At 36.9% G+C, this 247,762-nt stretch overlaps 2 protein-coding genes across 7 annotated transcripts; one reads left to right on the top strand and one right to left on the bottom strand.

The window, feature by feature from the left end:
• Window positions 1–9,137: 9,137 nt before the first annotated feature.
• On the top strand, window positions 9,138–52,788 carry acss3 (acyl-CoA synthetase short chain family member 3). Of its 4 annotated transcripts, XM_079399358.1 has the most exons (17): window positions 9,172–9,654; window positions 10,618–10,762; window positions 11,617–11,805; window positions 11,924–12,058; window positions 13,685–13,825; window positions 16,304–16,384; window positions 20,994–21,089; window positions 25,553–25,704; window positions 31,389–31,460; window positions 31,580–31,683; window positions 40,224–40,319; window positions 40,502–40,565; window positions 42,436–42,517; window positions 50,404–50,526; window positions 50,634–50,733; window positions 51,245–51,420; window positions 51,580–52,788. In XM_079399358.1, exons 1-17 carry the CDS (start codon window positions 9,254–9,256, stop codon window positions 51,661–51,663), a joined length of 2,241 nt encoding a protein of 746 aa, XP_079255484.1. In that variant the 5' UTR covers window positions 9,172–9,253; the 3' UTR covers window positions 51,664–52,788. The 4 variants fall into 4 exon arrangements, with proteins under 4 accessions (XP_079255485.1, XP_079255484.1, XP_079255486.1 ...); XM_079399359.1 differs by lacking the exon at window positions 31,389–31,460 and having other exon boundaries at window positions 9,138–9,654; XM_079399360.1 differs by lacking the exons at window positions 9,172–9,654; window positions 10,618–10,762 and adding an exon at window positions 10,855–11,022.
• A 1,133-nt stretch (window positions 52,789–53,921) lies between these two features.
• On the bottom strand, window positions 53,922–154,957 carry ppfia2 (PTPRF interacting protein alpha 2). Of its 3 annotated transcripts, none has more exons than XM_079399348.1 (29): window positions 154,595–154,957; window positions 101,267–101,368; window positions 96,522–96,686; window positions 95,504–95,578; window positions 90,966–91,073; window positions 88,137–88,358; window positions 87,477–87,623; window positions 85,716–85,850; window positions 84,371–84,454; window positions 83,430–83,561; window positions 83,286–83,348; window positions 83,085–83,176; window positions 80,910–81,048; window positions 80,614–80,831; window positions 75,895–76,135; window positions 75,483–75,512; window positions 74,647–74,774; window positions 74,379–74,557; window positions 74,095–74,185; window positions 70,033–70,114; window positions 68,747–68,947; window positions 66,518–66,550; window positions 65,614–65,789; window positions 65,142–65,239; window positions 64,867–65,042; window positions 63,821–63,889; window positions 63,136–63,292; window positions 55,133–55,213; window positions 53,922–54,180 (listed from the first exon to the last, which is right to left on the bottom strand). In XM_079399348.1, the coding sequence occupies exons 1-28, from the start codon at window positions 154,673–154,675 to the stop codon at window positions 55,155–55,157; spliced, it is 3,483 nt and encodes a 1,160-aa protein (XP_079255474.1). In that variant the 5' UTR covers window positions 154,676–154,957; the 3' UTR covers window positions 53,922–54,180; window positions 55,133–55,154. The 3 variants fall into 3 exon arrangements, with proteins under 3 accessions (XP_079255474.1, XP_079255476.1, XP_079255475.1); XM_079399350.1 differs by lacking the exon at window positions 53,922–54,180 and adding an exon at window positions 67,529–67,591 and having other exon boundaries at window positions 55,011–55,213; window positions 154,595–154,950; XM_079399349.1 differs by lacking the exons at window positions 53,922–54,180; window positions 55,133–55,213; window positions 154,595–154,957 and adding exons at window positions 61,715–62,219; window positions 67,529–67,591.
• Window positions 154,958–247,762: the final 92,805 nt, after the last annotated feature.

The following is a 247,762-nucleotide window of genomic DNA, read 5'->3' as shown; positions in this document are numbered from 1 at the left end:
CCAGCTCATATAGTAGCAGTATAGTGATTAGAATCATCCTGATGAGGGTTTACATTAATCTCCATGAATATACTCAAGAGCTCTGAACCCCTGTATCTCAGTGCACAGGGTTAAACACAAGACTTAAATTATGCAGAGGCAAATCCCATGCACAACCTATGACCTTCACAGTGAGCTGACAGCAGCAGCTAAAGCACTAGACAGTGTGGCACCTAACACTAATTTGCTCCCTGCAGTATGAATACAAGGCCTGTATTTCATATTGTTTGGTGTCTGCTGTTCAGCTTCACAGTGAAAGTAATTACGAGCACCAGACAAGTCTTTGGCAGCTTTTCTCCAGTTTATTACATGCTTTCATAATTGTGAACTTTGCTCATTATTTAGGACTGTAACATCCAACTGGAGAGAGTTGTACTATCACTTTTTTCATAGATTGATTCATGATTAGATAACAGAATTTACATTTTCAGGTGAACTATTCCTTTAAGAAAATTCGGATGCTTCAAAGTTGCAGTTTGCAAGCTGGTTTCAGAAATAACAACACTGATGGATTGCTCTGTCATTCCTCCAGCTGCAGACAGATGTGCAGTGGTAGTAACTAATGGGATGGATGGAGAGCTTAAAACCAGAGAGAAAGAGGCCACAGGGAGATTATGCTCTCATGGCCATATGGGACACAGCCTCTGGAAAACATTCTGCTGGAAAAAAGTCAGATGAACAGAGTGCAATGGGAAGCTTTCCCGATGAGAATGAATTGATTTCTGAATGGATGTGCAAATTTGAGAGCAAACTGACAGGGATGTTTGAGAGCAAACAGGAGAGAAGTAGAGAGAAGAGACTATTTTAAGGTTATGTGAATGTGTATACTGTAGTAGCTCGGCTGAGCATAACAACTCTGATTCATATTTCTCTGAAATGTGTTATTTTAGGCCTGTATGTAGGTCAGGGTTGAGCAAATTTCAGAATTTAAAAATCAGCTGTTAGAATTAGATTCAAATTAGACGCGTCCAACAGAATGTTGATGAGGATGAGGAATTTACTCAATTCCAAGAAATGTAAGTCACAAATCATAAACGTTATTCCCTGATAAGCACAATGCATTTCCTAGTTTATATATTTGTAACATATATATATATATGTGTGTGTGTTTGTGTGTGTGTGTGTGTGTGTGTGTGTGCCAGTCAAAAGTTTTGGAACCGTAATATTTTTAATGTTTAATGTTTTTTTAAAGAATTCTCTTCTGCTCACCAAGCCTGCATTTATTTGATCCAAAATACAGCAACTGCAGTCTATTGTGAAATATTTTAAACATCTACTTTCTATATGAATGTATTTTAAAATGTAATTTGCAGAGGTGTAAAGTATTAGAGTAAATGTAACTAATTACTGTACTTTAGTATATTTTTGGATACTTTGTAGTTGTACTGAGTATCAAAGATATTAACAACTTTTACTCTCTGAACGAGTATCTTTACTCCACTACATTTGAAATAAGTGTTGCAGTTACACATTACATTTTGCATGGTACCTAGCTTTTCTGCAGAAGTTTATTTCTGCTACGAAAGGTGTGATATCGCCAACTACAGGGCACTGAAAGTACTATATCTTGTGCGTTTTGCCCTTACTCACCCAAACTTGTCAACAAGGCTACTTTACATGTATGCGAGTTCCTTAGCAAGTAGTTGTGAATCACAGGTGTTTTAAATACAAGGACATGACTGCAGCTGGCAATGAGGCTGAAACCAGCACATTTTCTTTATTTTTATTTATTTATTTGCAATTTTGAGGTGTTCAGTTTTATTTTGGTTTTAGAAAATAAACGTGATTGCTCTCCTCACAAATAAGCTCTTTCTTGTTTTTGTTACATGTTCTTTATGCCTTGTCTTGGACATTTATGTCACTTACTGTCTCCCGTGGTGTTTGTAGTCAGTTTGCATCTTATCTTGTTACGCTTGTTAGCCTCCTGTATATATATATATATATATATATATATATAGCCCTAGTGTTTCTTTAGTTCTTTGTGCGTTGTTGAAAGTAATGGTTGTCTGTTTGTCTGTCATTCTGTTATTTGTTCCCTTTGGTTTTGGTTTATTGTTTGTTCTAGTTTTTCTATGAAATACCTGCACATAGATCCTTGCCTGTTTTCTCCAGCTTCTCCACAACGTTACAGTTTTTGACTGGAATGTCTCTTTGACTAGTGCATCTTTGAGCCTATATTTAGTATAAGTAAAATACTTAAGTACTGTTAAAATCAGATACTCTAGGGCCCGGTTTCACAGACAGGGTTTAGACTAAGCCAGGATTAGGCCATGGTTCAATTAGGACATTTAAGTATTTTTTATAAACATTCTTAGAAAAAAAAAAAGCATTACTGGGGTGCATCTTGAGACAAAAGTCTAGGACTAGGCTTAAGCCTTGTCTGTGAAACCGGGGGTAAGACTTTTACTCAAGTAGTTTTTTGGGGACTTGTAACTTGTAGTGGAGTAATTTTCCCTGTAAGGTATCTTTTACTCAAGTATGGTTTTCAGGTACTCTACACCTCTGGTCATTTATTCCTGTGATCAAAGCTAAATTTTCAGCATCATTATTTCAGTCTCTGGTGTCACACGATTCTCCAGAAATCATTCTAATATGCTGATTTGCTGTTCAAGAAACATTTATTATTATTATTATTATTATCAATATTTAAATGTTTTTCAGGATTCATTGATGAATAGAAAGATCCAAAGATCAGTGAAATAAAGCTTTATCTGAAATAAAAAGCTTTTGTAATATTAAACACTATACCATTCCAAAGCTTAGAGTCAGTATAATTTTAAAATAATTTTAAAAGTATAGAAATTAATACTTTTATTTAGCAAGGATGCTTTAAATTGATCAAAAGTGACGATAAAGACATTTATAATGTTACTATTTCAGATAAATGCTGTTCTTCTGAACTTTCTATTCTATTCATCAAAGAAACCTGAAAAAATTGTACTCAGCTGTTTTCAACATAATAATAATAATAAATGTTTTTTGAGCAGCAAATCAGAATATTACAATATTGCACATATTCAAAGTTTTTATATATAAAAATACAATGTTTTAATTTTATTTACAATTTTATACTGAAATATTTATTTGTATTAATTAATTAAATGTAAAATAATAATAATTTTAAAATGTATTACTTTGTATGAATTTCATAATTTTACTGCCTACACCAAATATGACTTACAGTTCTGCATCCTGTTTACTATCTCAATTCAAATCCTATTCAAATTGAAGGATTTAAAAGGCATTTTCAGTTGAATCCTGAATGTCACACAATTGTATGATGTGGGTGTAAAGCAACAAGTGAGGATCTGTGGCCTTTAGCAAGGATGCCACCTTTTTTCTCCATGCCTTATTTCAGCTTGTTTTAAACAGAAGACTCAAAGGAAGGCTGCCTTATTATTCAGTGTAGAAATACTACGGTTCATTCGATGTATCTGCACCTAGTCGTTTGGCTGTCAGGAAGTTTTGGAACATGACACTACATCCCTGTAGGACTCCTTTCAAACAGAGTCGTGTTCGGTGCAAGGACAGCGTATCGAGAGATGATATTGGCTTGAAGGGGGCAGAAACAAGACGGCTGCTGTTAGCTAACATATGCGTGCTTGAGAGACAGCTCGCTTTTGTTATTTTCCCCCCGTTTAGCGTGGCAGAGGCAGATGTTGTTGTCTGATTCATGATGAATGGAAGCGTATGTGTTGCTTTGACACGTCTTAGAAAACACACCAAACAGCATGTCATTGTGATATTCGGATATGTCAAACATGGCCTGCTTGCGTGCCCTTTTTAGTGGTGTTTGTTAAAGCAAGTGTCACTATTAATATTCTTCATATTTTGGGTCAAGGATTTGAACAAACATTTATCATAAAATGTAAAAACCTAGTTTTTGCTTGTTTTGTCACTGAAGGTGCAAGCACATTTAGTTTTGCACAGCAAAATGCTGTGGGTCAAATCCAGTCATTTTAATATGAATCTATGCAACTGAGAGTTTTATTGAAAGTGACTTCTGTGTGAACTGTGCTTCGTACATCACTACACTAATGACAATAGACAGTGGACGGTTTTTGCTCATGAAGTTTAATGAATTTGACCACACCTTGAGGTTGCAAAATAATAACAGCTGTTTAACCTGGGCATAACCCACAGCAGCGCAGACTTATCTAATCATGTATTTTATCAGCAGATGCAATATCGTCTGACAGTGACCTGAAGGTGATAATGAAGGAACATACAAGGTCTGACAGCATTGTGAAATTTGATTATTATCAAAAATGAATTGCCACATTTTCCACCTTTTCCGTTTATACGTTTCCAATACGTTTATAATATGATGAACTTCACATTTCTGCTTTTAAACCGTTGAAAATTAGTCCCAATTACTTACCATTATAAGTGGCAATACCAATACCAATATACAGTGATGTAGATGGATTTTTTCTTTTTTTTAATGAAAGGGAGGAGTTTAAATTAATTTTGTGGTAATCAAAATCATTATGCCAAAAATGCTGTTAATTGAGCTCAACTTGTATTGAACCCAGAATATTCCTTTAATATAACCAAACACATTAATTATCTGCCCAAATAAATCCTGCAGTGTGCTAAAATGACTAAATTGTCAAAATATATTTTTCAAAGATTATTGCAGTATGTACAAGAAAATGCTCTTTTAGCCTTATTATATCAATTTTCATGTTTGATTCTTTGTTTTGCTTGCCATATCTTTGAAATGGTTTTCACTCAAAAACTGCTATCAAATTTCACAAATAATTACAAAGTAAATCCTACACTCATTTTTTTTCTGTGTATAATCATGTCTGTTTTTCCCTATCAATTCTCAGCCATCTCACAAGAATTTCAAGGCCATCTTGCTCTCTCACCATGCCAGACTCAGACCAAAACCCATGCAAGAGCGGCTGTCCATCAGCTTCAGCTGTAATTAAATTGCCACTCATCAAATATCTTACATAATGCACCACGAGTGCCTCTACATTGGAGGAAGATCATTGACACCCTCCCACATGTTCACATCAGGGCAGTAGACAACATAACAGGTCAGACAAAGTAAAAATAAATATTTCCAGTCAAACAATGGCTGTGCTATTATTCCCAGAGAGAGAAAGAGTTATGGCAATATGAGTAGCTGTTTTAGAAAGTCCTCCTACTGACAAATTGGTGCTGGGAGCAAGTTGACGGGCATTAAGTTCTAAGGCTCGATTCTTGCCTAGAATCCTGCAACACAGGAAGGAAATTAATTGAAGATGTGCAGTTTATGTGATGTGCTTGCTGAATGCAGATCAGAGATGAAGACACGCAGTGAGACTATTGAGAATGCAAAACCTAAAACAAATACATGCAAATGGAGATCGGCGCGTTGAGGTGAATACCAGACAGAACAGAGACATTTATGGAGTAATTTGATCATTCAGCAGATGATTTTGTTAAAAAGGGTTATAAGGAAATGGAATTTACCTTGATCTTTTGAGATAAAAGACACTGGAACGTCAAGAACAGAAAACGTCCCCATGTCAAGTAAGAACAATTACTGACATAAGACCATTATTTACTGAATTTCTGATGTCAGACATTCACAAAGATAAAGAGGAGAGCTGGACAGACGCTGTTATTCCTGAAGAACCAGAAGAAATAAAGATGTAGTGTTTCTTTACAAAGTGACATTGCCAACTACTAGCCTGGGGTGCGTTTCCCAAAAACAACTATGGTCGCAAGTTACGTCATTACCAATAGAGTTTAATGAGACTTAGAGTTCAATAGGTAGCTAATGATGCTTTTGGGGAACGCACCCCTGGCATGCATACTACAGTGTTTTTGGTCTTTTTGTCGCTCCTTCTGAAAACTTCTCAGAAATACAAAAAACATTTTTTAAATTACATAATTGTTGTGTAAACTTACTTTAAAAAATCATGAAGTCTTGTGCTATTTCTGGCTGTGTGTAGCACCTACAGCTCTGCATATTATTCTGAAGGATTTGGAACTTAGTAAAAAAAAATATAGAAAGTTTTGTTTAACAGTGTTCCTGATTATGTCAGTCTGACAGTTTTTCTGGCACAGTGCATTTATTCAACTTTATTCAAAATAAATAAAAATATATATATTTGTTAAGACAGCACATGCAAAGAGGGTGTTTAACTTAAATCTAAAAAGGATATGAAAAAAATAAAATAACATGGGAGTTTGCACAAAATAAAAAACATTTGCTTACATTACAAGTGGACCTCAGGGAAACTATAAAAAATATATAAACTAATATTAGAAATGGATGATGTGCCTGTATATAAATGTTTCAGCAGAATCCACAGTGTAGTTATTTCTTTACCAGCCTTTTATCTGTTTTGCAGTAACAGTTGGTTGCATCATTGTTTTGCACCCAAAAAGGGTAAATGTCACCAATCTAGTAATGTGCATCATACCGCAAGATATATTTATGTTATTCAGCTCTATTAAATCCTGAGCAATTCACTTCATAATCTGTGTACAGACAATCTGCCACACAGGACTAGGACCACTTAGCATTAATCGCCTCAGCCACTCTAATAGAAAACATTGCACAAGCGATTTGTAAATCACATCATCCCTTAACTGCCAGCAAGATTGATGAATGACTCAATCACAGTGTCCAGGTTGCACAGTTAAAATGGGACTGCAGTCAGCAATCACAGAGGGGTATGGACACAGGCATTACTGACAGAAATGGCTGGTAGTCTTGTGAGAGCCATGGAGAAGACATTGCCTCTGAAATCGTTTAGTAGCATCTGAAAGGAATAGTTCACTCAAAAATTGTAATTCATTTACTCGTCCTTGTGTCTTTCTGAACCTGTATGAATTTCTTTCTGTGAAATGCAAAAGGAGATCATTTCCGAGCTGTTCTTTTACATTATGAAAGTAGACGGTGGGTATAAATGTTCTACATGAATGGAATACCCAGATGACCTATTATTTTTAACTAAATGTGTACATTATGTAGAATACTGGAGAGAAAAATCAATAGAAAATAGAAAAGCTACTGCTAATTTTCTGATAAGTTTATGAACTTTTCGTTAGGATAGAATAATTTTAGCCAGAAACTACCATTTAAAATTAAAAATGTCTTAATGATTAAGTTTGTTTTTTACAAATGGGCAGCTTTTCACTTCACAAGACATTGATTGATGGATTGGAGTTGTGTGGATCCATTGGTAAGAAAATTATATAAAGCTAAATTTGCCCCGACAAAGAAAGAAACTAATTTGAATCTTGGATGACCTAAGAGTAAGTAAATTTTCAGCAAAATTTTATTTGAGTGAACTATTCCTTTAAGATTAAACATGAAGATAACTGAATTAGACTTGTGATTGGGTTATGTTTTATTGTCATTTAATGCTTTATTTTTACATACTTTTCCTGAAAGAAATACTAAGCACATTATTCAATGAGTACTGTAGTATTCCATTTGGAACACTGTCAGACAGAAATAGAGAGACATGGAGAAGAGAAGATTATAATGTAGATTATACCAATATTAGCAATAAATATCCAGACTCTATTAGGTCCGTTACTTCCATATTTAAACATTTAGTATTCATGATTGGTTTCAAACATCTGAAGGCAAACCGCAAGTGTGTAAAGATGGGGTACAGTACAGGTTGGAGTGACTTCAATCCCAGTGGTCCCTCATTAACCAGGCAACATGATTTTCCAATACAATCTCTTTCTGTGTTATTGATTTGACTGTAAGCCAGGGGGGCACAATAGTGTGCTAAGGGGGTCAGTGGAAAATTTCAGAGACCAAAAAAAAAAAAAATATTTGTCTTTCATTCTTTCTAAAGACTGACAGGGAATAATCAGTCCCCAAACAAAACTGTATAAAAAAATAAGATTTTTATTTCATCTCCTTGCTTGCTTACATACTTTCAAGAATAGTTTATAGTGTTGTATTTTTCTTGGGAGTTTCTCCTGTTCACTGTTGCCTTCAGCTTGCTCAACAGGGTTTAAGGCAAAGCTGCTTTGGAACAATATTTATGAAATATATTGTACCAATAAATTGTGTTTAGAACCCAACAGCACTCGGAGCAGAAAAGACTGTCAGGATATTGCAAAGTAAATATTTTCCACATAATATTTTAATAATTAGCTTTTTGCTCCAGTGCAGTGACTAAATCTGATACACTAATTTGGTCTCTTAATTATAAACATGTATAAAACTGCACACAATATACATGCCTTCTGAATTCTGATTGATATGGTTTAATAAGTGAAAGGGCTTTTAGTATCATTCTAAATATTTCCCCTTATTCAGGTCATGGTACACATGTCTATTTGCTGTGAAATCATTTGAATTGTTATTAATATTTCAAGAAGAACATTTACATCATTTTGAAGTGTGAGTATCAAATATGATACAACAGGCTTTTGAGTAACGTTTATTTGTACCTCTCAATCATAACTGCATTGCATTAGGCTTATATACTTTGGCACAACAATAAAAACAACATAGCCTAGCTTTAATTATAAAACTAAGACATCCTATTTAATCATCCTACTAAGACATATTAGGTAAATGTATTTTAGTAGTCTGCTACACTGTTATAGAATCTCATTGATTTACATTACAAGCTATCAAAATTTCATCTAACTTTTTGGCCATATACAGTAAATATCAGAAACTGTACCAAATTCCATATTTTCCCTAAGTTTTGGCCTCTGAATAAAACTCCTTATAAGCTCCATATTCTTCTATATACTGTAATAATACTGTATTATACATAAAAGTCTGATGTATCAAATATAATACTCAACAAATACACTTTTTTGATTTTATTTCATATGTCAGGTTTTACTGGTTTAATATCACACATAACATTTGTTCTTAAACAGTCTGAATTGGCTTGCATATATGAAAATATATTGCTGCCTTCATATTTGAAGGTTCTTTGCGTTAAAAAGTTTGAAAACTCCTGGAATAGGCTATTTTCCCAAAAGCATTTATATGCATACTATAGCATTGCTTAACATTGTGTTTCATAAATCATGCAGGGCACCTCAGAAAGCCCCAACATTACGTAACGATCACATTGCATGGATTGCAGAATCTTGGAGTGGCCTCTGGCTGTGATCTGAAGTATTGAGTTATTGCGCGGCCATTTTTGATTTGAGAAATTTGCAGCTGAGCTCACTTGTGTTGTTCGTCTGCAAACACTGGAGCTGAAACGACACGACGAACATGCGTCTTTACCAAACTACGCGCTTAAAACACATCTGCATTGGAAATGTAATGGTGTCTAGAGTTAGAGAAAGTAACAGAACAGTGAGTGCTGTAGGTTCAAGAAGTTTGTTGGGTCTGAAGTTTTCATGCACAGGTGTGTTTGGACCGAATTACCTGCAAAAGGTAAAGACAAATATCTGGAATGGGTGTAAACCGCTGACTTGTACGCCAGACGTAACTTTTAACGCATACAGGAAACATTGTATTCGTGCATTTTCATCAAAATACACATATGAAGACGCGTTTGGCCTGGCACGTGACAAACCCGAGAAGTTCTGGAGTGAAGCGGCCGAAGGCATCACTTGGTTTGAACAATGGAGTCAGACTCTGGATAAAACGGATACAGTGTTTCCAAAATGGTAAGTACAGCTTATACATTGATATATAGGCTTTTGCAGTCAGCAGTAACAGAATTGAATTGAAAGCAGGGGCCTCGGGCTGTTTTTAAAGGGATAGTTCACCAAAAAATAGTGTGAGGGGCAATGACTGCTTCAGTCACCATTCGCTTTCACAATTCATTGTATGAAAGAATAAATGCAAAGAAAGTGAATAGTGACTGAGCCAGAACTTCTTTTGAGTTGTTCTGAAGAGAGAGAGAGTGAGTCAAGGGTGAAGAGAGCAAGGTGTGCGTTTTTTGTGAGTAAACGATGACAATACTTTAATGTTTAGGGGGAAATTATATAATTCTAAAAACATGGCTAGACCAATCAGACGAAATGCATACACTTTTTTTTTTTTTTTTTCTAATCTTTGTAACATTAAAGCTGTCAACTAATACATTTTCAAGGATTTCCATAATTATTATTTTAGCAATTGCACATAGTGATTTCGGGTTTATGGTGGTAAACTCAGGTGTTATTTCTTGAATGAATGAGAATGTATACAGTTCATCACTGAGGGTTTCCCTCAATTCTGTCATCTGACACATGTATTGATGTATGTTTTGCATTTCAAATGAATTAATGGCATCTACTGTCTTGGAGGGTCAAAATGTTAAATGTCTATTAATATAGAGTAGTAAAAATCCCCATTCATTTTCCATAGGGGAGTTGGTTGAAAACTACATTTCCTATGATTCTGCAAAACAAATCACACCAAAATAACTCCTTGGCGCTCACCTACTCCCATGAAATGTGAATGACAAAGTGTCAGTTTCCCCAAGCTTATATATTAGTGTATACAATATTTGGCAAAAACTTCTGGAACCAAGGCTGCTGATAAAACTGGACAGGCACTGTTACACTTTATTGAAATTAATAATGAGTAGTGCATGATGCTAAATGTAATTTTGATCATTTTCATTTGATCTGTTTTCGTTCCAGGTTTGTTGGAGGGAAGCTGAACATGTGTTATAACGCTGTCGATCGGCATGTGGAGAATGGAAGAGGTGATCAAGCAGCTGTCATTTATGACAGTCCGGTTACTGGCACTAAACAGGTCATCACATACAGAGAAGTGCAGGAGCAGGTAAAACACTAGTCTCAGCCTCAGACATCATGCCCACGGAACGTTGGCTAAACGTCTGCACACTTTTCTGGAAACACTTCATCTGACTGGTTGAATTAAGCCAGATTTCCCGGGAGACCCGAATGTCGCGTTTATTTTCGGTCCCCCAGGAAACAAAGATGCTGTGGCGCCAAACCCCCTCACGAAAGAAGAAAGCCATCATGCTTACAAATGTGACGATGAACGCTTATCAGGGTCAACTAAATGCTGGATTTTCAAAAGTATGTGAAATATTTAAAGTTTGCGGCATAGAATCTTTAAAATACATCTGAGAGTTTCTGACGCCGGTCTGTTGTTGTGGCGACATTTCTACTCCCCGAAACATGACGCTAAAAGAAACGAACTGTGATTGGTTGTTTGACATGTCGGTCAAACGGCCTCATGGGAAGGCCTTGGCCAATGAAAGTGGACATCTATTCCAGACCTTCAGCCGTCAGTCTGAAGGTCTGGCTACGCGATACTAGTAAAACACTGGAAATGCGGTCACATTAGCAACATTTGGCAATCACAAAACTGCATATTTTCAATGGTGTAGCGATGTGTGAAGGTACTGTTATTCAGAATTCACATGCATGACCCTTATCAGTCATTTCAGTAGGAATTCACAAGACTGGGAATCGTGTGGATTCCTGTTGAAATTACTGGATTTTGTGTAAGAAAATTTGCCAAACATTGTTAAATGTGACCACATCTTGAGCCTTTGAAACCAATAATCTTCTTCCTCTTCCAAAATGTTGAACCAGTTTGATGTTTTGATTAATATGACTCCAGTTTGTCCATAAAATTTAACATCCACACAACACCCCTTTTTGTAGGTGTCCAGGTTGGCGGGTGTCCTGGTGAGGCACGGTGTGAAGACAGGTGACCTGGTGGTGATCTATATGCCCATGGTTCCTCAGGCCATGTTCACCATGCTGGCATGTGCCCGTATTGGTGCAACCCACAGCCTCATATTTGGAGGATTCGCCTCCAAAGAGCTCTCCGTCCGCATTGACCATGCTAAGGCAAGCCATTGTTTTTTTTGGGTTTTTTTAAAGGAAAATTAATAACAAAAAACTGTTTTTGTAAATGCATATATCTGCGCAATCCACTTCAACTCTTAAATCATTATTTCCCCCACAGCCCAAGTTGCTGGTGACAGCATCATTTGGCATTGAGCCGGGCAGAAGAGTGGAGTACATTCCCCTGGTAGAGAAAGCTCTGGAGTTCAGCAGTCACAAACCACACAAAGTCCTCATCTACAATCGTCCCAGCATGGTGAGCTCCCAGAAACCCCATGGCACCTGGACACCAGTCTCATTATCAAACTGGCACACTTTCCGCTGTCTGTTAACTGTTAAAAGAGAAGATAATGCAGTGAGAGAATAAAAATGCAAATGTGGTCTCCTTTCTAAAAGAGTATACCTCAAAATTCAACCTTGACGACCTTATTCTTAAGGAGGCTGGCACTTAACCAATATCAATCATTGTAGGAGGAAGTTAGTCATTTTTATAGCTGCAAAAACATACCACTCAAAAAATTATTAGGAAATCAAGTGTTCAAGCTTTCAGCATTTTGACGAGCTCTAGAGTCTTTTTTTCTCTTTTGATGTCTCTTAAGTGAGTTTTCTCATGTTGCGACATCTAGAATCAGTATGTTGATTTCACAAAGTAGGGAATTACTTAAGCTTCATCCTGTGTTGTCATGGAAACTGTTAGCAAATAGCTTTTTGATTTTCCAGCGGTTTGAGATACAGGATAAATCCCGCATGGTTGGTGAAGACGAACACATCTTGGAAATATTTGAGTTAAAATCATATGCGAGGGGAGAATTTGCCAGCACCAGAAGAACACACTCCGAGTACACATTGCATTAGTTCTTAGAAGATTTCTACATGGTAGGATCCAATTTACAGAAGATTTTAGAATATTCAGAACTACTTGATTGGAGTTTACACAACAAATACCAAAAAACACACTAATCCAATGAAACCCATGCTTTTTGAGATTTGTTGGAGCAGTGAAACCCCCAAGTGGTCCATATGACTTAAAAAAAAATGGGTTTGCCTAAAAGAAAGGTAGAAAAATAGAGGAAGTCATACAGCATTGAAACAGTATCAACATACATAAATCATGGCAAAATGTAATTTTTTAGGTGAACTATTCCTTTTAAGCACCTTAGACACTTTGGACAAAATAATTGTTACTTCTGCCTGGACTAAAAAAAGTAGGACTAAAATATTTTTGTTAATTGAAATAAAGCTAAAATAAATTATAAATATTAGATGAAATATTAGATACTAGACACGAAATATTAGATACTAGACACACAATATTAGATATATTTATACACAGAAAAGTCGTCTAACTGAAGTTATAAAGTTACTGAAATAGAAAAAAACTAAATCTGAAATGAAGATAAATTAAAACTATTAAAAAACAAAAACTAATAAAATTGGCAAAACCACTACTGAAAATAATCAACTAAAAGCTAACTCAAAATATTAAAAATAACTACAAAATATATAAATAATACTATATTAGCACTACTGCCTTGACTGAGCGATTTGTTTTTTTTTAAAGTGATAGTCCACCCAAAGAAAATCCGTCATCATTTATGATGTCGACAAAATGTTATTCTATTCTAAAATTCTATTTTGAAGAATGTTGGTAACCAAACAGTTTTAGATCGCACTGATTGCATATAATCCATATAATGGAAGCCATTGGGAACAGAAACTTTTTGGTTACCAATATTCTTCAAAATATCTTCTATGTTCCACAAAAGAAAGAAACGCTTACAGGTTTGGAATGACATGAGGGTGAATAAATGATAACAGAATTACATTTTTTTTAGGAAATCTCTAATCATCCTGTTCCTAAGCACTGGTGTTTTTCCCTCAGGAAAAGGTGTCTATGCGTGTTGACCTGAGCTTGGACTGGGAGGAGGAAATGGCCACTGCCCAGCCTCATGATTGTGTGTCCGTCCCTGCTCATCATCCTCTGTACGTCCTGTACACCTCCGGCACTACTGGTACTCCTAAGGTAAATTCTTGTTTATGACCGAACACAGCGATAAAGCATACAGCTTGAGGGAATGGATGAAATTATTTACTGTGGAATAGATTTATTCTGTCAGGGGCTTTGTTTATTGCATAGTGTGTTAGCTAGAGACCGTGAGCAATACGCCTTTATAAACTCTCCTGTGTATTCAAGATAAGTAGAAAGGTACTTCTTTTAGTATGAAGGTTTTAGCCTGTGGCTGTAATGTTGCCTGATGCTTTGCAGGCTTTTTGCTAAAAAAGTACCAAAAACGTATGCTATGGCTCTGTCATATGTTTTGGCTTTGTATCTTGAAGTACCATGTAAATACTAAGTATCTGGTTTGTTTTCAGATTAAATTTAATTGATCCTGTATTACTAAAACATCAACAATAGGAAGTCATTATAGGAAATGTTAGACATTTTAAATTGTCTTTACACAAGTAAAACAGTAAAACTATAATTTAAATAATAGTTTGAAACAATATAACAATACTTGGTAATACACATAATTACATATATTTTTACTATTTAAAAATCCCTTTTGTTCATTAAAGTGAAACTAAAATAAAACACTATCTAAATATGAGATGAAACTGTAAATATTAGATCAAAAATTAGGTAATTTTTTTAAACTAATGTCTGTACCTTGACGTACCATGCAAATACTGCTTGGGGTGTTTCAGATTAAATTTAAATTACCTTATATTATTAAAACATCATCAACAGGAAGTAATTTTAAACAATTTACATACTTTGTTTTTAAAAACTGTCTTTTCTTTTTCAGTCAGAGGATGAGCAAGAAGTAAAATATAGTTTAAAATAATAGTTTTAACAATATTTGGCAATAAAAATAAATATTTACTTTTATGTTTGCAAAAACACTTTATAAAATGGATAAAAGCACAAATTTTTCTGGGAACAAAGTTGACAATTTTCTGAAAATAACATCTGCGCTATTCCTTGAAATGCTGCTGACTGTAGGAGACTGTTAATGTACGAAAACAATGAATTCCTAATTTAAGGTATCTTGTTTATGTGAATACTTGCTGATCAAATTCATTGAAAGAAACTCCGAAAGCGCCTCTCTTTGCTCTTCCTGCAAATTACCGTAATTATTTTAATAAGCAGTATTTTAGTCGCAGCTGGCTTGACTGGGCATTTTCAATATCCAGCGTCAAGTTTAAAAAAAGCATTAAAGTCATTGAAATATTTGCAGAGTTGTTTTTTTTATCACCAGCATGATAATTGCAAATATATTGTGGATGTTTGATCATCATATATCAACCACCCCTTAATCTTTAACTTGTAACGGCAACAAGATCCAGGCAAATGTCCAGGCCACCTAAGTCCCACCCATTTTCAAAGCCTGTTTGCCATTCTGCTTGCTTGTTCTATTATGGTTCAACCCCTAAGTAACATTTTATTTTGTCCATTTAATATCGTCCAAGAGGTGAACAGCACCTTGAAATTTACATTAGCATGCCTCAGGTGTTGTTAAATCCTTAACAACTCACTTTTATATGTACTCTGACTGAAAAAGAGGTAAGGCAAGGGAAGTGAGTACAAGGAGCACAGGAGGAAGTTACAAGGCCTGAAGGCAGAATGAACAAAACACTGCTCTCCACTGACCCAGACTCCAGCCAGTATGAAATATCTGTCCCAAGGCAATGCTGCCCTGTACATAAAACTCTTGCTAATAGGCCGTCCTCACTTACACACACACCTCAGATTTATGTGTTTGGCACACACAGGATCTAATTACCTTCTTACTACTCAAAATGTATCCCTCAGTATCAACCCTCTGCCTGGTTTGCTAATGGTTTACTGACAGTAGGGACAACATGAATTGTAATGGCAATTAATTTTGTTCATCTCATATACTTACAGACAACCTGATGTAATTTTTTCATGCTGAACTTGGATGAATACAATAAAATACATGATTTGTCTTGAAAGCTTTGTGAACAAATATTGGGTATAATAAGAATTTACATGAATAATAAAAATATCAAATAAAATGAAGACTAATTGTGTTGACCATTATATTAATTTTGATTTGTGCTCTGTTTACTATACTTATTATAATTATTATAATTGCTGTATAATTCAAGAGTTCCAAGGACAAGTCCGATAGGACAGTCCGATAGGTCAAACTCAGTCTGACATAATGACATCATCACATGGCTCAGGTGATTGGTTCTTTTTTATCAGCAGCCAATGAGCTCGCTGCTCAACATTCAAATACTTGGCTAGTGCTTGCTGTAGCAGTTTCAGCACACTTCAGAAACCCTCCACTTCCCCAGCTCCCAAGTGTGGCTTAATGCATTGCTGCACCATAAAGAGACATATTTCATGGCATTTCCACAGTTGCTTAAAAAAATCCCTAATTTAAATGTTAATGGGGGATTACAATTTAAACTGCATAATAATATTATAAAGGAATCACCATTTTTTTGTTTCCTCTTTTGTTCTCATCAGGGTGTTGTCAGAGATTCAGGAGGATATGCCGTGATGTTAAACTGGACTATGTCTAATGTATATGAACTAGCTCCTGGTGAGGTAGGTCATGATCTGTTATTTTCACAAGGGGTCAATTAAATTGTCCTTAATGTTTTAAGAAAATAAATTTGATGTACTTTAAAAACACTTTCTCCCCAGTCGAAAAAGTGTATTGGTAAAAAGGTTAATTTACCCCCGGTTTCACAGATGAGGCTTAAGTCTAGTCCCTGACTAAAATGTAAGTCTGAGCTGTTTCAACTGAAAGAAACTTGCACTGACTGATCTTTAAATATACATCGAGCGTAGCGTTAGTTCTGGCAGGTCAAGTTAGTCAAGCTCGCATCAGCTGATCCCCATCTACCTATAGGAATACGGCACCTAAGCATCCATATATAAGGTCGTCAGTATTATCAGCAGTGTTCGCATTGCTCAATAGCTAATTAAATGGCGAATTCGGCAGGCAAAAACATCATCATCAATAGGAATCGGGAATTTAGCGAGTGGAATTCGTTTCCCCAATGGACTCACCTCATTTAGTTGTTCAGTTGGCAATGTGCGGTACTGTTACTGGCATACGCTTGTTGTTGCAATATGCTACGCTTAAAGGGGGATACAACGCCATTTCATGCATTCTGAGTTGTTTACACTGTCAAGAGTTGGATTGTTATGCGCGTGCGCACTCAGCGTCGCGAGCAAGAGCGCGCCGCTCAACGCATTTCATTCATGGTACGGAAGTCATCAGCAGCACAGCAGTACTTGCTCGAGAACAATGTCTCTAAAGATGTGTTTTGGATGTGAGGAAAGGATAACCTGTTATGTGAACAGTGGATGCAATTAGTTTTTCCGGGGCAGCAACGGAGTTTCACAACGTGTGTGTTTGTTCCTGTCATTCCGGTGATGAATGTTTTATAACTAGGTACATTCTGACACGATTTGCACATTGTTTGATACTAAAGACGGCGCAGTCCCAGATCCCGGTCATGACTAGGAGCTGCTGTTAAACTGCATCAAAGATCTGTGATTGTTGCTAATTGGCCCGTAAGTTCTTGCGACACTTCAGCTCCGCCCACGGCTCTCCTCCAGGAGCTCGGCTGTTTTCGGAAAGAATCGTAAGCTGTATCTTTCTTTTATAAACCTGATTAAACTGAAGAAGACTCTTCAGAGATGTGAATGATGCCATACTACATTATAAGTTCTCAAGATTAACATGAGATTGGCCGAAACTGTGTGTTAGGCTATGTCCTCTTTAACCTAGTCAAGTCGCCTTTATTTTTTAGTAGGCTACTTACAGCACAGATTTAAGCAGCTGAAAATAACGACAATTAGAGTCCTGCATTTCTTCACTTTTTTACACCTCTAGGGCCGGGCTTCGGGCCAATTTTCACGTCATAGTTCAGACGCGAGCCGGGCCTCGGGCCTGTTTTGGGTTTCTCCTTATTTTTATATTATAGACATCCATCGATTAGTGATGAAAAAAATTGCCGCGCTGGTGGAAACAACACGAGACTGAGAGCAGCTCGATGGTGTTTAGTGTCCCGCAACAGCAGGTGCGCAAATGACTTCAGCGCAGAAATAGCTAAAGCTTGCTGCAAAACCCCAGCAAACATAACCATGAATGTGTCTGCAGGAAATAGTAAGGAGATATTTGAACTATTTACTAATAAACTAATGTTTTCTGAGTCTGTGTCGCAAGGATGAAGTTACTGATCCTGACTCGCCGTCTCCTCATTAGACGCGCCTTTAGAGAGAAATGCATCTTTGATTATGATTAAAATTATAATAAAAGAGTTTTTGTTTTTATTTCGTTAAGTAATAATTTAAAGCTTTCTATAGATATATTTACCATGTCTGTGAGGCATGTATTCGCTCAGCTTCAGTTCATTTTTGTGAAGCGCTCCTGTTAAAGACGGCAGAAAGCGCATCATGTTTGTTTTCTTTGTTTTATAAAAGAACTACCTTTTTGTTGGTATTGTGAGTGCATACAAATACAAGTAGACCCTTTACAGGTCCAAATGATGTATTACTCTTACCTAAAAAAAAGACGGCGTAGGCTATTTTAATTTGTTTCCACTGAAAACAATGCAAGTGTTTGCGCTGGTATCTCCATGTCCAGCAGAGTCCTATAGCAGGTTTAACGTTTAAACATTGTTATATACTTGAACTGTTTTAGTATATCTATAGATTTTATTTTAGGCAAGTCGTGATGATATGAGAAGGTTAAATTGATCAAACATAGGCTATGATCAGCTCATGCAGCTGGCCGTTTGGTCGTTACTTTTAAAAAAAAAACACTTAGGCTATTTAACGAACAAAAATGCTCCAAACGTTTTTCTAAATTAACTTAATAAAAAAACGAAACAAAATATAATTTTGCCATTGCACACAAAACTGAACTATTTTAATAGCCGAAACAGTGTTATAAACTGTTTTAGGAGAAGAGGGAAAAAAGACGGGCTCGGGTCGGACTCGGGCCGGTAATTCTGATAAGCTGTCGGACGTGGGCCGGGCTAGGGCCTAAATTTGAGGCCCGTGCAGGGCTCTAACGACCATGGTGCAAACTGAATCATTTCTACTGCTGCGCAGCTCCAAGAGAAAATGGTAAACGGTCGTTGTTCAGTGAAGTCGTCTACTCTGAAACCTTGGCTGCTGACATGCTGCTTTTCAGCCAATGACATTCATGAAGGTCATGAAACTGATATCGGACATGCTTTTGAGGCAGCTTAACGGTCAGTGATATAGAACGAGCTTATTGATAACTAAGCAGTTATTTAATTTCTTAATACTGATTACTCGCTAGAAATGACTTCAGACACCATCTTTATTTTGCTCAACCAGACAGGATTGTGGGTATCAAGGCAGCAAAGGATACATCTATTCTGCTTTTAATTATCGACCGAATGAAGGTATCTCAGGAGGCAGGAAGTAAGGCTATTATTGTATCAGACATGTCTTGATGCCTACTTTCCTTGAAATGTGTCTTTCAAAGGCAGCATTTTCCAGTCTCGTATGCAGCCTTCATTTCAGCGCTGATTCTGCTCAGGTATTAGACACGCTTGTTCTGTCTAGTCGTTTTGGGAGCATGCTTATTCTTAAGCTCTTGGTTGTATTGGGAATAGGGCTGGGCGGTATATCGAGTTTGTACGATATATCGATACATTCTTTATAAGCGATACGATATAAGGCAATACCGTTTATATTGATATACAGTAGTTTGAAACGAGCACATCTGAAAATATAGCGGAGGACACCGACTCAGCCGCTCAACTTTATATGAAGGGCTTTAAAAAAACTTGTAAGATATAGAAGCCTATAGTTATTAGTTTCAGTTTAAAGCGGCTCGCCATCAGATGCTCTGACAGAAAGTCTGCGTGTGCCGCTGACAGAGACACGCTGTTTAATGTTTGATGTGCTGTTTTCCTAAATGCATAACTTACATTTCACAGGTATTCTCCATCTGTAAATGTTAGAAAGCCATGGAAATATTTCAATTTTTGCTGTCATAAGTGCATGAGCTTTTGCTTTGTGATTCTCCGCTAAACTTCACAGACTTCATTTCGAACGAGCGCCGCCGTGCGAATGCGTGCCAAACAGACAGAGCGCAATGACACGAGCGCAATAACTGAATAAAATATACATTTTGCTGAAATATTTGTAGTTAATAAACAATAAATGTGACATATATACCGTACACTGCAAATCAGCCAAAACAAATACCGAGATATGAATTTTTGCTCATCACCCAGCCCTAATTGGAAACATGCTTGTTCTTAGTTAAAGCTGTATTGTCCAGAACACGCTATCTGGTTGTTATTGGAACATGCTTGTTATAAAAGCTGTAGTTGTATTGGGAACATGCTTGTTCTTAAAGCTGTAGAAACCTGTTTTTCTTAGCTTATCAGGTGTTACGGAGAACGTATAGCTTAAGCTTTTAAGGTATTGGCAACATTCATTAGGCCATCTGTTGAGGACAACATGCTTGTTGCTACAGGTTATGTGGGTTTTGCAAAATATTTGTTTTGGTATTGGTTAAGGACAACATTCTTGTTGCTAAAGGCTTTGAGATTTTGCTATCAGTTTGTGTTGGGGGATATCAGCAAATGGTTTTGTTTTGGGGGGTTATCGCTGCTCTCCCTGCTCTCATCCATGCTAGGCTGCATGGATGCGCAGGGAGTTCTTGCCCAGAACAGAACCATTCTACCAATCCAAACTATATGATAATTGTCAATATTTGACGATAGTGGTCCTGACAGAAAACTGCCTTTGTTTTGTCTCAAGATTAGTTTTGTCTCAGTAATGTTTTTTAATAAGGCATGTTTATAAAAATGTCCTAATTGAACTATGGCCTAATCCTGGTTTAGTCTAAGCCCTGTCTGTGAAACCCGGCCTAAAATGCTTGGCATATAAAGAAGTAAACTGGGTAAGTTGTGTAGCACCTTCCTCTCTGCTTTCCCAACTGTAGGACTGTATTGTAGGTGAATTCCATAAACGGGCAAAAAACAGGCGTTTATGGAAAATACACACACGAAAATTATTTACAAATTTTTTTTCACAGAATAATGACCACATCAGGGTTGGAACAACAGGGAAAAAATTGTAAGAAATGTATGACATGACTCAAAAACATTTCACACTGTCTCACACCGTTTAACCTACACATCTCTCTCTGAAGGTCTGGTGGGCTGCGTCTGACCTTGGCTGGGTGGTGGGCCACTCATATATCTGCTACGGTCCACTTCTACATGGCAACACCACTGTGCTCTATGAGGTATGGGACAAAAATATGCGAGTGTGAATGTTACAGCATTTGACCTATGGACCGCACCAGCTAACACAATTATCTGCTGTTGTGGTTTACCAGATCCTGATGCTCATGCTGAACTGAGGCCTCCTAAATCTGTATTGTGAATTTTTTTAGGCTCTAGCAGTCTTTTCTCTTAGGGATTGAATGCAAGGATGAATTAATCTCTACAGCAAACCTCCTGAATCACTGGCTCAGTTTAAGTTTGTTGTGAATTCGATTTGCTGTAGCTTTTCATAAGCTTTTGTACTGTAACAGAGCAGCTCTCATAGTTTTAAACTAGTTCTCCTCACTGAGCTCACAGCATGAATACTAAAATAATTTGCACTCGATGGGAGGCAATTAGAATGTGTTTGGTTTCTTGTCAAGGTGAATTCAGCATTGGTGTCGCCTCTGCTGATTAGATGTGTTGTCTCGCTCCACACAAGAAAATGGAAGATGCTCACAGAATTTATTAGTCTGCTCTAACGGAAGTTTGATTTCAACAGATCTCTCATACAATGTCAATATCCATAGCAGAAAGCCTTCAGTCTCTTTTAATTAATGTCTTTTGTAATTATGCACATCCATGGTAGATTTGAGCCTATTAGTTTTATTCTATTTTATTCTGTCAACATGCCAAACCCAATCTTATTTATTCAGCAGTGGTGTTTGCTAAGGAAAGACTTTTGACTTTTCACAGTAAACCCAAATATGAGATATATATATTATTGTTATTGCAAAGACATCAAGTGTTTTAAAAATTGGCATTTATGTTTTGTTTATACAGGTCTAAAGCCAAAAAAATTATTAAAGTAATATCTTGGAAATATATGTCATTAGTTCAAAATAATATTAATCATGTAAGGAATAATGTACATCTAGCTGGTTGTTATTGCAAAATCAATCCCGACAGAGATCAGGACCCCGGCGCAAAGCAAAATACGTAAATAATTAAGCACAAAGTGTTGAGTTGATATATATTTTAGTAGCTCATGAAACTCGAAGTTTTCACAAAGGAAAAAAAGCATATTTGAGTTAGACAAACTAACAAGTTCAAACAAGGTGGATATTTAAGTGATTTGTACCATATTAGGCAGTTTTTCACCACATGAATATTGACAGGGACGTGCAATATTGATTTGAGAAGAACCGTTTTAAAATCCTACCTGTTTGTCATCTTATAGTTCTTTACAGTGTACAAAACAATCATTCTAGCAACTAGACAAACACTTCAACATTATCATCTTAGGCTTACCACTATAACTCCTACTATTCAAGTCTTGTGGTTACAGTCTATAACTGAGATGCAAGATTATGGCAGCTGCATTTAAATGAAATGAGAGGGCATGTCTACAGTGCAGTACAAGAGACATGAAAGCATCCAGCCTCAGATACCTGCAGGAGCAATTATTATACAGCGGTGCTATTGATGATGGTCATTATTGGGGAGTAACTAACCTCAAATTGTCACAATTGACAAATCAGAATAGAGCATTTCAGACAGCTGTGTAATAATGAAGTTTATTTGTGTGTAGTGCATAATATAAATTGGTTCAGTGTGACATTTTTTTCATTCATTTTTTCATACATTTTGGCCACACTTTATTTTAAGGTCCAATTCTCACCATTAACAAACCATTAACTAATAAACTCCTAATTTGCTGCTTATTAATAGTTAGTGAGGTAGTTGTTAAGTTTAGGTATTGGGATTAGGGATGTTGAATATGGTGATGCAGAATAAATACTAATAAACAGCCAATATATTAATAATAGAAATGCTAATAAGGAAATACAGTAGTTAATAGTGAGAACTGGTCCCTATACTAAAACGCTTTTTTCTATAAAAGTTCCACAGACTCCAATTTAAAAACTTCTGCATAGCATGCTTCACCTATCATTGCTAATGCTTGGGGTTAAAGAAAGATCCCAAAACTGAAAAGGTTTTTCATCATTAATTCACCTTCATTTCATTCCAGATCTGTAAAGATATTTTGAAAAAGTGTTTTTCCATAAAATGAAAGTTAATGGGATCTGATGTTGTTTGGAACCCACTGTGTCTTCTTTTGTGTTACCAATTTGAAACCAAATGAGGGTGAGTAAAGGATGACAATTTTCAGGACAAGATGACAGGATAGTGGGCTTTTACTTTCTAAGCAATCAGTCATCATATTGTTTTCTCCTAGTGGACTATAAAATAGGCAAAACAACAACAGCAGCATAATATAGAGACTGTGGGCTGTTTTAACTTGGGCCAGTAAGTAACCACCCATATCACACTATCAATTACCAATTAGCTCTCAAGCAATAACCCTAAACTGAAAATAATGGGTGTATGTTTCACGTATGATACAATTTTCACTTAGAAATGTCTAGTAAATTTCACAAATAAGATTAAACATAACTTTAAGTTAAAAAACTGAACAGTATTTTCTTGTAAAACATACTCCAGTAATCTTAGTTTTTTTTATACAAATTTTTTCCTCAGTGTACTGTTGGATCATTTAATTTACATAAAAAGAAGTGATGCAGTTGGTAAAACGAAACAAACATTAAAGGTGCCATAGAATGCATTTGATACAGTATTTTAAGTTGTTATCTGATATCTACACAGAAGGTATGTAGCTTAGGTAAGGGCAAAAAATCTCCAGAAACGATTTTACATGTCCATTTACAACCCTAGGATTTCTCCCTAGAATGAAACGGTCTGTTATTGGCTTATTTGGCAGGGTCATGAATAATAATGAGCTCTGCTCTGATTGGCTGTTTCACAGTACGGCTCATCAGCAAGAAGGAAGCACAGGGAGGAAAATATATATTTAAATACTTTCTCTCGCAGTTATATCGTCGGGTAATTATACTGTATATAAAATGCGGGCATCAGGGAGCCGTTATTAATATGCGATGCATTGAAACTGCTTTTGAACGATCCATCGATCGCGTTATAGTTCACTTTCAATAGACGCGATCACACAAACTATGTTTACATTATGGAGCAACAGTACTTACCGCACATTTCACAAGATCAGATGCTTGTCAGTGGTGCTCAGGATCTGTAAGTCATTCGCCATCATCCTCATCTCTCCTTACTGAGAGTGAAATCTTATGTACTGTAACAGGCTACCGCTAGCAAGGAGCTAACCATGTCCCTTTAGTGGCTCGCGTTATTTGCTTTCTGTGCCTTTCTGAATACAGACACCAACCCATCCCTGCACTTCACACCCCCTGCACGGCCTGGAACATAACATTTATTGTGTTATTTTCGCTGTTGTCCGCGCTTGTTTATTTACAATACCTGCAGAGCTTCTGATGGTTCGGCCGGCTTAGAACAAGGACGGGTTTATGCAAATGTTGGGGGCGTAGTGATCCCGACTGTTGCGTCACAGTCGGTGTTATGTTCTGATTCGCCTGTTTTTCAGTGGTCTTTTTTTAATCACGAGATTTACATATGAAGGAGGAAACTATGGTGTTTGAGGCTCACTGTATGTCATTTCCATGTACAGAACTGTTATTATTTAAATATGCCAGGGTAAAGACAGTTTTTCATTCTATGGCACCTTTAAATGCCGGCCAATTACTGATTAAGTACAAACCTGTTCTCTTGTTCAGTTAAACAATTATTCCTTGCAAGACGTTGTTTTTTCCCCATCGCTTTCTTTATTTGGAATCAATCAGCCGTAGACCTGATCTTTTTGTTTCTATAACAACACTCAAATGTTACAATAATTATTTGTTTTCTTTGTTCAAAGCTTGCCTAAGACGCATCCAAGCATTTCTTCAAAACTTTGAAATCGCTTGGCCATTTTTGTCCCTCACTGAAATACACACAAACTCTGTTCTAGAAGCGAGATGAAAGATTTGTGTGTGATCCGTTTGATTTGTCCCTGCTAATATGAAGGCATTGTTTACTTTTGAGAGCATTCTCTCTGAGAAGTGTGGCAGAAACATGAATATTTGAACAGCTAAGTGTTGTGAAATGCTACTTGAGTGTGCAATCTCTCTGCAACAGTATTATTCTGTTTCTTTGCCATACGTTTGGCCCATCTGCCACCCAGGCACCTTTCCAAGCCACTCTCCATTTCAAACACATCCTTGATTTAATATTCACTCCCCAACTGCTGCAAATGCTCATGCTGATCCAGTCTGACACCGGAAGACTTATGTACACTTCCAAAATGTTGGAAAAATTGCAACAAAGGGCTGCACAAAATATCGAACTTAACAGATGTTCTGTAAGAAATACAATGCTGCAACTTTCTCTTGGAATTTATTTATTTATTTATTTTTTCAAAAAACTATTTGGACATCTTTAGTCATTTTGTTAGATATTTTTTTTTAGCATTGCATAATATTAATTTAAGACTTATATTAACCCATTTTACATGTTTTTTTTAAGATATTGGTCTTTCATTTATGCATTCAGATGCTATAAGCAGTTGTTGTTTCCTCAGGGCAAACCTGTGGGGACTCCGGACCCCGGGGCCTTTTTCCGTGTGATGTCTGAGCATGGGACGGCCTCCATGTTTACCGCTCCCACTGCTATCAGAGCCATTCGCCAACAAGACCCTCAGGCAGAACACGGGAAACAGTACCCACTCAGCAGGTAACCACATAATAGCTAACAACATGTAACACATGCAACAAAGCATATAAGAAGTGTTTTTTCTACATAGGCTTCAACTAAAAATGTATGACATGTTTATTTATATACAAATAGTCTCTCTGTCTATGTTTACTTTTTGGCCAAAAGTTATGAATAATTAAGATTTTTCTTTTGCTCGCCAAGGTTGCATTTATTTGATACATTGAAAACAGTAATATTGTGAAATATTATTAATTTATTTATCTATTTGAATATATTTTAAAATGCAATTTATTCTCGTGAATTTTCGGCAGCCGTCAGTGTCACATAAGCAGAACATTTGCTGCTAAAGAATTTATTTCTTCATTTAAAAACATTAAAACAAATCGATAGTATTCCAAACTTTTGGCTGCCGGTGTATATACAGTGGTTCCAAAAATATTTTGGACACTTCAGTCACACAATATCTAAATGTCATTCCGTTTGATAGATGATATCAAGTTGCAAATAATGCTGCTTTTTTCAGAACTAACTTTTCTGAACCACTTTTTCTAATTATTTGTATCATGGATAAAACGTGGGACATTTTTAATAGATGCATGGCAAATTCACTATTTATTAATATATTGATAAATTTGACAACAAGGTGTCCCAAGACTTTTTATCTTCATTTTGAACAATGTCTGTTGCTTCATATTTTGCAATGAGCTTCAGTTTTTTGTGAATAGTTTCTTTGAATATATCAGTATCAGTATTGGTGCAGTTAATTGTTTTTATCAAATAAATCACAATCACAATATTACACATTACTATTGCATTGTTTGTTTGCTTATTTTTCAAAAAGTGGTGAATTATTTATTGCACACCAGGCTTTTAGTCTGTATATTTCTTTCCCACACAAAAGTCAGGCTTTATTAGCTGATTGGGTGAGATCTCAGATGGACGGGACCTGGCAATAAATGGCCAGTAATGTTTCTGGTGATGTTAGTAAGTAACAGTGAAGCAGGGTATGCAGTTGCAGTTATTCATAACATTTATTTATTAGCTTTCATAATCTTGTCCTTTTTCTCTTTTTGGCTTATTTAAATTTTGCAGAGCTTGGTAAAGTGTTTTTTTTTCTTTTTAGTTAAGTAATTTCCTTGCTTAGCTGGAGTTTAGGGAGCAACATTGTAGACACAAAAAATAATAGCTCTAACTAAATACACTGTTTTCCAATTTTAATATTGTTTACACTGCTTTGTTTTGCCCCTCAAATCATTACTTTCTACAGCAAAATATAGCAAATGCAGTCTTTTGGATCTTTTTGTGAATGTAATTATTGTTAAATGTCTTCATGCATAGACACTAAACAGCCATAGTTTAATAGAAATGCCATTACAGTGTTGATTCTGCTGTGGATTTTGCTTCTACAAACACTGTTGCTGTTTGTGTGACAGTGCACTGGGAGAAAAAAAAGTGCAGTTACCATGGTGATAGTAACAGATGTTTCAATAAAGCAATTTAGTGCTTCTATACATTGGTTATGTCTTTGATTGAAGCTAAAGCACATCTGCATTATAGAGCAGCAATTTCTTTTGTTCCCTGCATTTAAATGATACTCTGCCTTGTAATAACTATTCAGTGCCCGTTTAAAGGCTCAGTCACATGGCCATTAATCATTTACATAAACGTCCAGTTAATAGATGGAATGAAAGCTCCCAGCAGAAAAATAATCTTATTCTTTCACTTATCCCTGAGATGCACTTACTTATTAGTCAAGTTTCATTGGGCAAAAAACAAAGATTGTAGCTTTACAGTACAGCATCATTTTGATCCTTTAACTAACTGTTACTCGGTGTGTGTTTTTTTTTTTTTTTTTTTGTGCTGCACTTTTACTTGTAACCCGAGTCCAATATTGTTTTAACCGCTCCATTCATCAAAAACAGGTTCTTTGCAAAGCCTGCATTATGGCAGGTTAAACATCACGATATTTCAAGTGTTTTAAAGAACTTTTTTTAATACACCACCATTCAAATATATGGTGTCAGTACATTTTCATTTAGCAAGGATGCATTAAATTGATCAAAAGTGACAGTAAAGTCAAAGGATTTCTGTTTAAAAATGCTCTTCTGTTCATCAAAGAATCCTGTCAAATGGTTCTTAACACTGATAATAAGAAATGCAATCATAAGAAATAATATTAAGGCTAAAAAAAGAAAAGAAAAATAAAACAAGAAGAAAATATATCTTCTGGACCCCAAACTTTTGAATTGTAGTATATATGGCTGGGTATTATTCAAAAATTTGATAGATACAGATACATTGACTTTGATACCGCTTCCTGAAAGATACTTTTTTCAATACCAATTTTATAAAATCCGTTTTAACAAGATTACATTTGCACAAAAAAAGCACAAAGGAACAAAATGTAACCAACAACAATAAATCCGTGCAAATAGTTTTAATAAAGTTCAAATAGTTTTCAATTTCCAGTTTTCTTTTAGGCTGTTTACATTAGTGTTTTTCGTTTTAAAATGCACAGCTTAGATAGAATCATCATTTCTATTCATTTTCCACTCATTTACTGATGAGAATTAGCTGATTCCAGTGCTGTCTGCCTTTGTTTTCTCTTCCGCAATCACTGTTCTGACTCGGAGGATACTCATTTGCTGCTCATATGTCAATCATATTACACATTCATAACCCGATGACGCAATTCGGACGGTGCTTAAAAGTATAGAACCCGATACCCAGCCCTAGTGATATAGCCATGAAAATATGCCTTTGAAAATAAAACACACAACTCTTTTACCAGCATAGTGGACACAGCTAAATCAGAAAATACTGTAACATTATTACTGTCCAATAATCGCATAATAGGCTTTGTAATTTACTAGATGGTGCTCGTTTACATTTTTTGACACCTCATGAATATTTATGCTGCAAGAAAATCTTTTTTGCACTTGGCTTATGCAAATCATTGTAGCAATTATGATGTATTGTTTCACTAGAAAAATAAACAGCCATTATTTCCTTTTAAATTGGATTTATTTTGCTTGGGCTATATCAACTATTATTATGCTATGCATCTTTAAAATGACCCTTAATGAATATATAACCCACTTTTCTTTTAGTTTTTGTAACCTAAATGACACATAAGCATGAAAGACTTTAGCAAATATGAAACGGAAGAACGGGCAATTTAGCTCGACCAAAAGGAGACGTGCAATGCGTGACTTTCTCACAAAGCACAGGCTCTCAGTGTCTTGCACATCTGCGCCGTAACCTGCGGCTCTCAACATGGGTTTAAATGCGTGCCAGAGGGCATGACTCCACTCAATAGAATTTTCCAGTTCAGAGATTCAGCAGCGACGCTTTAAGATCAGGATCTGCTCTCTCGCCAAGATCATAAGGCTGATGTTAAAGCGCCCCTGCAGAAGCTTGCTGCATTAGAAATGCACACCTGGATTCCTGAATACATCCGTGGAGTTGTAAACACAAACACCGATGCAAATTGGATTTTCGACTTTATTGCAGATGCAAAAGTTGTAGCACAACCTTTTTACCTAAGTACACACTTTCATTTAATATAGTGAACGATCCTGTCTTGATAAACATCAGTGCCTCTTTTTCTTGTTGGCATGAGCTTTTTTGCTTAGACGGAACTGGAATCTGACTCATTTGTGGCATTTTTGTGTCATTAAATGTCAAATTAAGGCTTTTTTCACTCAGTACACATAACTGTAATAGCAAGTTTGTGTTGTTTTCTCACTCTGACAGCATTTCTACTGCATTACTGTATGGAAATTGCATAAATGCCCCTCGCACACCTGAATGGTTGCTGGCGGGTGCATCGGAAGCATAAAGTTCATGAATAGAGAGGAAAAATCCTGCATATGGCTTGTAAGAAGAAAGCCAATATTTAATGAATTGGCAATGTTTGAGACAGGTGACCTTTTTTAGACATGTAAAGCACAGAAACGGCACTGATCGTGCCTCTGAACACGACAGGCGTGAGATGTGTGTGCTAGTGAACGACCTCCAGCTTATTGTAATGCAGATCACACACATATGACCTTGGCTCCAGGTAATTGAATAGTTTCTGCATTGTTTGAACCTGGAGTGGAACAGTGAAAGGAACTCTTCTGTAGCTGTAATACTGTTACTTGCTCATAAACACTGACTCAGAAAGATTCAGTTATTTTTATATTGCTAACTGTTAATTTCATGTTAAAGTAAATTTTCTGTGGCAGGTAAAATTTATTGCCAAATCAGTTTCATTCAGAGCCAATACATCTTGGTGGATTCCCAATTGATAAAACCATATAAATGATCTGACTGAACATTAGCCATGAAGCATTTTACTTAAAGTAGTTGCTGTATCAGAAATGTAGGTGATTTTGCTTCCAAATGCAGGAAATACTAATCTCAATATTAATGTTTTTTTTTTCAACTGGTTTATCAAAATGTGTAAATAATGTGCAGCAACATAAAACAAATCTATATACTTCCAATACATTTTCACTGTGTGAAATGGGTGTCCCCAGTTATTATAAAAAAATAATAAAATACATTGTTGCAGTACATATTTTTTAATACCATGCTGTATATACTGTGCCATATTTTTAAAGGTCAATATTTGCATCAATAATTTTGGGGGCATTATTATTATTGAATAACTAAATTATATAACATTTATATTTTTTATAATGGAATAAGATGCACTCCATGTCGAAACCCTCCCAACTAGTTGGTTTTTAAATAAATTAATGTTAAATTCTAGGCCTACAATATACATTTAAGAAATAAATCATATTTCATTATGAGGCCTTTTTAAATTATTATTATTACTATTAGTTTATTAATAGCATTAGCATTTTTTATCATTTTTAATTTAAAGGAATATTTGACTCAAAAATGAAAATTCTGTCATTAATCACTCACTCATGTTGTTCCAAACCTGTAAGACCTTCGTTCTTCTTCGGAACACAAATGAAGATATTTTTGATGAAGCCCGAGAACTTTCTGATGATCTGAGCTTTCAATGTGCATTCACAACAGTACCATGCATGCGTGTGATGCTGCTGATGCAGGAGCCAGCATTCTGACGTAGAATATGCATGTGCTGCACCTTGTTTACAATTAGAGGAATGCACACAAATGTTTTGTGGTACTGTCGTGAATGCGCATCGAAGACTACAAAAAGTCATCTCGTAGCTTCATAAAATTAAGGTTGAACCGCTGATGTCACATGGACTATTTTAATAATGTCTTTACTACCTTTCTGGATCTTGAACGTGTCGGTTCCCTTGCTGTTTATGCAGGGTCAGAAAGCTCTCGGATTTCATCAAAAATATCTTATTTTGTGTTCCGAAGATGAACGAAGGTCTTGCGGGTTTAGAATGGCGTGAGGGTGAGTAATTAATGACAGAACTTTTATTTGTGGGTGAACTATCCCTTTAATGCAAATGCAAAGACAAGTCTAAAAATAAATCAACTTTCCAGCTTAGCTTGTTCTTCTCAAGCTACCAAATCAATCGAATCACTCACTGTTCCTAGTATTAGCATTTCAAACATGCCTCTGATGAAAAGATGTTTTGACTGTCCTTTGCTCTCTTGTGAGTGTCTCTACGGTATTACAGGTGTAGTTTACTGTAGGCTTGAGCAGATGAAAGGATTTATGTGATGTGGTCACCCGCTACATTGTAATCCATTTCTTGTTTGAGGATTGCGGGCAGTTTGACAGGAACAGTGAATCCTCACCTTTACACCCGCTGTGCTTCATCCAATCACCACTTGTCAGTGCTTCTTGTTTTTTTACTACAAGAATGATTTCAATAAATATTTAATGCACACCTTAATTTCTTTGCTGCAAAGATTACTGACTTTCTAAGAGCTGGTATTTTTCTTTTGGCAGGCTGAGGAACTTGTTTGTAGCCGGGGAACGCTGTGATATAGAGACCCTCGAATGGGCCAAGAGGAGTTTTGGAGTCCCAGTGCTGGATCACTGGTGGCAAACTGGTGAGTCACTGTCTTAAAGTTACGCTGTGGTTCATTTCTTTTGTCTGCTTCTTGTCTTTTAAGGCATTGTTCACACTGATTCAGATGCCGTTTTTCAGATTCAGTCTTTAGGGCTAATTGTTAACACTGACATTTCATTTGTATGTCTACACCAATTGCTACAGTAATGACTTCCGCATCAGCACAACACCAAGAAATGTTCTTTTATGACAACTGATAGCTGTCTTTGTGAAAAGAGAGCACTCTACATGTCTAGTCCATTGAATTGCATTGATTTTCAAATCATGTATGAATGTGCTTTGGATCAGATTTGTAAAAACAGCATAGAAGTTTATTTATTGTTCAGAGTACAAATAAATGGATTTAATTCCATCATGTCAAAAAATATGTCCGAACACAGCCTAAGATGAAGGGTGATCCTGTGGATCAACTGTTTTGTAACATCTGTTGAGATCAGCTGATATTTATGCCATTGGTTAGCACAATATGATTCTTCTCAGCTGACTTATCATAAGAGACTTCCTAACAAAAACAAAACAAAAGTCTTACTTATACCAAAGTTGGCTGTGTTAGAGTATGTTTTTAAAAGGTGTATATCACAATATAGCTATTTACTGAAAAATCTAGGAAAAACATAAGAGTGGAATGGAAAATAATTTTCATCTATTAGAAATGTTTGGAACTGTGCCCAAACAAAATCTTACTAAAAGCAAATTTTTTCAGATATAAACCTCGTATCTGGAGCAGAACTTGCTTAGATTTATGCCTTTGATTTTCTTGCAGTTTTAGAGTAAAACATGTTTGTAAAATAAAAAAAAATTAAATCACAATAAACAAACTTTTTTTTAGTTTCTTTATAACAAACAAACAAAAGTGGTTAACAGGTAGCCTAATAAATGGATCATTCATAACTATTCTGTAAATATAATTCAGTACAATAACATTCCCTAAATATGCAAAATGTTAAATAAAAAACATTATCAAACTAAAATATAGCATTCATCTCATTGAAATAATAATAAAACAACCATGTTTTGACCTCCATGTGATCAACAAATTAAGCATGTTTTTCAAGTTTGGGAAAATGACTACTTAATAAATTAGTACTTGATCTCTTTATAACAAAGTACTTTATCTCATTTGATTTTCTAGTTTTTTTAATTGGAACTTTATTGACAAACTAAAAAGTAAGATTGCAATCTTAAAAAGAACAGATTATATTAAATTCTCAAGTCTGACAAAGGCACACAATATAATACTGTACACTGAAAGTAAATAACTCACAGTAAAACCAAATATTATAAAAAAACTTATGATTTAATTGATTGACACTCTTTAGTTTCTTTATGCTCCACTAAAATAGTTGGCAAATGGAAAAAGGTCCAACTTTCTGTTGGTTATTTTTATGCGTGCTGCAGTGCTGAGTTCCTGACCATAAAGTCGCCCTTATTTCTCCGGCAAGCCTGAAATGGATTGTCTGAAATGCAGGACACTTCTTTTGATATTCATATCCCCTATTGCCAGCATGATGCATAAACCATTACATGTATAACGAATTGGGTTACTCCTTCATTCTATACTGGCTGCAAAACATATTCAGCTCGTAAATATCTCTGAGAAATAAACAGGTGCCGAGCTTGACTGGAGAATATTTGTACAAGATGAACTGAATCACCTTTCCTCTCGCCCTCATATCCGTCTTTCTAGTCGGTACTGGTAAAGTCTTTGTGTCATTTGACGGCACATTTAAAACCGGTGTCAGATCTGTATTGATGTGTGAACGGAAAAAAACGATGGATCTGTATTAGGGATGGGCGATATGGCCTAAAAAAGTTATCACGATAATTTCAGGTATTTATTGCGATGACGATACAAATGACGATCTATATCATTAGAATGTAAATATAATACGTATGAATAATTCCATGCAAATGTCAACCTTACCATGAAAAAATGAAGTTTTTACCAAAAGAACAAAACCGTGTTTGAGTTGTGCGTTTAGGTCTGTATTTTACTGCATTAACGTGCTTCAATAGAAATTTGAAGGAAATCGCTATGTTTATCCACCACATATGAGGGGTGGACCTATAGTAAAAATAAATTTTCATTCGACTGTATTTCATATTTTGAAATGAGATAAAGACTGCCCATTTTTAAATTTGTCAACAGTAAGTATTTTGTAGAAAGATGGAGGCCTGTCTGAAAAGTAAATACACTCACTTATTCTAAACAGTGATGATTTTTGGATTTATAAGGTCTAGATTTATGACGTCAGGACGCTTCAGCGCTGTGTCACGTCCGTAATGTAAGATTAAGTTCATTTCATATAGTAATTATTAATGCAATTAACTTGAAACTTTCTGTACAAAGCCAACTTATGGCCATGCTAATTATGATCAACAGCTCATCTCCATTAATTGCTCTTATCAACCATAATAATGCGTGACGCTTCATATTAAATCATATGCATACTGGCACACGTTTACCACGTTGCTGATGACTGAAAGCCGGTGTATGGCTATACTGCTGTGATCTGTTTCAGGCTTTCCATATCATAACATTTTAGAAATTAATTCATTGTACTATCTCAGAAATTGCATATTTAACGAGAACATTGCAGAGATTTAGATTGCTTTGCTGTTTGGGTCAGAAATGCACAGGAGGATATCTGAAGGAAAAATCGCCAAAACTATTTTAAATGTCATATAATGTTCATTGTTAATATTATTATCTTATTTAAACTTTTTATGTGTTTCAAACAAACTTGTGTCGCTATCTGCGTTGCATTCATGCAGAGAGCAAGATTTTGCGTGTTCGGCACGCGCATGCTGAGTGCGACGCACGCTCAAGAGATGTGGGCTACATCATTCTTATTTGTCTACTTCTTTTTTTTTTGTTTGGTTTTATTTTGTATCATTGCATGTTAAAAAATAATTCACTGTTATGCAGATGCAAATTGCTAGACTGCGAATAAGATTAGCTACAGTTTCACATTTGATAATTATTTGAACAATATATTCAGCATATTTAACAACCTGTTTTGTATCTTTATTTAATTCATAAGCGATTTATTAAAACAGGTTTATGAGGCTATGCTCTAGAGTCTAGACTATTATTCATATGCAAGTGTTTGTGCGGAAAAGAATGCGCATGCATGACCGTGAGGTGCTCGCGCGGAACACTTGCATTTTTTCCTGATAATGAAGCAACTTAAAATAATAATAATAAAAAAAGAAAACTTAAAATTGGGGCTCCTCACATACATGAGAAATATATCTCAGGGTTCTACGCTTAATTTTCTTTTTAGGAGCGTTTGTGCCTTGAGCGCTTGAGCGCACTGTTCACTCCGCACGTGAACAGTGAATCGGGCGCGCACAAAACTACGTCATCAACTAGACTTATCGTTATTATCGTGAGGAGACAAATTTTTATCGTGAGGAGAATTTTCAACGGTATACCGCAAACGATAAGATATCGCCCATCCCTAATCTGTATGCGAGTAAGCACAGGACCAGAGAGGCCAAAGTACTTAATGTGATAAATTATTCTGTCCTCACGTGTGTGTGTGTGTGTTTGTGCTGCTCTCCATTTAGAATTTCACTCTGTCTCCATACAATTCATGATTAAAAGCATGTTTATGCATCACCATCAAGACCAGTCGTATTATTAGATGACTTGTAATAACAGCCATATCTCCACCTCGGCGGCCAAACACACAAATGCCACAGCGTGTTTGAATTGTTCAGCGGCACAGAGCGAGATTTGATTAGAAGAGCTGATGAGGTGTAGGGTAACAGCAGTTTGGTTGCGCTGATGCGATAGCTTTTCTGAACTAAAGTTGAAGTGATTTGAACCTTCATTATCTTTGTCATTAGCCGCTCAAACCTCCCCAGGCTCACGCGTGCATCGCAATATCAGAAGTCAAGCTGCTGTGACAGAATATCTCTCTCTCTCTCTCACTCACTCACTCACTCACTCACTCACTCACTCACTCACTCACTCACTCACTCACTCACTCACTCACTCACTCTCACACACACATACGTTTGGATGCTTCAACATGGAGATGAGTATAAGGGTTATTATAACACGTATTCTGAATTCTGATTGGTCAATATTGGTGTTGCAGCTAACAACTATTTAGAAAATCATGCATGCATAAAGCAACCATTGCAGTCACTCATAAAGACAGTTGTAATTCTGGTCAATGTGATTTTCATATGGACATTTTCAAAATGGTTTACTGTTTTGTCTAAATAAATAAAAAATGAAAAGCTAAACATTAAACTCAGTCATTTTAAATGACTGAATTTGCACATTGCAAGATTATAATATGCAGTATGAACAGTGGATATTCATTTTTTTCAGTATTGTTTAGGATTACATTTAACAATGTTATTATTTTTAAATGTTATTTATTTAAGATCAGTGAGTGGTCAGGTTAATCAAAATGTAAATTTAGAGAAGTAAGCAAAATTACCATGAACAATTAAATATCCAATAATGACTGATACTGATAATTTAAAAATAAATACATTTATAATAATAATAATAATGCTGAAATATTGACAATAACCAGTATGGTATTGATATATTGTTCAGTCAAAATAGCATTGATTTAATTCGCTTAATAAAATAATTTTGAAATTCAATTTTATATCCTTGTATTATTTTATTATGTTTTATTAACTTAATCACAGTTGTGTTGTTATTGTTAAGCTAATTAAAATCATTTTTGGTAACTGAAATAAAGTTGAAATAAAGTAAAAAAAATATTAGATGATGGAAAAACTTGAAAAACCTGAACTTAAAAAAAAGCTGATTTAAAAAAAAAAAATGTACAAGTGTTGCCTTTGTAATAAACTGAAGTAAGTTTAAGTTGAGAAACTGAAATAGCTAAACTGAACCTGAAATAAAAATAAAGGATAAATAGAATAAATAAATAATGGCATGCTCATGACAAAAGCACATAACAAAATGACAAACTTAAAATGGATGAAAATATAAAAGTAGCAGCTAATTCAAAATATTAATAAATACTATAATAGTAAATGAATAATACCTTTAGTGGCTACATTAACCACATAACGCAGCCTTTTGTAGTGTGTTGCTCGACTCCGACTGTATGTGTTTGCACTCTCTAACACACATGCACGTATGTATGTAAATGTGTCATTTAATTATTCTCTGTGGCAAAGTTCATCCAATACACAGAAAATAAAAGAACGGCTGTCGCTTTTGAGACCTGATAATAATCTGTGTGCTATTTTAAGACTCAACTCCTGCCGAGAAGAGGTGGGGGGGTTTGGTGATGAGGGCTGCTGATGTCACCGCTGTTGCTGGGCAACTGGTATGTTTCCAGTTGGGAGTAAGTAGCAATGACTGCTGGCTGTACGAACAACCTTAACGCGGCCCTGAGCGTCGCGGCCCGTCTTTGAGCTGGTCGCTGTGTGCGGGTGAGCCCTGCCACAGTCTGTCAGTGTTTGACTGGTAAATTTATCAGTCCACTAAATCAACTTTGTGATGTCAAGTGGCTGGCAATAACTTTAAAAAAACAGGATATGAACTTCAGAAGGAACTAATTAGCCATTTGTGTCAAAACCCTTGCGATTAATAATCCAGTTGGTGGAAACTGCTTAAGCACACCTGCTCATTCCTCTTCATTTATTTGTGTGTTAAGGTTTTTGCACCCAAAACATGTAGTTGTAGTTTTCCATCCCATCTCTGACCCTTACAATTAAAATGATCAGATTATCAGTATTTACTCACCCTTTTCCAAACCTGTACAACTTACTTTGTTCAATGGAGCAAGAGAAATATAAAAAGAAATTGCGACTTAAATGCTGCTATGTTTGTAACATAAAGCTATTGAATGGCTTCAGAAGATGTAGAGGTTATCAACCACTTTTATAATGGGCTGTTTCTGCAATTGCCCCCTAAAACGTATTAATGTACTAATATAAACCACATGAAAACTAGTAAATGCATTTGGACGAGTTCACTAGAAGTGTAGCAGTGTGGTTGTGAACAAGCATTTATCGCCACATTTATACTGTCGTCTTCTGCTGAGGCTTGAGAAATACAGTAACTCTGAATGACCCTCACAGTGCATTATAGGATTGAATAAGTGCTTGTGATTAATGTCCACCATGGTTGTGGGTCCCCACCACTCTGAAACACCCTAAATTGTGCACTATATAAAGGTATAGAGGATGATTTAATCGCAGTCTTCTAACAACTCTGGATCACTATTAATACGTGACTAAGTAAATATTGTAGTTTAATGTGTTTGACCATTGTGCCTCATGTCATGGCAATCTAAAAATGCAGCACTGAAATTAAAATAAGTACAACTTTTAAATGACATGTCTCTGGGCTTGGTGTTATTTATCAATGCAATGCCCTACGTCTTGCATTTTTAAACACAAAAGCATAATGTGACCCCCCCCCCCCCCCCCCCCCCCCCCAATTGCAAACTCTCTGAGCAGGCTCTTCTTATTTTGAATAAGTGCTTCCTATTTCATGTGACTAAAGAAAGTATGAATATACAATATACTTTGAATGTGTGCAGTATCCAGACAGCTAAGGTTGCGTCGCTTCACTGCCATTCACAAATCCTTTCCCATGGCCTCATGCGATCTGATGCGCAGTTCAGAATTTTTGCCTACTGTTTTAAGAATACTATGAATTTGGACATTGCTACTGTTTTTCACATACTCAAACCCACGACCTTCGAGTTACAAGCCTAACTATCTAAACACTAGGCCACGACTGCCTTACTAGCAGAGAAGATAAGTAAGCATATTTGAATGCAACCTATCATTTTTAAGGTGATTTTGCCTGTTTAGACACTTAAAAGCTCCAGTCCCCGTGCGTTATAGTTTCATGGATAAGAGCGACCTGCACATTCTTCAGAATTCATCCGAGTTTGGAAAGACATGATGTAGATAAATTACCTAAATGCTAATCTGTGAATATTCAGAAACTCTTTCCCGCTCTGTGTGTGTCTGCGTTTCTACACGCTGCGCGTCACCTGTGAAGAGCGTTTGAGCTTTCTGCATTACTCACATATGGCAGCAGTGGCAGACAGGCTCGTGGTGCCACATGCTGCGATGCCAACAGTTTTCTGTCTCACTCTCCTTCTCTCTCTCTCTCTTTTTCTTTCTCTCTCTTGCCCACTCTTCATCACTCGCTTGCTCACTCTCTCTTCCTGCTGTTCACAGCTGTCCTGTAGCATCTGGCTCCACGACGGATGGCCAACAAGTCTGTGTTCTATTTGTGAACACTTTGCTCGGTCACGCTGTCGTCTACTGATTGTGAAGTATTTTTAACTTTTGTTGATGACGTTTATTTATAAGTCAGACATGTAATTTATGCAAGCACACAAAACGCAGGCGTGAGTGCTGGGTCAATGCAGTGTTGTCACTACGTACTTAATATGCATTGTTGTAACAGATCTTACTACACAAGGGGATTGGCAGAGATTTCCTTAAACCTACCTATAAATATGTGGAACTAACCTTAAGGTCATGATGAAAGAGATTCTGTCTCCAAGGAAACTGATTATCTAAAAGAAGAAATAAACGTAAGGCAGGGACCAGTTGCTGATTGGATGGAGGCAGATCTGAATGCAAGCTTGCAGTTGATTGTAAGAAAGGAGCGGGGTTTAAGCAGACTAAATGATTGGATCAGTCCAGAGAGAAGTTTGCCGTTTCACCGGAAGATCAAGTTATGACATTTTGATCATTTATTTAATATTCCAATGTAAAAAGTGTGAAACATTGGTATGGATTCATTGTTCTATTACAATGAATTTTTGGTTCATTTTATTAATGTCTTATATTTTGATTATTTTTAATACTTTAACTTATTACTTATTTCCATTTTCCAATTGGAAATTACTAGTTGGATTAGATTGGATTATTAGTTGGATATACAATGTTATTCATTTTTCATGTAATATTTAGATTTTTTTTTTGAAACACCTAAAACTTTAGCTAACAATTGTTCACAGGTAATTGAGATACATTTAGAAGTTTGGTTATTCAGAATAGAGAATTATTAAATAGAATTTCCATTTAATGCCGACTTCTATTCCCCCTAGCTGAGCAAGGATCTTTTCAAACTGTTGCACTCCTATTGCAATAGTTGATCTGAAAGAGAAACTTGACCATAGAAGAAGAAATGTACAAAAATGAGTTTGCTTTGCTTAGGTGTTTACACTTGGTTTTTCATGAAATCTGCTTCTAAGGTTAGTCAAGGTTTCTTGAAGCATACAGTCAATTTCTACCCTCTTAGAATTAACCTGGTTACTGCATCTTTAAGATTTCTAGAAGTTAATGACCTCTTTTCTGATTGGTAAACCTCTTTGCACGTGAAAGGAGTAATAAGACCCCTTGAAAGTTGCTAAATAATGAATACTCATTGATATGCAAATATAGGCAGTGATATGTTAATAAGCTTATGTTTTTAACATCAATGCCTCATTCTGAATGACCTGCTTATGCAGCTCTGATCACTATGGTGTCTCTCTTTTGTAGAAAGTGGCTCTTCCATCACTGCGTCCTGCGTCGGTCTGGGCTGCTCACGCACTCCCCCCGCTGGTACAGCTGGTAAAGCCGTGCCCGGATACAACGGTGAGATTCCTAGACATTGGCATGCTTCGCGTGGCACGTTTGCGGCTCTTTATTTGTTTATTACAAACTCTTTCTCATTCATCGCTGAAGGATTATGTGTTAGAGCTCCTTTTGACAGTTTTTAACTGGATGCTTCACCAAGTGACTGAAGTGCTTAAACTTTCTTCATCTTTGTCTCATAGTGACAGTGATTGATGATGAAATGCAGCCGGTGAAACCAAGGACTCTGGGAAATATTGTGGTAAAGTGAGTTATTTTAATCCTTTCATATTTTATTTATTATCGACAAAGACAGTAGGAAGGGGGCAGAAATTTACTATGAATGGATAACGGTAATAGGATCAGGCTAGATTTGACCCCGCATGTCCTGCACAAATAGTTCAGAGTTTTTGCACACTGCTTTGATGTACTTTCTTTTAGGGCTGGGCGACGCATGTCATGATGCATCACTGGATCATAATTGTTACTGCTCAAAACCATTTGTGAAAGAAAAGTGAAAATGGACTCCATTTACTTTCCTGATGCACAATTCATGATCACATCATAATGTAACAAGTTACACCCATTTTAAAATGACATTGCCAAGCCCTCGCTTTAAACCATCAGTCATATAGACAGTACCTTTTACGATCCAGTCAATTTTAGATGGACAAATCAAGTCCCTTCCCTTTTTTAAAATATATTTCGAAGATCCCCTTTTCCACAGAAATGCATTACACAAGCACATTTAATGGGTTTGCTCTGAACGCTGTTTGATGTTGACTTTAATAAAAGGACAAATATGATGAAATGTCACCTTTTAAAATGTCAGAGGGAGTGAATGTGCCGAACTGATTTCAAAATGTCTTTTTTTAAAAAGTTAAGCAGTCCATAATGGCACTTTTTATATTTCATCAGTCAAAAGTTCCAACACATTTTCACAAAGAAAAGTTGCTTTGGATTGCACTTGCACATTGACTGGACTAACCTGAAATATGAGTTTTCTTAATGCTATTTGATCATAAAAAATTATTTGTAAGGCAATAAGTGTGTGTGTATATATATGTGTGTATATATATGTGTGTATATATATATATATATATATATATATATATATATATATATATATATATATATATATATATATATATATATATATATATATATATATATATATATATATATATATTTTTTTTTTTTTTTACACATTTCAATGTAATTGTAAAGTCATATAAACTATGAAATCATCATCATCTGTACTATAATATGATTGTATGGACAGCCCTGTTCTCTTTCCTTTTTACCCGTCTCACGTAGACGCCCATATTTTTTTAGGTACGTCTGCTCAGATACCCGTGTCCTAAAGATGGTAGCGTAGCTTTTTTGTTTGATCTTCACAAATAACTTTTTTTTTTTTTTTTTTCACTTCAATCTGCTCATCTTCTCTGCACAATAAAAGATTTACTGACACAAAGGCAAAGCAGAGAGAATAATTTCATCACACATCTGACTTTAAAATCTCAGTCTTTGTACGAGGACATTAAGCCTGAGTCTGAGCGGAATAACTAATGGGGTCTCGTCTCACACCGTCTGCTTAGAAAAGAGCATTTACTGTGTTCTTTCAGCCTTTCTTCAGGTACAATACCTGTCTAAGCCAACGACACGTCTGTTCTCGCCCGCCGCTGAGGGAACTAATCTCGTAGATGTTTGTTTTGTTGTCATTTCAGTTCTCGGATGGATTTGATTTTAATCAAGAAAGGCTGCCGAATGCACGCTCGGATTGAAAGGAAATTGTGACTTCTAAAACGAGACACTGTTTTATACATAAACACTTTCTGGAGATCCAGGCACGATATCGAATGGCTCGTACTGCTTATTTTTCAAGTATTTTTATTATTGTGTACATTAGGGGTTATATGCTTTCATTCCTGAATTTTTTCCATCTAAAAATGTATTTTATTCCTTATTTTAGTTTTTTGTTGTTCTTCTGAATATTGTCATTTATTTGCATACTTCAAAGCATTGTCTGACCCTGAAAGGTTGAACATCCTGTCCTTTGATGGTTCAAAGAAGAGCAAGGTCACATCTTGATATTTTTTTTTTCCTCTAAAAGCGTCTCTCTTTCTTCTCTCATCAGGCTTCCTCTGCCTCCTGGGGCGGCTCTCAGTCTCTGGCAGAATCAGACGCTGTTTAAGGATCTGTACTTCACCAAGTTCCCTGTAAGAGTTTAGCTACAAAATATACAGTGGAGATCAAAATTAGAGAACAACCTGTAATATCCTAAATTTCAAGGTCACTGCTTGATCCTATTTGAAGTTATCCTACCGGGAGTAGATGGGCAGTTTTTTAAGCATATTTCATAAATTAATTGTATTCTTAAGCACAGTACAAAAAAACTTAAACGAGATATTTTGAAAAGAACAATGATCAAAATTAGAGAACACTTACAGAAACCTCCAAGTTTTTGAAGTTAACGGGATAGTCCACCCGAAAGTGAAAATTGTCGTCATTTACTCACCCTCATTTCGTTCCAAACCTGAATAAGTTTTTCTCATGTTGAACATAAAATAAGATATTTTGAAGAATGCAGGTAATCAAACAGGATTCCATAGTATTTTTTAAGTATTTTCTTCAAAATATCTTCTTTTGTGTTCAACATAAGAAAGAAACTCATGCAGGTTTGGATCGACATGAGGGTGAGAAAATTGTGACAATTTTCATATACATACACTACTGGTCAAAAGTTAGAAATGGGTAAGTTATTTTGAGGTGTCCATAATACAGAGTAGTTAACTAATTAAGCCGTTGTACTTACATGAAATAAAATGTACTTACCATGTAACTAAGTTATGGAACAGCCTGTACTTAGTTTGCAATTATGTAGATGTAAGGCGTATGTATGTAACAGACAGAGTCTGTTACACAGCTACTTATGTAACCAAAAGATTGTTACATATATGTTGCAGACTTTATACAACATAATTGTAAATGTAAGTACACAGACATAAGCTACTTAAAATAGTATATCAAGATTGTACTTAAGTGTACTTCATGTGTATCTATACTGTACACCTTATCCAGCTGCACCTTAGTTTGATTTAACCCACCAGTACACAGCTTAAATACAGGTAATAACTTTATAATTACACTACAATTACAGAATATTACACAGCCATAAGCTACTTAAAATAAAATGTATCAAGATTGTACTTAAGTGTACAAGTAGCTGTGTAACAAACTCGGCCTGTTACATATGTGTAACAGTAACTGCCTATTACATCTACATAATTACAAACAGTAAGAACAGACTGTTCCATAACTTAGTTACATGGTAAGTACATTCTATTTCATGTGAGTACAACGGCTACTACTAAGTACTTAATTAGTTAATTACTCTCTATTATGACACCTTAAAATAAAGTGTTACCGAATATTCTTTGAATTACAACTTTCCGTATCCTTCCACGGAGCATGATAATGTGGGTAACCTTTTAGTGGAAATGGGTAATATTTTATTTCTAACATTCAATTGCTATCTTACTATGGGAACAGCCCATCCTTGACCAATTGCGCAAGCACCAATTACGCCACGTCTACCAATCACAGCAGGGCAGGCCAATCACTGCAGCGATCCCGCCTCCCTGTATATAAACCGCAGCTACCTGTCATCTCGTCATTCTCACTCTCTTCCCCATGGAAGATTTCAGAAGCCATCCTCAGCAGACTTTTGGAATTAGTTTACATCAGTTTACTGACGAAGCCGTCAGGTTATGTCCCAAACGCAATATTTCCTTAAGGTGAGTTTTCAGCTTTAAGTTCTCAATAGCCTACGTTTTTTCCAAGTTTTGGTGGCACTCATTAGGCACCAAAAAGAGGGAAAAAGAGAGCTCACTACTCTCAGCACACAAAGAGCTCACTACTCTAGCTCCGCAGTAATTTTCACATTGTGGTGGACTTACCGTATGAAGAGAGTGCAGGCGCCTTCAAGGCCACCTCCAAAGAGGCAGAAAGCCAAGGAGGGAGAGGCCTTGTGCCCGTGGAGCATGGATTTCTGCCAAGGATTCACACGATGCACAGTTGGGTGTGGATGCTCTAGTCCAGTGGTTCCCAACCTTTTTTTCAGGGGACCCCTATTTTAACATTAAATTTTTCATATATATACATCATTAGATAAGTTTTAAAATGATTTCATACTTAAAACCATCTATAAGAAAAGAGATGAGTCAAAATGATGAATGATTATAGGTGATTATATTATCAGATTTTTAGAACATTAGGTAATTTTCATCAACCGGTTAATATGTACAACTGTGCATAAAAAATTGAGTTGAACAATAACGGGAGACAGGCCAAAGTGGACGAAGATAAAAATCTTTGTCATAATTTTTTCTTTCTTATTAAAAAATAAGAACAAAGATACACATTACAAATACACATAATATACAAATAAAACAAACAGTGCTTTATTTCCAGGTACAATAGGTGTATTTAGCAGGAGCATTCAAGAAATTGAATGAACAAATATAAAAATAAAAATAAACTGTATAGACTGATTCCTAAAGAGTAGTGACTGTGAGTGATTTTTCTCTTTGCGTTTTGTTGTTTTATTAACATTAAAGGAATAGTTCTCCCAAAAATTAAAAATTGTCATCTGTCTGTCAATTCTGTCATAATGTTTTATTTTTATACCATAATTTACTCAAGTTTAAACCTGAGTGAGTTTCTTTCTTCTGCTGAACATAAATTATATTTTGAAGAACATGGAAAACCAAACAGTTGCTGGTCCACAGTGACTTCCATATGATTTTTTCCTACTATCAAATTCAATGTGGACCAGCAACTATTTGGTTACCCTCATTCTTCAAAATATCTTCTTTTGTTTTCAGCACAAGAAAGAAATTAATACAGGTTCGGGACAACATGAGAGCGAGTAAATAATGACAGAAATTAAATTGTAGGATGAACTATCCCTTTAATGACAGTCGACAGCATGTTTAGTACTGTCCCTTTAAGACCTGCACGCATCTACTGACACGTAGGCCTATCCATTTCTCTCAACTGTTTACTTTAATTTTAGACATAACCAACTGAGTCTATATGTAAACCTTGTGTGTTTTGACAGTATTAGTGCAAAAGATTTTAGCGTGCGCGCTTCTGGTGTATGCGTTCAGAAAAAGCGGACGTCAGACCAGCGTGCGAATTAAACATTTAACCGACAAGGCTTGTATGCAAATAATGTACTTTTGCGATCGCAAATAAGTGCAGTGTCCTGTCAGAGTAACTCTATCACCATATGTTGTGTTGTACAGTATATAGAGACGGTGGCGCCAGAACTGTAATTGATAGAATATCAATCGTCATATTGCACACCCCTAATTCATTCATATAATTTCCCTCTGTAAAACCTTTCACTGCTTTCCGCCATATTTTCAAACAAAACAAAACGCTGCATGCTGCGACTGTTACTTTTAGATTGTTACTACCTTTGCTTAATGTTGGACAGTATTTAGGTGAGTTTTTATAATCCTGGTAAACAAATGGTTTTAATGATCATACAGAATATTAAACGGTAGCACTAACTGTCATCTTGTGATCAAACTAGAGTGAGCTTGGCGACCCCTTGTAAATCTTTAGCGTCCCCCAGGTTGGGAACCACTGCTCTAGTCCACAAATGACCAGACGTGTTACTGTATGCACTCCCCCCTGTTGAGCCTAATTGAGCTGACATTACGGAGGGTATGAGAACGCAGTCATATGATGATTCTAATAGCACCATACTGGCCGGGGAGACTGTGGGTAGATTGTGCCATGGATCAGCCATGGTCACTATCAGCACGCAGGGATCTTCTCTCTCAAGTACGGGGTGAAATATTCCACCCCTCTCCTCAGAAACGGTCTCTCTGGGCCTGGCCTGTGAGAGGTTGAATTTAAATCCAGCTGGTTTACCTCCTAAGGTCACTGAGACAATTTAGAGCTGTGTCTACGTACTCTTTATACAGTCTCAAATGGGAGTGTTCAAAGCAGGGTGCGCAGAAAGAAACATCCCTTATTTATGTTTGGTTTTGGACGTGTTATGTTTATTGCAAGACGTCCTAGATAAGGGTAGAGCCTTGTCGAAGGTTAAGGTTTATTTGGCCGCTATCTCTGCATGCTATATAGGACTCGATACGGGTACTGTAGGCCAACATCCTCTCATTTGCCAATTCATGAGAGGAGAGTGGCAGTCACACCGCTGGTCCTGCCCTGGGATTTGTCCGTGGTCCTGAGCGTTGGGTTGTGGAGGCAATCGTGTTCTGTTACAATAACCTGTATATAGAGCCCCCAAAGGAGTTACGAGCTCACTCTACCAAGGGTATAGCCACATCTTGGGCACTGTTTAAGGGCATTTCTATACAGAAAATTTGTGCTGCGGCTAGCTGGTCTTCCCCGCACACTTTTGTGAGGTTATATAGACTGGGCGTGACACAACCTTCACTTGCCCATGTATCTTAAGAGTTCAACCTTCATGCCTGGGGCGTTCCCATAGCGAGATGCCTCACTTAATGTTATTAGAGAACCTAAGGTTTTTTGAAAAAAAGTCTCTTATGCTCACCAAAGCTGCATTTATTTGATGAAATAATAGTAATATTATTAATAATAAAATAGTAATATTGTGAAATTACTATTTTAAAATATCGCTTTTCTATTTTCATGTATTTTAAATTGAAATGTATTCCTACAATAGCAAAGTTGAATGTTTAGTGTTACATGATCCTTTAGAAATCATTCTAAAATTCTGTTTTGCTTCTCAAGAAACATTTGAAATGAATTATTTCTATAGCAAGGACATTAAATTGATTGTATTGAATAGGCAGTCGTGGCCTAATGGATAGAGTCGGACTTGTAACCCAAAGGTTGTGGGTTCGAGTCTCAGGTCCGGCAGGGATTGTAGGTGGGGGGAGTGAATAACCAACACTCTCTCCACCCTCAATACCACGACTGAGGTGAGACCCATGAGCAAGGCACCGAACTAGGGGTGTGCCATATCATACCATCCACGATAATACCGGTATAAATTTTTACATGATAAAAAAGTGCCATATCGCGATATCCATGATATAGCGACTCGATGACATATTTAGGCCTACTAGGGACTAGGATTTAGGCTTGTTTGGCAGCCGAAATTATTCGGCCAAAAATAAACAAAAAGCCCTAATAAAATGTACCGAACAACGACGTGACGTGATCAAATAGAGGCGCGCACTAATGCAGCAAATATGAAGGCAGTGTGGAAGCATTTAAAACTGTCAGAGAAGGACGCAAAAATCATTACAAGCACCGACAGCGAGTGACTGTTTATTACTGCATCTCATGTCTCCGATGAGAAGAGGAAGGGGTGGTTGTTGCTGGTTACTGTATGAAGATTAAAATCGCGAAATGGCCAATTAAATTCACTGCAGAACGTTATGTTTTCTAATACACGCATGAATTGCATTCAAACAGTCTCGTTAGCCAGGGTTGAAAGTCCAAACCGCGAGGGAAATGTGCACTGAAACCGTGTTACTCGTTAGTTTCTCAATGCTCAGTAACACTTATGATTTTTTACAAGGCATGTGACAATGTGATACGTGCATCTTCCCAAATTAGTAATGAGAATAATTTATAAATCTGCTGCTGTCAACAAAAAGAAGCACTGAGGACTTCCTGCGGGTTTCCGTCAAAATAAAAGCTCCGTCAACATTCATAAATGTTAGTATTGTAATTTTACTGTTGTTCTGTTAAATAAAATTAAAAAGACAATAATAATTACAACAGCTCTTTTAATACATTTATTATAACATTCACACATAGTGTTCAAATTGGGATCTGTAATATTTTCTAATGTTTTAAAAGAATTCTGCTCAGCAAGGCTGCGTTTATTTGCATGAAGGGGGTCTCAAAAAAAAAAAAAAAAGTTTTACTAACTTATTAATTTTAAGTAAAATTTTACTTTGTTGCTATAATCACTGCTAGAATAAACCATTTCAGTGTTAAGTATTTTTAAATAGTTTTTTTTATTAGTGTTCAATGTTTAAAAATAATGTATTCCATCTAGTGTCCATTTCATTCATTTAACATTTAATATTGAATCATCAAAGTTATTTAAACATTTTATTTTTTAAAGTAACGCAATAGTTACTTTCCATGGTAATTGGTTATTTATAATTATGCAACTCTGTTACTATTTGTGAGAAGTAACTAGTAACTATAACTAATAACTTTTTTTTAAAGTAACTTGCCCAACACTGGACTACTTTTGCATTATAATGCTGCTTCTGCCACCTTATGACAATAGAGTTACACTTCGAATTAGGTAGTCTGTCATCAATGACAGCAGCTCATTGGAAAAGAATGGAAAATGGCCTTCATTGTGTTTGCACCAATAAATGCTGCTGCCTACCAGCTGCAATCATCAATACAACGTTGTTCCATATTTTTTTTGTATATCATCATAAATATCGTTATTGCAAATATTCTTGAAATATCATGATATAATTTTGAGGCTATATCGCCCACCCCTACACCGAACCCCCAACTGCTCCCCGGGTGCCGCAGCATATATGGCTGCCCACTGCTCCGGATGTGTTTACGGTGTGTGTGTGTGCTTGTTCACTACTCACTGCTGTGTGTGTGCACTTGGATGGGTTAAATGCAGAGCACAAATTCCAAGTCACCATACTTGGCCACACATCACGTCCTTTCCTTTTCCTTTCCTATAAATTAGGATTCTTTAATAAAAATGTATCACAATTTCCACAAAAATATTGAACAGCACAAGGGTTTTCAACATAATAATAATATTTTTAAAGTCGCATTTAGTATCACTAGTGTGTCCAGAATTTGGGCTTTCAGAATAGTTTTGTCCATTTATTCTAGTGAAGAAGTGGCCACTCAGACAAAAAGGGACCATCTGACTTAAAGACAGCAGCCACAGATTGTTTGGTCTTCATATTAAGGGCAGGGACCACCATTAAAAAAACATATGCGTTTAGTTTAAATAACATTTTGTGACAATTGCCAAACACAGAAAAAAAGCCCCTACTAAAATGAAAAGAAAAGTTTGTGCCTTCGTGATCATAATTACTACCTACAAAATGCATTATGCAGTTGTGCTGACGTAGTTCACTTGTGCCTCAATAAAAAGCTGAGAATGTGCTTGTAATAATATCATCCCAGACAAATGAAAGTCGCACAGCAGTCTGATTTGTGATTCTGACAGGCGCCTTCCAATTCTGCGTTAGACGGTCCTTGGGCGTGCTGAGGCTGTTACATGCAGTTTGATTAGGCTCACTGTATCTGTTCCTTTTGATAGTAATCAGGCAGGACAGTCATAATCCCTTCACAGGAAGGTGCTCAGCATGTGTTTTTGATAATTACATCTCAGCTGCTGCTGGCTGCATTCAAACCACATGCTGATCATAATGACAACATAAAAGTGTAAAGGATGTGTTTATCACCGAATATATTTTTTGAATGATGTAGTGCTATTTTCTGTGCAGTTAGTTACAGCGAATGGGAACTGAAGATCTGAGGTTTAAAAAAGAATGACAAACCATCATAAAAGTCCATATTAGCATGTACACTTCTGTAGATAGTGACTGTATGCTAGCTTTGTGTGAAAAATTAAGTGACAATCTTTGAGAATTAATGTTTTTAAGGCATTGTATTAAACATCTTATTTCCATTATTTTATTGGAATACCCCCCCCCACACACACACTTAATCACTCCAAACTTTTGAGTAGTAGTGTACAAAAATATAATGTAATCAATCTTCATTGTAAGACAAGGTGTGAAAGTAAACACATTTTGGTAAAATGTCTTTTTTTGTGGATGTGTAATAGACGATTGACAGCTTATAAAATGTCTATTGTGTGTGTATATGTGTGTATATATATATATATGACAAAAATGGTCTTATTTTAGGACTGCATAGCAAGTTATAATTAGGTAGTGTTTTTGTGTTGCACCACCATCTAGTGGTTCAAAGAAACATTACATATCTGCTGCTTTTATACTAGCACTTGAACTGTGTTTAAACTCACGAATATGTATTCCTATTGTGTTTTTATTGCACTTCCTCCTAGGGTTACTATGACACCATGGACGCAGGTTTTGTGGACGAGGAGGGCTTCTTGTACATCATGTCTCGGTCCGATGACGTTATCAACGTGGCGGGTCACAGGCTGTCCACCGGTGCCCTCGAAGAGGTGAGGAGAGGGACCATCTCAATCATGACACAAATAATAATAATATCAATAATCTCTTTTGTTATTGCTTTACCAAAGAAATCATATGTTGCGTGTATGTCCTTCAGTCTGTCCTGCTTCACCCTGCCATGGTGGACTGTGCTGTGGTGGGGCTAGAGGACCCCCTGAAGGGACACGTTCCACTAGCTTTGTGTGTGCTCCAAAACGGTAAGGAATGGAGAAAGGGATGGATATATATATATGCATATGCGCATGCATGCATGCACGCACGCACAAATATTAAGCAGTCCAACTGTTTTCAACATTGATAATAAAAAAAAGCTTCTTGTGCTAATCAAATGCAAATTAGCATATTAGAAGAAAATCTGAAGGATCATGTGACACTGAAGAATGGAGTAATGATGCTGAAAAGCCATGGCTTTGCATACTTGTTAGTGTTTTATATTTTTAAATCAAATAAATGCAGCATTGTTGAGCATCTTCAAAAAAAAAAAAATCAGAATTATGTTTAGTAAAAAAACACTGAATTACTGAAATTCTAAGTGAAGTGTTGTAATAAAATGTGGGCATGGGAATGTAGAGTTAGACTACCTTTAGGTTTGACTTGTAAACACCGTACATGTGAATGAAGTAAAGGAATGCCAGTGTCTGTATTTATTTAGTCTTAAACGCACAAAGAAGAATGCCCCTTAGGGGATGTATATTTGTTTGTTATCAGACTGTCAGAAGAGTGAGGATGTGCTGGCGAGCGAGGTGGTGAAATTGGTGAGGGACACCATCGGGCCGGTGGCGGCTTTTAAGAAGGTCGTCTTTGTCAAAGCTCTTCCCAAAACCCGCTCGGGAAAAATTCCACGATCGTCTCTCGCTAACCTGGTGAACTACAAGCCTTATAAGGTACATTCTGACTTGTATTTTTCCTAGTGACAACTGTTAATCAATATTTGTGTTATATGGAATTTGTCGTAAGGACAGCTGCAAATCTTCAGCTTCAGTTCAAAAATCATAGTAAAGCAGAAGTTTCTTATTCGGATGTTTCTGATTTTGAATTCATAGATCAGTCCCACCATAGAGGACCCCGAGGTCTTTGAGGACATTGAGAAAGTGCTTAGAGAAACTGTGAAAGAACCTGGTAAATAATTTACAACCAGATGTGGTTGTGCCTATGTGCAAGCGCGCACACACTCACAATTCTGTGAAGATATGCCATAGAGAAACATGGTTCCTATTAGAATGTACCCATAATTAGAACACAATATTTTGTATTAGTAATGTAATATGTATGAACATGATAATTTGCACTAATGTTTTTAGCTTGGACCAAATATGAGCACAGTAGTGAACATGTTTACATAATCAAACTTGGATGATTTTGAATAGGTGAATGTTAAAATATGTCCAGTTCATATTAATTTCACCCCCAAGATCAAAAATGAGCGATATATATTTTGTGTAAGGAAAATAAAATTAAGGCTGTTTTTATATTGTAGCATAATTATTTTTGTACCCAAACTGTCAAAGCACCAACAATTGTGTCAGTGTTTAAATGTTGATGATTTTTATTGACACATTCACATTTTAGAGTTTGACAGCTAAAGGAAAAAACGTAGCTGTGTAGTTATTATAAAATTTGGCTGCATTGTCTTACGCTGGGTACACACTAAGAGATTTTTCAAATCTTATAAGATCTTCAAAATGTGGCGGACCACAAACATGAGGACAAAAAATGGTAGATTTAAATGTTCTGCTCCTATAGTGTGTGGTGTCCTCGGGGTTCCCCCCACACATCAGGATTTATGTTCAGGGCGCCTCCGACGTTCTTCCGAGCAGATTCAGTCACTCTTAAAACACCTCACAAGACAGGAAAATCTGATAAGATAATCTTTAGAACCACCAAGATAATAGGGACATTACCTAGGATTGTCGGAAGGGGAGAAATGGGCCCAAAATCAGCCCGATTATCTTGTGGTGTGTACCCCAGCATTAAGTAAAATGCTATTTTCCCTCATTCTGATTGGTTATACATAACCCGGACACCCTGTTGACAGTTTTTGTGAGATTCACCTTGCAACACACTAAACTACGACTCGATGAAAGTGAAATGTAATGTCACTATTGTAGCACTAGTGTAGTGTCAGCTTGAAGAGATGCACTGTAAAAACATTGCGACAAGGATTGTTCTTAAGCAAACCTATTTGACTAATTTTTTATTGACAATGAAAAGTTGTTTGATCACCACATAGTTTTGACCAAAATACAATCAGTAATAAATAAAAAATGGACACAAAATAAAATGATTCTCTGCGCGTGCAAAACAGGGACTTACAAACCGTCGAAGTGTCTGATATAACCGAAAGACGGGAGGTGGAGGGCTGTACAACCGCCTCTCGAACAGAAACATTTTTACACAAAAGTAAGTCACAGCAAGTAAGTCTACGTTCACTATGAGCTAAGCCTGTCCTTTAGCGATTTGTTCTAACGAAAGGCGGTCGGACGCTCTCGAGACGAGGCCAGCGTATCGGCACCGGGCGAGGCGACAGATTTACGTTTCGTACTCTGAGACGAGCGGCCCGCGTCTTGACGAATACACGCCGTGCTCCGGCGGTACAAATTGTGTGCTACTCACGACGTTCTTTCTAACCAAACAATAAGAAATGCGAGCGTACACGTGAAAGAATATCCAGTTACTGGTGTTCTTCAATACACCTTACCAGGAAGGATCGATTAACGAACATTGTTGTAAACCCCCTAAAGTTTTTAAGCACGTGTTTGAACAGACTGATCGATGAACAAATAAATGAATGTCAAGTGAATGAAAAATAGGCATCAAGGCTCCTGAAAGTATCAGTGCTGTAAGAACAGTTTTTTTGTAGTGTCTATCAGGAGTGGTAGTTTCTCACAATTCAATGCAAAATGACATTCTGATCTGGTAAGTAGAAGCTACTATCCAGTTTATGAATTAACGATGAACAGGTGATTATTATTTCGATAAATATTTTTCACATGGTAGCCTAATATGCGAAAGGGCTGCGGATGCCATTTCACCAAATCCTACATGTTTGACGTCTTTGAGTAGGTGCGTTTCTTTCAGGTTTACGTCAGACCCGCACCTGGAGCAGGTATACGGGCCTCCATAGGGGTACGAGCGATTAACTGGCGTGACGTAGACTGTGATAGGTACGTGTAGCTTTTGGTGGAGGGGCTTCCAATTGGCAGACCACGACAGGCCTCAAAACGCATGACTGAATGAGTAAAAAGTAACAGTATGTCCAAAGTGGAAAAATTAGAACAGCAGCATCGTTTAAAATAATGACGTTAAAGGACACAATGTGCACAAACTCTGAACGTGTGATCTTTTTATACAGATGTGTGTGTATGCATATATATTTATATATATTTATATATAAAACAGCTTTATTTATAGTGATTTACAGTTGAACCTACACATCCCCTGTAGAAGAAATACACAGTACTTAAGCCGAAGGAGCCGCGTGGCGTGAAAGACAGAAAGAACGAGAGCGCGTCGGCGCCTGCGTCAGAGGCCTCGGCTCGTCCGGCACAGAGCAGCCTTGACCCCTGCCTCCTCGGGCTTCTGTTGTTCTCTTGGCAGTGTGACTCGTCAGAATAGTTTGTTCAGGCCAATTTTAAGGTAGGACTCTGAAAGACGTGAAACAGAAGAGAAGATCAGCGGCTGTGGCAGTTTGTGTATATGAAACAGGCAAGGCTGCTAATTTGAAGTGAAAAGTTGTGGGATTAGCAAAGGTAAAATGTGATTAGTTGAGACATTTAAGCTTTTTGCTTGTAAGGGGATTTGATTTTTAGAATGTTGCATTGTCTTTAGTCCGTCTTGCTTTGCTACGACAAGGCAACATGTCAAGGCATAGGAAAATGTGCTTTTGCAAGTCACAGTTGTAAAACTGTCCGGTCATTGCACAAAGCACAACTGTTTGTTGCGTGATAGCACTTGCAGTGGCCATCCACGGAGATGGATTGTCAGGCTAGCTCTGCGAATGAGCCGTTGAGATGCACGCACGTCCATTTGTGTGCAAGTGTGGATTTGTGCTATAGTTGGGTGGGAATGAAGGGTTTTTTTTGAAGATCAGTGGCATTTTATGATAAAGGGGTTTGTTTCCCAATTGCAGTAAGTATTGTGGTTAGCCAAAATTGGACAGTAGCGATCGTTCCCATTCTGAATGATCAGATAGGTTGGTTTGATGGGTTGGATTGTTTTTCATTTGTCATTCAGAGCAGCTCTAAGGTTTGTTTTCATGTATTGTTGGAGCAAACATAATACTGTTAATATGCAAATGCAAGAGTGAGGTTTAAAAGTATTGTAGTTTGTGTATTTGTAGCGTACGTGTAAAGCTGTCTAGATGACTTGTAGCAGCGTGAGTAGTGTTGTAGGTGGATGAAGTTGTAGCTACATGTAATCACAGCGTAATGTAATGGTTGTTGGCCTGCAGATGTGGCTCGTCTGATCATTTCAGTGTGAGGGACTTTGACAGAATGAAAGAATTGCTTTGTTTTGAAGATGATACAGCAGAGCAGAGGTGCAGCGAACATACTAAGGCTGAAAAGGAGTTTAGTTTAGCACAGGTGTGAGACTCACAGCTTATAGTATAGATGTTCTCTCAGCAAGAGTAGGTCCTCACAGTGGAGCTGTCCAGACGCTGTACCGCCGATGGTCCAACTGCAGGGAAACAAAGATATGCAGCTAGTGAATCTTTTGCGAGTCTTTGTCTGTATATCCATCCATCCATCCAAGTGCGTTAAAGTGGCTGTGGAGTTTTGTTAATGCATTGAATGGAGTGCTGTGTGTTTTCCAGATGTGTAAATGAGATGTTGAGCATGGAACTATGTACTGTATGTATCTTTGTTTAATTCAAGTGGGGTGAGGAGGTGGGCAATAGTTTGATTTGTTAGGGTGTTATTATAAAGAAATTGAAGGCAGACCCCTTGGAAGGTCTCAGAGTCACTATTATGGCCTAGTTCCCTGGTTGCCTCTGTCTGTCTCTCTCTCTCTGTGTGTGTGTGTATGAGAGTGAGGGCGAGATATGACATGCAAGTAGTTTGGGGTCAGAAGTAGCTGTAGAAAAGGCTGTTTATTAGTGCTGTCAAACGATCAATGGCATCCAAAATCTAAGTTTTTGCTTACATAATGTGTATATTTATTGTGTGTATATAAATACAAACACATGCGTGTATTTAAGAGAAATACGTATATATAAACGTGCAAATAACTTCAAAATATATACAGTATGTTTATTTATACACAAGTATACACAGACATATATAATGTCAACAAAAACTGTTATAATGGATGGCGATGAATCATTTGACAGCACTAGTGTTTATGCTATGTAGAATGAATTGAGACTAATGGTTTGCTTTAAGTCGGTATTTATTGTATTGGAGTTATTTTGCGCTCATTGAGATTTTAATATTATTCATTTCAAAGAAATCTATAGATTGTGGAGAAGGTGAATCCCTCACACATAATTTGAGTTTGCATACAGTGTTTCCAACATGCTTGTTTTGAAGATGGGGTCACCAGATATGAGTACAGCACAATGTGAAAAACAACGAGACTGTTAGTAAGTCCATCAGTGAGGTGTGTAAGCGGTTAATATCCACACACAGAATAGAGGAAGATCCAACAACACTGGGGAAAGGTGTTTAAGGGGAACACAAATAAAACACTGCTCATGTGTGTACATGAGATACATAGTGAGCTCACAGTGATGAAGGTACTGTTTGACTGAACAGTAGTAGCGAAGCAGTCGCTCCCATGAGGCTAGCCAGATTGGTTGTCGGTAGAGAGGAGGCAGAGACGGTTGCGTAGGTGTCAATGTTTTGAATTGGTAACGGAGACAACCTGTGCGTAGCTGGCGATTGGTTAATTGCAGAGAGGCGTCAGGTGCGGCTGTCAGCGAGCGAAGGAGCTATGTAAGCAGTCCTTTTCCCTGGAAGGAAAGTGTGAAGACCTGCTCGACCCCAGACAGCGGACGCAGCACGGTACCCTCTTGTTTTCTCCTTCTCTCTGCTTGCTCTTTCCTCTCACTGCTACTACCACCTCCGCTACTTCATCTCGCATTCAGGCCGTGCTAGTCTCCTGCAAACTCCTTCATGCTTCATTCCTTTCAAGTATCACACTCTGCTTTGGGATTTCCACACAACTGCTCCATGGTGGCTGGTTTACACAAAACATTACACCAATTACACTATTTAGCACAACCCAGCCAACTGCTAACTAGCTTATACCTGCGCTACTGCTCATTAATTTTTCTTCTACCTTTCTTCCAGATCCTGCACACAAGCGTGCCAGCTAACCCCTGGACTTCCTCAGGGATCTCTGCTGACTCCCCTCCCAGGGATTGAAGTGAAGTGAAGTGACATACTGCCAAGTATGGTGACCCATACTCGGAATTCGTGCTCTGCATTTAACCCATCCAACGTGCACACACACAGCAGTGAACACACACCCGGAGCAGTGGGCAGCCATTTATGCTGCGGCGCCCGGGGAGCAGTTGGGGGTTCGGTGCCTTGCTCAAGGGCACCTCAGTCATGGTATTGAGGGTGGAGAGAGCACTGTAAATGCACCCCCCCCCACTTACAATCCCTGCCGGCCCGAGACTCGAACCCGCAACCTTTGGATTACGATTCCGACTCTCTAACCATTAGGCCACGACTTCCCCTTCCCCCCTTGCAATCCGGTCACATTTTCTGTCAAAAAGGCTGCCTCCAAACTAATCAATTACGTGCTTAACCTGTGTCTGATTGCTGAGAGCTAAGCCAGCTACATAATGCACAATCCGCATCATTCCAGCAACTCCATTCCACAATCTCACCACATATTTTGAACGTCCTTTCTCACGTACTGCCCATTCATCCACGCTTCAGCACCAACAACACTATATCGGTCACTTGACAGACCAATCGCAGCTCTCTCACCTTCCTAAGACAAACACATCAATCAAGAAACAAAAACAACCACATCTGGTCACACTTTATATTAGGTGGCCTTAACTACTATGTACTTAATGTGGTCATATTGTATTGCAAAACACTTTTGCTGCTATTGAGGTGGGATATGGATAAGGTTAGGGACAGGTTTGGTAGTATGGGTAAGTTTAAGGGAGGTGTAAGGGATGGGTCAATAGTGTAATTACAGAAATGATTAACACATGTAATTACATACATGTTTTTACATTTGTAAAAATAACTATGTACATAGTAGTTAAGGCCACCTAAACGTTAAGTGGAACCCCACATCTCATATATATATATAGCACTGCCACTCCTCTATAAAGCATTCCTGTTAATTCTGCTCCATGCTACTGCAAGAACACAAATATGGTGACACACCATACCCCCACTCCCACACCTTTACTTACACAACCTCAACTACTTCACACATCCGACTATGGGACATGGCCGCCGCACATACGTTGTTGCGGGCATGTCGACCAACTTGGTCATGTACAGTATATGTTACACCATCACAACCTAAGACTTACCCCGCCACTTGGTCAGGTACTCATGTCAAATACTTCACCCATATGTGAAGTGTCGACCGTTCTATCTGCCGCAGGAGTTCACGGTCTACATTACACCCCCCCCCGTGTGCAAAAGCTAAGGACGCGATTCGTGAACTGTATAGCGCCATCAGTGAACAACAAACAAATAACCCCGACGGCTTTTTCATCATAGCCGGTGACTTCAACCATGCAAACCTAAAGACAGTTTTACCAAAGTAATACCAACATGTGAACTTTGCAACAAGGGGAAACAACACACTGGACTTTGTTTATACAACAGAGAAAAACGCATACAAAGCTGAACCCCGCCCCCACCTCGGGTATTCGGACAACATCACTGTTATGCTAATCCCAGCATATAGACCACTTCTCAAACTCGCCAAACCGGTTCAAAAGCAGATCACAGTATGGCCAGACAATGCCACCTCAGCCCTGCAGGACTGCTTCCAGGACACAGACTGGAACATGTTTAAAGAGGCAGCCACCTACAACAACCACACAGACCTGCAGGAGTACACTGAAACTGACTGCTTACATCAAAAAGTGCATAGATGATGTGACAGTCACCAAGACCATTACCACACGTGCCAACCAGAAGCCATGGATGACAGCAGATGTTCGTGGGCTGATGAAGAGATGATGCATTCAGATCAGGAGATAAAGCAGCCCTCAAAACATCAAGAAGGCAAAACAACAATATCCTAAAAAAATTAACAACTTCACAGACAGTAAAGACACTCGGTCCCTGTGGCAAGTCATTCAGACCATCACTGACTACGAGCCCCCACCACAGGCCAGTGATGATGACACATCCTTACCAGATGCACTCAACCACTTCTACTCACGATTTGAGATACAGAACGACACACCTGCACAGAAACTACTCACATCTCCAAACGACCAGGTACTCTGTCCCTCTCCAGCCGACATAAGGAAGACCCTGTCCCGGATTAACCCACGAAAGGCTGCAGGCCCTGACAACATACCTGGATGTGTACTGAGAGAGAGCTGCACAGTTGACGGATGTCCTAACAGACATCTTCAACGCTGAGCCAGGCAGTCGTCCCCACGTGTCTCAAATCCACCTCCATAATTCCAGTACCAAAGAACTCACCCGTGTCCTGTCTGAATGACCATCGTCCCATAACACTGACCCCAATCATGATGAAATGCTTTGAGAGGTTAGTCATGCATCACATCAAGTCCAGTCTCCCAAACACACTGGACCCATTCCAGTTTGCATACCATCCAAACCGTTCCACGGACGATGCAATATCCACCAATCTCCACCTAGCTCTTACTCACCTGGAACAGAAAGATTCTTATGTAAGAATTCTGTTCATCGACTTCAGCTCAGCATTCAACACTATAATCCCACAACAGCTCATCCACAAACTAAACTTGCTGGGCCTTAACACCCCCCTCTGTAATTGGATCCTGGACTTTTTAACTGCAAGACATCAGTCAGTCCTTGTCGGCCGCCTTTAGTAACGCACTCATCCCACTATATGCACACTAGACACTTTCTATAAACACTCCCTGCTACAAAGACTCAATAAAAAAATGCTTACTTGAGCATTGCACTATGCGCCGCTTCCCACAAAATCTCTCTTTAATCTGCACAACAATTTAATGTACGGAATATATATACAATTTTTATTTCTATCTTTTTGCACAATTTCATGTACAGTATATATGTAAAGTTCTTGCACAGTCTCAGTTTGTGTATGTCTAGGCAACTAGGTATAGTAGTTATTGTATATTTATAGTCAGATGCTCTTTTTTTCTCTTATACTTGCATTGTTGTATGTTTAACTAGTATGTAGCACCGTGGTCCTGTGAGACACGACATTTCGTTCCAGTATATGTCCACACGTAGCAGAATGACAATAAAGCTCAACTTGAACTTGATATTGGATTAGTCGCTTGTTACTCCTCCTTAGTACATACTGTAGTACTGACAAAATGCACAGGATGCTAAGAAGCCTGCCCTCCCCAACAGAAAAAAACAGCACTAATTACAAACCAATAACTTCACAGTTATTCCCAAATAATACACAAGTTCATGTTCACTAACCTCCTTCACAATAGAGGCATTATCCAGCACACAAAAACAAACACTGCTTTCAATCAATATTACATATGGCATCAAAGACCAAGACCACAGACATATTCTGCCAGAGAACAGGCTTCTTAACCCTGTTCAGGTTCCACGCACCTTTTAGAATACTGCATACAACTGGCTGTTCATCGCCACAACACAGAGAAGCTCCAGCAAGCTATATCTTCACAGGACAAACACCTCTGTCCTCAGCTCGCCACAAAACATCTACAAGACACAAAATCAACAACAATGAAAGAGAACAAACAACATTCATTCACAGATTTGCGCTACACCATGGCCTGCAAGCTTCTCCTACACATTTTAATACCCTTTGAATGGAACACACAAACTCTCTTCAACCTGGAATCACGCCACAGCATCCTCTTCTCAGAGCACTCAAGGTCAAAACTACTGCTGTAGAAAAACACAGATTCGATTTCTTTTCCAGGGGGACACAACGCACATTTGTTCATCTCACAACACATTGTTGATCAGGAATGCTACGCAATGCTGGTAGTACCCGGGATTTGCACACGTGGAGGAGAGGGATCATTTTCCTTAGCTACTGGATGGACGGATAGAAACGCAGCTAACACTTCATTCTCCTGTAAATACTACTTTGGAAAAATTGGCACATTCACAAACAAACACAATAACAATAGCTATGCGTGACTGCTTCCCAAAAGAATCTTCAGTTCACAGGCAGGACAATCAAATATGTTTTTGCCGCATTCAGTGACTCTCAGATGAGCACCGAATACTCAAGCTGACTGCAAATCCACTACAAGCACATACCACAAATACTACATATTTCATTTTAAAGGGGTGGTTGACTGCTTTTTTTCTAGCCTTGACTGTGTTTATGGGGTGTAGTCTAACACGTGTTAATGCTATAAAACACATTTTTCACATAAATTACCTTTATTCCACACCACTCTCCCTTCTCCTATAAACGCGCTGATGATTTCCTCTTTTTATGAAGCCCCTCCCTCAGAAATACGGAATGGCCTCAGATGGGTTAGCTGGACCAGTGTGTTGTGATTGGCTAAACTGCAAGTGCAGTCCAGAAATGTCACGTCCTGCGCCTCAGCGGCATGTGCTCCGGCTGTATTGAGGATTGCGCAGAACCTGTGCAAGCACGGCTCTCAATAGTATTGGTTTTGTTTGTTGTTGTCTCATACTTTTAAATATGCTGTTATTTGAAAATGCTACTGTTTCTGTTAGCTTTACGGCAACCGCACGTGTTTAACGCTTCTCATACCTATGTGAAAAATATCTGTCTGTCTACATAAAGTGTATCATTGGAACACTTCATTGTTGGAGCCGAGTTTATAACCTGAATCAGACAGAGAGAGAGATGCAGAGCAGGGGGTGCAAGGAACAGGATTAAGAACCGCTGCTTTAGAACACTGATTTTGAAACTTGTAAATCCATTAGAATCGTTACAAGACAGAATGGCGATTCATGTATGAATAGAGTTTTTCATGCACCTCTAGTTTTGACACCATGGCAGCCACTCTTCCTCTTCTCTAAAGCAGCACAGCATGGCCTCGCCCCCTTCGTTGCATGTTCCCGGGAGCAGGGTTTGTGATGTCACGAACCCGGGAAGTAACTCCTTGTAGTGTCTACGAGCCACTTTTTTGTAGCCATTCAAAGACCGTTTGCATTACACACTAACGTTATAAAAGTGAAATCGCAATCAAACACCCCTTTAAATCTTGCCATGTGAATTCCTGTCTCTGCTTTACTGTTTTCATAATCTAATGTATTTATTGCTGATACACAATGACCGCCACATCTCTCGAGTCTGATGTCTGCAAAAGGCCAGAATGCTAATCGCTTGGCGAAAGCCCGCTCCAGATCTCTTTTTGCATCCACCTGCTGGTTATATCTGACAGTTAAGAAAAGAAGGAACACACTGAGACCACTCAAGGGGGTTCGAGTACACTGCACTGTAGGGACGGGGTCACACGGTTGGAGGCTCTGTCGTGTCTGACCTTGAAACCAGTCCAAATACATGTCGTCAGGACTGTCGTCCATCGCCTCATACAGGACTACCCAGCAGCAGTCCAGAAGAAAAAAACAACAGAAACACAGTCAACCCAGTGTATCTGTGTCTGTGTATGTGCAGTATATATGTGACCCTGGACCACAAAACCCATCAAAAAAACAATTTTTTTCCCTAACAAATTAAGATTTATACATCATCTGAAAGTTGAATAAATAAGCTTGATGTATGGTTTGTTAGGATGGGACATTATTTGGCTGAGATACGGCTATTTGAAAATCTGGAATCTGAGGGTGCAAAAAAAATCTAAATATTAAGAAAATTGCCTTTAAAGTTGTCCAAATTCAGTCCTTAGCAATGCATATTACTCATTAAAAATGAAGTTTTGATATATTTGCGGTAGGACATTTACAAAATATCTTCATGGAACATGATTTTTACTTACTATCCTAATGATTTTTGTCATAAAATAAAAATCTATATTTTTGACCCATACAAGGTATTATTGATACAAATATACCCCAGCGACTTAAGGTTTTGTGGTCCAGTGTCACATATGTTACTTCTGTCTGACCCTCTTGTGGTCAAGTCTGTGTGTAACCAGCTATATTTGGAATGATGTTACACCATGCTACTCATACTGTTTCGCTTTTGAAAAGAAATTCTGTATAAAATACCCTCATTACATACTGTATTTGCCTAAATATTAATTAATGGGATAGTTCATCCGGTCTTCAATGTACAATAGAGACATTTAAGAGCACATATGCTGTTTTCGTATATTGGATCATCTACTCCACATTTTTTTTATCAGTATACAGTTTCTCATATTGCTTAAAAACATATCTAGTTAGCAGTAAACACGATGCCGCTATCCCATCCCAAACATAGCTTGTGTCTCACGCTGCTTTAGGGGCCATGTTCATCAGTATCTGCTCTGAACGGTACTGTGTGCGTCTCACCCTCTGGTGGCAGTCTGCGTGAATGTGCGGAGGTGGCAGTGAGGCGAAAGCCGGCGGGCAGGGTCTCTGCTGAGCCGGGCATCATGCTGATCCCGTGGATGTCCCGTCGAGGAAACTGCCTCCTCCACGACGGTCCTCGGAAGTCTTTCTCGTCGCACTATGGATGATCCAGACGCAGATTTAGTCCAAAGTGCTTATTGCTGCAATTAATTACATAGCACTACATACATGCCTTTAGCTTTGCTGTTTGATTGATGCTAGTTCTATATAAAAAGGAATAATTTAACTCTAACAAGCTTTTCCAAAATATAGAATATGGAATTATTTCCCAAAACTAGAATATGGTCGTGCAGAATATGTGCTTTATAAGCACTAATAAACAGCCAATATGTTAATAATAGTCATGCTAATAAACAACTATAGTTAATAGTGAGAATTGGTCCCTATATTATGAAGGTTAACTACACAAGCATATCTCTATTCAAATCAATTTTCAGTTGAGCCTTGAGTTTTGTGTTGGAGCTATTGACTGAAAAACATCTGTTCACAATCACTCATTTTTGAAGTTCTGTTTCCTTCATGACACTGTCTACAGTGTGTAGGCAGGGCAAATCGCTTAACATTTGGAATGGAAGCACTGTCGGTTGTTCGGTTCTACACAAAATGTAAGAAACTAGTGATTCACCTCATCTAATCTTCTCTCCGTTCCCAGCGCCAGCAGATTGTTGTACTCTCTTTCCAGAATTTGTCTAGCCTGTAGAAAAGAATTCATTAATTCTGCATTACGACCTCCAAATGAACAAGTTACTGTAAAGTCCTTTTCACACCGAATGTGAAAATTTGGCACGAATGTTCGGCGCAATGATGATTTTGAATCAAAATAATAGATTGCTATGGGGCTATTCACACCAGGCACGATCATTTGCAACACAAAAATCATCCTGTGATGATTTTTTTCCCCGTCACTCTGCGACGAAACGGGCCGCTCAATCAGATTTGAGCCAAGATCACATGCCCGGAGCAGCTGCTGGTGCACAAAAGGGCGAGAGTGGTGGCACTGTTTAGAAAAGCAGTGTAACCAAACATCGAAGAAGAGTATTCTGAGAGAGAAGAGGATGCTGAGTTATCATTGGTATCTGAGAACATGATCATGAATCTGAGTGCGTTCACTCAAGCTCTGTCAATCGTGGGATAATATAAGATTATGACGATATATTTTCTGTATGTGTTTTATGCAGCTCATGATCTTTTTCATAAGGAGGTTTATGACCAATAATAAGCCGGTGTCACGCTCAATCAATTATAAAACATACGAAGTGTGCATGTCTGCCAATTATAAAATAAAAATCCACTTTAGAACTCAATTGGAAATTATTATATCCACTCGATGATGGTTTAAAAACAATCACATGCAATTTTCAAATGTAGCTTGATGCTAATTGTACCTCTATTTGTATTTTAAGATGTATTCTAGTAGGAATTATGGATTATTTGTGTTTCTGGTGCAGAACCAAACTTTATCTTAATTTAATGATGCATATATTGAGCAGCAGACCATATACGAGATACATATCTGAGGAAAAATGCATTGCTGGTCGGCCCCACCTAGCGTGCAGGCGTGATTTAGCGGAAGGTGATCAATCGTTTTCTCATCACGCTGCATGTGAAACCGCCTTAACTGTAAAGAGTGTGTGTGTCTGTGGATAGACACATGGATGGATGGACATGTACCTGAGTGTTTTGGTTGGGGATCTGCAGCAGCAGGGCCAGGCTGCTGTAGTCAAAGTTGTCGTCGAGCGCTATGAGCGCCCCATGCACGCCGCTCTCTAACAGGATGTTGGCGTAGTCCCGGAGACCGATGCTCTGGACCCAGCGAATCACGCGCTCGTTAGTCCACACCAGCACGTCTGCATAAATATATAAATAAACACGCAAAATCATGACGCGTGTTTACGTTTGTTGGATTATCACAGCCCTAGCAGTGTTTCCAGGCTGCTTCTGCCTACCTCTTATCTCGTGCTGGCTGCTCTCTCTGCGTCTCTCCAGCTCCTTCCTGTCGTAGTTCAGCTTCTTCAGGCACATGATGCCGTACTGCAGACTGGTTCTGTTGCAAATTTGATTATGCGTCAATTAGTACATTTTAGTGATACATTCATATTTCAATCAAAGCCAGTTAGGTCAAGTTAGCGCTAATTTAATTAATCAAATTTTAATCATTTATAGCAATACTTGGAGCAGGGTTGCCAGGTTTTCACAAACAAAACCCGCCCAATTGCTACTCAAAACTAGCCCAATCACTTTTCGAGGGGGTTCCCCGGTAAAAATCAAGTTCAGGAGGGTAAGACACACATTTTTCGGCGGGGTTCCTCTGGTAAAATTTGCATTCCAGGGGCTAAATATCACGTTATTGGGGTTGCTTCAACAGTGGTAAAGTAGCCCAATTGGCAACACTGACTTGGAGACCAATGGACTACTGACCTGTGAAAGCTGTCCACCATTTTTAAATGCACTCTGAGGTCCTTCTTGGTGAGGTGATCCAGCATGCGTGCGTCCACCAAACACTCCATGAAGTAGCTGCGGTACTGAGGTAGACCTAGACTGGGCAGCCACTCGTTCCCGATCCACTCGTGGTTCATGTCCCCATATGCCAGTGTCTAAATTATGTGCACAAACAATAATACCGTGAAACATTACTGTTTAAAATAGCTGTTTGCCATTTTAATATATTAAAACTATTTTTAAACCAAATTATTTACTGGGATGGCAAAGTTGAATTTCCAGGAGCCATTACTCTAATCTTCAATGTCACACCATCCTACAAAAATCGTGCTAAATTTGTGCTCATTTATTATTATTGCGGCATAATCCATCCATCCATTGATAAGGTTAGTAAGTCATTCTGTTACTCTAGTGTTACATTAAAGGGATAGTTCACCCAAAAATGAAAATTCTGTCATTAATTATTCACCCTCATCTCGTTATAACGACCTTTGTTCATTTTCTGAACACAAATTAAGAAATTTTTGATGAAATCCGAGAGCTTTCTGACCCTGCAAAGACCGCAATGCAACTGACACGTTCAAGACTTAGAAACTTAATAAGGACATTGTTATAATAGTCCATGTGACATCAGTGGTTCAACATTAATTTAATGAAGCTACAAGAATACTTTTTTGCTCTCAGATTTCATCAAAAATATCGAAAATTAAATGTCTTACAGGTTTGGAATTAATGAGGTGAGTAATTAATGACCAAATTTTCATCTGTGGGTGAACCGTATGTATGTTATAGCTAAGCTTTTTAAAAATCCAGATGCGTTTGTTAATGTGTGTTTTCTGTTAGAAATGAGTAGTGTAGCTCAGTGTGGATTTTACACTCTCACCTGTGACCAGCTCCCCTCCTCTGACTCAGATTTCTATGGAAGCACAAGAAAGTGAGTGCATCTGTGTTATGTCTTGAAAATGTTACGCTATATGTACGTTTGTTAACTTTTCAAAGCACGTATGTTGCACATTATCATCTTATTGTACATGCATCCATTTAAATGCTATTAAACACGTAATGCAACAGCTCACACGGTGAATGAAAAAATCTAAGAAACTAGTGCTTGACTTCAACTAATAATCTACATGCAAACACAATACATCACACACAAACTACATCACACACACGACATGCGGTCATCTTCGGTGTACTTGTGACATGTCGTGAGCGTTTCCGTTGAACACATCGTTATGCTGATGAAGGTGAATCGTGATGATTGTATGAGGCTCAATGGAGGATAACGAGGCTACTTTTATTCTCTTTTGACTGATTGAATGTGAGAACTTTACATCTGTTCAGCCTCGCTATTTTCAGAGCTGTTCAATGGGAAATTAGGGCCTCTATCACCGCTGGTTCACCCATCTAATGGTCATAGCAATGGATGTAACAGAAGCACATATGAGTTGATTATGGAAGCTCAAATATATTCAGACATGAATTGATGAAATCTTCCTCTGCCCAGTTAGGGACCAGAGCTCGCAGTCGACATGAAACCACATTCCTGACTCATTTTACTTCCGCATATTCATATTTGAGGAGGCATTTGGATAGTCAACAACATATATTCCAACTTTAACTTTAATTTTTTTCTTGTTATTTGCCATTATTGCTGTATCCTCTAACTGATAAAAGAAAATCGTTTCAGAACAGGAGCCGCTTGAATTGTGCACAGTAACATCAGGATCGTGTCCTAATAAAGTAAATGAGGCGTGATTTCGATTTCATGTCGACTTTCATGCTCCATCCAGATTCTGTGAAAGCAAAAAGGGTCAGTAAGAGTAAGCAAAGGATTATGTGGGAAAAAAACAACCCTAGTTTGGTTAGAGTTAAAAAGAATGAAGTGACTGACCGTTTTGGAGGGGGCAGCAAGGGTCTCCATTTCCTCGTGGGTTACCCACACATTACCCGACGGCTATGTGGGCGGCCCCAGAGATGAATCCAACAGGAAGGGCAAGCAGTGTTAAAGAAGAAGAGCAGCAGCACTGTAAGCCAATAGTGTTACAGCATCACAGTCAGATCATTAGCAAGGCCCGCCCACAGAGTCAAAGGCCTGAGACAAACACGCATACAGCGAGCACAAGCGCACTGAATGCACATCAGGGGAGATGAAAGTTGCGTCCCAAATGACTCACTTATACACCATGTACTTATGTACTCAACCGTGTAGTGTAGGAAATTTATAAGGTTATTTTGTCATTTAACATTAGCATCTGATAGCCCCTCCCCTCTGCTACAAATTAAAGCTGAAACAGTTGAGCGCTTGAAGTTTCCAACATTACACAATTAATTTTTTCGGTTAAGTGTATCACCTGGGTATTTAAATAGCATATTCTCTTTTTGGAATTTTCAGTGTAAATGCACTATTCACACTATTTACACTACAAAACAGCACAGAACGGTGCACAAGTACATACATTGGGATGCACCTAAACCATCGTTCTGACTGACGGAACAGGAACTGTGGCAGAAGATGACACAACTGCCTTGAAAGTGCTAAATGAATTGCGTACACACTGTGCAATTTTTTTTTGTCGTGGTCCTGTTGAGTGAAAAAAAATGAGCTCAAATGTTTGCAATGTTTTTATCTTAGAACAAAAAGTCTTTTACAATACAATTATGAAATCTGTCTCAGATGGCCAGGTGTGGACAGAATTGTCCAGTGTGCACCACAATTTGTGTAGTTAGTAGTTTATCAGGAGATGCTTTGAGAAGGAGTGCATAATAAATCACTTTCAGAAAGGAACGAAAACATCAAATACTCAGTTTGACCGCTGGGATGTGCTGTGAATGCGTCATTACACAATAACATGCCAGATCAGCTGTCAAGTTTCCAGTTTCTCCGATCGATGCAAAACACCATTACCATGACAACGGAACAAATTAAAGCTGTGGATGGGTTGAAAATAGCTGCTGATGATGATCGGTTTAGTGGCTATGGTGACTGACATTTATAGTTAACCGGTGTGGCCCAGTATTTGCCAAACAATGTTTTCATAAATTATAAATGTATGTTAATGAAAACCAAGGGTGTTTGTGTGTGTGTGTGTGTGTGCACGTGTGCACTCACGGTTCTAGACGTAGGGGGAGCCGAAGGGCTGGTGAGTGAGACCATCTCCTGGATGGCCAAGCGCAGTTTGAGGCGGTGTAGAGGATTGCTGATGCCGATCTCTCTCTGGATCTCGGTGTCTGACAGGGCTGACATGATAGCGCCGCTTTTTACGTTGGCACGACAAGCTGCGACGTACCATGCTGGCATCCCTAGCCACAGCTTTGAACACACACATTGTAGCATGATTAAACATGTACATAAAAAAAGTTAAAAGTACAAAGAATGACTTGTGCAGTATCATCCAAGCTTCAACACAATATGGCGCCATTGCTTTACGTCTAATGATAAACGTGAACAGATCCGTTCTGACCACAAACAAACAAACCTGAATACTGACAAAATCTCCTTCTCTACTTCAGATTTACAGACATTAAATCAAAAAGAAAAAATGCTGTATGTTAACATTCTGTATGTTAACACTTGCATCATTCTAGGAGACACTGATCTCAGTATGCAATGTGCAACTGTTGTGCTGTCGAGTCGATACAGCTCAGGTCTTTATTTAGCTGCCCCGGACAGCCCCGGAGCTAGCTTAACCACACAATAAAGAATCTGTGCTATTATATGGAACAAACACAGAAATAATTCCCAGGATCCCACCCCAGGCCACCTTTAATCACACATTTCTTCAGCGTCATTATGGTGCATAAATGCCTGTCTCCCATATTATACTAATACAAGGGCATAATAACAACTATAACTGTGTGTGTGTGGGGGGGGCCTTCTAGAAATTTGTAATATATAATGGTATATTTAAGGCTGGAATACACTACAGCATCTGAACGCATTTTAAAACACTAGACATCATTACTTGCTGACTTTGTAAATGGTTACAGAGAAAACTGCCCATTATACACAAAATGACTAAGGATCTCACACTACCAGACTTTCCATCTTGCACCACAGTTTCCCCAAACTGTAAATTGGGGCAAAAGCCACATAGTTTTTTTTTCGGCCTTTAGTAACCGAATACACAAGAGTTAGCTGTTAAAGAAGGCATCAAATTACCAGAGCTGGGTAGTAACTGATGTTAATCAATGTGTAATGTAATGGATTACATTACTAAAATTTGTGTTATGTAATTTGGAATCAGTAATGGATTACAATAAGTAATCTACCCAGCACTTCTAATCAACACTTGCCTTTTAGAAAATGGATATAACTGGTCGCCGTTACTCGCATATGTTTTGTGTGTCTTTTCACATATAGCTTGCATTCATTGCAAAAAAATGAGTACTGCCCACCTCCAACCATGAGACAACTGTAGGACCGTCCCACTGAGCAAAAGGTAACCCTTTTCTTCTGGCTTCTTCCAACAACTCGTGTCTAGAGAGAGCAGGTGACAGAGACAGAGCGAGACAGAGGGGAAGACAGATAAGGAGAAAGACAGAACCAGCTTAGAGATAATCAACTGAACAGAGAAAGAGGGAAAGGGGCATGTAGAGAGAGAAAGTGAGATGCTTTATCTGTCTCTGCCAGGTTTCCTGTCCTTTAATGGCCACTATCTGTTTATCAGAGCAACATGGAACACTAAATGCACAAGTTTCTTCTTAAAAGAAGAAACCCTCTACTATTCTGTAATTAGCATGTAGCGTGTACATAAGTAACACTTAATGCTCTGTTTGAGTTCACATCACTCATAATTTAATTTAAGGTCTGTCTCGTCTCTTAAACGCAGTCTGGGTTTCTGGTTAAGAATCAAAGACGAGTTTTTCGGAGGGGGATGAAACGAAGGAAAGAAACTAATGGTGTCGGTCACGCTGAGACGCCAGCGAACTGAAAGTTCCAGTTTTTCAGATAAACATATCGTGACATTTCCTTGCTGCGCCCAGATCCTCGTCTATAAAACCGAGAGCTTTAGAGAACTGGAATACTGTGACTTATCGAGGGGAAACAGAAATGCCTTTTCTTTTGAACCCTAGTCCGTCTTGTTGGTCTTGATAAATATTTGCACTTAAGACAAGGCTGCTATCATAAACTCTCATCAGACATTCATGCGGACGCTTTCAACGCAGATCTCCGCTGGGAAATATGTCTAGCTTTCCTCAAGGTTGCCTCTTGTCGTTTACCAACTTCACAGGGTCTGAAAGGCTTTTAACAGAGTGTGTCTTTAGAAATGTTTCAATACATCTCTCCCTCTAACGTCTGAATGTGAGCGCGTGGTTGTCTCCAAAATTCTGTCAAATTCAGAGATATTTTGTGGTAAGGCTTAACCGTTAGTTGAACTGTGATGCAATTCTGAGGGCACCTCGCTACAGAACAAGCATTTTTTATGGTGAGTATTTTATGGTGTGGTTAAATTGCGGTGGACTTTAAGGCAGAGACAGTTGGGTGTTCCTTCCTAAGAGAGCAGCTTTGTAAACCAACCACATGTTTGGGGTGTACGGTAAGGCCACTTGAAGTGTTGGGTGCAGTACTGACACATGCTGTAGTGAATGATATGGTTCTGTCTGCACAAATAAAATCTCAAAACCGCTTACGTGACCACTGAGATCTCTTTTCCACCAAAGTGGTGCCGGTGATGGTGCCAGATCCGGGTTTTATGCGAGGGGTGTGTGTGTGTGTGTGTGTGGGGGGGGGGGGTGAATAGTTTTTATTCGAGAGTCGACGGAAATGTTACTATGTAACCTGTAAGCCGAAAATTTAATAAACCATATTATTTCTAGTTTTGGAGCCATATGTTAGTATTCTGTTTAATTTAGTTTTTTTTTCATGTAGCTTAGTTGAACAACTGAAGTTGGTGTTTACGATGAACCTGTGAAGCTGTTCGCCATCCATTTCGTCAATGCTGTTACGAGATAAATCCTGTAACAGTTTGTAAAAGGCACTTTTGCTAACATGTTTCAATCCTTTTTGAAAGATCGCCATGCCAAAGCAAAATTCAACATTGTAAAAATGTATTTTCAGAACAAAAAAATAATACTTTAAGGAAATAAGATTTTTTTTCCATGATGTTCTATTGTAGTATCTGAAAGAAAATGTGGTTTGTCAGGGCGACTCGTGCCTGAATAAGTTGTTACTAAAAGTTAATAAAATGGACCACGCTTTATGCATGACGGATCTTTTTTTCCACATTGTCACGTGCATCCAAGTGAGCTGGATTTGAATGAGAACTTGCAGTCAATTGTAAGAAAGGGATTTTTTTCCTACTTCGGTAATTGACAATTTAACATATGCACGGATGAATCAGTCACAATAAGAACAGTAACATGAATTTAGAAAATAAATCGGGCTAACTTTTATTTCATACCGACTTTAAAAGTCTTTCTACACGAGACTAGTTGTTCCCGGTTTAAACCAGCAGGTTTAATGGGTCTAATTTTCCTGAACCACCTTTCTTTGATGGAAAAACACAGCATCGAACCGGATTGAGCACCGCCACCGTGTCAATGGGGAACTGTCCTGTGGCCGTGAACTTTCATGTCTGTGTGCTGTAAAGGCAATAAGGCCTTCGTGGTGGTGGTGGTCATGATGCATCTCTCCTCATCTGTACGTGTTGGACTGCATATGTTCAGGTCGAATGTAATGCATATGAGTGACTTCTTCTGAACATACTGTAGCTGGGGAGGGAGAGAAACAGTTATGAGAGAAAACAAAATGAAAAGAAAAAGAGAGCAGGGAAGAAGTCAATGAGTTGACAGTCCATAACCAGAAACGAGACCTGGTTATTGAATACGGAACACGATGCACACACGCACGCACGGACACGCGCACGCACACGTACACGAGAGGAGAAAGGCCCCGGCATGGCAGATTGAGAACAGGTTGTTATAAAGGCACACATTCTCTCTCCAGGCAGAGATGCATCCTCTATAGAACTGCAGAGGGGGAGAATCACATTTACAGTCAAATGAAAAAGAAAGGCAGAGGTGGGGGTCTCTGGATGGACAGAAAGGAAATGCATCAGACCCCCCTGAAGAAAGACACACACTTTAGGAGCATGACGACAGACACGGACAGAGCGTCGACAGTGGAAAATGCAGCAAGTCTCGGCAACACAAACTAAACTTACCCGCTGATACAGAGTCAGATGAGGAGAAAAAGAGATAGAGAGAGAGAAAAGAAAAATAGAGAAAGCGATGGGAGACAAAATTAAATGCTTGTTATTGAGCATACTGTATGTAGACTTTAGAAAAAAACACCTCTGTTCAGAGACGTGCATTACTGTTGGGAATCGTTGTATTTTTGCACTTAGATATTGACTGGTTGGTCACAATCGAAATACTTGTCTTTAAAAGTTTATTTTTTTTAATCATACAGCATGCAGAAAATGTGACAGTGCAATGGAAACAGTGAAGAGCCTCCTTCGCGTGGCGCCGCGATGGATGAGACCGACACGCGTCAAATTACATAAAACGGTCACATTCAACCATTAGCGTTAAGGCAAAGAAATGTGATATTCAGCAAGCATCGCATGACATGCTGTAAACACAACCAAGTATGCAACAAAGTCACAAGCCTGCTATGAAAGGCACATTCTCATGTTAACATACATTCTACAAATGGCAATCGTACATTAATTGTATTTTAAGTAGTACACCATGTGGCATATAGATAACAGGCTCTATTATTATCGCAAACAGGTAAATGGGTCTTGTATAGTTAAACAAATAAGAGCATAAACTACATTGTCACTGAAAATACATTATTTTTTAGATTAGCTAACATAAAGCCCGAAACATACTCTACGCAAACACGTAAATGTGAACACCAGTTAGTTGCGCAAAATTTAATAGCACATCTTAGCCAGGTTTTCTATCCAAGGATCAATTTTTTGCGGAATTTCTTTGGATTGTCAAAGTTTTGCCACAAACTTCAAATATAGCAAAAAATTGTTTGGAAATACTTTTGTTGTTGGTCGTTTGTTCATTCAGGTCATCTACTGTCATGGCCAAACAATCTTCACAATTTCATTAAAGCTACATACGTAAAATAAAATAAATCTGTTGGATAACTACCTATCTTGAGTACTGAGGCTTGCTATTTTAAAAGTGACGCAAAAACTCACTCTAAGTCTGTACAACTGGACTACACAGAGCTCTTTCTTACTTGCGTAGTGTATGTTTTTTGGCCTAAGGCACTGCAATGCATCCAGATGGGCCATATGTTCAAATATTATTTTGTAAAGAGAGGTGTGTGAAATATAACATCACAGTATTTGTGTTGTTTGTGATGTTGTGTCAGTTGTGTTGTGCCAGTAATATTTAGTTTTTCAAGATTTGGGCCCAGGAATGAATTACCTTCATAAAAGGTTGTGTTGGGTGCATAATTAGAATTTGTCAGAGAGCGGTTTATAAAATACTTACTTCTTTTTAAGCCTGCGATCTTTCTCCGCCTGTGTTCCCAGCTTTCCCACTGCAATATCCTGACCTTGAAGCTCAGGATCGGATACATTCCCTACCGATGGAGAAGATCCATTAACCAGTCATTTGATAATGTTAGTAATTATATTTACGTTTTTACGACTTTAGACCAGTGTTTTAATCAGATTATATCAATATCAAAAAGGACTGCGTTTTCTGTGATATACATATATACAAAACTCTTAATATCGCATATGTCTCTATGTCTATCATATTTTTGTTCTCACCTTGTCCTGGTCCCATAATCTCTTTCCCCAGCTGCCCCAGTCTGGCCTTCTCTTTCTTCCCAAACAGACGTCCGATGGAGGACTTGATGCCCTTCTTCTTTGGCTGTTTATGGAGGGAGTCTTGACTGCTGGCTACACTGCTCAGAGCACTGGCCTCTGTCTCTAATGCAGCTGTCAGGCTGGAGACAGACAAACAGATTAACAGCGGGAAAGTCAGGTTATGTTTGTACGCAGGATGTGTCTGGCTGCTGTCTTTTTGCTGTCTCACCGTGCATCATTGTGAGAAGAAGCAGGCAGCGTGTGGGTCATGCGGACTTGGCGAGGTGTGGGAGGTGGCGAGGTCTCACATTTGATGGTGGCCTTGTCATCTCGACCGTCCTCGTCCACCGCTGCGATCTGTGACAAAGGGAATTTGAATTAAAGGGACAGTTCACCCAAAAATGAAAAGACATTTTTTTCTATCAAGCAAAAAAGAAGATATTTTGAGACATTCACAGTGTGCTTTTTGCACATACAGTGGAAGTCAATGGACTTCAATATTTTTTTTTCTTAGCATTCTTCTAAATATATTGAGGGGTGGAAAACAGGATATTTCTTAATAATACATAATTTCATATAACAAATGGGGTATTCCAGAAACCTCAGCTAATAATAACTGATGTTAATAAAGATTAACATAGATCAATAATAATCAAGTAATAAATGTCACCCATACACTTTTTTTTTTTAAATTAAAAAATAATTATTAAAAATGTTTTTTAACTCGTACAAATATGTGAACATGTTTAAAACAATATAAATGTGCTTAAGGAGCAAAATGGTAATACTAAGACTTGTTTTCAGAGAATTAAGTAAATTTGCCAGTGGGACAAGAAAAATTGTCTTTTTTTTAAGCATAAACCTCATTGAATTTTCTTATATTTTATTCCATTTACCCTTTTGTACTGTAGCCAATTCAATTCAGTTCCAACTCATGAATTCGAAATGGAAATTTGTTTTAAATTGAGATGTTCCCCCAACGCCGGTGTCCACTATGCTGCTCATAAAACAATTGTCATGCCAAATAAAGCCTGCTCTTTTGTGAAGAGACCACATGTTAAGTACCTTTCTCCTGTGTTTCCGCAAGTCACTGGGCTGCAGAACAAAAAACAAAATATGTTAACAGGTTAATGGATACTGGATAATCATGAGGCATTCAATGCAACGCAGCATGATGCAGAAACTGCAGAGAAATGACCAGGAAAGCTGTATTACAGCATTTGATTGAGAGACATCACACTGTGTCATTTGTGACTTAACCAGCACTACAATTTGCATGAAAAAAGGCTTTTGTAAAGCTCCAAAACGTTAAAGTTACATGCCGTGAATTCAAAAAAATATTCTTAAAGGGTCCATTTTTTTCTAACTAACTTCCTCCATCTATGGTCAGCACTTTTAATATATAAAAAGATCAAAGAAAATGTACTGTAAATCTTGATATGAAGATATGGACAGAGATACTGATGGGCTCGTATACCAGTGTCATGACCCCCATGCGCTCCATGTCGCGGGCGGGGCTGCGTGGGGTGAGTTTGGGGGTGGAGTGTCCGCTGGGAGGGGAGGAGGAGGTGAGGGAGGATGCGGTGGCCGAGGCAGTGATGGAGGCTCCGGGATGGTGCATCCGTGCCAGGTTCAGCCCCTCCAGGCTCACGCTGGCCACACGGTTCTCGATTTCCTCTGCCCTCAGTTCTGTCGACTCCTTCTCTTCTTGGATCAGCCTGGAGTAACAAGGGGAAGAGTTTAGCCCGCAGTGAGTCAGAAATTACAGTGTATGATAATGAGCTAATAGCATTTTGATTTACAACATTACTGGAGTGCTGAGCTTGCTGGGTGAAAATGCATAAATAATTTTGGCAACAGGACTAAAAACAATGCAGCTGAAACAACTAATTAGCCTTTACTACAACTGATGGTACAAAATGAAAAGCACATCACTAATATGAACATAAAAAGCAGCCACACTGTTGTTCATCAGAAATTCTGAATGCTGTCTGGATGCAAATTATATATATTTTTTTTTACTAAATGCACAATTACAATGTTACAATGTTTAGACTGGTTTGCAGATTCAGCGAATCTACATACTCCATGGTTTTAGACAGCCTTGCTTTAAAGCTACTATATCAAAAAAAAAAAAAAAGTAGAAAGTTGGCAAAGTTTCATTTAAATTTTTCTTTAAATTGTAATACCTGACATCTAACAAAGGTAATTTCTAAAAGACATTTCAAACAAAACCCTAACATTTTTTGTATACATGTGTATAAATCTATACATAGAAATATATCAAAAGAAAGCATAAAAATAGCCTATTGATGCTATGGTATCTTCTCCAGTACCAGAACTTTCTGTGAGCTCGTATCTATTTAACAGAAGAAAAAAAAAACACACTAAATTGTGAAAAAAAAATGTTGAATGCTCCAATTGTTCAAATAAACAAAGTCAAGCATTCACACTCTTCAGGGGAATCAACCTACAAACTGTTTATTTAATTTTTTTCTCAGAAATTCACCTTCAACATAGAAAAATGATGACAAAATGCAATAATAAGCTCACAGAAACAGAGAAATAATGAAATCTTGTGCTTTACTGGCCAAAAACTGATGCAGTTTGTTCAGAGAACGCTCGAGGACACGACCGACAATGCTCAAGAATCGCAAACTGCAGTTTACTGCTGAAACACTTGACAGCTCTTGTAGTGGATGTTTTTCATGGCCTTGGATTATTGAATATCTTGTAAAGCAACCATCGAGCAGGCTGCAAACAATTAAACATTGACCATTTGTCAAGCATTAAACATGTTTACAGTTTGTTGTAAGACATTCAACAGCCCAAAAGCACAAAGACCAAAGCTGGTGCTTTATCAAAATCGGACCACAGCTGGGGGGAGAGAAATAAACCACACACAGGAGAACCAACTTTCTTCCTGTTGTAATCAAAAAACCCAGCAGACATTAGAGGCACAGTTTAATAGCATCGTGAGCAGTATTTGTACACAGGTAATCAAATAATGTTAAACACACATACTCTAAGTTGTATATGAGGTTGCACATTTTTTATAAGCTGCTTTCTTGTATTTTGATGAAACTTACATAAAGGGAGCTCCCTGACCAAAAATAAATGTGGGAAATAACAGGACAGAGAACTATCTAAAAACAATTCTAATTTGTCTGCAGTGAGTGGCTCTCAGTGAATTTAAAATTACCTTTGAAATAACTAAAATATAACTGAAATAACTAAAATCCAACTAAAGTTCCATAAAAACGGCTGAAGAAAGACTCTCTGTCTGTTCTGGCCTCTTCAAATATTAATCACACATTTCCACTGAATTGGACAAATTTCAAATTAGATCTCAATAAAATCCAAAGGGCTGGGACGGTTTATTTGTTAGTACTTGATTTGAAGTCATACATTTTCTTTTGACAGGCTTAAGGCTGGAATGCACTACACGACTGCCCCGATTTACAGTCTGGAGAAGTTTATGAATTTTATGACTGTTTACAAAGTCGGTAAATGTATGATGTCTTGCATTCAGATTTTAAAACTTGTGTAGGGCATTCCTGCCTTTAGCTATAAGTGCAAGGGCTGCTGTTTCAAACCCAGTTTGGCCTTAGAGTGACCAATTTGTAAAAGGACATCGACATGCAGGACACGTGTCCAGCCAGATAGTGTTATGATATTAAGGAGATATATACAGTATACATATGCCAATCCCAGAAATTATGGAAATCAGGAACAGCAGAAATGTCCACATGGAGTAAAGGGTTTCCATGTCCTCAAGGCAAACCTTTCAGTCAACCGCTCTTGTTCAATAACTACTGGAGTCACACCTCAAGTTATCAAGTGTCAAATCAGCCTCCACCTTATGCACTGCGTGAATAGCCTACAGGAGAAACCTTTATGGAAGCAGAATAATGACAATAGTTTTTGAAACATAAAGCATGCTGAATTCCACAAATAAAAAAAAACAGATGCATTGCAATTAACAGTGCTTGCATTTTAATGCCTTGTATTTCCAGGACTAGCATTTTTAGGTCCTTGAATTTAACATAGTTGTTTATTTAAGCTGTGAATATTTCAATTCAAAATATTTTACACACATTTACGTAATTAAAAATTAAATAATTCATATTCACCTTACACAATTCACTTCCAAAATATTAAGTCTGTTTAAAAATACGATGTATAATATTCGACAGGCAAATTTCGCTAATTTTATTTAACTTTCCAAATTCGCTGTCACAAATTTAGTGGTTCAAATTCGGCAGAAAATTCAGCGTTGTACATCCGGGACCCGCAGGAATAGCAGTAGAGCACCGATGCATGATCCACAGCTGATGTCAGCCGCTCACCAGCAGGTGGCGCAAGCAGCTGTTGATGAAGGCCATATGTGGATCAAGTCATTCATTTACAAAAACTGATTTGCAGAAATGGAGCAAGCGCTAGGTAGAAGTTTTGATTATCGGGGCCAGTATAAACATGTGGAAATGCTGATTGTGTGGATGTTTAATTCAACATCTTTGCTGTTTCCCGTAGCCTACATGTAAGCAGCTTTCTCTACCACAAAGGAGATTATAATGCTCTTTTACCCAACGCTGAAGTACAGAAATAACATTACATCTGAGGAAGACATATATTGCTTTCGGTTGCTTAGTTTCTGTAACTTTGTATCATAGCTTGTGTGACGCTGTGCTGTAATACCGGGGTTCCCCTCATACGTCACACTCCAGGATTCCCCAACGACGCACCTCAGCGAATTAATACAGTGATATAAGACCTCAGATCTCAGAACACACTTTACTGATGATTATGCGAACTATATCGACAGTACATCAGAACATGTATTTTAGATTTTTATAGAAATAAAATATGACAACAATCACATATCTCACACAGGGATCGCACTGTCATAGTTTGGGAATATTCAAGCATAATTTAAATGGGTTAAACAAAGCTACAAGGATAATAGACAAGGAACTTGTACCTGTCCCAGAAATCAGTGTACTACAAGTCACTCTGGATAAAATATATAGCAAATAAACATTCAGCAAAGATCAGAAAAGATTAGATTTACAGGAGAATGAGTGAGTGTGACAAGACAGAAACAACCGATTTGTAAGTGCCAGTTAAAATGGAGAAAAAAGTGTCATAACATTTAAAAAAGACTTAAGACTGGAATACACTACAGGACTTTTAAAATCTGAGCATATTGTAAAACAATTTCCACACTTGCTGACTTTATAAAAGGTTAAAAAATGGGCATTAAACACCTCACAACTAAGGATCACACACCACATTTCAAGTTAAAGGCTAAAACTTGTCTCGTTGCTAGGAGACACATGCCAAATGAAAACAATATTCGTTCTAAAATTGGCTCAAAATATATCAAACATGTTTGATCTCCTCCCACTTTACTGATTCATATTCTGAAGCTAAAAAAATCACATGTGAAATCTGTCAATACTGTACAAAATCTGCAGACTGGCTCCAACTTTTGGCAACAAGCGTCAACTCCTCTAGACTGCAAAACGGTAGAAAAATCTGTGCAAAAGTTGTGCAGTGTATTCCAGCCTTAACCTGACTAAAAAGAATACTGAGGTTTGCTTTATGACTGTTTTTTTTAAACAACATTTAAATGATGTTTTAAAGAAAAGCTTTAAGAGTTATTCTTAATCTAAAGCTAAATGAACAACAAGAAGAAAAACAAACATAGATGTTCAATAAATAATAAAAAATCACCCCATATCAGATTTCCCCAAAGTCAGGTTTCAGGCCCCATTACTACACTTATCAGAGTAACAAATGTCTTACTTTTTTATCCAACTAGGGTTTTATTTCTCTGCTAGGCCTGCATTTGATATATCATTAACCCTCTTTTTTAGACAGTGTTCAAAATTCTGTTGCTGTTTTAGAACAGGTGCTAGCCTGGTTTAGATCCTACCTTTGTTGGTGTAAATGAACAGATGTCAAGCCTAATAATGCTAAATAAGGTGTGCACCAAGGGTCGATCTTAAGTCCCCTGCTGTTTTATCACCTCTGAGGTGATATATCTAAGAAATATAATGTCATTTCCTTGCTTTACAGATGGATTACATTACAGACATTAAAGTAATCTGAATGTAGCCCATCTCTGGGTAGACCATTAAGGCAACTCAATTTAAGCCTAGTCTATGAAAAGGTGCAAACTCAGCAAACTGACCGGATCTCTTTATTGATGGCATCTAGTTGTTCTTGCAGCATCATTGCCAGAGTCTGAGCATCTGAATGTCCTCCAGGAGACAGTAGATCCATTGAACTGAAAAGGGTCTCTCTGTCATCGTCATCGATATCTGACATCTCCGTGTCGCTCTCGAAAGGGTGGCCTCCCAGAATGCCAAGTTGCTGAGAGCGCCATTCGTGCTCTCCCAGAGACTTAGCCTGCAAGAAGATGAAAGAGAAACACAAGGAGTGAGGTTTAGCACAAAGCTCGAGAAACAATAGGTGATGAGATCCTACCTTCTGTTCGTCCCTACATAGCCCCATGCGCCCTCTTCTGGGCCTGCGGATCACCTTGGTGGAGCGATAATGGTCTGATTGCGTCTCGGCAAGAGAACCCAGAGAAAAACGCAGATCTCCGGATGCATCCAGATGAGACCTGGAATCAAGACCATAATCAATTAGCTAGAATTTAGTCTAGGGATGCACCAGTACCATTTTTTTCAGATCCGATCCGATACCAAAAATTCTGAGTATCGGCTGATACCAGCACAGTTTTTTTTATAATCAATGTAGAATTTCTATACCTCAGAGTGTTGACCTGATCATCATTGTTTTGTGTGTTAAACACAAATTTACTAAATATAGACAACTTCATGTTAAAGAAAAATAAATGAAAAAATATATAATCATAATCTATGACAAAGATACTATTATAAACTAGGATAGTGGATAATTCAGCAGCAAAAGTTATTCTAGAAAAAACACGAGTGCGCAATAATTTTATAAAATCTAAACATTTAGTGAAATAACATTATTTAGTGGGGAACAAATAAAAGTGAATAAGTGTAGGACTGAATCTGGTAAAATGTTACACATTGCTCTTTGTATTGTTGTAAAATACATTCATGAAAAACAAGTAAATATATTTATATATAAATACTGTATATATTATAAAATTAAAAGACATTTCTTTGAAATGTATAGCAAAGCAATGGAGGCAGCAACATATGATAGATAGGACAGAACAAGAAAGGCTATTAATAATCTTTCATTGTGCAAAAGTATTATAATACGAAAGGCTTCAATACAGAGTGGCAAAAAGCGCTTATGCGCATCCTGTGCACAGAATGATGTGCTTGAAGCAACACGGAGTCACAACATGCAGCATAGAAAAGTTCAAAGCACAAAGTGAAGAGATATTGATGTGTAGTGTATTAAATCTGTGCGATAGTTTATTGAGCCTTTTCTTTTAACAGTTTTACATTTCAGTTACTGCGCTCTTGGAGATAGTTTCATCATCTTGACTGTCGTAAACCGAACGTCGCAAGCAGTTTGAATGCTGAATGGAGGATGATAGACAGCCACAGTGGAGAGAAGAGTTTCCGTGAACTTGACTTAAATATTCATCTCTACCTCACATTAAACTCTGTAATGGCTTCAGAACACTTGGAATATAGTGCACGAAAACTTTATGCTGCTTTATCATTTGTTTGGTGCCTTTTGTCAGGCTTAACAATAACGCAGAATACTATACGCACAGTATCGGATTTGGATTGGTCTCGTCTGACCGATACCCGATCCAGCAGAAAATGACTGTATCGGAACCGATACTGATACGGAATATCGGATCGATGCATCCCTAATTTAGACATGGCGAAAAACTTTTATAATCTAAAATTACATTTTGTTTACATTCTAACAAGTTAGTTTCACGATGAAATACATTGGAAACAATAAACTTCACTTGCAAAACTCATCACTACTAATGTTTTAATGGAACCGTAGTATAAAATCATACAGAAGAATCGAGGTCAAGTAATTTGACAAACACCGCATAGAAATGGTAACATAGTTCTTTGTGAGTTATATTGGCGTCTACATACACCGCAGTCTTAAGGCATTTTAACAATAATGGAACCTTATCAGTGACAGATCTGGAACAATCCCATGAAGCATAATTGAAAATGATGATGAAATATAAAACTATTTGAAGTTATTGATTATATTTATAAGAGCCAAAAATGTTACGTTTATTGCAAAGTCTAATTTGATTGGTGGAATTTTTTAAAGAATAATGGGTAACAGTTTTTCACCTATAATTCCACTAAACATAATTAATAAGTTTAAAAAATGTGGGCTGATGGCTTCAAAAAAAAGCATAACCCACCAGTTAACAACCTCAGAGCTCACAGTAGGTCTGTTTTTAAAAGGTGATAAATTATTGTTAAAAACCAATTCCCCTACGGAGTAAATGAATATGACTGTCTGTGTGATCTCATAGCAATGTATCCTTGGATCGCCTCATGCAGTGCTGCTGCTAAAGTTGTTGCCAGCTACTGTATTTGGAACAGCCTTTGTGATGAGCGCATGCCTATGTTGCCTCAAAATTCTGTTGAGCTTGCTGGGTTTTGGAACAGAGTTATTATTTATTGTGAAAGGATAATTCTGAGTTCTTCATGCTTTCTATCTCACCGTGACAGTGTGGGATCTGTAAGGGATCCGGCCCTCAATCGGTACTGATCCAGTTCAGATCTCAGTTTCTCGATCTCCTCCGAGAGATGAGACTACAACCGCAAAGCACATTAAAGTTTCATTTTACTCAGAATGGATACCAAAGTATTGCATCAAAATTTGTTCCACCAAGCTAGTTTTCAGAAAATAAAAACTAATAACCTTTTCCTGTATGGAGTCTTCTAACTGCTTCCTATAGTTATCAGAGTCTTGTATTAACACATTCTGAAAGAGAAGCAATGGAAACAGTGTGAGTGATCAACATTATCGGAAGACATCTGCTATGATGGTTAGATCTTCTCTCACCTTATCCTCAAGAGCGGCCATTCTCTCTTTCAGGTGAAGCTGTAAACGTTCATTTGACTCTGTCAAGAGCCTGTCCACAGTGTCTGACAGACGCTTGTTGTGTTCCTCATTCATCTTCTCTCTCTGTCGAGCCTGAGGAAACAATTTTATTTTATCAACATTTTATTCACAAAATACATAATGTGTATTACATTCACAAAATTATGTGTGTGGAAAATTGCTATATCAGTAAAGACAATGTTTCTGGTTATGTTTAGAAATAAAATACTAGCATACTAAATACAAAATACTAATAATATAACCTCACAACACTGCATGTTTAACGCTCAGAGACCCAAATAATCGATACTCATTACATATTGTTTTAGGCAATATTTGCATTGGGGTATAATTTAGAGAAAAATGGCAAAAATTTAAATGCTGGGCATTTAGGGTTGTTCTCAAATTTATGTATATTCAGAGCCTTGTTGTGATAAAGTGTCAGCTACTGTTATGTGTAGTTTTGACCCATATTTGAAGTTAGGTATTATTTAATTATACAAACATTGCAATTCTGAGTGTTGCCCAGTTATCACAAGATAAAAATCAAAAGTAAAACCTGTATCTGCATTTTTGACGGTTTAATAAAATGCGTTAGGAGGAGATGATAATCATAGTGGATTTTGCTTTCATATTCATTCATTATACTGGAAATGGAAGGTCAAGGTAGAGTGCATTGCATTGTGGGATATAATATTCCATGCAGCATGCTGTTTTATACTGTTTTCATATGGTTTGTATTATTTTTTTGTTGTTGTTGTTGTTGTTGACAAATTATGATAGTATTTCGGATATTCCACAAACAGAAAATTAACATTCTGCACAAAATTCAGTAAGCATACTGTGATGATAATATTTAGTATGGAAGTGTGGATTCTTTAATGATATAAAGAGATGTTGACCCTGAGCAGTTCCTGGTTCTTTTCCTCCAGCTGTCCCTCTAAATGTCTCATCCGCTCCTCGATACTGCCGTGTCTCTCCTCCGCCTGAACAACAAACACACATTGTATTTTGTCAGATGAGAAAGTATAAATCCACAAATTAGCTCAAACCAGCAGAGAAAAGACCCTTGAACCATGACTATGATGTTGGCTGGAAAATAATCTAGATTTATGAGATTTTGCTCTTGGTTTATAAAGTGCCATCACACCAAACACCACAGACATGGTTGAGCAGACAGGTAAAGAGAAGGAGCGTATATTTCCTTAAGCTTCTGTTCTCTCCTGGGTGAACAGAAAGAACCAAGTACGTCAGCAACTCATTAAAGCGAAGAAAATCCCAGCTGAGCATCACATGCAGCTGAAATACACCAGCAGTGAACAGACCCACAGCCAGACAGAGTGAAGTGAATGAGAGAGAGAGACAGAGAGAGAGAGAGAGCAGCTTTCAGTCCCACCTTCTTCAGACTGCAGTTCATGTCCTGGAGTTTAACTTCCATACCAGACTACCAAACCACACAATACAGAGAAATGCCACACAATGTTAATAATGAACAGCATATCTGTCCATGTTTCCACAGTAGAGTTTGTTAACAGCTCGTTTTAAGGAATGAACAAGAGCAATTTCTGTCTTTTACTTTTCTTTAACCCTTTCAGGGGCAGTGGTCACTGTGAGAAATCACCTGCCAACTTCTCACCTCTCATTTGGGCTTAAAGTACCAGTACCAGTAAGTACTATGGTGAAAATTAGTCATGTACAATTTGTTAACACATACCAGACCAAAAAATATACTGATGTGTTTGACCATAGGAGCTCTCAAATCATTCTGATCTACACAACATAAGTTTGAAAGAGATAATTTCATTATACTGCTACTAAAGATTTTGACGTTTTTATGCTGATCAATGCACATAATAAATGTACACTAAGTGCAATGTAATGCTTTGCCCCAACTAAACCAAGAATGTTTAGACAGAGCACCTTAATGTGCAGTGGTCAATAGGAGAAACCTCAAAAGTGGCCCTTGACCCCTAGCCTAAACAGTTGAGCCCAACATGGATTGCAGATTGATGTCTCTCTCTCTGAAGTACTACTGTTTGGCTGATTCATTTGTGTGAATCGTTTGTTCTGATGGTTCACTTTAGTAAATCAGTTCATTTGAGTTATCACTCAAGTGTTCCCAGATATTTTTTCACTTTACTTCTTGTTAATTTCAAAGCAAATTAACATTTAGTTAAGGATTTCAACAACACTGGTTTGCATTAAATGCACAGCGAATGTGTGTGTGTGTGGTATCCAGTACAGTACCTTAGTGAGAGCTGCTATCCTCTGTGCTAGCTCAGCCTCGACTTCAGGCAGAGTCTCAGCTTTCCTCATGGTCTGCTGGAGCTTCTGCTCCGCCAACTCCAGCCGCTCCTGTAACTGCCTGTTCTTCTCCTCCATCTGTGGGAGGAAACACACACACACACACAGTGTCTGATCAGAGTTTATCCTCATATAGCAGACACCATAGGACAGACCAGCTTCCACGTCAACAAGTGGATCATCGAGGCTGCTTTCAGTGTGCCCAAACAAACAAAATTACATAACTGCCTATTTTTGCCAGTTCTTAGAACAATTAAACTCTCATTAGAGGGTGATAAATGCATGCTGAAGCTTGGCAGTACCTTACCTTATACACTAAAATTTCTACAAATAGGTTTCTTTAACTGAAAAAAGCAAAAATTAAATAAAATCTACAAATTACTTAATTATTTACTAAATAAGTACAAAAATAATTAAAACGGATAGATGAATAAATAAATTAATATTTCTTTTGTAGAATATCCTCACTGCTCTTTTACATATCAGTGTTGTTTTGTGACTGTTTATATAAAAAGTGAAACTTTGCAAAAGGAATATTTATGTTCTATGCAATTGTTTTGACAGAGGGAAATTATGTATTTCTAGTTTCATAATATTTGTTCCTCAGCTTTTACTTTCTAAAAAGTAAAGTAAAAAATGTAAGTAAAAAAGTATCAGCCAAGTATTCCTCCTTTGTAAGTCACTTTGGATAAAAGCATCTGCTAATTGAATAAATGTTAATGTAAGTGTCGCCATGCAAACGTCAGGAAAAAAAAAATATGTTTTTTTTCCCCATTTTTTAACTGTCACCATTGGCATATAATGCAAGAAAGATCACTAGCGTCAACAGATTTTACCCAAAAACCAATTTACTAAGTCTAAAAATTAGTGCTGCCAAACGATTAACCGCGATAATATATGTGTGTATACTGTGTATATTTATTATGTATATATAAAAACAAACACATGCATGTATATATTTAAGAAAAATAGGTTGTTTATATAAAATATATAATATCAAATATAAGAATATGAATATATAAATGTGTAAATAAATGTTTTCAAAATATATATTGTGTGTGTATTTATATATACATAATAAATATACACAGTACACATACATATATAAAGTCATTTTTACACCGCTGTAAATTGGCTCCAAATCTCAGGTGAAAGTTGTCATTTTGACCCCTCTCTACAAAACACTGCTTTACTCATGACATTTTATATTTTGGCTTATGCTCGTGTATTAACAAAACCAAAATTTTGAGCAGGATAAGTTTTTGAAATTTGTTTTATTCAACAAGGATTGAACCCAAAAGAAAGTCAAACAAGTTTGGCAGAAAATTAATAAATACTGACAGAGTTTAATTTTCCAGCTGAAGTATTAATCTACATGGTTAATCGATGGTTGACAAAAATGTCTTAATTTTGTCATGCACTTTCATTAAGTCTCTGTAATACGTTCAGAACACGTTTTTTTTTCACATCTCTAAGCACTTTCTCAGAAATCCTGGTGGATCATTTGGCAGGATATGAAACGGTGTCATGCTGACCGAGATATCAGCAGAAAAGAATCTTCAATTACGAACGGAATGACTGTTGTCAGTTGTCAAGTTCAAAACATCTGTGCACTATGCAGTTACATAATTGCAGTATATGAAAGTAATTTGAAATAATGCTACACAGAAAATGAAATTGGAAGACAAGTGGTCAGAACCTGACCTGTCTGAGGAACGCCTCCTTATTGGCCAGTTCGTTTTCCAGCTTGTCTGTGATGTCATGTAGTGATGTGGACTCTCTCTGGACACTGAGATAGCGCTTCTCAAGAGTCACGATCCGTTCCTCCATGTCTTCTTTCTGACACATAGCCTGCACACACACACAAATATATTGGTGGACTGTTGGTTAGTGGCTCTCAGACACACACCTAAGACGGAGCCCACAGGTGTAATAGTCTGCTGTCAATCAAAAATCCTGCCCTATAATTACACACAGGCTTGAGGACAAATATGAACACAAGCAAACATTCGGACACAGAGGTGCGCACACACACACACACACACACACACACACACACACACACACTCACTGCTCCGGGCTGCCACAACCTCTCTCCATCAATAACTGTATCTCAAATCCAACAGACATTTCCCAGAATCTGTCCAGCTGTGGCTAATTATCAATGTGACAAGGCTGTGTCCGAAACCTAAGGCAGCTGCTTTGCTACCTGGTCAGTCAGTGTTGCAATGGACTGAACTTTGTACGAAGGCACCTTTTAAGAAAACTGCATTCGAGTTGAAAGGATGTTAATTATTGTCTGATGAGGTTTCAGACAGCCTAATCTACAGTATGTGTGTTTTGAGACAGACACCCATACTGCACCTCTTTAATATCTCTCTGGTACTTGTTGTTCATATCTTCGCTCTTGATGAGGTCTTTGCGAGCCGTCTCCAGCTCCTGTTCCACCTCGGACACGCGGGAGGACAGCGAGGACATGCGCTCCTTCATCTGCGCCAGCTCGTAGTTTTGCTTCTCCAGCAGCTCCTGCAGCTCCACCACCTGACTGGCCTCGTCCGCCGACTCCATCGACCCGTTAGACAACCGCTGCAACCCAAACACATGCAATACACTTTCTTTTAAATTTAAAAAATGCGGTGAGATGGATTAAACAGATTAAATAAGGATCTTTAAACAGAATTATCTGTTTGTAAATTCAGTAAAACTGCACACTATTATAAGGGTTGGTATCGTTAAATAAAACTAAGCTCATAAAATTATTTTTAATTACATTAAATAGACATTAAAGGTGACATATCATGAAAATCTCACTTTTTCCATGTTTAAGTGCTATAATCGGGTACCCGGGGCATCTATCAACCCAGAAAACATAAAAAATAACACAGTCAATTTTTTGCTATGCTTTTCACTGCAAGCTTGTGAAAAAATGTGATGTAGAAAGGGAATCTTATTATAGTATTACCACCCCTTAATCTGCAAGTTTCCACCCATGGCGCCGTCATTTTGATTTCGCAAAGTACCAGTTCTAAAGCCATGGTGAAAGTTTGAGGACAACATGCTAACTGTTCTGCACAGATGAGCACAGAACACTGTTTAGCCTCAGAGGAGACAAGAGAGCAGTGGATTTATTGATTTATTTATTGTATATTACGCTGCTGCCACACAGATCTAATATAAACATGCCATTTCTTTCCCAGCTGTTTACCTTCACAGACATAATCGACCGTTTTTGTAACTTGTGTGCTTTTAACATAAACTTGTGTATATTTTACAGTTTAAGCACAATAAGACATGAAAGAGAACTTGGTTTAGTACTCAGATGCCGTGTGACAGCCGCTTTCTGTGTGTGTGCTTCGGATGTGCGTGCTCAGAAAACTGTATATCAAAAGTTTAAACTAATATGGTTTAAAACGCATGATTTCAGCACAACAGACATCGTAATCAAAACTAAACAGATGTTTTTTAGCAGAGTATCTGAGAAACGAGCTGTAAAGGCACAGCCCTATTCTCATTTGCATTTAAAGAGACAGGCATGAAAACAGAGTGTTTCTGCTTCCACGCAAAATAGGCATTTTTAAAATGATATAATAAATTATCTGTGGGCTATTTTGAGCTTAAACGTCACAGACACATTCTGGGGACACTTAAATTACATATTATATAAAGGGGCATAATAGGTCTCCTTTAACTGTAATAAAAAACTGAAAACTCATTTTATTTTAGCTAGTTTCCAAGGCTCTACTTCTCATTTTTGTTTAGTTTAAGAGGAAGTACTAAAATAACAAAAACTAAAACTTCATAACAAATATTTGTTCTGTACAAGTATAAAACCAAGTAAATACGTCCAGTAATCATATAATTAATTGCCAATTAAATGGAAAAACCATAAATTGATACAGTGATTTATACTAAACAAATATAAATACGGCACAAATACCTATAATTTTATACAAGTTCCATGGTTTAATGTTTTCAGCTACTTCATCCATTCATTCACTGAAACTGTCATTTAGCACAGTGCTCTTTATTTGGACCGCTGATTACCCAGCATGCACATTTGTGTCTGTTCAGTCTAATTGCTTTCTCAGTGTGTGAAACAGAGGCTCAGCAGATCTTTCCTCTGCCATGCCTAAAATAAAGATTTTTGTCACATATTCACCCTAAATCTTGACACGTCTTATGCTGCACTAAAATTAGACTTTACATCCTGTTCAATTTATGGTCCAGACACCCAGACAGAAGGGTGATAAAATAATTTGCATAGCACACAGACTTTACTCCGTCAAAGCTGTGAAGCCACGAGAGATCGAAACGACTTCACCAGAAGAAGGTTCTGTGATCGTAAATAGACAAGACAAAGAATAGCCATGGTTTATTCTGGAGCGGCTGCAGGGCCTGATAATGACTCACTCTCACTTTTTTCACTCCCTCTCACTGTCTCTCTCTTTCTTTTTCAGTCTTGTTTGTCTATTTGAGAAGGCCACAAAGCCAGTGACCTCTGGTTTGTCAGTTGAACCCATGCATCAGTGCCAGAGGCCCTGGATATCGTCAGTACTGTTTCTGAATCTATCGAGCATCATGGGAGATTCATTTGGCCAATTGAGATATACTGTCAAAGTGCCAACTTTTATCTTTTACAAGGCCACATGTTCCTGCCATCACTGTCACCATTCCAGCACAATCTAATGCTGCACACGGCGCCCACCGTTGACAGCGAGAGGAGGACGGCTCTCCTCTCATCCTGTTATCTTTTCATCAGGAGTGTGAGGCAAGATTCTGCTATGACTGGTTTAACGGCACATTAAATGTGATTTAGACTCACAGTCTGACAGGATGAATCATGTGTGTAGACTGTATAGAGGTTACTGTAAAGGTTTACTGATTTTATTTTACACATATGTGTTCAAAAACTATTTTCTGGAGTTTCTTTATTTCCCTGTTAGACTAAAAGCTGATTGTACATCAAAATAAATCACTTCTCGTCACCAGTTCTGCACAGTGCCATTTAAACGTTTGGGCTTGGCAAGATTTAGTTTTGTAAGAAATTAATACTTTTATTCAGCAAGCAAGCACTGACCAAAATTACCAACCCAAACTTTTGAATATTAGTGTACTTTTAGCATTCATAAAACAAAATCTGACTGTTGAGAGATCATTAACCACTCTGAGGCAGTTTAGAGCCTGGTCCCCTACCTTGCCATGAACTTTCTGGGCATCTGTTCCCTCCAACAAGTCCTCAGCCCCTTCTCCTGAAGCCACCTTCCTCTGAATGTGGGCATTCTGCTCTCTCAAGGCCACAATCTGCAAAAGCACAATATAGAGAGATTTAATGTCAAATAATACCCAGCAAATACTGAAATCAGTTGTTGTTTGATAGGATACTTTATGCCAAATAATATGCCAAACAGTAAAGACATAATAGAAACATATATCATCCTGACTTACATGTTACTGCTCCAATAAAACCTAAAAAAGTGATATTCATAAGCAACATCAAATATTACTGGTACTACTTTATTGTCTGTCATCCAAACTATTTTTCTTTGTATTTGAGTTTTTTTTTTTAAGTATATATTCAAATTGGACATCCATTCTGTTTTGATGGGCAGACCAAATCAGATTTTTCCTGGACTCTGTGGGTATGTTCTTCCAGAGTAATTTTTGTATGGTGTTCATGCATAATTCTCTTGAAACTACAAGCATACAGAAAAACTGCATCATAAATCAAACTTAGACAGCTTAGTTTTTTGCTTCATACATGTAGCACATCAACAGCAAACGCAATCACTTTTCCATCAGTTTTTAATTGCAAATGTACAGTATCAAGGGCACGCTGTACTGTAGCTTTCTTTCTGACAGCATTATTGAGGAGCAGCAGGAATGTTGGAAACAGGCAGCTCTAACTGGTCATTTAACAACCGACCTCAAAAAATTGTTACAGCTGCCAGCACCAACTTTCCTGGATTTTCACAAAGAAGACTTAAAGGCACAGCTGCAGCATAAAACAGCCTGTTTGATTGTTAGAGAGTGAGAGAGAGATGGGAAATGATTATGAAATACTAAATTATGCCTTTTTTGAACAAATAACATTTTATTATCGGGTATAACCTATTTAAGGGCATGTCATCAAAGTGTTTCTGTAGGGATTTCACATGACACTTCTCATTGCTGTCACAAGACTAGAAGTATTAAATGTCAGAGACACAGTTAACATTCTGAAGTGATCTCACAGGATTTCATAAGTCAGTTATAGACAAGCTTTCGTAAAGGATCACATGAGAAGTGGCAAGCGACAGCTTCACAATGTGTCAATTACGCCAAGTGTAAATGTGACCCGTTCTTATGCGTGTGTAGGAGAGTTGGCCAGAGTCAGTAGTTAAAAAGAGGATAACACTTTAATGCAGGGACCAATTCTCACTATTAACTATTTGCTTATAAGCATGCCTATTAATAACTATATTAATAAATATACTGGCTGCTACTAGCGCTTATAAATCACATATTCTGCATGACCATATTCTACATCCCTAATCCTGCTCAATACCTAAACTTAACAACTGCCTTACAATCTGCTTATAAGCAGCAAATTAGGAGTTTAATATATACATATTTTTCTTACACACACACACTTATTGTTTGTTTCACTTTAGAACACATGGATTCATCCACTGGTGTTGTATCAGCCCGATCTCATTAGAAAACATAACGGTTTTACAAGGTGATGATTTTGTTGGAATTTATACGATCCAATTCATGTGGAAATATATGAAGAGTTTGCAAAAACAGATAACTGTTTTTAACCATTTTCAAAAATCATGTTTTTTCATTGTGCGTTCCAATTAATCTCAATCAAACTGCAGTTGGATTATTTTGATTAGGTTAAAAAATAACTAAATAAAACACAATAAAAACATGATAACATAATAAAAAACATGATTTTTGAAAATAAAAAAAAAACAGGAGTTTTCTGTTTTTGCAAATAAACTCTTCATATGATTTTTAGAACAGTAAGTATGTAGGTCCAACCTTAACCCCACAACTAAACCTAACCATCAGTGGGCCAGATGAAAAAAAAATGATTTGTGTTCATGTGAAGAAAGGCCCAACACTGTAAAAATTACTCTAAAAAGTTTTAAAGTTAGAGTACATTTTACAAGAAAATACTATTTCAGCCATTCCACTTCAAAATTTAATGTTTAATTCAATGTGTTACTTGCCATTTATTTGCAATTGTTTGTCAATTTTTTAGCAATTTCTGAATGAAAATAGTTTGAAATTAAAACTTACGCCACATTTTTTTGCAGTGTATACATCTTGTATGACATGCACGAGAGAGTAAATGATGAGAGAATTTAAATTTTTGGGTCAAACATCCCTTTAACAGCATTAAAAAACTTACATTTTTGACATGTTAACATCAACAGCCCAAGTTTGTACATAATAAAATAAAAAAAAGAAATAATAATAATGATAATTAAAAAAGAAAAAACACTTTTACTATTGCTACACATAGTATTTGATGCTACTACAATGTACTCTTGATGTTCATGGTTATACCATGGTAGTTTTATATATATACCACTGAACTTTTTATACTTTTTTACTACACTGACCGCCACTATATATTGCACTATAATGTAATTTATGAAATGCTGTATATCTAGACCAGCACAAAACTGCCACAGCCCAATAAACGTAAAACTGCAGTGCATACAAATATAGCAGCAGAAGTTGCTGACCATGGCCACTGGCATATGCTCCCTAATAAAATAACCTAGTATTCTTCAAGAAGCATCTCTAAAGCAGGTTATCTGACTGATGAGCCCTGTCACACACACACACACACATTGTGTTCTCTCCAGGCTAAAGGGCATTGGGAGATTATTCCACACCCATGTCGAGATGCTCTGTCCACTGTGAGTTCAGAGGAAGCAGGATAGATGGATGGAAATAAGGAAGACATCCGCTTCCCTTTGTTTGGTTTATCGCCGCTCGCCACGCATTCCTTTAATGAGGCGGCAATTAAGGGGCTTCTCGCTTTTGAAGGCTCAGAAAGGGAATTGTCTGCCATTTTTCGAGGCCTGAAGATCAAACAATCCCACACCTTCTGACTCCACAAAGAGCCGGAATATTGAGTCAACTTGCAAATGAAGGTAAATGAGAAGTGGAGGCCCAATGAAAGTGAGCATGTCCGCTTTGATGTCGTTCATTTGGCTTCATCAAAGCCGAGCGAGTACGAGCCCGGCTGTGCCTGAAATGCTGGTTTGTTTCAAACAGGAGACAACTACTTCACAGAAACCGGATTCATCTTTGTGACTCACCTGAATGTGTCATGTTAAACAACATTTTGCTCCCTCTAACTCTGAGATATTAACCTACACTTGAAATAGAAATGGTTCAGTTATACTCGTGCAGAAATGAAGCACTCATAATATTGAGAACGCTAACATTTGTGAAAGATAGCCTTTAAGTATTCTCGTAGCTTTATAAATTTACGGTTGAACCCCTGATGTCACATGGACTATTTTAACAATGTCCTTACTACCTTTCTGAGCCTTGTACGTGTCAGTTGCATTGCTGTCTATGCAGGGTCAGAAAGCTCTTGGATTTCATCAAAAATATCTTAATTTGTGTTCCGAAGATGAACGAAGGTCTTACAGGTTTGAAACAACAGAATTTTCATTTTTGGATGAACTATCACTTTAATAGATTGCCTGGTTTTTTTTCACTGTTTAGAGGTAGTTTCAGATGTACAGCCTTTCATTTCTACATTTCAGACACTGCTTACACAGACAGAACAGATCTTAAATCATTTTAAGCACGCACTTAGCTTTAATAAGTGGAGTGTGACATCTGTGCTTCTCCAGTCTGGAAAAGCACCAGCCACCGCTGTATTCTGAGCATTCAACTTTCTCTGCCATTCGCTAAGATGTGTGAATGTCCTTTTATAACATCAATGAATATCTATGAGCCAAAAGCATGAGGTTTTGAATGACTACTACTAATAATAAATAAACATTTTCAGGGATGTAACTTTGGGCAGCTTAAAGGGCTGGATGAAATCCTTATGTTTTTTAATTTCCTAGAAACAGAATTGAAAGCAAATCTTTCTCTTGGTTGACGCACTCTCACCTAGCTGAAGTTGGGGAGATGTAAATAAGAATCTTCTCATCAGTATGTTTTCTGTTGGTTTTGCATCTTTAGATGGTTTTATATACAGTATGACTTATTTAAGATGTTATTTCAAATATAACCCACCCACCTCCCTGTTTATCTATTGTAGGACTGAGTCAATATCTGCTTTAACTTCTTCTCACCTCTCCATCTGTGTGGCTCTTTGATCTGAGGCAAACCTCTCTCATGACCCGAAAAGATCAGATGAGTGTTAATTCAAAAACAGAGACGTTGCTTACAGTGCAGTCAAAAATAGTACACACAATCTCAAAATTACATATCTCTTAAAGGAAAAAAAAAAAAAAAGTTATTTGGCTCTTGTTGAGAAGTTTGAAGCTCTTTCAGCTAGAACTGCACCATCTGGACTGTCAGTACTAGAATAAACACTAAAATACACAATGTACTATTTGCTCTGTTGCATTTCACACTAATCAGATCAAGCAAAAACAACACACCATAGCAACAAATAAACATATAGCATGTTTATTAAGTATATTTAACTCCTTTTGGGTGCAGATTGATGTATAATTACGTAAATCAGAGCATTTGTGCCTCACCTCCTGATTGGCTGCGGCCAACTCCTCCTCCAATGCAGAGACCCTCTCCAGTGACACCCGCAATCTTTCTCGTACCTGAACGAAACAAACAACAACAAAAAAATTGAACTGAACTGAGAATGGTTTTTATTCCTGATTTAGAATTACATTTAAATTATGGTTGCAACATAATGTAGAATTTAAGAAAGTAGAATTAAAATGGAATACAATTCTAAGAAACTGCAAATGTAGTTTTAATCGTATATTTAATGTTTTATTATAAATGACCTATAAGCATGATATCATACAACATATGTGGTTTTTGCTAAAACATTATATGATTAATAAATTAAACATTAACTATAAATTTGTATTTAATTTATAAAACATGGTCTTATATTTAATAAAATAATTTAGTTTCAAGGACCACAATGGAAAGAAAAATAAAAATCACAATTGAAAAAAAATGTTGAGGTACTGTTTGACAAATTACATTTTTTTTTCCTTTGTCTTATAACTGATTATAAGTATTTTAATCGCGACCTGTTTGATCACTGGAATCATGTCAGTGGGTTCGGTCCTTCATCACTGGACAGTCAGTGGTCACTAAAACTGTGGTCCCATAAATCATGAGCAATTTCTTGCCGTCTGTTACCTAACGCCTTATAAATGACACTGTCTGCAGAAGGCCGCAGAATGGATTACAGCTGGATGAACCGCCACACAAGAGCTTAATCCATAAATAAAACGCCACTGGATGAAGGAAAAGAGAGGTGGTGCAGTGGGTCGTGGTGTTTAATAAATGTACTTCCAACTCACTCTCCAAAAACCAGGAGAGAAAACTGCTAAATAATATTATTTTGGTTACTAAGATTGATCAGTCGGCCTATATGCATTATATGGATCAAACATCAACAGGTCTGTGGTACACTTGTCACATATGAATTTATACTAGCAGATTTCTATTTTTGCAATGCACTGTGAATTCAACAATAAAAAAACAAAAGGAACCTCATCAGTTGTTGATCTCAGGGTTTACCTTCTCATCCAGTGCTTTGTGGTGCTCAAAGAGGGACTTAAGGGCTTTGAGGACCTCCACCTCACTGGAGACCCCAGAAGGAGACTGGGCTTGTCGTTTCACCACAGTCATGCGTAGGGAACGCTCATGCCTCGAAACCAAACACTCCAAATGCTCCAACAGCAGCTGTGGAACATATAAGGAGTTAATTTAATCACAATCATCCATACTATTATGACCATTAGAATTAAGCCAATCGTAAAACTGAAACTAAAACTAAAACCAATATTAATACTAGTTTAAAAGCTGAAATGCGGCCTTGTGTCTCACTTGGGACGAAGAGGATTAAGTAGTAAAAGGTGAAATTAACAAATGAAGATGGAAATTAAATCTAAAAACCCTAAATCTAAAGCTAAAACTACAGCTAAAAATAAAATTAATACTAATACTAATTCTAAAACTAAAGCTAAAATATAAAACTTTCAATTTAAAGCTCAAACTGAAATTAAATCTAAAAGACAAATCCATCCAAAATTCTCAATTTTATAATTAATCTAATAATTAACAACTAAATATAAAACCAGTTCTAAAACTAAAGCTTCAACTAAAAAAGACAAAGTTAAAAACCAGAGAATAATCTAAAACAAATGTATTACTACACAAAAAACCTACAGCTAAATATTAATCTAATATTAATTCCAAAACTACATTAAAAACTGAAACTTAAATGAAATATAAATTTTGTAGTTAATCTAAAACTGAAATGTCTCATGCTGCAACATGAGGTCAGTTTTTTCGTTATGTCACTAAACCCTCAAGGATATTCTTCACATGAAAATTAATGGCATGTGCTTAACACACCATTTTGTCTTTTCTCATTTTACAAGGGAACCCTTTCAGATGGATAACAACATTACACACAAGAAAACCCATTACTTTACTTGAAACAATAAAGCAGACACAACAAATTGAAACCCCCTGGACCCGGCACAAAGGAGATTATGTTAATGTGGTTACTCTCAGCTCTGGTACATGGCATAAAAAATCAATTCGGCCCCAAAGTCCCAAGGACACCATGGAGAGAGAGAGAGAGAGAACGTCTGGCTTTAGCATGGCGAGACAAAAGAAAAAAGTGTTTATGTTGTTTTGAGAACCTGCTCAGAATTATGCTGAATTGCATCTAAAGCCGGATGCAGGACATTTCTACTCAATATCTTAGACTTCCAAGCATCAAAGTACTCCAATGCTTGATGCTCAGAAGACAAGGCACTACTGTTCACTTTGCAGGTGTTCGATGGCCAACTGAGAAGCCTCTTAGCATACTGCAACCTAATTGTGGGCATAAGGAATGCTATTCAGTGCTAGCATTTGTTTTGCAAGAGTATCAACAGAGATAATTATTTTAGTTTCATTATTACATAATCAGGAACTTTGACTCATTGATGCATTTTATTTGTTTAAAAGTGACTGTACTGTACATCCCCCCAGCAACCAATAGCATGTGACTAAATATAAAACTAATAATAATAAGCAAAAACTGCCATTCAAAAGTTTGGGATCAGTAATTTTTTTTTTAAAGAATTTAAAGAAATTAATATTTTTATTAAGCAAGGTGTTAAATTGATTTTAAAAAAATGATAGTAAAGACTTAGTGTTACAAAAGATTTCTATTTTGAATATGCTGTTCTTTTGAACTTTTTATTCATCAAAGAATCCTGAAAAAAGTATCAAAAAGGCAGCACAACTGTTCCCAATATGGATAATAAATCAGCATATTGATAATAAATCAGAATGATTTCTGAAGGATCATGTGACACGAAGACTGGAGTAAATTCACTTCACAAGAATAAATTATATTTTAAAGTATAATAAAATAGCAAACTGTTGTTTTAAATTGTAATAACATTTCACAATATCACAATTTTTTCTCTATTTTTGATCAAATAAATGCAGCCTTGATTAGCAAAAGATACTTCTTTAAAAAACATAAAAAATCTGGCTGATCCCAAAAATGAATAAATCAAAATGAAATAAAGAATAATTACTAACATAATCAAAAACTAAAATTAAATATAAAACTTATAAATAAAAAATAACTAATACTAAAACTAAGTTTATGCTTAAGCTAATACTTCATCTAAAATTCTATCCCCCGAATTCACAGACGAGGCTTAAACCTAGTCCCAGACTAAAGTGTAAATCTGAGCTGTTTCAACAGAAAGAAACTTGCACTGACTGATCTTAAAATATATCAGTACTATTGTTTTGTATCAAGATGCACACCAGTTATGTTTTTTTAAGGCATAAAAATGACTTAAATGTCCTAATTGAACTATGGCCTAATCCTGGCTTAGTCTAAGCCCCGTCTGTGAAACCGGGCCTAAAACTAAAGTAAAAACTAAAACTAAAAGCTTAATTTAAAAATAATGATAAAACTAAAACTTATGCACAAGCTAAAACGGATCCTATTCTAAAAATAATTTCAAATCTAAAGCTAAAGCTATAGCTAGAAGAAATACAGAACAAAAACGATAGCTAAAAGAATGTTAGGCTACGCTTAGCCTAATTTTCAGCATGCTTTATTTCTGCAAGTTTACGATTTTCTAAGTAGAGGGTTGAACTTCAAGTGGAGTCTCCAAGTAGGTAGTTGGAAATTCAGACTTCTCCAGCTGAATGTTAGGCAGCATTAGGGCTGCAGTAGCACATGTACCTGACTGAGGGCTGTACTGGCTATACTGTAGCAGTGCTGCTCTAGAGACCTATAGAGAAGCTGACCTTTCTATTTCTGCTCAGTTCCTTGCTCCCTCATTCATAACCCTCCATCTATGCCAGCCTCTATCTTTCCCAGCGCCAGCTCAGCACTAAAACAACCCTATAGCCGGATGATGCAGGTTAGGTTTCTCTCTCTCCCTCTGATTGTGTCTGTTTTGGTGGATCAGATTCACACTGGTGCCGTCAGCAGACACAGCCATTAGCTAATACATGAATCTCAGAATTGATCTTGAATCAATATATGTACAGTAACATTATGTGTCATTTTACTTGAAGGGCCATCCTGTGTAAAGTCCTGCACATGCTTCATTTTTTCATACTGAAATCAGCGTAATTCCTCTGTAATACTGCATTATTTGATGGCATGACCTCATCTCACCTCACTCGCAATGTTCTTGTCTTTCTTTGTACTTGTTTCTGATTGTTTGACATAATTTGATATTGTACGACCATAAGTACTTTTTCCACTTTTTAAACTAAAGTTTTACTAGCAAAGAAATAAAAACTACTGTTAAAATGTTGTACACTTACATAAGATAAAGACACCAATAATAAGTGCCCTAAGAAGTGTGATTGTACATAAGTGTAGTCGACCACTCGTAGTGGTCCCCAGGTTGAAATAACATGACCTAATTTTTACTAATTCACAGAAATAATCAGCAATAAGACACAACTTCATTGAAAGTACAGACAGTGGTCCAAATGGAAACCAAAAGGTCTCTTGTTTACAATGTTGATCTATACTTGCAGTGAGTATACAGTGAAAATCATATATAGCGATTTCATTGGCAACAAAACATTTTTTTAAGTACTTTATAAGTCCAAGGCCTATGTAAATGGCCAACGTCCCAATTAACATAACATTTACAGTAAATATTATGTAACAAAAGAATTAGTGCGTCTCAAATCAAATTATGTTGAAAATAGTATGCAAAAAGTGCATCTTGTGGATTTTTGAAATGTTAACCTCAACTCCTTGTTATTACGTCTCATTTATATTATCACCTATTACTCAATCGCTGTCGTACTAAAAAGTACATACTTTCTACATTATCAGGGCCTAATATACTTTTAGAGAATGTTGCTGGTACGCAAACTGGGATGCTGTCTCAAAATGATTAAGATATGACATTTTCCATAATGACTGATGCATTGCAGTCGACGACAGTCTCTGTAGGCCAGCTTCGGGTTAAATACTTCACTCACGGTCACATTAGCTGCTCCCTGTGTAAGATTAGAAACTCTGCTTGAAATGCTGCTCCCAGAGTCTTTTGCTAATCTCACTCGACCTCTCCTCTTTTTCATTCCACTATGCCCCTTATCCTCCTCGATCTATGCTTCCCTCTGGTTTTTAATACCCTCCAATATCCTAAATTCCATAATTGACTCTTCAAACGTTTGGCTGCGGCTAAGTAACGTAAGTATTTAATTGAATTGCAGCGTGGAGGCTGGCGAGCCGGGTTGCATTAGCACGGTGACTCAGGCAAGCACTGAGGGGTGCAGGAAAAGAATGGAGGTGAAAATGAAGCTGAAGAAGTGAGAATGACTACTTGTGAAAAGGAAGTGATAGCCAAATTTCTGGGTCTTGTCAGACGTTTTGGCAGCTTCTCTGCATTCAATGCAAATGCTTGGTGACAATTTTATTGAAAAACGCCAGCCTGTTATCTTGACTTACAGGGAATTATGATCTCACAAGGATGAAGCTATCGCTCAGCTGTCATCTCATCACAATAAAGCCCCAAGAAAGGTAGTGCAGGGCATATTGAAGTGAGAATGACTCAAAAGTAAGCATCTCAACAGAATCTGGTTTCAGTTCATTAAAGAGCGACTACAAACATCCTGACTCCAACAAAACATCATGAATTTGATGCACGAGTCATTGGGTGGGCATCTGTTAAATTTTGGGCTTTTTGTAAGCAAGTACAACTTGGTTGACAGTTGAGGAGCACAATCTGTTCTTTGAAGTGCCTGGAAGACACAGTGTGCGAACTCACTCTGGTGTTGTTCCTCTCGGCCTTCAGCTCTGAAATCTCCTCCTCCTTCTCCAGCAGCTGTTCCCGGCAGGCGTTCAACTCTTTCGTCAGGGCTGCAAACTCCTGCAAGACACCAAACAGACATTTTCACATGCACTGACTGAAGGGACGTGAGTTTGTTAAAGGACAATACATCTTCATCAAACACACCTGAAACATCTAATTATTGTCTTCAGGATTACTGGAAACTTCTAGGCAAGTGTGAGATTGGAGGTTTGAGCTAAACTCTGAATGACATTAGCTATGTTTCCATCACCCTGTGTTCATGCACATTTTGAAGTATCGCATCAGAAACGAATAAAGGAAATAGCAGATTTCGAATAATTTCCCTTCATTTGCAAAAACATTTTTTTACGCTCGTTTCAGGTGGTTTTTGATGTTAATGTGAATTAACGGCAAGTAAATTCCTCCATGCGCAACAAAAAAAAGTCATGTGACTTTGCGCTATGGGACGGCAAAACCTCCAGCGGACCGATCTTGTTCCACAGCATCTGAAAAGTTGCTATGGTCATTTTGAAATGCCCGAGCAAAGTCTGTCATCAAAGTATTTCTGTATTTCATCCACCTTCGAAAGCAGTTACCTCATTTATTGTGTTTTGACTGCTTGCTCTGAGGCGCAAGTAATTTATTATATTAAAAAAATATTATATTTAGTGGCTTCTCCTACTTTTCTGAGTGATATTTAGTGCCAGTTTACCAGGAAGTGATGATTTTGTTCTCTTTGACTTGCTGGTTGGAAACGATGCTTATTCGCAAATGTTTTATGCAATATTTCAATTTTGCCCATAAGTTAAATTCACAACTTTGGACGGAAACCTGGCTATTGACCCTCTTGGAGCAGGAGCAGGAGCTGCTGCTTTAGAAACTGTGTTGTTCTCGGGGTTGTTGTCATAAGTAAAAGTACTACATACCTTCATGCTTGTGGAGCATATTTCAAGTCAAGAAGTAATACAATTCAGTATCTATAACAAAAAGACCAGAATTTGGGAACAGCCATTAACTTTTGTGGCCCAGAAATTTTCAGCAAATCCCACGGCTGGAGAGAAAGGACAACAATGTGCAAGTTTTCACTTCTAAGAATGCAAAATCCTACATGAGTAAAAGGTACAGATTCAATGTACTTACTACAGTGTGCGAATCTGAATTCAGTGCCACTAAGAGGATTTCAGGAATGGGTTGTATATGGAGTATGACGCAAGTGGTGATGCAATTGTTTTTACACGGTACATTGAGGTGCCCCAATAAGCATATGTGAAAAACAACCCTATAACCTCAACTACAGCTTTGGATCTGCTTGATAATAAGCACAATTAATCATCCCAGGGAAGGGCAAAAGTAAAAAAAAAAAAAAAGGGACAATGAATCATTCCAGAGCACACCTGAGTCAAAATTATACTGTTATGACCAGGATTGTGATATACTATGACATTAAGTGACAAAAATATTTGCAGTAACAGTAGCCTCCACCTTCCTTCTCTCAACTATGACTGAGTGGGCTCAAATGTGCTCACTTCTTGAATCTAATTCAAGGGTGCAGCCAGAATATAAAGGAAACTGTTACATCTTCATACATCTGTCTGGCAGTTGACTGAAGGCAAGGATCAGAGGTGTATTTAAAGTGCCAAGAGTTTAAATCTCTATAGTGGACACTACGATTGATAAACATGAACTTGGTGGATGATGACAAGCCCCTCTCGCTACCACCAGACAGGAGGGATTGGAATCATGCAAAGGTAGATGTCTAGGACAATAACTCACTGGGGTATTGATTCAAGCTTGCCCTCTGCTGCAAGACTCTTCTGATTATAGAGAGATAATTGAACAGGACTCAATCCAGCTGGCCATCAACAACCCCAGTAAAGTCTTGTGGTAGCTGGCAATGTTAACTCATGGTATGAGATACTGTAGTCATCCTATATGTACCGCAACCACTTGCTGTGACGGTATTGATTACTGATGTTACACGGTGTTACTGTAAGACAGACAAGAACATATGTGTGTGAGCAAACAAGTATCAAAGCTTTATGTAGCTTTGCAAAGGGGATTTGCTGGAGGCAATCTTCAAAGTATAAATACGCCGGGACCTCAGATTTCATCTTGGGGAAGCTTTAAGATTCATTGCTGTGAACATACGCACCAGCCCACACATACAGATAAACACAGTCTTACAGCAAACCAGCTCTACATGGGCTGGAATTACAATCAGTTATGATCAAAACTCCCTTCTAGCAGCTCTGCCTCTGAAACAAACCTCCCTGAAGTGTTTTCTGAAGTCAAAGGTCAGCGTTCCTAATCAAACCAAATTCATTGTGCAGGATCCTATGCTGTCCTTAGGTGGTAAATGTGGGGGGAGTAAAGCATTGGATCAACATCTGACAAACTCATTAGTGTGTGAAGGTCCCTCTAGTGTGGTGAGCATATATATTCTCATCTCACATCTTTAACATAGAGCTTAAAACTTGAGAATCTACCATGTAACTGGTCCTGTGTAAAGACTGAAATGAAGACTAAATATGGGCTTTTTACACTTCATAATTCAGGTTTACTTAAAATCATTGGATAACTTGTAAATAATTTACACTGTTTACATTTTTCTCTCTATAACGACTACACCGCAATTGAATGGTTTTCAGGAGCAAGGCTTCATAAATTATAAGCAAAGCAGCACTAACACAAGTTATAAGTGTGAAGTTCTTAACAAGGGTCGGCTGCGGGTCAAGATTTAACGTTATCCTGGAATTAAAAGTAGTGTGAAAAGCCTGGAAGAGATTTCTGGCCACCAACAATGTTGTGCAGAGCCACAAATAAGAAAAATCACAAATAAGATCTACAGTAACCCAATTCTTCTTAAACATCACAACTGTTCCTCCTAAACATGAGATTAAATGGTCTCCTGTTTCTCAAGATACCAAAGTCTGCAATCCAAGCATTTCTCTAATTTTTTAATGCCAAAATAGCCAATCTCTGCCATGCTACTGTATATGTTAATTACCAGTATTATTTTTAGTTTCTATTATTGTTTCTCCAAGGGAATTTTAGGAGAAACATCTGAGACATGGTTGACAGTTAAACGATACATAATTGAGAACTCAATTAAGTTACCTGATGAGCAACCTCTGATAAATAAATACAGAGCCTTTCATCTGGGAAGCAACTAAATCACAGCCAATTAGACCATACTTGTGACCAGATTTAATAAAATGTGCTAATTAAAAAAATAATTAAAGAGCACATACTCAGCCGGCTCACTTACATTAGCAGCACTATCTCAGTCATGTCAGGTTCAAAATGGGTTAAGACACGCTTTTTAGTTAAATATTGGTGCAAATACTAGCAAATTGGCTACCGCAAACATTAATAAATCACAACAAAACATAAAATAAAAAAGGAAACTCCTACAACCGCATATGCTACAAGGTCAGTCAAAAAATAACTGTCTGCAGTTTCACTGCTTTCACTCCTTTTATTGCTACTTTTCACTGTGTATCTTTAGTAAACGCTAGTTTTTTTTTTGACAGTAGGGTTTGCGCTGACACAAGCTGTTAAGTAAATCTGGCCCTTGATACTTAATATTCAGCTACTTTATATAGTTTCATTCAAAGCCGACAAGATTTCACTATGCTAAAAACAGAATCCAAGTGTTGTTTTTTTTTAATTGTCTAATTGTGTGATGGTTTTAGCGGTCACAGCTAGTTATGACAAAAACCCAGGTTAACATGCAGCAGATGAACTTTTGCACTGTGCCTTGGTTTGTTAGGACAGTTGACTTGTTTGGTTAATGAGGATAGTGAAAATGTCATAATTAATCTCCACAGAGTGCTATGAGAAGCAGCCAGCAGGGATTCAACCAGCCTGAGGTCTTTGGTTCCAGACTATCTCACGAAAAGCAACAACTACATATCTCCCCATAGTTATCCCATACACTGACGGCACCAGGGCCCAGAGGGCCGCTGCTGGCAGATGCCCATAATGGGCATGTTGACGACACTGCCGTCTAGCAGAAGTCACTCGGTTCAGTTTGGCACACACGTCACTGTGGATGAGTTAGCAAAGCACTAATTAAAAAGTGTTGATTAGAGAGGTGGTGGTGAAGAGGTGTTAGTCTAAGGGGAGAGACAGGCATAATTACAACATGTTCTACACCGCTTTAAACAAGGAAGAGAGAAAAAAAACTGGAGAGACTTGTTAAAATGTTCAAAGGAAGGTGTCAAAGTGAATTTTTACCGAGTTTTTTAAAGAGGTATGCTAAAATGTTTGTTTGCAACTTTCTTAAAACAACAATGTACCTACAACATGACTAAAAATGCTAAATAAAACACACAGATATCTTGTTAAATAATGTTATATAAAGCAGAGCTATAAAGAGTAGCTTTTCAACTCCCAAGGTGTTACCATGACAAACTAGTACATGCTAAGCTTTACATAGGCTTTGTTTTGCAGGTGAGCAGCTGATGGAGGTAGAGAAATCACTGAAAATTAAAATTGTCACTATTTATTAATCTTCATTTCCAACCCATCATTTTTCCCCAAACCCATATAACTTTCTTTCTGTCATGAACACAAAAAGATACATTTTGAACAATATTTAGCTGCTCATTTCAATACAACAAATGCATATGGTAATCAGCACCTGTTAAGCTCTATACAAGAACAAAAATGCCATAAAAGTGATCCATATGACTCATGCACGCTATTCCAGGTGTTTGAAAATTGTACAACGGCTTTGTGTGAGAAACTGATCAAAGTTTAAGCTGTTCGATGAAAACCTTCCACTCAACCGTAACTCTCTAATGTCATTTGCATATATTCAAATATGTTGTGTAAAGACATCAATGGTACACGCTACACTGGATCTCATGTTTCATATGACTGACTGAGTAACAAAGTTTGAATATGCAGAAGTGTGAATGAGATATGAGAATCATGGCAGTAGTGACTTAAATTGCTCTGTTTCTCACACAAAACCATCATACGGCTTGAAAACTGGAAAGTCACATGGTCTACATATATTTTTTCTATTTCATCTATATTGGAGCTTGTCCGTCCCTGTTCACTGAAAGTTTCAGAAAGAGCAGCTTGAACATTCAAAGTAAATTTTTTCTACTTTTGTGTTTCCCAGAAAAACGAAATTGGGATTGGATCAACATGATGGTGAACAATTCCTTTAGCTCCCTTTCATATCATCTAAAAAGGCACCAAAACCATATAAATTGGCAATCTCACCCTGACAGCAGTGTGAAGTTTGAATGACAAAGACCACCCCATTTGAAAGGCAGATGCAAGAACTGCATCATGGAACCAGACCAATCCTGGTCTTCCCCAAGGAAACAGCACTACGGTTTGAAGTGTTTGGGTTTGACAAAGCCAACCAAGAAATGTCTCGAAGACTGCCAACCAGTCCTTGTGAAAGCCCTAGCACATGTCATTCATTCTATTTGGATTGACTCAAAACACTCTTTTTCAACTGGATAAGACACACTCCTGGGAGCGACAGGCTGTTTAAAGAGCGGAATGGATGAAAGACTGAGTAGGGTATGCACCTTAAAAACTCTAGTGAGTTTTTAAGGCTTTAAATCAAAGGCCTGTGTATAGTGATAACCTTCAAATGCACCTGCGGCTCTTGAGAAACACTTATTTAAAGTGGCATGATGGAGTATTCCCATAGTGCTACACAACAACTAATGAAATAAAATGAAACTGGGAGCAATGCTTCATCATAAACAAATAAAAAAAAACCTCAAATACTAAAGCAGACAGAACAGCTACATGGATGATATACAACCACAGACCCATTAAATTCTAGACTGAGGATGTTCTGAGTTTGATGAATCTTTAATGGAGGCTGTAAAGCTTTATTTACAGAATGTCCCATGGGGCACATGCAAGCTCACAGATGCATCAGAGTTCCTGTCTTTGTCTACTGTATGTTGCACGCAAGGCTTTTGAAACTAGTCCTTTGGTTGTAGAGTAACAGTAGGATTCTCAAATTTATGATGAAGTAGTTTAATGAACCCTAATATTTGAAAAATAAAGCATGTAGAATTGCTACAATATCAAATGATCAGTAGTCAATTCTTAATGAAGAATTGACTACTGATTCAAAGTTCAAGAAGCCCATATACCTAAAGAAGAGAAACACATTTACATCATTTTTCATCTTCTTACACTCTTTTCCACTTGAATGTATCTGTGATAACACACATTCACCTTACAGTCTACAATGGCATTAAGCTGCTTTAAATTGCATACGGTCAGGTCAGTAAAGCATCTAACCAGAGGAAACCAATGACATTAGAACGAGAAGGCAAGGCCTATATGACCATCAGCACTCAGCACATCTCATTTCCCTCCTTTAAATATTGAAGGTCACATACGAATCTACCAGCATCTCTTCAAGAAGCAAACCTTTTTTTCTGAAGGTTGTTTGCAGAAACAGGTCAGGGATATAGGGATACACACATGGATCTTTGTAACAACCCTTGCTTTTACGCATGCGCTGATTTGTGACTGCATGTTTTGAGTTGATTCTTTATCGTCTATCTTAAAAACTATTTTATACACTATCGTTTTCGTTTCGTGAATATATCCCCTATAGCATTCTAAAACAAAACCAATCAGAGCGCCTTGTTATCACTAGTTTTATTTTGATTTCTCGAGTCTGCTATTAGCTTATAGCCCGTTAGCATCGCCAGCGCGGCTGCCGCTAATCTCGCTTACATTGCTAATACTCTATTCACACACATTACCATTGTTTCACTGTTACTTGCTTAAATGGCGGATTTGTGTCTACCTTTGAGTGCAGGTGAGGACACATTCGAGCTGCATTCGGTGCAGCTGGAGCTGGAGGCCGTGGAGAAGCAGATCTGTGACCTGGTGGAGAAGAAGGCCCAGCTGTGAGAGCCGTGCTGGAAACATCCCGGGCTGACGCTCACAAGTCTGGGGTAAGTATACAGCACGCTGCTAACACTCCCACCACTTCTACTCCGTATGTTTCTCTGCACAGACATTGTGCACCCAGGACGCGATCTTCCCAGATGTCCTTCACTCCGGCGTCGGGACGCCACAGACCCTGGGTGCACCAGCAGCGGAAGACACGAGCCAGGCCCCGGGCAACGACCTCTCCCCCTCCCCCTCCACTGCCTCCAGTCTTCGAGATCTCCACTCGGAACCGCTTCGCTCCCCTCCGCGAGACGGAACGCGGCGCTGTGATCGTCAGAGACTCCATCGTCCGGCACGTCCGTACTACGTTAGCTGAAGGTAAAGTGCACACTCACTGTTTCCCCGGTGCTCGTGTTCTTGATGTTTCTGCGCAGATACCAGCGATCCTGAAGGGCGACGAGAGCATCGGTGCTGTCGTGCTGCACGCGGGGGTTAACGACATCAAGCTGCAGCAGACAGAGACTCTGAAGAGGGACTTCAGAAGCCTGATCGAGACGGTACGCAGCACATCGCCCGACCGCTTCCCACGTATCGACGAGGACACGAAAGGTTCAGTAGACTTTTTGCTTTAAACGAATGCTTATTGGCATGGTGTAAAGAACAGCAACTGCTCTTTGTTAATAATTGGAATCTTTTCTGGGAGCGTCCTAGGCTTTTCCGTGCTGATGGCCTGCACCCCAGCAGAGTCGAAGTGGAACTCCTGTCGGACAACATCTCCAGGACGCTACGCTCCATTTGACTAGTAAGCCAATTCTCAAATAACTACTATGATGACTTTTGTTCTACCCACTTAAAAGATAGAAGTACTTGCGTTGTCCAATCTATACAGACTGTCTGTTCCCCAAATAGCGAGGTCAAAATATACATTTAATGCAGGATCTAGAAAAAACAGAAAAATGCTAAATAAATGAACAAAAACTATTTTTAAAGCTTGGGCTCCTAAACATTAGATCACTCGTAACCAAAGCAGTTATTGTAAATGAAATGATCACAGATAATAATTTTGATGTACTCTGCCTGACTGAAACCTGGCTTAAACCAAATTAATATTTTGGTCTAAATGAGTCTACTCCCCCAAGCTACTGTTACAAACATGAGCCCTGTCAGACTGAATTTCCTCCTATTAAATTCAGATAAGACAGAGATATTACTTATTGGACCAAAAAACAGTACACAGAATCTCTTGGATTACAATTTGCAACTAGACGGATGCACTGTTACATCCTCTAAAATCTGGGTGTTATATTAGACAGCAACTTGTCCTATCAAAATCATATTTCCCATGTTACAAAAACAGCATTCTTCCATCTTAGAAACATTGCCAAGCTTCGAAACATGCATTCATGACCTCTAGACTGGACTATTGTAATGCACTGCTAGCTGGTTGTCCTGCATCTTCAATAAACAAGCTACAGATAGTCCAAAATGCAGTGGCTAGAGTTCTTACCAGGTCAAGAAAATATGATCATATTACCCCAATTTTACAGTCTCTGCACTGGCTACCTATTAAGTTCCGTATAATTTACAAACAGGGTCACACACACACACACACATTTTAATATATATATATATATATATATATATATATATATATATATATATATATATATATATATATATATATATATATAAATTATGTTACATATAATGATTTAATACATTTTAATAGGCTTGTAAATTTATATAAAATATTTTTTTATGCATGAAAAAAAACTGTTAGCATAAATTCTATTTCCAATTAAAGCACTCTGAAAATAATGAGCTCAAAGTAATTGTTGATTAATGCCAGTTGTGGTAGAAACTATATATATTCTTTCTAAAGGGATGATCTGCATTCAACAGTTCACTGTTTAATTAAGCAAGCACAATGCTATGAGAGTAAAAGTCAACTTTGAATTAACACTCTAATCATTTATTTTAATTGCCTGAAAAAAATCTAATGCTTGATTCCTCTCAATCCATGGCAATTTGTAACATGGGCCCTCGGCAGACTTGGTCCCCTGACAGCGCTCATCCTGTATAAAGCATCTCTCTCTGTTTAAGGCTAAACCTGTATAAATCCATCAGTAGCTCAGAGTCATGTCCCAGACCCACTCCAGCACTGTCCCCTGGCTCGCATGTCCGTATGAACCCAGGGTGTGTGTGCTTGGGGGACCGCTGGGTTTGATTTACTCTGACCTCTGGGTGCAGACCTGAGAGGGGTCCACACTTGGATGTAGAGCTGTCCATAAATCTGCAAAAGGGGGTAATTATGGCCCAGGGATTTAGCGCTTCTCATGGATGCTGGTGGCTAATCCTGTCCTCCTTGTGACAGTTATTAGAAAGCACAGAGGAAGCTGCTATTCTGGTTGATCCACAGTTCAAACAAAATCAAGAATAAGTACAGCGCTGAAGGAAAGTTATAAATGTCTACTGATGCAATACTTAGCAAGCACCGTCATTAATATTACAAACCCTTAACCCTAAATATTAAACTTCAGCACACAACGAATCCCCCATCGTTTGCGATATGGACATGAAATGACGTGGCTTGTTGAAGAGAGGTGTGTTGATATATTTCTAAACAACTGCACTAATGATTTTCACCTGGATGATATCCCATAGACCTACAATGAACTCATTTGATTTACAGGCATGACACTCGTTTGATCATTTGTTGATCATTCAATGCTAACACCACATGACATTTTAGAGTCATTTGAAATATAAAGTTTTCCAAAAAAACATGAAACCCACTTTAATACAAACTCTGTGGAAACCACTCACAACACCTTAGCATATCATCAGTGGGTTTTGCTATATAAAATGTAAAAATCAAGCGAATAGGGATAAACATCAGGACAAAACAAAAAAATGAAAGTAGCAGGTTGTGTGGAACTTAAAACGTTGTGTGTTTTGTCCTGCCTTTCAGGAAAAAAAAACCACAGCATGCTCTAGAAGCAACCCACAGTGACAACACAGCTTGCTAACTTCACTTTAACAGCAGGAGACAAAAGCGTGACAAGGACAGAGGAATGATAGCGAGAGGAGGGCAGAAGGGACAATTAGGCCCACCTTAGTCCTTTCCGATGTAAAACAAAGGTCAGATATTTGTTTTTGACCTCTATATTTCTCCTTTGGAACATGTGACATGTTCTGTTTTAATGGTAAAAAAATATATATCAAGAAATCTCTGACTTATTCATAAACATATGCTGCATTTGTTATTCAATAAAGCTATTCTCAGCATTGCAGGGCACTAGAGCAGCCCCACCCTTGTATAATGAGTGTCACACATTCTCAATTTAAAACCAATCTAGTGGAGCAGTCAGGCAGCAGAACACACATGCACACACACATTCTGCAAATGTCAGCCCATGCATCACCCATTAACCAGCTGTGAATACCAGCAATGAACAAGACGAATGGAGTCTGAAGTTGCTGACTTTTAAGAAGAACCCATCTGATCAAGATTTTCCTACAGAACCTTTACTAAGGCCTTTTTTACCTTTGAAATGTTTCAGTTCTTAGAACATAATGCTGTTTTGTGTCAAAAACATTTTTAAAGCTTTTTAAGCAAGATTGTTAAAGGTGGGGTAAGCAATTTCTGGAAGCCAATGTTGATATTTGAAATCACCAAAACAAACACTCCCTTACCACAAAAGGGTCTCGCCCCTATTTTGATAGCTCCGCCCCACACATAAGTAGCCTGCGCAACCCAGGCAACGATTAGTTCTGTGAAACAAAGCAAACCAATGTTACCCCGTGTCTACACCTGACGCGAGCAGCGCGACAAAAAACTATAAAAAATTATGAACAAGATTTTTGTGTGGCTTGTCAGCGAACTACGGCTCCGTGTATTAAATGCCGCTCCATCTGAAAGCAGGTGATGGAGATTTACCGCTAATCCAAGAACCGGCTTTACTGACGAGATGCGCATGACAATAGCATGCGATTAATCGTGCAGCCCTACTTAAAAGTCTGCTGCTTATATAGGTAGTAGACAGCAAGGCAGCTCACTAGGTTTTTAAACAGAGCTTATGAACTCCTGACATGTATCTGCTATAAAAGTTAGCCTGCCTTTGAAAGTGGACAAAACCGGAAAACAATAACTGTCAGATCAGATAACCATGGCGAGCGTCTCTGTACAAAGCAGATAAAACAAAAGGCCGAACAGCAGTGTAAGTACCCATAAATCACCTCTACAAGCAGGTGCAGAAAGCCGTCGTGATTGGTTTAAGAATCTTCACTTGTGAAGAGCTCAGTTCACATCTACTGGGAAATCCTTCCGGGGATCATTTAAAGAGGAGCTAATCAAAGGCGAGGCCTGATAGGCAGCGTAATTTAGTTGATAAAACAGGCACAGGCTGATGTACGTGCTTAACTCCTCTCTTCCTGCTCTACTGCACCATGGTGAGCAGATATAAAGCAGAGTAGGACAGAATTTAAATGCCTAGCCACACAACAAGGACAGATGGAAACTGTGGCCATGCCTTTCACATGATGTTGCAACAGAATAAAGGGACAGTCATATTGTGGCTTCTGGTCAGCGTCTGTTTGAGGCCATTTTTATACTAGAGAACAGCTAAAAAGTTCTACTGTTGACTTATTTATAAGTCCCTAAATATCACTTTCCTTTAAATTGCAAATACTGTCTGCCTCATACCAATAACAAACAGAAAAGTTTGATTTGACTATGCATTGATGTATTTATTGGGTTGCATTTGTACTCTTTTTTTTTTTTCCTTTAGATAAATTGGTTGTTTGAAAGTGGCAGGAATGTAATCATTTTGGAAGGCATAATCTGTCAAGTGAGGTTTTTAGTTAGGTAGCCTACTAATATGTGCTGACCCAACTTTATTTTTCAACAGGAACAGTGTTGTAATTGTTTTGTTTTTTCTTTAAATAAAAACTAAAATATAAATATTAAAAGACAAACTTGAAGAAAAAAAAAATGAAATATTATATATATATCTAACCACTAAACCACACCAGCACAACAGTGGTATCAGCCTTTTTGGGATACAACCTACAACCTCTGGTTATCAATCCAGATACCTAACCAGACAGCCACATCTCCCGCATATTCATAATTCTTTATATTCATCAGCAGCTATCTATTCCGTCAAATTACTCACTTTAAAAAGGCAGTGCACTAAACATTATTCTTTTTTTCTTTTTCGGAGAGGCAATTCTCTCTTTTGGATGAGAGGTGCCATGGGTGCAACGATGGCCATTTGCACTTGGATGACCTTTGCCCTCACTTTATTCGGTCTCTCAGTCAGTCTCTACGGAGGCCCGTCTATAAAATCAGCCCATTCTATTGGGTTCTTGATGCCAGGCCACACTGATACCTTTTCTTATTACACTGTACTTTAGAACAAAGGACTCACTTGAAAAATGAGACAGAAAGTGTTTTGAAAAAAGAAAGAACTTCTCATACCAGGCGCAGATGGGTCTCACACTGAGCTAAGTTGAAAAATGCTGCCCAATTGATTTTACACAGTTGCACTCCAGGAAGCCAAAGATGGTGTTACCTTCCAAAGAAACAACTTGAAACATAAAATTGTTGCTGACAAATTACTGAAACATTATTATCATCATCCCCCATCTCACGTATTTGTAACAGATTCCAGAGCAGTAGTAAGTAAAACAGACCAGGCGATTAACAACGCCTTTCATACAAAACATGCATTGCATTACCATCTGTTCAGAGCTCTCAACAAAATTAAGCATGAAATTCAAAAAACTGTCCCGACACTGCATAAACAACATGTTTAATTGTTCAATTGTTCAATTGTCAACATGTTCACTTCACTTTAATGTATCATCATACAAGATGCGGGTAAACATTCATTTGGAGGTCTTTGCCCTGCAAAACTCAAACCACTGTGATGCTTGGGTGTTATAGGTGTGTGCACAAGTCTTGCTATGCATTTTCTGTGAGACTGACAAATAAGACTGTCCAAAAAAAAGTTTAAAAGACATGTGCCAAGGTCTTAATAATTTACTATTTGTATTCATGCAGGTTTCATATGGTTTTGAAAGACATTTATACCATTTTTGATCAAATGTTTAAATTTAATGACTGTAACAATGTCAAGCTTAAAAGTAACATTTAAATGTGATAGTACACAATCATTAAAAAAAATGAAATAAAATAAAATAAAAGCATTTCACTGTTATTTGTTCCCTAAGGAATAATAAAGATTATACAAAACTACAAGGTTTTCTTCTGAAGAATTTCTTTCTTTTATTGAGACTTTTTTCCCCCTTCATCAAGAGATTTGTTTCATGCTGACATTTTTGTCTTTATGCTTCCCAAAAATTGTTTTATACAGAACAACATAAATCATTAAAGATATGTATTTGAGTCATTGTATGTATGAAGTGCATTTATGATGTAATAAAGTTTAATATTTAAGGTAAGTGATTTCTTTAAATCAAGTAATAGTAATGGTGACCTCAGCAACAACCATTAAATATTAACAAATGAAGTCCATGCTATGAAGTCAAAATTTGTATCGCTAAAAGAACAGATTATCAAGATGAAGCGTTGACATCTGCGTCTCCCTTCTTGTCGGCGTTAACGGCCTCTTGTCGTGCTCTAAGCTTATCTGCTTTGCCCAGCTTGTTCTCCCATAGACCGCGATTGGCACTCAGATGGCCCGTGTCATGGGAGTCTAACATAAATTGAAGGCGTTCTAATGCAATAAAGTGTCGCAGCCATTGTAACACACTGGGAAGTTCCCTGTGGATAACGGCTTGCCGTCACACGAGACGAGACGGTCCGTAAATAAAAGTCGCCTGTGTCCTGCCAGACTGCGTCAAGCCAATAAAGTTTTAAAGGTCAGGACGGACTCAGTCTTGTCACCTAGAGTTATGCCCACTATTAGGCAAAGTGGTGCAATGCTAAATCAGATTTGTACACTGATAGACATACACACACTGGCACTTACAAACAGCCAGAAGACACACAAACAGACACGAACATACACACGCAGGTAAGAGACAGGAGCGTTGGGGCCTGAAGCAAGTGCTCACTTTGCATCAGTGTAATGTCTGGTACTGTGAATCTCTGGCATTTTCTTAAAGGTCTTCCAGCACAGGGGAGGAATCCGTTTAAGGTATTGCACCTAAAAACACACTCAAACAGCTTGGGCAGGTTCCATTTGAAAGTGAGCATCGCTGTGTTTGACGCTCTTCACTGTAGGCATCTTAAAGGCATTATTGGATATACTGTTTAGGAAGCCGGTTTATGGTTGCTTTATTTTAATCAGGATATTATTTTTATAACACCTGCAAAGTTCATGCTTATAGCTGTCAAGATTGCAGTGGCAAATAAAACAAATGTACTTAAATAGTGTACCATTTATCACGTGTCCCTGTTTAGTAAAAATAAACAATGCAATAATATGCTCCAGTGATAGCCCTTGGATGTACAACAGAGGGTTTTTAAACTTTTAAAAAAAATATCTCTAAAAAATATGTTCTATAATAAATTAATTGAAAAATAAGTAATTAAGATAATTTTTATTTGAACGCTTTATCATTAGAGTACGTTACAAACAAAAATCCAGAGAAGCGTTGCTTGTTGCGATTGGTTTAAAGAATAATCTCCATTATTGTTTGCCACTTGTTGCGTGGTTTATTAGTGTTTTCAACAAATAAAGCAGACAAACAGGTTTTTAAGATTCTTGAATGAGCTAAAAGTTTTAGCAAACCTAGTCAACTGTTTATCATTTCAATGATCAGCACATAATAGAGAGTTTAAAGGAATAATTGACCAAAAAATGGACATTGCCATCATTTACCCAATCTCCTGTCATTCCAAACCAACTTTGAAACTGAAACCGAGAGATGTCTGGCTCTCCGTTAAAAGTCTATTCCAACAAAACGCTGATGCATTAAAAAATTCATAAACGCTTTATATGATGAACAGAAATTTAGGCTTTTATTCACCTATAAACATTCATCAAAACATACATATAGCAAATCAAATATGGTAAACCGAAGCTCAACTCTACTTGCTTGAAGCGTGTCTGAGAATCCATTATGAACTTTTCGAAGCGTCAAAATGTGAAATTAACTTTAAATGGAGGGATAGAAAGATGGAAAAAGTCTTACGACTTGTGGGTGAGATGACAAATGATTACAAATTTCATTTTGGGGTAAATTATCTTTAAATTTTGTACAATATGTTCCTGCATGTTTGTTAAAAAAAAAAAAAAAAAAGCATGTGAAAATGCATAAGCAACCGTGGGTTACAAAATTGTTGGTAACACTTTAGTATAGGGACTAATTCTCACTATTAAACATATTCTACATCCCTAATCCTACCCAATACCTAAACTTAACAACTACCTTACTAACTATTAATAAGCAGCAAATTAGAAGTTTTTTGAGGCAAAAGTCGTAATGGTTTGCTAATAGTGGGAATTGGCCCTTAAAATAAAGTTTGACCAAATTGTTAAAAAAAAACAGCAACATTGAAAGAACGTAGGCTCGCTGTTTATAACTTTGGTGATCATCACTTATACTGTAACTCTTTACATTCATGTGTAGTGAAAACTAAAGGATCAGCACATGCTCATAGGAGAAGAAATTGATGATCACATATGGCAAATGCCAAATCACTTCCTCACAAACTCACACACTCAGATGAGTTTCAGATTCAGCATCACAGCGGTACGGATGCCTCCATTTGGGAGTCCATTAAACCACTAATTCACCAGTTATTTTTAACACTGTTTTTGATTCAACTAGACTAATCATTTTAAAAGACACGACTTGCTTTGAGGGAGCAGTTTTTTGACAGCAGAAGTCAGAATTGGATCTTCTGTCTTTGGGAGGGGTTATTTCCTTTGCGCATTCAGGAAGATCTCTAGAGGTTTTGGAGGTATTGTTTTCCTGCTGGGAATCCTGTTAGAACCTCTTTGCTCCTCCAGATTTAGATTTCTCCTGCAGTTTGCAGCACATCCCATCACAGCTCACTGTTTCACACTGTTTTTCTACTTCTGTCTAAGGCATATTTCCAGCCCTATAAAGTATTCCATGAGATTTGAGCACTATAATCAAAGTCTTCTGAAGTCATATGATGGAAAAATCAATAGGAAAAATCTTTGCCTTGGCCGAAGCATTCAGATTCTTCAGTGTGTTCTTTGCAAAAATAACAGCATATGAGTTCATTTTTGGGTGAACAGTATCTTTAAATGTGATACACACAAAAATCCGCAGCACCACTGAAGCGTTTCTTCTCTCTCTCTCTCCCCATTTTTGTTTATTAGCTAGAACACTGTAAGCAGGCCGGCCCATACATCCAAACCTCTGTCACGGTTGGCCAGATATTAAGAGCGTTTACTAAAATATGGATCTTTTGTGTCTGCTCTATTACAGGGGAATGCTAGGATAAAGCCATGCAGAGACAAATGACCATGCATTTATTATCTTTCCATTCTCTATTTCTACAAATATATTTACAAAAGTAATGCATATAAAACCCGAATTCCGAAAATGATGGGACATTTTTAAAATTGGAATAAAATGAAAACTAAAAGACTTTCAAATCACATGAGCCAATATTTTATTCACAATAGAACATAACAAATGTCTAAACTGAGAAATTTTACATTTTTATACACTAAATGAGCTAAATGAGAAAGGTATATAAAGGTTTTAGAACAACATATGCTCCCCTCCAGATGACGTCTATTTCAGGAATTCGGGTTGTAGTGTGGAATAAAGTGTCTGTATTATAATATTCACCACAAACATAATTTTGAAATGAAACTATGGATGAAATGGTATATCAGTGACAATATCGGCTTGGGCTATAATGACCCAAATGTAAATAATTATATTGGTCTGATTTGGACAATACAGTATACTCTTTTTCTATTCCTTTTTCTATAATTAAAATGCATATTGACAAGGAACAAAAAATTGTCTCATGACAGGTCAAGATTTTTTGGATGTATTCCCTTCAACAAGCAAATAAAAATATGAATAACAACATCATCCTCATCATCAACAACAACAACAACAATAATATTATATTTAAAAATCAGTTCACCGTTTCATTAATAACCAGGTTTCCGTCAATAATAAAATCAATAGCTCTCCTTTTTTTAGTTAGTTATAGACTATTTCACAAAATATAGCTATTTATATATAAAAAATAATAATTGTAGTGTAAGTGTAGATACACAGTGTTCAAGTTTAGTGGCACCTTTTTATGTCAGATGCGTCTTGCTGATATAATAAATAATCATCTAATACTTATAAATAAACTTCACTGTAAACAGCTACTATTATACAAAGTTTGGGGTCAATATGACTTTTTTATTTTTATTTAGCAAGGATGCATAATGATGTGCCAAAAGTGACCGTAAAGACGTAAAAGTTACAAAAGATTTATATTTCAAATAAATGTCGACCTTTTGAACTTTCTATTCGTCCAAAAATATATCATGATTCACAAACTATTATGCAGCACACGTGTTTTTAACATTTCTAAAATGAAGAAATGTTTCTTGAGCAGCAAATCAGAATATTAGAATGATTTCTGAAGGATCATTTTATACTGAACACTGGAGTAATGATGGTGAAAATAATTCAGCTTTGCCACCACAGAAATAAATTACATTTTAAAATGTACTGCAACTGAAAACAGGTATTTTAAATTGGAATACTACAGCAAAATATTAGGTTTACTGTATTTTTGATTACATAAATGCAGCATTCTTGGCATAAAAACTAAATAATCTTACAAACTTTTGAACGGTGGTATCGCTTGTAGTGCTACTAAGGGTATCTTGACTGTGGTTTAGTTTGTTTCAAAGCAGCTTCTCAATACTGCTTCATATGCATGCACACACATTCTCTCTCTAGTCTAAAGCTGTCAGAGAAGTGCTGTGGTTTGAGGCCAGAGATTTCTCTGTGTTTGAGCAGATTAACCTCCTGCAGACGCTCTGCAGGCCAGAAAAACATAATCACATCCTTCTGCGGAGTCAGAGACGAGACGTTCAGACTGCACGCCGCATCTCAGGTATACAAACAGTCGCAACACTCGCAAACAAACAAATACCCACACAACGACGCCTGGAAGTCTTCATCGATTAAACAGCATGAAGAAAAAACAGACATATCCTGTGCCTTCAATAAAATTCACAGTGCTAAACACCAAATTTGGGCTATATAATGAGCATGATTCTGCCAGTCAATGTCTGTGGTTTCTTCAAATCAGTCAGCGTTCTCTATTCAGCAACTGCTGCCTTCGAGGAATCCAGCATGAATGTTTCATCGAGGGAATAGCACAATTCAGATTGATGATTCTGTCAGACAAAAGGGCAGAGGGACTGTAAAACATCCCAAAACTACACATTCACCCTACAGTCTTGACTTCCTCTCTCAGGATGCGTTCGGTCCCTTTGCCTCGAAAGTGCGGTGCCAATAAAAACCCTGAACTTTTAGTGGTCCCAAGCGCATGGGGAGCAAAATCCTGCTATGGTTTTTTAATGAAGACAGAGGGTTATGTGAAGGTGAAACGTCAGGTTAAAATTATGTTACACTTCATTTGAAAAATGATGAAAAAAGGTCAACAGCAAGTCGATGAAACATCTTACTATGAACTTCTAAATGTATCTGCTCAGATGAGTGTGATCTCATCAATAAATAATCTACCCAAGGTTTTCTCATTAATGCTGTACTAGGAAGCCCTGGGCATGTGAATGGGCAGCACTGACTTCATAATGATGCTGAGATGTTTTGTAACAGTACTGTTGAAATCATGGGTAAATGACACCGCTCTGATGTATTCGTGAGTTGGCTGTAGTCAGGTATCCTGAGGATGCCAGGCTGCCCACTGGAAGCCTAAGATTTCTGTGCCAAATTAATACTGTGCCTTCATTATAAGATATGTATTTTACTGTGGTTTGAAATGGAATAAAAAGCCAAACACTTAAAAAGTCACAATGTTTACAGAAAAAAGATACTAAAGTAAAAACCTAATAATTGGTTAAATGGTTCAACATGTAATTTTAATGTAAAATACTGTACAATGTTTATGCAAAAACTATGTATAACATACAATATATGGTGAAAAATAGTAAAATAACATTCCCAGATGTGACACATCACATACAGTATAAAAATATTTTATTTCTATATTTAAGTTTAGCCTTATTTTTATTATCAGTAATGTACATTATAGGTGCTTTGTGTTACATTTGATGTTGTTCATTTATGAATTTAATGCATTTATTGTATTGCATTTTTTAAAGGCCATTTACAATGCACTCAGAGAACAAGCAGATTTTGGTATCTCAAGTAGATTAGCATATACACATTAAATGACTTGTTAATAAAATATAGGTTATGAATAGTAAAATATGCAGGCGCCAATATGCCATCACTATTATTTCTTTTGATCAACAGTAATTACTGAGATGAATTTCTGCCCAGAGACTAATTAAAAAATTCCCCTTGATTTCACAAACTGTTATTATTTCATAATTTGTGACTTTTACATTATGCATGATATCATATGTTAAGGTTCTTTGGCTCATAATGAATCTGTATAAATTTAGTTATTTAGCTCATCTCTAACAAAACATACTTTTGCTGCATTAAAAAGAAGGTCAATTAAGTTATTTCAGTATGTACAGTATGCTGCTTCACATGCGCCATCTCGCAGCATAAGGGTGAGACAAAGGTGACTGTCACTTGGTGTCTGAAAATGTTGTATCTTGAGGTGACAATAAGATGAATCTCTATCACTGGGACTGATCTGGTCACGGCTGCCCCTGTCTGCATTAAAAGTGTGGATTGATGTTACAGCAAACAGCTTCTATTGACAAATGTCAGAGCTTAATATTAGACACGAGTGTGAGTAATATATCAGAAGCTTAGACAAAATCAAATGTCACACTGAGCAATTGTTGGGTGGCAGACAATGCTATTCCCTGTTAAACAATGTCATCTTTAGTTTTTAATGAAGCAAGAATGAATATTAAGTAAATGGTTGCAAACAGTTCATCAAGCTGTAAATGGCTCATCAGGGAGTCCTTCTGAATTTCACATCTTATTGAGGGATCTGTAGTAGTTAAATCATCAAACAGCCCCCTACCTGTGCAACAAGTTAATATTATCGCCTGGAAAGCAAGCAGTGAAACGCACACTGCTGGATCTAGGGTCTTACTGTACATTCAGTCTAGACCTTGAATCAAGATCAATACCAGAACTTAAGCATGTTCATGGTTATTAAACTCATCAGATCTCTTAAAAGTCAAATAAAAAAATTGGAAAACATCAGAAATCACATTTACCCCAAAGGACACTACTGTTCCAGAGTTTGGAATCGGTAAGATTTTTCATGTTTTTAAAAGAAGCCTCTTATGCTCGACAATTTGCATTTATTTGAGCAAAATACATAGAGTATATAATAATTACATTTACATTTATGCATTTAGCAGACGCTTTTATCCAAAGCGACTTACATTGCATTCAAGTTACAGTTTTTACATTTTATCAGCTCTTGCTTTCCCTGGGAATCGAACCCATGACCTTGGTGTTGCTAGCGCCATGCTCTACTATTTGATTATAATTTTAAAAATGTAATGTATTCCTTTGATGGCAAAGCTGAGTTTTCAGCAGCCATTACTCTAGTCTTCAGTGTCACACAATCCTTCAGAAATCATTCTAATATGTCGATTTGCTGCTAATGAAACAATTCTGATTATTATCAACATTGAAAACTTTGTGCTCCTTAATATTTTTTTATGAAAATCTGAAACATGACACTTTTTTCAGAATGAATATATGAAAAACAAAAAGAGAGAATTATTCAAACTTCAAACAAAATTTCAATTGCAAATAAACTTTTGGAAATAGCTGAATGGTTAATATTTTCCCCTCATTCAACAAGGTGTTCTTTTCATCTCAAAGAGATTTCTTCTAGTCATTTCTCCCACATCATTTACAACCACAGCAACTGCATAGCCCTGGAAGCCTATATTTAAAAATTCCATGTTTTGTTGCCATAGTAAACCGTGACTGTCCTACATGTATTACATCTGATGTTACATTCTGCATTGTGGATAAAGTGAACATTACAAGATAAGCATGCTGCCCATTACCACATTGACAGTACATGCAAGTGTTCTACTGTTGTTAAAATGCAACTGCTTTCCTGGCACAGTTAATGTCCCTGACTTTCAAAACTCCTCACACCCAGTCAAATTAAATTAAACTTCCTGCTGTTTCTTCAAGTGACGGCTCTAGGCACAATGTTAAAAAACATATTCGGTTAATTTTCTTCCAGATTTAGTAAGGTAGCACGCAAAGTAAATAACATGCAAAACAGCTCCTTAAATGCAAGAAACAGTGACAAAACCACACGCAACAACCTCTGCCCTACAGTCACATACACTCATTATATGCCGTTACGCTAATTATTTAGATCCAAGCATCAAATTTGGTGGTTTCCATGGAAACTGCTTTTTATTAGCCACCCATATGCTGTGTCTCTTTTTTTGTTGAAGCATAAAGCAAAAAACATCTTCAAAGTAGGTGCAGCCACGTGTTGAAGTCTGGAGAATGGAAGATGCATTAATTACCAGAGATGAAAGCACTAATGACAGCGAGTCTAACGAAGCTGACTGATACAGCCTGTTGACTCTCATACTTAAAATAGAGAACATGCATTGAACAATAAACACCACCAAAGTCAAAGGGAACACTAATAAGGATAAAGCGTTTTTTAGAGATGTCGGTATAGCTCGTAATGGCTAAAATATAATGTGGCCCAAGAGAAACAAGCTCGAAAATAAATACACCTAAAACATTATTACAGATTTTTCTAATGAGTGGAGTATGGTTTCTCATAAAAAATAAATAAATAAATAAAATAATCACACTTATAATAAATCATATCTACTCTAGCCGATAGTTCTTCTAAGCAAACCTTACTATTAGTAAGTTATTCTACTTAAGCATGGCAGAAAAGCACAAATACATTATATGTAATCTTTAAGGATTTGTCTTATATATTTAATAATAAAAAAGACTAAATCTATCTTAAAAACTGTATGTCGGTGCTGGTACCTCATAATGGCTAAAATGTAATTTGGCCCAAGAGGCACTCCTACTTGAAAGTGATCCTCCTTTAATAGTTTCTCTTATCCCAGCTTGCTGAGACAATTAGGCTATATGCAAACCATGTGAAGTTGAATCCTATTGTTTTAAAACAGTCTTTGTTTTTGCAGTTATGTTTGATGATGGTAGTTGTACAAAAATTACACACTTAGCCTTTAAAAAGCACCAAATTCTGCATCACAAAAGAAGTCTAATCAATCAAGGCTTTTGATTTGGTGCGAAAGTCATAAAGCAAAAGAAAATTCCAACTGACTTCACAAAAAGTTCCTGCCAAGAACATTGATCTCAGATCAAGACCCTCACTTGAAAATATTCAGAATGCTGCCACATTTATCTTCCACTCTCCTCACAGTATGAGAGAGACTGGATAGAGAAAGCAACAAAATGGAAAAGCTAAATCAATGACAAATACATGGGGACCTTCCCCTGGGCTGCACCCCTCTCACGACAACTCCGACACACTGAAAACAGATGCTAATTATAGAGGATCATTAGGTCACTGTGGGAGGCAGGGCTGACATGCTATTAATTACGGCCAAATCCCATCAGCTGGTGGATAGCAAAACCCATGAAGATGTTAAGCCATACAACAGAGGTTACTGAACTTAACCTTGAACATCTCAGCTTTATTGTATTATATTTAATAAGAATGGTAATTTAGGCTGATTGACTGTAGCAGATCATCTATTTCTTTCACATTAACTCATTTACCCATTTTTCTAGGGCTTTTGTCACATTTTATGGATAGAGATGCAACAGAAAATGAATGAGGCTAGATACAAATCTACATCTGCCATCAACATGCCCCCAGCCACTATGTCATAACAATGCTAACAATGATGGTGAATAAAGACGTTTTTTTGTTTTTGTTTTGTTTTTAAGAAAACTGTGTTTTTGCCAAAAAGAGAAAGAGAAAGAGATCACTAGGAATACGATCCAGAGATAACCCAGTCTAGATTTCAACACTGGTTCCTGTGAACACAATAGCTCCTATACTGTGTCACACTAGCACGAATGCACTACCCTCTGTATATTTTTAAAAGAACATCTGCATTTATACATTTTATTAAAATTTATTAAAATTTTATCCCAGTTTCACAGACCATAAAATTAGAATATTTAGAAATTTTATGTGGGATAAAAATTATGCTCTGGTCACGTGTTATTGCTTTGCACTATAAATCCATATGCAAGCTACCGACTGTTTAATGGCAATCTGAACAGACAGATCCACACAGAACCTCTACTGAGAAAGTTTGTAAAATAGGAAGAACACACACAGGAATGAATTAGTGTCACTCTGAAGTGCTTCTTTTCTCTCTTCTCTCTTCACGGAAAAGATAAAGGTTATACTCAGCCAGCGGGACTATTCACAGGTATCTTTTGAGAAATCACACTGTCCCTGAATTAAAAGAAGACCTGAAAATACGTCAAGTCTATCAAACTGTTTTCTCCTATAGGAATACGACACAGAATGCTAAAGAAATAACAATCACTCAGCACAAAGAATGCAATATGCTGGCCATGTCTCACAGTAAAGAAGCACATATTGCTCTTGCCAGGATGTCTGTTTTCTTTGAACACAAAGCCACCACAGGTATTGGATAATGTGACAGAGACAAAAAGTCAAAGCAATCACAAAATTCAATCAGAATTTTGCTGTAAATACTATATTGTGGTTTTAAATGCTGCTATCTACCAACACACCTTGATTTTTCAAAACAAGGGCTGTGCTGATATAATCATGCATTCATATATGACAGTTCTGCACTTTTTTAACATTATTGCATAAAACATGGTATAAACTGCAATTTGTAAAGAGATACCAGACGTGGTAGCTCACAATGCCTAACAAAAATAATATGGCCCAAGAGCGACCCCAGAGGCATTCCTACAAATGGAAAAGCTCAAACATGAAATACTCCCATAAATTCAAATATTATAATACCATCATTCATCACAATTTTTTTAATTCTTCAAAATGTCAGCTCCTTGCATTGGTATTTGTATTTATATACAGTTTATACTAATTCACATTATTTCCAGTTTAACTAATGAAGAAGCTGCACAACAATCTATGATACTAATCGCATAATGTTGGAGCAATGCATGCTGGGAGCCCATATTGTTCAATAAGAAATGTTTGTTCAATCAAAAAAATTTGTTGGCAGTTTTTATGATTCTACGTAATTCACATCTCTGAGTTATCTACTGTATGACTCAAAAAGCTCCATATGCTGGATAAAATGTAATTGCTATTTTTACACAACATTTCCCCAAGTATCCTTACAAATTATCCATTGAGAACACATTGTTTCCTTTTTCTTTAAGAATGTGTTAGACCAGACCTGTACTACAGGCCATCCATATATTTGCTCAGACAGTCCGAGCCCCACATTGCTCATCCTCAGAGATTCAGGAGTACTTCCATTTAGCAGAACTGACAGGAGGCAACCAGTGGGACTAAATGAATGCGGTTGCAAGGGTGGAACTGAGAACATATGTCAAGGTAGTTTGGCAGCTGTGTGCATGGAGATGGGAGTGCAGAATTCCTTTAGGGAATGTGGTGAAAAGCTTGGTAAGCCTATGAATCTGGTATTCCACCTTGCTATGTTAAAAACACAGAAGACACATGGTTTTGCAAGCCTTTTGGTCATTGCAAACCAAGAAACAAAGCACTGCTCCAAAAGAGGTGTGGTCATGCACATGTACAGCTGTGTTGAGAGTAAAATAGTTTTTAAAAAAAATAATTATAATGCCTCTAGATAAACAAATCTAACCAAAATATAACAGGTTCATAATGTAAGGGACAGTGGACAGTGACAGTGAAAAATTAATGGCACTTCACTTTAGTATGGTGCAAATTAGTATAGAACTAAATATTCTGTGACAAAAGGGAATGTTTTCAAAAGTGACTAATATATTCTTGCTGAAGATGAATGACTTTGAAGAATCTATTTCATAATAAAACCAAAAGAAGACATGAGAGAGTTCTAAATGAATTCAGAAGTTTATGAGAAACCACAGAACGGTGGGCCAACTCAAGTGCTCAATCAAGAGCTCAGCCAGTAAACCTTCAACAAACTGTGAATTATGGAAATATTATTCATTTATTCCAATCTAATTGAGTCTCGTTTTTTAATTATCACTCCTCCTCACTCAATGTGTTAAAAGCAATAGAATGAAATGAAGAGAGGAGTTGTACTCTGATTGGCTTAGCCCCCTTGGGTAATCGTCACACTAAGGTCTTCTGTACACTCGGTAACTCTGAAACGTAACTTCCTTTGCAACTGATGTGACTGAATGACCTGGAAGATCTCAAGCCATTCAAAATCTAATTGCATATATTCATTATATGGCAAGCTTAACTAGCATGCTAAAGAAAGTCTTGGCAAACGAGGCCACTGCACTTCAGAATATCTATGTGTAACTGCATATCCAATAACCATAAATACTGATATCATAATTTAGAAACTCTTCAGAGCTCCTTCATGTGAGGGAAACACCAACATAGAAGTCGTTATTCACTGAGAATCTTGCCCACACTTACACACATTCAAATAGCATGTCAGGTTTGATGTCAATATTGAATTTGAATTCTAAATTTAGTGTCTAAAGATAAAATTGAATGCAGTGGCTTTAACCCCCCGCCAGCCAGAGATTCACAGAGAACCTTAAATACTCAGATGCATATAAGACTAAAATCAATAGAATCTAAAAAGCTTGAAGCGTCTACTTTTAAATGAACGAATTCAAATCGAAAACGAATATTATCTGATTATGTAATCCGTATGAAAGCGAGGTACAGTATTTCATGTATCTAAAAGCTTGAAGTGTCTACTTTTAAATGAACGAATTCAAAATCGAAAATGAATATTATCTGATTATGTAATCTGTATGAAAGCGAGGTACAGTCTTTCCCATGTCTGAGCTCATTATATGCAGTCACCTGCGCGCAAACGCCCTCACCTAGATACAAAACAAAATAAAAATAAAAAAATAAAAAAAAATAAAAAAATATCAAGATTCATCTAATTTTCATCTAAAAAGACCTGTTATGACAAATTTACCTCATAAGAACAGCGCGATCTGACATGGCTTTATTCAACAGAGAAGATAATTTCTGTAATTTATTCTTACCTACATTAGTTAACGTGTTATACATAATACGTTATACATATACATAAACCTGTACGGATTTTACTAGTTGGACTTTTCCTGAACATCTTGCCAAACTGAAATGTATTGTTTAACTTTTAAGCTTTTTTTTTTATTCAGATATTTTGCAGAGTATTTCTATTTGTTAACCAAAGAAGGTTAATTTTTTTATAAAAATGTTTAAGTATTACAGTTGTTTTAAAGTTAAAAGGCTGAATGAATAAAGAGTTTAATTTCTATTAAGGTTTATAGGGATTTTAAGATGTAGCCTAATTAGCGATTTGAATAATTAAGTTACTTATTGAGTAACTAAGTTACTTTTCAGACAGAGTAGTTAGTCATTTAAATACAATATTGATGATGTAATTAGTAACTGTAATTAATTACTTTAATTAAATTAAATTAATTCTATACAATTATAGAAAAAAACAGAATTTTAACCAAGCTCAACACTATAGCAAAATAACTTTAAACATTTATTATTACAAATAAAACCCCATAAAATCTAATAAATAAATAAATTTATAAATTTAAATATAAATCAATCAATCAATCACTAATCTCAGAATGTTTTCCTCACTTTTTACATAAATTATATTTAATCAAATTTCATTAATACTGTAATAAACAGCAACATTTAAAAAATTGGATTGATAATTATGCAAAAAAAAAACTGAATTAATGTCTTGAACTCAATCAAACCTAGCAACATAATTTTTTAGGAATACCAACTCACTATAAACAGCAATAGAGGAGCCATCAATCATGTGACTGATGGTCAATATTGATCCTGTTCACTCAATCTGTGTCACTGTTACATGTTTTAATTATACATTCTGTGTGAAATATAGAGGACAAAAGGAGGATGAATCTGATAAGATGTTTTTAGGGGGCTTTAGGGGCACTGTCAATGACAGTGAATCTGGACCGAGAGCATCTTTGCAGTGCCCTTTCATGCTTTATTTACAGACCGTAGTCATGTGTTGCTTTGAGATGCTACAGACAAACAGAGTGACGGCTCTTTGACTGACTCTCACACTTGCTTGAGGACAACTAAAGCTTGTGTGACACTGGCTTTGCACAACAGAATCAAAAATTAGACAAAATCATGTAACAAGTAAGTTGGAGGAAATTAATACATCCTGTGTGTAAACACCTCAAACCCTACGGATGACATCTGAGGCCTGTTGTCGAATATGAAAGACAACAATTTTAACATTTACCACTTGCACTTACAAGGGAAGTCTAATTTGAATAAGCTGTCCTTTTTTGTCTATTATTGTAAAAGATGAGCAGTCATTATGCAATTTTGAAGACTGAATATAATTGTACTGACAAGGTTCATAAGCAGTGCCTCATAGACTTCAACAAATGTAATGTTTCAGACATTTCAGCAATACATTAGACTTCAGACACATAAAACCTAAAATCAGACATGACTGAATGACCTAATACAGCGTCACTTAGGGCAAACAGACAGACAGCACTGTGAGAATAGTGAGGTATGGGATTGTGCTGAGAAAATGAATGACACTTGAGCTTAGGAATTAATGCAAACTCACACACATGTGCACATGTACACACAAGCAGGATGAATGGACTACTGTTAATGCAAAGTCACAGCACATTTACCAAGGCCTTGGTGGACTCGGGTTAATCACAAGGGAAAACAGGCCCCATTCATTACCATTTTTAAATAACACAGCGCATTGCATACTTTATTGCTTTTCCACAAAATGAGGTCATGCAATAAAAACTTTCACTAGTAAAGCAATAAAACAAATCCAGGAAAAAAAAAAAATATTAACCTGAATTGGAAAATTTGATTATGGGACTGAAGACTTTCAGGAAGACAACACTGAACATGAACCTATGACCATGATTTTAATTAATTTAATTTGTTATTAAATCCATGCAAAAATGCTCAAATGTACAAAGCAGGAGTCAGAAAGGTCAAAAATGGAATAGAATTTTAGAATAGAATTTGGCTTCTTATAAAAAAAAAGTGATGATGAGCCAAATGCAAGTTGAAGTAAATCAGTTGCTCAACTGATAAGATGCTATAAATTAGCTCATTAGACCCCAAATGGAAGTCTTTTTTATAGTTCACCAGCACCAGTAAATGAGTCTTAACCTGAATCCACCAAGGTTTTATGCTTCAAACAACAACACAAAACCTTTCTTGAGGCCATCATCTTGGAGCTTGGAAGCAGACCTCCGAAATCTACCCCTTCTGAAGAGGAAAAGCATGCAAGAAAGAAAAAAAAGACAGAAATAGATAAAGGAAAAGCAGATACAGCATGCAAAAACAAGACATGGTGTCTAGGATTGTGAGAAAATTGATGTCATAACAAAAAAAGATGAAAAATTAAGGATGGCATTGTAAAAGTGAGTGAAGAGATGTCTAGTTGCGTTCAGAGGAAGAAGATTAAAGGAAGCAGTCATTGACTTGAGGATGCTCTATTGGTTTCAAAGTACTATTCTCAAGTCAAACCTATTGTTTGCACAATCATTGGTTACATATTCCTGTAAGTGCACTTGTTCACCCTGAAAATATGGCTTCACTTATCCAGAAAGGTCTATTTATCCTCCATTCAGAAGCTGGGAAATTGAGATTATGACAGGATCTCGATTCTGCAGTGACAAATAGTGCCAATCATTTGAAGTACTAGCAGTACGAAAGGATTGCTTATAGGTTATGGGTAAATACAGAATCTGTACAACACACTTATGCCTAAAAGGCCTTCTGTGGCTGCAATACCGAACCAAAGTAGTATATTATTTCAAACAGTGGTGCAAAAAGTATTTGAACACTTAGATATTTAAGTGATGCTTAAAAATGTTGTAATTTCATTGCATCAGATACAAAATATCAAACCAAGGGGTAAACATATGATGCTGGAGCTTTTCTTAAAACTACAATAACTTTACTTTAACTTTATTTCACATTAGGATGTAACCATAGCAAAAATGTGTTACTCTAGAGATTTCTGCTAGGATCGAGTATTGACAAAACATAAGTATTGTCATTATAAATAAGTAAATTGACATATCACAAAGAAAAGAAAAATGTAAAACCGAAGAAAGAAAGTCATATGGATGACATGAGTTTCAAGATCATAAATGTCTCTTGAACACAAATCAAATGGCCAAACTGACAGCCTCATTCCAGCCAGTGTTCACAGTTAAAGAAAGCAGTCCGTCCTAATGCCTGTGTGGCCTGTGAATGCGACTCAGAGAAAATGACATTACCGCTCGGCATCTTTAATCACGGTCACGCTTTACAGGTTTAGCGAGTGGCAACAGCTTCAGCGTCACGCACCACCACTTTAATACTTGGCTGCCAAGCCCGAGGAGAACATGCATTTCTGAAGAGTGAATAAAAACAGTGTCCTGTTATTCGACAGGAAGAACCTCATCTCCACCAACCTCTAATATAGTCTGGGGAAATATTAGCTGCCCACATTTTGAGCGTGCCACCAATTTGGTTATGCCGAACATGACCCCAGGGGAATCGAGTGAATGCAGGAGATTTAAACGGCGTCAGGTTGGGGTCTAATGATCCTGTACTCACATCTTCAAGGAGTAACAGCCTAATGTTATCTCTTGTGGCAATGAGGATGAATTTAATTGGGACACAAGAAGCCAGACGGACTCTCAACACTACAATAATAAGTGTTTTATCTTGGCATGTTGTCTGTTTAAAGGAATAGTTCACCAAAAATTAAAATTCTGTCATCGTTTGAAATCCAATAAGACTTTTATATAAGCCCTGTTTACACCAGGTATTAAGATGCATTTTGGTCAATCTGATCACAAGTCGACAAGGAAGACACATTCCCGTTTACACCTGGTGTTTCAATCCATCTCTTTTGTCCACTTTTGACCACTTCTGCCCTGATTATGAGGGGAGGGCCTATGGGCGAATGTACGTATGGGCTTTTTCTGATCTTTTGATCTAATATTGCGAAATAAGCTTGTGCTTATTAAAAGAATGTGAAAGGAGACAACAGAAAACGATACATAGAGCAGCAGCTTCCATTTCTGCTATGATAGCCACAAAATTATGCCGAACGTTGTGGGTTTGTGTTGGAATCAGGACTGGTAAGACAACACATTTTTTCGCCTTCATACTTAACTTACGATTTCAGCTACCATGCTTCAACAACACATAGGCAGTCTTTCGTGGCTGTTCGAACATGCGTATCCACACCTTTCTGTTGTTCCATACTTACATGACTTCTGTGGAACACACAGATACTTTGAAAATTGTCTCAGGTGTTACAGTATTTATGTATTTATTTGTTTCGTCACTTAGTTGTTTTTTTGAAATTCAATGGGATCCAATGATGTTTACATCCCAACATTGTTCACTATAGTATCTTTTTGTGTTCGGCAGAACTTAGTCAGTCATACAGGGCTGAACAGCCTTCATTATTTACATATTTACTCAGTTTTACAGTTTTCATTGAATTAAAGATTTTAATCTATGTGGCAAAAAACTGGTCCATGGGAAGTCATGTCAGAGCTAATGCATTAACACTGAGATTAGTTTAGCTATATTGCTCAGCCCAGCTGTCACCAATTAATAGAACTTACAAACAAACAGGGGTTGTGGGTTTCCTCTAGACACACAAAGTAACGTCCAAACACTGTTTAACTGTTCAAATGCTTGTCTCTTCTCATCCATGTGATTATGATGCAGTGCATTTTTGAGAAAGACACTTTCTGCATAATCTCCAGAGAGTCTCTGCCACCGGCACAATTCTACTATATTCATTCCTCTGCACCTCAATCAAACTGTCTCTAACTTTGTGTCATCTAAAGCATTTCTCATCTCCCTCTTTTTGCATATAATGCATCCTGTGTGTTAGTTTCTGTAGGCAATTCACAGGTTTTCACATACACCTGCACACCCTCACACTAGCTAGCCGAATGTAAAAATGTACCATGACTAAAAGAGAAACACGCACCTTTAATACTGTATCTATACGCAGAAATGCATTTATATATGCATAGCCTAACCATATAAAAAAACTAAAATAATAATCATCTGCGACTGTCTCACTATAGTCTCTGGACCTACATCTAGCATTTTTTACCAATGTGTTTCTTTCACTGCTGTACACAGTAAACATGTTTATGAATAATTCAGCAACTCAGAATAATGACAATGTCTGTATATGAGGGTCAAATGCTAGATCAGTCCAAGGATGTAAGATTGCAACTTGTAACAGACACAGATGCACATTTCAGTCATTTTATGCCAGTTAATCATAAAACAGAGTATGGCCTTCCTCATCAAAATCACACTGAGAAAATCACAGGGTTTGTACTCCACAGGAACCACAGATCAAATGAACTGATTTGTGATGATATGGATATTTACAAAGCTAGAACACAGTTACTGCAGCGCAACAGGAAAAAAACGGCATGAGCAATGCTACGACCCTACTGTAGTCTAGTTATATTGAAATGAATCAATTCTTGAGAGAAGTAGCTAATTAGTAAACATTTTTTCTTTTGTTAAATTTTGAACATTTTCTATGAATTGGTTCATTTCATTTGTAAAATAGTTTGTGCTAGCTAGCTCAGGGGTACAAGATGATCCACATTGAAAAACTAACAAAAATCAGCTAGTCCCAGAGCTCCAAGTACAAGGAATGACAAGGTTGGCAATGATATATCTTATTCCTTGGGTTTCTACTGCGCTAGATGCATTAGTCTTTGAAGCAAGCGTTCAATGATGTACCAAGCGTAGACTTGTGCTCTGAAAGCTCCTGGGTATCCAAAAAGACATCAAGAAAGGGAAGCATGAATATACAGTCATAAATTTGCAATGCGATGTACGACGGGTGCTAATAAAAGGGTTGTCTTGATTGCAACAGTTGGCAATTGGTTAGCAGGTTAGCTACTTTACCATGAATATATGCAAATAATTAACAGCATTATGGGCAAATCCCTCATGTAATAATCGGTGGCTTCAGGATTTGATGGATTGTTTATATTTGAATATTACTTTCAGAGACAAGGGATATTGGTATCGTTGTAGATGCCAGTGGCATGATTATTTGTAAACAGGGGATGGAAATTTTAATTCAACAATATGTCAGATCCAGGGGTTATTGAAAGTTAATCAGGATTCAGGACCAAACAAATGATCATCCAGGGGTCAAATTATTTTGCGCAATGAGCAGTTAGGACTTGAATGTCTCCAGAATGCTTCGTAAAACGTGTTTTTGAGCATGTCAAGTTTTGCAGGCCTCGTTCTGAGAGGAGCTTGACAGCTGTTTTGCTCATTTTTAACATTTCAAACAAACCAAACAATTTTGACTGAATGATGTTCCCGAACAATAAGCTTTTTTAAAGTAACAGTAACGCATGCTGGGTAACCAGCAGTGCCAAAACAGCTTTGTGTGGAAAAAAAGACAAAAAAAAGTGGAAAATCAAACCTGAGGCTCTGAACAACATGGCATTGATTGCTCTTGGACAAAGTTTAGGTATTAACTGAGCAAAATACTTGTAACTTAACCTAGACTTGATACGTTTGGAGTGAGACTTGTGATTTCTTTAAAGGGACAGTACACTCAAAAATGAAAATTCTATCATCACTGATCCTCATGTTATTCCAAAACCGTAAGACCTTTCTTCATATTCAGAACATTTTTTATGAAATCCAGCATGCATAATATGCTATAATATGCATACACAGCAATACAACTACCATGTTCAAGGCCCAGAAAGATAGTAAGGACATCATTAAAATAGTCCATGTCACATCAGTGGATCAACCTTAATTTTATGAAGCTATGAAAATACTTTTTGTACACAAAGAAAACAAAAATAACGACTTTATTCCACAACTGTTAATTGTGAGAATTGTTAAATAAAGTTGTTATTTTTGTTTTCTTTGCACACAAAGTTTTCTCATAGCTTCATAAAATTATGGTTGACACTATCACAATATTTACAGCATAATCAGATGCATAGTATTAACACTATATTTCATTTTTCAAATATCATGGTTATTGTCAATACCACTACTGTAGATTATGATAACCCAAGTCTGTTTACTGATAATCTTCCCAAGTCATAGCTCTCAGATCTCATTTGCACATGCACATCAAGGCAAGATGCACCAGGTTTGATGGTAATAGTTCTTGTGTGTCTCGAAACCGATTGTGACGCATCTGCTAAACCTCTGCATAAACCTTTCCTTTTGCATTACATGAAATAACGAATGTTTACTTTTACTTTACTTTAGTCATTTAGCAGACGCTTTTGTCCAAAGCGACTTACAAATAAGAAAAAGTAACTAAAACTAAAAAGTTACAACTCTATAAATACGATCTACCCACATATTTAAGAAAATAAAGAAATTAAATAAAATTGACACATGCATATAACAACATTTCAATAATAAACATATCAATGAAAAAATTTAATAAAAAGCGATACTACTACCCCTTGCCGGTGTCCCTGCCCGGTGGAGTCGCACGGTACGGTTTAGAACAAAACGAAAGTGGGTAAATGCTTTATGGGTAAATTATCCATTTAAAATGATCAAATGTTACAAGTGCCTGTTGCCAAAACAGTGGCATTAATGAGTACAGTGAATATTACTCAGTGAGCAACCAAGAACTTAGAAATTAGCAAGTCTAGGACTAATTTGTCCCCTGTGGTTCTCTTACAAACCCCAACATTCAGACAGCAGGTCTTCCGTCAGTGTTCATTAACGCAGTCACAACTGATTCCAGAAACCACACGGAGAACTGCTCTACTTTTAATAAACATGAACATAAACTACAGACATTTGATTGCTTTCAGGAACCATCACCGGAGGCCTCACAGCTGTGGTTTCCCTCGATGCAAGTGCCACTTTTTTTTCCCTCATGTCCCCTTCTTCATAGCACAAAAGCCCCTTGCATTACAAAACAGCACCTGAGTAATCCTCTACTCGTCTATGAGTCATTTAAAAGCTACAAAAGCCTCCGAGTGCTTGGATGGAGGGGGTCCTCTTTTTCCAAGCGCTAACAATGGGTGCATTTTCAGAGGGCTGGAAAACACTTGAGCTTCATGCACACTCTTCTCATTGGGCCGCTGAGGTCACCTCTCTCTATTCAACCCAAACCTGCTGGAAGGAGATAATAACCAGACCTGTGTTCAGCATCCAGAGTCCTCCGGGGATGTTCTATCCTTACCAACAATCCATCTTTCCTCTCAACCAGGTCCAGATGCTGTTTTTCCATTGCTAGAGCTGGTGCAGGATGTGTGGACACTGTCAATCCAGTCTATTACTGAAGGTGACGGGTGGCAAAGTGAGTGACAGACACTGAGGTGGGACCCTGACAGAGCGGTTCACCCTGACGGCAGAAGCCTTTTTGTAGTCGCCCTAAAGTTGTCCAATATTATCCAATTAACGCCATTGGGGTGTTCAATAGCAATTGCTTAGCAATGCACAGAATACATGCCAAAGTTACTGACTACTTCCAGGTTTTTCCTTGGCACAAAACATTGTTGATGGGCGTCCCAGGATAACAACCCTTCGTCTTATTTCAGTTACTGATTGAAACTTTTGGGAGAAATACCAGAGAAAAATATGGCAAAACATGGATGAAGAAGCACTGAAAAATGTAATCTAATCTAATTTAAATGTGTTTCGCTCGCAATTTGCTGATGTTAGTCGTCCCCTGTCCCCTGTTATGTAGCTTTTTAGCGGATGCTAGTGCTCTTCACTCCTCATGTATTTTCACCAGTGACCTAGAGAGCTTATTATCTAACAATTTCAGATACAAACCACAGATAACAGCCAGCTAAACTCCTCAATACTACAGGAAAATCGCCATCATGAGGAGACCCTATGTAGTTAGATTTGTATAGCCTTTCATCAGTGCATAAATAGCTAAAAACACCATACATTTCAATGCTTGTCCAGGCTAGTTTAAGCCAACTAGGGCAGGTGAATCACAAGAGCCATGTTGCTAAAACGCAGCAATTAGTCAAGCCAGCTGACTTGTTTGGTCTTATTTGTAAGGCTCATAATATGTTTTTCCAGTTAGTTAGAAAATATGAATGAACTGAATTTTCAATCATTATATATATATATATATATAAGTAAATAAATAAATCCAGACAAAAAATAAGAGCCATGTCCTTAATCCTTGTCATAAATTAATCTGATGCAGTAGGATGCAAAAATACATTAAAAACACAATTCATGTTTATAATAGTTTATCATTGTATATTTGTATACAGTTTGTAATCGTATACTTGTATGCACATCTTCTATTATAAACGTATTTTTGTGTGAAAATTAATTTTGATATTTTCTAGATATGGTCCAGATATTATAACAAAAAAAGAGCTTCATTAAAAGTATGAAATTCATGAAAAGAAATCCTTTGGCAAAGTTTGGAATGAATTAATTAATATTCATATATATTCATACCAAGCAAATTCCAAACAACTAGGGTAGTTTTTAATTTCAATATAATTATAATCATCATCATCATCATCATCATCTTATAAATATTTGAAAAAGTTTTGTTCAAAGTCATGGGGTACAAACATGCAGGTGAAAAAACATGTTATTATATATTATAAACATTATTATACATCTCAGGTTATTGGAACTAAAAAAGCTCAAGTTTCCTCAGTAGGAACATGCACCAGCCAAGCTACTGCCATTGTGACAAACAGGAATGCTAAAGGATAGCTCGAGCTATTATAGACCTCCTTGAACACCGGCTTCCCACATGGAGGAACAGATTTCAAACGACAACAAAACACTGGTGAGCAAAGACCATAACTGAGATCCACACAGACCTCGGCAGACAAAGTAAAATAAATGTCATCCAGTTAAGCCCGAGCTAATTCGGATTTTTAGATTGTCTGATCGAGGTCAGTCTGGCCGTAGTCATCCATATTGGCTGCAGCAATATCAGCAGGAGTGATGAAATGTGCTGGGAGCACCATGGGCATTTAAAACGTCTTCAGCACAAAAGTTTATTGATTTCTCTGGAATCGTTTGGCTGAATGTCAGGCCATCCTAAGGCAATGCCATTAACCGCAAGCTGCCAAAGGGAAGCAACGGCCTTCAATTTGCATCCTAATCTCCCACACCCTGTGTGCTCAGATGAAATCTCTGGAAATGTCTGGGCGGATGTAAAGTCTGTGTTGTTGGGAAAAACGATTTAATGGAAAGGTATGTCAGCGTTGAAATATCAAGCAAATTTGTCTTGATCGGAAAAGTGTGAATTGGAAATATAATTGAATTCAACAGTTCACACCCAAATATTACCCAGCTGCATAAGTTAACATCCAAATCCATCTATTTAGAGCACACCGTCTGGCCTCAGCTAAATCCACAGGGGTCAAAGGTCAGCTCTGCCACCCTCGTGCTCTATTCAGCTCCATGGCTTCTTTACTTCTAAGCTAAATAGAACCGTGGAAGTCCAAGCTAAATAAATCACCTCAGACAGCAAATGTTTCTATTTCATATTTTAACAGCCTCTCAGCATTGCCCTGCACTTTAACGAATAAATAAAAATGAAATATTTCTCATATCAGCACAGCTTTACGAGTCTGCTTGGGCCTTACGGACATGCCATAACTGAAGAAATGGCCGGTGCTCACTTAATTGAACATGGGAAGGTTTTAGTGCACTTCATTATTTACAAATATGAAAGTCCACAGCACAGGAATGACTAACTGTTTTAGACAAGCACTGGAGTGCTGTGATAGTGTTTTATGCAGTATGCTAGTTACTCCTACATTAATGGTGCGCATCTCTTACCTCAGAATGGTGTATGAAATCGTCCACATACAGCTTTCATTGCCTGCAGTTTCCTGATGCAAGTTGTCCCCTGTGTCCTGTTATACTGTTTTTAGTTTAGTGCATTCACACCACTGACCTAAAAAGCTTCTTATCACTGGGGTATCAATACACCCCCACAACCTGACCCTATGTGGGACCTCTTTATACGATTATAAGCCAAATATATGGAAGATAAATTTGTTTTTAACAATGCATATAACAAGCAGAATATTTTATCTGGTGGGGAGTGCCCAATGTAAACATTAAACATATGCCATTAACTATATTGTACTGTGGTACAGTTATGGAGGCCGTTCATTATGCAGAGGTCAACTGCCTGCTCTGACAATAGTTAGCAATTGCCCTATAGTATGCATTGTTTAATAAACAGCTGTTTTACTAAATTCTTCTGAGGTGAAATTCAGTGCAGTCCCGTATCGTGATACGTATTGTATTGTGACTTTGCTGGTGATACACAGCACTAGTGTCCATTTGGCTTCATTTTAGAATTTCTATTAAATTATTTTAATAATTTAAATAAGTTTCATTATTTTTAGTCATTTTGTTATGTGCTTTTGTTATTTACATTTGTTTTATTTTACTATTTAATTTCAGTTTTTATTTATTTCCAGTTAGTGATTTTAGTGCTTCAACATTACCAAAAATTAGCAGCATGCCATTAAATCTTATCTACAAATTGCAGCAACACTCCACTGAGATGAGCTAGCCAAACCCATCAACATTACAGAACAATCCCTATTATCAGGATTCAGATTTGTGTAATTCAATAATCAATGGTTAATTGCAGTGCTTTCAAACAAAAAATGAACACACCGATGTTGTTTTAAATTAAACACAGCCATGCTAAAAAGACACATTGATCGGAAAAACTTGGCTAAGAACTAAAATGAAGCCACAATGCAGAAGACTGAATAGAGACTGTGTGACATACATCGATGCACTTATATTTTTATTGAGAAAGTGCTTCCATTTCTGTCACTTTAACCCTGAGCAACAATGATGAGAATTAAAGGAATAGTTTACCCAAAAATTCAATTTTGTCATCATTTGCTCACCCTCATGTCATTCCAAAGTTTTTTTTCTTATGTCAAACACAAAAGAAGATATTTTGAAGAAGCAAACAGTTGTTGGTCCCCATTGACTTGTATAGTAGGGAAATAAATACTATGGAAGTCAATGCAGAGCATCAACTGTTTGATTACCAGCGTTCTTCAAATGATCTTTTTTTATGTTCAACATGAGAAAGAAACTCATACAGGTTTGGAACGACATGAGGGTGAGCAAATGACAAAATTGACATTTTTGGGTGAACTCTCCCTTTAAAGGCCCAAAGAAAACCACGTTTTTCAGGTCATTCAAAGGAAGAAAGACGATGGGAGATCTAAAATGCTAATGTTTATCACGCCTGATAAACAGTAAAGGTGTTAACACTAACCAACAGCGGCCAAACGAGAGCTAAAGTCAGAATGACAAATGCATCATGGGTAAGATAGGGAGCTGATAAAGAATGAAAACTAAGGATACTGAAAAGAGAGGAAAGATTGTTCTCATTCTTTCAGTCTTTCGCTGAAATGAGTTCATTTGACCCCTTAAAAATAAATCAGGCCACATATCATTTTATCACAGCATTTTAAATAACGAAGGCCATTTGTCAGCTTGTATATTGATTTTGTAAAGGACAAATCTGCATGGCGTCCAAACTACTAATGGTTCCCTTTAGATATGCCCTACATATGTGCCTATTCTTTGCGGTGAGAGTGGGCTAGGTGCAATATTAGATAACATTTTACAACATTTAATGTTATGTAACCATCATTTAACAATATTCAAGTGTCAATCAATGTATCCCTATTCCACAATGAAATCTACATGCTGCACAAACAACAGAATCTTGGATAATCTGATGTTCAGTCAATCACCTGACTCTATAATTATGTACATGTAAATCTATTTTACAAATGACTCTAGTGTGACATTAGCATGTTGCTAGGCTAACAATTTAATAAGTGTTAGCTATGTGTTTTTAAGCATAAAACACATATGAGCACACACACGTAGCCTAGATGATTCTTTTCAGCTCCGAATAAAATATAACCAATGTTTCCTTCAATACCATTTACAACACTTTTTCACTTATTGCACTGGATTTTTGGGATTGCCTTATTGATAAGGCATATATGTGATTTCTTTTGCATTGTGAATGCACCTATAATGTCTAAAAATGCTGTCTAGGTAGGCAGCTCACTTCAGTTTGGAACAGAAATAAGCAAGAAAAAAGGCAAAAACTGAGAAAAAAAAACTGTTATACAAACACAATAAAAAGTGTAGCTCATGTATACAAAATAAAGCATGAAATGAAGAAAGTGGGAAAAGGAAGTGAGACGGAGATGTTCTTGTTATTAGGGCAGAGAGTCAACAGATTTCAGAAATCGAAACTGATTCAGATTCACATTTCAATTAAATAATGATTGGATCTATCAGGTACAGTACATGTACAGTACATTTTTCCTGAGGAAAATAATCTCTCAACTGACGCTGTAAAATATACAGGGAACCCTGTCACAGTCGGTGCATTGCTATAACATTATAAAGGTTCAAATTAACAACAGACAACTGCTATTTTTTAGATATAATAGACAACACTTAAATAAAAAATGAGTTTGTATGCAAGCATTTAAATCAGCATGCAATTTTTATATCATTTGTTGTTTAAATATAAATCTTTAAATGACAGATGTCATAAAACTGGTCAAACAATAAATGAGATGTCACTAACAATAAAAACTATAATATCTATTATTACTAGGGCTGAACGATTAAATGCATTTGCGATATGGCAATATGAAAAAATTTGATTTTTCAACCGCAGAGGTTGCGATTACATTCTGTCACGTGACACGCAAGAGTAAAGAGGAAGGTCGAAAGGTCGATACTTGAAGGTCGAAAACCGGTGTATGACATCAAAGTACAGCAAGAGAAAGCATAAGGAGGCATCCGCTCTCTTATAGCTCTCGCAGTACTTTGATGCCACACACCGATCGGTCTAGCAGTGCTGTTTCAAGTCGGACACATCTAAGCAGTCTTCAGAGGAAGCATCAAGTTGGCACGATACAGTGTTGCCAAGTCCATGGTTCCCAACCCCTCCAAAAACGTGTATTTTACCCCACAGAATGCGATTTTTAGCGGTGTACCCCCCTCGAAACGCGATTGTGCGGGTTTTGTTGTGAAAACCTGGCAATCCTGGCACGCTACACGCGGAAATGTTTGAAAGCGCATATATGAACGTAGCCTACTTCAAAACAGCACATGGAAATTACAAAAGCAGTAACAGTTTTACGGTGCATTTCATTACTGAAGACTTCGACTATTGGCTATATAATAAGGTAATATATATATTCTTATTTATTTATTTAAAGTCTGTCTAAAGTTAACAGTGTTTAAAAAGTGCAATCCCCACGTTTAAATATATATTTATTACAGTGACTTTAAATACTGAGTGTGGTCAAGCAACAGATTTATTTTGATATTTCTGCAATCTACTTTAGTTTGTGTAATTTGTTACTGACTTTCATAATGTTTACACCAGGCTTATTTGTCAGTGCTTTATGTTGCCATAATTATTACATGCTTACAAGACTGTAGTTCAATAAATCAGTCAGTATACTACTGTGATTGTAGTTGTTAAAAATGTCATTCATATCAATTCACGCATCACCTAATTTCATCATAACATACAGGCCTGGCATTCAGAAAAGAACATTTATGTTTAATCTATCAAATACTGTGTTGGTCATACTATATAATGATTTATTGCTTGTCTTTGTTGAATACAGAACATAAAGAGATTTTAAAAATAATTGCATATTAAATCGCAATATTGGTAAAAAAAAAAAAAAAAAAAATCGCAATTAGATTATTTTCCAAAATCGTTCAGCCCTAATTATTACACATCTCTGTGGAATACTTGATTCTGATTGGTCAGTCGCAACTTTTCGAGGTAGCCAATGTTTTTCCTCGATAACAACCAGCAAAAGCTGATAAACACCGTCTCATGCGGGTAACTGAAGTAGACGCTATATGCTTGCTTATCTTTATGGACGCTTTGTGTTTGGTTAGACTCGCTCTCTCTTGTTTCATACAAACGCAGGTACTGCCATTTTGCGATGACTGTTTTGTACCCTGTAATTGATCATTAGATAACTAACAAAGTGGTAAGATTTTAAAACAGTTTAATCTTAAATCAAAATCTTTTATCGCTATAATTATTTATGTGGTGAAATGCCATGAAATAATTGGTATGACTGTACCATATCTCTTAAATATCTGTCTAGTTTGAACTTGCTGCTTGATAGCAACTGCTTTGTTTACAGAAGCTTTGCGTTCAAATATTCAAATAACTCAAATCAATATTTCCTTTCTAATTATTTACTTAAGTGGCAAGTAATGTGGCAAATGGATGTACATAATCCCCTACATATAGTGCAAATATTTAGCAAAATATTCCAATGCAGAATGTTGTACTGTTCTTTTAACATAGGTTCTAATATTCCATGTTAATGTTGTGATTTTATTAGTAGTAAAGAGGAAAAGATAATTAGAGAATTAGTTTGAACTGAGGTGGCTACAATGATCTGTCAAAATGATTTGTTAAAGACTACCAATGCAGCATTTATTATTTAAATCTCATGATAAAATGAGCATTGTTTCATATCAAAGGTAACAAAGCACAAAGCTTATTGCGATTACTGGATGGCAGGCACACATTATTGCATTTTTAATATAAAACAACTTAAGAATGCATCTCAAGATAATTCTGTTCCATTCTTCTGTGCTTTCTCTAGGTATTTTTGAACTTAAGAATGCACTCTATATGAACAACCCATATAAAACGCGTCTGATCAGAGCATTGAGGACATGACCCTAAACGACCCCAATTATACAGGTCTTCCTTAAGACCGACTTGTTTGGACACCATCTGAGTATGATTATGACAATATGTAGATCTGCGCATCCCTAGTGCGCACACACGCACACAGAGGGTCGCCGTGCTTTCGAAAGCTCACTCATCCTTTTAATCGGCATGGAATCCATCAAAGTGGGTCAAACTCCCTCCCATCTGCCCCACTGAGATTTTAATGCACAAGGCCTGATTAAAACACATACATACACACAGAGGAAAATAGGCCACACTTTGCTGCTGGAATCACATTGGAAGGACATTTGCGAGCAATTACGCTGGGCACCACGACGGTGAACGAAAGGTCAAATGGTAAAATTCCCAAAAGGCTGCTTGCTTGATCACTGTAAACAAAATGCCTTTGTTCTGTTCTTGACCGGTAATGCTTCGATATTGCAATCAGCACAGTTGTGTGCATGCAATGTGTTTGTGTGTGTGTGCGTGCATACAATCACCCAGGATATGACCTTGTAGAGACGGTATAAGGAGAAGGAGGAGGCGGACGGCTCATTGGGAATCCTATCGCTCAATACGGTGGCTGTTGCAATGGAAGTCCTATCTTTCATTTGGTGGACTAGCTTGGGGAAAAAAACACTTTTTCTAGTGTAATTTGAACTAAAGAAGCTCTATAGAAGCAATATAAAAATATGAGATACTATACTATATATATATATATATATATATATATATATATACACACACACACACATATATAAATTGCTTATATACATTTTGAACAAAAAAGTTATGGACTGAATCTTTAAAAAAAAAAATAATAATAATATTAAAATGTACATTTATAATCTATTTTTATTTATCATATATTACTTAAAATGTATTTAAATATTTAAATAAAATATAATTAAAATTTTACTAAATTAATAGTACACACACACACACACACTCACATTTAGATCTCTTAACCAGACAATCTTGTTGGGAAACATTGCTAAAACGTGCGGCGGCAGCTTGAATCCATTCCTCTTTGTACGCTCTCTGCCTGAACCTGTCAGCCAAGTTCTCCGCTTGTTGTTGACAGTCCTCATCTCTGCTACAGATTCCACAAATCCGACTAAATTGGGAAACAGGAAGAGAACGTTTCAAAGGAACAGGGTGATATGATGATCCATGTAAAAGCGTATTATGATCGGTAGGTTTACGATACAGGCTAGTTACAAGTCCAGTTTCAGTCAGAATCACATTAACATCCAAGAAATTCATTTGATCTGGCTGAGCATACATAGTGAATGTCAAAGCATCACTGCTTGCATTAACTAATTCATGAAACTCTGCAAGCTGAGATTCTGTGCCACTCCAAATGAAAAAGATGTCATCTATATAATGTTTCCACAAAACAATATGTTTAATAAAGGGATTAGATGCTTGATTGAATACAAACTGTTCTTCAAACAGCCCACAAAAAAGGGATGCAAAACTTGGAGCCATTTTAGAGCCCATGCTAACTCCAGAAATCTGCAAAAAGAAATCAGGTCCAAACTAAAATTAGTTATGAGTAAGCACAAGTTTCATGAGATCAATTAAACAAGCAGTATTAGGGACCTGTTGAGCACGTTGATTTAAATAATATTCTGCTGCTTGTAAACCCCCTTCAAAAGGGACATAAGTATATAAAGCTTCAACATCCATTGTGACTAAAAGCACGGAAGTCAAAGGCAATTGTGCAGCTCGAATAATCTCAATAAAGTCCATTGTATCTCTGATGTAAAGAAGGCAAAGAACAAACTACAGGTTGCAGGAAGAAAATCTATAAACGCAGAAATTTTCTCATTCAAAGAGCCAATGGAAACAACAAATACAAAACAGTTAAGCAGAAATGAGTTGTTTTGGGTGGTGTCGCAGCACTACAGTCATAATGGTCATCCTTCTTGGTTCAAAGAACCACTATCACGTCAAAATCATGAGTCGAGCCCTGCTGGTCTAATCCACGTGCACATCTGCTGTGGGGAATTGCCGCCGTAATCCGACATGGGCTTAAATGAGAAAGAAAGAGAGAGGTGTATCTTTAAGGTGGAGTGTTGACTTGAGGCAGTGCTCCTGTGGATATGACTCTGGCACTGAAAGACTATGGCCCTGGTCCAACACCTAGTGAGCTGCCTTGCTGTCTATTGTCCATCGGCAGCATCCTAGCCAAAATGAAACCTTAAACATGACTGTTTTGAAGACTCACTCTTCCAACACTCTATTAACATTCATCCATGAGCGTCACATAAACAGTGTTCCTCACTAGCACAACATACTCCACTGTTTATAGTTGATAGCATTACAATCTAGTATTAGCATGCTGCTAAGCTAAAGACTGTATTTCTGTAAAGAAATATTCAAAACAGACATATATTGGGTGAAACTGAGCATTTTAATTAGATTTAACTATTTTCATATTAAAACTTTAAGTGTAATTAAAAAAATATATTAAAACAGTGGTCAGTTTTAGTGGTCAGGGCTCGACAATAAGGATTTTTTTTACTGCTTGCCCAGTCGGGTGAGTGAAAAAGGTTCTTTTACATATTTTTAAACAAGTTTAATAATAAATACATAATAAAAAAATATTAAACTTTAATTTTATGTGATGCATATATCCATCTAATATAATCTACTGTATATAGTACATTTTATTAGTCAAATATTTGTAAAAAATATATATAATAATCAATATTAATAATTAATAAGATCTAATAATTAAAAATATTACTGTATATTACACATATTTTACACACAAGCTAAATTTAGAATTTTTTTTAGAAATGTGAAAAATCAAGTTTAGGAAATTTTAATAATAGCTCAAAATCAAATGTATTATAATTGCAGAAGTAACTCCAAAACAGCAGTAAATTCATTTTAAAATTTCCTGGAAAATGACAGCATATGACAAAAAATGACTGGTTTATAATTCTCTTACTAATGCTACCAAAATGATCACAAAAGAGTCATGAAATTTCAGCAAAACATACTGACAATTTTAAAATGTTAAAAAGCAGAATTTTGCATCAAATCCCAGGAAACCAAATGTCTGTGAGGCATAAATATGCATTCAAAGGAAAAGGAAAAGAAAAAAATATATTTATATACCATTGACCCAAAAGGGCAAATGACACCCAAAACGACTGGGCCAAAACTCTCTCTCACTGGCCCCATCCTCATTAAACACTGGTGGTGATTGCAAAGGCAAGTGAGCACACATCTGGTGACTGGTCAAATATAATTCAAACAGGCTTCATACACTGTGATCTGGGACTGTTGTTGCAGACAATCTCGCCAACTCAAAGGAAGCATGCATCTTGTAGTGTACACTTCGCTTAAGGCAGCATACTTTAGCAGGAAACCCTTTGGAACAGCCTTTGCGTCATTAACACACCTACAATGCCTAAAAATGTCTAGGTAGGCAGCTCAATGGGGTTTGGAACACGTCTCTGTAAACCTGAGGCATGTCAAATGGGCTTTTAAACTGGCAAAGCTTTTCTACCTCCTCATTCCGCCAACAGGCACAATGCAAGCGACTGCACAAATATAAATAGCTGACTAATTGCCATTACCACAGCCCATAACGTGCTATCAGCCCATAAATGCACTGACGACTGCATCACATCTGAACTGCTATACATGTGCTTATTGGCCTCTTCATATGCAACGACGAGCTGATTGTGATTTGAAATCGCAGTGCTAACACAGCACTGTGCTGACATACAGTTATACCCCAATCTAACCCCCCCGCGCTAATCGCTGCAGTGCCCAAAACTGCTGGCTGAAACAAAACTAAAAAGTTGCACTTTTAATGAAGAGGCATGGCCCCATCATCCGTTTTTCCTGACACTTGGCTGGAGCGGCATTGGAGCGTGTCTGCTCAAAGACAGAGAGGAGAGTGAGAGAGAGCTCAGAAACTGTGTGATTGCTTTGACCAAATACTCATGAGGGAAAAGAAAAGAGAGTGACAGGACGGTTGTATACTACTGCTACTACTGTTGCTACTACTGATTATTACTGATTACTAAAATAATAATAAAAACATTTAAATAAAAAGAACATTTTCAATGCAACACAACAAAAAATGGGTGAGGTTTAAAGGAGAAGCAGCATTTTCAGAGAATTATATATGCTAAAATACTAAAGACATGAAAAAAATATTTGTATTTCACCTGTCATACTAAAAAATATGTCTTAATCTTTCTTACTGGTCTACTCAACTAGTCAAATCACCCATGAATGGCATATTTTTTGTTTGAAATCAATCAAAAAAACAAAACAAAACAAAAAAACTGTTTGCTTTGTCTGCTGTTTTTGAACACCCGTGTGAACACCCACCCTAAAATAATTTACTGATCGGGGTCTGGAGGACACTAAATATTTGAGATATTAATGGAGATTAATCACGACATAAGTTGTTTTTGAAAACATTTTGCACAAAACACAATCATTGAACAGCTAAATCCTCCCTGAGCCAGATCCTTTAAAGTGCTCTGGACTTCCTCATGTTCTATTTGTTGCAAGCCACACAAACAAACCCAAGCTTTTGAATAAAATCTCCATATTAACCTCTCTTTTATAAAGCAACGAAATCACTTTGTCTTTGCCTTGACCTCTGATTGAATAGAGGATTTAATTGAATACATCATTGAACTGAATGGCGCAGCAGTGGTGGGTGGACTGAATCAGGCCTTTGCTTTGTGACAGCATGTCATTTGTATTTATCAAAGTGCCACCTGTGGTCCAGAACAAAGATCTACCTTGGTGTCAAATTCTGAACTGTCAAACACCAACATCAGAAGTTACAGTGGGAGCACAAACGTTAACAGCACAAAATATTTGGACATTTCCTAATTACGATAATTATTTGCCTGCTACTGTAAATGGCCAAAAAGTACTAAAGTACTATTACGTCTAAATAAAATAAAAAATGAATCACTCCTCTGTAACTCAAAAGAAGATAGAATGAAGAATATTGGCAGCCATACAGCTTTAGCGACTTTTAACTTTTTTTAACTTCATGCAGGTTTGGGACAACATGAGACATTTTCATTTTTGGCCGAACTATCCCTTTAAACGTTAAATCTTGACTGCCATCGACAGTGAACCAATTGAACTGACACTTTCTCAAATAAGTAGCAGCCGTTATCTAATATTAGTCATTTAATTCGTTTAATGAATATAATATGGCTGTCATCCTCACTGCAGCCTCCATCTCAGGAAATACGTGATTGAAAGGGCTTTTCCACGCTAATCAGGTTTGATTGAACAAGGTTACATCACCACGAACCCTGGCAGCGAGAGCCCTGCAGACAAAAGGACAGAGCACTGAATCATGGGTAATCAAAGTCCATGTGCTGTGAAATGATGAGACAAATTTGAATGGAAGGTGATGGCTTCAAACAAGTCAAGTGACTCAGGACAATTCTAATGCATTAGATCTCAATAAGACGTCTTCGAGACAAAGGAAGTCGTACTTAAGATGGATACAACTGCCATTAAAAGTATCATAGAGTTGTATGCGGATCACCGTCCTTTTGTATCCAAGCAACAAAAAGCACTCTTTCTCCTTTACATAGGCTCCATAAAACATTTAACATTGCTCTAAATTATCAAGTCTTCTTTATGTCTTTACCTGTATTTAAAAGGAAAATTCTGTCAGCATATACACTCAAACTCATGTCCCTTTAACACTTTATTATTTAGGTGATTAAGAATCCTTAATCACCTAAATAATAAAACTTCTCACAAGTAACCTTCACCAATACCAGACACCAGTGAAAGGTTTCTAGTCTGACTGGTTTAGTATTCTGGGCTGGACTGAGTCCTGTGTGAGAAGGGTCAAGTCATTAGTGTGACTAAACCTACACCCCCTCTCTATAGCCATCACAATCTCTCTCCATCCATCTCCCCAATAATGTTCTGACATGTCTCTCACCCACATCATTTCTCATCTCCTTCTCATTACTTAGCCTTCAGCAGGACAATTACAATACTCCTTAAATGGACAGTCCCCCTTGGCTAACCTGGGGTCTAGTGCACATAACTGTGATCAGCCTCTGCCTGGACCAGTTTGTGGGTCACCTGTAGTTAGTTGTGACGTATTGTCAAGTATGGTGACCCATACTCGAAATTGGTGCTCTGCGTTTAACCCATCCAAGTGCACACACACAGCAGAGAGTAGTGAACAAATGCACACACACACACACACCGTGAACACACACCCGGAGCAGTGGGCAGCCATGCTGCGGCGCCCGGGGAGCAATTGGGGGTCCGGTGCCTTGCTCAAGGGCACCTCAGTCGTGGTATTGAGGGTGGAGAGAGCGCTGTACATTCACTCCCCCCACCTACAATCCCTGCCGGCCGGGGACTCAAACCCGCAACCTTTCGATTACGAGTACGACTCTCTAACCATTAGGCCCCGACTTCCCCACGACTTCAGTTGCACAGGTTGTCACCTGTGCAACTGAAAACCTGCAACAAGTTACATTTTCTACACATTTGGCATCATAATTAATTTATATAAACATATACAGTATATTGTTACGAGCGTCCCGAAGTGTCATCAGCGTCGCCCTGGAAACAAGCGAGGAACACCTGCCCATCCTCATCACAGGCTGATCGGTCACAGCTGCGGCTCATCAGGCGGCGGCTACATAAGCCACGCAAGCCCCACACACAGGGAGACTTCACCATGAGACTAAGCATTAACTCGCCTTCTCATTTCTCCCACAGACAGCAGCGTGTGACCGACCAGCCTCACTGGAGCACAGCACGGATTCACTGCACTGGGAAAGAAGGAAGGAAGCACTCACCGCACTGGAGCATCCACGAGGACTGTTCTCCCTGGTTGCACTTCCCTCCTTAACAATAAAGCCACCCTCCGGGGCCTTTAACCTGAAATCCCTGTCGTGTGATTCCTCACCGCATGACAATATATATATATATACATATATATTTCTGTCATAACTCTTTGAGGGATTGGCATGGTAATGTACATGACAATGTTAATCTATTTGGTCTTGGTGGAATAGATCTGCTACGCTGCTGCTGCGGCAGAGTAAGTACCGACGCTACTTCCAATACATCCACAACATGCTGCTGTGAGCATGTAAGTAATACTGCTGCTGCAAATATAACATACGTGAAATAACCCCCATATAGCATGCATGAATCACCTTATAGCAGATCTATACAGGTGGAGCTGGGGAAGGTGAAGGGTTTCTGAAGCAAGCTGCAACTGCTACAGCAAGCACTAGTCATATATTTTAATGTTGAGCAGCGAGCTCATTGGCTACCGACACAGGAGAGAACCAATCAGCTGTGCCATGTGATGATATCATAAGGTCAGATTGAGTTAGACCTATCGGACTGCGCCATCTAGAGTTTCATGCCAGAACTCTGTAAACACACACACACACACACGCAGACATATATATATATAAGATAAGATAAATTACTTCTTGTATCGCTAACATGTAAATCGCTTCAGATAAAAAAAGTGAAAGAAGTAAATGTATTATATAATAATGATATGAATAACCGTTTAATTTTAATATTAGTAAAATATTTTATTTCAAATAAAACGTAAATAAAATGTTAATAAAATTTTTTTTTACTGCCATGCTCCTCACCGTCGTTATTGGAAAACAGCGATGAGCTCCCATTAAACAAACCAAAGACCCCCACAACCTCTCATTTTCCCACTAATCCCAATGGATAAACCAGGAAGCCACCCTTCACTGGCTTTTATTATTTGTGTCCGGGGCAAAACTGCACTGGCTATGAGGGGAGAGGCCAAGGTAATGAAATTATGCTCACCATATTCTGACACAGCCCCAGATTGCAAGGGCTTTACATTTTTTATATTTTTATTTTTTTTTATAGCTTTTACCTATAGAATACAATCGGTAATCCATTTATGCTACGAATTCTGTGCAGGATCAGTGAGCTAAATCACTATTGGTTTCAACTCAAATTTCCCATATTACAGCAGACGGGTGTGCACTAATACAGAGTCTATCGTTGATGATATATTTGTTCCATGCTTCATGCAAACACCATTAACAAAACAAGTATTGTGCTTGAATAATCCTACATACATACATACATACATACACACAGCTTTGGAGAATGCTTTGCTTTGCCAACACTAATATTGACTCTGCGCAGTGTTTGCCAGGTCTGGGGAGCAATGCTGGAGAAATAGTGAGAAATATCATCTGTACAAAAATACAGAGTGCTAGAAACACTCTTATGAAATTAACATCAGTCTGATCAGAAAGCATTTAATTATACGTGTGAAAAATACTGAGGTAGAAAAAGCAAGCGACAATAGGAAACGGTCACTAAAAGCAGGACAAATCAAACTGCAAATAATAACATTCAACTAACCATATAATTTTGTGTAGTTAGGATGGCAAAGTCATTTGTTATTGACTTCAAAGGCTGTCCAATCAAACTCAGTCATATATCGCTTGGGAGAAGATTCAAATTAGGTGGATAACCACATGGAAAAAACTGTCTAAAAACAAAATGCCAACCAGACTACAATAATACAGGTGAACTTACCACGAGAATAAGCATGATTTGTGCTAACCGCAATGTGTTTTGTGTGGTTCATGGAAACAGCAAAAATCAAGAAACAGCGGTATATTCATGCATTTAAAAAAATTTGTCAATTGCCCATTCTAACCCAGGCTGACTGGAAATGCATGATTTGATACATGCCTGTAAAAACGTTCACTGCAGTATCCAGCTGAAATAAACACTAGAAGCAGTAAAACACCCCCCAAAAAAGATGTTTATGTTTATAGGGGCGTATTATCAATTAATAAGGATTAATTTTGCGTGGTTTCTTACGCAATACTATACTATGACCTAAAACACTTTTAACACAGTGCATGATTTGATAAACTAATACATTTTACCATTTGTGTCACATAGGCGGCTCCATGTATGGCTTTTCTGATGTAGTAAACTTGCTCTGTAGCTCACCTGATACAGCACTGCATTTGCGACGTGGTGTGCTCAGGTATGAGTCTAGTGAAACACGTGTCACGAAACTCCACAAAAAGGAAGGTAAAATGACAAAGTTGCGTTTTGATCTCACATTTGCTTTTGTTAACATTATCGGTTAGCTTTAGATTAGGGTTTAGTGTAAGTGGCATGTTATTTCCAAACGTGTTAGAGATTAATCTGTTACAGCCATTCACCGACATGTAATTTATGAATTGCTGTAATACATACAACAACCAACATAAAACATTGCCAGATTCATGTCCAGCTGTTTTGGATAAAACACCAAGTAGTCCCACTCACTGGACATTTCACTTTAAATCTGCCTTGAAAAGAGCATCAGCATAATATTTTACAACCATTTTGTACCCAAAGGCATGATCTTTTATGATACTGGGCTGTTTAACAAACCTCTATAAGCAATACAAAGAAAAAAAAAATATTTTGCTTATAGCACCTCTTGTGAACTTGTCACCTGAAAGTGTAGCGAAATTCACCTGAGAAATGTATTTCAGGTTTTGCAGAAATGTAGTCAGTGTCATGTCTTTCTAATGAGTCTGGGTTGGCTTCATGTTTATAATTAGATTTGTTGGGTTTATGAATTAATACAAAATACAGATTCATTTCAATTTGTCCATTTGCTTTAAAGCAGTGGTTCTCAACATTTTTGACTCTGACGCTGTCCAACACAATATTCGAAGGCCCCATAAATGATCAAATATCAATATAAAATAATAATATAATTTATGATATAATTAATATATAATAATCCTGCGTCACCCTTGGAAGTTTGCTGAGGTATAAATTCTGTCCTGAAGCAAAACCAATCGAGACCCACTGCAGTAAACAACTGTGTAGCTTTCAAAACCCCAACTTGTCTCTGCGGAGCATGCTTAGATTGTTCAGATTGTTCATGCTGTTGCTGTACCTGGGAAACTGTCAGGACAGAACATAAACCATGTCGTTTAATTCGGAGGAAAATCTCTCAGGCAGTTTTCCATGGAAAGCACCTCTCTACTAATAATGAGACAAGCTGCCACTACACACAGAGAAACATGGCATAATGAATACACACTCACTCAAAATGAGCAAAGCTGAAAACAACTGGAGGTTAACCACACAGCAGTATTTTTAGCGCACAGGGTAACCAAAAATAAACCTCTATAATCCACAAACAAATATCAATACAGATGGTTAAACAAGCATCTGCAGCACCTTTAGAAAAGCGCTCCGATGAAATCATCATCTCTAAAGCCATAGTCTCTCACTGATATCTCACTGATCATCACCGGCTTGGTTACCATGGCCTCCCATTACAAAAATCAATATCTAAAGACACTGCCCTCATTCCAATGCATGAGATTTGGGTCACAGCTGAGCAGTGCATGCAATTCAGTATATCAACACAATCTACCACTGGTGCATATTAATTAAAGAGACTGACCGCTGGACCAGGGTATTTTATCACATTATTACTGTTATTATTACACAACTATTCATTACTAATTAATAATAATAATACTAACACCATATTTACAGAAAAAAACGGTTTGATATTTTGGTTACCTTCTCCATTTTGGATGTTTCATTAATTGTTTTATGACATAAATGTTGCTGAACTATAATATGGTAATCCTACAGGACGTTTTTTTTCTTCTTTTCTTTTGTGTGTGTGTGTAGCTAAGACATTAAACTATGTGTTTATACAGCAAATAACTTTCAACGTTAAACCTATTCTGAGAAATATTCACTGGAGTAAAACGTGTGGCTAGTCTGGTTCTCCTATAACCTTCTTGAACATAATAAAACATTTCGTTTTAGCGAAACAGGTTTAAAATTACCTGACTTGCAGATTGTCATTTATTGGACTACGGACTGAAATTAAAAATCACATTTTATAAAAAAGTAGCCTACTGTCACTGTTAGCTACTGTCCTGTGATGTATTTATTAAGCGTCCAGAGGAATGCGCGCGCTCAATCCTGTTGGTTAACGCCTTTAAACATTCCATTCAGACCTAAACTACATCGATATCATGACAATTTAGGGCTAAACTCAATCCTAAACGCGATCAACCCCGGTTATTCTGTGTACAACTACAACCAAACTCTGAGTGCGCATTTTTCCAAAACTCCCTCAGATTAAAAACAACGTAGCCTACTGCATCACAGACGTGTCAAAGAAAAGCGACTTCAACTGCAAATAATACTCAAAACGCGCATAAAGAAACGGAGCAATAGTTTTGTGCTTTTAAACACTTTAAATACTCGCCTGGTATGTGTAAAACCTCGTCCCGTTGGGCGGGTGGACCTTCGGGGAATTAGTCCCCGTGTTCATGTCTGAGAAAATCATATTTCCTCCAATGCAGAAGTGATCAGCAGTATGTCTCCGGCTGCACAATATGAATTAAATCCTTGTCGTCAAGTTCAGCTGATCAGGGATCAGTGCCTCCCCAGCTGACTCCTCGCACCCACACAGATGGACAGAAATTATAACTGCGCTGCTTTTATGCACGCTGTTTAAAATAATAAGTCAGTGCAATGCTGACAGACTCAATCAGGGGTGTGAAATGTCAGTGATAAATACAGCAGCAGGCTCCATGTTCACAGCACGGACGCTGTGTACCCGAGTGCTGGACCTGCCCATCTGCTCCATAAGATGCTGCCTCCTCACATCATTATGCAGCATCGCTGCCTGTAAGCCAATCAGATATCAGAATCAGGCGAGGGCGTGGCTACACGGGGACTCTCCCTGTTGATGCTCAGAGATAGCAAAGCCAGTCGCATATTAATGAGCTACCACTGTATGTTTAGGGTGCCGTAAACAAATATGTTTAATATGTGTGACCGATTTTCTGATTGTGCACAGATCTTCAAAGTCTCCAGTCCCAAACCTGCTTTTAAAAACAAGTGTTTAGGATCAATATAATTTTTTCCCTCTTTAGGCCAATCCACTCCTTTATAAAAGAATGTCAATGCAGTCATTTAGAATGACTTCAGTATCGACCAGGATAAGCTTCCTTTCAGTTAATAAAGGAGCCCTTTTAATTCAATGTTTCTACAGACATGGGCACACAGGAGGGTCTCATTCGATTTGGCTCCATTGCTTGGCATTTTGGAAAATACATGTAGCCATTGTTGAGGAAGATAATCAAATCTGCAAAGCCTGGCTTAGCAAGAGTCCATTTACCGTACTTTATTCAAACAGAGACTTTTTTCATAGGTGCCTTTTGACATGTGTGTGCCACGACAGTCAGCACACTCCTTAAATTGAATGTCACATGACTGTTTTATAGATTATAAAACCAGTGTGTAATCTGGTGGAATACATATAGTTGACAAAACAATCACAATTTGTGCTTGCTAAGGTTTCTAAATGGTTTTAGCCTGTTGTTATGTGGTTATAGACATGCAGTCTCTACTTTAATCAAACTCTATGGGATCTTTCTCTTGTTTAAGTGAAACTAGAAGAAAATATTGCCGAAATTCACATCCAAAAGGGCATCTGACGTAATTTTTACAAACTAATGTATTTTTGTCCTTGTCTACAGACAAGCAATCATCTTTAAATGAGTTTCCGTTTCAGTGGATGACTCGAATAAAGAATTATGGTGCTATTTTTATGATTTCTGCCATGATTCTAGTATAAAGGTTCTAAACCCTTGTGAAATGTGCTTTATCCGAAACACTGACTCGTAACATTGTTTCCACTAATGGTTGGCAGAAATAGTCTTATGAGACAATACGACGAAGATATGAAAATGCTCCAATGGATGATTTTGAGCATCTCTCTAAATTCTTTTCTCCCTGAAGGGGAAGAGGAAGAGGAGGTGGGACTGATCTCTGCTTCCAAACGTCCTACCAGGGTATAGAGGCATAGAGAGATACACCAGATGGGGCTTCTGAGCAACCTGAGAGGACACACACACACACACAGAGTGAGCGTGGGCTCTCCCCTGGGGGGAGTGCCAGGCCAGGAGGCTCGGATTGCGGCCACAAAACATGCCAAGCCTTGTCACTCTCCCTGCTATAAAAACAGCAGCAGCCTCTGCGAGCACAGATGCGCCTCCTGCGGCCAGAATAAAGTCTAGCCAAAGAAATAAAATACTTCTAAACACATCTAATGTCTAAACATATTTTTATAAGACTTGGAAAAATGTGGACATGGAAAACGTGTAATAAGAGGTATATGGAAAGACTGGGACTAAAAGCTGATTGGTTGATAAATGGCCAATGAAATCTCTCTGTTTTGTTCTAATGACATCACTAATGACATCACAAAGAAACACCAGCCAAGACTGCCTTGGTTTTTTCCAATGTACTATGCTGGACATCATTCAGCTTCACTGATTAAATAAATAAATAAAAAATAAAAGATCTGATCTCATGCAAGTAAATGTGGAACTGCTCACAATTTCATATTTCTTTCATCTGGTTATGAGAAATAACTGAAGTATGTGTAATTCTTTCAGTTTTAAAATACTTTCTCCTATCTCTTATCCAATGCAGTGAAAAGTACTTCACACACACACACTACACAAAGTCACAGTACACACATTGCACAATGTCAGTGCAGTACTGATGGTCTCAGCTGCATTAGTTCATTCGTTCATGTTTTCAACCACAAAAAAATGAACAAACACAGGACCCCCCTTCTCCAAATGAGCTTGATCATCTCCTGCACACACCGCTCTGAGCCCTAACAAGATGTGCAAAACACGACCTCTCACAACAATCAAATGGGCAAAACAAATCAATTTCCTGTTTCTAGGTGGCCACTCATCCGTCTGATTCCATAAGGACTAACAAGCATCTGTGCTTGAAAACACTACACCACAATTAGAAGCGTTATTCAATAGCGTGTCAGCGTGTGCTGCGCTATGGAGCAAAGCTGATGTCTAATTAGAAGGAAACACGTAACCTTTCTTTATGAGCTTGTTCCAGGCAGGTAAACTGTCCTTATTAGAGTCACCAGTACTGCCTATAGAGACACAACATCCCAGACCACACATGTAATATTAACACATATTGATTGCAGAAGTTATAGCAGAAAATCATCTACACATTCTCTTATCACAATCATCTATAACAGTACACCAGAATTATTGATTCATACATTTGGATCAGGGTTAATACTCAGTAGGCTTTTATTGTCAGTCCTTCATATGTAGGATACTCAGGGAACATAAATCTCCAGAGAGGCCTATTGAGACATAAGAAGAAGGTCGATAGTTGTCTAGACTAATTAAAATAAAGGTTGCACAGTCTAACAAGAGGGTGTTTACCTGTGCAAAATGAGAGTTGTATCAAATATTTTTTTATTATTATTACAGTATCTTGAATGATAGGCCTACTGAAAAAAACATTGATATTGCACTATATTATTTAATATATTAACAATATAACTGTATGCGTATTACCTCTATTTTTACATTTATATACCTTTCCATCATCTACATAAAAACGTTTATAAAATGTTGTCTTTAGAAAATATGTTATGATGCCTAAATTGTAGCATTAAAGCATTCAAAATGACTTGAGATTTGGGTTTTTAGTACTTTATTTTTAATCTATTTAGACAAATTAATTGTAATATTATATAATAGTACATTTTAACAGTTGATAATTTTAGTAGCAACCAATTAGCAGCTAATTATCAGCCATAACATCCAAATAAGGTCACACCTGGGGACCAGATCTCACTATTAACTATGACTTTTGCCTCAATAAATCATGCAGAATCATGCAGAATACGTGCTTTATAAGTACTAATCCACATCCAATATGTTATTAATCGGCATGCTAATAAGCAACTAGTTAGTAGAGAGAATCGGTCCCTATACTGAAGTCTTACCAAGTTTTGTAGTATTAGCTACAATTTTAATATTGGTACAGTGAGACATTGTGGAAACAATTATGCAGATGTAGGTGGCGCGGGACAAAAAGACGAAAAGCTGTCATGTTTTTACATTACAGATGAACCCAACATAAAAACTGACTGCTGCTGGACTGTGACAGGTGATGCATCTTGACTTGTGCAAATAAAAATATCTCATATATAGCAGGTAATGTTGCCAGGGAAGCAGTGTCAGCATAACAATCAAATGTATGCAGGATATTACAGAGGGGAATAGTGTTAACATTTCCATATCATGAGTGCTATATGTGACAGCATACAGCAGTACATCTCATTGCAAACCAAACAAACTCTGTAAATGTATGTGGATTTATGTATGAATTTTGATATCAAGGGTTTAGTGAATTGTTGTTTATTTTATACTATGACTCTGATTATGCAAACAAGCATCTCTTGCAAATTTAGACAACCGTGATTCTGTATTTGTAAATATACAATATGCAGCATAAAATTTGATAGGTTAATAATGATGTATTTTATGTTTAAAGTGCAGAATCCTTGAATGTGTCCCAATCCCAGAATCCTATTAGATTTGTCTCAGTGCATGTGTCTATCCACAATGCCTTTATTTTATATTGTTAAGTGATTCTGTTGAGTAAGGGCAAAACAGCTCTATATGTTCTGCCATTACGCAGACGCAATAGCAGGATTTTCTTTTGACCATTAAATTTCCATGCCTTTTCTAGTCATATGGCATTATTGGATAAAGATTTTTAAATTCACTTTGTAGAGGTTACCTGAGTGGATTTCCATTTGTACCAGCCTTTAGAATAGGGGACTTTTTCATGCTAAGGATCCTTGGAAAACTGAACCCTTTTAATCATTATTGATGTATATTGATGATCACTTTGTGCCCTATATTAAACAGTTAGCTAGCAAGATAGTATTTAGTGGCCAATAAGTCACACAGGTAGTTTTTGTTTAGAATAGAACAACAAAACACATTTGCTCTATGAATTATTAAGACTTAAGTTCTTAACTAATGACTTTTACAGGAAATTCCAGTTTTAGAAGTTTCTCATGTTTTCCCAGGTTGACTGGATAATGAGATGAGGTTTTAAATCTGCATGCTAATGAAGGCTTCTGCACGTTAATGGATATACACCACACTAATCAGAGCTGAACAGCAGGGCTCTCAGAAGAGTAACCATCCAACATTTAGAACCCAATTCCAATTTGTTTTTCACATTCACTCAACATGACTGTCGACACTTTTGTTTTAGATCTGATGAAATCGGATCCATTTGTTCAGCCAGTGTAGTCAATAATAGTGAAAGTCACATTCACTATATGGAGAAAGAATGAGTGATTAAATGGATACCAGTGGTGGTCAGTAACGAAGTAGCTTTACTTCGTTACTGTACTTAAGTACATTTTTCAAGTATCTGTACTTTATTGGAGTAGTTTTATTTTGAGTAACTTTTACTTTTACTTCACTACATTCCAAAGCATAAGATCATACTTTTTATTACATTGCAACTGAGCTGCGACAAGTTACTAATGTCGAATTTTAAGATTAATTATTGTAACCGAAAATACAGTAATACATATTTAGGTCAAAACTGTCCGTTGTTTGTGAACTAAATCTGCTGTAAAGGGTGACCTATTGAAATGCTTGAATGCAAACAGATCAATGACAGTGTCTGTATGTTTTAGGTCAAAATACGAAACATTAGAATAACTCGGATTAAATAAAATAACTCATGCACGTTCAGGCATATTCCCTGCTGCTGTAACGTTAGCAATTTTATTAAAATGCTACACATTTAGCCCTATGTGACATCTGTTTTTATATTGTTTAGATCAACTAGCCGAGTATACAGATGTGAATGTTTATTCATAACCACACTGAAAATAAGTAAATATTGTTAGCTGATGCTAACTGTCTAGCTAACAAGCTTGCTGGTGGTAAGTTGAAGCAACTTTTAGATATAAAGGCCAAATATTTTTTATTCAACCACCTAGATAGATTACATCTGAGGGAAAAAGAAAGGATGGGATGTTCAGAACATGGCAACTACAACGAAGTGATGCCCTCTGGGGGCATTTGGCCAGGGGTGTTTTTACACCACAGACAAAGTTTGAGAAGAAAAAAAATCATTATGAAACTGTTATATTTTTCTTAAAATGTTCTTCCTAACTTCAAGCTGTATTCTCATGTCATATATAACTGTGACGTTCTGCAAAACAATTATTAGATGGTCAAATCTGTTTTCTCTCAGGTACATTACAATGTAAGCTTCACAGTGAACATTACTACATCACTCTCGTCAACGTAGTCCATATCAAATATATATCTTGACTCCATATAGTGGTTATTTTGGGAAAATCCCAGGTATTTTGAGCAGTAGGATTATAAAAATATGCACAAATATAAAATTAAATTAAGTAGTCTATATAAAATTGCTAAATAAATCTATCAATACTTTTTTACTTAAGTACATAAAAAAATTGAGTACTTTTGTACTTTCACTCGAGTAAAATTGAAAAAGTAGTACTTTTACTGGAGTAATATTTTATAATACGTATCTGTACTTTTACTCCAGTACTTGATTTGTGTACTTCGTCCACCACTGATGGATACATAGCATGTAGATTATTACATTGCATAAACTGCCCAAATAATGAAACCACACTGTAAAAAAAAAGTTGAGCAAACTTAAAAGTTTAAGGCAGCCAGCTTCAGGAGATTTTTTAGTTCTCTCAACTTTTTGTTGTATAACTTTAAAACCATAAGTTGAGAAAACTCATAAATCTGCTGAAGCTGGGTTTTTTTTTTACTTTTTAAGTTTGCTCAACTTTTCTTTTTTTCTTTTTTTTACAATGCTGTAAAAATCTAAAGTTGAGAAAACTTAAACATTTAAGGCTAGCTTCTGATTTTTGAGTTCTCAACTTGTTGTTTTAAGTATATACAACAAAAAGTTGACAGAACTGAAAAATCTCCTAAAAAAAAATAAGTTGAGAAAAATCAAAAACCTGCTGAAGCTGGCTGCCTTAAAATTTTAAGTTTGCTCAACTTTTTTTTCTATAGTGTGGTTTTCATTATTTGGGCAGTTTATGCAATGTAATAATCTACATGCTATGTATTTTTTGTTTTTTTTTTACAGTGCAGTTTTTAGTATAATTGGGATATTATTATAGTTTTTGTTTATATTTTGAAATTAGACTTTAATTGTATATGTTTCTGCGTTCATGTTAATTTAATTTAACGTTTTAGTGATTTTTTTGTTTTTGCAATTTTTATTTAGTTTTTTTATATTATCTATATAGTTTTATCAATTTTACTTCAGTAAATCAAGTTAAACTAAGCTAGCTGAAATAAAATGAGTCATATATATATATATATATATATATATATATATATATATATATATATATATATATACTTGGGCAATTTCCATGGGAAATAACACTTTTATTGCTTTAGTTCTAGTAAACTATATCGAATGAAATCAAAATACAGTAGGAAGTATAGACAAAAGAGAGTATAGTTTTCAGTTTAAAGTGTTCATATATGAACAAAATTATATGAATCAGAAACAAACTAAATAAATAATCTGTCTGACCGTCTGTCTGATATGTCACTAAAATTAACCCTGCATCTTTCAACCAGTCATTCCGCTTTACCTTTGAATGTTCTACTTTGGTATCGTCGCTGAATTTATGTAAAACGGGTACTTCCAGTCAGAAAACCAAATTCTCCCACATGAAAAAACTAAATTCCGGCTAAGTGTTCTCACACATGCACGCACGCACATACACGTGCCAAATCTTCGTATGGCGACGATCAACCTCAATCCTATTTTTCTGCTCATTGTGTTTGGGCAAAATCGGCTCTACATAGAGATTTCACAGCACACATGGTACAAAGTTCCAGAGTAACGAGAGGTTACACAAGTACCCAAAGTATGAGTCACCCTCAAGTCTGCCAAAATACATCACCACACATAACACATTAGAATGCAGACACAGAGAGCAGTCTGCCACAATCTGGAGAGAGGCAACAAGAGAAGATGCCTTATGCCTTCCATGCTGTGTAAGAGTGACCTGGTTATTTTTCAAAAGTGCGATATATTGGTGAGTAAATATTGATTTATGGATAAACAATGTTACATTTTAGATACATACTGTTCTTGCTAAACTAAATTTCTGAATAACAAAAAGGTACTTCATACAGGCCTTGTGGGTAATCAGGATGCTCTATATTGATTGGACGTGTGCAGCTGTCAAGCACTATCTCTGATTAGTTGAGGACACGGTACACAAGCAAGTCATTCTTAGTAAACGCTTGCCGAAAATTTAAAGCGTTTAACAGCTGTTGTGAAAAGTATGTTACAAAAAAAATCACACTAGTTTGGGATCAGTAAGATTCTTTAATGTTTTTGCCTTAGTCTCTTATACTCACAAAGGATGCATTTATTTGATCAAAATATGGTAAAAACAGTAATATTGTGAAATATTATTACAATTTAAAATACTGTAATGTATTGCAAAATGTAGTTTATTCCTGTGATGGCAAAGCTGAATTTTCAGCATCATTACTTCAGTCTTCAGAGTCACATGATCCTTCAGAAATCATTCTAATATGCTCAAGAAACATTTCTTGTTATTATTGATGTTGAAAAGAGTTGTGCTGCATAATATTTTGTGGAAACTTTTTTTCAGGATTCTTCAATGAATAGAAATATTAAAAGATATGCATTTTTTTAAATAGAAATCTTTTGTAACAATTTATAAGTCTTTACTGTTTTGGTAACTTATAATCAATTTGAGACATCTTAGCTTAATAAAAGTTCTGTTTATGTCCAAAAACTGTCCATGTTTATTACACTTACAGTACTTGTTTAATGTGAAATGTTTTGTTTAAACAGAATGCCATTTTTAAAATAAATGTCACTTGATTTGAATTTTGAAGTATTGATTTAATAGACTTGTATATGTTAAATGCAATAATACGAGACCGACTAAACTGAATGACTAAGGAGCAAACATTTCTCAGTACAATCTGTGCTGATGTAATTAATCAACCCGCCAATCAGAACAACACTCTCCATAATCAGAGTAAGTGCCTAGGTAGCTTGGATTTGTGGGAATAAAATGGAATGCAAACCTATGATTGCACATCTATAGGCTAACCTCTATCTCTCTAGTCCTGTCACCATTTACTCATCTTCATGTCGCTCCTCATATGACTTCACTTCTTCCTTGGACTATAAAAGAAGTAGTTTAGCAGAATGTTCACGCTGCTCTTTTCCGTACAGTAAAAGTTTGCACAGACACAATTGGAAGAGGGCTGAACTGGATGACGACATCACTGAATGATCAACGAACTGACTTTAGCTGGAAAATGACTCTTTGTTATTGTCGTCTTTAATTATTAACAAACTACTTTCCTGTTGACACTGTAAAGCTGTTTTGACACAAACAGTATTGTATAAAGCACTAGATAAATACAGGTGACTTGACTTGAAAGTGGATGTCAAGCTCCAAAAAAAGCATCATAAAAGTATGCAGTATATTCCAAGCCATAAGATATTTCAGACAGAAATATTTTGGCTTTTTAGGCCTAACTATGCGAAAGAACATCTTGCACAATTTGTTATAATTAATTCCTTTTGTGCTCCATGGAATAAAACCAGTCATACAGGTTTCAAAAGGTATGAGGGTGTTTTACATTATTATATTATTTTGTTATTTAGACATGAGGATGATAAAATGATAACAGATGCTTTATTTTAAGGCAAATTATCTCTTTAAAGAGCATCTCAAGAGCAGAATTTGATCTTATTACACTGGAGAAAGCTTTTGGGTGATAACCGGATTACTTTTAATTGTGCCTTTGTAATATTCCAAGCAAAGTTTGGTTATTATTTCAAGTTTTGAAACTGGTTACTGCACAACTGAAGTCACGATGTAGAACATGCTCTGAGGGGCTTGTGCTGTGTTGTATATTTATTCTTATAATACTAATGCTGTGTGGGTGGACCAGCATAGAAAACATTCAGACACACTCACAGAAGAGAAAGTTTTGCACACGGTCAGTGAATATCATCAAATCCCTGCCTGCACTATTTATACAAACCCATTTGAACAGCATGCCTACGCTCAATTAAAGCTACTTCAAGCTTTTATTCACTTAAACTTAATTTTAGATCTATAATAATTTAAAAATATTAATGGGTGTAATTGATGGGCAAAATGAGTATTCAGAGCTCACAGAATTCACAAGTTCACAGAATCAAACATATGGTTAGATTCAGTCATTCGAACTGAAATGATTTCACTTTCATGTCTGAGACATTCTTTTTTTTAAATATTGATTACCCAATTTGAAACTTCAATTTAGCAAATCGTTATTGACTCCTGAATCTCAAGGTAGATCTTTTAGTCAATGTTGTTTTTTCATACTGTATATAGTATCCAGAATAGTTTAGAATTTTTTTCCCCTTAGGAAAATGGACTTGTACCTGAAATATTTCCAAATGAATCCACAGCGCATCAAATCAAATCTAATCCAGATCTTATGAATGAGAAACTGAATCAAACTTTGAAATCTGTGTCAAAACTTAGCCCTACTTTTTTTGGCTATACAATGAGAGTCAATGGGGTGCAATGATTTTGATCCCAATATGCTTCACTCAACTTCATGTCGTTCCAAACCTGTAAAACTTTTGTTCATCACGTTCAACACGGTAGTTGCATTGCTGTCACTGCAGGGTCAGAAAGCTCTTGAATTTCATCAAAAATACCTTAATTTGTGTTCCGAAGATGAACAAAGGTCTCACCAGTTTGGAATGACATTAGGGTGAGCAATTAATGACAGAATTGACAGAACTATCCCTTCAAACAACGTATGTTCCTGGACCTACATAATTATTGGTCCTGGAACCATATTCTCATCAACCAATCAGATTTTAGGATTAGGATAAGGACTGGGGTCGGGGCTTTTAAAAACAACCCAAACAGCAGTTGGTTTCTTCCCGTCCAGGGAGTTCTTGATCTCAATATGCTGTAAATGTGGTTATGCAGGACTAGGCCTTGAACAACAGCAACAATGGAATTAGAGGGGCGTTTCCACTGCCATTTCTCCAGCCAGAGCAGTTTAACACTGCTGGATTATTTATGTGCGCCAGGAGACTCTAATAGCCTGAGAGGAGACGCTTCTGCTAATGCCTGCCCCTGATCTCCATGTTCCTTTTGAGTTAGTGATCCTCATCAGCAAGAGTGATGGTGTTTTAATGGAGGGAGGCTTGGGGGCGGGATGCACAGACATTGATGTAATTTAGACAGGTTTAAAATGGCCCATGGGCCGATGGGTCACATTAGCTGTTCTAAAACCTAGTGAGCTACCTAGTTAGACAGTATTTTAAGGCATCAAATGGCTGTTCCAATGCAGCCTTGATATATCTTGTTTGGGCAAACAGTAAGGCTGCATTACATCAATCCTTTGGGGGTGAAGGTAATCCCCAAATGTACTAATGAATGGATTTGAGAGAAATGTAGACTAGAAACATATTTTTTAGTCAGTGGCATGACACTTTTAGAAATTTCGATCCCACTTTATATTAAAAGGCCTTGAATAATAAGTAATTACATCAAAAATAATTTATGAATCAGATCATACAAAAATAAATATGAATTAGCAACCAATTCACCAAAACCTCAAATGCAATAATCATTATTTTTAAACAGTTTTGATTGTGTAGCCAGTCACACAAATCAGTAGCTTTAAGATTAGAGGCACAATCCAATAAACAATCAATCAAATGAATGAAAGGACAATCAACTAACTGTAATCCTAACATGGGCAAACATTCCGTCACCTAATTAAAATTCATGAAACAGTCTGATAGGGTTTTGAAAAAGTCCCTCTTACTTTTTAGACCTATGTGTTTCATATGAGGAACACTGTTTGTGTTTGTGCAGAAAGGAAGCTCGCTAGGTTTTAGAACAGAGCTACCTTCAAAAGAAGTACATTGCATAAGCACAAACAGTGGTTGCAAAGTTACTACTGTTAGTAGAATGTCTAAAGTGGACTATCGAAATAAAGTGTTACCCAAACAGTAAGTGACAAATGACCAAACTCATTTCACACAAATTAACTCGGCAACAACCCCACATCTGCACTAGTACGAAGTTAGCAAAGCTTCTGAATTACCTGCTTGTTTTCTTTTTATTATTTTTTAGAGCACAGGTTATTGTTAACTCATGGCTTTATAAAACAATAGAAAGCAGAATTTAGAGGGGGCAAAGTTGCTGTAAATTAGTGTGATCAATCTTCAGCGGTGTAAAAACACATCTCTGCTCGTCTTGCCTCACACTGGTCTGTGGGCGTCTCCATGGTAGCAGCTTTTGATTGCTTTTACTTTATTTACGAGTTGAAAGTCATCACTCTTCAGTGGGTGCTAGGAGATCATCTCATAACTTTCACATTAATGCCCTCAAAATGATGATAAATGCATCTGCGCTCCCATTCGCAGACTGCTTTTGGGAGAACAACGGTCCTTCTGCACCATTTTTTGTGTCTGTTTTCTACAAGATGGAATTAAAAACTCATAACTTGTTGCCCAAAGCAGGATAAATGTGTATTTTGGAGCTGTGTAAGCAGGTGGTGTCCACACAGCAGGCAAAAATAGAAATCTGAAGGCCACTCAATTAGATGCTGCTGGGGTCGAACCCATGATTCAAAGGCGCAAACAACTTGCTCATCATAAATAGGAGCCTACACAGCTTCCAAGTTTCTAAGGCCGTGTCCTAATTTGAATACTCATGCTGTAGGCCAACACTAAAAGTGCTTATTTTGCTAATCTCTAAATTTGAGATTAAACTGCTGTGATATTAAATGTTCCATACTTATATCATAAAAATTAAAGCCCAATTTTCTCTAGTTTTCTTGCAAAATGGGTTACAATACAAGCTGTGTAAACATTAAAATACTCCAATAGTATAGTCACAAGACATAAACTGGATTTTAAAAGACGACAAATTTTGATGTTGACTTGAGAAAGCCAGAAGTAGTTTGAAGTAGTTTAAAACATTCAAAGATAGAAACACTTATAGATAGATAGCTGTTTTAAAAGCTGGTAGCATGTTTTAGCACAATGCTTGCACACTTTACTACACTGCTAGCATGTTTTAAACACAGTTCTAGCCTGTTTTAATATGTTGCTAGCATAGTTTAGCCTGCTAGCATGGTAACAGTTTATTAAACATTGTAAACATATAACATGAAGCTAACCTGCTTAATGCATTGCTAACACATGAAACCAAAAAGCTTTAACAGCTTTAAGCTAACATGCTATAGCCTGTTTCTAGAAGTTGCTAGCATTTTCACATTTTTAACACATTCTAAACCCTGTAGCTTGTTTGTAAGCATAATGCTAGCATATTTTATCATGTTGCTATGATGTTTTAGTTTGTTCATAGCATGTTCTAAGAAGTTAAGTTCTATCATGTTGCTAGCAAGTTTTAGCATGTTGCTGAGGTTGATTGTTGTCGACTGAGCTTAACTTGAACTAAACACCTAAAATAGCTAACACCAGCAGGTGGGCTGGTTCAGCTGGTTTTAGTGTCTTAATTATTTTCATTAGCATCGACTATGATTTTGCACCTTTCTGACGTTAACCCGACAGCATTCAAGCACAGGACAGAGGTTATATACAGAGTAAACCCCTATCTATACCCTCATTCACTAATGCCTTCATTACTAATAAAGTCCACTTGAAGTAGTAAACGAAGCAAGCACAGGTCAACATCTTCCACCAAGTCACGGGTCCACTATGGTTTCAGACATCACTAAAAATGGCTGTGCTTTCAAACAGTGCACTGCATCAAGGCGTAGGGTGGATATGTGGAGTGTGGTAAATAGTGTGTTCTTCAATAGAGATGAATGAAACAGAGGGGAACGAACTGTCTGTTATGACTGTTGACAATAAGCATCTCTTTTAACCTGATAGAGAGGGTTGTTGAGTTCGGGGCAGTCTCTGACAGTAATGACCTGTGATTTACTGCTTTGATTTTGCCCTGCTAACATGGAATAATTCATATTACAGTCTGGTAATACAGAGATATCAGAACAAATAGAGGAGCACAGAGGCACTTCCAGATGAATCGATTAATTCTGGCTCTTCAAAGGCATGAGTTTCATTACAGAGCGTATGGCTAAAGGCTTGCAGGAGATGTATATGGTTTTGAGGCAAAAGTGCAAATTAATATTAAGTACATGCAAGGAATCTGTTGTTTGCATGACTGATGTTGGCCTGTAACAGGCTGGTGGTTCTGCAAAAGTATTTCACAAGTCATGGCACCCTCTGCTGGCCACTTATGATAAAGAGGATATACTCTTGAAAAGTCAAATAGGGATTTAATGTATTGTTAATATGAAAAAAAAAATCTATATTGATTTTTTAAAAAAGGTTTAGGGTCTTCTGCAGAACACAAAAGAATGTATTTTAAAGTTTAGATGTTTCAACTGTTTCTGTCTATACAATGAAAGGCATGGGGTCCAAAATAAAACCTGAAAATTTATTTATTTTTAAAAAAGCAAATTTAAAAGGAAAGTTTGCCCGCCACTTTGACCATTTCTACTCAATCATAGTTTATTTTTTTCTCACATTTGTTCGGGTTTGTTTAGGCTTTCTTGCTTGTTTATTTCTCAGACGTTGGTGGTAAAACACTTCCTGCATATGTCTGAAAATTTAGTCACTTTGGTTAACTATTTGGCAATTTTATTAATTAATTATTTTTAAACCGATTACAAGAAATCATCATTCCAAAATCTACTAACAGCCTTGTCAATGCACATTTAAGTCACATTAGTGTATTTCAACAATATAAATTTGTGTTTAATCAAATTATGCAATTTAGTGCATATTTTAATACAATTAATCAAATAATTATTAATATATAATTTTCCTTTCATCAACTATTCCAAAATTACAGATCTATTCAATGTAACTATGATGAAAAATATTTATATATTATTTTTATTTAAAAAAATAAATACAACACTAAATTTAAAAAAAAAAAATTGCATCCCTCTTTATGAGCTCAAGAAGGCAGAGTAACACCAACAAACAGAGTCCCTGTCCAGATTAAAGTTGTCCATGTATAATTTTGTGATTTTTTTTTCTTTTGTGAATTTCATTTGTGTTTACTAATAGTTCCTGATTAGCCTTGTTACAGTAGTCTATACCTCTCTTTTTTTATTTATTTTTTTAAAAAGCTATACACACTCTTTCACATCTAAACTAACTTGCTTTACAGGAATGGATTTTCTGCAGGTTGACAAAAAAAAAAAAAAAAAAAAAAAAACCTCCATGAAAATTCCATGAGGTAAACTCGTTTAGTGGATGTACTTTGGATGACCCACTGTAGGAGAGCTATAATGGGAGTTCAGGGTTCAGAAGCTAATGAAACTGCTGATGTATGTGTGTGTGTGTGTAGCTGGTGGCCTGAAACAGTGTTTCTGAGTGTGTGGATTCCTTCCTTTCTTTCGCGGCTGTTTAGCTGACCTGAGAACAGCACACTGTACAAGCTTGCATGCATGCACACATTATACTGAGCATGACAAAGACAGAAAGAAAAAAAAAAAGAAGGATCATTTGGAAAACCACACTTAAGGTCATTGCACACTGAGTCCGAAATCTTCGCATGCGTTTTTACATTTTTTCATATTCCCCATCCTTTCCAATCAAAATGCATGCTACGGATGCGAAAAAGCAGAAAATCGAAACGGATTCAAATGTTTTTTGACAGACAAACGTTTCGGAAGCAGTGTGCAAACGTGATTGACACAACGTGAGGTCATATTTATTTTGTAACGTAAAATTTCGGACTCAGTGTGCAGAGACCTTTAAGCTTTTCTTTTCCTATCAGCAATATGTCACACCTGAACATGACAACAGTGGCTAATGTTCTGTGTCATCCCTGTACATCTATATCACTAAAAGACAATCATCTCATCTCTGCTATAGGACATCCTGATTACGAATACTAATAGTGTCCACTGCACTTAACACAAAAGCATACTAGAGAAAATCATTTCTGTAATATCCACCACACCACATGATCCCCTTCCTAAAACATAAAGGCCACTGTAGACTTAACATTTCAGACCCATTTATACTGAACTGGAAATATAGTAAACTTGATATTTCAATGTCTGTAAAATTAAATTACTTGCTTTTATATCATCATTTTACAAAAAGGATAGTCTCTTACCTTTACCCAGAAAACCCAGAGGTAAATGAAGGTCAACCATCACCAAGAGGCAAAAAAGACAAAGGAGACAAAAAACAAAGTTCAGAAAATCAGAAAGAAATGTTAATGATCTCATACAACTTGAGATTTAAACTATATTACACACAATATTATTCTTTATTCTGTATAACTGATGGGGAACAAAATTTCATTTTTCCTGTGCGAACTATTCAAGAGGCTAAAAGTTTTAAAAGATTTATTAAACATTTTTGTTTTACTGGATCTTCTTTAAAACTTTACAAGGCCCTCAGGAAGTTCCCGGAGCTGAAATTCCTAATGCACTCATTGCACAAACAAGCATATCTGTGACTTCCCACAATGCCTCTGAAGTCTGATAGTCCCATGACTTCATGATAAGAAAAGAATTTAACAGCTTGACCTTTCCTCCAGTTAGACCATCAAGAGTAAGGGCAAACACTTCAATGTATTTCACTCCTACTTTTAGCTATATGGTCATTTTTCCATTAGGCTTCTGACTGACTGGGTCAAGAAGTCAAACGAAGTGACTATAGAATCATTGAGTATGAAGAACTTTTAGGCAAATTGACTGCTGGAGTCTCAACTGCTGCAAATCACGCAAGCCTTCTACAACAAACACCCCACAGCTTAAAACACTGAGACGTAGCTTGTCTATGTCCACTTTTCTTGTAAGCTGCTGGTAAGAAAGTGTTTGCCATGAACACAAATATATCACTGTCAGCTAAATGTGGAACAAGATTGAGCGAGAGAGGTAGTAGATGTTATACATGTGGTCACAAGAGGGAGCTACACACAACCTTCATGTGGTCTGGCCTATGAAGAATCCCCATACATATAAGCACACATATTCACAGACATAGTCTTTTACTATATCCACATCTTAAAAATAATAGTAAAGTAATCAAACTATGAAACAACACAAATAGAATTGTGGGAATTTAATAGCCACCAAAAACATTAAACAAAGGAATGCTCTTATATTTGATTTTCTTTGTCTAGATTCCAGCTCTTCACACCCTTCTTTTAACCAACCCGAGGTGCCTCCCGAGATGCTTTTAAAACACTGTTGAGGGAGTTTCCAAGCATGCTGGACAATTGTTGAATTGAACAAAAGAATGAAAGCATGAAGGAATGCACCAAATATACACTCCTAAAAGAAGGAGACAACTAAAAATGTGTAAATAAACACAAATGCAAGACTAATCATAAGAACCAAGAATGTGTGTAAAGAACAGCTTAATACACAACCAAAAATTGTGATAATAAATGAATGAAGGAATGAATGAAGGAATGAACATAACCAGAAATGCAGTAAAACAATAAATGAAAACAAATGAACAAACAAACAATGTGCGACAAGAAAAAAGCACAAAGAAAATAACAAACAAGAAATAAATACATGTAAGAACCAAAACTTGAAAAAAAAAAAAAAACCTTTGTTAGGTCAGAAAAAAGATACATAAGAGGCCAGAACAATCAAAACACAAACCTAATACCTAAAAATGTGTGAAAGAGCTAACAAACGCATACCAAAAAAACATAAGAACCAAAAACACGCAAACAGAAGAAACAAATGTGTGAGAATGTACGCAAGACGGCAAACACACAGAAACGAACATACACAAAAGAAAATGCATGAAAGCACAAATGCAAAGAATACATGCTTCACTTGCAACCTCATTTGTAAGTCGCTGTGGATAAAAGCATCTGCTAAATGAAGAAATGCAAATGTAGAGAGAAGGGATGAAAGAAAGAGGGCAAGGACTACAGAAGATGACTACAGAATCTTCTACAGAAGCTGGGACAAGCTGAGCTTATGTAATTTGCAGGTCAGCCTTGTGCAGTGCCGTTCCACTGATTAGACGCTCCAGTGTGTGTGTGTGTGTGTGTGTGAGTTTGTGTGTTACATTCAGGCTTCTGGGGCGACTCAAGGTTCAAGACCTCTGCTGAGCGCTCCCAAACATCTATCCACCCACTGTCTTCCTCTGATAAGAAATAAAGCCGAATCCAGAGAGAGCTGACAATTTAACTCTGCTAATCAGCTAATGCACACAGGAAGAACAGGTACAAATGCAGAACTACTTTAAGAATGTGCATATGTGTGCCGAGGGACTCTGACTCATAGGCCTGCACAACGTCATCTTAAACACTCACAATTCAATATAGTTTCTCAGAATTAGAGCTGTCATTCAGCTTGTTAGCAGCGGTGATGTAAGGCAGCGCCATGGGTTATTTGAGCAAAAAATGCTCAAATAACTGCTGTAGATGATCTCGTCTTTTGAGCTTGTAACATTTTATGTTACAGTCTGCTTTCAATAAATGTTAATGTTAGTAGAAGCACATGCAATCTGCCAAAAATCAGTGTTAAAATGTAAGTGTGTACATGTGTTTGTTCAGCAGGTTTATTCAGGCACTCCAGTGGCAGCACTGAAGGTCAAGGACACCCTCTCACTGTCTGATGTGTGCCCTCAATTACCCACAAGCCATCTGTGCACTCTCTCCCCCTCTTTCCCTCGCTCACCTTCAAAGTGAATGTTGGTGAAGCTCTAGTGTTATTTGACAGGGAGGCACTGGTTGATGGCGAGAAGGACAATTCCTATTTCAGGGGTGTACCAATACCAGTGTAGTCTGATTCCTGAACGTTGGGTTTTTAGCGAATCAAAAAAGACAGCACAACCACTAGAGTACGGTTTCAAGTAGAATGACTTTGAGTTGGTTGTTTTTTGTGAATCAAAAACATACTGTATAACCAGTGTAATCTGATTCTTGAGCAAATTATTCAGATTTAAAAAAACGAGTAACCAATGTAGTCTGATTCTCAAACAAATGACTCTTAGTTGTTTTTCAGTATAATCAAAAACGCTGTGCAGCCAGTGTAGCCTGATTCCTGGACTGTAATGAGTTGATCATTTTTAGTGAATTAAAAAAATGCAACCACTGCATTGTGATTCTAGAACGAATCATTTTTAGAGACTGAAAATCAATGCAGTGTAGTTTGATACTCAAACGAATGAATCTGACAAGTTGGTACTTTTTAGTGTATCCAAAAAAAAAAAAAGACAGTGCAATCACTGTCGTCTGATTCTCACAATTGACTATATTGTGTTGGTTCTTTGTAGTAAACCAAAACATGTTGGTTACTTATGTGTTAAAACATGAGTTGGTTATTTTTAGCGAATTAAACACAAAAATAAAATTACACAAAACATCAGAACTGTACAATGGGCCATAAAGGGATAGTTCACGCCAAAATGAAACTTCTATCATTAATTACTCACCCTCATGTTGCACCAAACCCTTAAGACTTTCGTTCATCTTCAGAACACAAATTAAGATATTTTTGATGAAATCTGAGAGCTTTCTGACCCTACATAGACAGCAATGCAACTGACACGTTCAAGGTCCAGAAAGGTAGTATGGATATTATTAAAATAGTCCATGTGACATCAGTGGTTAATTTTATGAAGCTACAAGAATACTTTCTATGCGCAAAGAAAACAAAAATAACTTTATTCAATAATTTATTCTCTTCTGGGTCAGTCTCCTCCGCCATTCATGACAGTACCAAGATGCATGCGGTGACATCACGGCACACAGCTGATCCAATCAGCAGTCATATGAATATCACACAGATACAAAGCAAGAACAACTAAATCCCTACATTCATCCATTACACACTCCCTTCTGTTTTCCTCGCTTTCATTACATATGCCAAGTACTTCCTCCTCTCTGTCATTCCTTCTCCCCCAACACACTTCTGCCCTCCGGTTGGTTGTTTTGCTTCTCTCTGTCTCTTGCTCTCGTCCTGCTGCTCTTATCTGAGGTGATGAGATGGTTCGATTCACACAGAAGCTGCTGTAAAGATGAGAAAGCTTAAAACTTAAATGGACCATATTATTCTGAAGCATTTTATTGCCCCCCTGAGGTCCACTTATAATATTAGTCAAGGTTTCCTGCACTGAAAAAAGTTTTTAAAGACCTTTTCTACACTCTTGCTGACCCCTGTCAAATTCTGCGCATTTTCAACAAATTTCATGGGCAAAAAAGTCCTATTGTCATGGTGTAGCGACGTATGAAGCACGTCACAAAAGTCACTTTCAAATCAAGGTCAAAGTAGCGAAGCAATGTCTGGATGGAGCAATCGGTTGCTTGAAATTTGTGTGCCTGCACTTACAGAGTTGATAAAACAGGCCTTTTTGCTACTGTACCTTCAAAAAAAAGTATATATAATGACCACTTTGATGATTGGCTAACCTATACATGTCAATTTAGTAACAATCCACCAAGTTGAAGGACACTGAACAGCTGTTGATATGTAAATGTGGGCAATCATATACTAAAATGCTGGGTGTGACTTCATGAGACGATTTCTGCAAGTTTTTGCAGACTAGTTTTAATTTGTGCCGCTAGTATGTCTACACTTTAACTCAAAGCAGAAAGAAAAATCCAATCATATTCTCACTTTAAGTTACAATTCTCCTGTAATAAATATATACACACTCATTAAATACACGCATTCTTCTCCTGCACATCACGCCCACTACTAAAGGCATGTTTATATTCGAGTTCAGCAGTTAGATTGCACACGTTGCTGCTATGAAAAGATGTTTTACCAACATGGCCTGAATATTATCCAACAATAATGAGCTCAATTTAAAGCACATTAGCATCGGCTCTGCCAGAGCGCTACACTTTGATCAAACGAAAACACCAGCGCTGATTATTTCATAAAGGAGGAGGAAACTCCCTTTTGAGTCATTCCAGCAAAAGTCACATCAGAATAAGTAGGGAGCTCTGATGACAAACTGTGCTTTGAAAGTCGCTTCAAGACCCCATGAAATCAAAATGGTTTGGCTTTTAGTCCATGAGTGTTAGCTTTGAGGCTGAAGTATATGCTACTGCACTCCTAAAAAGAACAATTACACATTTACAGTCTCTCTTTCTCAGGGAAATGAGCTAAAATATGAATGACTCATCTTGTATAGTTGTTTACAAAGTTTTGTCCAATCAAACACTCACCAGAACGAGAATGCTCATCCCTCTGATAACAAGTAGCAACTAGATTTTGACTTTTTCTGAGGAAAATAAGAGTGATGCCTGCCAAAACTTGCTGCTCGCCAATATTAGCATGTTCAAAAGACATACAGGTTTTGAACAACTTGAGGATGTGTAAATTTTCAACCAATTTTCATTTTTGGGTGAACAATTCCTTTAAGCCTGTGTCCCACCCAAACGTCTCGTTTCTGTAAGAAAACTGTGTCTGCCAAACCATTTCATGGACCCTCTTGTGCTCACTGACGGAGACTGAGTGGGTCTGTCGACAGACGTGGATCTTTTGGTCTCTTGTGCTTGGTGACTCTCTCTCTCTACGCTTCTGTAACCCTTTCTCTCACTTCCTAGGCTCACTTTTTCTCAGTCCTTCTCTCTCTCTCTCTGCCATGACCTAGTTAGCAGGAGCTGCAGTTGTCAGTCATACAGCTGTGTCATTCCTCTTTAAATGCTTTAGGCTCTCTGTTCTGACCATCACACACACACACACACACCAGTGCCTGTCTTCTAGAACATGCTTGACAGCCTCCAATGTTTTTATTGGCAATGACACTGCAATTTGCATTATTTTCTTGAAAACATATTCTTGTCTGCATTATTTAGCTGATTTTCTCTTGAATCTCGGGTCATAGTGTCACTCAATAGTCACTAAGCTTATTTAATAAGTAAGCCAACAAAGAGTAACCCTTTATTCACTCACCATAAAATTATAGTATTCATAGTTTAGAAAATTGGTTTTAATCATAGTTTTAACATTATTATTATCATCAATGTTGAAAACAGTTATGCTGCTTCTTTGTGCAATTTTTTTGATGAATAGAAAGCTAAAAAGAACAGCATTTATTTGAAATAGAAATCTTTTGTAATTAAAGATATCTATAATGTCACTTTTGATCAATTTAATGCATCCTTGCAGAATAAAAGTATTCATTTCTTTAAACAACAAAAAAATAGTATACATAAAATGTATAAATGTAAAAAGTCTTTTTAGAATCCATACACTCAGAACCAAGACACAAACAGCAAAGTAAACAGCATTCACAGGGCACTCCCTAAAATCTGAAAGATCTTCAGACGCTTTTTGACTTGTTAAGCAGAGGGTGGGTTACAACAATGCAGACATTTCTGATCCATTTAAACTCCCAAAACACACACATAATACAAAACACACACATATATAAGGAATGGACACACATTAAAATGTCCAAATAAGAACCTACAGAAACAAACAATGATTAACCTCCAGAATTAGAAACGGCTCTGAGCTCATTACTGTGGGTGTGACCCTCGAGATATCCCTGCTGCCGTCATTACAACCCACCCTTGCTAAATGACTGCAGTGCTGCCTCATGCACACACATCTTTCACTTCATTCCTCCCTCCATTGAATGACTTTTAATTAAATCTTAAGACGAAATTATTAACATTAATGATACGTCTCATAATGCCCACCACAGGAGCCTTCTGAGAAACATAAGAGCCGATGATGCCTTGATTTTGCATTCTGCTTTTCCAACTTTGTGAGGTTTTAGTTATGCTAATTTATTTGAATGATACTTTTGCACAGGAACATTTTCAGCGGAACCCATTCTGATTATGACAACTGGCATTGAAGACGTTAAGAGATTTCTTAAGATAAAAGTAGTAAAAGGAGTAAGAATGTTACTAAGTGCAATTTTTGACGGTTTTTTTTTCATAAGAGAAAATGAAAGGCTTTGGGTCAGACTTCATGAAAATCTTCATAAAAGAATTTAAGAAATTATTAAATTTTGCTGCAAATGTACTCACCTCAGGCCATCAAAGATGTAAATGAGTTTATTTCTTCATCTGAAAAAATTAAGAAATTTTGTGAAATTGTCACTTGCTCACCAATGGATCCTCTGCAGTGAATGGGTGCCGTCAGAATGAGAGTCCAAACAGCTGATAAAAACATCACAATAATCCACACTCCAGTTCATCTATTAGTGTCTTGTAAAGTTAAAAGTTTTGAGTTTTTAAGAAGCAAATCCACAATTAAGATATTTTAACTTCAAACTATCCCTTTTGGCCAATATATACATGATGTTTTACAACAGTGAAAAAGTCCATCCCCTGTTGTCCTCTCACATCAAAATCCACAGACATAATTGTTTAGAACCGTTTTACACTTGTAAACTGTGCTTAATCTGTGCATATTTCTCTCCTGATTCAAACTAAACAACTTTTTCTTTAAAAGAAGCGCTATTATGTCTTAATAACGTCTTAAAAATGTCTTAATGGTGGATTTGCTTCTTACAAACATGCAGTTTTTCACGTCACAAGACATTAATTTATAGACTAGAGTCGGTGTCTATTACTTGAACTCTCATTCTGACGGCACCCATTCACTGCAGAGTGGGTAAGTGATATAATGTGATATAATGTATTGTGTGGGAAAGTTCTAGGATTTTCATTTCCATTTTAGTGGGACGTTGCTGCATATTTATTTAATCAAAAGGAATCCCCCGGTTGTATCTCCGCCCCACTTGAATAGAGTAAGAGAGCTGACAAAAAATAAATAAATAAGATTCATCTGTCTCTCTTCCTGTCTCTTTCCTGCACTTCCAGCATACATCTGTGAACACAGCTGCAGGCACATTCACATATTCATTGGCTGTATCCAAATTCCCATACTGAATATAACTCGGGTGCAGTTTAAAACTGCATGATTTAGCATGAGGAACAACTTTATTTCATGGATAAAGAAGGTTTGAAACTTTATTGCACTGTTTTTGAATACTGTGTAGCAGAGAAGTACACATATTTGCAATCGAATATATGCACAACAGTCGTCCCTGTATGCTGCTGACCTGCCAATGAGAAAATGAGACTTTCAACATGGGGAAGACTGTGATGTCCTGTGAGATCTGTCTACAGCCATGGGCACATTCACCCAGAAACAGAATGAGAGGCCTGACAGCCAAATATCAGGCATGTTTATTTATATCCTCCGATTGTGTTAAGGCATTGACATTGTATCTACTTTTCCTGGGGCTTGGTTTTGTCATATCAGTCTCATTCACTGACAATTTTCTGTTGATACAAAGCAGAGTCTTCTGTTATTATTGGATGGCAATGAGAGAAATACTGTGAATGAGAATATGACTGCATGTGTGTAGGCTTATTTGACACATTTATAAGATAATGAACTGAATAGTGCATAGGATACCATATACATCAGTGGTCAAAATAGAAAGATTTTTTAAATGTTTTTGAAAGAAGTCTCTTATGCTTACCAAGGCTGCATTTATATGGCCAAAAATACAGTAAAAACAGCAATATTGTGAAATATTATTGCAATTAATATTCTATAATAAATAGAAAGAGAAACAGTATTTAATTGACAGACTTTTGATCAATTTAATGTAATGTCGCCTAAAAAAAGTAATAATTTCTTTCTTTAAAAAATGACCCCAAGCCTCTGAACAGAAGTGTAAGTGTGGATGAGTAGCCTCCAAAATATATATTTTTTTAAAAATCACGCATCAAATAAATAAATGAATTTACTTTATTTAAAGCATTTAAAGATATTTAATTCAGGTTTAAAATACTGTTAAATGTAAATAATAATAATAATAAATATCATTATTATTATAATAAGTAATTAAAATAAGTTAATTAAGTAAATAAATCGGTCCGCTGGTATTTCATGATTGAAAAATACATACGTTTTTCCGCAAATAAAACTTTTTAAATATTGCATTTTTGAAAACTGATTTTACTTTAAGTTGCACTCCTCTTCCTTCATATATGTGAGACGCAAGAGCATAGATCACTATTAAAACCATCTTAGTTGCAATGACATTTCCAAAACACCTCCGGAACGCCACCTTTCCAAAGACCAATCAATATTTACACTTGTCAAGAAGGAATTCATTAAATTCATAGAGATGGCAGAGGCAGCAACAAACATCCCCCTTATCTGAAGTAATACATTTGAATAAATCAATAACTAGAATCTGGGCCACTGCCACACTGAAAATAACCACAACCCCGCTTAAACCTCTTGACCTGTATGCCACCAGTGCACCAGCAGGGGAATTACAGTCAGTCCCTTGCAGAGGTCGTTTCTAAAGGTTACAGGTTGTAATGATTAGGTGGGGGTCTGCAAAGTACCTGTGCGCTGATTACCCTGACGGCAGCTGTGGTGGGCTGCAGGCGCTTGGTGCTGAATGTACGAGTCTAACAGCTGTGCCCGCTGTGGGTGGGCAGAAGTCCTGGCGATGAAGAGAGCCAGGCTGTAATTATCACAACACAGGGGCTCAGAGAGGAAGAAGGAGAGAAAGAGGAAGAACAAAAAGAGACAGACAAGCTCAGTAGCCAAAGACATGAATGCTAACTATATAACCTGAATATTCATCACAAGTATCTGGAGTCAAGCCCCTTGCTGTGATCAGGGACAGACCACATATGAATTATTCAGGAAAAATCCCTATTCCCTAAGTATTAAGGCATGCTAGGTCTGATCCCCTCAGTGCTGTTTTTCAAACTGATGGGCTGGGTAACAATGATGAAGCTGTTGCCTTTATGCTTTCAACCATATAGCTATTACTGACAGAGCAGAGAAAGAAAATAATCAAAACAAAAACACATCTGGTATTCACTCATATCACTACTAAATCTAGTATTTAGGCAATCAGGATTATGAAATGAGACTTTTATAATGTGTTGTATGCTAAAATAATAAGTAAGTTGTGTTCACACTGAAATCAATTCTAATTTGTTCTCAAACCTGATGTTTAAGGGGGGCTATCTACATGTAATCATCCACACAATCTTAAAAGAAAAGATTTTCTATAACAACTAAAGCCTTATTCAGACCAAAAAAGTTGTTTTGTGCTTGGAAAAAAAAGGGGAAAAAAGGAAAAGAAAAAAGAAAATCAAATCTCATTTATTTGGGATTTCACTGATGTCTCAGTCTGACCAGATTTCATGTGTTTTTTGTTTTTTTTTTGTCATGCAATTTGTTGTGTTAATATTGTATGTCTTACAGCAAGAAAAACAATACATGCACCTCTTAACAGGTACTGAATGTCTTAGAGTGAAGGTTCGTCCTAAAATTCTGATATAGTTTACTCACTGATATGGTTTCAAATCTGCATGATTTTTGTTTTCCTTTGGAACACACACAAAAAGATATTTTGAAGAACGATAGTGTTTGAATAACATTTTAACCCCACTGACTTTTTTTCAAAATATCTTTTATGTGCCACAGGAAAAAAAAGTCATGCAGGTGTTAAATAACATGACATTAAATGACATCCGAATTTTCATTTATGGGTGAATTGTGCCTTTAAAGGTGTGCTTTGGTGGACAAGTCAAATGTTATATATTTGTTTTGCTATTATGACAAGCAATGTGGACGTGCCGGCAAAAGTGACTGCGGTCAGAACAGGTGACCTAAAAAAAACGTCACTAAAAAAAGAAAAATAGTGAACAAAAAGAGTATGTCAATGTTAAAAAAAGGATGGGAAACTGGAAAATATGGACACAGCTTTACACTACAGTAAATGTTGTATTCACAATCAAAAATGCCCAAATCAACCCGACCATTCGAACTGTAGAGCATTTCCAAAAAAATTAAAAAAAATTGTTGTTATGTTTAGGTATTGGGTAAGATAGGGATGTAGAATATTGTCATGCAGAATATGTGCTTTACTAAGAAACAGCCAATATGTTAATAGGCATGCTAATAAGCAACTACTGTAGTTAATACTGAGAATTGGTCCCTGCACTTATATAAAGAATTATTTTCTTTGAGAGATATTAAGTGTGTGGTAAAAGCTTTATACTGGTGCATGTTTAAAAGACAGTATGTGGCCTTTAAAACGGCTGCAGGGATGAAGGAATTCTAAAAATCTTTTCTTTTGATCCTAGCTTGAATGGGAATAACAGACAAATAAATCCAATGTTTCTTATGAATCTGTTCATGTTTATAGACCAAATTCAATCCGTTTCCACTGGTTTTATGGCTTTGTGGCTCTCATAACACTCCTGATGTTTGGCTCTGCAGTGCCAAATGGTCAGCAAGGGCAACTGTATTGAAACACAGATGGCTGCTTGTCTGAAACCTTAAGCATTCCAAGCAGACTGTTTGTGACATCATCATCTATTTATGGCACCGAAGTGAGGCAGTCAGAAGTTAAAAGGTATCCATTAACGGCCAGCTGCATGCACAAAACATCAGCTCCCATTCTACATCTGTGAATCAGTAATTCTATGCTATTCATAGACCGGACATGGCTGATTGGGTTAGAAGCACTTTGAGACTGATCAGATGTGTAACGCTATGGTCTCTATCGATTACATCACCATTCATTTAAACAACAAATCCCTAATTAGCCTAAATAGAGGGCTTTCAAGTTAATGAGTTACTTTGTACAGTCTTGAAGCATTAGCCATTAAGCCATACGTCACATAACATGTTATTACTATGTTATAAATAGGTAATAACATATATAGACTATGAATAGTAAAATAGTAGGACAAGCTGCAATTGGTTTGTAATGGTGAAAGGTGTCGGTACATGACGTCAAGACTTCCTACACTGCCAAGAAGGTCAGATTTCTCAACACATCTAAGTAGCTAAATGGATGTTAAATGTAATTATAACACCATATTCTACATCATTCACTGTTCAAATGGTCAGTATGTCTGGTTAGACATCCTAAAGGCTTTATTAAGATGTATATTAAATCTAAATAACTGCTAAACACTTGTTCAAGGTGTCACACAGACTGCTGATGTCATTGAGGGCTTAGAGGCAATCAGTTGACGATAACTGCAGAATCTGTCCTTATATGGCACACAAATCAACTTTTGAGTAAATGCTTTATTACAATGGCATGACCTACCCAATTTCCACCCAATAACCTTCTATATCAGTTTACAAGATTGTTAACCGTGAGAACTGATCTCTAATGTTTCCAGATGCAATGGCCTCATGGACCTATTTGCTCACATACAGAGACGTAAAGCACTTGAGTAGTCATACTTCATTATTACAGGCTACTTAAAGGGATAGTACATCTAAAAATTATTTTTTGGTTTATGTTATTTACTCACCCTCATGTATTTCTAATATGAAAAGACCACCATCCACTTTCATTCTATGGAAAAGAGAAACCTGAACATTCTTCAAGATAACTCATTTTGTGTTCATCGCAATAAAGTATATTATACAGGTTTGTAAGGATAAAAGACGGCAGAATTTTTATTTTTTGGACACAATATTCCTTTAAGTATAACTTCTCTGTAGCATCTACACTCACGTCTATGTAGCAACTTTACCTTGACATCCAACGATACACAGTGAGTTTTTGTCGCCAGTATGAATGCATGATAAAAACCATCTCTCTGGAGAACAGTGAACAGAGAGGGCTGTGAAGCGCAACGGACGATATCTGCAGGGTTTTCTTTCTCTCCAGGTTGTCAATCACAACTTGATGAATGCCTTTGGGACATGGCCAACCACTTCCCAGCATGCCTTGTGCTCATTCATATGAGTGGCCAACTGATAAGAGAATGAAGTAGGGAATGGAGATGTCAGTGTCTATTTTGGTCCTTGCCCAAGTTTCTATTTTAATAAGCGCTGTCAATATGCACACATTGAAAGACAGAGAACTTCTTACTGCATTAAACATAAAACATAAAAGCATGAGTTACAAGAATGGATGACAAATAAAAAGGAACATCATAAGTTATTTTTCTTAGGAAAATAAGGATTTCAGTGGTGAGAATCATTATGTAGGAGGATTAATTTGAGTAAGAACTCACTGAACTTCACTCCTTAAGTAGATATATATTTATCTTAAGATACATGTTGGTGCCAATAGCCTCGTGGTTAGTGTGTCGAAATGTAGTGCATCTGTGCTTGTGGCGACCCGAGTTCGGTTCCCGTCTCAAGGTCTTTTGTTGATCCTGCTCCCCTCTCTCCTCCCAGTGGTTTCCTGTCTTCTCTCTACTGTCCTATCTCAATATAAAAAAAGCATAAAAAGCCCATAAAAATAACTTTCGAAAAAAAAACAAAAAAACTTAAGATACATGTGTAGGAACACAACACGAGAAAGAAATGCATGTTATTTATGTAAGAATATACACTATACATGTTTTTGGATTGTATTAAGACTGCTTTATTAATTAGATTAAACTTCTCAGGCCAAGATATTTTTCATAACTGTCAGGGTGAGGCAACCTGTCACTCTACCATTCAAAACTTTCGGGTCAGTAGAATTTATTTATTTATTTTATTATATTTTTATTTATACTTATAGTTTTATTCATTAAAGGCACATTCAATTGAACAGAAGTTACAAAAGAGAAGTAGTTACAAAATAATTTTCATTTCAAATAAATGCTGTTCTTTTCAAGAATCTATTCATCAAAGAATACAAAAAAAAAGGATCACATTTTCCACAAAAAATATTAGGCAGCACCAAATTTTGTACACCAAATCAGCATATTAGAATGATTTCTGAAGGATCAAGAATATATTATTTATATAAAATATATATTTTACAATATATTAAAGTAGAAAGCAGTTTTTAATATTTTTTTTATAGAATTTTATTATATACAGTTTTTTTTCAAAAACATTTCAAAAACCTTAAAATAAAAAAAAAAGTAAAATTTTATTAAAAATAAAATAAAATAAAATGATCTTTTATCATTGCAAAAGAACAGTGAAAATGTTGAACTGTTTATTTATTTTTTTACAAAGAGTTTTTTTTCCCCCAGTTGGCCATATTTGTCCATTTTTTATTCTTATTCTTATTTTGTCAAATTATGTCATGAGGCTTAGATCCCTCTTTCAATATAAATTGGTATTTTTTTCCCCTGCCAGGAAAGTCTTAGTCTGATGACATAGAAATTCATTAACATCCACAACCATGTACATTTTGTCATGTTATGCATTAAAACATGACAAAATGTACATGGAAATGTATGAACAACACAAAACAACATTTAAACAAATACAGAGTATGATATTATGGTCTATCCTCAACCTCATTGGATTTTTCTCTCTCTCACTCTCTTCCTGTAGCATGAAGTGTTCATGTGGCCTAGGGGTCGAGTGAAGTAGGGCACAAACAATAACTGACATCGAATCATGTGCTGTGATGGAGGAAACCAGCTGACTGCATGAGCCCAGAGGATGGAAAGAGAAAGAGACAGACGCAAGGAGGGAAAGAGAATGAGAGAGATGGAGATAAGGAGAATTTATTAATGTGCTTTGTCACTTAATCATCTGACCTTCCCCAAGCCCATCAAACCTCCCCGTATCCTAATGGTACATTCCATGACTACTTAATCCTGTGCACTGATTGGACCGTAAGAGATTGAATGATGATAAATGAGGAGGACGTGTTTGATTTATGATGGGGAACTCAGTAAATTGACATGTTGTGTCTCTCTAATGACTCAGTTGCTGATGAATGCAACAGGACCATTACACCACACCAACACCATTCTGCTACAAAACGCCACTTTTCACCATCCAGTCAATTCTTCATAGTTAAAACTGAGTCCTGCCCTGTATTTTCAGGTTTAATATTCAGTTTCAATCAGAAATGTTTCAAATTATGAAAGTAAAAATTACTTGCAAACACAATGAACACAAGCCACAACACAACAGAAACAAGCCACAACACAATGAATTTACCACAACACAACGGAAATAAGATGCAACACAGCAAAATTAGCACAGCACAACGAAATTAGTCTTTTCCGTTGTGGAGATTTTGTTGTGTTGTACACTACTGGGCCACCATAAAAAATGGATAGACAATGCTTTCAGCGTGAACTGAAAATTCATCTTATCTATTTTCTAAATGCATGTTATTTATAGGGTTGGGCCGATAGACGATGCCACCATCCATCACCAATGGTTGACAGACATCACGATGTTGAGTCGGCATCGTGATTCCTTCCACCACCCCCTATCCCGAAATCCAATGACAGACCCCTAAAGGGAATAAATACGAAATGGGAGGAAAAAAATATTTCAATTATATCAATTCATTGGGTAATTATACTGTATATAAACTGAAGGCATCAGGGAGCCGCTACTAATATGTGGGGCATTGAAACCAGAGATTGTCTGAATGCGTGCTCTCATTTTACTTTCACTTTCAAAATTTGCGATCACACGAACTCTATACTACGGAGCGGCAGTACTTACCACACATTTTAGAAGATTAGATGTTTGTCAGTGGTGCTCAGGATCTGCAAATCATTCGCCATATCGTCCTCAGTCATCTCTCCTTACTCTGTTTATGTGGTAATTTAAATTATGTACTGTAATGTAACAGGCTACTGCTAGCAAGCGGCTAACCATGTCCCTGTAGAGGCGCTCTTGAACGCATTATTTGTTTTCCGTGGCTTTCTGAATATGGATTCACACTTCGGCCACACCCCTAATCCCACCCCTCCACTCCCCGATGTCATCGTCCATCGTGATGTTTTACGGTAGATGTCGTCCGATGCCAATTTGGTAGACATCGCGCAACCCTAGTTATATACAGGTCCTTCTCAAAAAATTAGCATATTGTGATAAAGTTAATTATTTTCTGTAATGTACTGATAAACATTAGACTTTCATATATTTTAGATTCATTACAACACAACTGAAGTAGTTCAAGCCTTTTATTGTTTTAATATTGATGATTTTGGCATACAGCTCATGAAAACCCAAAATTCCTATTTTAAAAATTTAGCATATTTCATCCGACCAATAAAAGAATGGCCATTATGTTCATTTATGCACTCAATACTCGGTCGGGAATCCGTTTGCAGAAATGACTGCTTCAATGCGGCGTGGCATGGAGGCAATCAGCCTGTGGCACTGCTGAGGTGTTATGGAGGCCCAGGATGCTTCGATAGCGGCCTTAAGCTCATCCAGAGTGTTGGGTCTTGCGTCTCTCAACTTTCTCTTCACAATATCCCACAGATTCTCTATGGGGTTCAGGTCAGGAGAGTTGGCAGGCCAATTGAGCACAGTAATACCATGGTCAGTAAACCATTTACCAGTGGTTTTGGCACTGTGAGCAGGTGCCAGGTCGTGCTGAAAAATGAAATCTTCATCTCCATAAAGCTTTTCAGCAGATGGAAGCATGAAGTGCTCCAAAATCTCCTGATAGCTAGCTGCATTGACCCTGCCCTTGATAAAACACAGTGGACCAACACCAGCATCACTGACTGTGGGTACTTGACACTGGACTTCAGGCATTTTGGCATTTCCCTCTCCCCAGTCTTCCTCCAGACTCTGGCACCTTGATTTCCGAATGACATGCAAAATTTGCTTTCATCCGAAAAAAGTACTTTGGACCACTGAGCAACAGTCCAGTGCTGCTTCTCTGTAGCCCAGGTCAGGCGCTTCTGCCGCTGTTTCTGGTTCAAAAGTGGCTTGACCTGGGGAATGCGGCACCTGTAGCCCATTTCCTGCACACGCCTGTACACGGTGGCTCTGGATGTTTCTACTCCAGACTCAGTCCACTGCTTCCGCAGGTCCCCCAAGGTCTGGAATCGGTCCTTCTCCACAATCTTCCTCAGGGTCCGGTCACCTCTTCTCGTTGTGCTGCGTTTTCTGCCACACTTTTTCCTTCCCACAGACTTCCCACTGAGGTGCCTTGATACAGCACTCTGGGAACAGCCTATTCGTTCAGAAATTTCTTTCTGTGTCTTACCCTCTTGCTTGAGGGTGTCAATGATGGCCTTCTGGACAGCAGTCAGGTCGGCAGTCTTACCCATGATTGCGGTTTTGAGTAATGAACCAGGCTGGGAGTTTTTAAAAGCCTCAGGAATCTTTTGCAGGTGTTTAGAGTTAATTAGTTGATTCAGATGATTAGGTTAATAGCTCGTTTAGAGAACCTTTTCATGATATGCTAATTTTTTGAGATAGGAATTTTGGGTTTTCATGAGCTGTATGCCAAAATCATCAATATTAAAACAATAAAAGGCTTGAACTACTTCAGTTGTGTTGTAATGAATCTAAAATATATGAAAGTCTAATGTTTATCAGTACATTACAGAAAATAATGAACTTTATCACAATATGCTAATTTTTTGAGAAGGACCTGTATCTTACTGTGAACAATTTATCCATGGATGTTTCTTTAAAAAAAACATGACCTCATAATGTTTTTAAAGGTTTTTTTTGGCATTTTTGCCTTTATTATGACAGGATAGATCAGAACTGACAGGAAGCGCAGTGGGAGAGAGATGGGGGCAGGATCGGGAAAGATCCGCCCATCGGGATTCGAAACCAGGACACCCGTAGTGCAAAGACGCTGTATGTCAGTGCGCTGCCCACAAGGCTATCAGTGCCAGACCTCATAATGCTTAATTAAAATGTCACTGGGCCTTCCAGTGAAAATTATAGACTTCCCTTTTTAAATGTAACATTCACATCTTAGAATCTAATTAACAACCAATGTATACAATCTTAAAAAATAAAGGTTATTTTTTGGCATCGATGGTTTCATGAAGAACCATGGGACATTTCCATTGCAAAAAAGGAAAATGGTTCTTAAGCTTATTAAAAAATACAGGGCTCGGACAAAATAATGTGAACACCTGGGAACCTGGTTGTCCTGGTTTCCTTATTAAGTTGTTTTTTCACCATCTGCCTTTAATACAGCTTCCAACCTTCTTAGAATACATTTAGATTTAACTTTCAACTTTCTCCAGTGGAATGGTGTCTATCAGCACGTGTCATTGCTTCAAATATGATGGAGGAGGGAATCTGCTTCTCACTCTTCTCTCCAATATTGCCTATGATGATTTGATAATATTCAAGTTATGTGATTGAGCTGACCAGGGCAGAAGTTCATTGTGGTCCTCTATATGCCTAGGTTTCATGATCATAACACTATCTATTTTGCAGTTTAGCGCTGGTGTCTGTGATTAATGTTTTAGCAGCTGCAGCTCTTTCAGGGATGTTGGCTTTGTGAAGTTCTCTGTGGTCAGTTTTTGTGGAAACCATTTCACTTCTGTGTTGTTTTGACTTCTTTTTAGTGTTTGCTTTTTTGACAGTCCCTATAATAATAATAATAACATAATAATATATAATAATTGCTCATTTTTTTCACTAAACCCTTCACAAATTATATTAACCTAATATAATAATATTTAAATGATTTATATTATAATTCACATTAAGAAAAAATATGGTTCATTTAAGAACTGTTCCATGAAAGGAAACCCAATATGGCTCTTCAATGGAATCAATGTGAAAAGATCTCCTGCTACATCCGTTTCATTGTGACTTCAACTGTATTAATAAACTATTTATCATATTCATTTCGGCACAAGGCAAATATCAAAACACGCCATCAACATTATGCATTCAGGCCAACACGGTCACTTGCAAAGAGCGAAAACCTTCAAGGAAAATCTACTCCCACTGACAGTTACAGAGGGATGGTGCAGCATTATGAGTAGCTGGAGGGTAATCTAGTGAAGTCTAATGAACAAACAATTGATTTTTGTTTGTTTGGTTGGTTTTACTGGACAATGAAGGGTACCAATAGGTGTTCTGAGTTTGGCTCTTTCTTTCTCTTTCTCTTAAACTTGCTGACCCAGACTCAAAGGTGGCATTGATGTGTGCACATCACTTTGGCCTGATGAGTAAGCAGAACTGAACCGCACAGACAGAGGACAGGAGTCTAAAAGAGCAACATAGGACATGAAAACAGCAGAAACTAGACAGCTGTTCAACCCCAGCAGCAAAAATACCCTTACAGAGATCTTAAAGGGATAGTTCGCCCAAAAATGAAAATTCGGTCATTAATTACTCACCCTTGTGTCGTTCGAAGGTCTTATGGGCAGTGTTGGGCAAGCTACTTGTGTCACGGTGCACACACGAGGAGGAAACAGGAAGGCGCAGACAAGGACGTAAACTCAAATAATAGTCTTTAATGTAGACATCAGGACAAGACATGGCAGGACAAGGCAAGACTTACAGACAGGATACACCAGGGAGTAACGAGTAGGGTATCGAGTTCGATACTTTTTAGGCACCGACCGAATTGCCTCGATACCACGGAGTATCGAAAAACGTCTTGTCGTTCGGTACCAAATTTCGATACCTAAGGGGTTAATCTCATTAACGTCAGTGAGCCAATAAGCCTGCAGCATTAGGTGTGTTTGACTAGAAGTGACGCGGTGCTGATTGATCAGTGTTTGACATCCGCGAGAGCAATTCGAAAGCGTACGGAGCAGTCTGCTCTCTATATCGCGCAGTTTCGCTTACTTGACACAGACTGAAGCTCGCGTGACATTTCAGCGTCTGCCGTCTCACTAAATGAGGACATAAACACATGAACAACAGCTCCAGAACTGCTCTGAGAGTCACTTCATGAGCATTTTACCGTTTGATTCGAGTAAAACTTGCGTCATATCATATACACACAGAACTGTAAAGGTATTCCTGGAAACCCGTCAAAATAAAAGTTCATTTTAACTTGGAAGACACTGCGGCAGAAATAAATTAATATTGTTCAGCAGAGTGTACATACTGCTACTACTAGGCTACTATTAAAATTATTAAAACTCTTATTTTTTAATTAATGATCACACAACATTTCTTCCATATTTTAATTTTAATAGTAAAATTTTGTTTGCCAAAATAAATAAAGTTTTATTTTCAATAATTTAAAAGAAAAATGAAATTAATGTTTTATGCCTTCATTTGAAAACCATAACATGAGAGTGAGTAATTAATGACAGAATTTTCATTTTTGGGTGAACTATACATTTAATTGATTTATTTTTCAGTCTGACTCTGTCCTGTCTGTCTGACCCTTAGAATTAAATGGACTGTGACTTTAAGACTACTATGTAATGGTTCACCTGGTGTTTACGAATAGTATCTATCTTACTTCTTATTAACTCACTGTAAGTGGTATAATAATAACTTATAATAATAATAATAATACAAATTTGGGCAGTTATGTGTTAATTACAGACCGATAATTCATATCTTTTATCGATTTTCACATTTCTCAACTTAATCTAATGTTATCATATTTTGTTGTTCAAGTATTATTAATAGGGATGCACGATATTGGATTTTTTCATATATCCGATATGCCGATATTATTCAACACAGCCGATACCTATATATTTTCTTTTGTTTGGAAACAACACAAAGTCTCTCCTGTGCAGAGATTCTAAACAAATTATTAATTTTGTAATTAAATTAATTTCGGTTAGTTTTTAACAAAAACTTATTTGTTAGAATTAAATAAACAATAATGAAGTTCTTTTATAATGAGAGTACATTGAAAGCTTTGAAAATAATTATAAATCAACTATAAATCAATCACTTTTTTCATTTTTTCACTTTTTTCAACTATAAATCAATCACTTCAAGACATATCGGCATACATATTGGACTGAAGCCGATGTTTACAATTTAAGCCATTATCGGCTGATTTCGTTATCATTCCAATAATATCGTGCATCCCTAATTATTAATATAAATCATTATTAATAACACTGTAAATTAGAAAAAGAAGAATAATGTATATTATAATGAATTTTTTTGTACTGTTGTAGTATGATTATTATTTAGTTTTCATTATGGCAAAAATCTGAAATACTGGGTTTTGCAATTTCAAACTTACAAACACTTTAGTCTAAGTAAATAAAACTGGGGAAAAAGGTAAATAAAGGTCAGCTGTAATTCAAATTTGATTGCCAAATGCTTTTACCCACTAAAGCTAGTACATTGGGCACTTACTTAAAAGGCACAATCAATAGTAATGATTGTGTCTTAGTATAATGCAGACAATAAATGACCTGAGCTTTAGTGTTGCTGTTAAAGCTGCAATGATTAAGATGACTCTTTGGTAAGGTAAAACAGTAACAAGTGATTCCAGATCAAAAGTTGTTTCCTGTTTCTTGGTTTGTTGTGAGAGTTGTTGCTGTGAAGAAGGGCATAAGATATTATTGTCCATGATATAATCACAGTCTGACCCCCAGGGAATCTTGGGGGAATGCGGCTGCCATTCAGATCTCAGTTCTGAATGTTAAGGTATGTATGCTAGAGCAGGGGTTTTCAACCTGTGGGGCGAGTGAAATTAGACAAACTTGGGGGGGCGCATGTCCTAAAAGGTTGAAAACCCCTGTGCTAGAGAGAGAAAGAGATATCGGCTTTATATCATGCAGCCAATAGCTACCATCATGTGGCTAAAACCAGGCCACTTCCTCTCCGCATCATTCCACCTTCCGTCTACTTCCTCCCCACTTTCCCGTCTCTCCTCCTCTTCTTCTACAGCCAAGTTCACCCTGCAGCGATAATTCAGCCTATTTCATCTCCCTGCTCATCAGAGCACAGATTTAACGCACAGTCTAAACCATGAGCCCAAACCTCAGACGCTGTCACTAAAGGAGGTCAAAGTGTTGTTTCAGAAATGTTCCACATGTCTGCTCACTGTGGATCAGATTCAGACAACCTGTTTACATTACAATCTACAGGAGGAAGAAAAGTCTCTGTTTGTTTTGTTTTTTTCATGTTACACATTTGTTTAAAAAGTTTCAGTTTTTAAAAAAGCAGGTGAAACATCCTACTAAACCTAAAATTACAAACAAATCAGAAAATCCTTACATTTATTTATTTATTTATATTTATTCTTTTTACATCGCTTCAAAAGTAAATGACTACAAACATAATTTGTGCAGTTTATGTTACTTGTACCACATAGTGGCTGGCTATTATGACTAGATTTTTACTATTTTAATGCTATGTAAATATAATATAACAATGTAACTGTTACGTTTATGTTCCTGTTGAGTTTTCTGTTTGCCCTTTTTTGGTCATGTTCCTGTGTTCCCTGATTTAGTTTATTAGTTTCCACCTGTGTTTATTAATCATCTCGTTTGCTCCTTTGTTTCCCTGTCTTTATAAGCCTTCAGTTTCTGTCTGTTCTTTGTCCTGGATTAATGTTAACTAATGGAATATGCGAGTTGGTGTTTATGAATTGGAATAAAAGAATCTTTGTGTTTACATTTTTGTGGAGCACTATTACTACAACCACATCCCGTGACAGTAATGTAATATAATATTAGGGATGCACGATATTTATCGGACCGATAAATTATCGACCGATATGAGAGAAAATGACGTCATTTTTATTGCTCCGATAAATAAATTAAATCCGATAACTAGATCCGATAAAGTATGCTTGCTGGTAAATCAATCAATCAGTCTGATTTATCTGAGATTCGTCTTCTTTCCGAGTGCAAGTGATTGCAGCTTTAAACTGCAGTGACTCTCAGGATGTGTTGTGCTCATTACGTCATCATTTGCGAACATGTCTTCGCCGGTCTGGAAGTTTTTCTCGGTGGCAGAGGAGGACAATGCCATTGCTATTTCCAGTGCGTGTTCAGCAAGGATTCCGAAAGGAGGAAAAAAGGCATCAAGTAGGGTTGTGACAGTGAGGAAATTTTCCCACTGGTTAATCGATGTGTGTCAACACCTTACCGGTATCACCTCGGTGGATAGGGGGTGGACGTTGTTTGAGTCTCCTCTCTTTTCCTCGCTTTTAAATAGCTTGTAAGCTCTGTGCACGTTTTATTTTCACTTTTAAATTAGTGGCTATTCAGCGTCAAGCAGTTGTTTGTTTTTAGTTCGCTTGAGTTTTCTCACGTTCCTTTGCTTAAATAGCTTGTAAAAGCACCATGCGTATTTTATTTTCACTTTTAAATTAACGGCAATTCGGCATCAATTACAACATACAACATATAGCTAACTTTTATTAACAAAACGAACAAAAATGCACCATGCTATATGCCTAATATAAAATAACAGATAACTTACAAATTTTAAATATGCATGGTAGGCCTATACAAAACTGAAAATCAGTAAAGACTGAGGAACAAATAATTATAAAACGCTATAAAATTGCTACTTAACAAAATAAATAAAAACAAAAACAAAAACTATTTAAAACAATCATTATCCGTGAAGATTCACTTCTCTCTAAAGGCGCGTCTAACCAGGAGATGGTGAATCCTTACTATTTCCCCTGGACACATTCATGGTAATTACTTTTGCTGGGGCTTTTTCTTTATTGCATGTATTTGAAGCAGAACTCTTCAGCTGTGCTGGCGGCTCTCTGCTGCTGCGGGACACTAAACACCGTCGAGTCGCTCTTGACAGTTGCGGCAGCACAGACTCGTGTTGTTTCCACCAGCACGGCAATTTTTTTCATCAATAATTGATGGATGTCTAAAATATAAAGATAAGGAGAAGCCTAAAACAGGCCCGCGGCCCGGCCCGCGTCTGAACTATGACGTGAATATTGGCCCGAAGCCCGGCCCTAGGGACATAAAAAAGTAGGAGCCCGACTTTAAATTAAATTAAAAATAATAATAATAATAATTGGGGGCTAAAAGTGTGTTGTAATGCAAGCGTTACTGAACATGTACAGAGTAAAATATTACTGAAAATTGATTAGTAATGCCTTACACTACTGCGTTACAGCAAAAAGTAATACGTTACTGCAATGCATTACTTTTGTAACGCCTTACTCCCAACACTGCTTAAAGACTACATAACTTTCTCATCCTCGTGCACTAAAAACGTTGAATAGATGCATTTCTTTATGCAAGAAATATTTGAATATAAATTTGTTGTTAATGAGTTGTTAATTGCAGATAAACCATAGTTCTGTCATAATTCTATTAAACCATTTCTGTTACAAAGTATTGTGGTGCCTTACACAAAAAATAAAAAACATTTGAAGAGTCAGGACTGATGTTTGCTATAGTTAGGCCAGAGCTACTAAAACATCAGTTTAATCAGTGAATCTTAGATTTTGTATTCTCCTGGGTGCACAAACTGCAGATTATTTGAAAATTATAATAGAAAAATATGAACTTATCGGTATCGGCCATGAGAAGGACTTAATTATCGGTTATCGGTTAAAATTTTTCATATCGTGCATCTCTATATAATTATAATATAATAATTATGTGTGTATAAATAAATAGATAATAATAATAACAATAATTAAATAAAAATATAACAAATGGAAACAACAACAATAATAATAATAATTTGCACTATTTAGATTATTTAATTTATTGTACGGTGGTACAGTCACAGTAATTTTTGAGCTTTTTTTTTTAGGAGAGTAAAATATCTCTGAAGTATATTCCCATTCATATTCACAATTTTGAACACTCCAGGGTGATTATGAACATGAAATTATCCAGCCATGGCTTCCTGTTTCACAGAAATATAAGTTGGAGGGAAAACAATGTCCAAATTCCCTTAATCATCCATCACAATGAGAAAATTTAAGAAAAGAGCTAGAACAGTGAAAATTCTCATTTCCACCATCAGGGAAATAATTAAGAATTTCCAATCAACAGAAAATGTTACGAAACTTTTTGATGTTGCAGGCCTATATTTCTGCTGGAGCTCCTGGACATCTTGTTTAGACATATGGCATCATGGATTCTATCAAATACCAACAGATAAAAAAATCAAAAAGTGACTGACTCTGTTAGAAATCTTATATTGGGCCATGCTTGGATCTTCCAACCGTACAATAATCCAAACACAAACCTCAAATCAACACAAAAATGGGTCACTGAGCACAAAACCAAGCTTCTGCTATGGCCATTCCAGTCCTCTAACCTGAAGCCTACAGAAAATGAGTGAGGTGAACTAAAGAGGAGAAGCACCAACATGGAGCTGGGAATCTAAAGGATCTGGAGAGATTCTGGATGAAGGAATGGTCTCTGATCTCTTGTCAGGTGTTCACTAACCTCATCAGGCATTATAGGAGAAAAAAAAAGTTTCAAGAAGTATTGAATAAAAGGGTGCCGTTAATTGTGGCCAATTAGAGAAAAACATTTATTTCATAATGATATTTCCCCCATTTTAAATTCTTATTATTCAATGAAAGGTTAGATTTTTGTGAATTGTTTAAATAAAAGATCAAAAGGATTTACAATGCAGATTGATTTTCACAGCCTTCTTTGATCATATTTACCAAGGGTGCCGATATTTTTGGCCATGACTGTATACTGTATATAACATATTTTGTGTAGCTTTTGTTACTTGTACCACATGACTAGGAATTACAACTATATTTTTACTATTATTTTATTGCTGTGTAAATATATAATATAATAATCATGCTTAATTATATGATATGAATAAATTATTCAGAAAAATAATAACTTTCTTTTATGTACTTTCTGACAAACTAATTTCAAGTCATTTTGTTAATTTTAATTCGCAAGTACGTACATTTCCAAACAAACAGTCTGCAAACTAACCTGATTTCCAAAATAGCTTACTTTGCTTACTAAGTCCAATTTGTCCAATTTGATGCATTCAGGTCAATTTGCAAACTGCTTGCTAATAAGATATGTGGCATTATCTAATTGAAAAGGTGATTGGCCAATCGCAACGCATTGTCACCTCTCAAGTGATTTTTCAACTGAATTATCCTGGTCCCGCTCACATTCATAGCCATGCTTCAGAAGCTCTGTGAGAGCTCAAAGGAGGTATACGAATGTCACCAGATTTTTAAAAAGCTCTGTAAAAACTGATATTTAGCTTATCAAATAAGCAAAAGCCTGCATCCATCATGCAATTAGTGTAAACTGTGTAAAGTGGCCATTACAAACATCACCAAACAATCATAAAATCTATTTCAATGCTGTTTAAAAAACATTAGCAGACACTGTTCACGGTTTCTCAATTACAACAGCTCATAATAACATGGCTTTCCTGCTGGTACACATCTTCAGAATTATTCCGCCAAAGAGCCTCGTAAAGCATTAGCATGGAGTTGATGTGGCAAGGGATAATAAAGCGCTGCCACGCTAATTAATAGAGTCGTTTGCATGCGTGCAAGGTCTAGATTGAGAGAAGTAACATCTCATTTAAAATGTGATCAGTAAACAGTGTGTATGAGTACTGTCATGACACAATAAAAATCAATACATTGTTATCGACCCGGTCGGTCTAGACTGCCATTCTTCTCGTTAAATTGATTATGCAGCGCAAGACAGTAAAACAGCAAGAAATCACTCACATGCTAATGTCTGTAATTCAAATGATTAGTATTTTATGAATGGTAAATGGCTCTTTTATGTTCTTCTATCATAAGTTACTTACCGTCACATTGATCCAAACTAGCATAACTTTCTTTTGTAGAACACAAAAGGAGATGTTTAGAAGAATGTTCACACTGCTATTTTCCATAAAATGATATCATATAGTAAACGAATGCAACAAATAGAGTTTGAATACGGTTTAAATTTCATCTGTGCCTCACATAAGTCTTCAGAAAATTTTTATGGAACACTTCCATGAGGTTTTATGGTGCTTTTAGAGCTTAACAGGTGTGTCAGTAAGCATTTTTGAAAGGAATGAACACTTTTACCTAGCAAAGATGCAAACTTAACAGTAATGACATTTATAATGTCATAAAAGATTTCTATTTCAAATAAATGCTGTTCATACTATTCAAAGAGTCCTAAAGGCAAATGTATAACAGTTTCCACAAAATTATGAAGCAGTACAGCTGTTTTCAACATTGATAATAAAAAAAAAAATTGCATACTAGAATGATTTCTGAAGGATCATGTGACACTGCAAAATTCAGCTTTGCCATCACAGAAATAAATTACATTTTAAAAAATATGTGACACATAAATATATATGAACTTTACAAACCAACAATCAAGTGTTTTTGTGTTCCGGAAATTAGTTCCCCATCCCAAAGAGTTTTAGTGCCAGTGGGAACACAGTCAAAGGATCTCTTAAACCAGAAACCACGATACAAACAATATCTGTTCTGTCATGTTTGTTTTTTAATTACTCTCAAGCTTTATTAATTACTCTCAAGCAAATGCAAAAATATCGAGATACATAGTCAAAATTTGGAAAAATATCGAGATATCAAATTTCAGGTTTATCACCCAGCCCTAACTGACCCCAAACTTGTAAAAGGGTATTGTTCATGACACTCAAATCAACATCAAACCTTTTTCAAACCTCAACACAGTAAGCAGCGCTAAAACTGTGTCTCCACCAGGAAAAAGACTATCACTGAGAGAAAGTAAGAAGCACTAAACAACAAAACCTTTTTTTATTCTCTGCCAGGACCACAGAGACTTCTGGAAGGAGAAAGGTAAGGACTTGTGACTAGAATTACTGACACACTTTTCCTTTGAGTGTCGAGCTAATCTGGGTTTAGTCGTGATTACGTAAGCCATCGCTTTTTCCCATGTCTCTGGGCAATAGTAGCGCAGCTGAAAACCACGCTTGGTCATTTTTAGTCCTCTTTGTTCGGAAGGAGACACTTGGACGCAGATTTTAGTATCACCAGTTTCAGCTGCTGCAATCACACATGGACAGCTGTGAAATGCCCATATTTTCACAGTCTCTCAGATGTGGAAAAATTTACTGAAACGCTCAGCAAAGGAACGAATTAAATCTATTTTATGAGAGTGAAATTAACATTTATCATTTCTTTCCATGACACCGCTGGTACTCCGATATCCTTATTGGAATATGATGTCTTAAGTTTAAGACATTCAAGATGTGAATTTGTTTAAAAAGGGAGGTTCTTAGTTGGAACAAGCTGATTATGTGGACCAGACTTTTTGCTGTAAGTCAGAAAGTATGGTTATATGAGTTTGGGTGTAGTTGTGGTACCTGTGGCAGTGCGGAGCTGAGCTGACGCTGCAGTGAGTCCCGGTCATAGATGACGTCCTGCAGGTGCTGCTGGGCGAGGGCTAGGCTTTCTTGTGTCTCTCTCAGGGTGTCCAACAGACGGTCTCTCTCGTCAAGCATGTTGACCATCAACTGCTCAAAATGCGAGTCAGGGTCAGAGGCGCTGCTCTGGGAGCCACGCTGGCTCATCGCCGTGTCCTCGCTGATCGTTGGCATCACTTCGCACATCATCTTTACCTGCTGAAAGAGGATGAATGCTTAGGATACCCATGGAAATATCTGTAAAGCTGCTTTGAAACCACTGTGTATTGTTAAAAGTGCTATATAAATAAATTTGACTTGACTTGGTTCTGCAAAGATGGTCCATTTAGAGGCCAGTTTTAATAATACTCTACCTTACATCTACATTACATACATAATGACTACAAACATACTGACTTTTGTTAATTGTGTATAGTGATTGGCTAACATGACAAGATTTTAGTATTATTTTAATGCTATGTAAATATAATACAATATAATATATGATTATGATATGTATTTAAGAATAACAACAACATTTTAAAAATATTATCATTACATATTATTAGCAGTAGTGGTAGTAACAATATTGAAGCGCATAATTATATTATACAATAACAAATTATTATATAACAACAACAACATAATAATAATAAATTATTAATTATTATTATTATTGGTTGTTTGTTTTAAGGCCAGTTTTAATAATAATTAATTTAAATTATAATTAATAAAAATGTGTACTGTCAAACAATTAATCGCGATTAATCGCATCCAAAATAAGTTTTTGTTTACATAATATATATGTATATATAAACACACATACTGTAAACATTTTGTATATGTATGCATATGTATTTACATGTATATATTTATATTCTTATATTTTATATTATATATAAATATATTGGACATAAATAACATTTTTCTTAAATATATACATGCATGTGCTTGTATTTATATATACATAATAAATATACACATTATATAAACAAAAACTTATATTTTGGATGCGATTAAACGCAATTAATCATTAGACAGCACTAATAAAAATATAACAAATTAAAAACAACAACAATAATAATAATTGGCACTATTCAGATTATTGATTTTTTTGAACTATTGTACAGCCACAGTAATTTTTTAGATTTAAATTTTAAAAAAGGGATATATATATATATATATATATATATATATATATATATATATATATATACACACATACACAAGCATTCAAAAGTTTGGGGTCAGTAAAGACATTTATAAAGTTAAAAATATATATAAAAGGTTAAAAATATTTCTAATTCAATTCACCAAAGAATCTTTAAAAAAAAAAGTGTCACATTTTCCACAAAAACATCAAGCACTGATAATATATAATAATATTTCTGATGGATCATTTGCTGACTGCTGAAAATTCTGCTTTGCCATCACATTAAATGTTAAAATACACTATATTGCCAAACGTATTGGGTCACCCCCTTCCAATTGTTACAGAAGAGGGATACAGATGGCGTGACTTATAATAAAACAGGTATTTATTGACAGACTCAGGCAAAATGGAGTAGAACAGGTAAGAGGTGGTTCTTAGATTCTTCGGAGATCTGGAGGAACGTTAACTTGGGAATCTCTTTCTTGATAGGTGACAAGGAACAGGAGCTGGACACGCACCTCACCAAAGTGGCGGACTTGAGATTGCTGGAGAGAACACTCAGGAAGAAACACGGCAGGTAAGTAGACAAGGAGGTAGGTTTCAGGCTTAGAGACTGTGATAGCAATGTTAGTCCTCTTCGAATGAACGAGGTGTTGGAGTGAGGTGAGGTGTGTGTATTTATGGCATGGCTAATGAGTGGTTAAATGATGTGCAGGTGCGTGTGATCAGTACTCAGGTGAGGAAGTGCGCTGTGACTGGCTGGGGACAGAGCCTGGCCAATCTGTGACACTAATGAACATGTTTGACTACTTTAGTAACTTCTATGAGTACAAATCTTAATGTTAAAGTATATAATGATATTCTAGGGAATTGGGTGCTTCTAATTTTATAGCAACAGTTTGGACAGGACCCTTTTCTATTCTAACATGACAGTGTCTCTGTGTATAAGGCACGGTTCAAAAACACATGATTGATTGAGTCAGTGTGGAAGAACTTGACTGGTCTGCAGAAAGCCAAGTCCTGATCCCAGCTGAACACCTCTGGTGTGACTTTATATGCAGACCTTGAGCCAAAAACTCATCACCAAACACCAATGACTTGTACATAAGGGTACATGGGTACTGTCATTTTAGACACGTCCAAAACTGTTGCAAGAGATGGAAATACGATTTGTAAATACATGATGTTTCCATCTTTGTTGCCACAGTTTTGTTAGTGCCTTTTTCTGTTCTAAAGAAGGGGGTGTCCCAACACTTTTGTTCTTATAGTGTCTATACAAGTCATATGCGTTTTTTGTGACGAGTTTTTGGCTCAAGGTCTGCATATAAAGTCACACCAGAGGTGTTCAGCTGGGATCAGGACTTGGCTTTCTGCAGACCAGTCAAGTTCTTCCACACTGACTGAATCAATCATGTCTTTTTGAACCATGCCTTATACACAGAGACACTGTCATGTTAAAATAGAAAAGGGTCCTGTCCAAACTGTTGCTATAAAATTAGAAGCACACAATTCCCTAGAATATCATTATATACTTTAACATTAAGATTTGTACTCATAGAAGTTAATAAAGTAGTCAAACATGTTCATTAGAAGGGGGTGACCCAATACTTTTGGCAATATAGTGTATATTATAATATATTTTTTTATTATTCTAAATTGTGAAATATTTCACAATACTACCATTTAACTGTATTTATTAACAAATAAATGCAGCCTTAGGAAGAACAAGAAACTTTCATAATCATAACGCCTTTCATAATCAGTAAAAAAATCTTACCAACCCCAAACTTTTGAACAGTATGATATTCTCAACACTTTATGTACATAAACATACTGCTTTTGTCTGTCAATCCCTTTGTGTCTATCTGAAAAAGCACTGAACTGCTCAGAGCATCTGTGAGAAGACAGCATGTAGACTGTATGTGCATAGTGGTGAAGTACGTCTGCTCCTGTTAGACTCAAAGCTGTCAGGATTGTGGCGGCTGGTAGCTGTAGGGGAGACGAGCATTAAAAACACACAGGGCCAGAGAGGTCCACGCCTAGGCTGTGATGATACAACACGGGCGGAGCGGGTGGAGGAATCCCCTGGCAAGGACGAGATGTGTTTATGTGTGTTTATGAGTGCAGAAAAAAACAGATGAACAGAGAAAGACAAAGTCATGGTAACTAAATCTTGTATGTGTGTCTCGGTACATACTGGGCGTCTCAGGTCCTGTTATTATAAGCTATACAGAGGAAGAATCTGTCCAAATAGTGTTGTAGAGTATGTGTGTAAAGTAAAACAATGATGTCATGGGAGGGTGGGCTTCCTGCAATCTAGATTTCATGCTTGTGCCGTTTACTGGATCAAAACGCATCATTTCCTCTGTTGCTTATGTAACACGGTGCTCTACAGCTGTGTTATGCCGTCTCTTGCAGCACCATGGCTCAGTGCAGACCACAACCACCACCTGTGCCATTTGTCTCAAGTGGCTTATATATTACACCCTTACTGAGGATGGCAACAATGTAAGCATATACTCAAGATTAGGAGTGGCATTTGCGGCTTCTGAAAAAAGGAGAGTAATTTTCTCAACAAGTAAGAAAAAAGTAATACAATAAACTAGATAGTTGTAGACAAACTTTAAGTTGGCTTGAAAAAGCTGTGCCAGAAAGTGTGAAGTAGTTTTAAAAGTTTGAGGTTTGAAGGTTTTCAGTTTATAATAGTTAAGGTTTAATTTGGTACTGTAGTTTTAATAGCTAAAAACCATCTAAAACCAGCCTGATTTAACAAAAAACAACTAAAAACCAGCTAGTTCATTAAAAGAAAAAAAAACCAGCTAAAAACCAGCTAAAACCAACTGATTTAACAAAAAACAACTAAAAACCAGTTCATATTGCAAAAACCAGCTAAAAACCAGCTGATTTAGCAAAAAACAACTAAAAACCAGCTGGTTCATTAAAAAAACAGCTAAAACCCAGTTAGTTTAGCAAAAACCAGCTGATTTAACAAAACAGCTAAAACCCAGCTAAAAACAGCTGATTTGGCATTAAAACAAACAGCTAAAACCAGTTCGTTTAGCAAAAACCAGCTGATTTAACAAAACAGCTAAAACCCAGCTAAAAACAGCTGATTTGGCATTAAAACAAACAGCTAAAACCAGTTCGTTTAGCGAAAAACAGCTCAAATTAAATATAAAATATTTGAAAATATTGTGAAAATTTTGGATTTTAAAAAGTTATATTTTAGTATTTTATATATTATTACAGTATTTCATATTTTGAGTTAGCTTTTATTTTTTATATTTTCAGTTTTCATTTTCATTTTAGTTCAAATATTTTAAGCTTAATGTTAGTACTTCAGCTTATTTCAATTAGCTGACAAGACAACATTTCTAATTTTCACATTTTAAGTTTAATATTTATTATTTCAGCTTTATTTCAATTTACAAATTATTATTAATAGCTTTCATTTTAGATAACAATAATATAATATAATATATAACAACAATAAAAGAAGTGTGAAAAATAAATAGTCATGTGATTGGCTGATTATCCTGCCAGTTATATTCCGTTCATAACTGCTCAGAAAATCCATGAGTGCTTAAACTGATGGAAACAGATGGACTAATTACAAAGTTTACAAATAACCCACTCAGAAATCACCTCTTTCAGTCACATACAAATTTAAATGAACCTGAAATGACTTGAAATAATCTGTAAATGAGCCCTCTGAACGCATCTAGAGGCATATCTCATTTCGGTCTCATTTGCAGTCTAACGCAGCGACTGTTCTTGAGGCAGTTATAGAGATACTGATAGCTAATCAATTTGAAATTTGCTTCACCAAAAGGAAAACTGCTCAACTAATAACGGTTTCTAAACGATCATTAATTTCAATTCAAACACTATTTTACCTCCCTATAGTATACATGAATAAACATACAAAAAGTCATTGTTATTTTATGAACAGAAGACATATGGCCTACAATCTGACATTTTTCATGTTTACAGATAGTTTACGAAACCATCTAATCTGGCTGTCACTGGCAATGGGCCTGTAGACACTATGTGAACAGGCTGTTAGCCAGAGTCCCACCATCTCCCAGCTAGCCACTAACTGCTAACTTTAGACCCACAAACGCTCTGGGCTGCGGCCAGCTCTCCTGTCTCCAACCAAGCATACAATGAAAAGCCCTGAAGCAGCCAGGAAAAGTCAGATTTTTTTCCCTACTGTTATAAATAAAGAGACAATTCAGAAGGCAAATTAATGTGTAAAGGTCTGTCACGAGTTACTAGACCTTTGGAGAGTTTCTCAAATTTCCGTTGGGTATCAAAACGCTTGAAAAATGTCACTTAGATAACAGATGAGTATAGCAATAAGACCTCACCTAAGTTGGCTGCTACTTCAAAAAGAAAATATGCTCTTTTATGAAATGTAGACATGCAATGAGAATAGCTCAAGACTGAAACAAATACCACTGTTCTAACAAGCTGCTTAATTCAAATTTAATTATATTTAATTAATTAATTATTCAGTGGAACAAGCTCCCTTTTGAGCAAAGAACACAAGACATTTACTGACTCTAAAGGAAGCAAGGAAGACAAAAAAAAGTCATAAAAGTCATAAAATAATAAAATAAAGCAAACTAAATATTATAGTAAAAAATATCATATAATATAATAATACCAGTCAAACTATTTTGAACAGTAATACTTTGTTTTTTAAAGAAAAACATTTATTTAAATGTTTTTTCTCTTCTGCTCACCAAACCTGCATTTATTTGATCCAAAGTACAGCAAAAAACAGTAAAATTTTGATATATTTTTTACTATTTAAAATAACTGTTTTATATTTGAATATATTTTAAATTGTAATTTATTCCTGTGATTTCACAGCTGGATTTTTAGCATCATTACTCCAGTCACATATAGAAATCATTTTAATATTCTGATGTGATGTTCATAAAACATTTATTATTATTATTATTATTATTATTATTATGTTGAAAACAGCTATTTCTTTGATGAATAAAAAGTTCAGAACAGCATTTATCTGAAAAATAAATATTTGGTAACATTATAAATGTCTTTATCATCACTTTTGATCAATTTAAACCATTCTTGCTAAATAAAAGTATTAAATTCTATAATTCACACCCCCCCCCAAAAAAAATAAATAAAACAATAAAGCATTATACTGACTCCAAGCTTTTGAATGGTACAGTGTATAATGTTACAAAAGCTTTTTATTACAGATGATCTTTGGATCTTTCTATTCATCAAAGAATCATGACAAAAATGTATTCAACTGTTATAATAATAAATGTTTCTTGAGCAGCAAATCAGCATATTAGAATGATTTCTGAAGGATCGTGTGACACTGAAGACTGGAGTAATGATGCTGAAAATGTAGCTTAGATCAAACTATAAATTACATTTTAGGAAGCAGTTATTTTAAATAGTAAAAGATATTTCACAATATTACTTATTTTCTGTGTTTTGGATCAAATAAATGCAGGCTTGGCGAGCAGAAGAGAATTCTTAAAAAAAAACATTAAAAATCTTACTGTTCAAAAACTTTTGACTGGTATTGTATACTATTAGTGTTAGAATATAAGCATTTTCTTTTTTTTAATTATTACTTCAATTTTCTTAAAATTATTTTATTTTAGTTATTTGCCAAAGCAACATTTCCAATTTTTTAAGTTTGTGTTTGTAAGTTTTTACATCTAATATTTACATTTGATTATATTTGTAATATTCAATTAACAAATTATTTTTTAATCATTTGTAAACAATAACAACACTGGATATACTGTGATTGGCTGATTATCCTGTCAACTACATATTGCCTGCCTACCAACTGTTCAGAAAATCCATAGGTGGTTAAACTGATGGAAACACATGGACTAATTAATAACTCACCTACTCGGAAATGACCAGTTTTGGTCACATACAAATTAAAATGAAGCTGACTTGAAATGATCTGTAAATGAGCTCTCATGCATAAGGAAGCATCTTCTCATCTCTGTTGCAGTCGGTAGTTACTGGGATACTGATAGTTGGTCAATACAAAACAAATCGCCACCACTTCTTACCCTTGGCCCTTAGAGCTCTCTGGTCAGGAAAACTATTTTCTATTAAAAATTAGTGTAAACTAGAAAGTGCACTCACTATAAACAAGGGGAGGAAAAAAATCAAACCCAAAACCAGAGGGGTTGCTTTTTCCTGATATTTTGCGAAACATCCGGATATAACAGAGAAGCGAGCAAGGACAGAGACAAAGGAACTGGAATAGAAGCGACGTCTCAATGCCATATGCCAATCAATAAATTATTCATGTGGGACAGAGTCTGGGACTCCCTCTCAATCACTGCACAAACACTCACACACTCACTCACACACACACGCACACTTCTCTGCCTACAATGGGAAAAAAGCCCTACATTTATTTTTACACAACACTGACACATTCAGTCACACTCAGAGAGTGACGTCAGGGACAGACACCTGCTGCAGTGCAAAGCAGCGATGCTCACAGCAGTTTACACACCACCTCTGATGTCACTATTACACACCATCAGTGAGCACAACAGCTCCACAATAACAAAATGAGACAACTTTTAGGGTTTACTGAAGAAGGTACATCTACTAAAAAGACTCACATATGAATCACATATGACACAGCCATTATAGTTAATAAATAATGGCTGTGTCATATGTGATTCATATGTGAGTCATATGTGATTCATACTTTAAACGTAAGTACATTATAGTTAAGGCTACATAATATATGTAGGGAATAGGACCTGTTTTTTTAGTTACCATAGCAAAGCTGTAGCTGCCCCAATGAGACTAATATAATATAATATAATATACTACTGTTCTATAGCAGTTGACTTTACAGCAATATAAAAAAATATCCAGTTTCAATTTTTCAGCAATAAAAGTGTCTGTACAACTGATGATTGCCCGAGAAAAAAAAAAAAATTGAAACGTTATTTTTCCAATTCACACATTGTTTACAAAACTTTCTGAAATAGGACCCCTTACTTAATAGAAAAATCACTTTAAAAAATAAAATAATTAAAAATATGTAACAATTAATTACACACACACACACACACACAAACAAATGTACTGACAAAATTATACTAATTCTCTGTCTCACTTTATAGTCTCAGAGATTTCTTTTAAAATATTTTGACATTTAATTGCAAATTGTAACATTTTGCTAATTTAGTGAATTCTGTAGCATCAAACAGTCTCAATTTTTGTCAACGCTGTCAAAATATCCGTTGCTGAGGTTTATTAGCAGATGTTCCTACATGCTCCAGGTGAAACTCAACTGAACCACCAAACAAATGAAAGCAAGTGCATCTTAACTTTGTGATATACGAAGCTCCAGGAAGAAAGAAAATGAAGAGAGGAAGAAAGAAAAAAAGAATGACGCAGCAGGATTGGAAGAGGGCAAGAGAAAAACCATTACAGCATCTTAAGTGAAGACTCCCCCCATCTATATTTCATAACACCAAACAGCCACTAACATCAGACATCAGCAGCGAAGCTGGCAAGACTTCAAAACTTGAACTGCAGAATGATCCAGAGTTCAACTTCAGCCTACTAGATACATAACGGTATTCAATGAACATAAAGAACAATGGAATCCTACGCCCCATTTGGGCAATAATTGCTTTATGATACTTTACTTTGGACTGATCCAACAGGGTCAGTAATAATTGTGTTTTTATATTGCTCAAGGGCTCTATGGCCTTATTCTAGTGGGACCTCCAATAGCAATTACGCCACATTTTGGTAGCAAAATGGGTTAATTTTAGGTCTTCAAATCCATTCTTCAGATTTTTGCTGAATATATTTTGTTGTTAAATCCCTTCATGATTGGTTAATGAGCAAACAGAGCCAAATAATCCAGTAATGGACTGTACCAAGTTGAAAGTAGGGGGTTTGTAAGCAGTGATGGTCCAAGCGTGTGGGCTGGACTGAATAAATGAACAAAGGAATGTGTATTATTGACTGTTAACACATTGCAGCTCACATTTTAACAAAAGGTCAAGGGCATAGAATATTTAGAGGATATTTGGCATTACATCCTGCAGTGAAATTTAAAGCAGATGGGCATGAACCCAAGACTGCTCAACGGTACAATTGGTTTTAGAGTGCTGTACGCGGTATTTTAAACCCACATTTCAATCGGAGTATTGAGTGAAGCACAAGGCAATGACCAGTGTAAAAGCCCCAGTGATGATGACTAGAGCGATCATATTCCACACACACTGACTGAATGAATGGATGGCTGTGGGGGGAGGGAGGGAGAGAGAGAGGTACAGATTGAGAGGAAAGGGAGGGCTGAGGTGAGTGAGTTCAATGAAATCTGTGGATTTTGTAGTGATACAAGACAGGTCAAGAACAACGAAAATTATGATGCTGCATTTGATATACAGTGAGGTCCAAAAGTCTGAGACCACTAGTGAAAAGCTTCTATTTTGCTTTTTGTTTTTTTAATTAATGCAGCTTAATTTTTTTAGGAAATGTACATGAATTTTAAAATGTCCTAGAATTTGTTTTGTCCTTGTAGCTTTGACAATGACAATTTCAAGATGTATGAACTCCACAAACTTGTTCACATTGTCAATGTCTACTTTCAATTGATTAGTGACTTGCATAATCTTAAACTTTTTATAATTTTTTTAATAATAATATTAATTTATTTTTTAAATGTAAATTTGTACATAGAGATTTTTCTCTCTATCTCTCTTCATTTTACATTTAAACATTTACATTTAAACATTTATATTTTTAATCCCAGATTTTCAACAGTGGTCTCAGACTGGACTCCACTGAGTTTTCATTTATTACATTTACATTTATATAGTTTATGGTTATATAATAAATAAATACAGTTGTTTTATTTTAATATTTAAATATTTAGTTTATTTGTAGATTTAAATTACATTTTAAAACCCAGTGGTCTCAACCCAGAGCCCACTGAGTGTTCTTAAAAATTGCCATTTATTTAATGGCATTATGATTATGTATACATCATTAGATAATTTAAAATATTTAATTATTTGTAATATTTATTTACTTATAATTCAGTTTGAAATTTGAAATTTGAAATATCAGCTCTACAACAGTGGGCTCAGACTGGACTCCACTGTGTGCTCTTAAATTGTTTTATGACATTATATTATATATTTAAAATAATAATAATTCTATTTTAGTATATTTACATATACAATTTTTTTTTTAGATTTACATATGATTTTATATCCCAAATTTGGACACAAATTTTTCCATAAACGGCCATAAACTAGAACCAACCTGAGCACATTCAGTGGTGTGAAAAAGATCCTTTCCACTATACACCCTCTACCAAGGTCATACAAAACAGCTGTACATTTGAAAAAATACAGTGGAAACGGCTGAGGTAACCTTTACACACCAGCACAACCAACAGGGTCAGTGGGACATCCTATTCTCGGCCTCTCTGTCTACAGTATGGACCATTAGAGGCAAGAACACCAGTTTGGCCAGTGGCCACCACAATTCTCCATCAATAGGAAGCAATCATGGCTGCCGTTAAATATTTAGTGTCCACAAAGTAGCAAAAATTACTCCAGTTGAGGTTTGAAAGCAGATAGTGCTATACGTTTGATTATACCCATTGAATTTTTTTAACGTGACGTTTACTAGAAAATATTTTTAACTTTAAGATATGTACAGTCACAAAATTGCTTTATTAAACATTAAACATGACGTGATTGTATGACTTGTCAATTTTGGCACAATATTGCCTAATGTCAGTAAAACAATCTAATTTTACACATTAGCGTTGAAATTAATTGCGTGTGAGTAACATCACAATTAAAGGTGTCAATTAATTCTTGACATTTAAATTAAAGCTTCATGCTGTAATATTCAAACATACTTTGTTTGACTGAACAGCCAAGCATTAGTCCATTAAAGCACCACGTTCACGTTCACACAGTCCTCCGGCACATGTGAATAAGGTCCATTACAGCCAGACCACAGGCGAGTGGGATATGCAGGGATAATTCCTGTGACATGCCCACTACACCTAGCAAGCCGGCATGTTATAGTGATCTCATCTCTTTCAAAACAGACTATTCTGCTGCTGTGACTCTAATTGGAGAGAATCCTCAACCATTGTCTCAAGCGCATTACATCATGCCTGTCTTTGCCTCTCTCTCTCCCTCCCTCCTCTATCTTTCCTTTCTCTCTGTCAGTGTCTTCCATTGATCTATGCACCTTTTTCCTGTATGAGAGATGAAAGATTATCATCAGTTGCCAAGAATATGCATGCATTCATTCATGCATTCATTCATTCACTCATTCACTCACACATTCATTGATCCCTGTTACTACAGCAATACCTTTCACATCTGTTGGAAGTTTCCTTTCACTAAAGAGACATTTCCGATTCACCTTGAGAATGGTGCACAAAGAATACTGCATTTTCACAAGTTGGACACAATGACTGTTGCACTGTATTGTGTATGGGTTGTCTTATACTCACTGTTCACTGTGCAATATCAATGACAGCTGCAATCTAAGCGCGAGCGCACAGCTGCTCCAATCATCCGATTCACTACAAGGAAGCTTCACTGGCCAAAATCAGCTCTGCTCCGGCGAAACCCGCATGAATATCCACCGCTGGCATCCTCAGAACCACGATACTGTCCCGTATACCGATGACATTTTGATTTCCAGATATGCCCATTAGTAATAAAATGGCACGTTAAGGATTCAGCGGCGAGAACAGCGGTGGTTGGTAGAGACCATTGTTCGAGAAAAGAGGGGGAGTTCGCTTCTGTCTTAAAGTTGCAGCTGTGCAATTTCCCAAGAAATAGTAGGATCTCCATAGGTTTCCGTGTTTACGCATGGAAAAGTTTTGTTTATTTTATTTAAGATTTAGGAAAATTCAAACATTAAGGAAACACCGTCTTAACGAGGTTACCCGACTCCACTAGAACATAACTCCATTAAAATGACTATAAAACATAAATTATGTAAATACGGCGAACGTGAACGTTTCAGTGCGTTTTCGCACCAAATATTTTCGGACAAAAATCGACAAACCGGCATATGTTGAAATGGTTTCGGTTCACAAACACAAACCTTTAGATTCTCGACGGCAGGGGACACATTTATAGTCAATATTACAAAAATATAATAATAAAATAAAATAAATAGATAGATAGAATAATTGATAGAATTATGGATGGATGGACAGACAGACAGATATACATCTTTATGGCAGTATAGGTGGCGCCAGATGAACACTGTTTTTTAAGAGTCACTGAATCATTGACTCGTTTGAAGATTCACCAAAAAAGGGCATGCAACTCTTTTTCTCTATTGCCACTGTGGACTCACATAGGCCTAATTATTTGCTTTATTATTGTATAGGCTATTTCATATTGAATATTGTACATTTATTAAATCCTATTTTTAATTTAGATTTTTAATAGAGAAATTATCCCTTTGAAAGATTGTTGAATGGTTTGACTAAAATACAAAATGTACAGCTGAGACTGTAAAATGACATTTATGCCCTTGCAGTGAGTATGGAAAACATAAAATAAATTGTGTAACAAATATACGGACAAACCTCTCTTTATTCTCTTTCTCACTCTACTGATTTCCTTTTATCGTATTTTAACATTTTATTGCATAAAAACTTAAAAAATGAAAAAAAAAACTGAAATTCTAGATTTACCTTAAATAAATAAATAATAGCTAATGTTGTGAGTTCTCTATAGAATCCAGCGTTCTCAATACTTTTTGTCCACTTTGCATAAAATCTAATTTGCTGAAATTTATTAGCACAAAGCCTCTTGATAAAGTGTGGCTCTGGGGAGCACTGCACCACAGATCATAAAGCACCACAGAGTAATTAACAATTAAGCAAAATATGTTCAGTTAGGAGTTTCTAACTACAGAAGGAATCAGACCTGAGTGCAACTAGAATATCCCTCTTTTGGACAGATGTCCTTCATGGACAGATGTTAAAGCAGCAGAATGACTATAGAGCTGCAGTGTCAGTCCCGCAGGGGAGACCTGAGGCTGACGGGGCCGTCGCTGTCCATGGTGCTGCTCCAGTGAGGAGCCAAGCACTGCTGTCCACACTCATAACAGTGAGAACGCTCAGCCCCAATAACATAAACCTGGCCATTTCAGTCATGTTTTACAATACTTTCTCCTTTCCTAGATTAACGTGCAAAGACAACCGAGTAAACCAATCTTAAGCAGAGTGTAAACCCTGTCGCTCTTCAGCACCTTTTTCATTTCAGCATTACAGCTTGTCAAGTGAGTGAGTAGGATCTTGGTTAATGTTAACCAATAGTCAAACAGCTTTTTAATTAAAAACATGTCACATTATGGAAGTAAAATGAGTTGCGAAAGCCATTTCATGTTGATTTCAAGCGGTCTCTGTTGGAAGTCGGTGATCATGGTTATGATGAGCTGAACTCCAGTGGAGAGGAACGAACTCCTCAGAGAGAGAGAGAGAGAGAGAGCTGAGCTGTCTCTGAGGTGCACTGCCATTGCATATCAACAACATTGAGTTGTACTTCTCTCTTGGGTCGCTGGAAATAAATAGTTCACATAACATCTTCACATACAGTAATTCCCTCTTGCAGGAAGAATAAAATATCAGTTAGACTTATTGTAAATGGCTTTATTTATTTTTTTAATATTATGTCTGTACTTATGCTGGATAAAATAAGCAAATAAAAAGTTTCTTGTCTTTAAAAAAAAATAAAAAAAATAATCAATACTTTCTTAATCAAGTGATCAAGTGTGACAAAGACATTTATAATTATTTCTGTTTCAAATAAATTTGGAATTTTCTATTCAAAGAATTCTGAAAAATATATATCATGTTTTCCACATAAATATTATGCAGCTATTTTTAACATTGACAACAATAAAAAATGTTACTTGAACACTAAATCAGCATATTAGAATGATTTCTAAAGGATCATATGGCACTAATGACTGAAATAATGGCAGGTAAAGCTTTAGCTTTGCCAGGAATTAAATTAAATTTTAAAATGCATTAAAAGAACATTTGGTTTAAATTGTTATAATATTTACACAATTTGTTTACGGTACTTTACAGTATTTTTATCAAATAAATGCAGCCTTGGCGAGCATAAGAGGCTCCTCGCAATCTGAATTCGAACGGTAGAGTTATATACATCTCCTTTGGTGAAGAAAGAAGTTCAAAATGATGGTGATTTAGTCATTTTATCTCTATGTTCTGCTCAAAATATTCTTCCTTTTGGCTTGCTAATGCTATAACAGAAAATCTTCTCATGTGAATATTAACAAACATGGTAAATAATATTACCATGCAGTCGCACATCAGATCTAGTTTCGCCTGCTATGAGTGTCTGGATTCTGCAGCCATGGTTTTTTTTAAAGATCAAAGGGAATGTGTTTTATCAAGCTTGACATTTACTCCAGCTTTACAAGCTCTTTTTAAGGTTTCGCATTTGCGGCTATATCATGTTGGATCGTCTGATTCCTGCTCAGCTTGACAAAATCCTTGCTGATTTCACACCAGTGACTCAGTTTAACGAAACAAAATCGACATATGACTAGTGTGCGAGAGGAAAGAATAGATAAGCTCTTATGATTTCCGTGAGGTCTGCAAAGGACATCTTTGTGTTTTGAATGCCTATGTTTGATGCAGTGAAGAGGAGCAGATGAACAAGGCCGGCGTTTGAGAGCTGTTCAAGAGGGATTACGAGCCCCTACTTCCTGATAAACCATTTTATCTGTGCCATCCCAGTGGAGGCCACGTTTTTACACTTTCTCAGGGTGTCTACTAGCATGTAAACTCCTCATAAACCCGTGTAGTAAAGCTGTTTACTGGCCTTCATCACAGTGATGGATATCGTAAGGTACATGGTAATAAAACTAGCTATTCAAAATTACAACAATAATAATCAGTGACATAAAAACTAGAGCTTGTCTTTTATTATTTGCATTTGTGTGAAGTTTGATGGACGCTCTATATGGCTGCTCAAATGAGCTGTTAGATACATTCAGGTGATTTATTGTCCAATGCTTTAAACCTGGAGTGGAAAGGATTTATTCCGTTGTGGCTAACATAATCCAATTTTCTGGATTATAACATTAATATAAATCAACACTTGCAGTCTGCATAATAATCACATGAAACATCATGATATCCTTCGGGGGGTAAAATGGTCATTTTAGATGCTTGTTGAACTAATAATTTGAATAAACCCTTAACCCTAAATATTAAACTTCAGTGTGTAACTCGTTCATGCAACAGATATTAAACCATGCATCCTTTTGAGCAGAGGTGTGCTATTATTTATTATAAATGTTAGGACTTTCACCTGGAGCTAAAAGTAATAATATATATTCCCTTACACCTTTGATGTAAGTGTATACACCACAACCTAAGCACATTATATATACATCACAATATTTTACAAGGAAATTATGGGGGGGGGGGGTCATTTTCATCAAAATGCATCTTGCTTTTCATAGGAGACCTGTTTTTGTCACTATATCTTCAAATTGCATTTTAATGTGTTTTATAATAATAAATCAGGACAAAACAAAAAAAAAGGAACCAGATTCATAAGCATGCTAATTGGTAATAAAGTTGTAGTTTTTTTGAACAGATTCAGACTGAAAAGAATCAAAGTCCTCACCATTAGCAGCTGTATGCATTCGGTTTAAGGGTCTGATGCTAGCATACAGAACAATCAGAATAATCTATGAATAATATACAGAATAATCAATGTCAATGCATCAAATGAGTCAATCTGTTAAATATAAAGCTAAAAACCACCTCAAGAACACCTCAGCAACCAAATAGCAACAACCTTGTAGGATTATAAGAATGCAAGTCTATCATATTTAATCTGTTATTTCCATTTGTCCATTGAATGTGATTGCTGCCAGGGTGTTTAAATGATCAAATAAACAACTGCCAATTCTGCTTTCATTCTCATATGGATTGATTAAAGAGTATCCATGCAGAAAATGCCCTTTCCACATCTTTACTCACACAAGATATAAATCACAACAGAACAGCATTAGATCTATAACAAAAAACCTCTTTGACTATAAGCATTTAGAAATGAAGCAGTTGAAATAAAAACATCTCTTATGAAACCTCCAATAGAATTTTCTGTTGCACTTTATTTTACAGGATGTGTACTTACAGGTACTTACCTAAGAAAGTACTGGTAATATAAGGTAACTGCATGGGGTAGGGTTAGGTTTAGGGGTTATGGGTTTGTAATTACCACAATAAGTACATAGTATGTACATGAGGAACAGGACTGTAAAATAAAGTGCTACCAAATTTTCCTTCTCTTTTCTAATTAGCAGCACCTTCCACCATGAACATTTACATATCAAACACAGAAAGTCTGCTCATTTATTTCCACCTGTGTTTTTTCTTCATTTTTTGTAGGGCTTAGTTGCCAAAAGCACTGATGGGATTCCCTAACTCACAGAAAATGGGAGCAAACTCAAACCATACGGGAATTCAAACAGATTGGCCCCATTCAGCTGGGAGCTAATTGGACTTTGGCGTAACAAAAGACACTGGCTTCAGACTGGATGGGGATCCCAGTTCTCCCGGCTGTAAACCTGCACAGCTCTCTCTCTGTTTTTAACCATGCACTTAACTTCTTTAAAAGAAACAGCTTGAGCTGTCTAACAAAACAAATAGAAATGTGCTCAGAGTGTGCAGACCCTGCAGTTAAGGCAAATATGAGCACATGGAAAAAGGATCAAATCAGGGGCCTCATTTATAAAATGAATGTACAATCAGATTTTATCCTAAATTCCATAGAGTTTATCCTATTTCAAAACAAATTGGGATTTATAAAGGCAGAAACTGACATGAAAATGTTATTTTTGGCAGTCATTTACAAGTAATTCAATTAATTCAACATGAAGATATAAAGACAAATAGGCAATCATAATATGCATTGATATAATTATATGTGCAAATCAAATGAGCAGTGTTTTAATTACATAACTGAAACGAATTCATTTATATATGATTTCCTGAAAATAATAACAATTATGATGATGATTAATAAAATATATCCCTACACATGGATTTCCTTGCCTAGTGATGATGAGTAATGTAGTTTTTCTAAACCATGAAAAGATATTTGTGCCTTTTGTAGGAAGAGTTAAAGCGCTTGTACACCTAGTTCTTGTATTTAACTGCGATTTATAAGCAGCGATGCATTTAGGACAACTTTTTTGCACATATGGTTATAATAATATATAATTAATATATAATAAGACAATATATAATTAATTTCCATTTTATAATTGAGGACTGCTTAGAACCACACCTGATATATTTTCAAACTAATGCATCGAATATAAAATTTGATTATTTTGGTTACGTTTTATTGGTTGATATGACAGTGGTCTTGGATTTTATGCTGCCACCTATTGGTGTGAATGCAACATCACACAAAAGCATTATAAGAGTATTCACAGGTCTATTTGTCTCTGGGAATTTGTTTTTTTCCTTTTTCCAAAAGTATATAACATATTTTTCTAGGCCACTAATAGGACCACGGGAGTCATCATTTTGTCAAAAAAATATTATTTATTTATTTCTGCAAAAAACTTAAGCTGGAAAGAAATACTTTCTACACCTTTAAAAATTTAAAAGATGCCTATTATTTCAGTTTCTCCAAAACACCGCAATGGTTATTTAAACCCATGTTATTTGGTAAACAAACTTTAAAAGTCTCCTCCAAGTCTGAGACAGGACTCTACAAACAAAACTGTCCCTAAAGCCCAATGCACTGTTACGACGATACATCAGACCTTCCAAACATCTCGTTTCAAAGACAGATATTCACCAGCCTCAAAACAAACCAGCCTCTATCTCGCTACTTTCACAATACTTCTGACATGAATAAAACATTCCACATCTTGAGTGTCCAGATATGATGTATATCTTCAATCTGTGTGAGGTGTTTTTTACAGCGTAACCTGTGGGGACTGTGCTTGCAAGAAGAAACGTCCAAGCTCAGAGGCATTTTATAGATTATAGATTAGCAAAAATGCCTTTTTGGGGATATCAGTCTGCAGACAGATGAGGTGTTTGCATGTATAGAAACGTGTGTAGTAAATGCGGGGTTTAAAATGACCAAATAAATGACAAATGTGTTTATCCATCTTGGCTTTTACAAGCATGTAAATGAGAAAATGTTGCTTAGAGTCCACTTGCAAATATGGCTGTCATACTCTTATTAACATGGGTTGCTTATAGGGAATGCACAATATTAGATTTTTGCCGATATGCCAATATTTTTCAAATCATCTTTGCCGATAACCGATGCCAATGTCGATACCGATATACTGTATATTCCCTTTTGTTTTGAAACAACACCAAATCTTCCCTGTGCAGAAATTATAAACAAATTATTTTAAATTTTGGTTGATTTTGAGCAAACACACACTGAAAAAGATGATTCATTGAATTTACTAAATGTTTTTAAGGTAAGTGGTTGCAAGCAATTTATTTTAGCTACATTTAAATCAATTTAGTCGACTAACTTTCAAAACTCTTTCTTGAAATGTAGCTAAAATAAATTGTTTTCAATCACTTACCTTAAAAAAATTTTCAGTGTACTTGTTTGAACCAATAAGCATTATTGAAGTTCTTTTAAAAAAATAGATTTTTACATTTTAAGCCTTTATCGGCTGATTCCGATAACATTCCGATAATATCGTGCATCCCTATTAAAAATATTAAAAAAATCACCATGTTGTTTGTCCTGAAACATTTGTGCTACGAAGATGGATGATATCTCAAATCATGGTTGTTGTGAAGAGACATGCTATTACTTTTCAAAGCAATAGATATGATATCCAAATTAGATATGATAAAATAGATGGACTTTTACTGAAGAAGGGACCCAAACCATATACAAGTAATCAGAATATCAGAGATATTATGGAGTGCACTTTCTTTCTTTCTTATATACACAAATGTTTTAATTAAAAATTGAATGATGTTCCAACAAAAATTACTTTGGCCCAAAGTGTCCCCAGCCTTGAAATGAAGAGAAAGGACATGTGAGTGGAATTAAGGGGCAATTCTTGACCTGCTTTATGCAGAATAAACTCCTGTTACATGCTGATTGGCTGTGTAGGGTCTCAGTTGCCAAGCAACTATCCAGGGTGGCTGAAGCTCACTGACAGGCATCTGCTAATGGCCGTTCCACCCTAAGTAGTGGGTTTAGGGCAGTGTGCAACATGACATAGCTGAACGTCTGCATGATGCCAAACACATAACACATATGCATGAGAGAACATGAGGCTTTTGGAGCAAACCCTACATTTACATTCCTGTCTCAGGGGTGTTGCAGTGCAGAGATATTTACTCACGGAAGGCTACAACCACATCCATAATCAGCTTGTGTCAAGCTGACAAAGGTAATGAAGCTTGAAAACATGAGATTTTCGAGAACTGAGTTTGAAATAAGTCTTAGTGACAATTATATCAAAACGGAGTGTGAACAGAGCAGACATTTTTCAATTTTCCTGGAACACTTAACAAAAAAAAAAGATATTTCCATGTTTTTGTGTTTGTTTGTTTGTTTGTTTTTGGGACATGTGCCATGGTAATATTATAATTTTTTTAGCCCGTACCATGAAAATATCATGGTAGTTTGGACATGTACTGTGCATGGTAACCCCATTCTTCTTTGTAAATATTAATATTAATAATAGTTATTTTTGGATGTATACTATTGTAATTTAATGACTTCTGCATACATTACTAGATAAATACATTGATTTGATAATTATTTGGTAAAGGTTACATTTTGTATTTTTTTAATAAAATAAAAATCAAATTGACGCTAAAATAATTTAAAAACATTACATACTTATATAAAACAATTACGTAAAACATAAAACATAAGTTTAAAAGTTCAAATATAAAAGTTTGGGTAAAGTAAAATTTTTTTTTTTTTAAAGAAATTAATACTTTTATTCAAGCAAGGATGAATTTAATGACATTTAGATATTTCAAGACATTTAAAATGTTTCAAAAAGCTTCTATTTCAAATAAATGTTGTTCCTTTGAAGTTTCTGTTCAAATAATTCTGGAAATGATATAAACATACACACACTGTCTAGAGTAATTAAGAAATTATTTAATCTTTTTAAATCTTTTATATTTTAATTACTTTAGTTTTTTATGAAATAGGTTAGATTTGTAATCACAGAGGAACAGAGAAAACAGAGAACCTCGAAAGGGCAAAGCGAATGTTGGTCATGGTGGTTATTGCTGGTGAGTTATATTTTTGGACTCAATCCCTTTCAACAAAAGCAATCACAGAAAGATCACTGAGTTGCGAATCTCATATCCTGAAAACAACAGGATCCGGATTGATTCACCATGGATAATCACTGCAACTCCAGTAACGGGCTGATAGTCCACTGTTAGTGCTAAAACAAACAAACAAAAATAAGTAATGTAGCTAACCTAAAAATCCAAAATCTTTCCAAACAAGCTTGTTTAATGAGGGAGAGATATACTGCTGGGCTGTAATTCCACGAGGTGCTTTGAGAAGAAGCTACTCTGCTCTCCAACTCAATGATCAATTTCATTGATAAATCCATGACGTCATTATTCAGCTGCTCAAGACCACAGGACAAACAGGTCCATTCATCTGCTCTTAACACGACAAAATATTGTACCTCTGCAGTCTACTCGAGGTGCTCCATTCCCCCATGTTCAATAGTCCTCCATATACACACTTTCAGACAGCAAAGAGGAGTATTATTTCTGGGAAATATTAATTCAAAAACTAATTTCACAGCCACTAAATTGGCTCAGAATTCCACTGAATTCCATCTCTCTCTCCTCTCCACCTGCAGCTGGTGTGTGGTGAATGCACTGGCGCCATTGTACTGTGGCTGCCGTTGTATTATCCAAGTGGATGCTGCACACTGGTGGTGGTTGAGGAGAGACCCTCTAATGATTGTAAAGCAATTTGGGTGTACAGCAACACACAATAAAGCGCTATATAAATGCCTCATTCATTCATAGCCTCAGTCTAGGTAGTGCACATTCTTTGACAAGTGCAAAAAATTGTCTATTTAGGGGCGTGACGCCTACATTTTCTGCCCAATTGCCTTTTTCAGTTAAAATTGGTTTAAATGCATAAAAAAGATACCATATATATGAAGTACCTCTCCCATGTATGTATTCACTTTAACTTTTCAAAAAAACATTAGTTATTTGTATTTCTCCTGTTATTTAAAGTGTCACAATATCATGTGATGCGACCGTCTGGCCATAACTGCTGTTTTGGAAACATCTTTGAAATTACCCTAAATTTATTAACTGTTATTTTCTGCACTATTTAGCATGATTTACAAAGTATTTTGTAATCCTGTACAAAACTGCAAAGTATTTGTGTTTATATTTCCATCATAATATACAAACAAACATTGTCCAATGATGTCCATTTTATGAAATATCATATGGTGCAACCATCAAGAAACTACCACTTTGGGACTTTTATGTAGAAATCCATTAAAAGATAGGACTTTCCGTCATTTACCAATTTGCCAAGGACTCATGGAAGCATCAAGCTGGTTTGTAACTCTCTTTCAAATTTGGGGGAAGAAAAAATTTAAATAAAAAATTAATGGCTGGTATGTAGTTACCACATATGGATATCATGTGGTATGACCTCAAAAAAAAAAAAGAATATTAAAGTTATTTCTACAAGAATTTATTTTTATTATAATTTTCATAGTGACCTTTTGTGGGAAGCTAGCTTTAGGTGTTTGTTTAGGTGGCCAATTCTGTTCCTGTAAATTTTGACTGAATTTGAAAATATCACATGGTGCAACCAAATATCATATGGAGCCAGCAACCTCCCACTACTCTAAACTGACCCTTCCCAAAGACCCACCCCCCCCTTAGTTACTGTTGCTACAGCCGACAAATCATGGCACTTTCATGCCAGAAATGTTCTTACACAGTGAAAAATGACAACTGACAACCCGCCGACAGACAAGACAAAGCAGGTTACTTCTGGTATGAAAAAGTCTCAGATTTCAAATATTGTAATTTTTTTTAAGAAATTCAAAACAATAAATAGGAAATAAATACATTTTAATATAAATCACGGTCGCACTACATGACATTTTTTAATGCTACAGCCAATTCATCTAGAATGAAAAAACACTAAAACAACTTAATTTGACATTTTAATATGACTTTGTGTACACACACAACATTCTTAATGTTTGAACAATTACAATAGATATTAGATTATATAATTTTTTGTATTTTAAAATTGGCCTGACAAAAATCCTTATACGTCAATGACCCATTTACCACCTGGAATTAATTTAAGGAGTATTTGTACCTTTATGAAGCACATTTTCAGTCTAACCTAGGGGTTAAATTAGGCTGAACAGCATTCCAGCACCTTGGACTAATATGTAATAAATAGGCTGAATTATTACTAACGGATACACATATAAATACATATAAATTGATGGTGGAGATTCCCCCCTTCTATGTAAAGCGCTTTGAGTACCCAGCAAAGCGCTATATAAATGTAACAAATTATTTATTATTATATAATAATAATAATGCATGTTTAATTGTGGTTTGCATCATTTCCCAATCATAAATCTTCTACACATCTCTATCTGTCCTTTTTCTTCATTAGCTATCAATAAAAGTAGCAACAAGGCCAAAATTAAGCATTTAAAGTGTGTACACACAATAAAACCATACCTTAGTACTAAATATATTGCTCACACACACACTACTTCTGCTGAAGACACACATAGATTAGCTCAGAATACCTCCGTCTAGCCGGCTCTAGTCAGGTATCCTTAGAGACTCACAGTTTGGCAGCAGAGAAGGAAGTCTGGCCAAAAGGGCACCGGACTGGAGTGATGTACCTGACTGAGCAGAACTGCAGAATTAATCTCTGCTCAAGGAGAAAAAGGAGAGAGAGATAGAGCACGATATAGAGCGGTTTCACTTTAATGGAAGTCGTGAGCTTCCTCTAAAGGTCTCTTAATGCTTCCTACATGTGACAGTTGATTTATCACTCCTTATGAGAGTTTGATGGTGGCAGTGCCACAAAGGCTGAGACCTCAATATCAATAAGAATGAGTCATCCTTTCAAAATCTCTGCCACTTTGCTCTGAACAGGAATTGATTTTGTTGGAATATATGTTCTTAGATTGACCCTCAGTCTTTTCATATGTTAAACAGTTCTTAAAGGAACAGTTCATCCCAAATTGAACATTCTCTCATCATTGACTCACCTTCATGTCATTGCTGACTTTCTGTAATCCGTGTCTTCAACAATCGACATAAACATAGCCTGTTTGTAGCTGTTTTAATAGTAGTGTAATTGTAGCTGTTAAATCCGTTATCCATGAAAAATCTTCCCCATCTTCCATTGCTCTCAAATCTCATTTGTGCACATGTTCAGTTTAAATATAGTACAACAAGATGTATTGCATCTGCTTTTACATCAATTTTGAGACACGAAAACCAGGTTTAACATCACTGATGTCAAATATGGCCTATTTGTACCGCAGTATATATTTGTAATGCTTATCCGGGTATTGAAGTAATATAGCATATTTGAACTAAATGCAAGTGCATATGAGATTTAAAATTTCGGTCTGTTCCTCATAAATAATGAGGCTGTCATACTGCTTCAGAAGACTTGGAATATTGCACACAAGTAGAATGGGTTGCTTGGGTACTTTTATTGCACTTTGTCATTTTTGCCAGACAGTATTATAGTTGAAATCAGGCTGAGACCGGAGTAAGTTGAATAAGGGTCAAAAAGGAATGAATGAAACAGTGGATCATATGTGAGAATCAGCACAGGCTACAAAACAGATGCAGTGTACTCGAGATCAGACTTGGCCTTGAGTCAGAGTCCAAAAGTTCCTGAGTTCATGACAAGACCAAGAGCATGAAAATATGGTCTTGGATTTAGACTAAAGTTGGACTTTGTCTCACCAAACCCAGTCCTCATTATGGAAAAGAGCTCTCTGGACATTCTTCAAAATATCCCCTAATCTACAGAAGACTGAAAGTTGTGTCTGGAAAGACATTAAAGTGAGAAAATGATGACCAAATATTTATTTTTGCTTTAATTATCCCCTTAAGACAGTCACGAGGAATCCATTAATCATGTATGAATTTACGTCAATGAGAAATCTATATAAAAAGGTGTGGGTGTGCCAAAGCAGGCAACATTTCAATTGAGATGCTTGCTTCCCATTTTATGGACAAAACAATAAGGAAAAAGGTGGAAAAATAAAGGGGTCTAGAAAAGCAAAAGCAAAAGACCCAGCCAACACAATAATTTCCCACCCCTTGAATTGGCCGAAGTATTCCCAACTGCTCAGGCCCTATTCGACCTCAGCATCAAAGGTTCTCTGGCATTGGCTTGGCAATCCATAGAGAATTCCAATGGAATAATGGGATTAATAATTCAGAAATCATTCGGGTGAGAGCACAGTAAGGTCCTGGGAGATTTGACAGAAAGATCATCCACAAAGGGGGAGGAGGGTAGCATGAACGGGTGAACATGAGTCTCCAGTGAGATGGAGAGAATACCAAGTGTTGGTTAGGAAATGAGGTGTGTTGGGCTCTTGAATGGGGGAGGGTCGAAGGAGGAAGGAGATAATCTCATCACAAGATATGGTATGAATGTCCAAAGGGACCGTTGAGAGTGTACCGCTTGGAGCAGAGATAGATTAGGTCATTCCAAAGAGCAAATGATGGCTTTTCCTGCTATAATTTTGGACAGGAAGCAGGAATGAGGATCTTTAAGAAGGTTTTAAAGTGGATAATACTGATAAAAATGTCTTGGTGTGAAGAACCATAAAGAAAAATTGCCATAAACTATTTTCCAAGTCGGTAGAAATGATGCTTTGATGTAATAAACCATGGCTAGATGAACGGATACACAGATGGATAGACCCACAGGTAAACCAATAGAGTAATAGATGCTCCAACAGGAAACATTAAAGCAAGGTCACAGCAAGACAAATATTCAGTAAGACAATTTGGTACGATAAACATTTTAATTTGAATAAATAGCTGTTAATGCATCTATTTAGATCAATACAAACATTCATATGCCATCAATGAGAGTTTTTTTGTTTGTTTGTTTACAGAGAAGGGTTACATTTTATTTTGGTGTGAATAGGCATTAACTGCAAATTGGTGTTTAAGCCAAGCTATCAGGCTAATCACAACCTGTATGCTAAGCCTATACCTAAAACAGACATTACCGGTCATTATAACGTAGTTCAAACAACACTTATCATAACTTATATATACATATCACTTATCACTTGCGGTCCTAACGGAGACCCGATTTCTAGGAAAAAAACAGATTTCTCACGACAGCGGATTAGGATCTATGTAGATGGAAGAAGTTGAGAATTTATGTTAATGCTAATAATTAGCATAGTCCCTGAGGGGCAGTGTGAGAGCAAACTCCCTCAGTCACTGTGGCTCAGTGAATGTGTGCAATCAGCTAGAATTAGGATGCGCTCATGTAGAGGTGACAACTGTTTGCAGATACGTGACTGGTCTGACAACAATTGTGATGGTTACTGAAAGTGATATCCAATCTATATAAATCCTACACTGAGCTCAGGAGTATAACTGACAAAGGAATCACAATAGAGCTCCACTCTGTTGTTCTCAATTACAAATGGTTCAGTGATTGTATCAGAGGTTAATACCACTGTGCTTTTATATACACCATAGCACACAATCATACTCCGATACCATACCAATTATTTACCTTATAATTCAAGGTATCTCATATGGGTAACACTTTAGTATAGGGACAAATTCTCACTTTTAACTAGTTGCTTATTAGCATGCCTATTATTAACATAATGGCTGTTTATTAGTACTTGTAAAGCACATATTCTGCAGGACTATATTAACTACTAATAAGCAGCAAATTAATAAGCAGAGTTTGAGGCAAAAGTCATAATTAATGGTTTGTTCATGGTATTAACGTGCATGGCGCATTTCCTCAAAATACATGTTTTAATGATTTATACTATGGTATTACCATGCCACCGTGTCAAAAATTGGCACTTTTGGCACTTCTTTGCAGGTAAATAAGTCAAAGTATCTTTTAAACTGTAAGTATACACTTACAAAAATGCTATGGTATTACCAATGTACTAGTAAAACACTGATAATTAAACTTTCAAAAATACTAAAAAACCTCAAAGTATACCATGGCATTACCATTGCACATCTACTCAAAATATAGTGACATGGTGATAAATATTTTCATGATTTATACCACAGTATTAGCATGCACTATATCAAAAAACATTGAAATGGCATAGTATTTTTAAAGTATAATTAATTATAGCTACTTACTTGTAAGAATACCATACAAAAGCACAATATTATAATGCTATTTGTCATTAAAACATGGTAATAATTGTATGGCACGTTTCTGTGTGTTTTTTCTAAATGCAACCATCCAAAGTTCAAAAAAAATGTTGTGGTATTACCATGATACATGTCCATGATATACCACGCTGCTTTTTTGCTACGTTATCCTTCCTCAACACAAAACCCAAGCGATTTGCAGTATCTGCAAAATACAGCTCACTCGACCATCATTTCTCTCTCATAGCTAGAAGGGGATTTCAGCCTAGATTTCTACTGAGGTCTTCCCCACTCTCATCAATGATGAATCACCAGTCTTGTTTTTGGCTCTGTTCTGCTCACAGATACAGCTCTATGGTATCGCACAGCTGGGTGGGCTGGTATTGACATACTGCAACCATGACAACACATCTTTTCAAGAAAAGCCTCCAAGGACACTGGTGCTAAGAAAGGAATAAAACAAAGTTATGGCTGTAATATAGATCTGTGTATACTGTGGCTTAATGTACCGTTATGATTACTTATTTGCTCAGAGTAACGCTCACACTCATGTGATTTTACGTGCTGAGCCACTGAGCTGATGGATTAGGTTTTGCGAGGGAGGAAAAGTTTTTTTGTGGGTTTTTATGTGGCTACGTTACACATGGTTCCTATCCTTTGCTGTAACTCATCTTATGCACTCCGTTAGAACAGATTCGACCAGGCAGAGAAAAACAACACCACTAATCATTTGAGCCCACCGGAGGGCCCTTTCAGATGAAAAATACAATTACAGAAAGAGGGGACAGCCTTCACATCCATCCGGGACAGTCTCAGGCTAACGTTCACACATTAAAGCAGAGCTGGAGGGCTAAGCACAGTTTAGGATACACCACACAGTGATGCAGGGCCAAACCTTGTGAATGTCCAGTGAGAGCAGTTCCAGAAATGGTCTTGCAGTGTTCATAAAAAACCTATGCTTGAAAAAAGAAAGTGTTGCAAAGTAAAGTTACACAGTTCGCAATCTTTTGGAAAAATACGGAAAGAAATATATGTGTATGTGAATGTCTCACTAAAATATTCAAACTGAGAAACACGATGAAAAATTGACAATGTTAAAGAAAAACAATGTTATAAAAATAACCCACTGCATCGCAAATATTCTTATGGTTTTTAAGTAGATATAAAGATTTGTTTTTAATATTTGAGATGCAGTGCATTAATATAGCTATATCTATATCTAGTGCTGTCAAACAATTAATTGTGATTAATTGCATACAAAATAAAAGTTTTTGTTTATATAATATATGTATGTGTACTGTGTATATTTATTATGTATATATAAACAAACACACATACAGTAGGGCCTATATGTTTTGAAAATATTTACATGTACAGGTATATACATTTATATATTTATATTCTCATTTTTTATATTATATATAAATATATTTAATATATAAACATAACATATTTTTCTTAAATATATACATGTATGTGTTTGTATTTATATATACATAATAAATACACACAGTATATACACACACACATATACATATATATATATATAAACAAAATTAATGAAGACAAAAAATAGGCTTAAATTGTAATATTTAAAAAAAAATCTCAAATTCTTATGCTGATAATCATTTATTGAATCGATTAATTAAAAATTAAATGAATTAATTAATTAATTAACAAATAACCATCCAAAAAAAAAAGTATTTTCCTACACACACTCTTTCAGATTTCATTGTACCTCAAAATCTTTTTTTTTTTTTTTAAGTTAAAAGTATTTTCCAAAGAGAACCACGTCATTTGCTCAGGCAGAGAGAGAACTTTACAGAAAATGAAGATAGTGAAGCTGGTTAAGAAATTACAATGTATTACAATTGTCCGTCTTCTCCTCTGCTTGTTGGAAGAAATGTGTGTTTAGAATATTATTATCATCAATAAACATAATTATTTGTGTTTATCAGTGCAATTATACTGTTAGTGTGTTTTATTACATTGCTGTTTCCACTGTTTTATAAAAGCAATAAGCCACCCAAATACTGTCATTTTACCACAGTTACGGGGTCTTAGAACTACCATAATTTAGAATTAAACCAATTTTAAATGACTGTAAGAGACACAGCCTCTTTGGGTCATCACGTTAATGCTTTATAGTGCAAAACACTTTTGGATATTCCAAATTTCTCACTTGTGGTTCCCTAAAAACAGATTCCACAAATCTGACTGCCTAAAATAACATTAATAGAGACGAACAACCAATAATTGATCAATGATTCTGTTACAATGCAGCACCAAAAAAAGTGTTACACAGACAACAAGATCTTGTCTCCTGTAGGAGCTAATTAAGTTGCATAAATACTATCTAGGGGCCTTTTGCTGTAGTGTGCACGAGACTCAAACATCTTGCCATTCTAAAAACATTAAAGCTAATGAGCCCAACATATTAAACAGATTTTATACTGAAGCCCCTCACGGTTCCACGGCCACAAGCCGTCTTTGAGAAGAGGTGCATTGGTTAATCTCTGCCCGTGTGCTCCTAACACATTCTCTCTGTCCAAAGCACACTGCCAATTTCCACTTGGACTCCCGTTGTGCAGCCTCATGAATCATTCATCAATACTACAGGAAAGAAAGGAAAGTCTTTCAATGGGAGAATCGATGCTGGTGTCAGGGGGAAGCCCGGTCTCTCTGTCTGGGCCTCATACGCTCTAGAATGACGCTACAGTCAGCTCTTCAATGATAGAACATCAAAGATACGCAGTTATAAGTGCATGGGAGACATTAACCTTTATGTCACACAGCATGGCAATTGGAAACTAAAGAGGGCATTTTTAATTGGACCCCACGCTGTGGATATATGTATGTTATAGACCAAGCTAACTGTCTCATGCTGGACAAGACTGTGTTTTCTACTGAGCTTTGAATATTGTCAGATTTCTCTCACTGGTTCTGCATTCCCAGAAGTCTAAATGCAAGCTCAGCACTTCTAACTGGATAAAAGACATTCCTCAACCTGAGAAGGACCTTGTTCTCATATAGACTCCACTTGCTGTCATACAGTCTTTATTACCGTACATATGAGGTAATAAGAATCAAACAAAAAGCAATTAATTTTTTCCTACAGCTGTTGGGTAAAACAGTGAACACACACACACACAACATTAGAATATATTTGAATATAATATAATAATAAATCATCTTCCTATTATTATTTTTATTATTATTAAAATTATTTTTGCAATCTTATACTAAAACAACAACAACAAAAATTGTTATTGTTATTTTTAGGTTATTGCTGTAATATTCTAGCATATTATACATATTTTGTTGCTGTTGTTTTTACAATATAAAAAAATGTGTTATTTTTAAATGTCGTGGTACTGTTGTGAACACGCATTGAAGACACACGGAAGAGAAGAAATAGTTGAATAAAGACATTATTTTGTTTTAAATTAAGGTTGATCCACTGATGTCACATGGATGTCCTTACTACCTTTCTGGACCTTGAATTTGTCAGTTGCATTGCTGTCTATGCAGGGTCAGAAAGCTCTCAGATTTCATCAAAAATATCTTAATTTGAGTTCATTTGTGGAACGACGTGAGGGGGAGTAATTAATGACAGAATTTTAATTTTTGGGTGAACTATCCCTTTAAAGTTGTGTAAGATGTCTTTATTGTAAAAGTTGTAATTTTATTTAAAAAAAAGTTATTCTTCTCAGATTTTAGTCAATAAAAATCATCTTATTGTGACAAAATGCCTGTTTTTTTGATTAGGTAGGAATGATGGAAATGTTCAAAAGCTTTTTTGTAGTGAACACTTTAATATAAAAACTGACATTCAAAAGTAAACGGTCTACACCATCTACTGTAAACATTCCTTGGTCTCGTTTAAAAGTATAAAGATTGGCATCTACTCTCACAGAAAGAAAACATCGGGCAAATGCACCTTCATTTCAGCTTTATTTGTAAACCCTCTTGATAAGTTTGAGCTCGCTGACAAGAGCTGTCACTCACACGCTGCGAGATCGATGCGTAACACGGAGCCTTTATTGCCGTCTGTCACAGCAGTCACACAGAGATCTCTGTCGCAGGGAGAGCGTCACGTACACCACACTGCTGCCACGCTCGAATCACACAGGACTGCCACTTAACACACACTGTTTGAGCCTCGCAGTCTACAACAAACCTCAACACAGAAAACCTGACAGCAATATTCTGACACGGAATTTATTTTAGTACATTAACAGGATTACAGCTATACAAAATAAGTGCACTTTTCCTCAGTTTTTGGAGCTTAATTCAAATTATTCAGCTTTGCAGCTTGCTGGATGGCTTTATAAATAACATGAGGGGTTTATCTGCCATGAAATATAATCCATTATGACAGAAATCGAAAGAGATTAGTTTATGAGAGCTTTAGATTAAATTTCTGTTTGGAGGTTATCAAGAAACTTACCTGCTTATAAAAACATTTATCTAATTGCTAATTTCAAAGTATCTCAGGAAGGTTAAAATATTGCCTGAATGTGATACTAAAGGGGCACTCTGCAATTATATTTAGTGGCATTTGCTTTTGCTATTGCTCATAGTTTTCTTTTCTTTTTTATTTAGAAAATAAATGTACTTTTCTGAAGCAATTTGTTTATGATTAAACAAAAAAATATTATAAAAAATATTATTATTTCATATTACTATTACATACTACTATTACTATTACTACATATTACTATATTATTTTCATTTATGCACTAAAGTTCAAACATTTGGTCAGTATTTTTTTTTTATGAAATTAATACTTTTGTACAGCAAGCATGCATTAAATTATTAAAAAATGACAGTAAAGCCTTTCATACAGCTATTTCAAATATATACTGTTCTTTTGCTCTTTCTATTCATCAAAGAATAGTTTCAACAAAATATTATTCAGTACAACTGTTTTACACCTGATTTCTAAAGGCATGTGACACTGAAGACTGGAGTAATGGCTGCTCATACATTTTAAAATATATTAAAATATAAAATAGTAATAATATTTCACAATATTACTGTTTTTACTGTATTTTACTAAATAAATGCAGCCTAGGTGAGCATAAGACTTCTTTCCAAAAAGCAGTCTACAGTCCAAAAGCATGGCAAAAAAGAAATTGTAAAGTGATGTTTGGAGTAATAAAAATAAAAAAAGGAAATAAATCCTGCAATACGTTACTATAGCCTGCTGAGTTGCCATTTCAGTTCTTCACTGGTCACTAAAGAACTCCCAATAACAAAATCAATATCAATTTCACAAAGTGTCAGAAAGCCCCAAAAGTCTAGTTATATTATAAAGATTCTGTCACCACTTGCCATTTCAGTACTGCTAAAACCTCAACAAGTTACTTCCTGTTAATCAGTTAGGCAGGTGAAAACAAAGCTGATTTAAAATCACAAACATAAAACTTACTTTAAATCACATCATATATATCAGCTGAAACACTGCTCGCAACCTCTTAAATAAGACAAATAGAATACACCACTTACATATTATATAGGCAATGAAGCTGTATGTGGATCATGAAAACACATCAGCATTTACATTTATGCAAATACAGTTAGAATCTGTCCCTGACCACCTCTGAATGTGCTTTCAGTGATCCGATTGAGTCTGACATTGAAGATTTATTTTAAAAAGGCAAGATGCTGTAGTCACTCATTCATTTACAGTGCTGTGTCCAACACACTCACACACTGCCACCATGGAGACTGCTTCATGCAGACTGTCTTCACTCTCTCTCAAGCAGATAATTTCACTTGCATCCGCCTCTGCACACACACAAAGTTCAGATTCTGTACAGTATGTGTTACACCTGAGATAGAAAAACACAACATCAATCACAAGGGGAAAATATGCATTAAATCTAGTCTGAAAGCATAGTGGGAAAACAGTTTTTCATGTTAAAATGCTGAACAACTGAAATCTATTTTTCCATATCTTTAAATAATAATTATAATAATAATAATAATTTTTTACATTTATATAGTGCTTTTCAAGGCACTCAAAGCACTTTACATAGAAGGGGGGGGGTCTCCTCAACCACCACCAGTGTGCAGCATCCACCTGGATGATGCGACGGCAGCCATAGAACGCCCACCACACACCAGCTTATTGATGAAGAGGAGACAGAGTGATGAAGCCAATTTAAATGAATACAGATCTTACAAAGCTTAAAAGAAAACCCTCTCTAGACTCAGTCTACAGTAATTCAAGAAATGAACACCACAAACTAATTATATTTTCAGTTATAATTTTAGTTTGTAGTAATTTTATTTTGTTCTTTTTATTCAGTTTTACTTTTAATAGTTTAACTTTAAATTTATTTCGGTTTGTTGCCAAGACTGTTTTTGATCATTTGTAATTGTAACACTTTCTATTTCCTTAGAAAGTAATAGCACTTCTCCTCAAAAAAATATCACACAATTTGAGGCATCATTCATGCACAAAAAATAATACTTTAGCAAGCAACACTACTGAATCATCAAATTTTAGAATGTGCAAGGCATCCTGTTGTTATAAAGCAATATTTAACAGACTGTCTGCTACAGCAGGACACCAGCAGAAGAGATGCAATCTAATCTGTCTTTTCAAATAACAGTTAAAGGTGCGAGTTGTGGGTGGTGACCGAAGATGAATGTGGCATTGCTTGTGCTGTGCTAGTTGGTGTGGTCTTTTCTCTCCCAATACAGCCTATATTTGAAATAGACAAATAATAGAGATGGTAGGACCAGTCTGATGGATTGGAGGTATATGCTGTCAGTTCCCATTGAGGGTGTGCATTGTGAAATTGCAGTGGATCTGTGGATCTATAGGAGAATGAGGCTGAGAATAGCTTTCTGCAGAAGGTATACAGCCTCCACTCTTTCTGCACTGTACCACCTGCTGTTTACCGCTAGCTGATGATAGGCGAAAACAGTCACCGGCATCCACCCACCGGCTCAAACACCTGCAAACCTCACCACCTAATCAGAATAAAAACAACATCGTCTGTTGCACCTGCTATATCAATTAATTAATTTTCTAAATTAATAGTAATCTTTTTTTATTATTTTTTGATAGCAAAAGAACGATCTAGACAGAATGATAGAACGATAAAACGATAGAACGATAGATAGATGATAGATAGATAGATAGATAGATAGATAGATAGATAGATAGATAGATAGATAGATAGATAGATAGATAGATAGATAGATAGATAGATAGATAGATAGATAGATAGATAGATAGAACGATAGATAGATAGAACGATAGATAGATAGATAGAACGATAGATAGCTAGAACGATAGATAGATAGATAGATAGATAGATAGATAGATAGATAGATAGATAGATAGATAGATAGATAGATAGATAGATAGATAGAGATACTAATCTAACTATACTAATTACAATAGGACAAAAATATAACTCAATACTAAGTTTTTTTGTCCTATTGCTTATAATTAGATTCTTATTCATATTTAATCTTCAGTGAGCTTGATTTTTTTTATAATTTAGGCTAGTATTAGTATCTCTCAGACAACGCACGCATATGGCGAAATTATTTCTCTTTCGCTGATGATTGCATTTCAACGGCTTAAAAACACTTTTTAAACCGCAATGCTTAAAAACTATAAGTTTTCATGACCACACAGATAGATACCACACCTCTCGTTAGTATCTATCGGGTCTTCAGGAAGCAGAGGACAGGGAAAGCACTAGGCCCAAATGGCGCCTCACCAGTGTGTCTAAAAACCTCTGCTGATCAGCTGCCTTTGTCTTTCCACAGATCTTCAACAGGTTACTTAGAGCTGTGAAGTAACTTCACTCCACGATATCCCCATCCACCCCAAAAAAAACTAAATAACAGGACTTAATGACTACAGACCTGTTTCCCTAACATCTGCATTCATGAAGTCATTTTAAAACGGGTGTTGGCCCACCTGAAGGACATCGCTGGACCCTTGCTGGACCCCCTGCAGTTTGCTTATCTAGTAAACAGGTCATGAATGATGAAGTCGACATGGAACTGCACTTCATCCTGCAACATCTGGACAAACTAGGGATGTACGTGAGGATCCTTATTAGTTTGGCTTTCAACACCATCATCCTAGCACTCCTCCAGACCAAACTATCCCAGCTCTCTGTCCCTAGATCTATCTATTAGATTGATTTCAGGCAACAGTTAGTGACACTGGGAAAATTCATGTCCAAAACAAACAGCACTGGTGACCCCCAAGGATGTGTGCTCTCCCTAGTGCTCTTCTCCCTGTACACCAATGTTCCTGACGTTTGTAGATGACACTACAGTCATTGGCCTCAACCAGAATAATGAAAATGTAGAAGGGAGGTTGAGTAACTGGCTGCCTGGTGCAGTCTGGAGCTGAACACACTCAAAAGACTGGAGATGATAGTGAACTTCCAAGATAAACCCCCAAGAATTCAGTTCATTTAGGTTCCTGGGTGCTACCATCTCCCAGGTCCCGAAGTGAGAGTTTAACATGTGTTCCACTGTGGGGGAAAAAAAACAGCTGAAGAAGTTCAACCTGCTTCTGCAGTTCTACTCAGGAGTCATGAAGTCCTTTGCACTTCTGTAACTGTCTGGTTTGGCTCAACTACTAAATTTGCATGGGGAGTTTGATTGACAGGCAATCTGGCCAATCATAATGCTGAATCTGCCAATCTGTCTGACAAACAAACCAGACAGGAGAGTAGATTAACATCGGAGGATTTGAACTTGAAAAATGGTGTGTATTGATGTCTCTCCGCAGTTGAAGCAAGATACCTTCAGATGTTCCTTCATGTTTATTTCATGCTTTAAGCCGGGCTCCCACTGTGCGATTTTTAGGACAAAATGGCGCCGCTGATGGCAGCTATTGTGCGTTGCTCTTCAGTGTTCGTATTGTTTTTGTTTGTTTTTCCTGTTTTTTGTTTTTCAAATAAGATCAGTTTTACAAGGGATGATCTGCTGAACATTCGGCAGAACACACCACAAAATCTTCTACCGGTTTTTGATTTTTCGGACGTTTTGCTGGACATTGTAGTTGGTGGAGCCGTAGCTCTAGTCAAACGCTACAGGAGGAGGCGCAGACGGGGAAAGCGAGCCGGAGCGCTCGTGAAACTTTGTCAGCGCGGATTTAGAACGGCGTTACCTAGCATCCATTTGTCGAATCTCCGCTCTCTACCCAACAAAACGGACGAACTCCTTCTGCTCTCCCGGACAAACAAGGACTTTTCTAACTCTGCTGCTCTGTGTTTCACGGAAACCTGGTTGAATGGTGGCATACCGATTCATCTGCCTAATTACCAGCTGATCAGAGCAGATCGGGACACAGAATCAACAGGGAAATCGCGCGGCGGCAGGACATGCTTTTACATCAATGAGAGGTGTACAGATGTAACTGTGTTAAAGAAGATGTGCTGCTCAGATCTAGAAACGCTCTTCATTAACTGCAAGCCGTTCTATTCGCCGCGGGAGTTCTGCTCGTTCATTCTCGTGAGTGTCTACATTCCACCGCAAGCGCACGTGAGCACAGCTTTACAGAAACTCGCTGATCTGATCACAGAGAGTGAGCAACAACACCCGGACTGTGTTTTAATCATTCTCGGGGACTTTAATAAAGCAAATCTCTCCCGTGAACTGCCAAAATACAGACAGCACATCACGTCCCACCAGAGACAGTAATATATTGGATCACTGTTACACAACAATAAAGGACGCATATCACTCGGTTCCACAAGCAGCTTTAGGACTCTGATTACTGTTTGCTTCATCTTATTCCATCCTACAGGCAGAAACTTAAGCCTGTATTAAGATCTGTTAAAAGATGGACTAACGAAACAGAGCGGGATTTACAAGCCTGTTTCGACCTGACTGATTGGACTGTTTTTGAAGCTGCTGCCATCGATCTGGACGAGCTCACAGAGACTGTAACATCTTATATCAGTTTCTGTGAGGACATGTGCATCCCTACCAGGACTCATCTATTCTACAACAATGAAAAACCATGTGTGGTGAGTGGGGCGGGGCCGAGAGCCGTGGGAACGGAGCGAGGCCGGTGGAGTTAATGATAATGAGCGACACCTGCGACACTCACCGGTCTCGAGTCCCACGGAGGAGCTCCGGAAGGATAAAAGGAGGAGTGACGACAGTGGAAGACGAGAGAGGACCAGGCCTGGATTTTATTTTATGGTTTGTGTGCGGCAGTCGTCCGTGAGGGGCTGCTGCTTTACTTTTGTGTTTGTTTATTTTTGTTATTAAATTCTTAAATGTTTGCCGGTTCCCGCCTCCTTCTTCCCGACCTACGAACTTTGTTACATTGGTGCCGAAACCCGGGAGGAAGGAGGGACACGCTGTCAGAGAGCCCTCGCTGCTGAGGGGGATTGCGGTGCTGAGGAGATCGGGCAGCAGGGAGTGGCGGGGACGGCCGCTGGCTGCCCGAGGCGACGGTGGTGCTGGAGCGATGGAACATCAGGTGGGACGGAAGACTCGCTGCCGTGCTCCTGGGTCGAGGAGGGGGGCTGCCGTCCGAGAGGGAGCGGAGGAGTCGGCGCCATTCGCCGAGTGGCCGTAGCCTGCTGCCATCCGCCATGTTGGGGAGGAGCAGGGAATGGGGGACTCGCTGCCGGCTGCCCTCGACCGGAGGAGCCATCGCCGTCCGCCAGGAGGCAGAGCGTCGAGCCGTCCACCAAAGAGGTCCAGTACCATCGCATGGCACCGCGAGTGAGAGCCTCTCAGCTGGTTGAGGACCAACCAGCAGTGTGTCCGGGAACCGGACCGAATTTAATTTTTTTCCTCTCTCCCCTCTCTCATCTCTGTCACTCCTCATCCTTCCGTCTCCTTTTCTCTCGCCTCGTCTGTCCGTACCCCAGGTACGCCGCGGCTGCCCTGACGGGTCCCCCCCAGGAAGGAGGGGGGGGGGGGGGGAGTAGAGTGCAGTCTCGAGGGTACCCCCCGGCCTGCGAGGGGCGATGGGGGTATATGGTGAGTGGGGCGGGGCCGAGAGCCGTGGGAACGGAGCGAGGCCGGTGGAGTTAATGATAATGAGCGACACCTGCGACACTCACCGGTCTCGAGTCCCACAGAGGAGCTCCGGAAGGATAAAAGGAGGAGTGACGACAGTGGAAGACGAGAGAGGACCAGGCCTGGATTTTATTTTATGTTTTGTGTGCGGCAGTCGTCCGTGAGGGGCTGCCGCTTTACTTTTGTGTTTGTTTATTTTTGTTATTAAATTCTTAAATGTTTGCCGGTTCCCGCCTCCTTCTTCCCGACCTACGAACTTTGTTACACCATGGTTCACTGCCAAACTCAGACAGCTCCGTCAGGCCAAAGAAGATGCTCACAGAAAGGGGGATAAAGTCTTGTACAAACAGGCCAAATACACACTGGAAAAGGAGATCAGAGTGGCAAAGATGAATTATTCTGACAAGCTCAGGAACAAATTCTCTTCCAGTGATCCTGCTTCAGTGTAGTTAGGATTGAAGGACATCACCAGCTACAAAACACCAGCCCCCAGCACTCTGGAGAATCAACACCTGGCAGACGACTTGAACGAGTTCTATTGTCGTTTTGAAAGATCACCCCACACCCGCCCAGAACACCCCTCTAAACAACCATTCACACCTCCAGCAATCCCTCTCTCCCCCACGCCTACAATTCAAATCAGCGAAGATGATGTGTGCCAGGTCTTCAGGAAGAACAAAAGAAGGAAAGCACCTGGTCCAGATGGTGTGTCACCAGCCTGCCTAAAAATCTGTGCTGATCAGCTAGCCCCCATCTTCACACAGATCTTCAATAGATCACTGGAGCTGTGTGAAGTCCCCTCATGCTTCAAACGCTCCACCATCATCCCCGTCCCAAAGAAACCCCAAATTACTGGACTTAATGACTACAGACCTGTGGCCCTAACGTCTGTAGCCATGAAATCATTTGAAAGACTGGTTTTGGCTCATCTGAAGGACATCACTGGACCCTTACTGGACCCCCTGCAGTTTGCCTACAGAGTGGATGATGCAGTCAACATGGAACTGCACTTCATCCTGCTGCATCTGGACAGACCAGGGACTTATGTGAGGATCCTGTTTGTGGACTTCAGCTCCGCTTTTAACACCATTATCCCGGAAACCCTTCAAAATAAACTAACTCAACTCTCCGTCCCCACCTCCGTCTGCCAGTGGATCAACAGCTTCCTGACAGACAGACAGCAGCTAGTAAAGCTTGGTAAATTCACATCCAGCACTCGTACCATCAGCACTGGAGCTCCTCAGGGCTGCGTTCTCTCCCCACTGCTCTTCTCCCTCTACACCAACGACTGCACATCTAAAGACCCCTCTGTCAAGTTCCTGAAGTTCGCAGACGACACCACACTGATCGGCCTCATCCAGGACGGTGACGAGTCTGCTTACAGACAGGAGGTTAAGGAGCTGGCTGTCTGGTGCAGTCTCAACAACCTGGAGCTTAACACGCTCAAAACTGTGGAGATGATCGTGGACTTCAGGAGAAACCCCCCTGCTCTCCCCCCACTCACCATCATGAACAGCACTGTGACTGCAGTGGAGTTATTCAGATTCCTGGGCACCACCATCTCCCAGGACCTGAAGTGGGATATTCACATTGACTCCATTGTCAGGAAGGCCCAGCAGAGGTTGTACTTTCTTCGCCAGCTGAGAAAGTTCAACCTGCCACAGGACTTACTGAAACAGTTCTACTCTGCCATCATTGAATCCATCCTCTGCACCTCAATAGCTGTCTGGTTCAGCTCAGCTACCAAATCTGACCTCAAAAGACTACGGAGGGTAGTCCGGACTGCTGAGCGAATCATTGGTACAACCCTCCCCACTCTCCAAGAACTGTACTTATCCAGAGTGAGCAAAAGGGCTGGCAAAATCACTCTGGACACTTCACATCCAGCACACAACCTCTTTGAACTGTTACCGTCTGGTCGACGCTACAGAGCTCTGAGCACCAGAACGACCAGACACAGGAACAGTTTCTTCCCTCAGTCAATACATCTCATGAACACTCAATAAATAAACGTGGAACACACAACTAATTCATTATCCATTCACCACACTCACTTATTTTATTTGTATTTTTCTCATTTCTAATTTGCACATACTTGACCTGTACATACATAGTCGCCTAAATGATATATTATATATTGTGTATTTTTTATTTTTTTGCTGCTTTGTACATTGGTTATTGGCTATTTCTTGTTATTTTGTTTTATTACCTGTGTCCTGTCCTGTTACTGTCTTTCTGTTGCACTGTGGAGCTTCTGTCACTACAACAAATTCCTTGTATGTGTAAACATACTTGGCCAATAAAGCTCATTCTGATTCTGATTCATTCTGATTCTGATTTAATAGTCTTTTGCGATTGTTGCTTGTCACACTGTACGAACATGATCCCCATGTCAGACTGTAGGATCTCAGTTGTCTTAATGTCAGACAGTCAAGACGCGACAAAAACAGACGTACTCAAGAAGACTTGTCCGGAGTTTTACGTCATCAATACGTGACCCGCGTTCTCTCGCTATAATGGTAGCTAGCAAACAACAGCAACGTGTAGCATTAGTTTTATTAATTACATGCCTTGATGTTAAAAAAAAACAAACGAAAAAGACGACGTGTGTGGAGCAAGTCATGGCTGGGTAAAAGAGGACTTCATGGACTTCCAGTTCTACAGAGCGAACTTGAGGTAATTTTGTTATTCGAGTTTAAACATCCTGCCCCTTAATAAATAAACTTTAAGTAAACTTTACTTTGTACATATATTGGTTTTACAAATAATGAATGGTTTGAAGTTGTCGCGCTAATTGCGTCATCAAGTTCAGTGCTCCTATTGGTTCTTGGTTTGACGGTCGTCGTAGGAGATGTCACACTGCAGGAAAGTGTCTGAAATCTTCTGACACTGCCAGAATTTAATCGGAGGAAAAAATTGATCGCAACGGCCATTAATCGGCTGTCGGTGAACATGTCAAACCAGCGATCTAGACAACCGATTTTAGCCTAGGATTATAGGAATCTTTTAGGATTTTAGGATTTTCAAAATTTGTCTCAGACGACCAAATCGTGACCAAAATCGCACAGTGTGAGCCGGGCTTTAAAGAGGAAGAGATGATCGGTTCACGTGCCACTTCAACTTAGGCACTAAAGCGATCTGCCACGACACATTAAAGAGCCACAAGAGAGTATTTATTGTTTGAATTTCTTAAAAAATGACTAAATTTGAAAGCGTAGACTGCACATACACTGTGCACACTCAGGGTAATGCTCCACCCCCTTTGACATAGCTCTAAGGCGAAATACAGTTGAGGAGGGAGACACACAAAACACATGTAGACGTGACTCTCTAATGTTGAGCCAGCAGAACATTAAACCGGGCAGGGAAAACGTGTTGCTAGGCAACAAATACTGAACAAAGCTAACCGACTCAGCGTAAAGGATAGTGTCCGTGAGCGCTAGAGCACCGCTGCAGAGCAAACCGTCAGTCTATGAGAAAAGATCACTAAACGGACTGGATATATAGTGAGCTCCGATTTACTATGAAAAAAATCTCATGACTCCATTAAATCATCCTCAAACAGATTACTGTGAAAGTATCTGATTTGTCGCAAAGGTATTGTTAGCGTTTTTTTAATCGTTATTCGCTAAGTGCATTTGTCTTTGTCAGGCCAAGGCAAAAGCTTGGAGCCCCATCAATTGTGCGATCGATTTACAGTAATCCACCTGAGCTGTACTGGGACCCTCTGAGCTCAGAGTACCTTCAGCTCTGGAGCGCAGCCAGATCCAGGCATAAAGCAATGGGGAAAGTCCTCCCGATCCCATTCATCACCGATCTGTCAAATAATTTCTGTGTAAATTCAGACGAAGGTCTGTATCAAGTCAGGACGAAGGAGAGAGTAAGTGAGTTATCAGCCTTGCCAGTAAATTTACAGAGAGCTCGACTTAATAGAGTTTTTTTTTTTTTGGTAAACAGTAAAATACTGTTAACTTAAGCAAAATACATCTCACACAAGCACAATACAACTCTCCTATGATGCATGCATGTCCACTCTAGGTCATTGTTTAATAAAATAGAATGCAAAGTGTGTTTTAAGAGTGAATTTTACAACAATCCACTGGTCTAAAAGCATCCATAGTTGAAGAAACAACCATTAACAAAATGCAAATAGTGTGCAGGAATATTAATCTCTGCAAAAACAGCATCAGCCTTCTCATTCTAGAAGAAAACATGCATATTCCTGCTTTTTGGAAATAGCCATCTGTGTGACAGAGTTTCTCAAACACTGCAGTGCAATAAACAATATCAGAGTGAATCTTCCACAGGATCACTCATGTACAGTAGAACAATGACAAAATGTTTTACAGAGACATCAAGATGAGGTGATAACTTCATTACATACAGCAGAGGTGATCAATACTGGCAGTATGTTATTAATGACAGCCCTACTATAAGTCCTGAACAATGTCATTTTTTTGTGTATTGCCTATTAGGATAAGGTATATATATATAGTCATTTAAAAGATATGGTAATTTAAACAAAGGTGCTTTTATCACAATGCTGTCTGAAACATCTACAGATGCAGACAAATGCAACGAGCATCTGACCCTCGGCATCTGTGCAGTGGTGTGAGCTGAATTTGTGGTGGCCTGCCAATGTCCCTGGATGGGCAGTTGTGGCACTGAAGCCCAGGACAGAGCACTCAGCCTCATGTGGCAGCCACCCAACTGTACATCTGCAAATTCAGACCCTCCAGGTGATGCTCCCCCTGCTGGGCAGGAGAGGCGCGCTTTTTACTTTGCAGAAAAGCAGGGCTTATATAAGCCCCCTATTCTGAAGGTACAGAACAAGTGTCACCTCAAGGTAAGAGCGTGCAGTAGCAGATGATAACACGTGCTGATTGAGTGATTATGAAACAAGATGGTGACAGCACCATGAAACGTGTCATGAAGTGCAAGTGTAAGCTAAATGTGTGGAATTCATATCACAGCATTCTCACTAAGAAACAATGCCCAGTGAGAACTGGTTTACAAGCCCTACAAGTTAATCAGAGCATGATGGTTGTCTAAAATGTAATTATATACAGTACAACTGTATTACCAAAAAAAAAAAAAAAAAGTTTATTTGTTATTGTGCATTTTTCTTTCAACCTCTCCACTTATTAAATGTGTTACAAAAGCCAGAATGTTGTTTAATAGTGAATAAGCCAGTGGTTCAAGTGGGGCCTCAGCAAATTTTTAAAGGGCGCTAAAGATTGCACAAAAAATTAAAATAAGCCTGATCAAATTAATTTCAAGATATTTTTTATTTCAATTTTCCCCATAAACAGTTTTTTCTTTGAAACACCAGGGTACATGAAAATATATAATAGTAATAATAAAAAAACTGAATAAGTTAAAAACCATAAAACTGGATTTTTTTATATATAAAAAAGTTTTTGAGACATTTTTCTATCAATGCTAAGCTCTTAAATATTTGATCATAGAATAGAAACTGTAAAAAATATTATACCATTTTTCTAAATCTTTTTTTTTTTCTTTAATCCTTGTGTTGTAAATACCAAACAACAAAGTCTGATTTTTTTATGACTGATGGAGTCAAAATGGTTGAAAACCATTGACTGGTCATATTTCTGAAAGACATTTCATAGATTTCTAAAAGACACTGATATTCCTCAAACATCCCATTTAAGATTATTAAACCTCAATGTATTTTTTAATGCATTAATTACAAACTGCATTCAAACCATTCTGCAGATAATCATAGCCTAATGTGTACTATTTTAATGTAATTAAAAAAAAATAGGATTAAAGGATGAAAATCTACTTTCTTACATAGATTTGAATGTTCAGTGTAACCAACAGTGATGGTGTCATCTTTATTTGCATACTGAATTGCATTTAATCTTCTTCTATAGATCTAATAGCATAATTGTGATTGGTCTTGTTTTCCTTGCATATCTCATAATTGCTTATATCCCATACATGTGTTGAAGATGTGCTAAACATACAATTGACCAAGTAATCTGAACAGAAGTTGGTAACACTTTATTTTAAGGTATCTTTGTTACACAAGCAACACTAACTTACTATTATAATAACAATTAATTATGCATAATTACATAACCCTGAGCCAAACCCTAATCCTAACCATACAGTAAGTACATGTAGTTAATTAATATTACTCAGTTCTTAAATGTAAACTTACCCTGTAACAATGACACCTTAAAATAAAGTGTAACTCAGAAGTCTAAATCAAATCTTTCCTATAACACTATTCTTTTGCTGCCTTGCAAGCACTTCTATTTCCTTGGGGAAATGCTAATCACAATGTGTATAAACCTTATGTCAGTTCTGCTATGAACCAGTGAACAGAGTCAAACTGTGACTCATTAAAATCAAACGACTACACACATTCCATTCATTATTCATCCACCTCCATATATTCCATACATTTTAATCACTTCAGCATGGCAACATATATTCAGCCTGATGATTGGTGCACGTGCCGTCGGTAGCTTAATGATGGTCATGAATATTTAATCGCAACAGTATTAGTCTTCACTATAATATGGGCGTGCATGAATTGCAAATTCATTTAAATATGAAATTCTCATTTAAATATGCAGTGATGCATAATACTGATTCCCTGGTAGTTTGGGTAAGATTCCTTTAAGTGAATGTACATGTTGAAACCCACCTTCCAAGGTTAATTTGGCTGCTAAAAAGAGATCATTGGAAGCTATGTGTGAGTTAACAAGACCAGCACATGAGCAACAGCACAGATGGGCTGCTTAAATGCTATTAGCTGACTGAATTGGAAAGCATTTCTGTCTTGGGTACATATACATCTTGTTTGCCGTATCGTTTACATCAGTTGATTACAAATTAGTGTGAGATTAGTGCACATATCGGACGGACTTTTTTAATCCTTGTTAAAAAATGTTAATGTTTTCTTTGTTGTATATGTGGATATCTCCGGCAAGCATAGGAACTTACTCTATATTGCACACTATTTTAGACTATGTTTGGACACCTTCTGATTGTCACACCACACCAGTGGATACTTTTTACTTTTATTTATTTATTTTTTTAAACCACATAAACCACATGACTATTTGATTAAAACAATTTAATAATAACAATAATATGCAATATTATTAGTTGTGGGTGTGACTAGTATAGGAGAAACCCACTAAATTGCACAATTATTAACTGTGAATTTCAGTTAAAAATAGTTTAAACTAGAGTTTCTCAAACAACGGGCTACAGCAAACTTCCAAGGATTACTTAAAAGTATTTAAATTAATCCATTGATATTGATATATTCAAGTAATTAATTGCGGTTTATTAATTTACTATATCAGTACTCCCTGTTTCTATTCATTTAAAAAGTTTGAAAAAGAAATCAGCTTTATTATAATTACAGCAGAAATATACGGTAGAATATCTTAGCATAATGTGTTGCACAACAGGGGACCTTCGAGTCAAAAAGGTTGAAAACAACTTGTTTAGATGGATTATTTTAGCAGTGACTCTAAAAAAAATTATATTTTTACCCAGGTGGCTCAAGTCAGTTGCACAGAAAGCATTTTCCCCATTTGTTTCCAGATGCCAACTGGCGCTTCCTTACATAAAATATATATTTTTGCAAGTTGAACTTGACTATTGGTCACCAGCATGTGTGAGATAATCTACAGATGTTAAGTATTATCTTAAGGTGCGCATGTATATTGTCCATTTACTTTTAATTGCAAAGAGAGGGTAGAGAGAGAGACATAACTCTTTTAAAGCAATCTTCTCATTGTGAGTCAATATGTGGGGGAAAAATGCTACAGGCATGCTAAGAAACCTTACTCAACAAATTGATTTTAAAACCAGAAACGACCACAATCAAAGTACACAAGCCACAAATGCTGCCTTCAACCAAACACACACACACACACAGAGTCATATAACCCACCATATTACAGAGTAATCAACTTCCCCGTGATGAAAAAGTAAAAGAGATTGCGGAATGTAGCCTGCGGTCGTAAGTGTGCGATTTCTAATAATACAGTGATAGACTGGCCTTTAACAACACTCATGGCACTCGTGTGTTATGATATCATAATAAAATTCCCCAGAACTAATCTAGATTTTTTTTTTTTTTTTTTTACAAGGAGCAGGTTATGAAGGGTGAAACTCTCCTCATATTTGGCTGCCATATTACGCTATAAACTGTAAATAAGAAAACCCACCCAGCACAAATGAATATTTAAAGTGTGATAGATGCTACACCTGGAAACTTGCAAACTGTCTTGACCCTAAAATCTACAAAACAGAGGCTTTGCGTTTAGATTCACCTGGGTTCAGGATGCTGTTCAGGCGATGTTTGTCATTGGAATTTAGCTCCATGGAGACCAAACCAAGAGCAACGTCCCTCCTGAGTGTTAACGTTGCACATGACATGTGCATTAGGCCGAGGCAAATACGGTCAGCTGTCTCTAGAAACCAGAGGCCTGGGGATGATGGCAGTCCTCTCTCTGAATCCTCTGGAGGGGGATCTGCAGGTTCAGAATAGCAAGAGATGCAATGAATGAACAAGAAGTGAAGGGCATGACCGCACGCTTTTATTTTAATTTTGGAGTCTGTAGCACAGTTCCCAAATTTGAGTCGCCTGCTTGTCTATTGCCTACAAAAGTAGTTACTTTCTAGAGGCATTTCACACAGTATGCAATTTTTTAGACAAACATTTTTGAAATTCTTTTAAAATAAGAGCCAAATTCAAAAATGTCCATCTGTCACATTTACATTTAAATACAATGGAAAAATAGTGCAGTATAATGCAAAAACGCAGAGAACGCTTTTTCTGTATTTAAAAATGCAAGACATGAAGCAATGGAATTAAACAAAAATGCAAGGCCTAGCTTAAAGTTTTTTTTTAAGTTGAATTTTAGTTAACTTTTAACTGAGCACTGTGTTTTTAGAATGCCATGGCATATGTGAGGTGATGCAAAGGATGCGGACACAATGATCAAAAACATTTGACTAATGCATGTTTCCACAGAAAAATACAATGGAAAAGTAACAAACAAATTCAAACTCTAAAGACATGTTTTTAAAAAGTTTAACTATTTTTAAACTAAAAAGTTTAGTTTTTTTATAATATAGCCATACACATGATTCTGCAAAAGATGCAAGACGTGAGGTCAAAGACATCTGGCCCCTGTTTTTACATTTAAAAACGCGAGTCGCATAGCAGTGGGATGTATAAAAAAAATTGCAAGGTATATAAAAACGTTTTTTGACGTGTCGACGAAGTTGAACTTCTTTTAGCTTGAGCACCATGTTTTTAGTTCATGCACGTATCTCTGCAAAACCATCTTTTGTAACATTCAAAAATATAATGTTTTGAGCATGTTAACATATAAAAGTGGCACAGTAGAATCCAAACAAGCATTTACACATGCATTTTACAAGTATTTTACACAATATGCATGTTTTATGTATTTCTACTCTTTTAGAATAACATTAGCTCAGCAGCATCAATGTCAATCATCTAGTTGAATACATTTTGAATTAAGAGAAGCATTTGCGTGGTGTGTGGTTTCATTTCCATCCAGATGCTGCCTTGAAAGAAAGCTGTCTAAACATAGCTAATGTGTGACTGTTTATCTAAATAAACCCCATAAGTCTTGATACAAAAACTTTTGCTAAAATTATATAGTTACCGCCAATGCTACGTTCAGACATCTGATAAGAGGACACATACAAGCAATGAGCGAGTGTGCAAGAGAGTCACAGACGGTGTGTGTGTGCCGTTTGCATGCTGATCATTTCAGAACATGATGTCCTGGGACGTAATTATTCCACACACAGCCACGTCACTCTCACTGAAGGAACCCTAATTGGAGGAATCAAAACACACAACAACGTACATAACTCCCCCGCTGCAAAGAGACCTCAGCTGACTGCCAAGGGCAATGTCACTGGAACAGCCCAGCAGATGGGCCTTTCAATTTTCGCTCCTGATGCGAGTGCTTGCTGGTCCCATGGCAGACTGGTAGCAGGTTATGCTCTGTTTGTTTGTTTTTATCTATGAGGTGATACCAAAATCTACTTACAAAAAGAGTTGTGGGGCCGGAGAGGGATATTACAATACTGGGATTTAATTATAGAAAGCTGGATGGAGTCCACTGTAAATGTGCTAATGATGTTAGCACCTAGGGGAACATCAGGACTGTTCAGGCGACAATCTGGCATCCAGAATCACAGAAGAACAATATCTAACATGCGCACAGAAGACTAACCTCTCTGATTCTTTGGTGTGAGTACGTGCGCTGTGTGTGGTAACATAAGCTGTCGTCCAACATTGGGCTTACACTATAATCTGCTCCTGTGACAAAACTACAGAATGTCACATTTTATTATTGGGTGATTCAACACATAGATGTTTTACCAGCTAAGAAGTTCAGCACTTTTAGAGTTTCATCCCTCTATCTGATGTGAGCATAAGTATTGGAGCAGTTGCCTCACGGGTCTTTCTAAGTGATCGGCTGTGTCCTGTTGAATCGTTTCTTCAGATATTAAAAGCAGGGAATGTGTCGTATCAGTTATATCCATTGCTTCTGCATTCTAAGTATTGCATTCGATGATGACACACACAAACCAGGATGAAAACGAAGGAGCTGACTTTGCGAGAAAAGCAAGCAATTTGGATGCTAAAAGAAAATAGGAAGTCAATTAGAGCTATAGCAAAAACAAAGGGCATGGAGAAATCAAGAGTTTGGAAACCACCAGCGACACCAGCAACCAACAACTACCTGATCAGCTGAGAAAACAACAGTAGTTGATGACAGACAAATCATAAAAGCTGTGAAAATTAACCCTAAAAGACGTGTCTGTAAAATCACCAACAACTTCTAGAAAGCTGGGGTGATGCTCTGACAATCTACTGTCCTCAGGAGACTTTGACACAGAATTACAGATGCAACACAGCAGGATACAAACCTCTGACCTGCACCAAAAATAGAAAGGCAAGATTAGAGTTTGCAAAAAAGCACAAAGGTGAGCCAGAAGAGTTTTGGGACTGTGTTTATGGACCGATGGGAACTGCAAATGATCCCAAGCATACAGCCTCATCTGTAAAGCATGGTGGAGGTGGTGTCATGGCATGGGCATGCATGGCTGTCTCTGGAACAGGCCCTCTCAACTTTACTGATGACTTAATGTATGATGACAGTAGCAGAATGAATTTGGAAGGGTACAAAACCATCTTGCCTACCAATATTCAAGAAAATGCTACCAGATTTATTGGGAAGTGCTTCATATTGCATCAGGTCAATGACCCAAAACACCCTGCCGGTTCAGTCAAGGAATTTATAAGGGCAAAGAAATGGAGAGTCTTAGATTGCCCAAGTCAATCTCCAGATTTAAATCTGATTGAACATGAATTTCACCAGCTGACGAGGAGAGTAAAGGCAGAAACTCCCCAAAACAAGCAACAATTGGAACTGGCTGCATTAAAGTCTGGGAAAAGTATTTCAAAGGATGAGACCAAGAGTCTGGTGATGTCTATGGGTCACAGACTCACTGCAGTGATTGTGTGCAAGGGATCTGCAACTAAATAATAGCTTTTAATCTTTTATATCTGCCTTATGTTCAACTGTCCCAATACTTATGCTCACATCAATGAGTGGGATGAACTCTAAAAGTGCTGTTCTTTTTATTTGGCAAAACATGTATGTGTTGAAACGGCTAATAATAAAATGTGACATTCTGTAGTTTTGTCTCATATTCATCTTTTAATCATATTTTAAAATGTCTTCACTCCACAGTATG

The sequence above is a fragment of the Barbus barbus genome (assembly GCF_936440315.1).
Source record: "Barbus barbus genome assembly, chromosome: 39".
Taxonomy (NCBI): domain Eukaryota; kingdom Metazoa; phylum Chordata; class Actinopteri; order Cypriniformes; family Cyprinidae; genus Barbus; species Barbus barbus.
Note: the sequence above shows the minus strand (reverse complement) of the source record. Positions and strands in the feature narration are given on the sequence as shown.

Bases quoted from the DNA above. Each gene is read 5' to 3' on its own strand.
- acss3 (XM_079399358.1), top strand. From the start codon at position 9,254: ATGCGTCTTTACCAAACTACGCGCTTAAAACACATCTGCATTGGAAAT. The intron at 21,090-25,552 runs GTATGGGACAAA...TTGTTTCCTCAG, and splicing joins ACACCACTGTGCTCTATGAG to GGCAAACCTGTGGGGACTCC. The intron at 31,684-40,223 runs GTGAGTCACTGT...TCTCTTTTGTAG, and splicing joins GGATCACTGGTGGCAAACTG to AAAGTGGCTCTTCCATCACT.
- ppfia2 (XM_079399349.1), bottom strand. From the start codon at position 96,632: ATGACTGTGGTGAAACGACAAGCCCAGTCTCCTTCTGGGGTCTCCAGT. The intron at 91,074-95,503 runs GTGAGGCACAAA...GTGCTTTTGCAG, and splicing joins TGGCCGCAGCCAATCAGGAG to ATTGTGGCCTTGAGAGAGCA. The intron at 74,558-74,646 runs GTGAGACAGCAA...GTCTGTCTCCAG, and splicing joins TCTTCTCACAATGATGCACG to CCTGACAGCTGCATTAGAGA.